This window comes from Xenopus laevis, chromosome 8L (genome assembly GCF_017654675.1).
Source record: "Xenopus laevis strain J_2021 chromosome 8L, Xenopus_laevis_v10.1, whole genome shotgun sequence".
Taxonomy (NCBI): Eukaryota; Metazoa; Chordata; class Amphibia; order Anura; family Pipidae; genus Xenopus; species Xenopus laevis.
Window position 1 is genome coordinate 63,743,898 of NC_054385.1, and position 257,608 is coordinate 64,001,505.

A 257,608-nucleotide genomic window follows, 5' to 3' on the forward strand; every position below is an offset into this window, starting at 1 on the left:
ATATGTATGTACAGATTCAAAGAAATTTGCATCCACAGCAATTAAACCCACCCACCACTCTTATTGCCCTTCAGTTCCTTAAGCCATACCTTCCAACACCACTATCCTTACACTTTTTACTTACACCATACTTACTCTCCAGGCCCCCCGCAGTAGCAGTAACATTGCTGTTTATTTGTTAGGTGTAGTTGGTCCCACTCTAAAGACTTCAGCTGGTAGGGTAAAGACAGTTTCATATGCAGCATAGCGTGTGCATAGGGACCCTTCTTGAGTGCGCCACCTCTCTGTAAAAAAACAAATACAAAAAGGAGAACAGAATGTATTTGACATAGGCAGACATGTACTCAAGAGAGGGAGATACATACACACACACAATTAAAATATACCTTGGTAGCCACAGCAAAGACACACTGCCGACACATCCAGGAGTTTCCAGGACAGTCTGTGTCGCATGGGACACTAGGAACATGGCATTCTTGATGATATGCTGTGAGTACATACAATGAAACCATCACTTTAAAATACTTGTCACACTATAATAAAAACAAACAGTGGTAAATTAAATTGAAGCCTTACCGTGTTTGCATTTTCCACAGTGAACCAGTTTGTTGTCTGGGGTACACGTCTGCGAGTTGCACACACAGCACAGCTGTTCTTTCCCAGGCACAGCAGCTGGAATAATCAGAGAGGGAATGGCTGAGGAAACTTAACCAAATCATAACCTAAATGACCACATATTGATAAACCAGACATGCAAACTCCTCCAAATGCAGCAAGGAAATTTACAAGTTACCTTTTAGCATGTTATAGAATGTCCAGCAACTTGTTCTTCATTTTGTATTACCATTTTTAAATTATTTGCTTTCTATTGCTCTGTGAGGCTACAATAATTGTTATTGCTACTTTTAAATTACTTGTTTTTATATTCAGACTCTCTTCTGTTTTTACTTTAGCCTCTAAAGCTGGCCATAGATGTTGAGATTTTTAAAAGATCTGATCCTCATTGTGAGACCACGATTTTCTCAGAACGATCGTACGAATTGACCATCAACTAAAAAGACCAATTTGCCAGGAAAACAAAGGGGAGCTGCCTGCTTGGCCCTGCAAACATAGATAGATTGCACTGGGACCGACAAAGATTTTTTTAACCTGGCCGATCAATTTCCTGACAGATGTCGGCCGAAAAATCGTAAGATGTACGATCATTCGAATCCCACTAACCGCACGATAATTTTGAAGGATTGGTCGGACTTCGCTAAAATCGGTCGTTCAGCAAGAAGAATCGTCGTGTCTAAGGAGAGCTTTAGGGTTATTTGGACCAATTCAACTAGATAGGGGTTCAAATTCCAAACAGAAGAGCTGCTGAACAAACTAATTCAAAAACTGCCTAAAATAAAAATTAAGACCAACTACAAATTGTCTCAGAATATCCCTGTCTACATTATACTTAAGTTAATTTAAAGGTGAAGTACACACTTAAGTGTTCTGGTTCAACGTGTTATTCATTATTCATCATTGACTTTTGGCTTCAGACATCGTGCAATTCAAACAATACATGTTTAATCTAGAATCTTTCAGTGTCTCAAAAAAACCTACTATAAATAAATACAATTTAAAAATGTTATTGTTGAACTCACCTTAATGGCATACTAAGCAATTTGGATAATTCTGTCACTCCAACATTTTGTTGGCAGGGAACAAATCGCCCCTTATTATCTCTGAACTAAAAGAATCAGGTGCACTTTTGTGCAGCTAAATATTATTTGATAATGTGGCACTGTCTGACATTTCCTATTTGTGACAGCTTTTCTAATATTGACATTTGAATTTTTCACCTTATGTCTTTCTAAAGCAGCATGGGGGGGGGGTTAATTACTCTGTAAACTGTTCTAAATTGATACATTGGTTGATACATTTATTATCTTTTCCCCTGCTGAGCAGAAACCCTGAGTTTCATTAAAGGCAGCTGTTAGAATTGATACAATAGTTGCTAATATTCCACAGATGCTACTGAGAAATATATCAACTAATGGAACAAATTGTAACAGTTCAGAATCGGCACCTGGATCACTTAACTGACAGACAAGAACATCAATACTTTAAACTTTAATTTTGTAAAACTGGAAGTGGTGTAGTAGGATCATGTGATCGCTTAGAGGAAGTGGCGAGATGCCACTAAACGCGTAAAGCGTAAGATCCTAAATTCCATATGTTGATATGCTGGAAGTATTTTAAAATGGACTATTAAAGGTGAAATTTTAAATCAATGCTTCTCCTGTTGCTCCGTTCATTTTTCTAGGGAGACCTTATGTCTTTCTAAAGTAGCTCGGGGGGGAGGGTTACTGACTCTGTAAACTGTTCTAAATTGATACATTATTTGATACATTTCTTATCTTATCTTATTCCCTGCTGTGCTGAGTAGAATCCCTGCATTTCATTAAAGGCAGCTGTTATAATTGATACAATAGTTGCTGATATTCCACCGATGATGCTGAGAATTATATTATATATTTATATTATATTATTAACTAATGAAGCAAATTGTAACAGTTCAGAATCTGTGCCTGGATCACTCAACTGACAGACAAATGCCAGGGACAGGAACATTAATACTTTAAACTTTAATTTTGTAAAACTGGTTAAAAATAAAACATGGCAAGCAATTGAAAAAACTTCTTTATTTCTGGTGAACAATCTGAAAATAAATGAACTAAAACAAAAACAGTGTTTGGTAGGTGAACAACCCATTTAAAAGAGAGAATTAGATGCCTACCAAACTACATGCAATTTATCCAAATACCTGACCCTTGTGTTGGAGACAAAGCACACTCTATCATATCTTTTGGACTTGTACCCCTATGGAGAGTTACTGGAAAGAAGTACTGTCCCTACTTAGAACCTTTGCAAGGGAGACCTTTACAGTTGCACCCACAACTCTGTTCCCTAAATTCAAAAATCACGTGCAGAAGCAGGCAAACCTGATATTAACTGCCGCAAAGCGCCTAATAGACCACTAATGGGGAAAAAACGCATTCCCCCACTTTAACACGAACTCAAGTCTCTTATACAAAAAATTTGACGCATGAAATACCTGACAGCTCTGCATCACTCTCATTTACCCAACTTCAATGAAGTGTGGGCACAGTGGGATTTATTGCACCCTCCAACTGGGTAACTGGATCTTAGAGACCTTTCACTCAATATGGACACCCCTTCTACTCCAATGCTGTGAGCTGAATACAGAAATCTCTTCTCTCCCAAACGTGCCATTATATCTTTGTGGATATCTCACTACTGCATTCCCCCAGGTTACCAGTAGAGTCAATACAGTCAATGCAATCATTGGCCTAAAATACCATTGTACATGAAACAAACACCGGCCTGTTTTTTTTTTTTTTTTCTTTTGATCTGGTTTTTCCTTCCTTATTAATGTGGTCTATGAATCTTGTCATTTTCTTCACTCTGCAGTGTGCTCAAAAAAACATAAAGCCTTTACAGCATCACCCGCTATTGCACATCTGTGATGTTGAATTGTTTTTCTCACGCAAAACAGTGTATTTATCTTTTCTTGTAAACCAAAATACTAATAAAGTTGGGGGTTAATCCCCTGCTTAGCTTAACCACTACTCAACTTGATTCAAGCAAAAATATTTTAAAATTGTATTAGCAATGATCAGTTATGCACACACAGGAGAAACCCTTATGTTTAGGTCTATAAATCTATTAGAGCATGAGGACTTCTTGTGGTTGTTCATGTGTGTGCGTATTCCTTCATATTTTATTTATACTGAACATGTTAAATTACATTCACAAACTTTCAGTGAATTCTATTCAGCTTCATACTTACGAGGGAAAATGTCCTTCCAAAGTACTGAAAACTGTGAATTATCTTCAAAGCGCACAAGACAAGTCTCCTGAGCACTGTCTACCTGCAGAAGACCAACAAAAAGTTGACAAGAATGATAGGATACACATGTAGGGATGGGCAAATTTTTTCGCCTTGTTTCGCCGAAAAAATTACGCTCATAGACTTGTATGGCGTTGTGTGTCAAAATAAAAAAGATTTCGTCGCGCAACAAATTTTTTTTTGACGCCCATAGACTATAATGGCCGTCTGCGACATTTCGCCGGCGGCAAATTTTTGGCGAAGCGAAACAGGTAAAATTCGCCCATCCCTGTACACATGTAACGAAGAAGCAAAAAGTATAATGAAACAAAGCAGAGATGGTGGGAGTGTAAGATGCTGAGAAAAGGAATATGATCAAGAAGACAACATGACAAATACAAGATAAGGTGTCTAAAAATATTAGCTAAGTAAGGATAAAGAGAGGTATTAAAGGAACAGGTGTAACTTCAAAATCTACAAAAAAATAAACATTTCGAATTTCATTCTAAAATTTTAATTTTTAAAGATGAATTAGGTTCAGTTTCCACCCTATTGAATTTTCCGGTAGCAGCCCAGAAATCTTATGACCAATTCTTTGAATTGTTAAGTCTGTGAACACACATGCGGTTTTACCACACGGAAACGCTACACTGTTTTTTTTAAAAAAAAGCCAACTGCCGCATAAATACGGTAAGTGGTTTCAAGCTTAGGCAATGGCAAACTAGGTTATCGTATTTACCAGTACGCAGCGGTTTGCTTTTTAAAAAACCATGCCGCATTTCCGCGCTGAAAACTGTATGTGTGTCCATGCCCTAAAGGCTGATACATTAGTTGCTGCCATTTCTCAGCAGAATCGGGTTCTACCAAGTTGGGGACTGAGCAAACTCATTTTCTAATTTGCTATAAAGAGTTTACCCAAACCTTTGCAACAAAACCCTGTTGTAAAGGGAAAAACATGTTGCTAAGGGAAACTAAATAACATAGGAATACTACAGTAAGAATGAAAACAAGGTGGCTGATCACCTTCCACTAACCCATGTGCAGTCCTGCAGGTGGAATTTAAGACACCTGCTCAGTTTTATAGCCTGGTGCCCCTCCCTTCCCTTAGCTAAAGAGCAAAGTAAGGTGGTGTAAAGGGTAAAAAATTAAGCATGGTCCTCACTCAAAGTGCCTCTTCATGGTTGGAGTGGTTCATTAGATGGATGCCTCCTCCCTTCCCTGTAATGTCTACTTTTCCCCCACCTACTTATAACCTGAAAGTGGCTTCTTAACAAACCCAATCCATACTTAAGGTGCCCATCCCTTTCTTTTATGAAGCCTGACCCATGATCTCTCTGTCAATCTAAGTGGTGGTAGGAAAATAAATTGATTAACATGTACATCAAAAGCCATAAATGCTAGATGGATGAGAGGTCTCCTTCTCTATATTAACATGGTTGTAATGGACACCCTAAAGGTTTTTTGCCTTAAAAAAAGTTTTATTCCTAGTATGAATAATGTGAATGCTGTTAAACTACTTAAAGGGAAAAAAGACTGTGAAAATGAACATTTTAGATCATTTTAGAGAAGCTTTACATCTCATGGAAATAAGATATAACATTTTCAAAATACAATCAATTAATAATTCTTTGTGCAATAATCTTGTAACTCTGCAGTATCCACAGAAATCAGTCTCTCTTCATTGTTTTTTCATGCTGCAGTTGAAATTAGGTTTTGACTGACAGTGTGTGCTCCCTCTGCCTAGACAATATAGTTAAGTTGGTTTGAAAAAAGACCAAAGTCCCTCAAGTTGACATCTGAAAAGAATGACCCCAAAATCTGCATTAAGGAACAGTGGGTGCTGAGCCATAGAATATTTGCAGTGAAATGTTTTAACATATTTTTATTTAACGCATTTAAATATGCATTTACTGGCAACATAAAGGAAAGGACGAAAATAAACTATTTCAATAACATTTACAAATAATTTTAAAATCACTATAAATATATTTGTAAGTTGCTTAAAATTACATTTTCTTTCTTTAGACAAAATTGTTCCTTTATTTTGGGGTGTAATGCCCATTTATGGATATTTGGTATAATTATAATGATATAATGTTTTGAAATGTCAGGAAAAAAAATACAATCTCTATACACGAGATACAACTGAAATAAGGTACTGGGGGTTTTGCAAGTGGTAAAAAAAATTAAAAGGAAAAATTTCTGAAAGCAATACATAAACTGCACCTTTTTAACTATTCCCAAATAAAGCAGTCCATCTGTCCACCGTGCCAAGACATCCTGACCTTCCCAAAAACGAGCCAGTGTCTGGAAGCGTGGCCGTTTCACTAGAGCAGGGGTCACTCTGGGGCTGGCAGGTGTGGTACGACTGGGTCGGGTTGAGGGCTCTCGTCCCTCCATCACATTTTAAAAAGATTCTGTAAGAGTAAATGAAAGACAGGACTGTCACAGAATGCAATGCAATAACCTTTACAAAGTTTACTACTGGTCTATTAACTGATATCAAACAGGCAGATCATTTGCTTTCAAACAGCGGGCCACTAAATGCTACATTATAGGTTAGTAGAAATGGAATAAAATGCATCTCTTATCAGTAATATAAGCAACTTCTGGATTTATGAGTCATTTGCCTTTCTATAAAGCCGCTTCCCAACCTCTGTTATGGGATGCCATCTGGTTGCTAAGGTCGCCCAAACCAAGCAACCATAAAGTTCATGAGCCTGGCATTAAGAACTGCAGGAAAAACAAATTTAGACTAGTAGATCAATATGTTGGCATCTTCAAAGCCAACATAATAACTCAAAATGAAAAATAATGCAAATGGAAACAAATGGTCTCCTAATGGTAAAAGTTAACACTAAAATTTTCCTATAATAAAAATAAATGGAAAGGGGCAAATCAATAGCAAAATTAAATAAAAGCAATGTATTCAGTTACAAGAGATTTAAGTCTTGTTTGATATTAAATAATGTTTTCAAAACGTTACAGCAGAAAATAAGCGAGGGACAATATTTTTAGTTAAAACGATTTGGACAATAAGGCATCAATGTGACACAACTGATGAGCCATTTTCATAGCTCCAGAGAATACTGCAATTCTTCTATGTAGTTATGACATGCAGTTGATACGCAGTTCCCAAAAAGTTTCTCCAGATCATCCCAGATAGCCCCGCCATGCCCTGTGCCACCACGGTTTCCCCTTTTCCCGTGACAGGATCTGAGCGGCCCACCTGTCGTCATGATGAATGGGAGTGAAGAGACAGAGGAGAATCTGTGCCCCAGGCGCTCAGGCCATGACAAGTATTTGAGTCTGACTGAAGCTCAATCAGCAGGATTCCCGCAGGGACAAATACAGACCCTGGCCTCTCTGCAGGCTGCCGATAGCAACAATTGCACTACAGTAACAGTACCCATAATAGCAGTTCACATTGCATGAATTAAATGGCCAAGCCTGAATTAAATGTCAGTCAAATATGTCAAACGTCCACATGTACAAAATTGCATGCATATTAAATTCACATCTTATGGCTCTTTTCAGTAACTGCGTACCTTATCAACCGCTAGATGCGGCCGCCATTTATGATGCTCCAAGCCCCGCCCACGGGTGACGTTGACTTGCTTGGATCTAAATGCCAGTGCAGTTTCTTGAGGGCGGTGGAACCGGGCGGTACCCACGGGTGAAAGCCATGTTGGGTTAAGGAGTCTGACCCAAGTGTTTTGATGCTTTTTCATATGGACTGGCTTGCCCCTGCGCGCATGCGCAAATAGTGTTTTTTTCTATCTGAAGGTCGCGCTCTGCTATTTTTACAAGTGATGTAGATATTTTGTGGAGGAGTAGGAGCAGTGTTCAGTTGTATTATTGTCATTGTGACAGCTGCAAGTCGAAGAGTGTATAGGGGTCCTGTGGTATAATGTGTTATATAAGGCATGTTGGGGTGCATACCTCAGGCTCAACATGTGGGAAATAGAAAGAGGGAAAAAAAATTTGCTGCTCAGAGTGCAGTGATTTTGTTACCCTGCCCATTTTATGGCCACACACCCTAAATAACACATCCATTATACAGAATTTGGCAGGCTAGGGAAAGATTGAACACCATTCTGCTGGTTTTAGTTTCAGGTTTTACGTTATTATAGTTTTGCTAATGAAAGTGAATTGCCCTTTAAGCTGCAAGTCACAGTTTCCTCAAGAGACCTACTTATCTTAAACTGGCCATAGACGCAAAGATCCGATCCTACGAATCATCGTACGATCGGACTTCCCCATCTCCCGACCTGCCACTAATCATTCTGATCAAATAAAGTAGAAAAGAACAGATCAGCCGATGTTCTGCCCCTGACAGCAATCGTACGAAAGTTATGTCCGACAAAAGCTAGTGACAGTCTCCCTCTGAAAATCATATGATCGGCATTACATGCAGAGATATTATTGGCAGCCGAACGAAATCTTTTAACCTGTCCAATTGACCAAGCAGCTGATCTCCGCCGGACAAAAAATGTCGGGACTCGAAAATCCTCGATTCGTATGATTTGATCTTTGCGTCAGCTTTAGTTACAAATTTATTTTTGATTATCTTAAATAGTTACAAATGTATCCAAGTGTAGTGGCCACGTATTCTGCACTCTCTGCCAAAAGCCTCGTATGTAAATACGTTTTAGAAACGTATATTTTTTTCTGGGTGTTCAGTGCAGGAGATAAAAGATAAAGTCTGGACATTTCAGTAACAATACGGGGTGGTGGGTTGTCAAAATCGAGACTGTCCTGTGAAAAACTGTAGAGTTGGGAGGTAGGGTGCTTGATCACACGTCACTGGGAGGCTAACTAGACGACGGACCACTTTGTTATGATTTTTGAGACAGGTTAACGAAAGGCTGAAGCCAGGGCAAAGAAATTACTAAAGATTGTGTGCCGTCGACACATCTCATTTACCCTATTATTACTGTGGTATCAAACTGACATGTAATAACACAGACATGGGTGGCTCCAGGTACCTGTATTTTAGTGATGGAGTAGGTTGAAGTTACTGGACAAAATCTTTTTTTAGGACTTCGCAAAAAAAATGTCTTAATGTCAGCAAGAGGAAAAACATAGTATTGTAAGTAAGATGATTTACAAGAAGGAAAGATGATTTTAAAAATTATTCTGGCTCTTTTCTGGAGGAGTACAAATCTGGCCCAATGGGTCTCTTATTTTGTGCTATAGATTACGTGCCATTTGCTTTAAGACTGAACTCTCTGAGTGTTTTTCTGAAGGTGCAAAGACTTGCATCTGACATGGTGGGAACAAATGCTGGAGAACAAGGGGCATATATTGGGAACAAAATATGATTCTACTTTTGTAGAATAGAAGTATACACAGTTGTTAAATTACAACCATTTAGAGTGTTAGAGTGTTATAGAAAGCAAGGCTTTATTATATAAAATAACAAGAACATGAGAATATTGGTATGTAAACAATTCATTTAACAAATATGTTATATTGAAGCCTCAATGAGCAATTTAAACTGGGAAGAGGAAGAAGTGGAAGGTATCTCATTCAAAAACTATTACAAAAATGAAGACCAATGTATTAACGCGTCAACTTTTGCACTATTCCTTAAATATGTTCTTTGAGCCACTAAAATACTGGTTTGCAGGATTTTGGTAGCAAACACAATGAGCCTCGGTAAAGTAGAAATGGGCCACATCAAGGTCAAGACAGATATCCTGGATAAAACTGACCACATACTGAAGAAGAGGGGAAGGAGAAAACCATTGGGGAGCACAAAGAAAAAGGTGAGTGTGATGGGGTACAATGAATTTTTAAAGAAATGCAAAAAGGCTTGTTGGAGACAAACATAACTTCAGTTGCAATTGAATATTTAGTAACAAGAGGCAGAACACATTTTTGTTACAAGCCTTATTTACTGAGCCTATTTATGTGGTAATAATGATACTCTTAGGACATTTCTAAGAAAGTAGTATTTATATATCTATAACTTTTTATACACCCAACACTGTCTATGAAACATGTATAAGTGGACTTTTAACTTCTATTGCATTATTTCATAGTATATGTGGCTGCATGAAAGACTTTGGCAGGACTAAAACAATAAAGCTTGGTGAACTATTGCTTTCTGCAGACTTCAAATTACTATTGTTCTCTTCTTTTTATTCACGTATGTTGTTTAAATGTATACATGTTATGATGTATTGTCTGATAAAATCCAACCACATTTTAGGTATGTACCTTATAAGAATGGCATAAATAGGATGTGCTTAAATTAGGCGGCATTATTTTTTACAGACAGTAAAAAAGTGGAATGGCAGATAGAATGGAAAACATCATGAATTGTAATGTCTGATCAAAGAGACTAAGAGGCCTATTTATCAACAACCTCATTTTAGTGGTTTTAGCTGAGCTTCGCAACTCACCCTGCTCCGGTGTCTGCATTAACAGGCACTGCATTGACCCATATACAGACACGGAACAGAAACACCTGTTTGTGCATTTTCACTCCGAAATCTGTTTCGTGTGCCAGCAGTGCCTGCTAATGCAGACGCTGGAGCAGGCTGAAGAAAGCAGTTCAGCTATTTCTTTACCTCAGTGCTTGTATCCTTTGAAAGAACAATAGTATACCTCATTTTAAAGAACTTATTTACACGGAGGCTCTGATCCCCTCTGTTATGTTTTCTCTTTTTTTTCTGAATACTTTATTATACTATTATATAGATATATATAAATAGAAGGTATGCTATTTGTTGCCCATTATATGGCATTTGGTAACTAGATTGCCTGTGTTTAAGGTGTTCTGTGTTGTGCCCATCCATAGAACTCATCTGAACTCCATATACTGTGCTTCATATTTTTCACCTTAGTTTGTGCTTTGTGGTTCTTTTTCTATTCCTATATTTTTCAGTATCGCCATCCTATCTTCCATCCGAACAAAATGGTTCCTACTTTGTTACAGTACCTTCTCAGTCAGTTATTTTGCAAGCAGCAACTGAGACACAAATTCTTAAATAAAATGGCGCTTATCTTTTCAGTTGCAGATTTACCAATTTCCTATTTGGATTTAGATGAATACTAAACCCTCCACAAAAGATCTGACTGAATATTGAACTGAATCCAGACCATAACTGCTTATTCAAATCTCAGCAACATTTTATATAAATTGCATAATTTGAATAAAAATTTCTAAAAATATGATTGTAATGGTTCAGATCAAGTTTGTCCAAAGGACAGGACTTCTGATTGGAATTCCTTATAGTAATTCCGAATGGGCAGCACCCCACCTTTGAAGCTTGTCTCGGGTGCAGGGTAAATTCAGGGGTGCTTCACCAATGAGGCGAGTTGAGGCTGTCGCCTCAGGCGGCAGCACCCCACTAGGTACCAGGGGCAGCAAAAATGCTGCTCCTGGTAATTTAAGAGCGAATTTCCAGGGGAGGGGGGCAGCAGCACTCAGGCGGCAGAGGGGGCCAGGATCGACCCTGGATAAATTAAATGGATAATAAAGAAGAAATGACCAGCAACACTGAGTCCTTTGGTGAACAATTCAAAAGTGTATTAAAAATACATGTAAAGCCGACATGACGTTTCGGTCCACTCAGGAACCTTTCTCAAGCTTCCTTGAGAAAGGTCCCTGAGTGGACCGAAACGTCACGTCAGCTCAAGTTTGTCCAAAGGACAAACTTGCAGCCCCAGCAGGACGTTCACTACAATCTACAGGCCAGTTTCATATGGATTCTTCTCTTGTTCATTTTATGGAAATGTTTAAACAAAATATGTCTTCTGGTGTGTCTCTTGGATGCTGCCTGCTTGATATGGACTGTACACCAAGCCACCAATACTGTTACTCAGACTCAAATATTGCCACAAATATTGCCTGTAAAGACAAATGATTTCTCAATATACTGAGATGTCAAGAAATATACTCAAATATATACTCATATACTCAAATATACTCATCTGAGGCTAGTGAAACTGAAGGATTTTCATCTTTACTACCACAAAGCTGCATAGAAGTATCACAACCCTTTCCTGTGTCATCTTGTATAGCTACTGCTTTACTGCAGACAGAAAAGGAAAGTCCAAAGCAGGATGTAGCCAGTGTCTATTCTACTCAGGGCAGTTTTCAGCATTAAATATCCGCTAATTCAGGCTGCTCTCAAACCAATGTAAGCGTGTGTATCCCAGGTCATAAGCATATTTATCTTCACCAGATACAGTTCTGTTGCCTATTTGAATTCCACAATCCTTGTTACTGGTCACAGTAATAATTCAGCAGAATTCTACTTTGTAAGACATATTAAAGCTATTACTGCCCATGGGTTCTGATGAGTCACTTGAGAGAGCAAATTTCTTTATTGAGGTATCACAAACTGCCCCCCCACACATTGTAATCACATGGGCAATGCTAAAAGAAATTCTAAATAGTTAATATACATAGTTATTATATAATACAAAGATACTTTTTTGACAGATGCTTTCAAAGTTAAAAACTAGTAAATCCAAGCAGGCTCCATATAAATTAAAAGGAAGGTGCCTTTCATTCGAGCCTGTGGATGAGGTTACCTTGTCAAAGAAGTGTTATGTTTATGCAACATGATTTTTAATTTGATTTTACTTCATTTAACTTAAGTCCGGGCAATGTGTATGTTGAGCATATGTTACAATGTTATATCTTCCCTGGTTTCATCTGTCCTAAACTGCTCACCTTTTATTTTATTTTGACACTCTTACCTGATCTTGTGGCTGTCCTTGGAATATTGTGAACTGTGGTGGAGTATCAAAGTCCATGTCCACCTATGGTGGGTATAGAAGGGTTCCTTGTGAAAGGGAAGGTGGGAGTATGGAAGGGAAAGGAGGCATACAAGAGGTTTCTCATGAAGGGAAAATCATTACAGATTAAAGTGTGTGTTCTGAGCTTGGCTTCCTTGACCCTATATTGGAGTGGCATGATATGACAACATCGCATAAAGGTGGCTTTTGAAATTCACAACCATGCATGCAAAGCCTGCTGATGACACAACCACATTATGCTGATATCACTTCTAGTGCAGAGAGCCAATTGCCACTATCAATGTGGGCCCCACAAAGAGGTAAGCATGGAGGGATGAGGGGGTGGTTTTTGAGCCCTTTGAGCACAAAATGCACTAAAGTGTGGGAAAACATGGTCATGTGACTAAGGTGGTTTAATCTTTGTTTAGTAAATCACTAATTGCTGTATATCCAAGTATACAGTCAAGCATTGTATAATACAGGAAACTATACAGAATATTGTTGTAACAAATGCCTGCTGTTAAAGGGGACCTGTCACCTTAAGAAATAATTCCACATCCTGTTTTACCATGTTAGTCAAGCAAAATAATCTTTATTTATACTATATAATTTATTTACATCTTGTTTTCTTCAGCCTGGGAACTCATAATTATAGCAAGCAGCCAGATGCCATTTTGTGGGCACTGTTATTAAGGCAAGATTTGCATTATCTCAAAATCTTATTTCTGTGCCAGAATGGGGGACCTGTTGTCAATCCCCATGCCCTGGCTACACAATTAATTGGTGAAGAGAACTGAGGAATGTGGGGAGAGCAGTGACATCTAGGAAGTGTTGAATGTAAAGTGAAAGTCATTTCCTAAGGCATAGAGGAGGGGCTGGCATGTTTACAACAGGTATGGCTGTTTTAATAAAATTTAAAAAAAATTTGGATTTCATGTTTAATTTGAAAAGGAATTTAATTAAACAGGTTTTTGTCTGGGTGATAGGTCCCCTTTAATGTCGACACAAATCTAAACAACCAAGTAGATTTTATCTAATTTGGCTACAAACTCCCTGGGCCGAAATTGGGATAATCTCATCATATAATAATAGGAGCCTACAGGTATTTATCATAATAGGACAACATTGCTAGACAAAATTCATTTAAACTGTCTGTAGGACGCAAGTTGCCAGCATTTATCAGCCTGTGTATGGCCTCCATTAATGTTTCATTTGTCACAATCCAGTTTATTGTATTGTGAATTGCTTTTAACATTCTAATTTCTGTAATTGCTTTTTTTGCAATAGATATAAATGCAGCTAATTTCTTAACACGTTAATTTAGTTTTTGCATTTTAAACACCTACACTGGTGTCTCTGGACATGTATGTTTGTTTTGGAGTCATTATTATGTTAAATCATAGTGCTAACAATCTTACCTTGGAACAAGTCCACCATATGTTGTTATGGTGTCTTGGTTTGCAGAACCGTTAAAATCGTTTAGATCAGCAGATGCATAGAATTAAGCATTCTTATGGATGTTAAATCTTCCAGCAAGACCATTTCTACAGCTTTTGTATTAACCCATATGTTATCCCATATGTCTAAAGATCTGGGGATATGTTTAGACACATTCATTCTGCCATGAGTGAAAGAGCTACGGATGAGGAAATACAAGATGGAAGGAGAAGAACTGATGTCATGATTTATAACCAACCGTCTAGAAAGGAGCAGGAAGATACTGCTTTCAATTGCAATTTAATTTACAAAGAACTAAATAGGTTGTTTATTTTTATATTGGTATTTAATCAAGACTTTTACTACCAATGTGTTACAGTTTGTCTGCTTGGTGCTTTCAGATTCTGGTAGATAACATCATGGGGCAAATTTACTAAAGGGCGAAGTGACTAACGCTGGTGAAAATTCACCTGCCTGACATCATTTTGGGACTTCGCCTATCTACTAACGGGCACTGGCGTAAATTCGCTAGCGAAGGAGATCGACTTTAGCGATCCGTCGCACTCTAACGCCAGGTGATTTTCGCTCTGGCGAATGGATGTAGCTACGCAAATTTACTAAGAAGCAGATTTTAATGAACGTTACCTCTTGCACCAGACTTGCCTTCTCCACCGCAGACCAGGCAAAGTGCAATAGAATAGATATATTTCTAAGTCCCCAAAAAAACACTGGCGACTTTTCAGTTTTTCAGGGTGATAGGCTGCAAGAGATCATCATTTTTTTTTTGGGTACCCGGCTTCCCCCCTACATTTCCTTACATATGGCACATAAACTATACACTGGGATCATGTGTAGGGCATTATAACAACTTTATTTGATTTTATTAAGGTTCCCTGGGCTTGTGTAGTGTAATGTATTTGCTGCAACATATACGTCCATTGAAATTTAACTTCCCGCCATATGCAAATTAGCCAACGCTAGCGCAACTTTGCTTTGCTTGCCGAATTAACGCTAGCGAAACTTCGCCATTGTTCGACGGCTTGGACGCAACTTTGCATTTTAGTGAATTTTCGCCTGGCGAAGTGTGGCAATGTGAGCGAAGCCGCCGCTGGTGAATTTCCACAGGTTAGTGAATTTGCCCCTGTGTGAGAGGACAAATCTATCTGTATCCATATCTGTTATTCACATGCCTTATGCTACACACATAGCACTTCTTTAAAATAAAAAATGGGAGGTTTTAACTCACTCAAGGAATCATGGGCAAAGGCATGCAAATCAATCCTTAATGTTCACTATGCATCCAGTACCACTGGCTTAATAGCCCAGATACAGCCTAATAATTCAGAGTTGTGTATCCAAACTTGCAGACAGCCTGTTTCAATCTTTTTTTTCAGATCTCATTAGTGCTAAATATTGCAGCATGGCTTCTCAGGGGCGAGGACACAAATTTGTGGGGGTGGCGGTCTCTACGAGCTATATAATTTGGTAATGATACAGGTCATCAAATACATTGATGGGGTAATGATATTAAAAGTTTTACATTTTCCCAACCCTCATCTAGTAACCCATAGAAACCAGACGATTGGCCTCCAAGAGCTGATGAGTAAATTCTACTTGCTGATTGGTTGATGTAGGTTACTAGACAAGTTGCAAATGTTTCCTTTTAATGCTTTATTGTTGTACCTAAGAACAAATGAGAGATAAGGTTCTGTGAATTAAAAGTTTTGAGTCTATTCCCAGAAAACCTGGCATGCTTCTTCGCAGGCCTGTCAATCACAAAACTTGCAAGGCATTGTTGGAATTGACCTTTTGGATGTAGGAGAGCTGCTTTCTACTGCACTGTTGTAAATGAGAAGGAAAGGTCCAATTGATGGGGGTGCCAAATGTTAGGGCACACACCAAGGATTGTAATTACTTACCAAATACCCTGGGCCAGTGCTCCTGCTAGCAGAAAACTTCACTGGTCCAGGGTACATGCAAGCGAGTGATCCTTTTCCTGCTTCTGTCTTTGTGCTCCTTATGCATGCGCAGTAGAGTAAAAGCCGAACTTTAACAAAACACAGGCTTTTTGACTCTACTGAGCATGCATCAGCTGCAGGATTTTGAAGAATGAAGAAGGGAGGCAGAGGATTGCTTGCTTCCCCTGGACCGGTTCAGTTTTCTGCTAATAGGAGCACCAGCCTGGGGTAACAGGTAAATGATTACAATCCATTGCCTTTACAATCTAGATCAACATTATCATCAAAGTCATGCTGTACAGCATACTGACTATGCATAAGTGATTTTTCATTCTACTGACCGACTGCTTTTAGCTTTATTTCCCAAATGTGACCACTGGTGACACCTCAAAAACCATTTGGAATCAGGTGCTACATGGTACAGAAACCTATTGTTTAAGATGCATAAGATATACAGACAGACAGACAGCTATAGATGATACATAAATGCACATCAACAGTAGGCAGCTGAGGTGGAGTGGGGGAAGTGGCACAGGTGCCACTGAGTTGTTAATCCCCTTCCTGCTGACAGTGTCTTGCTCATAGATTAGTAAATGTCTCGCCTCAGCAGCTGAAACCTATTACTTATCCCTATCTCTTGTGCATTCATTATCTCAGCTTAGCTACACCTTCAGCCTCTCTTTCTGCTTTTTTACTTTGACATGCAAGTCTCCTAGAAAAAAATCTATTCTGTAACTCTCTTCAGTTGCTGCCCTCTATCCTCTTTTCTTCTAACCTCTTTGTCTTTCATGTTCCCTTCTTTTCAAGCTATTTCTTCTAAGCGTCTGCTTATCTGCTTCCATCTCTGATGGACTCCAATAGCAGTGACAGTGATGACCCATCCTCACCACTCCTTCCCCCATCTTCATCTACTGGTGAGGACGATGAAGATGCTTTTGAGATACTCTCAAGAACGACACAGTCACCAGATTTACTGCCTTGGGAGCAACGCAGTTTAAAGACGAAGATCATGCATGTGGCTGACAGAATTTTCCTCATCTTTCTTGCTGTCTTTCTTCTGGTTCTTTTTGGGGAGATAATGTACATTGTGTACCATGCTGTGCCCTGGGCAGAACTGTCTCAAGCACTAAAGAACCAACTTCTGTTGCAGGACGAAGGGGAGGAGGAGCTGGACCTTTGAGGTGAGGCAAATACACATTAAACATTATAATGTGCCAATCTAGGCTGCAGGTGATACTCATCAGCTGCCTGGAAGTTGTAGTTAAGCTGCTAGTGGTTAATGATAATTTTGGACAACAGACTTGCACATAACAGATTCCATTCTTTATTTATTCCTCTGTAGTATTATTAACTGTTGTGTTGTATACTGGTTATTAAGGGCCTTCCAGATAACTCTTTGAATTAATGTTAGTCATATATATGACCAGATTTGGTTTATTTCAAATGTACTGCCCAACCATCTGGTCATGTATGCCAGGTTGGGGGTCGGTTTCAACAAACCATCCAGCAGCTCCTATCATTTGGGCTGGAGGGTGGCCAGGCAAGTGTACAGCCACTCATATGTTATCCATCCATTCAGCCTGCAATCGCTAAAATAGCATATGTGATTGGGCAGTGTATGTCCACCTTAATAACTCGCCCAGTTTTCAATCAGATTGAAAGCAAAGCTTTAATTTTGTTTTCCTTTTATTTATGCCCCATTTTATTCATCCTACATTCTCACTTCCCTGGTGTTGCCTGAATGTTTTATAATTAAGCCCTAACAACTAGACAGGACTCCACGCATGAGAGCACAAAAATGTAAATAAAACCTTAAAAAATGAAGGTAAATTCCACATGAGCTTAGAATTCTACTGTCTACTCCACACTAACATTGTAAATAATTTCTAGATAACATGTTTTTAAGTTTAAAACAAATGTACTTTTACTTTAAATGCTCTGATACAATGTATTAGCAACACATGAAAAAGGTGCACACTCCAGAGCCTATTAAAACAATACAATACACTAGTATGGACTCCATCTGAGATAGCCTTACCATAATTCAGAGCTTTACAGTGGTTTCTGGATCCCATACCTGTTCTGTAACAAACTAAGAACAGAATTTCTGCTTCATGTCAAGTTAAATTATTTATTTCTAGAACAAAACCAAATCTTTGCAGAAGTTGAACAAATTTTATTTTATAACCAATTCCTTAAACTTTTTAAAGATGTTTTATAAATAGTCTTTCATTTCTTCCTTTATTATTTTATACTTAATTTCCAAGGGTGTTCCTCACTGTTTACTTTTTTTAACTGCAACAACATTGCGCTGAAGTGTAATAGTATTAGTTATGTACAATCCATTTCATAAAAAGTTCCAGCCTGAGGTTCTGGAGGAAGGTTTTTGTCCATATACACAGGGCACAATGCCTGTTCCCTATTACAAAACCTGTAAGAAATGGTTGGAGTTTTCCAGATCTCTTTCCGATAATTTGGATATTCATACCATAAGTTTACTAGAAAATCATTTAAAAATAAACCCAATAGGCTGGTTTTGCTTCCAATAAGGATTTATTATATCTTAGTTTGGATCAAGTACAAGGCACTTTTTTATTGTTGTATAGAGAAATTGAGCAGGCACTTCCAAGGACCAATCTTCCAGGCAGACTTTTTAATCAAAAAGTATTTTATTTATTCAAGTGCACTAGGACACAACCTACTTTTTTAATTGAAACATCTGCCTGGAAGTGCCTGCTCAATTTCTCTATACAGTTATCCGCTCCCTCAGCTGAAGGTTCAGGGCAGTGCACATGGACCCCATCTGTAAACTGGTGAGTTCTTCACTTTGAGACCTGAAAGATTTACTGCATTTACCTACTAGTGTTCATGATCCTAAACTGTTTTATTATTACAGAATGAAGGAAATAAGTTTAAAAAATATGGATTATTTGGATAAAATGGAGTTTATGGGAGACAGTCATCCTGTAATTTGGAGCTTTCTGAATACAGTGTTTCCTTATAATGGATTCCATACCTGTATCTACTAAATATCTGTCATTTGCTGTATTGCTCTATATATTGCACATGTAAGCTGCTGTAGTTCCTGGTGTTCTAATTGCTGTTACCAAATTCCTCTAGTTCCACAGCAGAGCTGTGCCGGCAATTTACTTACCCTTGTCCAGGCCTCCCTTGCACAGATACCTACATTAGAATAAAATAAGGAAGCTTTACCCTCTGTGCAAGTCTGATCGCCAAAGGACTGAAGATCTTAAAGGAATTGTTCAATGTAAAAATAAATACTGGGTAAATAGGCTGTGCAAAATAAAACATGTTTTTAATATAGTTAGTTAGTCAAAATTGAATCTGTAAATAATGAATGTATGTCTAACATAACAGCCAGAACACTACTTCCTGCTTTGCAGCTCTCTTGGTTTACACTGATCGATTACTAAGAAGTAACCAATCAGTGACTTGAAGGGAAGCCACATGGGCCATAACTGCTGCTTTGAATCTGAGCTGCATACTGAGGATCAATTGCAAACTCACTAAACAGTTATGTCCCATGTGCCCCCCCCCTTCTAGTCGCTGACTAACTCAGAGTTGAAAAGCAGGAAGTTGTGTTGTTAAACATCCAGTCACTCCAGCCTTTATAGATTACATTTTTGCCTAACTATATTAGAAACATTTTTTTTTTTTTTGCACAGTCTATTTTCCCAGTTTTCATTTTTACACTGAACTGTTCCTTTAAGGTAAGAAATGCTGGGGAAGCACTTAGGGAGTCTTTTTAAAATGGTCCAGTGCAGTTTTCTCTGAAAAGGAGCATCGGCCTAAAAAAAACAATCATTTATTTCACTAGAGGGTGTCTAACATTTTGTGAAATAGACTTTACATGTTCATTCATTTGTTTCCAGGTCCCCTAGCCTATCTTTTTCTTTGAATTAGCTATATAGATTTTTAAAGTAAATAGGGAAATCTTAATAAATTCCAAAACTATATGTTGTTTATATGTCCTTATATACAGGCTCCTGTTTAAAAAGGCAGCACAACCGCAGAAGAGGCCAAACCTAAGAAGGAAAGAGGCTGCATACTCCCAGAGTGGGACCCAATGATCTGAAACCTCTGTGCTACCAGAGACTTGTATTGCAGCTTACAAAAATCTGTGAATATAAACATATATACTGGAGGTACACAGAAGCAATGCCTCCGTAGATGTTTCTTGCATGTTCTGTATTATTTGACTTTCATTTTAATTCCCTGGCTTGTACTCACAATGTGTATTATCTATATCTGTATGTTCGCTTTAAATACTACAAATACAAGCGTGTTTTGATATATAGTGATAGACAGAAGGAGAGAAATTTTCATGGCACTTGTTGTAAAGCTTAAAAAAATATGGAGGATTTTGCTTTTGTATTAATACCAATATAGTAGCATGCAATCTAGGTTTTTCACTTGTTCAGCTTTGAGCCTTGTGAACCCCAAACAATAATCTAGGCAACTGGACTTGCTAAGTAATCATTAAAGACGTTTCACTACTCATTTAGAATTACCTATACTAGATATACCATGACCTGGATGAATAAAAATCGTCATAGTCAATAATCTGGGTAATAACCACCTCTGAGGTCACGGCCCTGCTTACCACAAGGAATTAACAGACGCCCGACTGTCATGACCCTACCCAACGATATGTCACTGCCGCCATGTCATAATTTTTTTTTTTTTTTTTGCCAAGATCAAACATACAATCTTAAACCTGTATCAAATATGCACATATGTAAAATCTGAGTGGCCCCCTTCAGCAGACCATCCTATCATTGTATTAGATTTTAGATGATCTGTCCAAAATGAAAAGGTCACCTGTCAATATATCTTGCCACCGATTACATGGTGTACAGGTGGCAGATGCACTTTTTATTTCCCGTTAGATTTGAGTTTTTGAATGAATATAGTAAGGTTTATTTAGCCACTCCATATATGGCTGAAAGTACAGCATCAGTGGGCTGATTAGTCAGATACTATAAAGGTTGACACAATGTATGGCCCCATTAGGCACTACAAGATAGTCAGAGATGCTGACAATTTGTACAATATAATGTAATGTTTTAAATACCAAAAACAATAAAAGTATTTTATAATGTTGTTTAGGCTGTGTTTTTCTTTTATCTGAATGATTGTTTGTAGGTAGAGTTTCGCTTAGTTAACAACAGGTGTGCATGGAAACAGATAATACTATGGGTATCAGGTGCATTGCTAATCAATAATACTAAGGCTTCTGACACACGGGCAGATTTGGGGAGATTTAGTCGCCTGGCGACTAATCGCCTCTTCTTCTGGGCGACTATCTCCCCAAACTGTCTTCACATGTCTTCCTTTCTGCTATAATGAAAAGTCGCCTGCACTAAGGTACACGGCGCTTTGTTTTCGGAAGTCACCCAGAGGCAACTTTGGAAAACGAAGCGCCGCGTGTACTTTAGTTTCATTATAGCGGACTAGAAGACAAGCTAAGGCAGTTCGGGGAGATTGTCGCCCGGAAGAAGAGGTGATTAGTTGCCAGGCGACTAAATCTCCCCGAATATGCCCTTGTATCACAACCCTAACATTACAAACAAGATAGAAGGGGGTGAGATGCAGACAGCTTTGATTTTTTCCAAGGGGACAGAAGTGGGGCAAGGCAATGGGTGAAATTACCAGCAGTCTTTTTAATTGTAAAAATGTTTTAAGGGTAAAACTACACTGGAGATTTTGTGGGTCACATTTTATCTCATCTTGTCATCCAACACCACAAATTTGGCAAAGAGTTTGGTAATTATAGAATTAATGGGCATCAAATTATTTAAAAAAAAAAAAACCTGGCTTTTAAATTTAGGTTCTCTGTTAGCATCTACACATGTGGGAGATAACATGCTTTATATTGCAAGCATTGAGGTGATATTTGGATATAAATTTACAAAATTAATCAAATTAAGCAAAACTTTGGAGTTTGGAATCGTAAGATGTCTACTTATTTTTGAATAGTTAGAACTGATTTTGAAGCAGCAAGTGACATTCAAAAGAAGTCACACTCACTAATTTAGCATCTCTACCTGTTACAAAGTTTTGTAATCACAGTTTTGTGATCACCTTTAAACTGCTTAGACATCCCCTGTCCTTCATATTTAGAAAATCTTATTTCAGTCCTTAAAGATAAGTGGTAAATAAGATGCAAATTGTGGGGCGATTCTCAGAAATTCCATAAAACAAACTGGCGCCAGAGTTGAAAGAAATAATTACCATTTTGGATTCATTAGAATGTTTGGTTTTACAAATAGGTATGCACCTAATCCAATATTTGGGATTCAGCTGAATCATTCATGAAAGATTCAGCCGAATACCAAACCAAATCCTAATTTGCATATACAAATTAAGGACGGGAAGGGAAAAAGGGCAGGGAAACTTTTTTTACTTCCTTGTTTTGTGACAAATAGTTACGCGATTTCCTTTTCTGCCCCTAATTTGAACATGCAAGTTAGGATTCGGATTAGGTTAGGCCCAGCACAAGGATTCGGACGAATCTAAATCCTGCTTAAAGGAGAAGGAAAGGTTAAAACTAAGTAAGCCTCATCAGAAAGGTCCATCTAAATATACCAGTAAACCCTCAAATTAGTGCTGCTCTGAGTCCCCTGTCAAAAGAAACACTGCATTTCTTTCCTTCTATTGTGTACACATGGGCTTCTGTATCAGACTTCCTGCCTTCAGCTTAAACCTCATTGCCCTGGGCAATAGCATGCTCAGTTTGCTCCTCTTCACCCCCCCTCCCTTCTCTGCTGTAATCTGAGCCCAGAGCAGGGAGAGACTCAGGCAGGAAGTGATGTCACACCATGTTAATACTGCAGCTCCTATCCTAAGCAAACAGAGAGTTTCTAGAGCTTTTTACTCAGGTATGGTAAAACATTCTACAGAATAAATATAACATTCTAGCTTGCACTTTTGCAGCGTATCTATTGGCAATAAAATGCCTCCCTAGCTTTCCTTCTCCTTTAACCAAATCCTGGATTGAGTGCATCCCTAAATCCAAAAATATATTGTTTTCAGGTATAAGCTTGTTGTAAGTGGTATTTTCACAGATTTGTGCAATGCTTTGAGAGTTCAGTTGAGTACTGCTTTGGGTTTTTGTCAGTCAGGATTCTCTACACTATAGATATTTGGTATTGGCTCAAGAGACTTTTTGGTTATATATCCCAAATTCAAATTTAGCTAATAAAACAGTCATCACGGGAATATTTCATTTCTATTTGAACCTTTATTACCTGCATTTCCTTACAAGCAATTTAAAAATAATTTAAGGGCAATTGCGCACATCAAGAATTTGGGTATTTACCCTGCTTTGTTTTTAGTAGCCCCAAAATGTAGGGCAAAAACATACAAAACTGCCCTCTACTGGCCCTATAAGAATTGCCTAAAAACAAGACTTTTACCTAAAAACTCTTTGGTACACAATTTTAGAGCCAAACTGTGTGACAAGTGCTGATGCTTAAGGGCAAGTCTCATAAAAGCCAGCATAGGATGTTTTAGGCATCTTGGCCCTAGTTGTTTAGACAACTAAACAGACAAGGCAGACAAGTCTTTGACATTTCCCCATGCCCTAAAAAGAACCTGTAAAAAAAAAAAAACAGCAAACACAGAGTTTGTAGGCTGATATAATTATAAGGAGAATGGTTTGTCAGAAAGAAAGATTATCTGTAACAATGACTCCTGAAATTTAGGAATACAGAAAGATAGCAAATAATGGACCTGCCAGTCAGCACTGTGATCTGTATACCATATATACATTAGTGTCACGCACCACACTTCCCAAATACAGCTATACCCTTAAACACAAGCATCACATTTTGTTTAAAGCAAAACCTCATTAAAGTCTCCCTATTTTCTTCCCATTACATATACATTCTACAGTCTACATCTTTGCTCAGAAATCAACACCTCTGCTCTGATCCCACTTAAAAAGGCCAATGAAGTCCACACATCTGACAAAAGTTCCAGCAATTACTTTCTTATAACCCCAAAATCATATTAAAAAAATAAATCTAATTTATTTTAAGAAAACAAAAAAAACACATTTTCACAGGAATATCAGCTAGGTAGATTGATGGAGTTATCACAATTGATCTAATAAAAAAAATGGTAGGTCTCATGATTGCAGGTTTTGGTCCCAAAATAAAAAACAAAAAGGGTTGAAAACGATCTTGGAATTACAAACATATATCATAGATATAATATCTTCTACTAAGGTGTAGACATTTGCAGTTGGTCTGTTGTGTGTGCCTGCACATGTTTGTTTCACTTTTTAAACTTGAAAACTGGAATTCATTAGCTTTTCAGGTCTATGTCCCTGGCAACCACACAGAAGATTTATGAGGAGACTATATATCTCCCTGATTGTGAGATGTAGCCGACTGTCTATCCATACTAAAATGTATTTTTAAGATTAACTTCCCCTTTAAAAGCTCTGCAGTATTCCACTGTGGTTTATAGATGCCCAAGGACATTAAAGTATTGCAGAATAAACACTGCCTAGTAAATAGAAGTAACAACAGGTTATATCAGATATATCTAACTATGACATAATCTTTAGAAAAAATAGGTTGCAAAGGTACATCCCTGAAAGACACATGATCTCATCCTTACAGAGACCCAAAATTCCACGACATGTTTCCCTGTTTGTTGACTTTACAGTGAGCGACTCTACTCAAACTGTGCAATGAGAACCATCATAGCGACCCCAAGGAGGAGTCCAAAGGTTTCAAGGATGGACTGCAAAGGGCGTGAGTCCTTCAGGAGTTCTGGGATAACTGAAACTGTTGCAATATAAATAAATCCCCCTGCTGTGAATGGCAGAATCCATAAGGTTGCAGCTTCCCCAATTCCTTCTGCCAAGAGAGAGCAAATGGTGCCTGCAAGTGCTCCCAAAGCTGTACTGAGCTGTAGCATCATTGCCTGCAACAGAGAAAAACAAAATATGTCTATAGAAGCACTTGAACCTTTTCCTATCAAGCTTTAATAAATCACTGAACGATTATGTATTTAGTTTTCTTATTACTCTAATCGGTTTATTTTATTCTTGAAAACTTGTAATAATTTTGACCTAAGTGTGTACCTAGTCTTGATGGCTTGCTTGCAAGATTGACAGCCACTGATTTAAGATAACCATGGTCAACAAACACTAAGGCAACCACCACTCTTGCACATTGTATGCAAGAACACAATGTGAATTTTAATTTGCTGAATGCCAGTTTCATGTCACTGGCTGCTGAGTCCCCAAATATAAATTAGGTATTCTACTAAAGCATATTAGAAATGCACAGGTAAAAATAGTACCTGGGTATTAGTGACCACAACACTGTCCATACATGTTATCAAAACATACAAACACTGGGTCGTTTGCAAAGATACTAAACTTCAGAAAAGCACGTTTACCACTGTGAGAAAATCAATTACTCACAGATTGGAATTATACTTTCTTAGTTAAAGAACAGAGAAAAATGGTTTATTCTGTATTATCCACTTAGTGTGTTGGATATCATTGGAACTACAGTGAAGAGACTGTTGCACAATTTCTTTCATCATCATTTTAAGGGGCAACCCCTACTAAATGTTTGACTGCTAAGGAGGCCTGGACCCAAAAAATCCAAAGGCTGAAGTTTAAATGCAATATTGTTTATCTGTTCAGTTGGTTAAAATTGTTGCCACCTTAAAACATTAGAAGCTGTAATATAGGTACATTAAAGCTGTCTAGATGGATGGCCAGATTCTGGATATGGCCCAATGTTATGGTTTCCCAGGAGCACAAGTAACTTTCCTTTAATATAATCATTTTGATGGGATATGGCTATTGGCATGTAGATATAGCAATTTTTTTGACCAGTATACAAAAGACGAAACACACTTATTATCTTAATACATATAACATTTCCACACTTCGGCTAACTACTTTTATAAGATGAGAAAGAAATGTGTCTTTTTTGAAAAAATACATAGCAGCTTCACTGGCAGTAATTACTAGAAACACACACCTTCCTCTTTGTGCATCCACTCTGCACCAGGATAGCAAAGTCCCCAATTTCGTGAGGCACTTCATGTAGGAGAATTGTGATTGTGGTGACAATTCCAACACTGCTGCTGACCAGGAACGAGGCTCCAATTGCTAGACCATCAGTGAAGTTGTGTGTGAAATCAGCAGCAAGATTTAAATAGCCGGAAACGGTCATTTCTACAGTGGCAGAGAAGAGAATCATAGAATGAACAAAGGCCTGTAAGAAAACATTGAGGGTAAAAGCAAAAATGAATGCAGAAACATATGCTAATATAACCTGATTGTAGTGGTTCCTTATTGCCGTTTTTGCCTTTCTGCACAGTGCTACTTCCTTTCTTTCTTTGTCTCACGCCATCCTTCCCTGGGTCTTTTTCCTCCTCCTTCTCTGTTGCATCATCCACTATTTTTTCCTTTGCAGCTGTGAGAAAGCATACATGTAACATAGGCATGTGACATCTGAGGCCCTTTTATCTTTGTAAAGTTGTATTGTGAAACAGTTTATGACATGCACATTTGTAATAACTGCACACCAGGAAGCAGAAACCAAACAAAAGCCAACAGTATTAACCGTAAATAATGTGGCATAAAATATATATTACCATGTATACATAGTAAAAGTAGAGTAACTCTCTCCTCATAATTGACATACCATGACTGTGTCCGTGACCATGTTCTCCTTTCAAATGCCTCACAAATTTCTCAACAACAAGGAAGGCAATAATTCCAGCAAGGACCCAAAGGCCAACTAACATCATCTGGGAGTGGCTTTGACCTGAAGACAAGGAGAAAAATATCAAGGAAAAAAGCAAGACTCTTAGTTAAAAAGTGCAACAAATGGAGAGAAAGGGTAGTTAGAGGTAAAAAGAGAAAAATGCTAGCAGCAAAGAAAAGCGTAAAATCACCAGGTTGCACAAATAATGATATTGAGAAATATTTCAAAAACAGAATGCATGCAGGCTATATATAATTCAAGACATATTAGTTATAGTGATTTGTATTTATAGTTTGGGTTGCCTTGGGCTACTACATAAGGTATAGCTTTGGAAACACTACAATACTACAGTTTTAAATTTTGGTTGAATTATACTGAGCTAGTGACAAAAAAAAAAGAAATAGGAGATACTTGGAGAGGCACATTTATCAAGGGTCGAATTTCGAATCATGCGAGTATTTTTAAAACTCCCCTAAACTACCATAAATTTGACCAATCGAAATGTATTAATGAAATCGAATATTTAAAACTCAGATGAATTGAATTGACCCGAAAACTCGAATTGAATTCCATTCAAATTTAAAAAACTCTATTCAATTTTTTTTTTTTTAGAGAATGTCAGGAAGGCTGCAAAAAACTCCAAATTGATCCCTGGATCTCTCCCATTGACTTAATCAGCAATTCGGCAGGTTTTAGGTGGCAAAGTCGAATTCAGGTTCTTAAAGGGCCATTTATGATAAAGTATGATAAAGCTCAAAATCGAATTTATTTAAACACTCAAATTGAATTTGAATAACTCCCTAGTCAATTTTGACAGTATTGACCATCAATTCGACCCTTGATAAATCTGCCCCTTAAATGTACACTTAATATACTGCTTCTCCCTCCCTTGATGCACTCCCTTTCTTTTGGGCTATTAAAATAGTTTTCCACTATTCCTTCAGGGCCTGTTTGGCCTCTACAGCAAATACATGCATGCTCACCATGAGAGTGTCCGTGGCCATGTGTTTCTTCAGGCTCTGCAACTGCTTCATGTACAGAATGTGGCTCTGTAGAGACATTTGTAAATATGAATATACAAGACTACACTGAAAAGCCATCAATTGAGTTGGATAGAAAAGTGGTTAAAGTTATAAGAGACATATGACTGGGAAGATAGCATACCTAGTGCATGAGGGATGAGGTGCAAAAAGGCATCTCCAAGAAGCCCCCCTGATGCAAAGCTCAGGAGTAATTTGAGCAGGGACTGGTGCTGGCTGCTATTAGACTGCACAGGTATCAGGAAGAGGATGAAGAAGGGAGCAGCTGATATCAGGAGTGTGGCACATATAGCCTAAGAAAGAAAATGTGTTAGAGAATATATATGGAGCGGTGTATGGTACAGTTAAATGCATTAGAATGCAAAAGCCTGTCACTGAATAAGCCATTTAGCAAGTGTGAGTAGTCTAAAACTAACATTAAAAAATGAAAATAATAGCATGACTTTGTGCACAAGGTACTGAATTCCAACATATAACATTAATAATAGAAATATAAAGTATTTATACAGCGGCTATGAACAGGACACATAACAAAAACCACAGAACGAAACATACACAACAATAAAGCAGCAAGAAAAAACTTTAGTATGAGAATATACGATGTACGATAATGAATTACGGGCAGGTGCAGATGTCTTCATATTTAGTTTAAATATTTAAAAATACATTTAAAGATTAAATATTTATTTCAAATAACTATGATAACTCAAGCTAATATTGCTTGCTGGTGAAACCAGTTGAAATATATATATTGTCAGGAGAGGAGCAGCAATGGAAAAATGTTAAGCTTAGTCAGCATTATTCATTTGGTTACATCAGTGAAAAATATATTTGTTTAAAGAACAATAACACAATATCTCAACCTTCATGAAAACATTTATCTTTTCATACGTTTTTTTAAGACCTCTGTTACACCTTAGTAGACACATGCAAAAATAGATACAAGACCAGGTCTGGACTGGGAGTCAAAATAGGCCCTGGCATTTCAACTGCACAGAGACCCAAACCCAAGCAATAATGACTGTCTAGGGGACCTTACAGCAGGCCCTCTGGCATTTGCCAGAACCCACAGATTGTCAGTCCGGGACTGTACAAGACATGCATGTAGCTAAGTGCACTCTGGGCAATCGACTATAATGGTTAGTTAGGGTCAGTGTTTCAGTTCGTAGCAAAATATGGACCCATGGATTAAAAAGAGAGTGCGCTTGACTCTATGAATATGTCTCCAAAGTCAAAAAGCAGCAGTGCAAGAAAACGAAATAAGTGAAACAATGCACACTTACATATGTCCAAAGTTGCACAGGTTCCATTTTCTCTTTTGACCCATGATTGTGTATTAAATTATCTCCAGTTGGTGCTTCTCTTTTGGTGCGCTCTTCTCCTACTACATGGCTCTGCTCTTTATGATCTGGACTATGTTCATGCTGGATTTCCTCATGGCTGTGCCCATGGTGATCTTGATGGCTGTGCCCATGATGCACATGGCTATGACCATGGTGAAGATCCTCATGACTATGTCCATGATGGGAATGCCCGTGTCCATGGCAATCATGTCCGTGATGACTGTGGCCATGTCCATGGTGACCATGGCTGTGCCCATGATGTGCATGGCTATGACCATGATGAAAATCCTCATGTGCCTGGGATAAGGCTGTGTGCACCAAACAACAGAACATGAAGATAGCTACCAATAAGGCACAACCAACACCACTTTTCAACCAAAGTCGACCCATTTTCCCTAAAAGAGAAAACATAAAACAATTCAGACACCCAACATCAACACAAAGAGTGGCTATTTATCCCAAACGTCTACAACTACATGCAGGGTGTTGTTTGCTGTAACAACCATACATAAACTAACTGAAATCAATTAAGGATCCAATATTATATAACATTACTGAGAAATATGCTTCCAACCATGTTAGAGTCCCCTTTAACCTTAGATAAGACTTATCCTTAGCTTCTTCCCCCAGGATTAGAATGGTCCCTCTTTGCTATGCAGTCGGAGAGGATACAATGATAACCAGCAATCCACCTATCTGTCTGGTTCACTAAACCCCTCTTAACCTCATTGCCTTAGTACCATATCCCCAATATACTATTACCTGCAGCCTGTTTCAACCACTGTGCAACAATACCGGTATCCAATTCTACGTGGCACACAATGATCCGGTTCAAAATATCGCGTGAAAAGACAAACCGGAAACGCGTCACAGTACTGAATCGAACATTTGGTAGTGTATGGCGTGGCTTTTGTCCATATCCTATAGGGATTAAGACAATATGCTGTAGCTCAGCCACTCAGAACACACCTTTATTTCCTTTGTACGTATCAGCCCCGTCTACTACACTCTACACTTCACTGGTATAAGACTTTCTATCCCTACCTCTATTGTACATGGAGAATCGGTGTCATGGCGGCTCTCTGCAGGTTACAGACTATGCTGGCCTGGCTCTGGTGACAGGTCAATCAATACACAAACCGCATTAGTTAACTATTAGAGCTCTTGTTGTGCGATAGTTCTCACGAGTAGTTGCTTTGTGAGATACCCCCCTCCATTTTTAATGTGTAAATACTCTCTTAAAAATAAATGTTGAAAGGACTACAGATAATATGGGACTACAGTAGATGGTAGTGTAATTGTTTTAAAGGGTAGTGCAGGAAGGGTATACAAGAATACCTTTTAGCTGCCTGCCTTTAAACTAGATACTCATGCCTCCCAACATTTTGGAAGTAAAAAGAGGGACAAAATTTTTTTTCCCGCACGTAGCGCAGCAATTTTTTGACCACACCCCTTTCTGTGGCCACACACCCTAATTACCATGTTTGTTTTACCAAATTTGGCAGGTTATGAAAGTTTGAAAATATTTCTCCTTATCTAAACTGTGTTTTTGTGTCTGAAAATTGTTACAAAGTATCTTATTTGCACCTGTTAGGTGTTCTGGGCTCTCTGCTAAAAGCAAATTAAGTGAGAAACTTTGTTTCTTTTTCTGGCTGTTCAGTGCAGAGAAAAGAGGGACAAATCCAGTACAAATGAGGGACTGTGGGTTGAGCTGTCAAAAGAGGGACTGTCCCTCCGAAAATGGGACAGTTGGGAGGTATGGATACTAAATAGCGCAATATAGAATAATTTGTTTTATTAACTGATAATTTAGTGTTTCTTTTTTATTTGTGAACTTCTTTCTCCCTTTAAGAAATGTAGCAGTAGCAGTGTCCTGACTCCTCTGTTAGACAAGACCTGCAAATGTCTTTCCATTTTTCCCATCTTATTTCCCTTCCTTATTTAACCTAGTGTAGAATCCAACTTAAAAGTAGAATGGCTTAGCAAAAACATGGTAACTGCAGATTCTCTCCGGCAAAGCGACTCAGCATTCAGTGAGCTATTTGATAAGATATAGGCCATTGAACTGCCTTGGATACTTCTTTGTATTGATTTACTAAGTTGCATATGTTATTTTGCTTGACAAACAAAAAACAATAAAAATTTCAAAAGAAAAAGAAATGTAACATTTGTAATAAATATTGCATTCCAAATATGATACATTCAACAAGAACTGTTGTAAACACTTGGCAAATATAAAATAAGCACTTGAAGATTCAGGGACGTGTAGAATTCAGCTGGAAGGGCAGCACAGGTATAAATTTAATCTGCAACATGGATTTATTAGATGTGTGCCTGAATTTTCAAATGATCTGGTAAACCTTCTGTAAGAGAAATTGGCAGAAGAGTCCAACCCGAAGGTGAGGTCTTATAAAAGGGGTTGTTCAACTTCCACTTTTTCCAGTTGTTCACCAGAAATAAATACTGTTTTTCAATTGCTTTCCATTTTTTACTCTTTACTGTTTTCCAAAACTGAAGTTCTAAGGGAATGTCAACACAAAAAATATTTTTTTGCCTAATTAAAGAAAACTAAATTCTTAGCAACTTTGCAATATACATTCATTACAAATTTTCTATGATTCTTTGTATATGTATTGCTATTGATTAACAGACCCATCTTTGCTGGGGAACTGAGACTTTTGCAACATTGTTTAAAAAGTAACAAACAGGAGTTAAGCAAATGCTGCTTTCAAGAGTAATTGTTTTTACAAATAACTTTAAAGGTGCGGAACATTTTTAATAAATGTAAATTGGAAAGTTGCTTAGAATTGTGTTTTCTTTTGTACCCATGGGTTACCCGGAAAAACCTGCGGTACCTTGCGGGTTGAGGGGAGAAGTTCTGGGTGCGGGTATAGACGCGGGCCGGTGGTTCTGCGGGTCGCGGGTCATGCCGCAGGTCTTCTCAATAGCGATATTTACTTCTTTTTTCTGGTCACGGCAACTTCTGATGACGTCACTTCCGTTTTACAATGACAGCACTTCCTGTTTTACTCCCTTTTTTCTGATCATTTCTGATTTTTTCTGATCATGTCTACTTCCGATGATGTCACTTCCAGTTTACAATGACGCCACTTCCAGATTCTTGTTTATCAGTGGGTTGCGGATAAGGTACTTGTGGGGAGGGTCAGGGGATGGAAGCGGAATAGGACGGGCCATCTATTACAGACTTTCTGCAGATGATGCTTCAGTGGTTGTTGTTGACCTAGATATATATTCAGCTAATGCTACACTGCAAACTCAGAGCCTATGAGTAAGTGCCCTGTCAGGCACGAAACGCGTTAGGTTTCATGTCCTAATAAATTTTTCTATTTTTTTTAAAAATTTAGCTCTTTATTATTTGAGATCCTCACATTCTTCCTTTTGGATATAGTGTTTTTGGATTTTGCACCTTGAGACTGAGATGAACTGAGAGTGGATCTCTTTGCTATTTACTTATCAACAATATTTTTTGATTTATTGGAGTGGTACCACTTATATTATACATTTTTCCTTGTGGCAGCACACACTTTATCTTTACCATTTGTGATTTATCAGCTTTTGTCCATCTTTAGGGGTAGTACACCCTTCCACCACGTATTGCTATCAGCAGTGCTGGAATCACAAAAGATGAGTTTCTTCTCCACCTGTCTGAGGAATCATTTGATTCTGTGCTCAATGTCAACCTAAAGGTAAGGTGGAATTTTACTTACCAATCACAGTTTAAAAGGCAAAAATCCATACATGCATTAAATTAAATATATTATTAACAATAATTTAATTTTATTTACAGAGTATCAGCAATATTATTCAGACAAAATTTCTGCTGCAGGAAAGCCAATATGAAAAGCCCAAGTTTTATAGACTTAAAAGTATATGGAGAGGGCTCGATAATACTGTCATAATATATAGGATGGTGGAGGTTTAGTTAAAGGGTACAAAAGAATTGAGTGAACATCTTAATAAACACTACTTGCTGGTGGGAAATCTTGGGCAGTCTAATTACGCTGCATCTAAAGCTGGAGTAGAGGGTCTGACCAGGACTGCAGCAAAATAATTGGCCAGGTAAATGAAGATGCTTTGCTGTTCATTTTCTCCAATGCACCCATTCTTTTGTATGTCAAACTATTTTTTTGTCCCGCAGGTTTGGAATCCGTTGTAATACTGTGCTACCAGGATTTATCTCCACACCTATGACAGACAAAGTTCCACAGAAGGTTTTGGACAAGGTGACAAGGGTTTTTCTTCTGCTGCCTTTCCCCCATACCACATTTTACCTGAGACAGTTTAAAGGGTTCTTCACTCAATGAAAGATTCCATTTTCAGTGTTTTCATTGGTATATATTATTGCAATTGAAAGCAGTATTTGCTTACTTTTTTCTGCTCCTGATGGCTTGCAACATTCTGTCATGATTTTTATGGTATAATTTTTATTTCTAAATTTTTAGTTGTAATATTGTTGTGTAGGCAGCTATCTCAGGTCATTTGCCTAGTCATGTGCTTCCAGAAAGAGCCAGTGCATAACTGTTTTCAGGCAGGCTATTGTTTCTCCTACTCAATATAACAGAAGGACTTGCAGTGGGACATTTACTATTGACCGCTGTTCTTATATCTACCAGGGAGCTGTTATCTGTTTACCGTCCCACTGTTTTTCTGATGGGATGCTGGTGGGGGGGGGGCAGGAGGGTGATATCAGTCCAACTTGGAGCAGTAAAGAGTGACTGAAATTTTTCAGAGCACAAATCACATGACTTGGGGGCACCTGGGAAATTGACAATATGTCTAGTCCCATGTCAGAATTCCAAATTTAATATAAAAATATGAAATTGCTGTTTCAAAAAAGGGATTTCAATGCAGAAGTCTGCTGGAGCAGCACTATTAACTAAAACATTTTTTTAAAAAAACATGGTTTCCCATGATAGTATCCCTTTAAGGAGTCAAAACCAGAAATGCAGAGAATATAAACAGATAAATACTGCTTTACTTCACCCTTTAAGTTTGTTGCATTATAACAACTTATCAATTTTTAGAGACTTTCATTACAATTCAGATTTAAATTTGATAGCTAGTTAAAAAGATCAATTAATTGTTTATAAATTTCTTATTAGAATGTAATTAATTAAAATAAAAAAAACATAGGAATAAATTCATTCAAAATTCATCAATTAGCTTAAGTAGTAATAAGATTAAAGTGCAGTGCAATAAATACCAATAAATTATTTGTTCAATTAATAGTGAATTTAATTAAGTATAGTTGTTAACTATGAATTTCCATCATTGTGCAACCAATGAATAGGAAAAATTATGTAACCAATATGCTGAAATTCATAGAATAGTTGAGAGAAACAGGAAAATGAAGATAGTGCAGTTGTTCCAAAAGCGTAAGCTTTCTAGACTTGGGACTTTTATCTTTTGGGACAACTCTACTATCTTCCTTTTCCTATTCAATGAATTTGAGCATATTGGTTACATAATTTTTCCTATTCATTTGTCACACAATGGAAATTCATAGTTAACAACTATACTTAATTAGATTCACCATTAATTGAACAAATCATTTATTGCACTCAACTTTAATCTAATTACTAATTAAACTAGTTGATGAATTTTGAATGAATTGATTCCTATGGGGTTTTTTATTTGAATTCATTAATTACTTTCTAATAAGCACTTTATGAACAATTGATTGATCTTTTTGACTAGCTATCAAATTTAATTAATTGGATTAATTGCGCTGCCCTTTCATTATATACTTTCGTTATAAGAATTATTGTTATAAAATTTAGGATATAGAGATAAGTATTACACCAACAATCACTGAGTAGTTAAAAACTATCTTTTAAGTGACCTATAACACTTGATATTTTGGCAACAAGCGGGGTACTTTTCTTTAAAAAAAATCCTTTTTGATTAACTCACTATGACATTGGTCAGACCCCTGTAAATAACCAATAGTGTAACAATATTTGTAAATAAGGGTATCCATCCATTTATTTTCTACACTGCCCTCCCATCTGTCCCATTTTTAGACAGCTCCCTCTTTAGACAGCTCAACCTGCAGTCCTTCATTTGTACTGGAAAGTCACGTTTTTCTCTGCACTGAACAGCCAGAAAAAGAAACAAAGTTTCTAACTTAATTGGCTTTTGGCAGAGAGCCCAGAACAACCACAGCAGTGGATAAGATACTTTTGTTACAATTTTGAAATAAGCAAATAAGTAATTGTAATAATATAAGATAACAGGTCCCTTGGGAAAAGTTAAGATGGCCATTGACACAAAGATCCGATCATACGAATCATCGTACGATCGGAGTGTCACATCTCCCCAACCTGCCACTAACTATTCCGATCAAATAAAGTACAAAAGATCAGCCGATGTTCTGCCCCTGACAGCAATCGTATGAAAGTTATGTCTGACAAAGCTGGTGACAGTCTCCCTCTGAAAATCATACGATCGGCAATACATGCAGAGATATTATCGGCAGCCGACAGAAATCTTTTAACGTGTCTGTTGGATCAAACGACCGATCTCCGTGGGATGAAAAATGTTGGGACTCTCCACACACGTCTGAAAATCAAGGATTCGTACGATTTTCTTTGCGTCTATGGCCAGCTTTAGACTCACAGCTTAAAGGCCAATTCACCTTCATTAGCAAAATTGTAATAACTGAAAAAAAACACAGAAATACGTTCAAACTTTCATAACCTGCCAAATTTTATAAAATGAACATGGTAATTAGGGGGTGTGGCCACAAACATGGGTATAGTCAAAAAAAATCGCCACTCACTTTTATGTCCCTCTTTTCATTTCCAAAATGTTGGTTGGTGCACTGGTAAATTGGAAGTGTAGTGTTACAGTACAAGGACGTGGCTCTTGTTTGTTTCTCCGTTCTAAATGCCAGGGAAGGGGTATGAGAACTGTAATTAAATATATATATTCTACTGATATATTATTATTCCAGTTTACAGTTATGTAGCTTGTGTGGAACTACTGTAGCATTGGTATGTATTGTTTATATTTTGCATAATGTCATTGTCTGTGAGATGCCGGCTCGTCACTCCTACAAGCTGCTACGTCATATGTCACAGCGCTTACGTATATCGTGACGCCAGTCTCGCGTGATGAGACTTGGGGTCGGGATTTTCTGCAAGACAGGAGGCTGGAAGCCTGGAGTAAACAGTTTTGTGGGAGCTGTAAGTAGCGATGAGGAACTGTTGGTCATTAATGTAAGCAGTGTAGGGCACAGAATATACAGTTACCCTAGCAACTATCCTTCCTGCTGAATTGTGCAGTTCGGTGACAGCAGGGGGGCCGGTAATCCAATTAAGTGCAGCACAGCCGGCCCCCCTTAACACCCAAAACCCACCGGGCCCGCCGTCTCTCCTCTCCCGTGATGGCGGCCCTGTGTGTACATTTACTTTGTACATGGAGGGAAATATTTAATAATGGCACGTCAGAAAGAATAAGAAAGTATCAACTTTAGAGTTGGCTTTTCAGAAGTATTTGTATACGGGGAGTTCCTGTTTTATAAATATACTGGCGTGATTTATGACTCATGTCTGTACCGGCATGTCCAGCTGTTGTACCTTCTCTATAGAAACACTGCCAGCTGTTTGTCACCTACATTATACACTGTGACAGCTCTACAAGTCCTACTCTGGCTTCTGCGTGTAGTTCTGTGATACCAGCTAAACTATCACTCCCTGCATTATGTTTAACCTGCACTAGTTTCCTTCTCAGTGATCCTGTGGTCCCATACCTTTAACATTATGTTGTCAATGTAAAACCTGGCTCCATGGACCATCTTCACACTGTACACCTATATACTCCTTTTTCATTACAAAATATTGTTCTGGCTTTTTAAAAAACAATGTAATAGAAGTCCGGTATCGTTCAGATCTGATAATTGGCTTTTCTTAAACTGACTTGCAATGATGTTTCAGGAGTCTGGCGCAGGAGGGCAGAGAATGTAAACAAAGACTGCTTTCAGTTGCAACTTTTAAACCACTGAAAATGTGGACTGGAGATACAATGGGAAGTTGTTTAATACAACATTTTATGTTGGTTGGAGGACCCCTTTAAACATTTTTCTGTTGCTGTACCCTTGTTGCAGAAAAATGTCAAGTCTTTTCAGAATATCTTTATTTCCTTAGAGTTTAAAGACAATGGCAACTCCAGTGACTGCACAGTGTTCTAGTAAGACCTGGGAGCTGAGTCTGTATGAGCTGCATCGCACCCCGCAGGTATTAAGGAATTATAAATATAAAAAAAGTGTTTGTTTATACCTTTTATATGGAATGCTGTTGTTATTTATTTTTTTAGGGATGCACCGAATCCACTATTTTGGATTCGGCCAAACCCCTGAATCCTTCGCGAAAGATTCGGCCGAATACAGAATCTGAATCCTAATTTGCATATGCAAATTAGGGGTGGGAAGGGGAAAACATTTTTATTTCCTTGTTTTATGATAAAAAGTCACCCATTTCCTTCATTAATGTAAAGTCCTGTTCTCTCCTTCTATAGTGGGTTGTTGTTTTTACTTGTAAGCCACATTCAAATGTTTCACTTGTTGGAGAGCAACACAAGTATGAAAATAGTTTGAGAGGGTGTCAAAAAGGGCTGTAATGGGTTATTTAGAGGCTCCTATATGGACTAGCAGCATACAAGTTTTTATGCAACTAAAACTTGCCTCCAAGTCTGGAATTAAAGAATAAACACCTGTTTTTAGGCCACTGGGAGCAACATCCAAGGAGTTGGTAAACATCATGCTGCTCTCAAGCCACTGGTTGGGGATTCCTGCTCTAGTGGCTAATGCCTCATCTCTTGTAACCACCTGACAAGCTTTTAACTACAACTTTACCAATATGGATTTCTTTTTAGGAGGCTATTATGGATGGAACTGAGATTGCAGTGTCCCCACGCAGCCTTCACAGTGAGCTCATGTGTCCCATCTGCCTGGACATGTTAAAGAACACAATGACCACCAAGGAATGTCTCCACAGATTCTGCTCAGACTGCATTGTAACAGCTCTACGAAGTGGGTCAGTGTTTTTCTGGGCATTGTAAAGATTAGAATTGCTGCCAAAAGTGCAGAATGTCTACATCATAACGTATGTACAATGTAAAGTAATATCCCTGCTGTTGTAAGGTGGAGAATATTAGAAGGCACTGCAGGGTGCCATCACTCTTATAAAAGCATTTGGTCTGCACACTTTTGGCTTAGGACACATGAGACACAGACTCAGCTTCTTTCTGCCTGCATTTTCCTGTTGGCAGAAAGAAGCCGATGCACTCCCAACTGCTCAGCTGTTCCTCTGCACTGACAGGTACAGCATCGGCCTGCAGACACACTGAACTGATATCTGTGTGAAAATGCATTGTTTAGTGTTTCCACACTGATATAACCATCTGTGTGTCTGCACGGGAAACTACAGGTAGAGAGAAGATAAGTCTGTGTCTTATTTGCTCTCAGCCTTATAAGTACATTATGTGATCTCTTATCAGGCAATCTAATATCCAGAAAGCCTCAAATTACAGAAAGGCCATCTCCATGTAGTCCATTTTAAGCAATTTATTCATATTGTTTTTAATTTTTTTCCTCTAACAATAATACAATACCTTGTACTTGGTTGTAAGCTGCATGCCCTCATATTGGTGGAAAAAAACAACCGTTTTGTGTTTATGTAATGTTTATATGTTTTTAAGTAGACTAAAATAGGTTGTTCACTTAACTTTTATTGACAGTTTGCAGTTTATCTTCCTTTTTTATTTGTAGGTTTTGAATTATTTAGCTTTTTATGTAGTAGCTCTCCAGTTTGGAATTTCAGCAGCTATCTGGTTGCTAGGATCCAAATGACAAAATATAGAGATAAGCATCCAAGTGGATACAATGTGTTAAACTAGGTATAATCTGCAAGGTTGTATACAAAATGTCAATTCAAAAAGAAACAATTGGAGTTAGGACAAAACACCCAGTAGATCTGAGCATAATAGCCCCAGCAACCCAGTTCAGAACACCTGTTTCAGTGATATCGTCAAGGGCTGACCAAGCATACACCATTAAAAATTAACTTTTAATTAAATTATTTTAAAAAATATGTGACGCACCAACTGTGAATAGTTTCACAAACCACAACCAAAAGACAGACCCACTGCGTTTAAATGCGCAGTGCTGGGCCGTGTCCATAAAAACATGTAACTAAAAACTGCGATAGGTGGACCATAGATGAGACCTTGTTAGTATGCGAGTATGGTCTCAATAATAGAAAAGCCTTTTACAGTCTGTATTATCAGGGGCATGAGGAAACCGCCCACGTGGCGAAACGCGTAGGGCAAGGCGGCATAGGTAACGATGGTGAGAGTAGCTCCTATCGCTCCCAACGTAGACAGGCAGACTGTGCCGTATGGGAATGGAAGGGAGGGGGGCAGCCCACTTTGGCTTGTAACTGGCCGACTGTAAAAAGGCTTTTCTATTATTGAGACCATACTCACGTACTCACGTACACGCATTTAAACGCAGTGGGTTTGTTTTTTGGTTGTGGTTTGTGAAACTATTCATGGTTGGTGCGTCATATATTTTTTAAAATAAATTAATTAAAAGTTAATTTTTAATGGTGTATGCTTGGTCAGCCCTTGACAATATCACAGAAGCAGGTGTTCTGAACTGGGTTGCTGGGGGGTAGGGTCCAATTTACCCTAGCAACCAGGCACTGATTTGAATGAGAGACTGGAATATGAATAGGGGAGGGCGTGAATAGAAAAGAGCAATAGTTTTATGGCTGCTGGGGTCAGCGACCCCCATTTGAAAGCTGCAAAGAGGTAGAAGAAGGTGACAAACAATTTGAGATAAACTTTAAAAAAGGAAAAAACGAAGACCTGTTGAAAAGTTGCTTAGAATTAGCCATTCTACAAAATACCAAACGTTATTTTCTGTCAGATGATCGCTGAGGAAGCACACAGATCATCACATAATGGTGGCTCAAGGGAAAATAAGTAAAATATTAATATTTACTGATATATTCCAGTTTAAGATTATTCAGTAGACTGCTTAGTATGATATAAACTGTTGGTTAAGTATTCATTCTGGGGGTTTATTTTTTTAATATAAAGGTGATCAACACCTATAAGGTATGGTGATCCATATCATCATTATTATTATTATTTCTAGTTTCTGAACTGGGCAAGCATGGATTCTGTCCATGATCTACATACCTTGGCTGCATTTCTTTTTTCATTTCATTATTATTTTTGTTCATTTGCGCTGACCTGATAGATATGTACGTACTTTGATCAGGCAGTTTTGAAACTTTCATCTGCCCATGACCAAGTTGCCTAGTGCATTGACAGCTGATGAATTCAAGAGGAGCTGCAACTTCATACTTTCATATTATTAATTTTCTATTCTGGCTGCAGTAGAATGCATGGAGCTTCGTGTGCCTTTGTTAAAGGAACAGTAACACCAAAAAATGTGTTAAAGTAATTAACATATAATATTAGCATGCACTGGTAAAAGCTATGTGTTTGCTTCAGAAACACTACTATAGTTTATATAAATAAGCTGCTGTGTAGCCAATGGTGCAGCCATTCAAGCTGGAAAAAAGAAGAAAAGGCACATGTTACATAGCACATAACAGATAAAACACCATTGTATTGGACAGGGCTTATCTGTTATATGCTATGTAACCTGTGGCTTTTTGTTCCAGCTTGAATGGCTGCCCCCACAGCTATACAGCTTGTTTATATATAAAAATAGCAGTCTTTCTGAAGCAAACACACAGCTTTTAGCAGTGCAGAGCAACAGTACATTATATTTGAATTACTTTGTTTTTGGTGTTCCTTTAAACACATGCCCTGTGTCATTTATCTCTTCATTGTTTCCTAATATTAGAATTTTGCATCTGCACTTTTAGGAACAAAGAATGTCCTACATGCCGGAAGAAACTGGTCTCAAAACGTTCTCTTCGTCCAGACCCAAATTTTGATGCACTAATTTCCAAGATTTACCCAAGTAGAGATGAGTATGAGGCACATCAAGATCGTGTCCTGGCAAAGCTAAGCCGTCTACATAACCAGCAGGCACTAAGCAGCAGCATTGAAGAAGGGCTTAAAATGCAAGCAATGCACAGGTACTTTACTGGGAGCTGACCAATGACTTGCCTGCGCTTATGAGTACTGCTGTTTTGTGTATAAAATGATCTATGCATTAGACTTCTGATTAATGTTATTTTTGCCTTTCATTTTTGAGAAGTATCTATTTTGTTATATCTTGCCCTAAACAGGTCAAATACAAATTATAACCTTTTACAGTCCAGCTTACTCTGGTTCTTGCAAGCAATTGTGGGAATAGGAGATGGTAGTTAAACAAATTAACTAGTCTGCTAAGCTCTGTATGATACTCTCCTTATTTCAAATACTGACACAAGTTGCAACTGGGAGAAGGGTGAGGCTTGTTTTATATAGAACTAATTATTTCAATTTATTTTCCTAATCACAGCCCGAGGATGGTGGATTTAAGTTAAAAATAAAACAATTAGCCATTAGAACTTTGTAGCAGCAAAAGGAGGAATTTTGTTAAATTAGAATAAATGTATTGTACACATTTTAAAGGTGTATATTGGTTGTTATTGCCCTTTTAAATCTAATAAAAGTTTTTAAAATAACCTCATGATGTTGTACCTAGTATAAATTGTTTGTGATGGTAAAATAAGTACAAGGTAATCAGTGAGGCTAACGAGAAGTTACTGGGCCTCAAAGCAAAATCATTTTTGGACCCACCTGAACTTTGGAAGTAAGACCTTTTCCATAAATAGATATTTATTGTTTACATTACCTATTACCAGAGCACAGCGAGTTCGTAAACACCAGCATGAATCAGACAACACAACATTTAGTGGTGGGGAAGACAACTGCGACAGCCGCTCACATGTCAGCAACCCATCAGTGCACAGCAATCAAGAAGCAGGGCCTAGTCGCAAACGATCTCGAGCTTCTGAAGATTCTGGCGCAGAACCGGATCTTTCACATGAAGGTGGAGTAAGGAGCCCTGATCCTCCAGGTGGAGGAGAGAATGGTAGTGAGATTGAACTGGTTTTCAGGGCACACCCCCTACTAGTGGAAAAGGATGGTTATAGTCAGACTAGGTAAGAATGCATCTAAATCGAATGAGTTAAAAAAAAATGTCAGTATGTTAAAAGCTAGGACAATGTTGGGTAATATAATTTATATAAAAGGGATTCTTAATTATTTAATGTTATGGTTTCCTACCAGGACAGTCACATGTTTCTTGCAAGAGTTTCATTAAAATCTCTCTCAGATTCTTATGACCTTAATATTCCTCAGGTATGTAAAGACCACCGCTAATGCTACAGTTGATCACCTATCAAAATATCTAGCCTTGCGCATTGCTCTTGAGGAGGAGGCTCTGCGGGGGGGAGCAGAAGGTGTAACAGTGGGAGAGGTTAGCGAGAAGCAATACACCATCTACATATGTACAGGAGCTGCAGGTGGACAGTATACTGTGAGTATATTTGTAATATGCATTTGTAACTGTCTAGGACACCTTGTATGAGAAAATAAAATGTCCCACTTATTGGTATACTGAGTACTGTTACTCAGTTAAATATCTGTATGTTTTTATGCGCTTGAAATTTAAGGAATTGGTTGGGTCTGGCATTGAAATCAGCCGGATCCGAATCCTGCTGAAATAGGCTGAATCCTGGATTTGTTACATCCCTACTTCACAGCACTTGTTTCAGTAGTATTTCCTTTTACTCCTTTTTAGATCCTAAATCTATATTAACTGGCTAATTTTGAGTTAATTAGCTTGGCTCACAATTTACTATTTTCACAAGGAACAAATGAGAACTAATTTTTTTCATGCTTTTAAAAGTCAACCATTTTGTTGTATTTGGAGTGCAGTGTAAAGGTGTCCCTACATGCCCAGATTTGGCCACATTGCATAATGTCTAATCATTCAGCCCTGGTGCTTTATAACTAAGGTTGGCATGTATCTGGCTGCAACACAGATCATCAGACCAACCTTTACAAAGGAATACAAACAATACTGGACTGCTTTTATAAAACTATTAAACAAAGTGTTGGAAGAAAAGAAACATCGAGTCAATAGGATAGACATATTTTGAGAAATAGATGGCATAATAATGTCCTCTAAAGCAATACTGTTATATCAAACTATGAACATCCTAAGACAGACCACTAATATAGTGTATATAAAATCTTCAACTAGGAAATCGGGAAACTCGGTAGGAAATATGTGATAAACCGAAAAGGAGTTTGAGGGAGGTTATAATGTCAACTTCCATTGGTATTCCAGTCCAGCTGCTTGTGCCAAATATATGGAGGTATGGAAAACTAATGACCATATTATACGCGATTGAAACTTTGAAACCTTGAATTGACTACAGAGTTGGATAAATAGTAAGTAGTGGGCTCACACAGTAAGATCAGTTGTCAGCTAGGTGGCAAAAGGGCAACCAAACTGCCTTGACTGCTGTGTGTGTGTGTTGCCAGAATTCCACAGCATCTCACAGTGGGTTCAGATAGTTTTCCTTTCTAAATGCTTAAGTATCCAGACAGCTGTTGTTTTTACAAACTTTGAAAATCAATGGATAGTAATTCATACACATCATTGTGCATTTCATCATCATTTTTGTTGTTTTTATCAGACCCTGAATGGCTCCTTAACACTTGAGCTGGTGAATGAAAAGTATTGGAAGATAAGCAAGCCACTGGAGCTTTATTATGCTCCCACCAAAGAGCAGAAATAGACTCATGGATGAAATGACATTAAAGATGCTGCCGCCTGTATAATGACTTCTGCATTATATGCTTGTGCCAAGCATTCCACAGGGAATCTACCTGTAATGGAGGGGCAAGGCTGCTTTCTTTTCCTCTAATCCCAATAGAGAGTTTAGCAGCTGTGGCTCCCTTTTCAAATAAAGGTATACCAGAGTACCCTAAAAGATGGAAAGTTGTATCTAACTTATATCCCTAAGGCAACACCTTTTTATTATATGGGTTACTGGCACTGTCTGATCTCTTTAGAACCAAGCTGGTGAAATTGAGCAGGGACTAATGACCAAAACACTGAAAAGTACCAGGCAGCAGTGCCCTTTCATCGCATAGCCCCACAACTGAACAGTACTCGTATACAAAACTGGAGAGGGGCCCGAATGAACGGATATTCTCTAAGCACACCGAAAGGAACTGCAGGTATGGGTCTTCCTAATAAAATAAAAGTACCCACCACAGAAAATGCCCATAAAAGGATACCACCAAGATGTCTGCAATAACAGTAAGGAGCACAGATCCAAGAAGGAATTAAGAGGTGGAAAAGTGGCAGCTCCAGCCTTAACTGTCAGCTTTGCAGTGATACGTCTAATATACCAGGCTCTTCATGCAACTCTACACAAACTTCACTAGTAACTTTATTTGTACCCTGTCAATTATAATATATGTTTTCATTAGTTTTACCACATGGCACCCACAATATAAATATATACACAGTACATTTAATGAAAGATTGGTATAGGCCATGAATCTTGATGGGTGTTTATTAAATGTTACTCAAATCTATTATTCCCCACTATTAAACACAATATCCGCATTGTTTAAGATCGTTTTTCTTCACCTAAGGGTCAGGGCACATGGGTGGATTGAGGGAGATTAGTTGCCCCGGCGAGAAATCTTCTTCGGGGCAACTAGCCACCCTGAACTGCCTCTCCGCCAGTTTAAATGGAAGTCACCAGCAGGATGGCACTCGCGCGATTCGTTTTCTGAAGTTGCCTCACAAGGAAACTTCGGACGACTTCGCAAAATGAATCGTGCTGAGTGCCATCCCGCCGGAGATTTACATTTAAGCCAGTGGGAAGACAGTTTGGGGAGATTAGACATCCCAAAGAAGAGGAGATTTGCAAAACAAAGATTTTGTTGCCTGGCGACTAATCGCCTCTTCTTCTAGGTGACAATCTCCCTGAACTGCCTCCGCGTGTCTTCCCATCTGCTATAATGAAAAGTCGTCTATGCTAAAGCACACGCGGCGCTGCATTTTCCGAAGTCATCCGAAGTTGCCTCACAAGGCAGTTCGGGGAGATTGTTGCCTAGAAGAGGCGATTAGTCACCAGGCGACAAAATCTCCTCGTGTGAACTAACCCTAAACAGGTCAAACAGGAAAATCGAAGCTACTCCCTGTTTAGCTCATTCAGGATGCATAATTAGATTTCCAGTGCACAGATAATCTCCTGCACAATGGACTGTTGCTAATAAAACAGTCAAATGGGTCATGATAGGGATTTGTACAATGGTAATCTGATCAACTACCTCACATGGAGTATCTTCAATTTCCCTGTAGAGCACAGGGAGCAAAAACTCATATTAAAAACAAAAGCCCTATTCATTGCACTCACGTTGAACAAAGGGTAGTACTGCCCCTTTAATAATCCATTTTAAGAGAATTACATTTAAAATGGGCATCCATAAATGTAGCAGTCAGGGTGACAAATTCTTTAAAAGAGTGGGGAAGAGACTTTAGTCTCTTTGAGGAATTAAGACTTTAGTTTGTTTGTAACCATAGTGGGGATTTGATAACCTGCATGTAACATTCCAGTGTAGTAAACACGCCATGAATTAGTTTCTGTATTCAAGCAGCCTGCAAGGCTCTTCCTTGTGACATATACATTGGACTGGCAAGAAGAGTGCCCTGGTGTCTTTATAGGCTTATAGGAATCATTGCAAACCGCTTCATAATGGGGTCACAGATGTCTCTCTTAAGCCTTACTTGCACTTAAATGTAAATGGAAAGTGATGGAGGGAACTGTAAATCTTTGTATTGTATGTTAATCGCTCTTTACACAGAGCAAGTTTTTCTTTTGTAACATTTTAGTAAATGTGGCTTTTAATACTGGTTTGTATCTATTTTTGCTTAAACTGTGTGGATAATTTAAAACAAAGATGTGTGTGTAGATATATATAGGTATAAAAATGTAGCCATAGTACTCTGGAACCCTTGTCTTATTGCTTCTAGTTAAGATTGTAACTCATTTACAATTAATGTGTTAACAAAGGACTTCATTTTGTAGCATTTAATATTAAAAGCCCTATGCATTTTAAAAGTATTACCCCTGCATTTACTCCTAGCTCAGCTAGTGTTTTCCATCTGCACAGGTCCATTTCAGCTGTTGCCCTGTAGCACCCCAGTGCTGCACAATTTCCATTCATATGACTGCGCAGGAAATTATAAAGTAGCTTTATACTGTGAGGCTACAGAAAGACATCCATATTGTATCCAAGATTTGTTACCAATAGTAAACTTTATTTTCCCCGTACATTTAGTTCTGGCATAATTCTACAAGCAACCATTAGTTATCCTTGTATGAGAATGCTATTAATATTTAAAATTTGGTGGAGCCCCGTGTTTACCTGCCGTACAGGTATCTTACTTTCACAACATCTAGAGAGCAAGTGCTTTTGTCTTGCTAACAAAATAAAAACTTGGATCATATGCAAGACAAAGTATGGACTGTAACAACAAAGTCTTCCAATAAACTAAAATGGTACATCTCGGTTTATTTCATTTGATGCATCTCAGATTAGTGTTTTACGTACAGCTTACTGAACCAGTTTTATACCCAATTTCCTATGGAGGAAGGCAGACTTAAAACCTTTTTGGGTTCAAAAATTAGGCTTATGTTTTTTGAGCTCAACCATCAGGTGATGCAGGTTGATTAATTCTGAGCATACAGGCAGATTCCTGAGAGGCGGCTGGGAGAGTATCTTATGAAATCGGTGATAATACTGGATCAGCTGTGTTAAGGCACCCTGTAAAAATAGAGAAAGTGTTAATATAAAAGAGAGAGCTCTGATTATGTCTCTTAAATGGCATGTTTTCCCCTTACTTGTATGATGCTAGTTCCATTCTTAAAGTTGGTAAATGACCTCATAACATCCTGACTCAGATTCTCCACTGCTTGTTTCCATGTTGATGAGAACCCCCGCACTAGCTGAGCGACGCGTGCTACAAGAAATTCAGACCATTAATTTACTCACTGAGTGACCAAACAGCAAAAATTTCTTTTAATGTAAACATCCTTTACCCTCTTCACTTCTGAGTCGCTCCTGTTGTCCCTTCTCAATTAGAGATTCTGACTCCTTCACAAAAGCGATCATTCCTCCAAATGATGGAGCAAGTATCTCTTCAATAAACTCCTGGTAATTTAAACCATGGAAGGACAACATGAATTATCGTGAAATACATGGAGTAGAAGGTAGCAATATAAAAAAAAAACACAGAGATGGTGCAAACCTGTGTTCGAGCAGTCAGCAACTGTTGGAAACTCTCCGCTTCTTTGCTGTCTGAGGATGATCGTTCCTAGGGATGGCAGTGAAGACAGTGTAAGGGATATGAACTATAGCTTTGCTTGGTTGTACTGTATGTCACAAACCAATACCTCCCACTTATTTATTAGACATGTTTGACTAGTGAGAGTCCCTATGTACCAAATTTTTAATTTATTCTGTGTAAAACCAACTCATATTGGGCAAGGCTAATCAAACTGTAGCCAATCGGCAATAGGAAATTAACAAACTCATATAGTAGTAAACTCTCCTGAATGTAAACTGCTACACCTGTTCAATGTGTTTGCAGATATCTATGAAGCACCATAGCTGGAATAACACAGGCAGACCTATATGTGCTGCTGTGAGGACAGAATGAAAATCTAGTAACAATGGGACTCACCATAAGGACACCGAGCATCATATCATAGTTGTTTATCAAGAAAATCAACTGTTCTTTTCTTGATGAGAACTCTGCTGCCATTCTAAGGACGAAATTCTCCACCTCTACCTAAAAGAAAGCCAAAAGGAAGTATTACCAATAGGCGGCCACCAGTGCTCAAGTCAGAACCTTATATTATTTCAGCAACACAGAACACTATCTTCCACATACTATTGGGCTCTGAAAACGACAGAATATAACGAGCTTTTGAGTAACCTGATACGGCCTATATATAGTGTGCAAAAATGTGGTATCTACAAAACCCAAAAACATAAATACTATATAAAAATGGATGACACCTGCTCCTGCAAACAAAATGCACAGCCTAGGTTTTACACTTAACATGTTGACGTTAACAGGGCACTCACTCCAAGGACAGTTCTCAGACTGTAGATAATAGAGGGCTCATTTACAAACACAGCACCAGTGCATTAGCCCATAACAACCAACCAACATTTAGCATTAAACATTCTTGGACCAGTTAGAAATTGAAAAATATTAAATTTTGCTAAGGGCAACTAGATTAGTGCAAATCAGCATCTATCTTAGTAAATCCAAAAAAAACAAAAACCAATGGAGGTTTTAAAAAGTGATATACTCCATCATATACTAAGGGGGAGAAAAGTTTAGGGTAGATGAATCCCAGATTATAAGTCTTCTCCAAATTTACTTCAGATAAAGTTAGTACCTGTAACTGACCAAGCAGGGTATTTGTCTTCTCATTTGGAAATGTCTGGTTTATGCTGACGATGGCTGAGGAAAACTCTGCATAACGGCGGGTTATCTAAAAGGAAAAAACTGAATTTTTGTATCTTATTGCATGGACATATGTAACTTCATTCTAAACTATAACTGTTATGTCATGAGTAAGCTGACTTAGCTAGCACCATTCTTTTGTAAAAAAAAAAAAAAAAAAGATCTAAAGCTCAATTTTATGTTCTGAGAATCTGCACCAGCCCAAGACAACCACAGCCCATTTTGAGGTAAATATCTGTTCCAATGAAGATGTCCCAGTAGCTCCCCATCCTCTTTTTGTCCAGAAAAAACATGTTGTGGGGGGCTTGGGCCCCCAAGGCTAGACACATCTATTGTTTGCAATAACTAACCTGAAATAAACAACTTCTGCACAGTTATGTATTTGTGCTGTTACACATAGTACATTTACAGTCAAGACAGCTAAATGTTTACTGCTTACATAGTGCGGCCTTGTATCAACAGTGCCCAGCCTTTGTGGATCTGTGTTCCGAATACTTTGAATGTTTAATTCTAGGATGAACTGAAACCTGGGCCACAGCATGTCCAGCAGGGCATCCCAGTACCTGCAGAATATTTATGCAGACAGAATGTAAGCATAATGTCTTATTGTAGCTCATATACAGAAGCTAATATAAAAGTATAATTAATATAAGTACTCAACATCCAATGCCTGTCCGACTGGCAAACATATATAGACACATTTACTAAATGCTAGCAACATGCAGAGACTCACTGCCCCCCATCCACTCACTGGAGTTACTACCTATGTACTTGTCAGACCCTATGGCAAGTTGTAATTAACATCTCTGTACAACATGCAAGGGGTGCAGATCTGGGTCCCTAGAATAGATCCAGTAGCCTGTAGAATGAGATCAGCTATTGAGGTGATGTAGATTGCCGTCAGCTCACTCACTATCGCCAAACTGCATCATGGTAAGCATTCACCCAGCAACAAACAAATGCAGTGTTATCTGCACAACTGCCTTTCCCAGCTTATTTTTTGGTTTAGAAGTTTAAATGTTTTTGTATGACTTAAAATATGAGTCACTTACTTGTCCACAGCAGGGATGTCTCTTCTCTGAGCAATTCCTTTGAATCTCAGTACAATGTGAATACAGAGGAAGATAGCGATGCTGTCATAGCAGTCTGATACGTAGGAATCAATGTGTTTCTGTAGGATAGACACACATAGGAACACACTGTAAGCATCATTGTTTACATTACAGTTATTTGTGTTGTTGTGGATGGACAAAAATTACTACTGGATTGTTTTTCAAAAGTTAAGAAAAAGGGAAATAAAATGTGTGTCCCACATATAACAGAACACATAATCTCAGTGTCTCAGCACAATTAACAAGGGACCATGTACAGTGCTAAAATGAAACAGAACACAGGGAGAAGCATGGTGACCATACCACCACTAACTGCTTCCAAATTTGGGGAATATGAGCGAGTTAGTTGCATTGCTCAAACACCTGGGCAACATTCTAATTGTTATACTACTGCCGGTGCTATGCTCTTCTTGTGTTGTGTATTACATGACTATACAATTTCCACGACTCCTGCATCATTTTGAACAATGTTCCCATCCATTTTTTTTCCTTTCTGTATCCTTGCAAATAAATCAGTGGCCACTCACCAGGAACATGGCAAGGGTTCGCCCCATTACAGAGTTAAACAGCTCCTGAGCCGCTGCGCCATTCACCAGAAAGAACTCGGACAAGAAGAGGAATTCTCGACAACTGTTATCAAGCAGTGCATAGTGCTGGCTGCGAAATAAAGACTCAAAGGGGTACTGAGAAATGAAGGAGAGAAAGAAAATGGATCATTAAATAAAGGAATACCATGAATATTTCACATGGATAATTGTTTGCTCTACCCATCCTACTAAATTGTATTATCAGGAAAATCACTGCAAAAAGACACACACACTTTCTATTCATTCCTATGGGATTTTAAGTAGAGTATTTATAATATGGTGAACTCATTTATTGATGAATACACATCTAAAAAAAAAAACCCATAGGAATGACTAGAGACTGAGTAAGTTTTGCTGTGCAGTGCTCCACTCACATTCTCCCCTTTAAACATTAAGCAAAGCAACCAAACTTTAAGCAGTGTCCATTGCATAAAAGATGTATTGCCTCAGTTCTTAACCACGTAATGGCAACGGTTTAGTAAAGTTGTTATATAACATTAACTCTCTTTGTTCTGTCTATATTTTGTACAATCAGGTCAGCAGGTCTGGCAACTGCTTGGAGGATCAAAAGCATAGATTTCCCAGTGAGGTCTGCAGTAGAGAGGCTTTCTCCCATGCCCATTAGAACACAAAAGTGCAGGTAGTTGTAGGTGCGTTGGGCCAGCTGAATAAATAACACTTGGACCAGAAACACCCTTGCATCTATCATATGTTTTTTTAGCTTAACATATTTTGCTGTGGAGCAGAGTAGAACCTAGTTACTCCACTGGGTATGACATCTTGTATATTCTATCACATATTGTGATACAAATGTGACATGGCAGGCCATGTATGAATGTGAGTGTGATCAAGTGCATTCAATATGGCTCCTTAGTTATAAATGGATGTACTGACATTAGCAGGAGAACAAGGAATAGTAGGAGTTAAGGTAATAGACTCATAAACATATAAATATGTTTATTAAGGAGGAAGCTTATATCTTATTCACATAGTTATAATCAAAATACACAGCAATTATACACAGCAATTATTTTCATTCGCATGGTTATTTCCATTTTCATGGTCATTCTCATGGCCATGTCCTGGGCATGTAGCCATTATTATATATGTCTATGTGTAATGATCTATTACCTTGTTATTGTACCAATACAAAAAGGAGCTCAGCTGGGGGGGCTTCGGGACTTCATCTACAAGCAGACGTGTTGTGTAGAATAATTGGTCTTGTAAGGACCATTGGCCGATTGATGTGCTCTGGGAGTCGCTGTATTTGATTTGGGCCCAGGGTCCCCCAGCTGATGTTCCTCTCAGAAGTCTGCCAAGGGAAGCTCGGCTAGACGTTGCATTGTCTTCAATCGGTATTGTATTACTTTTCTTACAATATATTATTCTTCTCTAATGATGATCAATGTGTGTGTGTTTTATTTCCACCCCTTTATTTGATAAGTCTACTGGGGGAAGTGCTCAGTTAGACATTTAGTTTGTGATAAGTCTGCCAAGGGAACTTGTAGCAAGACACATATCTAGTACAGAATTGCATTCTCAATTTGAAAGTTACATTTATTTCCCTGGCTTGTTGCTGTCAGCCTGTCACACAACCTCTTTTCCTACAGGAGGTCACAGTGTCCCTCTCCTCCTATAGCCTGATATTTTCCTTCCCCTTGCCCCAGCTCTTAATCTCACCCGGATATCGCCCCTCTGTGCCGTGTGTGGAACAATAATGGGTCCTTCTAATTCAGTTGGACTGATGATTGCAGCTCTGTTTCCAACTGTAAACACAGTGTTCTTGCTACGGAGAGCTGGCTTTGAGAAAAAGCGTGTTTAAATTAAGGAAAACATGCTTCATTAACAAAAAGAAAAATTTAAAAGGGTTCTTCACCTTTAAATACATTTTAGTATGAGTAGAGAGTGATATTCTGAGACAATTTGCAATTGTTTTTTTATTATTATTATTTGTGATTTTTACTTATTTAGATTTTTATTCAGTATGCAATTTAAGCAATCTTGTTGCTAGGGTCCAAATTACACTAACAACCATGCACTGATTTGAATAAGAGACTGGAATATGAATAGGAGAGGACCTAAATAGAAAGATTAGTACTAAAAAGTAGCAATAACCATACATATGTAGTCTTACAGAGCATTTATTTTTTAGATGGGGTCAGTGACCCCCATTTAAAAACTGGAAAGGCAAATAATTAAAAAAAAAACTAAAAAGGCCAATTGAAAAGTTGCTTAGAATTAGCCATTCTATAACATACAAAAAGTTAACTTAAAGCTGCACAACCCCTTAAACAATAGAATACTAGAAGCTTGAAAATTCAGGGGCTAAGCTAACCAATAGGCCCTTTTTCTGTGCTATCATATGCCGCATCTTTTATTAAAAAAAAAAAAAAAGATTTTAAAGAAATGGTATGGCCAACCTACTTATCAAACTTAAGCCTTTCCAGATGTAGGACAATGCTGCATAGTGCATATTTATCAAAAAAGCACACACACAGTACAATTTGCCCCCTACAACGCACACAGCATAATTTGCAGTTAAGGCTAACACACACACACACACAAAGCTTTTACTAGGTGAAGTGCCTGGAATTATTCTGAGACTGAAGGCTAGACCAAGGATCCAAAGACAAACCAGCCCATCAGTTTTTGAAATAATGTTAATATATGAGCTAATTTACACATTACTGACAATTTCACAATCTACCGGCCTGATTGGGTTTAAAAATAACTGTACAAAGGTGCTGCAAAGGATATCTTTCTTTGCTGTGTCTTCAATCCCCATGAGATCGTCCTTCTCTGCCACTTCTTCATACTTAAATAAAATGAAAATGAAATGATTAAAAAAAAATAGGCAACAAAGTAGTAATGGTAACCTAAAATGAGAACAAACTGTGTAGAAAGTGAAAGAAAATGGAGACCTACAATAATTGCCTTCTCTACCTTGAAATATTTTCCTCACCTGTAACTTCATGAGTCGGCTCGTATAGGATTTGAAATATGACAGATAGACTTTGCTCATCGTCTCTACGTATTCATCCTGAATCTCCTGAGCCACAGAGCGCTCATTTCCCAGAAGGAACTGATAGAAGAACCTGCCGACCAAATAACTGACATTTACATCTTTTCATACATCTGTATTCATATTGTGAAGGAGATAGTGTAGAAGTGCTCTTTAAAGCAGCCTCCGACAAGATTAACACTGCAGCTTGTAAAGGTAAAAACCCAGCTTTGTTTATTTTACAGAGGTTTAGTACAAGCAGCCATTATAAAATCATTAAGCAAACAAAAGTGTTGTTGGAGAACCCATAAAATGTATTGTCAGTAAATCATATGAGGTATAATGCGCTGACCTGTATTTCAGCAAAGCATTTTGGGGGATTTGGTAATTTGTCATTGGTTTACGGAAGGAGTAGATCTTCTGCAGGATGTACTCACGGACTTTAGTCACAGCCTGGAAGGAGATGTAGGGCATATCAGAAAAATCAAGAAGAATAGTGAAATAGAGCAGTTGATATCAGGAAAATACTAGAATGCAACACATTAAAATGTTTAGCTTTGGTCAAATACCGAATGCACATTACAGATCCCTTCTTACACAATGGGAACCAACATTTTCTGATGATTTTGCTTCACCCAATATCGCTATTTAAATGGCAATCTTGTGTTTTCAGGCATTGGACTGATTAAACGTCAAGGTAGTTGGGAAAATAACTTAGTAAAAGGGTTACAGATATTCACACACGCACCTTTATCTTCAGTTTCTGTAGAGTTTCTTGCACATCAACGCAGGCCTGTGTATCTTTGAATGATTGCTCCTTCACATAATTTATCTTATTGTTCAGCTCATGCAACTGTTCCACAAACTGCTGGTCTGTCACTGGGACATCAAGGATCACGCTGAAAGATACACAATCATGTTGTGAGTAATTATAGGACATATAATAACGAAGGGTGTGAATACAGAAAAGGGTGGTGGGATCATTTTCCGTGCACTTTACCTGATCATTGCACTGGGTATAATCAGTTCATCCACCAGTTGACTAAGCTCGCTCCTTACAGTCTGTCTATTTTTAAGTTTAATGTTCATAGCGAGAGACTGTTCCTGCAGTGTGTGAATTTCTGAGCTGATTGAACTAAGGTCTGACTGGAAACTGCACAACATGTGACCCATACGCTGCAAGAAAAAAAAAATGTGAAACATATATGACATATAGCAAGAAATGTAGTAAGTTCCAAACATGAAACAAAATTGTACAGGTGGAAACAATATCAAATACGTGGTTGCGAAGATGATTGAAAAGGACTATGGTTGCATTATACAGGAAATAATATAACATTCTGTTTGAAAATACAAGCCCAAGGGGCGTGGCTAACAGCTAGATGTGAACAGAAGCACTTGCACTGAGCTCCGGAGCCTGAACTCCTAAAACATCCTGAGTTCACAGAATGGACAATATCATTGCTGGTAAAGTGGAGTGTAATTGAGAGCAGTTACCACCAAGACAGCTAATGGGGCAAAGCTGGGAAAATATGCCCGGGAAGGAAAGGCAACCCAAGATGGCGCCTCATCCTCAGGGCCCAGCTCTCCGCGTGCTAATGACTCAACATCGTACCCTGAAGTACCGGAGCCTACCCTGGCTGATCTACTGACAGAGATTCGATCCACCAAGGATACCTGTGCAGCACTCATTACCTCAAAAACAGAGAAAATAAAGGTGGACCTGTCGATAATCAAGCACGATATGCAAAATATTAGAGAGTGAGCGACGGCCGCTGAACACAGAATAAGCGAGCTGGAGGACTCCTGCCTCCCCTTACCTGATCGAATGCAGCAACTGCAACATGCGATGCAACAGGCCCAACAGAAGGATGACGACATGGAGAATAGGCTCCGCCGAAACAATTTAAGATTCGTAGGTTTCCCTGAGAACACGGAAGGGGATAACCCGGAGCAGTTTCTGGAGGCCTGGTTGACGGAGTTGTTCGGCGAGCAGTCCCTCTCTGCTACCTTTGCCATCGAAAGGGCCCATAGGGTCCCCACAAGACGTGGCCCGCCAGGAACTCCTCCGACAAGATTGTCCTCCGTGACAAGATTTTGGGGCTCGCATGACAGAAAGGCGACATCCACTACCAAGCTGGAAGAATCTCCATTTACGCGGACTTCTCTGCAGCGGTACAGAAACATCGGGCCCAATTCCTGGATTGCAAGAAGCGTATGAGGGCGCTGGGCCTACAATACGCCATGCTTTACCCGGCGAGGATGCGGGTGATTGCCGACGACGCTACACTTTTTTTTTGTTTCCTCTGCAGAATTGTCAGCTTGGCTGGACAGCAGACAGCAACGGGACGGTAATGCGCAGCCAGATCATCAATAAGCTGCTCACTAACCTCCATAGAAACCGTTTTTTTACCTGCCTGAACGGGTCTTTCTGCACCTCTCCCTGTAAGTACTGTTGATATATACTGCCATTTACTGGGGAAGGAGGGTTCTTAGCCTCCACTGACACTTTGTTTTTGGGACCAGGCATGGACGTTGACTAAACCCCAACTCTATGACCCGGTCTATGGGTGGGCTATACCCTGGTTCATTATTCCACTCAGGACCTCGAAAAGGGCTACGGAAGGAGGGTGCCGCGCGGTGCTCGGCAAGTTGTGCTTTGATTTACAGCTCCTCCGGAGTTACTGCACTGGCCACCCCAGTGTAACCATTTTTTGTGTTATGGGTACAGTTCTACCTAAAAGTTGGGAGATAGGTAGAAGGGGAGGGCAGGGTCATGGGAAGTTTAAACTGTTTGTTGCTAAGCTTGTTATGTAAAATGTTAGGTTCAGGATGAATACAACAGGTAGTATTGTTGGCTATTGGAATATGCATGTACGGTCACCATTAAGACACAGGCCTCCATGATGTTAAAAATAATGAGTTGGAATATAAGGGGCCTTAACCACCCTATCAAGCGTAGGCTGGTTATGGACATGGTTAAACGCAAGAATATTGACATTGCTCTATTCCAGGAAACCCACTTAACCGGGAGCAAAATTTTAGCCCTGAGAAAACCCTGGGTAGGCATTATCATGCCACGTTTAGTACATATTCTTCTGGTGTAGCAATGGTGGTGTCCAAGCAGATCCCCTTTCAACTGCTGAACCTGCAATCTGACTAGAGGGGCAGATTCCTTTTCTTGCGTGCCATGATCTATCACCATGAATGTATTAAAGGAAATATTTATATATATACCACCACCTTATGAGCCTGAACCTGTGTTACAATTAATAAAATTTATTGCACAGTACCCCCACGCAAGGGTCATAGCTGCAGGTGACTTTAACACTCTGCTAGACATAACACTAGACAGGCTGAGGATCAGACCATTTGGAGGTACAGACACTTGCTCTAACTTGGCAGACCTAACAAATGGGGTGGGATTGACAGAGATCTGGAGACACCTACAGCCACAAACTCGACAATATTCATGTTTCGCAACCTCTCATTCCATCCTCTTGCGTATTGATATGGCATTTGTTAATGATCACGCCATGCCCCTCATACAACAGGCGGAATATTTACCTAGAGGAATCACGGACCACGCCCCCTTAGTGATTACCCTTAACCTTGTGCAGCCTCAGAAAATATGCCCACCTTGTCTGGGAAAGGTCACAATATAAACCTTTGTTTGCTAAGGCTAGGATTTTGGAACAAGGGGAGAAAGCGGGGAGAATGCTAGCACTACTCACAAGAGAATTGGTGGCCCCCCCTACAATCACAAAACTTAAAACAGGGGACACTGGCTTTACTACTGATCCCATGGAAATTCAGCAAACTATGGTCGGATTCTACACAGATCTATATCGCTCTGGACTTGACCCAGAGGGGATAGCAGTAGATGCATTTTTGAATAAGTGCAGAGTTTAGTGACTTTCTTGATCAGCCTATATCAACTGATGAAATACTAGAGGCGATTGGGTCCTTTCCAGTGGGGAAAACCCCGGGAGCAGATGGCATCCCTATTGAGATGGATAAAACACATGCGGCACTGTTAGCCCCTCACCTGTTAAAAACCTATGACTATGCTCTTGACCACATGCTACTCCCAAGTTCCAAAACCCACCAACACTCCCTGGCCTCTCCAATACAAACTGGCCCGGTGCACAGTTAAAAGGGATCGGCAACCCTTAATGAAACACGTTAGCAAGAAGAAAACCGGCACTCAGAGCTCATGCATGCGGGCAAAGCCCTGCGTGTTTATTGCAACGTTACGTTTCGGGGGCGTGCCCCTTCGTCAGACGAAGACGTGGGAAAGGCTCTTAGGCCTAATAATTACCGTCTGCCTTGCACACCTGTATCAGAAGTGTTTAAGCAAAAACAATCCGGGCGCAAAATATCTCTCTTTTATAAGGCTCTGCAGCTCAGTGTATATCAAAAAACCTCTCTAAAGGCCAGAGACATATGGGAATATGATGTGGCCCCACTGACTGATGACCAATGGCAACTAGTTCTCCAGTGCCCTCTGGTTATTTCCCCCATATACAAGTTTAGAATTCAACAGTTATATTTTGTACACAGGGCCTATTATACTAGAACCCTCCTTCACAAGCTTAATCCAATGCTCCCGAATACATGTTTGAGGTGTGAGAGGGAAGAGGGCACTCTAATGCACACATTCTGGTCTTGCTGCAAACTGCATTCCTACTGGGTGGCCATTCAGGCTCGGCTAACGAAACTACTAGGGTTTGAGCTCCCACTTGACCCTAAATGGTACTTATTATGTATGGACCCACCTACCCCACTGACGACCCCAGCCCGTAAAATGGTTTCCTGGCCTGAAAGTTCATAGCGTTTCATTGGAAAGCATATCTCCCCCCTACATATCAGGCATGGGAAAAAGCAGTCCAAGACTTGCAAAAAGATCTCATAGCTAGAAGGAATGGTACTTCCAAACATCATATAAAGATTTGGCAATTATGGATTTTGGAGGATGTATAACTGTCTGTTTGACCTCTTTTATGTAAATCAGCCTTGTATTTAGGATGTATAAAACGTATGACTGTTATGCATATGATACATCTAATGCTGTAAAAATGCTATATACCTGTGTAATGTATGTTCTAATAAAGTTACCTGAACTAAAAAAAAAAAGAAAATACAATCCCAGGAGTTCCACTGGTTGACATCAGGATATTTGTGGTTCTTGTGTATTATAGGCTAATAAGGGACAGCATTATGGCACTTACCTCCAGGATAGCATCACAAGCTATGATTTGGTTGTGGAGAGAGGCGATGTTCTGACTCTCCTGTATATCTACCACATATTGAGGAGAATAACTATGTTTATTGGAAAGTATAATGACCATTTATGGGGGTAGGAAGAGGGAAGAGAGAAATACAAGTACAATTCAGAGGCATTTTAGAGCATGACAGTTATTATGAAAGGATACAATCTTTTATTGAAGCATGTTCAATCTGCTGTAACTCCATTTCCACTTGCTTAGAATACTGTCTGAGATCAACACCCTAGGGAGAGAAATCAGATGAGAGCCGAGAGAAATCAGATGAGAGCCAATGAAAGAAAGATGGAGGCAGACAGAAATCAGTGAGTAAGACTCTGTTCTTTATCATGTTCTTTAGCTGCTATTACAAATTGTCCTGTTTACATGGCATATTATAATGGTCAAATGAAAAAAAAAAGCTGAAAATTTACACAGCTTTACTTTCTCAGAAAAACAAGTGTCTACCCATGCCAGCGAGATTCAAGAGATATTTATGACCCCAGTCTGCTCATGGGCTCACTAGAATATACAAAGTGTGGAGTTTGTACAGAATACTTCTATTATTTGCCTTTTATGTGTTGCAGGGTTAATCCACATATTTCCCTTTCCTCTTTGTAGTTTTAATATACAGTAATTCAGTCTTCACGCATGTAGCATGGGACATAAATGGAACATTTTGTTTAAGAAGTTGAACAGATAGCACAGATGACACCTAACACCCACTGCCTCCGCTATATGTACCCTGGAAAAGCTGCACTAAACGGGACTATAAAATAATTTGCCAATGTATTTATTTTTTGGAAAAATGTTTTCCTGTTTACAATGTCCTGGTTGAGCATTAAAGGGCTTCCAAATACTTTTTTTCAGTTCAGTTGTTTTCAGATTGTTCTCCAGAAATAAAGACTTTTTTTAATTTGCTTTCCATTTTTTATTTTTTTACCATTCTTCCAAAATCTAAGTTTAAAGTTGAATGTCCCTGTCTGGTGTTTCAGTCTGGCAGCTCAGTAATTCAGGTGCAGATTCTGTGCTGTTACAATTTTACAACATTTAGTTGATATATTACTTGCAGCCTCTCTGGAGTATTAGTAACTATTGTATCAATTCCAACAGCTGCCTGTAATGAAACTCAGGGATTCTACTCAGCAGGGACAAAGATAACAAATGTATCAACAAAATGTATCAATTTTAGATCAATTTATCTAATCCGAGTACCACTTTACACTTCCATAGAAAATAGAAACTAATTGGAAAAAGTCTTCAAATCTGGTGAATAATCTGAAAACAACTAAAGTGAAAAAATTGTTGGAAAGTAAACAACCCCTTTAATTTAATAAATAAATATGAGTTTCAACAAAAAAAAATGTCTTGATGAATTGGAGCCTGGTTTTTAAATGTTTTCATCGAACAATTCAACCAGAGTCCTCTGTTTAGCTGGAATTCATGGAACAAATCTAACTGGGGGCTCTAGCTAGAAAAAAATATGACAGCTCACATAAATAACATAAATCAATGTGTATACATATGTATTGCTGAACATACATAGAAACTGAATACAAAACAAATAAAGAAAAGGATATATTTTGTATTAAGTATTTTGTGTGCACATTGTACCCACCGCTTTAAGAGCTTCCTGCACTAGAGCATCTTCTAGATTCTCCTGAATATGAACTGAAAGAGAAAAGTAAAAGACAAAAAGAAAGATTCAATGAAAAAATATAAGTTCTATGTAATGTTACTGCAGATTTTCAGGCTGTTATGATGGACAAGAAAAGATACAGTGCAGCTGCATTGTGTGTAAAAAGAGATACGATAAAAAGAAAATAAATAAAGCAAGGAGACAAGGCTAAAGAGGTAGTTCACCTTTAATGTAATTTCATGTCTAAAGGAGAATTATAACATAACTAAAAATCTCCCCCATTTTGTAGGATCTCATAGATCTGCAATTGACCCTGTCAATGTTTCAAATGAGGGGTGGGTGTGTTTTAACAGTTCCTGCCAGAACACAGTGGGGGGGAGTAGCCAATTACAGCCCTGCATTCAGAAAAGCAAAGACAAGCTTCAGTTCCACATCAGGTCAGCCTAGCTGCTGGTTCCTGTTCTAAAGTGCAGTGTGCGGAGTGAGCCTGGCTCCCCTGTACAGTCTGGGAAAGGAGGCAGCAGGAAGTGGAACAAACAGGCGGAACTAGTGGAGTTTTTAGCGAAATTTTCAATAAATCAGACTGAAATACAACTATTCTCAGCACATTCCTTCTATATTTAGATGGGTATAAAGCACTGGGGTGTTCCTGTTTTTAAGATAATATTGTCTCCTTCAATACATTATAGAATCGCCTATTGCTAGCAACTTTTCAAGTTTTTATTATAGTTTTTGAACTATTTGCCTTCTTGTCTAGTTAATTTAAAAGTGAACTACTCATTTAACATTTAACAACTAGATGAACAGAAGATGTGCAAAAGGTACTAACTGCTAACAGTATCCAAAGTGAGGTCGTCAGAAGTCAAGTCCAAATCCCCAAGGTTTAAATTCATGTCCTCCATCTGTAGGAAACACATATTTTAACACAATTAAAGAGTTCTTTAGATGTATTCTTTTGTTAATAGTAAATATCTGAATAGCTACAAATTAGTTCTGGCATTCCGAAACTACTACAGCGAGAAGTAAAACAGAGTTTCATACTTTGCCATTTGTTTTCTTGAAGTGAAATGAACAACTGTTATTCTATTCACATCAATAAGCAAAGGTCATCCTTGTGGACAGATATAATTCACAGTTCAGCCTGTCTGATTTCACAAGCAGGTATTCTGAATATTATACAGCATATACTAATACCTTGTTCAAATGACCGTGTGACCTACCATAGGAATCAAATCACACCTCCCCTGAAACAGAGTTTAGCATTAAACACCAGTATGAACAATGTTTTTACCTATTCATCCAACAGCTATTTAAACATCTCTTGGTAATAAACATTCCATTTTATATGAGCAAGGCTTTCATTTTACAGACCTGTAAAAAGCCATAAATTTAGCACTTGACCGCCTGTTTATCTCCAAACATATTGTATTCTATGCACCTTACATTGTATCTACAATAGTGATATGTGATTATGCCTGAACCCACCTGATTTGTGTAACTTGGTACACCTGCAGGTGTCCTCCATCCCTGCACATGACTGTCGTAGATAGCCGTGTACAATACAATGGTTTTAGTTATTACACAGGAAGATAATGAGCAGTGGCATAGCTAGATATTACTGGGCCCCACAGCAAACAATTTTTCAGGCCCTGAAAATGTCTAGCGGTTGACTTGTTATACCAATATTAATATATGAATTAGGGCCTCATGGGGACCCTATATCTCCAGGCCCCACTGCAGCCACAGGGTCTGCATCCTCTATAGTTACGCCCCTGATAATGAGATGTCAAGTGCAACGGACAGATTCAGTGGGCTTAGGGCACGTGGTATGCCAAACTCTGGCCACAGCCCACCCTGACTGACTGGACATGCCCCAATTCCTCTTTCAGCTGCCTGTCATTGGCTGCCGTTTGAAAGTATGATCAGTTTCCCTGGAGAGCAGTAAGGGACTGTCTGAAGTTTCCTATCTGCAGCTGTCAGAGTAAGTAAACAATGGGAGAATTTCAATATGCAGTCAGGTTTCTTATAAAAACAGTTCACATTTTTTAATCAAAGTATGTTGGAGATAGATGTATTTTTCATTAAAAAAGTAAAAGTGGGATTTTATTTTTTACACCCCCTTTAATTACCAAGGCCCTGCCCACAGCTTATCTATATGAATTGTGGTAGTGTGTCTGAGGCAGTGAAAGGTAAATAATTACTTAAATACATAATGAACAGGCTAATAGTTATCCTTATGGTGCAAAGCCAAATGAATGTAAATTATAAATAACAAAAAGGCAGTTGTCAACAGAAACCAATTAGCAAAATCATTTTGAGCGGTCTATTGCAGGAGAATTTCTCTTGGTGCTGGTAACTACAGCTGTACAAACTGAAAGCTATGTTCATAAATGAGCCCATTAATCTGGGTCCCCTGGAAAGAAACGCTGCTTTGTGTAAAGAATAATATTGGTGCTGCACAGTAACACTGGAATGTGACACAACGATCCAAAGCAAAACACGAATTCCCAGCAGCCACCTAAATCCAACACCTGTGCCTTGGGAGATGCCGATAGACAGATGCTACCAGCAAGATGGTATGAGTGGGTTATAAACGAATCATACTCATATACACAGCGCGAAATGAATGGGTCAGAGCAAAACCAGGAATACACCCGGAACTCCATGTAAGCCTACTCACCTCAGCCATTTCAGTCAAACCCTTCCAGCGACAGCTCAGAACACTTCCGTATTCTGACGAAAACTACATTTCCCAGCCGGCACCTGCTGCCATTGACACGTTACGAAGTCCCACGTTAAGGCGGTCTCACTATAAGTATGGCGAACGTCACTTCCGCTTCCTCTTTCTTTCCCAGAAGCTGCCACCATGGTGAGACAATTTTGCCGATTAGGGAAAGTAGTTGCATACTAATCCGGTGCCATCCGATTCCCACGGAGCTCCGGTGGTGGTATTTGCGTAATGTATTGTCTGCAGGGAAGCCTGGGTGTCTTTTGGGCCTTGTATTTAGGAGTTAGGGGTGGGATTGCTTCAGTGACAGGCCTGTACAGTGTGATGTTTCCACTTAGCCTTGTTCCTTTTGCTACTGGAGGGTTGTTTCGCCTCTACTGGCACGTTGGCTTGCTGTGGGGTTGTTAATGATTTTGAGCAGCGACTGTAAATGTCTCTAATGTCTCTACTCCTTTCCCCACAGTCTCTGGTGATCCCTGAGAAGTTTCAGCACATTTTGCGTGTCTTGAACACGAATATTGATGGGCGCAGGAAAATTGCTTTTGCTATCACTGCTATTAAGGTGAGTGCGGGAGAATTCAGTTTGCTTCCAAAAGACTTCACTGGAGGAAGCTGTCAATAAGCTTAAATGGTTTCAGATGCCACCCTTCTTATTTGCCAAGTGATAACTCATGTCCTAGAATTTTATAGTAGGACTGCACCTGTTTGACTTAAAATTTGACTTAGAGCAAAGTTTGGAGCCCCAAAGGCTTGTTATCCGTCCTGACCAATTGCTTATAGGACACTGTTTTGGTGGGTTCATATTGATTATCTGTCCACAAGAGTAGTGAGTTCTACTTTGTACCTGCTGCATCATCCGCTCCTTAAATGCATTTGACACCAGCCTTTGGACGTAGAGTTTGGTATATGTCTTCCTTTTTGTTTCTTAGTGAAGGTTGTTAGGATTTAAATAAGGTATAGGTGGATTGTCCAGATGATATGCAATAACGGTAAAGCATTTAAGAAACTATACTGAACACTACTAAAACATTTTTCATAATTAATGTAATGGCTATGGCTTGTGTTACATTAGTTTAGACTTTTCCCTTTGAAATTGTCTTTAGTGCAGGAAATAACCATAAAAGACTGAAATGGAAAGTAATTTTGCTTCCTGGTTCTTATAAGCTGGTTAAAATAACATTACCAAAGTCTTTAACTTAAAGTCTGCAGCTGGTGGACGGTTGGCATTTGTTTATGCTTCATATCTGCAACAAATCACGAACCATAGATCTCTTAAATCACGCAAAAGTATGTTGAAAATTGGTTTTTAAACCTTTTTCCTAGGCTGCTTTTATAATTTTACTGTTACTAGTATTTATAATTTGTGTATACTTGTTTAACATTCAATTCTTGACTTCTCATTAAATTCCCCAACTAGGGTGTAGGTAGACGTTACGCTCATGTGGTCCTACGCAAAGCTGACATTGACCTGTCAAAGCGTGCTGGTGAACTGACGGAGGATGAGGTACTTTAACTATTTTGTGAAACCTTCTTTTAAGAAGAATTGCATGTCTTATTTAGGGATGCACCGAATCCGCTATTTGTGGTCACGTGGTTTCCCTTTCCGACCCAGAACTGCATATGCAAATTAGGATATGGGTTTGGCCAAATCTGGATTTAGTGCATCCCTAGATTTATTACTTGTAAAAACCAACTGGCACACCCTGGCCAAAAATTATACTGATTGTTGCTTGGTCTGGGTCAGATTGACACGTTTGCAAAATAAACCATATATTAAAACACATCAGTGAGTTTGGTGTGTGGGGGGTGTGTATAAACTTTTGCTCATAAATGTATTATAGGAAATTGTTGCTTTATATGTGACAATACATCATAAAGATTGTATTGAGCAAGGTCTCTTCTGATTATACTAAATTCCTTATCACAGGTGGAACGTGTGGTTACCATCATGCAAAATCCTAGACAGTATAAAATTCCTGACTGGTTCTTGAACAGACAGAAGGATATTAAGGATGGAAAATACAGCCAGGTATGTTATTGATGTGATTTAGGGCTGATGTTTAGATTGTATCATAATGTTTTGGTCAGTATGGTCATTTTTATTTTTTCAGGTTCTCGCCAACGGTCTGGACAATAAACTCCGTGAAGATTTAGAGAGACTCAAAAAGATCAAGGCTCACAGAGGACTCCGTCACTTCTGGGGGTGAGTTGTTTAAATGTTCTCTAGAGCCTAAATCTATAATTGAAAATGTTCTGCATTTAGACATGGAATTTCTGTTTGTCCTTTTACCTATCAAGCAGCCCCCTCTTTTAGTTTAAATTTCTGTTACTCTTAAGTGGACTTTTAATTATAACATTGGTAGAAGGCTATACTGTACTTGCCTGCCTCTTGTGGAAGCAGTGCAATGTTTAGCTGGCTGAAACTACACAAGAATGAAAATTGCTGTTTTTTTGGATGTAACTAGATTTATTCCTAGATATGTTTTGGCACTCTTGTTCAATTCATGCATACAGTTTAACCTTGCTGCACAAATGCAGAATGTTAATGTGGTGACTGTAAAATATCGCCATGGCTTAAACATGTGACAGAGTTGTGAGTGCATTAGTTTAAATTACCATATTTCGAATGTGATCTGAGTGCAACTAATTTATGTATCAGCCATGTGCCCTTCAGCTCTATTGTACTCACCATACCTGGAGCGATAACTGGAGGTAGCTGTGTTAAGTTGGACTAGATCCTTTGGACCAGGCGCTAAGTGAACCCTGGAATTCTCTAATCAAATTTGGTCTTATAATTTCCATTTGCAATAGCTTTACTCTGGTTTCTCAGAATTTTTACCTGAGAAGTGCAAGAAACTAAGGATGGCTTGCCTTTCTGCATATGGTTTTTCAACCATAAAATGTACTTTTATCTTAATTTGTGTTGAAAAAAGACTTGTTTAACCACCACATATTTACAATGCCTATCTATGCACTTGCATATAAATCTTTATTTGATACCTATACTAATTGTAGTTCGTAACCTTGAATGATATTCAAGAAATTTTTCAAGCCACTCTTAAAGACACTAATGCATTCTGCAACCACAGCATCAATGTTGCTTCAAGTGAGAGTTCTGTTCCTTAATCAATGGGTCTCCAATCTTTTTTACCTGTAAGCCACATTTAAATGTAAGTCTGAGAGCAATATAAGCTTGCAAAAAGTACCTGGTGGTTCCAAATATGAGCTGTGATTGGCTTTTGATAGCCCTATGTGGACTGACAGCCTAGGCTCTGTTTGATGGGGGTCTTACACATAAGCGTTTGTTATGCTGCACAGATCGCATGTTGCTTTTATATGCATTTTTCTAAATGCAGTTGTGTGCATTTTGTCTGTTCCAAAAGCAGCCCTCTATTCTATAGTTCTAAGTGCAGCATGCGGTGTTTAAACACTCTTACTGTGTTTAGGAGCACTCACACATAAAAGCTAGTTGTAACAGCTGTTGTCACTTTCCCTTTTACTACCTGAGAGTGTTACAAAATCTAATAAGCAGGTGAGTGGCAAGCTTTTTTTTTTTTTTTTTTTGTTAAATGAAAGTTAACATCTGGCAGATGGTCTGCACCTCAACTTACTGCTTTACAAAAGAGTTTTTTTTACGCAGAAAAATGACTGTTTGGAAGACTGAATTTAAAAATGTTTAATACGGTTAACATCAAAAGGTTGCAGTCCGGGGATGTAAAAGTAGTCCCCCCTCAACTGTGGTATTGCACTTTCCAAGCAACATGAAACCATGTACAGTAACTGGTGCAAGAGACACTATTTGTATCAAATGGCCATGGCCTACTTATTAAAGGCATTGATGTAGTGTTGTCCTTGACCCATGCACTTTTATTTTTTTTATTCAACACCCTCTTTGCACACAAGTAATCTGCAGTATGTGACTGTGCAAACAAGCAGACCTCCTTAAGGTGCAGTTTGCCTGAAAATGTGGAATTTGTAGAGGATGTACATTGCTAGGGAGCTTTTGCACATTGATTTAGACCAGGGGTCCCCAACCTTTTTTACCAGTGACTATTTGGTAGCACCTATGTGGACTGGCAGCCTACAGGAGGTTCTGTTTGACAGTTCACATGGTTTTTATGCAACCAAAACTTGCCTTCAAGCCTGGAATTCAAAAAGGAGCACCTGCTTTGAGGCCACTGGGAGCAACATCCAAGGTGTTGGCGAGCCACATGTTGCTTGCGAGCTACTGGTTGGGGATCACTGATTTAGACACTTGACACAGGTGAAGTAAAGAACTAAACCTACCCATGCTCAACAGCTCCCTCCCCACAACAGTTATTCTGTTCAGAAGTCTCCCTGTGTGCTGATAAAGCTAGAGTTGTGCAGCAGAGTTCAAATACACCCTTTTGTCTTCTGATCATCTTCTGTCCATTGCCGATCTGGATCTTGCGGGAGCATGTGCAGTAGCAGATTCAGGACATAAACTGCGCGTGTTCATCGGAGATCCATGTTCCTGGTTTCATGGAAGATCAGAAGATGGTCCCTTTGAACTCTGCTGCTCAGATTTATTGCAGCTCAGGATATAGAGACTTCTGAAAAGAACAGATGCTGAGGGGAGGGAGGTATAGGGTTTAGGTGAGTTTAGTTGCCCAAAGAGTTGATTTATTGCCGGGCGACTAACCTCCCCAGAATCTTAACATGCGTCACCACCCTTAGTGTAACTTGTGTTTAAATATCCAGTCTTCTCTGACTGGAACATTACCCAAAAAATCTGTAGGAGCAGCTGAAACAATTTTGTTTTACTGAATCTTACACCCTATAAAAGTGTTGGAATCTCCCCAAAATTGTAATCAATTATTTTCTTAAACTAGTCAGAGCTTTTGCTTCAACCTATTATAACAAAGTTCTGATGTTTGGCTAATTTCTGGGGTTGTGCTCCCCTGCTATTTGCAGTCGGCTGGAAATCCCATACTGGTCCCATATTTGCAAATTGATATGTGCATGTAGCAAAATTGTTTTGTATGGCACATGGTTGTCTTGTCTGTTTAGTGACCATGTAGGCCTATATTTCCCCTCAATAGACTAGTGAGTTACAAAAAGCTAATCTTCTGTTTTCTTTCTTTGTAGTTTGCGTGTCAGAGGTCAGCACACAAAGACCACCGGCCGCCGTGGTCGCACTGTGGGTGTGTCCAAGAAGAAGTAACCTGTTGGATGCTATCATTTTGTCAATAAAGTTCTGTATAAAATTATACCACTGTGTGCAAGTTCTGTAAAATCTGTTGGGTGTACTCAACATGGTACAGGTATGGGACCTGTTAACCAGAATTCCTTGGACCTGGGGTTTCTGGATAACTGATCATTCCATAATTTGGATCTTCATACATTAAGTCTACTAAAGAAATTATTTAAACGTTAAATAAACCCAATAGGACTTTGTCTCCAATATGCATTTAGTATGTAAGTTAGGATAAAGTACAAGCTACTGTTTAAAAATTATAGAAGTGAAAAGCCCTCTATTTTGTAGACCATTTGTGTATATATGGTGCTGGCTTTACTTTGGGTTAAAAATGAATCTTCAAAAATGGCACCTTTTAGAGTTCCCTGTAGATCTGCTACAGTCCTTGTCCATGTTTCAAATGAGGGGTCAGAGTGTCCTTATGCCCTACTAGAAGCGCAGTAGGAGGGAAAAGCCAACCACAGCCCTGCAGTCACACATTCAGACAGGCTTTACTTCCCTATCAGGTCAGTTTAGCTGCTACCTTCTTATCTGAACACTTATTCCTACCAAGTTTCTCCAATTATAGGCTGTTGCAAATGCTACAGGGCTGATTATTAAAGAATTAAACTCTAAAGGAATGTCATGTTACATACTGAACTTGTTGTGCCAGCCCAAAGTTTCAGCAGCAATGATCCAGGACTTGTTACAGGGGGTCACAGTCTTGGAAAGTTGTCCGACACTCGCATGTGCAGTGTGCTCTGAGTAGCTGTAGAGAAACTCCGCTTGGGGGTTATTGCAAATTTACAAGCAGAAAATGAGGTTTATCTGTAATATGCTACAATGCTTTGTGCAGGTATAGATTCATTTATAATGCTAGTTGTGCTGTTTGGGGCTGCCTTGTAATGAGGAACTTAAAGTGATACTGACTAAAACTTTCTTTAAAATTATTAATGTACATTAAGTTACCTATAGGTCATGTTGATTTGCGCTTATAGTTCTTCTTTTGCAAGTAAAGTTCTTAAACCTGACTTTTGCCAACCTGACTGTCTGTTCCCAGCCTGTCAGTTTCTAATCATGATGAACTACTGCTGCACAAATATGGCAGCCCCCTCATAGAGGAACATGGGGGTAAGAAAGGTAATGTAAAAGTCTCTGGTAAATACTTTATGGCATTCTAAGACAATAGTTAATATAAAAGGTGGTTTTATGCTGTCAGTATGTCTTTAATAACCAATCAGCCTTGTATTGCCACTTATATTCTATACATAGTTAACTGTGAGTCTGCCCAAAAATTGAGGTAACTGAGCAGATTCAGCAGAAAAGATAGTTACAGTGGACTATAGATGTGTGCCTATACAGATGGAAGAAAGTTAAACAAAGAATTAAGAGAGAAATGCTACATTTTACTATAGCTATTTAATCCATGCCTTAATATGCCCAGTAGTTCATCTTGACAGTTTACACTGTATGGTCTGGGTTGCTGTAAGTGGGAAGACCTATTTTCTAGTAATGTGTTCAGTTTGAAATTGATTGAAAATCATCAGTGATTTTCACTGTCCTTTATTAATTTTACTAAATTACTATGTTGCTTAAATTGATAAAGGACACGTATTCAAGTCATCCCCTTTCCCCATTGACTGGTCTCTTGACTGTCCCCAGGCAGGGTTCTTGATCTTTTAAAATGAACTAGTCTGGGGTATATTAGCAGCTGTGCACGCTTATCTTCAGCCACTTCCCAATAGACCTTTCTGTTGTCCAGGCCCATATGCATGCTTAGTATAATAAAATTGTGCTTTCTCGGTCGTCTCAAGGGGGACACAGGAACAGATGGGGTTAAGCGCCACCCTCTAGGCGGCAGAATTTTTCTTTTTAAAAACCTATTAGCTTCAGATGTAACCCTTTTCTTTATGCTTTTAGTGCCATGTGTATTCTGCAGCACTTTACAAAGGTTGTACACCAGTCCCCACCCTGGTATAGCTTATAATATTAAAGGGCATGTAAAGATTAAAAAATAGAATCCAATTTTTCTTTTCGTTAATGAAATAAAAACCTATTTCCAATATACTAAAAAAGGCTACCATTTTTATAAGAAGCCTGACTGTATGCAGTGAATAGGAATTGTCAGTCCCTAACTGCTGGGCAGGGAAACAATCTTAGTTATGAACAGCAGCTCAAGCAGCTTTGTTTGTTTCCCTGTAAGTGACTACAGATTGGATTTTATTTTTGCCTTTACATCCCCTTTACTGTTTCCAACTCCAGCTGCTGGGACAAATATCATGGAAACAGAAACTGCAGATTATTTTGCTGCAGCCACTGGTTCTGTAAAGTTGGAGAAAGTTTGTATTAAACAATGCAAAAACCTATAAAATCCACATTAGTTTACAGGACCCAGTGCAGTCTGCATATTCTGTTAGTAATCAGTCTTGCTGTATCTGCTTCTGGCAGATTTTTGACTTGTGCTGTTTTGATAATTTGACGATCCCTATGCAGCCCAGACCACCGTGAACATGTGCACAATCTTGGTCTTGCAAAGATGTTTAACAAAGTTACAAGACGGTGACCCCCTGTGGCCAACTTTGAAAGCATAAATCATTTATTTGATTAGGCTGTTGGTGCATTAAGTTTGTTTAGTATACAAAATACAGCATTTCTAGCCTTATTCTATTTTAGACTTTCGTTGCCCATTAAGTTTGTCACGCACACTAGGACCAATTTTATCACAAGTAAAATGAACTTGTATATGTTTTGCAGTGAGGGCAGAAACCAAAGGAAATGCATGCAAGTGTGGATGAAATACAAAAAACATCAGTGGTATCTTGTACTGCCCTGCTTTCTTACTTGTTTTTTCAGAGACCTCTATTCTTAGCTTCTCATCAGAACACTGAGCATGTGCAGTGCAACTGGCACTCAGAAGATGGTCAAACAGTAACAACTGGGAGGGATTTGTGTTGCTTGGGGATGCATAATCTCACAATATATCCTAGCCACCACATAAAAGGTCTTACCCATAAAGGCGTGGTTAATTTTTTTTTTTTTTTTTACAAAGACAGAGCCTAGTAAGATATTGCAACCCCCTCACATGGTATTTTACCGGCCTGGCCAGTAAAAATTAAGATTAATCCCAATGTTATTAATAGGGAAAATGCATTAAAATATAGGAAGCCCAGCATTTTTTTCAAGAAAAGGTGGCAACCCTACCCCTCTCACACATCCTTGAGATTACTTAGCACTCTTGTGACTAGTGCAAAAGGTTGGCAGGGGCAGTTGTCTGTGATTTCATAATGATGCCCTTTGTGGGGTATGCAGAAACCCTCTTGCAGCTTCACTATAGTATGTATCGTGCAATAAAGTCTATGGGAATTTGCCTCAGTCAGTGCCACTATATTGACCAGAACGTGGACAGTTCTACATTTTTCTTCATCCAAACACAATTTGCATTCAGAACTTCCAAAATTATTTTATTAAGTGAATATAGTTCTTTATAAACGTATACTTCTGATATCATTCAAAGTCGTTTGAGTTTTACATTTGCTAAAATAATATACAATTCTCCGTTTGCTGCCGTTTCAAATTATATGCCCTTAGTTAAAATGGCGACCGACTGTCAGGGCTCGCTATAAACTTTATTGTTTGTCAACACTTCCTGCGTATCAGCGTGGATGTAACTTTACTGTTCAGGGTTCCGGTAACAGAATGCTGGAATCCAAAATGGCGACTGTCAAGACTGCTAAAAAGGTAAGTAACACGTGGGTCCTCTAATGCTACATAATTTACTGCAAATAACACACGTTAAGTTATTCCTGTCGTGGTAATAAAGCTGCAGTCAGCCCTGCCCGATGCACCAGTGTATTTTTATTTGTAGTGCCTGAATTACACTTACACTCTATAAGTCTTCCAATCCCCGAGTATTAGCCCAGTGTACGCTTTTTTTTACCATTTTGTATCTTCTGAAGTTATAAGGAATAAAAGCTGAGTAAAGTAACGATACAATCATTTTAAATGGTTGCTTGTATTTTTATGTTTTTGTTCGAAGAAGGCAGATCTGATGAAGTTACAGTGTATAAAGTTCAGGTTGAGGGACATGTGAAAACGTTATTCATGTTATTGCATGCAGCTTTAGAAGTAAAACTACTCTATCAATCCAGGCTACTGACTCTGATTTTCATATTTGTTTTATTTACATTCTTACTGGAACCCACCCACAGAATGTTGTGTCAACTCTGTCTTCAGCCCTTTATGTGCCTTATATCCCAGAGTCAGTGTATGGCATCATTGCTCAAGCTCCTGAGTGGCAGTTCTGCTGAATCAATGTTTTTGAGTGATACTGACACTAAAAAGCTACTTTTTAATATATGAATGTGCAATAAAAGTTACCTATAGGTCATGTTGATGTGTTTTTGCTGAGAGGTTTGTTTTTGTAAGTAATTGTTACTGGATACAAAAGAAACGAGCAAAACAATTACCTAAGCCAATCAACAATCCGCAGGTCTGATAAACCTATCCAAATTATTATTTACAAATTTGCAACAAACTAGAGTACCATGTATACAACACACACTTCCTCATAGCTGACCAGGTCGGATAGTGATTGCAACAATGTATATTAAATGTAAGCTCAGCATAAGTGCCCCTGATGAAGCTGAGCAGTCAGCGAAACGCGTAGGGTGGCATAGGTGGACGGTGGAGAGTGTAGCTCCCACTTGCTCCCCACGTAGACAGGCAGGTTTGCACGTGTGGGAATATTGGAAGGGAGGGTTTGTGTACTGCACTTTAATTACTTTATTGCATTGAGCAATTGAATTTTGTCAATTTAGTAAGTAGAAAATACTGATTATAATGGGATCCACATTTTGTGTATTTTTAAGGACACAGTCCTGCACTGATTTTTATTTATAAAGCAGCGTGTTTGTATGTGATCGGGCAACATGTTTTAATGTAATAAGTAGTAAAAGTTAAGTTTTCTCTACATTGTTGCAATCACTATCTGAACTGGTCAGCTAGCAACACAACGAGGAAGTGTGTGTAATATACATGGTACTCTAGTTTGTTGCAAATAATAATTGTTACTTGAATGTTCTAAACCTGACTGTTTTGGGACTGTTTTTTGACTGTCCCATCTCATCCTGTCAGTTAGAGATTCTAATGCTAACGGACTTCTGCTGCACAAATATGGCAGCCCTCTTATACAGGAACTTGGGGCACCAGACAGGTAATGTAAAAGCATTGTGCAATAGTGATGTGCGGGCCGACCCAGGCGGGTTCGGGTCGGCCTCGCGGGTGCGGGTTGAGCTCTTCTCCTGCTCTCCCCGCCCACTACCTTCAAATGCCGGCATCCGGGTTCCTGTTTTATAGTCTTGCGTCTGTTCGCCCCTCCCCTTTTGTGATGTCATTGGCGGGGCGGGTCTATAAAAGGACCCCCGGAAGCGGGTGTGAGCGGGTCATAGCAGAGTGGGTTAGGATCTTTCAAAGGCAATATTATGAGAAATGTAAAAAAGAATTTAATTTCTGGTGTCTCTTTAAATGTAATTGTGAGTTGCCTGTCAACTTTGTGTTCCCTTCAGTGAAAATCATCTGTCATACAAGGGATTAAAAAGAATTCCTCTGACATGGAAAACAAGGCTGGGCTCATTTATCATTAATGATCATGGCTCTTGGGCAGTATCTCATGGCAAACAAATTTTTGCTTTCATTGTTCCACCTGCTGCTGGCTGAAAAAAGCTAATCACAGGTTGCTATGGGTAATTGTCCAGGTACAAATGTGTTGAGTAAGATCTGAACCAACAGCAGGATAATTCCATGAGCTATAGTTGCTGCTTTGAAATGTTTAGGCTTCTTGGAGCTAAGAAAGCAATGGTAGTGCTTTAGTGAATGTTTTCACAGGATAAGATTTAACTGGCAGAGCAGTGGAAGAGCAACATGGCAACCTAAACATGAACAAAAGAGTACATAGATAATACATATATTATGACTTTCCTGGCTAGAAACTTATATAAAGGTGTAATCAACCAAACTCTGCTAAACAATAGATTAGGACGTCAACTGGAGCTTACCAGATAAACATTTTCAACTTGACACAAACCTCCCCTGGCCTCGCAGTCTGCTTTCAGTTTCCCCCTGCCAATACTACTAATTAGTGTTTAGTGTTCTAGTGAAAATCTAGTGCAGAGGTCCGAATAAATCACAAAGTTTAAGCACATTTTGCTATGTGTGTGCCATCTGATTCTTCTTGGTTACTGCTGTTCTAGTGAAAATCCACTGGCCCATTGTGCAGCCACTCAGAGTGAGTAGTCTGAAGATTCCACAATTCACACGATCCAGGCCACCCACACTGAATTACTAACTGCATAATGCAAATTAAAATCTCTTATTTTATTACTTCCCATACTTTGAGTTATAGCCCTTTTTCAAAGTAGCTGTTAGGCTCCGTAAGTTCTGTTTAGTTTTTTTTTCCCTTTTTATACCATATGGTGTTTGATGTTATGAATCGTAGAGTTCACCATGGCTGGCAGGCAACCAGTAAATGCAAAAGTACATTCTTCATAGCTTTTTGGAACAGTATGGCTCAACACAAAACAATGTTTTACATAAAAATGGTACAAATACATAGGTAGTTCGTAAACTGAATGGAGGAAATGACTGAAATTGTAATGCATTCTATTTTATGCTCCGAATTAGACATCCCTGAAATCCTCTGTCTTGATCACTCAATCACTGTCTCTTCCAGAAAGTAAAGAGGTACTATGAAGAACAAGATGAAGATCAGACTCCAGTAGGCAATGTGGATGAAACAGATACCCAGACAGAATCTCTTAAAAATGTTCCACATCTTCCAACAGAACAAAAACAAGGTCAAAAGAGAGAAAAAAGAGATCAAAAGAAGCCAAAGAGTAAATTTATATCAGGGGTAAGACCTTGCACTCCTGCTACAATTCATGTTATGTTTCCTGCAGTGTCTCTCTTCTGATCCGAAGGTGTTTGGCACACATAACTTTTTTTCTTCTGGTCTATTAAGTTAACAAGAGCTGGGTTGGGCTTGGAAACAATCACCAATGGCGATTTAATTTCACCTAAATGACAGTAAATTAAGTCACGTGCCATATCCCTTTGACTAAAATGATCTGTTTTTTTTATTTCACAGGCTAAAGATCCCTTTCCAGGTTCAGTTTCTGTACCCCAAAATCATCTTTTAAAGTATGAGCGAGCTAGAAAATCAAAACTGGTGAGTAAATGGGTTTTCAATCTTTGCATCCCATATAATTATGCACTGATTGACAGGGATATTTTCTGTCAGCCTAAAGTATGAACATTTGTTAGTTATTGGTTTTATATTTGATAAACTTCTATAGTGAACTAAATATCCTTATCATATGGCTTCTTTGAATTTGTAAAAAAACTTTCAAAGGGGACCTGTCACCAAAAGAAATTATTTCAATTTATTTTTAATCATGTTAGTTGAGCACCATAAACTTTATTTACAATGTATAAAGTATTTACATTTTGTTTCCTTAAATCTTGAAATTCACAATCACAGCAAGCAGGCAGGCGCCATTTTGTGAACACTGTTATTACAGCAAGTTTTGTATCTCCCCAAAATCTTGTGTATGCACCTGAATGGGTGACCTAATGCCTATACACAGGCTACGCAACTATAGTTTGTTGGAGGGGGAATGAGTAGTACAGGAACATCTATAAAATGCTGAATGGAACGTGGAAGTAATTGTCTGCCCCCGATAGAGGTGTGGTAGGCAATATATGATTGACAGTTCGGATTTTTAAATATCTTTATACAGTTATGGATATTCTAATAGAAAAATAAAAAAGAATTTGGGTCTCATGTTTCATTTGCAAAGGACTTTTATTGCACAGCTTTTTGTGGGTGGATGTCAGGTCTCCTTAAAAAGAAGAAATTTTTAGAACTATGTCCGTTTCCACCATTCATTCCAGGGCAGGAAATATTCCCCATATGTTCAGCACCGCTTACAGACCCAAGAGAATGACATGCAGACAGCGCTGGGGCAAGCAGCCAGACATGATGTACTTCTGCCAGAGGAGGAAGGGTAAGAGTGATGCACAAAATGCTTTTGTGGGAGATCTTAGACCGCTCCAATGCAAAGTTTTATAGGAGACTGAACACCTTAAAGGGGTTGCCCAGATTCCCCTAGCAACCATGCATTTATTCTACTATGAGACTGGAATATGAATTGGAGTTGGCCCAAATAGAAAAATGAGTAATAAAAAGTAGCAATAACAATACATTTGAAGTCTTACAGAGCATTCGTTATTTTTAGGTGCGGTCAGTGACCAAATTTGAATGCCAGAAAGTGTCAAAAGAAGAAGGCACATAATTAAAAAAACTATGGAAAATAATGAAGACCAATTGAAAAGTTGCTTAGAATTGGCTGTTCTGTACCATACTAAAAGTTAGCTTAAAGGTGAACCACCCTTCAAAATGAATATGGCTAGAATACTGTATTTTATATGCTGATTTTTCCAGTTCAGGGTCCTGCTAAAGTAGTGATGCAGGCATTCAGTTATTCAGTGCAGCTCTTCGTCTTCTGACTTTGTTGGGCCTTCTTTTCAGTGTCAGTGACACTGCTCATTATATTTATATTGTATATTATTTTTTTTATATTTTATATTGGCTGCTGTTGAGAAGCTGTGTTTAAATATCATCAATTCACTAACAGAAAATAAGGTCACATCTGTCATAGAAGCTGATGCTACAGAGCTGATTATGCATTCTGATGCTGATCGCACTGTTTTGTGTGCTGAAATGTAATTTGAACTTGAATTCATTTCTAATCAATGTGGCGTAGTATATTTTATATATTCTGTTGTGAGTTAGTCCTATGTTCAGGTAATACAGGCCAAATCATGTGCTATTTAGCAGAAAATATCCCCCATGATTGGGGACATATTCAGCTTAATATATCTTTACAACTAAAGGGATGTGATGACCTTGGGATGGCACAGAAGCCTAAAAAATATCATATGAAACCTATTTCTGTCTTGAGCTTTGGTTCTCCTTTAAGTTTTTAATTAAATGAAATTCTAGTGATGTACTTTGCTGTACAGTATTTCCTTACAGAATCTGGTTCCAACAGTCTATTCTGATGTTCATTATTATTCTCTTTGCTTAGGTCCTCTTACTTTTTTACTTTTTACTTACTGTAAACAGGAATGTATGCAAATAACAAGCCTTCTGATTCTGATATTAAATTCTGAAAAATGTTTGTAAAAGTAGCCCCTAGGTTTCTTATTTGCATTTTCTTGCCAGTGAGATTGTACATGTGTTTATATATTCTACAACTCTTGCAGCAGTTATGGGGTCAAATGAGCAAAGTTGATATACCTTGATTGCAGCAAACACCGCCATGTGTTGTATGTTTAATAAATTAAAATGGATGCTCAATGCTATTAACTCCATAAAGCAGGCCCAGATTTGTAGGAAGGCCACAAAGGCTTGGGCCTAGGGAAGCATGCCCCCTAACTACATCTAAATTTGTCCGAAGCATTGGGGACGTGCAGGAAATTTGATTTGTAATTGTAATCTCCCATCTGCCAATCCCCAGAGCTCTAATGAATGAGGAACATTTGCTCAAGCACACGAGTGAAGGGGAGGTGGTGGGTGCAACAAGCAGTGACAGGGACCTAGGGGTGCCTACTAGGTAAATCCGCCATAAAGTTAATGAACGTTTCTGTTCTTCCCTCAGATTTCTAGAAGGGGATGAGGGCCAGGACACATGTACTATAACTCAAGAAGACATTGCTGAAATAGTGGACATCACCAGTGGATCAAAGGTCAGAGACTCTCAGTTATTGCACTACTTGAATATGTATTCCATCTTCTATCTTTATTCAGATCAAACCCTTTGCTTCCACTTTCATAGGTTACTCATGCCATTTGTTTTTGTTTTTTAACCTCTTGCAGCATTTCAACCTGAACCTCAATCAATTTGGCCCATACAGAATTAACTACACTCGCAATGGCAGGTATATATACCCGTGTAAAACAGCTCGAATGTTCATGCTCTTTATCTGTTATTCATTATCGCAATGTAATTCCTGCTCTTTTTTTAGTTCTTTTCCATTTGCACAATCTCTCCCCATCATGTTGTATCTCAGGCTTCCTAGATGGTTCTACTTATCTCAGTTGCTCACTCACAGCCTTGTGGCACCTATTTTTTTTAGAAACCTTCTGCTGGCGGGGCAGCGTGGTCATGTTGCATCCCTGGAATGGCAATCAAAGAAGCTCGCCTGTGAGATGAATGTGATGGAAACAGTTAATGATGTGAAGTAAGTAAGTCTTTAGAAAAAAAGTAATTTATTATGCAAATATTTCAAATATATATATATATATATATATATAGTGTAAAATATGTTTTACATGTAAAAAAGTAGCACTACTCTTTTAAAAGGTGGGGGGAGTGGCAGACACCATGGACAATAAAGGTCCAACATCTGGAATATGGACACCAATAGGTTAAAATTATTTTATTTCATCCTGGGCTTATGTGCCTCTCTAATTCTATTCATCTTGAGCTTCAATTTAGGGGGTTATTTATCAAAAGTCTAATTTTAGAGGTTTTTTTATACCTTGAATGCACTCAAAACTCAAATGGTTGCTTATTTAAGAAAAAACTTGAATGGAAAAAACTCAAATCATTGAGTTTGGGGTTAACAACCCAAAAACTCGCATTGATTGCGTTTTCGGCGTCAGCATAGACAGATTAGATTAGCATAGACAGCACAGACAGATTTAGCATCTAATTGCTTGAATTAATTGAGTTTTTAGGCAAAACCCTCAGAATAAAACTCAAACATCATGAAGGCTATTAACATTTTGAAATGGTTCAATGGATGTCTGCCATTGACTTCTACATGACCTCGACAGGCTTTAGACCGTGTATTTTCAGATTAGAGCCATTTCCAGGGTTAAGGAATAATCACTGTTTCTCTAGTTTTGTTCTCAATTTTTATTTTTTTAAGCCGAAAATGGATTTTGACCAAAATATTACCTTGATAACTCAAATTTTCGTGGAAAACACAACACAATCCTTAATAAATCTGCCAATTAGTGTCCTGAAAGGGGTGGTTCAGCTTTACGTTAACTTTTGGTATGTTATAGTATAGCTAAGCAACTTTTAAATTGGTCTTCATTATTTATTTTCTATAGCTTTTGAATTATTTGCCTTTTTCTTCTGACTCTCTCCAGCTTTTAAATGGGGGTCACAGACCTCATCTAAAAACAAATTGTAAGGCTACAAATTTATTGTTATCACTATTTATTTTATTACTCATCTTTCTATTCAGGCCTCTCCTATTCATATTCCAGTCTCTTATTCAAATCAGTGCATGGTTGCTAGGGTAATTTGAACCCTAGCAACAAGATTTCTGACATTGCAAACTGGAGCTGCTGAATAAAAAGATAATAACTCAAAAACCACAAATAATAATAAATGAAAACCAATTACAAATTATCTCACAATATAACTCTCAACACCATCAACTAAAAGTTAACTCAAAGGTGGACAACCCCTTTAAAGGGGTTGTTCACTTCCCAAAACTTTTTTTCTGTTCAATTCAGTTACTGGTTTTCCAAAATTAAAGTTTAAAGTTCCCTGTCTCTGGTGTTTGACTCTGGCAGCTCAGTAATTCAGGTGCAGACTCTGAACTGTTACAATTTGCTACATTAGATGATACATTTCTCAGCAGCATCTCTGGAGTATTAGCAACTATTGTATCAATTCCAACAGCTGCCTGTAATGAAACCCAGAGATTCTGCTTAACTAAATGTATCAATTTAGAGCAGTTACAGAGTCAGTGACCCCCCCCAGAAAGGTATATAAAAGGTGAAAAATGAAACTTTAAACTTCAATATTACAAAAATGGTCACACATAGAAAATAGAAAATAATTGGAAAAAGTCTTTATTTCTGGTGAACAATCTGAAACCAACTGAGCTGAAAAAGTGTTGAAAGGTGAACAACCCCTTTATAGCACACACTGCTTTTTTGGGAGATTAGTCGCCCAGCGACAAAACGCTTCTTCTTCGGGTGTCTCGTCCGAAGAAGTGATTTGTCGCTGGCCGACTAATCTCCCAAAATAGCAGTGTGTGCCATTACCATTAAGAGGAGCATGGATTTATTAGTACATTGTTTCACCCTGCAGCTGTGCCTGAATTGTGCATCGCAAATCATATGCTGGTTACAGGTAACATTTTCATAATGGGGACTTTGTCACTTCTGCTGTACTGTGATAAAATAGTATTACTGTGAAATTTTTTTGAGTCAATTCTGTTGCTCCAGGCTTCCCCACAGTCAGAAGGCAAATTAATGCACAATATACTACAAGAGTCAAGTTGGACAAAATAAGGAAACCTATGACGGTCTATATATATATATATATATATATATATATATATATATATATATATTATACACATATATATAAAGATATTACAGTTAGAGTTGTAGTATTTCTGGTCAGGTGATCTCTGAGACAGCACAGAGACCATCACGAACTGGTGGCTCAAGGCAAGATATGTAAAAAGGCAATATATACTTAAATATATATTCCAGTTTGGTTAGATTCTGTAAAATGATATGAACTATCTGTTGCTTAAGTGTTCATTTTGGGGGTATAGTTTCCCTTTAGTGCATCTTTATAAAAGGCATCGGTTACAATTGACATTATCGTTTTGACAGTATGATCCTGTAGCCTGCTCTGCGCTGTATTTTTTTTTTTTTACTCTTTGAAACCGAGGACATGAAAAATAAACAGTTCTGCCATCATAATGATGAGAAGGTGTTTAATGATATACACTATTGCAGTGTCGATCTTAGTGCTTCATGTATAACTGCTGTGTGTAGCAAGTTGGTGACACCATTTTTTCTTTCCCTGGAGGTGGTTGCACACATATACCATGTATGCAATGGCTCAGCGGCGTTGGCTTTATATTTACGACTCACAGGGTGTTGAGCTTCACTGCATAAAAAAGTTTAATGATGTTTTGCGTATGGAATTTCTGCCATATCACTTCCTGCTAGCAACATGTGTGAGTATAAGCTAAGCACCCCATGTATTTCTTCTACCTTCTTCTCTTTTTCCTTATATAATAATCTCGGTGCCTTATTCTCCCATATTTTTTCTGTCTATTTGTATTCTCTCTCTTTTTTCCTACTGATTCTTTGTCTCTGCTATTATATTGCAAATTTCTGCAACAGTAATAAAATTACTTAATTAAATAAAAAAGAGCTCAAGCCCAACCTTGGTCTGCATGTATCCAGCATCTACTGATAATTTGTTTGACCCAAGCTTAATTGGAACCACCTGGAGTACCAGAGCCTTCTTTAGTTCATTTGGGTAATGAGTATTTTTTCTGCTGGGAATGTTTTTGATGCTTTTTACATGATGATATTGCCTCCCCTTTTTCCATTTGCTTTACTTTCACTTTCTTCCTTTCTCATATCTCACACGTTCTCTCTTCTATCTTCTATCTATTTGCAGAGTTCCACTGGATTTCTCCAATACTTAGATGTCTCTGTTGGGAAAGAAATAACAGCTACATGTGTTAAATCGGGAAGACTAAATGTAATGTGCCAGAATCCTAGCAATGCAATTATACACCTGGGACATCACAATGGTAAGTGGGACATGGGGTTACAAAATACTGCTCAATACTGCATTGATAAGCAGATGCACCCCAAAACATTCCATTTTACACCACACCCACTAGAAAACAGATTAGTGAATGCCCACACTGTGGTTAATAGTGTAACGTCCTATAGCTGTAGCCAGTTAAAAGGTACTGTATACTCTTTGTGAGTTACATGCTCTCTCAGTGTGCCTTAGGCTGAAGGTATCGCAGTTAAGACCTATTCATCTAGCTTATACATAAAGTAAAAGGCACCTGACATAGAGAAGAAATGATAAAATATAAAACTGCAGGCTGAGCAAGAAACATCATCACAGAAAAGGAAATAATTATGCTGTATTATAAATAGTCAGATTTCATCAACACAAGGGAAAATTAGAGATAAAGGAATTTAACTTCAGTTTCCAGGATGGCAGTTGGTGGTTGAAGTTTACTCCTAGGACTATTCATGCATCACATCCTGTTTTTTTTCTTAGAAATCTGTAATTACGTTTTTTTTCATTTTATGCTTAACAGGGACAGTGTCTCTCTGGAGTCCATCCATGAAAGAGCCACTTGTGAAAATGCTGTGCCACCGTGGGGCAGTGAGAGCCCTGAGTGTTGATAAAACAGGAATGTAAGTCTCAGTCCATGTCTTCTTGTGTTAAATCACTCATCTGTTAGCCCTTAGATTCAGTTCAATTGTCTTGTGACTTTTATGTCCACTGAATATCCCTTAATGTGCTTAAAACGTTCTTTTTGTTGCCTTTCCCACACCCCGTGTCTTTTACTTTCACAGGTACATGGCCTCTTCTGGTCTGGACAGGAAGCTGACCATTTTTGACCTCCGTACTTACCGTCCACTCACTTCCTGTATTCTCCCACTTGGTGCAGGATCCCTGTGTCATAGCCAGAAGGGGCTGTTAGCAGCAGGAACAGGGGACATTGTGCAGGTAAAGATATTTTAGTAACTGCAGTAGCCCCTGAACATTTGGCTGTCTAAACAGTTGGTGTGCCGTAAGTGCAAGTTTCTTTGTCCTAGCTATACGTTAGGGGACTAAAGGTTTGGGATAGATAGGGATGTTTTGCCCCCTGAAATGTTGAATCTGTGGACAATAATCACACTGTGGGCAATAAATTGGCATAATGCTGGATAGTCCAAGTGAGTGAGTCCCTACTTTGCAGTAATCTTTGGATAGACATCAACAGCAATGTAAAAATGTTAATTTGATAAACAAAACATTGTGAAAGTATCAAAGATGATATCAAGCTGAGCCATTAAATTCATTTTCTTCAGCAGGCATTGAGAACCTCTTAAGTTTCTAAGCTAAAGGCCTCAGCTATATTCTTGTATGCATATATAAATATTTAACACATAACTGATTCTTTGCATTCAGGTTTATAAAGACACGCACCTCACTCCTCCTCGCTCCCCCTATATGTGTCTACAAGTTAAAGCCCCTATTCATGGCCTTCAGTTCTGCCCCTTTGAAGATGTTTTGGGTATTGGGCATGGAGGAGGCTTTACAAGTATGATTGTACCAGGTCAGTGTTTGAAATTCTGACACTTTTCTTCCTCTGTATCTGTTTCACTGTTCCTTTTACTTTTCTCTCCATCTCTGACTTGGCCTTTACATACACTTATATGCTGTCCACATTTGCTTTGCATACAACTGCTTCCTTACTTGCTAGTATTTTTGTAACTGTTTTCCCTGTTACCAATTTGTTTCCTGCTGGTTGATAACATTAGTTTTTACATATTTTCTTTCTTTTTTCTAGGTGCCGGAGAAGCAAATTTTGATGCTATGGAGTGCAATCCTTATGAGACCAAAAAGCAGAGACAAGAATGGGAAGTCAAAGCTCTGCTGGAGAAGGTGAGAGGGTTTGGGTGGGATTGTAAAGCTCTGTCTGAAATGATCTAGCAATAGCTGAGAATGCTGGAAAGTAAAAATGTTAGGTTAACAAGATAATAGAATTTTAGGCCAAATACTGCTTTGCAGATGCTTCCCAAGCACAGCAAGAAAATAACATTGTTCCACAATTTCTGCCTTTCAGATCCAACCAGAACTCATCACTTTGGATCCAACTCAGCTGGGAGAGGTTGATGCCATCACCATGGAACAGAAGCACAAAGAGAAAGTGGAGAGACTGGTGAGAATTTCTTTTGGACACTTTCATATGCTCCATGTTTTTGTATTTTGTCAGCATGCTTTTTTTACAGTGCTTTCAAAATACTTGCTTTAGGTTTAGGTTATATGCTAATCTGTTTTTTTCCCTACTTCTGTTTTAGGGATTTGACCCTCATGAAAAAACACCCTTTGTCCCCCGCCACAAGTTAAAGGGTCGGAGTTCTTCAGGGAATTTGCTCAAACGCAAAAAGAAGGTGGCACATGAAGAACAAAGGGTTGGTTCCAACAGAGAAATAAGTGATCTGGGCAGAAATGGGTGATAAAACCCACTGTTACACTGTAACTCTCATAGGGTCACACTTAACAATTACTGCACCACATTTTTATCTAAGCACCTACAGGCTGATAATGACTTGTTTTAACACAGATAGTTATCATGGCAAACCCATGTCGTCATGGGCTGATAATGGACAACCTATCACTATGTACCATACCCCCCTCTCTTGTGTACACCTGGCACATGCTATTGATGCTGCAAGCACTGACTTCATATTTCCTTATTATTATATTTACTAACTTTCTTTCATTTGCTATTTTAGATCTCTCTAATTGTTTTGATTTCTTCCCCACAGGAACATGTTCGGAAAAGTATGGAAGTTAGAGAAAAACAGAAAAAAGAGCAGATCAGTGAAGGGATAATACCCCGAGCTGAAAAGTCAGCCTTAGACAGATTCAAAAAGTGAGCAGCAGTACAGAGAACTTGGCAAACACTTTTCACGAGCAGCACTGCAAGAATTCCATCTTTACCAACCAATATTACTTTTTTTGTGCTCATGGCATTTGTATTTTCTTACTAGTGTTGCCACCTGGTCCATATTTTACCAGCCTGGACGGCAAAAAAGATGCTTGATGTCATTACTAGGGAAAAAAAGAAAAAATATAGGAAGGCTGGTAATTTTTTCCAGAAAAGGTGGCAACCCTATTTCTTACCCACTATACAACACTCAGTGAGTGTCAGTTTGTCAAATGGCAATAGTTTTACCGTATGGCTATGGTTTATATGTCTTTCAGCCCTACACACACGTACTGTATATATGTTTAATAAGAATTAAATAACATGTCAGTTTCATTTGTGTGCCTTTACCTTAATTACTGCTGTTGTAATTATTAAAACTTAACAGTACCTAGAAAGCAGAACATTTAATAATGGCATGTCCATCAGTTCTATTTTAGGGGACACAGGAGCAACCGGTGGAGTAAAACTCGTATTCACAAGAACAGGACACGGAATCTATGTTGTAAATTTACTTGTCTCCCTTTCCTTTTGATAGTCACTTCCCCAATATCCTGTAAGAAGTGGTCTCTGACTTTTATGGTGGTTATTGTGTTTTTCTTTGGTTAGTTCCTTCTTTACACTTATACTTTGGGAGAAGTTGGATACTGTTCTCATATTCCTCTTACTAGCGTTAAATACTGCGGTCCCTTATTTCAGTGACTAACTACAGAGGGGGCAGAACTTACGGCCAATGGGGTGTTCTGGGGCACTTGGAGATTCATGCAACCAGTTTTGCCGCATTCATGCATATTCTGCACTCAGCAGATGTTCCTAGACTGTGGGGTTGGCCTTTGTGTAAGGGCCCAGCTTCACCGTCAAGCAAAATAAAATTTGGAGCAAATACACTATATAGCCAAAAGTCTCCAACCACCTTTTCTTATCTTTAACATTCCCTATTTAAGCCATACCAATCATTGATGATAGAGATGCCACTGCAGCATACACAGTCATATATTTACCAATCTGTTTTATTGATTTTTGTTTAAACTGCAGTACAACAGGTATAGAGGGTCTCAAAGTGGCCACTGGTATAAAAGAAAAAATGGAAGAACAAGAAAACAAAGCCACATGCTTAATAACCACTGGAAAGTGTTGTCAAATTCTGTTGAATCATATATATTATTAATTCTGTGCTTCCTAATTTGTGGCTGTTATTTTAGAGAATGTCCTTTCCTGTGTTAGCAAGATAAGGATCCCATGCTCAAAGGTCCATTCAGTATTGGTTTGCAGAAATAGGAGTGAAAAGAGGACCAGCCACATGTTAATAGTCTTGGTTTTGCAAAGAGATTTTGGACAGGCAGGTGTTCACATACCTTTGGTTATATAGTGCTTATTTACCGTCCTGCATTCTCCAGCCACACAATAGCAGAGTGTATGTCAATTTATATAGTGTATTTTCTTAATTCTATGATTTACATGTCCTGAACATATGGGGTACATGAAACTTCAAAAACATCATCTGGCATAGAGGGTGCACAATTATGCACATACAGTAGAGGGAAATCATTGTGAAAGCTGGAAAGCCAGAAAGAATGAAAAACAGAAGGAAGATGAGAGGAAAGCAGAAATTAAAAACATTTTTTTTTAAGAAAAAAACTGGATACAGCTAGAAGAGGGGATGTGAAGTGATAATTAGAAGCAAAGACAGTAGACATTGAAGGCTTAAAGGGAAACAATACACCTGAAAATTTTAGGTCTCTATACTAATATATATTGCATACAACAGTCCATTTGCAAACACTGCTTCAATTAAATAAACCATTTTCATAAAAATATACTTTTCTGGTAGTACGTGCCATCGGATAATCCTAAATAAAAAATGTGTAATTTAATGTACTATGGGCCACCTCCTTAATTGTATCAGGGCAAGATTTATATGTCAATGTGGTAAGATTCTTTATTAGGTCACTTACTATGATATAGATTTCCTTGGTATGCTGTGATCATATTACTAGGATCAGCTTGTTAAACAGCAGCCCATATTAGACAGAGCATGTGCTGTGTCGCATGTGGAATGTTACTGAGCATCCCAAAAGCGTACAAAAAGTGCACAAAAAAAACCTTTCTTCACTCTGCTCTTCCAACCAGACACCTGCCCTTCTGTTCCCAATGATTAACTCTTGGCTTTTCTTTTACTTTGTTAAGCTGTTCTGAGCATAAAAAAAAAAAGATTGGAGTTCTGGGGATATATTTTAGAGGCACAGTCCTTCAGTCTTGTAGGTTTCTTGTTAAGGAATGCAAGCTAAAGCTAAACTGAAGGTTGATGCTCACTGTCACATTGTCCATACTTTATGCTATGGGGTAGATTAGGTACTCATAGCCCTTAATCTTTATATGTTTGTTCCTTAACTGTAATACCCTTATTTCATTGTTCAAAGCAGACAAGACAAGTGTTTTTTTTAATATTTTACAAGATATAATTGATTCACGTTTCTAAAATTACGGGAGTGCGCAGGCCAACTTTGAAATGTTTAATTGTCAGATATGTTATTCTGAAATGCATTTTATGGATCCAGTGTATATGAATTAGCCAACTGTTAGAAGTGGAAATCATATTTGTCCAAACTGTCCGTTTTCCACCAAATTGCCTAGCACCTTACAGCGCAGCAGTGCAAATGGGCACCAATCATTCCTTGCTTCACTCAACATTTTCCAAGCCTCTTTCATGGCCTTGGGTGTTACACCGTGGGAGGTGAACATTGTGCTGTAACAGCAGCCATTATGAGGTATACGCATGGAGCCAGATAGCCTTGCTGAATGTTTGGGGGATATTCCAGCTGCCCATGCCAATATTCCCACATAGGCATCCTCCAATGAAAGAATGGGGCCTTTTCCTGTTTGTTGCAATAACGACTCAACTACTTCATGAGACAAAATATAACCTGTACCACTGCAGTAGGGTGGGAAGTAGTTTTCTGTGAACACATCAGTAGAAATGTAATGCCGACTGTCATGATTTCGGTCAGGGTAGACATTCCAGTGCATCCTCCCTAAAAAGAGAGGACCATGTTGTCCCTGAAGGTATCTTGACATGGAAAATGTATTTACAAACACATCATCATCAGTTTTCATCAGGAACTTTGCACCATGACAACTTTGTGACATCCATGATAATCCCACTAAAGTTTTTAAGGTCAGATTGCGGTAACTGTCAGTAAAGGCAGCTTGGATGATGTCCCCATGGATCTTTGCCTCCTGGAACAAAGCAGCTTGATCATTCTGTGACTGAGGAAGCCCTAGTACAAACAAAGTGACCACCGAAGAACCCAAGTTGGAGGAAGACCCCCAGGTCTGCCTGATAGCATTGCGTTGCTCATGGTGTAATGTAGAGCTAGAGACTAAGATAAGAAGCAAGGGGGGTGGTGAACAAGCTTTAGCAGGGGAAAGGAGAATAGCTGGGGGTTTAAATGGAGTAGCTGAAAGAGGAGAACGAGTCGGGTAGAAAAGTGGAAGTGCATAGGAAATAATCTCTTCATGGTGCCCTGAGAAGAACAGAAGAGTTAATATAAAGAGAGAAAGGCACAAAAAGAGAAGAAATAAACGTCGACGAGGGATACACAACCGATGTACATTTAAAGCAATGCGTAAAAACATGGCAAGTGAAGAAATCTCTTTAGGCTGCTTATTTAAATGGGTCTCCTGTTTTGTTTTACATTTGCCTCATTTGAACATTTAGGAGTTAATGACTGCAAATACACAGGGGGTGCAGTTCCAAATGAAATATGCCCAGCGGCCTAATCTGAAACAGCAGCAAAGTCATAAACCAGTTGTTTGCTCCCATTTGAGATCAATCTCAGACTGTTGCTGGCTCATTGGTGAGAGCACTAAGATGACATCCTTGCTGAAAGTAGAGTATTCAGATTGTGTCCACTGAACCTAGAAAACAAAGAGAACAGAATTTGATTACTTTGAAGTGATAAGAAAATGATTTGAATAAGAATCCATCACAGAAAAAAATGAAAAATTGACAAATGTGTTCAACTGCTTTGCACATCCTGACCTCTCACCTGTCCAAGTCATGTGTTTTGTATACAGAAAGAGTTTCAATACACAAAATAAATGGTTACATGGGAAAGTAACAAAATCAGTAGGGATGCACTGAATCCAGGATTTGGTTTCGAGATTTGTCCAAGATTCTGTCTTTTTCAGCAGGATTCTGTTTCAGCCGAGTCCAAATACATGGCTGAACTGAATCCGAATCCAAGAAAATCACTTGACATACAAATTAGGGTTCAGATTCAGTCTGGGATTCGGCTGAATCTTTCACAAAGGATTCGGCTGAATCCTAAAACAGTGGATTTGGTGCATCCCTTCAAATCAGTTACCCATTTCTATTGATTGATTATGAATTCCTTTATATTATCATCATTTGATATTAGAATGCATTGCCCCCTCATTGTCTGCGTGTACAGGTATGGGACCTGTTATCCAAAATGGGACCTGTTATCCTGCGGTTTTCCAGATAATGGATCATTATGTAATTTGGATCTTAAGTCTACTAGAAAATAATGTAAACATTAAATAAACCCAAATGGTTTTCTTACAATAAAGATTAATTATATCTTAGTACCTTGTACTTGATCCAAACTGTTTTATTATTACAGAGAAAAATTAAATCATTTTTAAAAATGTGCATTATTTGGATATAATGAAGTCACGGGAGACTGCCTTTCTGTAATTGGGAGCTTTCTGGATAACGAACCCCATAACTGTATACCTATTCCACGGACGGCTGAGTTCTCTTGGTTCAATGTGGAAGTATCACAAAATATTTAAAAGGTATACTGGCACGAAAATGTCTCTGTCTTAAATATATTGATAATGGGTTGAGTGCAGAGGCCCTCTTGTGCTCACCACTAATTTTAAAAATATTAAGCGGGGGGTGCAATGAGGCTGTGACCACCAAATTCATACAGACAAATACAAGAAGTCCTCTGCACCCAACCCATTAAAGGGATACTGTCATGGGAAAAAACATTTTTTTCAAAATGAATCAGTTAATAATGCTGCTCAAGCAGAATTCTGCACTGAAATCCATTTCTCAAAAGAACAAACAGGTTTTTTTATATTCAATTTTGAAATCTGACATGGGGCTAGACATATTGTCAATTTCCCAGCTGCCCCAAGTCATGTGACTTGTGCTCTGATAAACTTCAATCACTCTTTACTGCTGTACTGCAAGTTGGAGTGATATCACCCCCCTCCCTTTTCCCCCCAGCAGCCAAACAAAAGAACAATGGGAAGGTAACCAGATAGCAGCTCCCTAACATAAGATAACAGCTGCCTGGTAGATCTAAGAGCAACACTCAATAGTAAAAACCCATGTCTCACCGAGACACATTCAGTTACATTGAGAAGGAAAAACAGCAGCCTCCCAGAAAGCATTTCTCTCCTAAAGTTCAGGCACAAGTCACATGACTAGGGGCAGCTGGGAAATTGACAAAATGTCTAGCCCCATGTCAGATTTCAAAATTGAATATAAAAAAATCTGTTTGGTATTTTGAGAAATGGATTTCAGTGCAGAATTCTGCTAGAGCAACACTATTAACTGATTCATTTTGAAAAAATGTTTTTTCCCATGACAGTATCCCTTTAACAATATATTTAAGACATTGATGAGAAATGTCAGCAACTCCTTTTTGTTCTAATAAATGTTTTCTTTTTTTTGTTATATCACCTTCTTTATGGATATCTTCTTCTGATGCTGATAGCACCCAGGTACAGTATACCTGCTACACGAGTAGTGCTGGCGCACACACACGTGCGATACCTAAGAGATGGAAACGTATACATGCCTAAACAACCACTGATGGGAAGTTTCGTTGCTGTACATACACAGTTGCAATATCTGACATTTTTAATAAATGGCTTGATCACTACTTGGTTTCAGGTAATTCTTGTTTTCATATCGTCCTCCAGGCAGCACACACACTTGGGAAAGCTCACAGAAAAAAAAAGCACAGCCAATTAAACAGCCTATGTTAACCCCCGCCTCACCACTCCCAGTAGTGTTTTTTTCTGTCCTTTCCAGGTAGGAAAAGTAAAGGGACTCATGGTCCGAAGATCTAGACAGGGTGCTGTCTGAAGGCCGTATGAGGAACCACCTGAGGGTGGGTTGCTCAGGGGGTTCAGTCCCTTAGGCATACCTGGCAAGGTTGAAGTGGTCCCTTTATCTTCTGTAGGGATAGAGTTGAATCGCTGCCTGTTTTCCCTGCTTGCCATACACAGAGCATTCTCACAGTGCATTGCACTCAGGGCCGCCATCAGGGGGGGACAAGTGTCCCAGGCATGAAGGGGGGCCCGGCCGTGTGCACTTTTGAAAGAGCTAGGCCCCCCTTGAGAGCGCCGAAGCCGTGCGGACATTTTTGTCCCAAACAGCCAAAATGCGTTAGTGCCAAAAAGCCGAAGGACCCGAAGCCACGAAAACAGCCGAACTCCCGAAGCGAGGAAAAGACCGAAGTCATGCAAATAGCCCAAATTGAAGTCCTGAAGCGGCGAAAAGAGGTGAAGTTGAAGTCCTGAAGCCATGAGTTCAATTCTATTGAATTCCAATTTGTGTTTATTTTTTTAATCCCCTGGCCACCAATGTATACAGGAACATGGGAAGATCCTACAAAAGTAGGATCGTCTGTCAAAGAGAACAACAATTCCTGTAGAAGAATCAGGAATAAAAGATCAGATGGACAGAAGGGCTGAGTGCTCTCTTCGAAGGGCTAATGTGACAGGAGTTAACACTTGTAAACCTGCTATTGCAGCCATTTTAGTCTCGAGATTGTTAAAGTTCTGGCTTAACTCTCTTGAAGAGGAAAATAAAGAGATGATATTCTGGATATGTTATATCTCATTAAGATGGCATCAGATTTTCTGTGTGATATGGCCGTCGATGTATTAAAGATGGGAGCAAGAACCATGGCGCTTTCTACAGTGGGCAGAAGAGCTCTCTGGTTGAAAGCATGGGCAGCAGATTATGCATGAAAGAACAGCCTTGTATCCATGCCCTTTGAACTTGGTAGACTTTTTGGCAGTCCGTTGGATAAATTTGTACCTGGAGTAAGGAAAAGGGAAAAACCTACCTCAAGACAGACCCCAAAGTCAAAAGAAACGTGTTTTTTCATTCCTCATCAAGAAAATCTCCGCCTAGGTCATCTTCTTTCAGAAGACCCTTCAGAGATGGAGACAGGGGGAAGAGACACTGGATTTAGAAATAAGTTCTTCAGATCCAGGAATATGGCAAAAGACCCATCCCAAAAGAAAGAGTACATTCAAGGGAAAAGGGTCAAGTTTCCTACACCAGAGGTCAAGAAGAAGAGGGCGGGAGAATCGCTTATTTTCTTGTAGTTTGGGAAAATCCCACATCAGATCTGTGGGTACTGTCAATAATAAGAGAAGGTTATTATATAGCTTTCCACTCATTTCCAAAACCGAGGTTGTGTAAATCACGTGAAAACTGTGAAACAAGAAGCACTAGAAAAGGGCCATAACAGACTTTATAGCCATGAAGGTTTTGGAGTCAGTTCCTCCTTCGGAAATTCAGGAGGGCATTTATTTGCATGTCTTTTTGGTCCCAAAACCAGGAGGAAAATTCAGGCTCGTAATAGATCTCAAATACCTCAATCAGTATGTAAAGAAAAATTCAGAATGGAGACAAGATTGGCATTCATTCAACAACATTCTTCAAGAAAAGGATGTCATGATTTCAATAGATCTAAAAGATGCACATCTCCATTTTCCTGTTCATCCATCCAGCAGGAAATATCTTCGAATTTCAGTATACCTGAAGTCAGTTCAACATCATCTTCAGTTCAAAGTACTTCCCTTTGGAATCACTTCGGCTCCAAGAGTCTTCACAAAAGTGGTGGTTGTATTAGCGGCCGCTCTCAGAAGACAAGGCATCTACCTAGTTCCGTATATCGACGATTGACTTGTAAAAGCATTGTCCAGAGCAGAACTTATTCTTCATTGGCATCTGACCTTTAAGTTGTTGAAGGTTCATGGTTGGGTTATAAACAACGAAAAATCAAACTTGCAACCAACCACCTTGACAAAGTTTGTAGGTCTTAATAGATACTGTCAGAATGAAAGTGTTTCTCCCGGCAGACAAAGTAGAGTCCCTTTATACAGCGATACAGGAACTTATTCTTATATGGTCTCCTTTCGGAAAGCAATGAGAGTTCTGGCGCTGATGACGGCATCAATAGAAGCCATTCCTTGGGCGAAGGCAGATATCCATCCCCCTCAACAAGATTCTTTGGAAATCGGATCGTCAATATTCTTGTTGGACAAAACCTTCAGGGTGTCGGTCAACTTGAAGAAGGAACTATATTGGTGGTGCAACACAAGAAATTTATCCCAGGGAAAATCCTTCAGGAATCCGCAATTCATTTCAATGATAACCGATGCATCCGTTTTAGGATGGGGTGCTCATGTGGCACATCAAATGATACAAGAGAGGTGGTCACCATGGGAAAAAACGCGTCCAATTTCAAGGGATTGAAAGCCGTCAGGTTAGCTCTGATGAGGTTCAGCAGACCGCTCAAGAACCAACATGTATTGATCCACTCAACGGTGTCTTATCTCAACAGACGAGGGGGAACCAGGATACCTCTGTTTATGAGGGAGTGCCAGAAAATCATGAATTGGGCAGAATTAAATCTTCAGTCCATCAAGGCAGTCCATATAAGTAGTGGACAGCGGGTTAGCAGATTCTCTAAGCAAAGTGTCCATGAGTCAGGGGGATTTGGGGGGAACTCAATGACCAAGTGTTTCATCAGATAGTGAAGAGATGGGGATGGCCTCAAATAGACTTGATGGCATCGAAAAAGAACAAGAAACTCCCCCTATTTCGCTCATTGAGTAATTTGGACAATCTAACATGTGGATGTGATGTTGATTCCTTGGTCGTTCAAGCTGGCATACATATTTCCCCCATTGCCTATGATTCAAAACCTGTCCTATATCAGGTATTCTTCAATTTTTGCAAGATGGTTTTTTGAAGGTTTGAAACCCAATACGCTTAAAGTTCAGGTTTCAGCACTTTCATATTCCTGTCAACAACCGGAAAATGACCAGAAGAAGCTTAGTACTTTAGACGTACACAGATGTCTGTCAGAGAGGACAGGACAAAGCCACTCAGATCCACAGATCATCAGTTTGTGTTATTTGTAAAAAGGAAAAAAGCTGCAAAATCCTACAGCTCTGTAGGATACAATAAGTCTAGTTCTTATACAGGAATCTAAACCATAAACCTGTGGCAATTATCTCTATTTTAACCTGAACTACCCCATGGATACAGAGCTTGTTTATAGAAACTATAGTAATGTTTCAGAAGTAAACATATGAGTTACACCAGTACATTGTATATTACTTTGGGACAATAGGTTAAGCGCTAAGGTTTAGGCATGTAACATTATTTTCTTTAAGTGCTGTAAGCAGTATTATCAGTGAATGATGGACTATAGCCTCATTTGTATGTTTATCAATACAGTAGAACCCCCATTTTACATCTTTCAGGGGACCAGGGAAAAACGATGTCAAATCAGGGAAAATTGAAAATCAGGGAAATGTATTTAAAGACCCTTGAATGTAAAGTATACAAAGGTCAGAAGTCAAATTAAGGTCAGAAGTCATAATTTTATCTAAAACATATGTAGTGCTCCCCTTCTGCTCCAGCAATGCTCATCACTTTTGCTGCTTCTCAGTCTTCTGCTCATTCACAGTACAGCTGCATAGAAGCCCCTCCTGCTCCACTGCAACACACATAATTCTTCCTTCCCTGCTCACAGCTTGCCACTTTGGCATGGAGGGTCACCTTTCCCTTGCCTTCCTTCTCCACTAGGGCTTCTCACTTTTGCCTGGAGAGTCACATCCCCCCGTACGTAGGCTCTCTCTTCGTGCTTCACTGGTCGGCTGGATAACGTAAAATCCGGGGTTATACTATATTAGGCTATGAGTGAGTGTGTGTGTGTGTGTGTGCTTTCACTCTACCAAAAAGATTCTTGGTTTCCTTACCAGCCCAGTGTATAGTCTGTGACAGGCCCGCTCCCATCCAGCTGCTTCTATGTATATATTGCCCACTACACTCGCTGCACTTCTAACAACTAGGAACTAGGCACATCCCGGAAGACAAAGGCAGACAAATCACACGCGTTCTCTGTTTCTTTCTGGGATACAAAGTAAAGAGACAACATACCCATTAGCAGAGACACCGTTACAGGAGGCAACAAAGACACTTCCAGCCAGCGAACCTTAACCAACGCCTTTCTCTTTAGGGTGTGTCATGATACAGTGTCTAGATAAAGTTGGCAAGATTCAAATCAGGGGAAAAAAAAGCTTTCAACCACGCCGAATGCCTTCTATAGCAACAGACTGACCTATTGGGTAGGGGGGACGTTGGGAGGAAGCTTACCACAATTGCTTCCGGGTGTAAAGTGGATTAGTCCGCACGTTGGTCTTGACAGCGACACGGTAAGTGTGTTTATGTGGATAGTCCGAGGCAATGGAATGATCTGCTATGCTGAGTGCTTGAGCTGTGGGAGGCTACTGTGGGTTTTTATTTTCAATTTCCAGACTTGTCACGCGGTGTGTGCCCACTGCCCAGTATGCTACACAATGGGGAGCACAATTGCTTAACTGCGCCTTTATACTAATTCTGCTGATACATTAGATAGCTTTAAGAAGGGGTTGGATGGCTTTTTAGCAAGTGAGGGAATACAGGGAAATGAAAGATAGCTCATAGTACAAGTTTATTCTGGGACTGGCTTCATATGGGTTTTTATTGGCCTTCCTCTTGATCAAGTAGCAGTTAGGCAGGTTATATAAACACAAAAAGCTTGAACTTGATGGACCTGTGTCTCTTTTTAAACTAACTTACTATGTTAATTTCGAGTATGGGCCTGTGTTAAGATGTTGCCTTATTCGGTATGGTTATTAGTAGGGATGCATCAAATCTGCAAATCCTTTGCAAAAGATTTGTCCGAATCCTAATTTGCATATTGTAGAAAATTCAGTCTCTTTAAATCATTTATGTAAGTTCTATGGTCAACAAACACCACTCACCAAGGTGATATTTTAGTATATTTAATGTGTAAAAATGCGTTGCAGATGATAAATTCAAATTATCAGATATTTAGCCAGTCAAATGCTCTATTGATAGCCTACCAAAATAAAACAAAAATGTATGTATATATTAATATGTTGTATAAAGATTTTGCCCAGAAACCAATTATCCAGAAAGCTCTGATTTACGAAAAGGCCATCTCCCATAGACTCCCATTTTATCCAAATTTTTGAAAATAATTTCCTTTTTCTCTGTAGTAATAATATAGTACCTTGTACTTAGATATAATTACTCCTTATTTGAAGCAAAACTAGCCTATTGGGTTTATTTAACGTTTTCATTATTCTCCAGTAGATTTAAGGTATAAAGATCCAAATTACGGAAACGTCCATTTTCTGGCAAAGCCCAGGCCCCAAGCATTTTGGACAGGTCCCATATCTGTACCAGTAATGGCAGTTTTTTGTCAGTCTGCATGTTTAAAGGTCAGATTATATAAAAATAATGATGACTTGCAAAGAAGTTGGTGGAGCCCAGGTGGATAGCTCTACTGTAAGGCAATATACTTCAACCCTATGCACGGTCAGATATGAGATGAATGAACATAAAGGTCTTATACCCCCTTCCCCCCACACCTTCACCCTCTTGCCTGTACTGAGTTGAACGTTGAACCTGTTCATTGTGATCAAATTCTGTGAAGTCTGATGAGCCCATTAACCCGATTTAAAAACAATGATTAAAGGACTAGTAACGGCTATTTTGTTTTAAAAAAAAAGTGCGTTATTTTTCTTCAGAAAAGGTGACATGGCGACGATCCATCGTGCGGCTGCTCGATTTCTCCTCCCCTATAGCAGGCAGGGAGGAGGAATCAAGCGTCGCACAATGGATCGTCGCCTTTTCTGAAGAGGAGCGCAAGCGGAGTTTTGGTAAGTTATTACTTAATAAAGACTTTGCGATTTTAAAGTTACATATGTCTTGGTGTGTTTTTTTTCGTTATATACAAACAAATTAAAAAATAATAAATTTGACGTTACTGGTCCTTTAATAGTTTACAGTAGAACCCCCATTTTATGTTTTTCAGGGGACCAGAAAAAAATGGTGTAAAGGCCAGGAAAATGTAAAATCAGGAAAATGTATTATACATAATATATAGGTGGGACCAAATGAGGAAAAACTTAAAATCAGGGGATGTAAAATGGGGGTTCTACTGTATATGTATTTGTGTGTACTGACAATCTATGTATGTTATTTGTAAACAGATGGCGGAACAATTACAAGAGAAGTTACAGTCCGAGATCTCCAAATACCAGCAGCTCCAGAAAGGTACATATTCTACTGGTGCATAATCTCTCACTTTATTGGCTCAGATAATTGTACATTTGTTATTTGATAAATGTATCACAAATGGTAGTTCTAATATTGATGTTAGTGATGTGTATGTAGCTGGGTACAGGTCATTTTATTGTACTTCTGTAGGGGTATTTGCACCACCAGATTGTGAGCATAATGTTGCTCAGCTATAAGTATTTTAACATAAACCATGTGCACAATGACATGTCTGCTGGGCTGTTAGGCACCACAAGCAGTTGCCACATAGATTGGATATGTCCCCCACACCAAGAAAGCAGAAGAATAAAGGACAGGAAGATGCATGCTAATTGAGTGGTCTGTGTAATACTAATTATAAGTATATTAGGTACATGCATCGTAGAAAGGTGACTGTTGAGCTGGTTCCCCTATATGGGCCCAGAGCAAATACTGGTGTTCGATTGGGGGGTTTAGGTCAGTTAGGGTGAGCATTAGAGAGAAAGTCAGTTTAATATCATTGATGCTTCTGGAAGCTCAGTCAGAAATCATGTTATTTTATGTAAAAACACATTTGATGCACTAGATATTCTAGGGACTATGGTTGAATCACTGATGCTGCAGTATATTAATATATATATATATATATATATATATATATATATCTATATATATATCTATATATATATATATATATAATATATATATATATATATATATATATATATATATATATATATATATATATATATATATGTATGTGTATGTAACTGTTGGCTAAGAGAGACCTGTGGAAAGTTCCAAACAGTACACATTTATTTTAAATGACCAGTAATACCAAACATTGAAGGTGTTTTATATTTAAATATAATGTACTGTTACCATAAACTGGAAAAATTAAGTTTGCTTTAGAAACTCTACTGTAGTTATATAAAAAACTGCTGTATAGCCACGGCAAAGGTTTCTATTCATATGACTAGATCAACAGATCTAAACTTTAAGGGGCCTATTAGGAAAAATATTGGAAAAAAACATCACTGGTGATGTTGCCAATAGCAGCCAATCAGCAATTAGATTTCAACAGTCACGTACAAGTTAGAAAACAAAAATCCGATTGGTTGTTATGGGCAATATCACCAGTGATGTTTTTCTCAAATGTTGTACACAGCATAATAAATAGGCCCCTATATGTTAATAAAAATATTTTACATTTTTGATATTACTGGTCCTCTAATTCTTTATCTATAGTTTTTGTGTGTGCTTTTGTGTTTTATTGCCTAGTATTACCCTGTCTTGTTTCTTTCTTTAGAGATCAGCACTAGTATGTCAGCCAGGCAAAAGCTTGAGGCTCAGTTGACTGAAAATAACATTGTGAAACAGGTGAGTTTGCTGCAAATATAGATAATTACTGTATATGTAAGCACACTTGCACAAGGGGTGGTTAACATTTAGTGTGTTATAGAATTGGTAATTCTAAGCAGCTTTTGAAATGGCCTTTATTTTTCTCTCTTTATTGTTCTTTTTCATTATTTGCCACCTTACTCTTTGCAGAGTTTCTGTAAGGCTACAAATGTATTGTTATTGCTCCTTTTTATTATTCATCTTTCTATTCAGGCCTCTCCTACTCATATTCTAGTCTCTTATTCAAATCAATGCATGGTTGCTATGGTAATTTTGACCCTAGCAACCAGATTGCTGAAATTGCAAACCAGAGAGCTGCTGAATATAAGGCTATAAAAAAACCACACAAATATGAAACCCAATGGTAAATTGGCTCAGAATACCACTCTCTACATCATACTAAAAGTTATTTTGAAGGTGAGCAACCCCTTTAAAGGGGAACTCCACACAAACATAACTTAGGCTTTTTGAAAAGTAAACATAATTTCAAGCAACTTTGTTATATACATCAATAAAAAAATATGCAGACTTTTCATGAATTTTAATGGTTTTTGACAGTTCCCTAAGCCTAGCCCCCTGCTCTCCTGCTGATCTCTCTGACTACTTTGCTGAGCTGTCTGACTACTGTTACTTTGTATCAACAGCCATCTGTCCTCAACCTGCATCCTCCAAATCCCACAATTCCCTGCACACGTGATTTCAATAAGGAAAGGAACATCATATTGCAATGCATTGTGGGTTATGTAGTTCCTGCATGTTGTCTGTAAGCTGTGGAGAAGTTGTTACAATTTGTAACATCAATGTTTAGTCCCTTCTTCCCTGCCAGGATTTCAAATGATGCAGAAAAAGAAAGAACTGTTGAACAGCTGGATTTCAGCCTAGAAAATGGCATATAAGAATCTTGCCTATAATGATGATGGGTATATTAGGGGTTTCTGTGTTATGTGGGCCATCAAATTTTGGTTTGAAAGCCGGAGTTCCCCCTTTAATGATTGTCAAGCAGAAAAGAAATATAAACTGATCATATACCTCAGAATCCCATGACCTTTATAAAAGCACTCTGCCTGCACTCTCAGGATAAGGGTAAAAAGTAGAGGAGTTTACATCTAAGATCCTTTGTCTTTCTTACTTAAACCTCCACCCGACTGCTTAGTAGTCAGACATTTCTGAAGTAGGTCCTCAATACAAGAGGCTTTACAATCTGGTTGGAAAGTTGTGAAACCTATTTATTCAACTAACAATTCAGTTTATAAGCTGTATCTAATAGGGCTTCTGGAGAGGGTCTGCACTGCATAAGAGAGCAGCTTACAAAAACTGAACACTACCACCAACACACATCTTGGCAATACACATTAGATGTGCTTGTATTATCCTTATGTGGTGGGTGCATGCTGTTATGTGGTGGGTAATATAAAGAAGCAGTAGCACTAATAATGAAAATAACTGCAAACTGAGACTGTATTCCATTTTATATAAGCTACAGCAGGGCTGTCCAAGTTGAGGTCCGTGGGCCCGGATGTAGCCCTTCAAATGATTTTTATAGCCCTCAAAGACTCCATACAACTCAGTATATTACATCATCTTTAATTCGACCCTTGAACATGCTATAATGAGAAATAACCGGCTTTGCAGTACTGAGCTAAAGTATTCACATACCTCTTATGTTTCCATTAGACAAATACATTGGGGTCATTTTGAAATTGGTCCTGAATTAATTTTTTTATTGATTTTTATTATTAATAACAACAATCGGGAATCATGTTTTGGCATATAGAGAATGTCAGTTATAGAATAACTAAAGGGAAGATGAAAAAGGAACGTTGAGAATGAGAGGATTGTAGAGGATTCTTAAGAATAAAACTTTTGTAATTGTTAAAACATATCAATAATGAATGTTTCTATACATGTGTGAAGGAGCTGGCTCTCCTGGATGACAGTAACACTGTATATAAACTAATTGGTCCAGTGCTGGTGAAGCAGGACCTGGAAGAGGCAAAGTCTACTGTGGATAAAAGGCTGCAGTACATTAATGGAGAAATGTGAGTAGACTGTGTTTTTTTACATAGTATTTTTCCTTATCTGTTATTAATATCACCTGATTTGTATAATGTTTATATGTTTGTTTCTCAGCAAAAGATATGAGACCACACTTAAGGATATGGAGCAGCGTTCAGAGCAACATAGAGGGACCCTTAGCAAGCTTCAACAAGATTACCAGAGAGCACAAGGAAAGGGGCCAGTGAAGGCCTGAGGGAATTGAAAACAATGTATAAGCCTAATGTGGCTTTCCGTCTTTCATTAATTTTCCAGGACTGTGTATCCAAAGCTTTGGCAACCATTGAACTTCCCGGAATACGTCCTGACATATATAACTGGTGCCCCTTATTGGACAGAAAAGGCTTTCACTGTGGAAATACTGTGTTTGAATTGTGTGGGGTAATAAAATGCTTTGACTTGGATACTCTTGAGTGGGCCTGTCTTATCTTTTCCTAGGAGCTCAATGGTTATAACTGAATATTACATGTAAGAAATGCAATATATAGATAGAAAGAAAGAAATGCTTCTGCACAGTAAATTGATCGACTTCAGACTAATGAGTAATAAAGACCAGGCTCCTCTCATAAAAGATATGAAAGCAGTGAAGGGAATGGTGAGACCATGGGGCAAATTCGCTAGCGTTGGTCATTTTCGTTACTTCGCAAATTCACTAATGAACGCTGGCGTAAATTCGCTAGTGTTACTTCACACCCTTAAGCCTGGCAAATTTTCGCTACGGACGTAACTACCCAAATTCGCTAACTCGCGCATTGTACTGAACGCTACCTTTTACGCTAGACTTCGCAATAGAGTAGATAGGGATTGCTTCAAAAAAAGTTCAAATTTTTTCTAAGTCCCAAAAAACGCTGGCATTTTTTCTATATTATGGGTGATAGGCTGAAAAAGATCGAAAATTTTTTGGGGCTCCCCTCCTTCCCCCCTACATTTCCTAACTCATGGCAACTTAACTATACAGTGTGTATAGGGCAAAAAAAAAATTTTATTTGATGTTTTGAAGGTTTCCCAGGCATTTGTAGTGATTGTACGTATTCCTCCATTGAAATTTGAATTTGGTGCCCTATGCAAATTAACCATCGCTAGCGTAACTTTGCTTAGCGAATCAACGCTAGCGCAACTTCGCAACCTTGCGCTACCCCTGAGCGCAACTTCGGATTTTAGGGAATTTGCGGAGCGCTGGCAAAGTGCAGCGAAGTTACACCTGGCGCAACTACGAATCTTAGTGAATTTGCCCCCATGTATCTTAAAAAGGGTTCCCTGATCCTACACCTCCAAAAAATATATCCTATATAATAAAGTTGAAGTGTCTCTGCGTCCAGTCCCTGTGTCCGTGGGATTGCGCTACTGCGCATGTGCCCCACGGACCGTCTCTGGCGAATGTTTGACTACAAATGTTCTAGCGCCCGTTAATTTAACGGGCTTAATGTCTAGTTTTTATAATAAGATATTAAAATTCTAAGCGACATTGCAATGCACATCAAAAATACAGTGATTCAATGGTTATTTATTTGTAAATGTAATGGCTGTTAAAAGCAGTGTTTTCCTCCAAGCCTTTTAATTATTGGCTTATGCCATTGAAACCTTTAAAGAACTGTAATGTATATTTTAAAAGTTGCTTAAAAATTGCATATTTTACAAAACAAAAAAGTGGTGTACTGTTGTCTACACACCAGAGAGAATGTTATTATATTACATAAGTAAAATCATTTTATAAATGTCTCCAGTTCCAGTACTGGACACGTGTTTCGTTTGTGGTACTAGTGGGGCAATGAAACAGAAGTTGGATAAGGTGCCTCTTCTTTGCAGTAGGGAATATTTTAAAATTAATGAGCAGCTTTCATTGGTTATACAGAAATACATTTTTTTTGGTCCTGTAAAAGTTACACAATACAGGAAGGAAAGTGGCAGGCAAGGCATAAACAAAATTCATAACAATGATATTAACCTCCCGTACATTTATTAAATGTCTTCTCTAGGAAAGACTACATAAACTAGCCATGGTATAGACCAGCTTTTCAATGTAGTGCATGTGTAATGATTTGATACACTGCTGGGAAGAAGGTTGTTTGTTTCTTCTTGTACTACAGTAATTAGGTTGGTAAAAATTCTGCATGGTGCTTTCTGTTCTGTGTTACAAATCATCCATAATGCATCTCTTCTGGCACAGATCCATTGGACTGGCTACAACACTTGAAGAGGGCGGGTACGCAAAGAAGTATTATAGATTTAAAGGGAATGTCCACACAAAACATCATTTTTTACCTAATAAAATATCATTCAGACTGTTGAAACTATGTAAGACAAGGCAGCTGATTAACAGACCTGTCTTTGCTGGGGGACTTTTGCTGACTTTTCTGAGTTAATTGTCTTTTTCTTCTGACTATCTCCTGCTTTCAAATGGGGGTCACTGACCCGATTTAAACAACAAATGCTCTGAAAGGATACACATATATTGATATTACTCCTCTTTCTGTTCAGGCCCTGTCCTATTCATATTTCTCATTTAAATAAAGTGCAGGGTTACTAGGATTATTTGGATCCTAGCAACCAGATAGATGAAATCGCAAACTGGAAATGCTGCTGAATCAAAAACTAAATAACTCAAAAACCACAAATAATAAAAAATGAAAACCAATTGCAAATTGTTTCAGAATATCACTCTCTACATTTTACTAAAAGTTCCTGTAAAGTCTAACAACCCCTTTAAGCAAATCCTGCTTTCACTAGCAATTGTTTTTACAAATAACTTTAAAAGCACTGAAACATTTTTTAATAAATGTATATTGTAAAGTTGCTTAAAATTGTTTTTTTTTTACTAAGCTAATTTTTAATTAGGGGTTCACTTGCCCTTTAACAAGTTTTGAGAAGACCAGTGTTTTTTTTGTTTTTTTTTCCAGAAAATGTGGCTAGGCATTTTCATTATCCAATTGTAACAACATCCTCTTTAAGAAAATGTGGCCCTTCCGAAGGGCAATGTAATGTATTATGGCCAAACATGTTTACTGATAGTGGTAACTTTCTATGTAGATAGTTGTATTACCTATAGCCTTGCTGTGTATTACATAAATAGCTTAAATAAAGCTGTGCATTTTACATCTGAGATCTCTGATGCATAGAATGCATTCATTCATTGTTGCCACACCATTACAGAAAGTGAAAATAATCAGGCCTAAACATTGTTAATAAAACTACACACCATTAGTGAAATTTAAGTGCATTTACACTTGTTCTTTTTTAATGTATACCCACAATATGAAAAAGGTATGTATATATGCATACAATGTAATTACAGTTAATAAATATATAACCAGCACAGAGTTGTTGTTTTTATACAGGTGTATGTACAGTAAAATCCACATTTCCATAATCATACAAATATAATAGTGTTCTTCCAATAGTGTATATGGAACTCTCAGCAGCACAACAACATTATACATGTCTGATGTCACTTCCAGCACAAGATCTGTAACATTGGGTTTATTGCATTACTCCCTTATGACAGGCACTAGAGGTTTCCATTAGTATGTCTTGGCACTTGAGATCATTGTAGGCCATAGTGTACTGGAGCATCTTGTAGGGCCATACGACTGTGATGTCCCCTTAAGTCATTGTAAAGTCAATAACACACACTCCTGTCATATTTATATTTCAGTATAGCACCATTCCCTGCACATTTACTACAGGCCTTTGGGAGCAGGCGAATGGTGAGCTTTAGAAAAGTGCTCTTGCGAGGTCTCCTGCCTTTGCTTTGACCTTTGGGATTGTGGCACTGATGAACATTTTGCTGGGTGCCGGAGTGTCTGTAGAAGATGTTAGACTTGTAGTCTGGTGGGGACGGAGAATAAAATCCAAGCTTGCAGAGCTCATGGCATAGAAAACATTCGCTTTCCCTGGAATAACCAATTCTGAGTAGACAAATCAGAAAACAGTTAGAGAAGCTGCTCGGATGAGCAGTGAAACATCTTCAATAATTACTCCGGTTGTTTTGATTTACTTGTATTAGGCAGAGAACTGTCAGTATAGAAGTTCAATCTCGGTAACATCTGAATATTCATTCAGGACATTATGCTTTAAAGGGATGGTTCACCTCTAAGTTAACTTTTAGTATGTAAAAGAATCTCCAATTCTTTTCAATTGGTCTTTATTATTTATTTTTCTATAAACTTAGAATTATTTGCCTTTTTCTTCTGATTCCTTCCAGCTTTCAAATGGGGGCCACTGACCCCCATCTAAAAATCAATGCTCTGTAAGGCTACAATGTTTTGTTATTGCTACTTTTTACTACTCAGCTCTCTAGGGATTCGGGTTTTTGCACAATTTTTTCGCGTTTTTCCGCGGTCCGATTAAATTGAGTTTTTCTTATTAATAAATAAGCTAAAATCTGGCATGTGAGTTTGTTCGTGTTTTTTATAAATAAAATATGAGATAAATTTGGATTTTGGTTAATAACCCCCCGATATAATTTGTGCATTTTAGAGAACCTATTGTGCACATATTCCATACTCTTTACTTTAACCATTAACAGCAATTGGAAGTAATTTGTTGACATTGCATTGGTTTAGTGACTCTTGCGGAAAACAAGCAATGAGATAAATTACCCATATGACGTGTGGGGTTATAGGGGCAAATTTAATCCTGAGCAGCTTTCCAATCTACATACATTTTCAGTGATTATACATTAATTACACATTTTCAGTGTTTTCAAGTTTTCAAGGATAAGTGTGATTACTACTGAAAGCAGAAATATTCAGAAAATTGCTGCACTGCTCTTCATGACTACATATACCACTGAAACAATAGTGCAGTAGTAATCTCTCCTTCAGCTAAATCTTTATAAATATGTGTTAGCAGGAAATGACAGCTAATGATTTAAATAGCAAGTGCATTTATATATAACTTTAAAAGCACTGACCATGTGTAATTTATATATAAAATTTGCTTAGAATTAAATTTGCTTTCATTTTATATTTAGGGTTACTGTGACAAAAATAAATGACTGATTTATACCCTTATTTTTTACAAAAAAAAAAAACACTAGACACTGTGGGGTATATTTATCAAAGACCAAAGTCTGATATCGCCATTAACTTCGACTTGGGATTTTTAAAAGAGTATTTATCAAGGGGTGAAAGTGAAAATTCACCCTTTCATAAATACGCCTTGCAAAATGCCATAGAAATAAATGGAGAGTGTCGGTAGTTCACTCTAGTGGACTGTGGCGATCTCAGAATCTCAGACTTCACTTTTTCATAAATATACCCCTATGAGTGTGCTATATGTCTCAGGTAGGTCAGATCTATGGTTATGTTATAGTCACAAGCTTTTCTTTTGTTTTCTAACTTGTAGGTTACTGATGAAATCGTATTGCTGATTGGTTGCTATGGACAACATCATCTGTGATGTTTTCCTCAAAATTTTACACAGCTTGATAAATAGACCCCTATGAATGATATAGTAGGCTCAATAAAGGGTCAAGTGGGACCCAAAATATTGCCATGTGTGCATATATAAGTATCGCCATTTGCCAAATCTCACACCAAGTCCCGGGTGCATCTCCCTGATATTTCTAAATAATTTTAGAGATCCTGACGAGGTTCAAGAGGAACTGAAATGCGTTGATGTGGGGGAACATGTGAAAATTTAGATATATTCACCATTGATTGTGATTATGTCAGTGAGTGCCCCCAATCTCTACAATCATATATATATATGTAACTGATCTTTTACACCACGCAAACTATTGGTGTGATACTTATTTTTTCTATTGTGATTTCAAAAGGCATCTACAGCAATTGTAAGATAGTAATGAATCTGATTGGAAGTGGGAGACTGACCTTTGCCCTCCGGCAGCAGTTGGATAAGTTCATGTGGCCCTTGAGAACTCATGTGATGTTTTCTGAGAATCCGATCAATAACAGCAGGTGCTTTCTCCTGACTGCTGATCTGTAAAGCAGAGTCACTGTAAATATGGTGTGTATTGATTGTTTCTGAATAATGTGGAGTCCTGTTACCTACTTACCCTCACACTTTTGTACACACTGCTCTCCTCAGCTGGCTCCACTTGCACGCGGATGATGCGATGTTCTGCGTTGGAGCCAATGAGTGAAGATTGCTCTGCCGTATGATCCAGAGATGGATGAGGCTCTGCAGAAGCATTTATAGCACTTCCACAAGAGGCAGAGCGCCTGTGAGTGCGTGCTGCTGGACTTAATGCAAGAAGCCCTTTGATAGGCAGCTTTGGTGAACTCTGAGTGTCCAGAGCTGGTACTGATGGGCTCTTCTTGTGCTGTTAATGAGAATGTGAGAGAGCTTTGTCAAAATGCTGGTTATATTGAAAGGAAAAGCAAAAATATGATAGGGGGAACAAATGTAATATTAAGATTTATGAAATATAGAATGATCAGAAACAATCTACAGGGAGGAGAGTGATGTCTCAAAAGGAATATATGAGTGAGCAGGGGTGTAACTACAGAGGAAGTAGACCCTGTGGCTGCAGGGAGGCCCAGGAAGTATAGGGGCCCCATGAGGCCATAATTCATATACAATTTCAATAAATATTGGTAAAACAGATGAATCTCTAGACATTTTGGGGGCCTGAAAATTTATTTGCTCTGGGGCCCAGTAAGTTACGCCACCGTGAGTTAGGCAGTAAATTATTTTCCAAATATGCAGGTCAATCTGGAGTCAATTGGTGGACTTTGAAAAATCAAAGTTTTTTTTAGAAAAAACGTTGAATTGAATTTGATCAAATACGATGTTACTTTGATTTGTACGATTATAATTTGATTGAAAACCACCTATTCACTGAAAAAAACTTAGATTTTTTTAAATAAATAAATTAAATAGATTTTTTTATTCGAATTTCAAAGTATTTTTTATTATTGATAGATCTGCCCCTAAGGTTTAATGACATTTATTAGAACTGCGGAAGAATATCTTTTAACTTTTGTATATATTTACAATCTGTAGGTTGATAAGCAAGAATTTATCCATGGCCACCTCCTCCAGCAAACCTTCTCTCTTAGCAGTTATATACCTCCCAATAGTTCAGTCCTGCTTTTCATAAAACAACCTGCAGTCCTGGTGCACAGTTTCAATGTATGACTTACACTAGATTTTATAGAGATGGGCAAAATCAGAGATGCCTGTGTGTTCCACTTTGGAACACATTGCCATCCTTTTATTTTTACAGGACTTTCAGCTTGGCAAAGGGAGGCTGAAAGAGACAAGCAGTGTGGGGGGCTCTGGGAAAGAAGAACATGCAAGTGGTAGTATGCAAGTGTAGGTGTGGTAATGCTTTCGATCTATCAATTTATGCAGTGATCATACTGGCATGTCTGTGGTAATGGAGTGCTCATTAGCCATTTCTGCAGTGATCTTACTTGCATGTCTGTTTTTTTAATGGGTTTTGATTTTTTTATGTTTATTTATGGTCATGGTATTTGGGGCATGGCTTGTGGGTGGGGTCAAAATTTGGTGTAACAGTAATATTGTTTTCAAATGTTGGTATGTGGTATGTGAAGAGTGCACTTTTGTCTTAGTACCCTTGGGGTTTTGAGAAGTTTCAATATTTGTTAAAAAGAGCAAGTAAGTTTTGAAGTTTTGCTGTTACCGGACTAAGGCTGAGAGTCATCTTTCCATCACAAGGTGTATCCCAGGATACTACATGCATGCTAGGACCAAATGGGGCTGCAATGGCAGCCAGGAGACTGTAGGGAAAGAAATAGGAATAATAATATTTACATTATATTAGCATTATAAATGCTAATGTTAGCAGTATGTTATTGTAATTACTAATTATTATTTCAATACGTGTATTTCAGACCTGAGACTGCATCTTGTTTAATTATTTATCTCAAGAGCTTTGCATCCTTATCGACTAAATACTTTTCAGAAACTGATGTTCCAGCACAATAAATATGTAAAACAGTATGTAATTTCAGCTATACTGCTGACCAGTTGGGCATGTATGCAAGGGCAGGGGTGGGTCTTGACACATCATACTGTCATCAAGTTGGATTGCAGAGACCTGACCTATTAAGACATTTCATCTGCCAAGCACAGCTCCTCGTCACTTTCTTATGGGTCAGATGGTTTAGAACAGAATAATGACCAGGCAAGTTTGGTTAAAGGAACAGAAAAAATTAAAGTGTTTTTAAGTAATGTAAATATAATGTACTGTTGACCTGCACTGGCACAACTGGTGTGTTTGCTTCAGAAACACTGCTATAGTTTATATATAACAAGCTGCTGTCTTGCTATGGGGACAGCCATTCAAAGCTGAAAAAGGAAAAAACAGGTACAGGTCACACAGAAGATAACAGATAAGCTCTGTAATACACAATGGATACTACACAGAGTATGAGTTATCTACTGTGTCCTGTGCTAATAGTGTCTAATAAAAGGGCATCCAAGTATGGGAGTTTTACTTTGAAGCAGCTAGTAAGTTGCAGGTAAAACCTAGTCCCTTTGTAAAATGTATAATGAAGCAATAGAATTCTTAATGAATCAGATAAAATTGAGCATAGGACTGGCCAGATATGGGATGACTTTGACGTAGTTGGTCAGCTTAAATATATTGCAATATATGGACAAACAATCCCTGTTTTGTTTAAAGGGTAAGGCATTTTTTAGTAACAGTATGCACAAAATGTCTCAATGTCTTAAATATATTGATAATGGGTTGAGTGCAGAGGACTCTTGTATTTGTCTATAAGTATTTTGTGGTCACAGCCCCATTGCACCCCTGCCTAATGGTTTTAAAAAATAGTGGTGAGCACAACTTTCCTTTGTTTGTTATAGTTATACAGGAGCAGTGACCAGCTCCATGTTGTAGCTCCCACCCTTCCCAGCTATAGTCAGATGATCCCACTGGTGTCTAATAAAAGGGCAGCCAAGTTTGGGAGTTTTACTTTGAAAGCAGCTAGTAAGTTGCAGGTAAAACTTAGTCCCTTTGTAAAATGTATAATGAAGCAATATAATTCTTAATGAATCAGATGAAAATTGAGCATAGGACTGGCCAGATATGGGATGACTTTGACGTAGTTGGCCAGCTTAAATATATTTCAGTAGCAGTATGCACAAAATGTCTCTGTCTTAAATATATTGATAATGGGTTGAGTGCAGAGGACTCTTGTATGTGTCCTGTGCTTGAATGGCTGCCCCCATGGATACAGAGCAGCTTGATTATATAAACTATAGTAGAGCATCTGAAGCAAATACACCAGTTGCACCAGTGCAGGGCAACACATTCTATTTGCATTACTTTAAAACATTTAAATTTTTATATGTTACTGTTCCTTTAAGTGTGCAGTATTTGTGCATTTGCCCCAGGGATCTATTTGTCAGAAACCATGGATAATTGATCAGCATACGGCCACTTTAACTATATAGGATCCAAACGTCTAGGGTGTCCATATTTTATATTTAATAAGCATGCTAATTATAATATGAAGTGTTCATGCAGCTAAATATAGACACATAAAACAACCTTTGATAAATCCACAGTGTCTGCGAACACATACGTATTTACAGTCTGTGTTTAATAATATGCATACAGATACAGGAAAAATCTATTATTAAAAATGTGCAACATAGTAGTACATGTACAGCAGAACTTACTCTGTGCAGTGTGTGATGACCACCTTTGGTTTCGGTGGATTTGACATTGTTACAGTATCTTGAGTAGGTTCAATATCACATGACAGCTGGTAACTGAAAAACAGATGTGTGTTGATATTATCTCCTTTTTTGCCCCTTTTTTTTACATTTCCCTATAAGGTTCTAACAACTGAAGACTTATTACAAGGTCAGTTCAAAATATGCTGATAATTGGGGCGATGATACCAGAGATGTATTTGTGGGTTTATGGAGGTAGGTTTAGTCATGAAATCAGATGGAAGACTTAGAACGCTTTCTGTTCAAGTCATTATTGCTGGTAAACATTAACTTATTCTGAAGTTAATTAAAAACATTTTAGTACAAAACTATGGACTCTCACCTTTCTGCCTCACTAATTTGCTGAAGTTTCTGAAACCATGTGATAAAATGAGGATCAGAATGGAGTCGATATCCTTGGCAGACAGATTGCAAGATTCGTATTTGAGATAGGGCCTCAAACTCCTAGAATAATATTAGCATGTGTACAGTAAGTAAAGAAATTCAGTAGCTCTTTATTAGCATAGGAATGTTTTACATTTAGGAAAAGCTATAGTATGAAGGGAGCCTTCTTTGTGAATATCTCATTAATATGGAAGAAAACAGCGAGGAAGGAAAAGAAAAGACAGTAAATACAGGCTAAGAAAGTTGTAAATTTAAAAAAGGCATAATACTGTAGGAATATAGGAATTCACCTTTCTTCTTTTTTCAAAGTTCAGGTAACCATTCTGAAAGAAAACCAGTATTGTGCATCAAAACAAATTTATTGACCAGTAATGTCATAGGCATTAACACATTACTCCTTGTGTCTGGAAGTAAGAAGGCTAAACTGTGACCTATAAGCCCAGCATAAGGATTGCTGCCATAGCTGACAATTGCATCAGTGAACATACACTATGCATTATGCACATTAATGGAGCAGTAATTGTTTGCCCTCCTTTTTGAATATGATACAGTATTGGCATTATTGAATTAGTATAACTGCTTGTCCTGTTGCTGCATGGTAAACAAATTTGAAACCCTCAGTTAAAATAACTCATAAGAGTAATTTTAACAAATAAACTGATGCATGGCAAGTAATTGCCTCCTTTGCTATGAGTATTTCTGAGTTGGGGTTTGGTCGCCTAATCAATTGTTTCATAACAAGATAGCACCGCAGATAGAATTCACTAATGACTTTATATTTGTCTGTGCAGCAGTAAAAAAGCTTTTCACTGAATGTGGTCACATGCCCTGCTTACAAATTAAAGATTGTGTTGCATTGGAAGGGAGAATTCACCTTCAAGTTAACTTTTAGTATGACGTAGAGAGTGATACTGAGACAGTTTGCAATTAGTTTTAATTTATTATTATTTGTGGTTTTTGAGTTATTTTACTTTTTATGCAGCAGCTCTCCAGTTTGCAATCTGGTTGCTAAGGTCCAAATTACCAGGAGACTGGTATATGAATAAGAGAGGGCCTGAATATATAGCAATTGAGTAAATGAGTAATAAATAGTAAATACATTTGTAGCCTAAAAGAGTATTTGTTTTTAGATGGGGTCAGTGACCCCATTTGAAACCTGGAGAGAATCAGAAAAAGAAGGCAAATAATGAAAAAAAGGTAAAAAATAAACAATGAAGACCAATTGAAAATTTGCTTAGAATTGGTCATTCTATAACATAGTAAAATTAACTTAAACGTGAACCACCCCTTTAATGTAATGTAACTGGTAAAGCAAGACAAATGTGAGGGAGAGCAGAGTTTTTAAAATTAACCGTGTGGAAAGGAAAACTCACACAAAGAGCATCTATGCTTTAATTATGTAAAAAAAAGGTGCCATTTTCCTTAATGAGCATTACTCTACTACAACTAATTTTTTACTTTAGCAAAGACTGCTAGTTAAGCTAGAACGGGCCATGTATATGCACTGATTCTTACCTCTAGCTGATCCCTGATGGCTGAATCCAACATGACCAAGTCAGTGAGGAACACTCCAAGATATGGAACTACCCCCTGCTGTAGGAAAGAGACTGTTTGAAGCTGAACTAATGGATAATGGAAAGATAATAAGATATAAAAGGAAACAATACAGGAGGGAAGAGAAGAAACATGTACCACTGTTCTGGAATCTCTTGCTCGAGGCTGTTGTCTTTTTGATGTTATTTCAGGTTGATCTTGAGACTACAATATGGATTTAAACACAAAATAAACATGTGTCATATGTTATAAGTTTGGCTACAAAAACTATGAATGTTTCAGTCCACAGAATAATGGATTTACTCTTACCTGAAAGAGCAACTCTCTCATTCGGGCATAATTATCTTTTTCACTGAAAACTTCCCTCATTTCCTGGTAACTGCGTAGAATTTCCCTGTACAACATTATGAACATTTTTACAATCACTAAGCTGTTAGCAGCATCCTACCATCTCTTAGCCTGTTTTGGCAGCATTCATTTACATGTTTTGCTCACTCACCTTCCCAACATTAATTCCAGACATATTAATGAATATTATGCCGGCTGATGTAGCTTGATAATGCCAATTCAGTTTGGGTGTATTTTTTCACTGGTGTGTACACGCACATGGTGTAAACTACACATGCTGGCGATTTCAGCTTGCAAGAATGCAAACTGTATTGCAAAAGGTTCTTATGCATAAAATTACTCTTTAATACCTTGTGGTGCGCACCATTGTGCCAGTCCAGACTGTTCTGGTGAAACTTTTCAAACTTCAAAGTCCAAGGCAGGAAATGCAATGGAACCCTGAATTTAAGACCTGCTTTAAGGAGGGTTACAAGTACAAAACAGTGCCTACACACAAAACAGACTGGTGTCCAGTAAATCACATGCTAATGGAGTTACTGGTCAAATGAATACCCTCTTCTAGGTAACTAGAGCCAAACATACAGATATACCCTTGTAAATGTGATTATCTTAAAAATAGATATATGTTTACCTGGATGTTTCTGTCCACACTTTCTTCAGTCTGTGTACAGCAGTGCTTTGCAATGCAGTTATAATGGCATATACAGAAGAGAAATTCCTGAGGGACCGGCACTCCTACAGAAACATATAAAAGCCATTGAAAAAGATATGACAGTAGAAAAAAAGGATATATTGCCAGATGACTTTCTAAAAATATCCATGCAATAGAGATCAAGTGTGTAAGCAAGTGTAAGCAGGACATGTAGAATAATATAGTATTATTGATAGATGTTTTTATTTGAAAGGCTCTTGAAATACACTATGATTATCACAAAATACCTCCTTTCCTGTCTTGATTTGCTGGAACAGAAGGCCAACCAAAATACCAATGTTATACTTTTCTAACACCGTGCAATTTCTTAAAGGGATTTACAGTGCTGTTAAAAGTATTTGCCCTGATTTGAGTTTTCAAGCTTTGTAAAAATAACAGCAAAAATGGACCCAGAAGATTTTTTCATGTACATGTTTTTACCTCCCAAATCTTAGCAAATATTTGCACAATTCAAAGATAATAACTAGATCAAGAGTGCCAGAAGACAAACCCGGCAATCATTTCTTTCTTACCTCTGCCACTTTCATCCACTTTTCTATGATTCGAGCTCTTTGCTGTGGTTTTAGTTGGGGGTCTCGGACACATGAAGATGTCACTGCCCCTGAAAGACGATTAAAGTGTTGAACAGTTTCTCTGACTGACTGGCATCGATTCCAGTTACTTCCAGCCTTGTCCCTTCGAGACCACACTGAGCCCAGACATTCATATGGGACCACACGCAAGAAAAGGGACTGCCAGGAGGAGAAGAGACAAGACAGAAAGTCAGTTACACAACAAGGTGTAACAAAGAGGGGAAGATGGATGGTTCAACAAAGAGTAAAGATGAGTACAATAAACAGAAAAGGCAAAACCAGAGAATGTGTATATAACAATGAACTGGAAAGAGTAAATAAATGCAGATTTAAAAAAGCTGAAGAAATGCAGATAGGTTAAAATATATATAATACAAAACAATACTACTATTGGCAATATATATATATATATATAAATATGTGTGTGTGTGTGTGTACATTTTGCATTAAATTGTATTTTATTAATTACATTTAGATCAGTCTTGCTGTGTGCTGCTTCTTTGTCCATTACACAGTATACACCCACAGACACTCAGGTAATACTGTATGTGTGTTTATTTATAGATATAATTATTTATGGACTTACACACACCCAAACACACCTAGGTATTGCTAAAGGGAAGCAGATGCTGGACTGTAGCAAAGTAGAGAAGTAAAGAAACAAACAGAAGTGATGATGGGTCAGTCAAGAAAGGGAATAGCCCACAAATGTCAAAAGTGAAGCCAAAAGTAGTATAAAGGACATTGCAGGTTTATTAGGTCATCTCAGAGAAAAATAGGCATAATATTTCTGCCCCCCCCCTTCACAGGTGTGCTCATATAAGGGAAAATTCAATATGGAAAGTGAAAAGTGGGAAAAAGAGTTGGACAGAGGCATTACAAAATAAAGAAATATGGGCAGAATAAATGAATAGGGAAGAAGAACCCTTAAAAATGGTTACAGGGAGAAGGGGAAGTGAACAATAAATATAGAAGTAGAAAATCAGTAAAAAGGCTGGGGGGGTATGTCAGAATCATTAAAAAGGGAGAGAGGCAGAGGTTGAGGGTGACAGAATCAGTGAAAAGACAGGGAGCAGGGGCAAGATGGATGTAAAGACGTAAAGCAAGAATCAGTGAGAGTAGAAAATAAGTAAAATCACATGGGTAGAGTTGAACCAGAGACAAAAAGGAGAAAGGGAGACAGACATAATCAACCAAATGGTTAAAGGGCAGCAGAACAGAATCAGTGAAAATGGAAAGTAAATTTGGCTGTACATGTACCAATCATATCATGCAAAACAAAATTCCATATGACTTTTGTTAGACATATGGTGCTCCACCAGAACTGGGCAGTTTAGATTTTTTTAAAATTTTTCAGTGCACCAATGTTGGCCACCCATGGTGCATCAGCAGATGAGGAAGTAATGAGGAGCAGCTTGAAAATGGCGGCAGCTCCTGGGTTCCAACAGCAGCTGGCATCGCTAAATGTAGATTACTAGTGTAATTATGCACATGCATTATTTTAACTGCCAGAGCCAGAAATCATAACCCGACACCAACGATTTTCAGCACAATTATATCTGATTAGTGTCCGAGCGCATGTGCATCACTCTAATGCAGTTGCTATTATGCTTGAATTGTGAGGAAAATACACAGTAACTTGCACCAGACATTGCCCTTTACAATTGTGCTTGTAAATGAGCCCTATCATTTACTAGGCTGAGTTTTATTCTGTACTATAACTCTAATCTAAGGTAATATCTAATCTGTTCGAATTATAAGTATCCTGCAACCTATTCTAATAATTTCAAGAATAAGCATTAACTCTGATAAAGGGAAATTAGATGAGCAAGTTGATGTGAAATAGTAGCAGTATAATAGAAACAGACTGTGCTCTCACAGCTTCCATAGATGTCAGTTGCTCAGCCACGTGGCCAGCCTGGAAGGTCAGGATATCTAAAGGGTCAGAGGGACCTGTCTCATGTGCCAGTGCATTGGAACTATCCTTAGCATCTTTTTCTCCCACTTGCAGTTCCTGGAGCTTTTTCCACATGTTGCCTTTCAAAAGTCTTGACAGTTGTTGTCTCTTCTCAGTGTCCAGAGATGAAAAATCTTCTGGGTACTGAGTCATCCAGGCACAAAACAGGCTGTTGACACTAACAGAGAAACCAGAAAAATTGATATGGATAAAGCAGGAATAATAACGGTGAAGCAAGTAGTGATTATGTGAGAAAAAAAGCAATATATATATATATATATATATATATATATATATATATATATATATATATATATATATATATATATATATATATATATTTAATACACAAAAGTCATGAATATATTATATATTATATCCATAAATGGTGACTAGTGATGTCACATGACTCACTAGAACTTGTGTATTATAATAAATATAATAAATAAAGTACCACTTGTTGGAAAATATGAGGATATCAGAAGTAACATATATATATATATATATATATATATATATAACACCAATAGCCAAACAATGTGTTAACATACCAATGTTCTGGGAAAGAAAACTCATACTTACTCCTCATCGCTACATTTATGGATATCATAATTGTGGCCACAGCTGTCTATCTCTGACCTGCGAAATACCAAAAATCAAGGATGAGAGATGGTGAAAAGACAAGAACTACACCACAAAGAAGGACAATGCAGCAAATCAACTTAAGGTTTGAAAGTGCTCAGGGTCTGATGTCTGATATGTAAAGATAACATAATATTTATTTTATTTACTTGAATTATATAAAGCTTAATGCACAGTAATATAGATTCTGGGTAATTTAGTTCATTTTCAGTTAAACTGAACAACCAGTTGTATAATTTATAATGATTTCATGCTAGCCTATTGATCCCAATGGTCAATGCAGGCTGAAGAATCTCGTATGTCAGTGATTATTACAAGTGCAGATACATTTACAGATAGGAAGTGACATGGCAGCCCTTCCTGTGCAATCTTTATGGCAATCTTTATGATCTTTTGGTTGACCAAGCTCATTACATACTCCCTTCCATTACAGCTACATACAGATTAATACATACAAGGACAGTTCAGTGGATATGTACTGACACAAGAGTAAGGAGGACATTGTCCAAAATACTGTACAGAGTAATGAAAGAGTGGGCGTTACAGATACAAATAGGATGATCAAAAAACAACATAAAGACATTTTCCCATACTCAAGAACTACCGGTATACATCCTTGTTTGGAAACAATACAAATAAAATGAGACATATGTTTGGAAACTAAGGAAAGAAAGAAGACATAGATTTTAGTAAACATGCACACTCATATATATCATATATATTTGTACCTATGAAGCAGTATCCTGAGCACTTCATTAGTGCAAGTAAAGGTGCGATACGTTGCAAGGAATGCTGGGATGTACGTAGTGTCCCCAAGGATGCGGGAGTCCAACAGATGATAGACAAGCTTTTGGAGAGTTCCAGCACGAAGTACTAGCACTTTAACTGGAGTCTGACAAGAAAGAAAGAATACAAAAACAGTATTTGATTAGCAGGGCATTCAGAGTCTTATATAACTTAAATAAAACCTTTTTTAAAGAGAACACATGTAGAAGTACACCTATCAAAGGAAAACTAAACCCTTCTCCAGGACTTCAAACTTGTCACTGGGTCTCCATCTTTGAAACCCCCTGCTCAGTGGGTCATCCTAAATCATCAAGCAGAAAATGAGATTTGTCTGTAATATAAGCTGATGCTACAGGGCTGATTATTACGTTCTGTTGCTAGTTGCACTGGTTTCTTCGCAGTAATGTAGTAATTATCTGTATTATTTACTAATCAGCCTTATATTGTGACATTTATATTTTATGTGTACTGTATATTGTGAGTTGGTCCCTAAGCTCAATAAGTGACAACAGCACAGAGCATGTGCAGTGAATCAGCAGAAAAGCTGATGGGGAGCTACTGGGGCATCTTTGGAAACACAGATCTTCACTGCTAAAGGACTGTAGTTGCTTTAGACTGGCACAGAAGCCCGAAACATAGGGGCAAATTCATCATGGGTCGAATATCGAGGGTTAATTAACCCTCGATATTCAATTGGGTATTAAAATCCTTCGACTTCGCAAATAGTTCGATCGAACGATCAAAGGAATAATCCTTCGATCGAACGATTCGAAGGATTTTAATCCAACGATCGAAGGATTATCCTTCGACCAAAAAAACGTAGGAAAGCCTATGGGGACCTTCCCCATAGGCTAACATTGAGTTCGGTAGCTTTTAGATGGCGAACTAGGGGGTCGAAGTTTTTTCTTAAAGAGACAGTACTTCGACTATCGAATGGTCGAATAGTCGAACGATTTTTAGTTTGAATCCTTCGATTCGAAGTCGAAGGTCGAAGTAGCCCATTCGATGGTCGAAGTAGCCAAAAAAACACTTCGAAATTCGAGCTTGGTGAATTGGCCCCATAATGTACAACATTTTTGCGCCACTTCTTTTGTTAAGCTTTAGTTCTCCTTTAATAAATGGCTGTGGCAGAGCAGCAGTTTTTAGTAAACGTATTGTAATTAACTAGACATTACTGGGTACTAGGGCTCAGTAGGGACACAACTTCACAGGACAAACATTCCGGAGGCACTGAAAACTAATATTCATTCTTGTTCAGTTTGTCATGTCGGGACAACTTTATGGAGGATTGTCCCTTTCTCTGCTGTGTCTTTTAGTAGATTTCCAGACAGGAAGTCTGATAGGAATGAGATAAAAAGCTTGTGCCAAAAAACAGCTTAGTTAATGTTCTAAGTCCCTGAAACCTCTTCATATACATATGTGTTACCAGCATACAGTATGTGTGTGTGGACTGATTGAGGCACTGACAGTATGGGACATTTGTAGCTACTTAAGTTTAAATTCCCAGTCATATTGATGCAAACGCCAGTTATATTTGGACTACAATTCCCAGTATCCCAACAGTCAGCAATCTAAACATGGCAGGTATACATAAATGGTGTACAAACAAAACTATGTTTTTAGTAGTAATTATATAAATCAGGGCTGTTTAAAAGGGATAATACTGGATCCTTGCTAATTATACGTGGAATTTCACTTTCCAGGAAGAGGAAGTATCGATTACCCAATTGACATTAAATTTATTAAAGAGAAATAGTAAAAAACCCCTCTCTCCACCCCCTCACCAATTCTCAGTCTTTTACCTACTGACAAAGTGCTTAGTGCAGTAATCAAAAGTTTAAATAACTTAGCATAACATCTCAGATATAATTCATTGGTTAATTAATGAGGATTAAATAAATTAAGTTAATTGACAATTCAAAGTGCTTGTGCTTAATTATTAGTCTGTTGAGGTAGAAAAATGTGTATTAATTGCTTTTCTACGTAGGACCAAATGCTCATGACCATTAGGTTGTACACATTTAAAAATAATTCATTTAAAAATAAAGTGCGAGTGCTAGTTACAATCTCAGATTGCCGGTGAAAACATTAATTTGAATTGGTTGATAAAAAAGATTGAGCTAAGAGGTGTTGAGAAAATGAATTCCTTAAATATTTTAAAAAAGAGAGAAAATTACCAAAACCAGCATTTAAGTTATAAAAGTAGGAAAGGAAAATAGCACAGAGGTGGAGAAGTCCCAAGAAACTGCTGCTGGGGACTGTGGTCTCAAGTCTATCTTTCTGTCTTGCAAGAGAGCTATTCTTCCTTATAAAACTACAAATCCATCAGTGCCATGTAATAAAACGAGTATTGAAAGAAGTTATAAACGCAGTTAAGGTAGGCTACCTTATTCAATAAAGATACTTTTAGTTAAAAACAAAGTCTGGAAACAATTCTGTTAAGTAAAAAGTATTGTTTTGCCAACACGCGTCTCACCTAGGCTTTCTCAAGTTTTGCCTCAGTCACTGCTGAGAACGGATATAACCCTGTCCATATAATGACTAAGGATATAGCTTAACAAGAGCTAGAAAGCCATAATTTGGCTCATAAGTCTTTTAAAAGTTTCAGGATTTACATATTCACCATGTATACACATGCAAACAATGGCACATTACCAAGCATATATGTTACAGTATTGTATTGTGTGTTTTACCTGCTGTGTATTAGTGTTCCTCAGGTACACAGCATACACAGCTCCATCCTGCTCCTCCTCACCCACATACTGCAATGCCTGAAAAAAATAATATAGCCATAGAATTAAACACACGTATCAAGTTATACACTCCCTGGCTTTTAATTAGAGACCTATATCCATATACATTACAATTTCATGTTCGCAAAATACATCAGTACTCATGTATACTAAAATACTATTATCATTGTCTTCATATGTCTATTTTACATAACACTGAATACTAACAATTGTACAGTACACAAATCATACACACAGAAGTTCTCAGAGACTCCTACGCAGAGCAGGATGTAGATAAACAATGACATGTTACTCACCTTTCCTGGAAAACAGTACCATTTTGTTTTGGATGTGACACAGGGCTCTCCCCGCAACACACAAAACCCAAGGGCCACATTCATAGAAGTAAGCTTTGAACTAATATGAGTCCCTGGAGTTCAGATTATAATGTAAAACAATAAGAGGGAAGACAGAAGAAAGAGGAGAGACTGTGGAGGAAGCTGTAGGTAGAAAAAGAGAAGTGGGTAGGAGAAGTGCCACAGATAGCCAATGGCAAAAATATTACAGCTGAAATATGCATAGAACAAGGGAGAAGGGGTGGTAGGGGATATAAAGAAGGGGAAGTGTTGGTGTGGGGAAAAAACACAAAGAGAAACAAGGGGAAGACAGTTAAAGCAATATCATGGGAAGAAGGTGTTATAAGAGAAAAGTGAAAGAGAAAGATACAAACAATATAATAAAGATATAAGGATGAATCTTTTGCCAGGATTTCTGCCACTTCCTTATGCAAACGCTGATAGGCACACAGGAACTAACATACAGCTTTGCACATACAACCTGATAAACCTGTTTGTGGCATTAATATTAAACCACATGCAAGCACATTCCTTCAGAAACGTATATCCTAATCCCAGCTTCTCTCTGGCTCTGTCATTTGTAACATCTCCTAGATTTAAAAAAAGTGCCAAAAGCAGATGAAAGAGCATGCATTAAAATCAAAGATTAAACTATGATGGGGGTTAGAATAGGATACAGGCAAAATGTGCTCAGGGGATGCCACACAGAACTGTACTGGACAAAGAATGGGTGTGGAGTACAATTCTTCTTCATGTTTTTACATATTGTAATAAACTTGCATCTGCACTAAGTCTAAGCGAATACAGTAAAAAAAATTCTTAAGAACTTAGAAATTCTTGTTGCATCCACAAGCCACATTCAAATGAAGAAGGTCATGGGGTGTCACACCCATGTGAAAACAATTCATTGAGTTAATGAATACAAGTTATGTATTCATACTGAACTTGTGTCTTTGTTTTTCCAAGAATTCATGCCTAGAATTCAAAAATGATCATCTGTTTTGAGGCGATTTGGAGCAATCTCATCGCTGCTCACAAGACACTGGTTGGGGATCACTGGTGTAGGCTCACATTTGCACACAAGATAAAACACTGCTTACCTCGCTGAACTACTCTTGCCATTAGTTGATTACTTTTCAGACCCTTGCAATACCTTCTGTTTCTAATAACTATTCTGGCCATAAGGCATTTGCTAATGTGCACCATAGACTTCCGCTGGCAATAGTATACATGAGAATAGACCAGTGATATATCCAAGCCTCAGGAGAAAGCAGAGAAAAGGTAGGATCAGGGAACTCACAGATGCACGTCCTGGTTTGTATATGAGCAAACCCGATTAAATATTTAGAGAACAAGGAGACATATTTCAGTTTAGTAATACAGTACATTGATATATAAAGGTTCTTTGATATGTATGTAGCACACTAAGCACATCCTAACAGAAACAGCCAGAATTGATTACAGCTCCCACATCCACTGAAATTCATCATGTACCCAACCCTAATATCTTACATTCTACATATTATTATATAATTTAAAAATAGTAATGTCAAAGATGGACTGATAAAATGATCAAGTGAGATCTAAAATCTTTTAATTTCCCTCAAGAAAAACATTTACTGTATGTTATAACCAATAAGCTCACTCTTATAACTCTCAATCACTGCAACATGCTACATTAGAGGGCTCTTTTTTTGAAAACCGCTATAGACTTGTGGTAAAAAGGTACCATATGGCTACTGTACTCTCAACTGATTGAAAGTGTTTTGCCTACTTTTCATTCTTATATAAAAGCATGGGAATCAGACTTACATTTCCCCTTTCTCTCCAGAAAAGTTGATTAAAATTTCCTGGAATTTTGCAGTTAAGGAAACATCTTATAATGTGTTTTATTGGTGGTATATTACACCTACCAGTTTGTTCCTTTCTTACCAAGTCGGTAGCTTATTGGCCCATGTATGGTGCCATCCGACAGCCCTGCCTAAAAATCATTCAGCTATAAATCACACAGTTTTGCTTTTGCTTTCAATTAGGGACTGCACCTGTGTGTTGTGCAATCCTCATCCCTACAGCCTGCATAGCTGTAATTAGGATCCAATTGTTTGCCAAGGGCTAAATGGTCAGATCAGTCGGATATTGCCCACTTGAAGGAGGAAATATTGGTGTAAAATACGCTTGTTTGGCAAGGTCACATGTATGACCAGCTTTAGATTCTACATCTCTACCATCAGAGAGAATGTTCAATTAGAAGAGATTTTTTCTTGTGTGGTGGCAGTGTCCAAAAATGTAAGGGGCAAATTCACTAACCTCCGAAAATTCGCCAGCGACCGCTTCACTCACAAGGCAACACTTAACCAGGCGTAGATTCACCAGGACAATGATAATTCACTAACATGCTGCGTTTGCAGCATGCTGCGTTGCGTTCAGGGCGCCAAATGCTGGCGAAGTTGCGCTACTGTTACGGTGCCAAGCAAAGTGAAATTGCACTAGCGTTGCCTAATTAGCATACGGTGGGAAGTTTAAGTTCAACGGACGTATATGTTGCAGCACATGCATTACACTACACAAGCCCGGGAAACCTTAATAAAATAAAATAAAGTTGTTATATTGCCCTACACATGAGCCCAGTGTATAGTTTATGTGCCATATGTTAGGAAATGTAGGGGGGAATCTGGTTACCCCAAAAAAATGTACGCTCTTTTGCAGCTTATCACCCTGAAAAAAGGAAAAGACGCTAGCGTTTTTTGGGACTTAGAAAAATTTTCAACAATTTTTTTAGGAACTCCTATCTACTCTTTGCACTTTGTCTGGTCTGAGGTGGCGAAGGCAAGTCTGGCACAAGAGGTAACGGTCAGTAAAATCTGCATCTTAGTGAATTTGCGTAGTTACATTTATTCACCAGAGCGCAATTTTGCCAGGCGTTAGGGAGTGAAATACCTCTTGTCTATCTCCTTCGCTAGCGAAGTTACGCCAGCGACCGTTAGTAAATTGGCAAAGTACCTAAATGACGTAACTCTGGCGAATTTTCGCCTGCGTTAGTCACTTCGCCCTTTAGTAAATTTGCCCCAATAACGTTTGGCCAGTAGTCTTTCAAATGGCTTCTCTAATCATAAAAAAACACTGAACCAATTTTAAGTATTTGTGGTATTACCTCTACCATATCCCGGAATAGGTTAATCAAATAGGAAAGGAAGGAAAGGAAATTTGGATCTGAAATGCTTGCTCCAGCATCCTGAGCTATAGCTTGTGTTGTGAACTCCATCTCTTTCTATATGTCAAGTAACAGAAATGCTTAACTATATACAGGCTATGTACTTTTATCAACCCTTTTAGAAGATAGTCTTCTAAAATTATATGATATCTGGTCTCCCTAGGAAGATCTAAAATCACAAAAGCCTTCTGCCCAAACCCATTGTATTTGCTTGTACCAATGACCATCCATTGAGTTTATTTTACTGTGTTTCTCCATTTTCCTTTATTTTTCTTGGTTTTTTTTTCTCTTCAAACTTCACACCATATTGAAAGCTGTAGGATATATATTCTTCAGGTTATTGTTGGCTTTTTATTTATGTAATTCAACAATAACTATAAAGGCTATTCATTGCTGAATACAGAGTATGAATTTCCCCCATTCTAGTCCCCCTCCACTTGATTGAGTGCTGGTGCAAAGGGGTTGAGGTCTGGGAGAGGGGCCTTTGAGTGCTGGTGCAGTGGATTTCAATTTACCCCACTGACATATATATATATATATATACACATCGAGACACAGGATTAAACTAATTCTAACTAAACACATGATAATATGTAAATTTAAAAAAAAAACACTTTGCTGCTATGACAACTCCACTACAATTTTTGAAACCTTACTTAGCTGTACATATTTCTTATCTTTAATAAAACCTAAAATTGTTCTTCTTCATTTATATGAGGCAGATGATTGTTTACCTATATTCTGTGCATAGTCACTGAAATCCCTACACACAGCAAATTATTCTGGGACTGTCCAAAATATTGGAGTTGCCTGGATTAATGGATACAGTTTCCGGATGGATTGTATCAGCTACTTCATATGTTGATATATTGCATGACAAACCTACAGGCTACAAAGTTCACCCCAAGTGGCCACAGCCCATGAGAAAATGTATTTAAACTTGGAGGGAGGCTTCCTGGTCATTCCTTTATGCTCCTTTTGCCTCCAACATTATCCACTGGATGTGAGACAAAGAGCTTGAGCGTCACATGTCTGAGCTTCTATTTTTAACTTCCATATGAAGTAAAGATTTCCCTCGCTGTTTTCCTCTTCCTTCTATTTCCTCCCCCTTATCCTTTAGCTTTGATACTACGCAGTTCTAATTGCCAGGTGAAGGCAAATCTATTTCTTTACTTACTGTAGATTTCTTTTCCTGACTGTTCTTCATGTCTTCCCTCCCATTCTAGTTTAAGTTTCAGCTTTTAAGCAGACACCTGGGGTAGGGTAGGGAGGGGAGGGGAAACTGGAGGGCAGAGCTGAACATGTTTCTTATAACTGACATGAAAGAAAAGGTATGGTATTTAAGGCAAAACTTTCCCTTGTTACTGCCTCTCTTACGTCATAAGCTGTGAGTTATACTGGTAATGTAAGAGAAGGGAGCAGCAACAATATGGAAAAAGGCTAAGTAATAGACATAATGAATAGACAACTCTTTATAGGTATCCTTATACTGAAGAGAATAATAAGAGTTATTTAGTAATTACTAGAAAGCATAGAGTTAAATATAATTTAGATAATAAATGCACCATGTATGCACTGTATTTGGTAGGCTTTAATATTGTAAGGCTTATTTCCAATGCTAGGCCACTTGTACTAGAGATGTAAGGGGTTCAAAATTTAGGGCCCATACAGGGTGCACTTGTACCAGTTCAAGACATGCTCTGAACAGAGCTAGGCCAGCATAGAAGGGTGCCCAGAAGGGTGCACAGAAGGGTGCCCAAAGCAAGTCCCCAGTCTCATTCACTGCTCCCCGCTCAGCAACTCTATCCCCTTCACTCAGCAACTTCTGTGTCCCCCCCACTCGCTCCTCCATTGCCCTACTTTGCAACTCTTCCCCCTCTGCTTAGCGCCTTGCCCCCCCCCCACTGTTGCAACCTAGGCACATGCCTCCTCTGCCTACTCCTAGTTCTGTCCCTGGCTCTGTGCCTCTCATTTAATTAGAAAAATTGGTGCAGAGTGCAGCTCACACAAGCACAGGAAAGTACTGTATTTACACCTGCCACAGCAAGTTGAGGGCTCTCCAGCATCTTGCTTCACATTGTGCTTTCCAGCTTGCACCTTCTGAATGAAGCACATTAGCACAAGCTAGGTGGCATTGCAGGGGAACTCTTTATGCTCCTTTATAGGAGTGCAAATAGTTACACCTTAGGGTACAACCATGCAAGAAGCTTGGAAACGCTAGGGTGCAGATTTACTAAGCTCGAGTGAATAGTTTGAATGCAAAAATATTAGAATTTCTAAGTATTTCTTCGGGTACTTCGACCATCGAATTGGTCAAATTAGATTGAATCAAATGATTCGAACGATTCGAAGTAAAAATCGTTCGACCATTCGACCATTCGATAATCGAAGTACTGTCTCTTTAAAAAATCCTTCGACTCAATATTTCACCAAATAAAAGCTACCAAGTTGCATGTTAGCCTATGGGGACATTGTAGGTAGGTTTTGGGCACTTTTTATGATCGAATAAAAATCATTCGATTGATCGCTTAAAATCGTTCGAATCGTTTGAGTTGAAGGATTTTATCGTTCGATCAAACGATTTTTATTCGATCGACATTCGTATTTGAAGGATTTTACTTCGAGGGACGAATTCGAGGGTTTTTTAACCCTGGAAATTCGACCCTTGATAAATCTGCCCCAAAGTGTAAAAAACTAATTTGCAATTGTTTTTGCACTTTGCCCTGCCATGATAAATGAGCCCTGAAATTTTGCAATTATCACCGATTCTAAAAATAAACACACTGGCCTGGTAGCAGGAATTGGAGCTGATTAACAAACATTAGCCCTAAACTGTACCAGTGTCTTTAACCCATAGCAACCAAATAGAAGTTAGTGTTGATCAGTAATATAGCAGGTGCAGTTGAAAAAGATACTCTTCCATTAAGTTCAGTCTACTTTAGGTTCAAAAATGAAAGAATTGACTGCTACTGAAATCTGTACGAGTGCAATTTAGCAACTGTCAGCATTGTGTATAGCCTGATTTAAGCACATTTTCAACATAACATTCTTTATGCCATTAAATTAAAATATTGTTCAATACCTAATATGATCTATAATTAAAATAAAATTACAAGCGTATCCTTATGTTTCACCAACCATTATATATTATTATCATTATTATTAACATGTATTTATATAGCGCCAACACATTGCTTAGCACTGTGCTACGCAATATAAACATAATCTAGATTTGGCATACTAACTTCATGTCATACAGTTTGTACCATAGCCAGTGGTGTCTAGCTGAAGACCGTGGGTAGGAAGGGGCTCTCAAAAGGTAATGATCATTACATAATTACAGCATAGAAAATGGACTATATAATCTGCAGGAATTGGAGAGGTCTAACCAAACATCAAATGATAAATGTACCCATTATAATCAAATCTCACACCTCTTTCCAATGTTCTACACACTGTTATTACAGTGGTAATTTTGAGAGAGGTACCCCACACTGCCTATGTTTTTGCCTACCAACTCTGCATCCTCATCACTTGACCTGCATTCATAGCTTTATATGCAGCAAAGACAAACAGCAAGAAAATAGTACCTGTCCATACCACATGGTTTAACCTTAGTCCCAGCATAATTTCTGCACACATAGCGATGTGTACTAGCCAGGGAATATAAATGTAACTACATTATATAAGGAATGGGTTCACAGACCATCACAGCAATTGCATTTGCCAAATGAAAAGGCAAAAAGACCAGCTATGTCCTGTCCTGTCCTGTGTTGGCATGAGATACCTCCTGTAGTCCAAGAACATAATAGAATTATGGGACCTGTCATGCAGAATGCTTGGGACCTGGGGCTTTCCAGATAATTGATCTTTCTGTAATTTGGATCTTCATACCTTAATTCTACTAGAAAATCAATTAAACATTAAATAAACCCAACAGGCTGGTTTGGCTTCCAATAAGGATTAATTATATCTTAGTTTGGATCAAGTACAAGGTACTGTTTTATTATTACAGACAAAAAGGAAATCATTTAAAAAAAAATTGGATTATTTGGATAAAATGGAGTCTATGGGAGACGGCCTTTCTGTAATTCAGAACTTTCTGGATAATGGGTTTCCGGATAATGGATCCCATACCTGTAGTATATTAATTTGTTTCCAAAGGAATGGACCCTCTTGTGGGTGTTTGTGTCTGTGGTAGAAAATTTACTGACATGAATAGTAGATATTCTCTTTAAAGTACTGCTCAATATGTCAGAGGTATATAAATAAAAGAAAATGATACAGCTAGAATAAATACATAGAATTATGATGACAGGAAAATTAAAATATTCCAGTGCAAATGTTCATTTAAATACTGGATAACTGCACAAGGGGATTGTTCCCTGAAGTGATGCATAGATAGCAAGTAGTTACCCCTGCACAAGTCATTTTTTATTAACCAAATGTAACACATTGCACATTCAATGTGAATAGAAGAAACACATTGTAAAACACACCCTATAGATACAGTAGAAATACTGCAAATGCAGGATTTGGTATGGGATTCAACCAAAACCTAGAACTTTTTACAGAATTCAAATTCGGCCAAATTCCAAGTTCTCAGCCTAACTGAATCATGTTGCTCAACTACTGAATGTGACAATGTATTGTGTACAGTCTCAGCAATATTCACCTCTGTTTGGGTTTCTCGTAACCTGGATCCTCGCCTCTCTTCCTCCTGGGGCAACCGTGGTGTTTGAGCCTTCATGTGTAAAACCACACACACTAAACAAAACAAAGGCAGTTTAGTATCCATGAGCAAGATACAGCAGTACACAAACTACAAAGTGCAGGAACTGGAACACCTGCAAAATAGATTTTTACAAGACATAAATATAACTGTTTTTAACGGGATGATTTTTTTTTAGAGTTTTTAGATCTTGATATCAGGGATGGTGAGATGGCGGTTATCCAGCTATTAAACTAGATTCCCCATCATCTTGCAAAGTTTCTCACAGAGAATGATGGGAGATGTAGTTCAAAGAAAGAAAACGTCAGCAGTCGGGGTATGTTGTTGCTCTGTATAAAAAGTCTTGAGTTGATTCACAATTTGCTGTAATCTATCATGTAATATAAATCCAACAGCAGCATAAACCATATAATCACACTCACATGTTTATCTGATGTCACAGAGTCATAGGCACAACATGAGGACTGGGCTATTAGCCTTATCACTTGCTCTGGAGAAGTTGTAGTAATGTTGCAATGCAGAGTGGTCTGTGTGGGTTCCTCAGTACGACTACTTGTTGGAGACTGTGAAGGCGGCAGCTCTCTCAGAACAGATTTTTCCTACTAAGAGACATATCTGATTTTTCTTTCCTTGGCAATGATTCCTTTCAGTTTCAAGTAATGTCTCAAGTTGTGCATAGAGGTCCCCAGAATTAGAACGTCCCCCTCTACCTCACCTTATCCTGAGACCAGCGTCACATCCTGTGTAGCAGGAAGAGATAGTCAGGAAATCTGCAAGACAGCGCTTCCTCCTACATCGCATCGCAAGAGTGCTGCAAATGTCTGGCCAAATACAGTTGATGTCACTGTGAGAAATAACTGTATTCTGCAATACTTGTACCACACAATCAAATGCATGCACCGATGTTGTGGGAACAGTTAAAAGAAAACCAGAAGCTGCTATTCTATTAAATAAACTTTTACAGGGTACACAGCATAAAAAGTGAGATGTTTTGGTCCCTTTATAGCCGTCATGTAACGTTTGACCACCTCTGGTAACCCATAACAACATCTGCCCAGTAAATGCTACCTGCTGATTGGAGGTAACGGTTTACTAGACAAGTAGACCATTCATTGTATTAAAGTTTCCTGGACTGATGCCTGAAATCAAATTATTAGTTACAATTAGTAAGAAAAATATAAGGTAAATAAGTGCAGTACAGTACTTCTGTGTCCCTTCTGCATTGCAGTGTTGAAGCTGGATGTCAGTTCTGGTGTGGGAAATATCTGTAAAACATTTGTCTGTTCTCCCTGTGCTTGTGTGGGTTTCCTCCCACATTCTAAAAACATACAGGCTTCACATGAAAGTGACCATAGAGTGTGTAAATGTGATAGAGACTGTAAACTCCTCCGGGGCAGGGACTGATGTATAACCTCTGTAAAGCAGCGTGTAAACAGGTTGGCTGTAAATAAATAGCAGATTATAAATAAAGGGGTGCTCTATTAACATTTGAGGATCACTGAAACGCAAGGATATCAATTATAGTTCTGTCAGATGATTTTCCCAGTATCCATATTATTATGCACTTAACACTGACATTCAGGGGCGTAATTACAGAGGAAGCAGATCCTTCGGCTGCAGGGGGGCCCAGGATGTAAAGGGACCCCATGAGGCCCTAATTCACATACAATTTCAATAAATATTGGTAAAACAATTCAACCTCTAGATATATTGGGGGCCTGAAAAATAATTTGCTGTGGGGCCCATTAATACCTAGGTATACCACTGCTGACATTTCATGTGCTTGTTGTGTTTTTCTGGCGAATAATACAATTTTTCAGAAGCAAATATATTTATAACTTTGATATTGCTGATATTTTACTTTTGTAATAGATTTCGTATTTCTCTTTTTGTTTTGTATCAATGGCAATTTATTTTAAAAGTTATTAGTATCTAAAAATCATTCATAGCATCTAATAAAGCAGTGCAAGGTATTTTAAAAATTGTTTAAGAATTAGACTTACTCACCAATTTCCCCTCTCTTGTACCATCTCCCCTTTACTAAAAGTCATGTCAAACCGCCAGTGATCTTTCTCATTCAAGTCATAATCTTTTAGATATGTGAGACAGCATTTTAACGTTTTTACATTTATTACCAGCAGGAGGAAAGCTTCTTATGCTCCATTAGATGTAACTAAATGAAGAATGTGAAGCAGAAGTACTTATAGCAGGCTAATAATAGGTTCCTCATTTTCTGTATGGGCAGACAATATTCCAGTTAGTCATGGGAACACAGTAATATGATCAAAAAAAGATCAACATGAACAAGACCAGCTCATATGCATAATTACATAGATGCCTGAACAGTCAAGTGCTCTGTTCCAGGGTCTGTCAGCAGCAAACCCAACTCCTGGGTGGAGAGAAACAGTCTTGTAATGACAGCTGTTATGATCTGATTCCAAATATTTACATAAATGAATGGTATAATAACTGTACAATTGCTAAAAACACAACTTTGCACAAGTCAACACTTTTGTACTTTAAGCTAATCTCTTAAAACACCATGTATATAACAGATTGGAAGTTACATTATCTTAATGAGTGAGGGATGTTGACAGTATCAAATTGCTGGTCTCCAATATCAATGTACAGAGCCTCTATTCCTGTATTCTACATGGTTGGAAATATTAGCTATAGCCACTGAGCTTCTGCTGTCCCTGTGTGGTTTATAAAAATGCTTTTAAATTTGAAAAGTGTGATACAATGCACAGAGACAACAGGATCTTGGAAGGCATTCGCCTGTGCTAATATCTATTTGGGTGGTTTTGGAACTGAACATACATTGAGTTCTCCTTGATTTACACGTTAAAGTGTACTGTACTTAGATGCAGTACTGTATTCGCATAGTGCTAATTAAATAGTAAATCTTTATATTGTTTATTTGCATCACATTTTATTTGTAACAACATATGTCTGACTTCATAAGCAGAATACAACTGTCAACTGTATCAATTACATTGCAGTGGACTTTCAAATGGACAACTAGTGAGGACACCCAGTGGTTAGAGCACTAAAGTGCAATTATATTTCATTCTATTTAAATATAGGCAGTCCCCAGGTTACGAACGAGATAGGGTCTGTAGGGTTGTTGATAAGTTGAATTTGTACGTAAGTTGGAACAGATACATTTACCTATTAAATTCAACTAAGACAGATGTTTGTCTTAAAATAGTATTTCTTTTTGCTTTTCTGTGCATATATATTATTAGATTCCTGTGCTCCGCAGTAGACAACACATGTCAGAGAGGGTTGGGGCAGGTGGTTTATTAAAGCTAAATGCTAATAAAGGCCAAGCAAACCACAGTGCATTACTGTAATAGCCTGGGGACTCCCTGTACTGTCATTTAATTACATTTACTGTCAGTATACAGTTAGAACACTGTTTCTGTTTACTGGAAACACATTAGAGAGTGAAAAAGCAAACCTGAGATAAAAAAACATTCAGCAGAGGAAAGTATCATTCTGAAGGACAGAAGTGACAGTTTCTAAACATCTCAGCCATGGATAGGTAATCTTGTAATGTACATGTTTGAGAATGATGATGCCTGTAGATTGGATGAAGGCAAGGCCTGATATTTTTAGTGAGACACCCCTACTGACAACGTCATCAGCACCATCAAAGAGGAAATGCACAATAAATAATCACTTTCATTGTTAAAAACAATATTTTCACATAACAGGGTGGGCAAAGGGCCTGAAGTCTAAAAGAATCTGATCTAGGTTGGCATTTTCTTGTCTGTTTAGATAGACAAAGCAATTTCCCTGGAGCTAAATTATAATATATCGGTACATATGCAATCCCAGTCAGACATGTCAGAAAATCTGGCTGCTGTCCCGAAAAATGTATTTTTCCATTACTGAAGGTGAAACTGTGCAGGTAAAACATTTAATCCCAAATCTGGTTTAAGCAATGACTGTTTTGGAGAGAGGAGCGGAAAAGGACAGAGACAAAACTATCCTGACTGTGTCCTGGAGACAGAGCATAAAATGAATATATGTTGAATGGTTAAGATGGCTGCACTTAGCACTTGGCTTGAAACTTAATATAAAGCTCAGTTATGTAGAAAAGGCTTTATAGATACTGAATGTTCATAATGAATCAACATGATCAGAAGTTCAAGCTAAGTGTTCCACAAAAAAATACATAAAATCTCCCCTGATATATCATCTGTCCATGATGTCAAGTAAAAGAATTATAATTACTAACCTGGCAAAGTGGAAAGCTTGATAAAGACTTTCTAGACAGCCTTCTTTGTATAAAAAACACTGTGGTGCAGAGCAGTGAAGAGAGCAGCTCCAGCAGCCAAGACTGCAGAAATAATCATGGTAAAATAACCTCTTACAAAAACCTTAAAAGATTGCCAAGTCCTGTTGTGTGGGCAGTGGCCTGCACTAAATAATAATGAGACGAAAGGAACTGCTTATATCAACTGGTATGGAAGTGGGTTGCCCCTTTCTTGTTTTATTATCAATCCTAATCTGTTCTTTATATATTCCATAGTCTGCTACAGATCTATTCACTTATGGCAACCAATCAGCAGGTAGAATTTAGCGGTCACCTGTTTAAAAACAAACATCTTATTAGTTGCTATGGGTTACTGCTCCTGAGCAAACTTTGTGTCTTTTATTACATACTAGGCCGCCTGGATCCTAGCGCCCACACGCAAACATGAGCACCTCCCCACGAGCGCAAGCGCTGACCCCATAGCCGCCAGGTCCTAGCGAACATCCCCCATGAGTGCACGCTCCCCAGTGCTCTTCCAGATGCGGCTTGGGTGGCAAGCCACCCCTCAAACTTTGCTGCCCTAGGCCCGGGCCTTTGTGGCCTCACCACAAATCCGGGTCTGATTACATATAGCAGTTTATCTTAAAATACTGGGAGAAGTTTATGCAATTTGTGGGCAGAAGACCTACTGCGTTTATTGCAAAAAGAAAAATTGTATGACACCAGCAGGAGTGTATTTTGGTCCTATGCTGTCCTATGTACCAGACCTCCAACTTCCCCCTCACTTGCCAATCGGCAAATGCACCAATCACAGAAACGGGGCTTCTCCCCTAAAGTTGCCAGCCTAGACAGAGACCCTTAGCTATAGCTATGAGATGGAAATCAAGTTTAGCACATACATCTCGCCAATGGATTGACCTAGTTAACCAATACCTTCCTCTATACAAAATTACATTTTACAAAAGACACTGCTCTAAAAAATTTAAAAAAAATATGGTATGTTTGGTTGATGAACAATACAAGAATAAGGACATAGAGAATGTTTTTCTTTCTTCTCCTTTTCTTTTATTCCTTCTTTCTTTTTGTTTACAAGTCAACGAGAACGACAGCAGTTTATTAAGGGTATTAATATTAACAAAACATACTGAGTAACTGAGGACGACCACTTAGAACTACCGTACTTGTTTACATGGAGTGCCTCTGAATCATTAAGGGCTATTCCACACGGGGAGATAGCCAGGCGTTTGCGGTCGCGGCGACAAAGCGCAGCGCCAGTCGCCGCGACCGGCGCAGGCGACAGTTTTGTATGGGCGCCTATGTAAAAACGCCTGTGCTAACCACACGAGGCGATGCGCTTTTCAAAAGTCGCCTGAAAAAGCCTGGCGAGGCATTTTCAGGCGACTGTTGAAAAGCGCATCGCCTCGTGTGGTTAGCACAGGCGTTTTTACATAGGCGCCCATACAAAACTGTCGCCTGCGCCGGTCGCAGCGACTGGCGCTGCGCTTTGTCGCCGCGACCGCAAACGCCTGGCTATCTCCCCGTGTGGAATAGCCCTTACAATCTATGGAATAAAACTCAACGAAGTATGTAAATTTCTTATATATATTTGCAAGCCATAGTCCATGCTGACTAGTTACCAGATCTGTTATGACTGTTATAATACTTTTGTTATTAGCGGTTTTTTTTTTTTAATCTATTTTTGAAAATGTGAAAACTCAATAAAAAATAATTGTCAAAAAAATCAACCACTAGTCGAATATGCAGTCTGCAAATCACAGCGATGGCACTGGGTACCTCTCTCAATATTAAAAACATCACCTGATTGCTATATTTACTGAAACCTAAAAAAATGTTCTTACTAATTGCATGCATATTAAGTAGTGTTGACACATGGACACGTGGATGAGAAAGCCATTCCCCTTACAAACTTTAGGTCCACTAAAAACTTCCAATTTACAGATCATGCTATATTTTACAGTAGGCTGTTTATACATAAACAACATGGCAACTACAAGAAATGAAAATATAATCTGGACAGTCCCCAAGGTGGCTTGAATTCAATTACTGGTGCTATAGCTATTTTACAGACATGACATTGGGCACCAAAAGCTCTGCTTGCATCAGCTGCAAACCAAAGCTCAACTATGCCACTCAGATATCAATATACAAAGCACTGCTGTATAATATTAGGTTAAGTATGGGACCATCTGTTTCAGGTCCACAAATACTTACATATAGGATTGAAAAGAGTAGTATTTTTGTAAAATATCTATATATTTTGTATTATGTGATTTAAGACATCATAGCGTCAACCAGGCAGTAGCCATTGTGCAGTGGTGGGAGTTGTATTTAAACAACATCTACTTGGCCATCACTCGTGTACTATAGAACTTTGTCTTTATTTACAGCTGGTTGGAGCCCTGATGAGACATTCGGAGTGTAGCTTTTACATATGACAATTATTCTGATGCTCAAAATTTAAAAAAAAAGAAGAAGACTGATGTTTTTCTGATGTTTGTTTACCAATGTCAAAACCCTTAAATGATTGCCTTTAGTACTGGACACCATTAGAATCATCTGACACAAGCTAGATTGTAATTAGCGGGGGAAAGTGCTTATCAATAAACATTTACATTTTATTTTCTACTTAGCCATGGCAGTATATGGAAGAATGCTAAGATTTTGTGGCTTATTTACAACCCAGGGCACTAGGAAGCCCTGCACTTACTGCCTGGCGGATCCCTTGTGTGTGTGTGTCAGTGCCGTGAATGGGTCTTGTGCCAGATTTTCAAGACCTAGGTGCAAGTGTATTGTGTAAAGGCCTCTATGGGCTCTTAGTACTCCTGCATTTGTACCTAGCCCTTATTTAATGCAGTCAATTTTCTCCAATACGTCTAAGAAAATGCTCTCCTCTTTAAAAATATCTTGCAATGAAGTTGACCTGGCAATAAAGTGATATTACAATATGCTTGTTATTATAGGAATTATGCATCCTCCATTTCTCTTGTGCAACCAACATAGGCTTTCTAATTCCTTACTATTTACCAACACATCAGTGCAGCAAATTATACCCCACTCTGCCTGGGCACAAATTGTAACAGCACGGAAAGAAACTGTAACAGTAAATGAAAGAAATGAGCAGCAGAATAAAATATACAAACTCAGTCACATTTTGAAACGTTTCCTTTATTACACAGCTTTCTAAAAAAATACAAGAATTATTGACTTAAAGAACAGATCAGAATTATTTAAAAAAAATGTGTATTTCACCACTTGGTATTTCAAATCAAGTTCTACGCTTTGTTTTACAACCTCTGGGTATCCAAAAATTCATTTAAACACCAATAGGGCAATGACAGATAGGACACTTTGTGGGAAAATCACCTCTCCTGCAGGAAACAAAGCACCCCGAATATACCTTTTGCTCTAAACGAATAAAGATCAGGCATAATTACATGATAGTGTGAAAGAAATCATTTTCTTTTGAATATACTTAATTGCTGGATGTAAAGTGTGTTACCTGCCTTTGAGTTTTTTAAGGTTTTATTCAATCAAGTTTTTACATTTGAATTTTTTAATAAATAAGCAAATATTTGTGTTTAAAAAAAATTCACAAATTTAAATTTTTAAAAATTAGTCCTTCCAGTGTCCCTGTCATTGCCCATTGCCCTTAAAGGTTCAAGTTTTGTTTTTTTTAAGTTATGCACAAAACAAATGAAATAGATTTCACATAAAATTTAGGCTACAACCACAAAGACTAAGTTGATAAGAGATACTGGAAGGTGCATTGTTTTTCTATAACATTCTATTGTGCTGTAAGCTTAGGATAATATTATAAACATGAAGCTGATTTGTTCTTGTTTATTGGGCTATCACATGCCCTGCAATGCAAAATAAAACAGCATAGCTTGATCAGGAAACAGCGAAAACCTACACAAACCTATCACCAAATAAAAAGGTCCCTTCTATATATTTCACTTATCACAAGTCTCCTTTTCCCAAAAGAGCTTCTGCTATGTCAGCTAATAAGGGTTACAAGACCATATGCTGATTCTATCCAGTTTCAGGGCAGCACCTATCAGCTATGTTTATGTGTATTTTGTAAGTATTAACAGGCTTGGGCCCCCTAGGCCGCAGGATACTGGCCTCCCCTAAAATCTTGCTGCCCTAAGCCTGGGCCTTTGTGGCCTTGCCACAAATCTGGGCCCGAGTATTAATTCACAAATAAAGATACCCAATACAGATTAAATTGTGCCTTTTAGTTCTCCATATTAATGGAAACAGGTTCACCTGGTGCCATCCTAGATTAATCTTTATTGGAATGTACTCATGACAACTGATGACACACCATGCAGAACATTCAACGTGGGGAGACTGCAGGGGTATTTATACAATTCATATACAATATGAATATCCCCAGTGCATACACTCACAGCTTGTTCTAATATGTTATCTATTTTTTTACTAATCTCATATGCTTTGGGGTTGATACAATATCAATGTGATACAGGTATAAGAGCTGTTATCCAGAATGCTCGGGCCTGGTTTTTTTTTCCAGATAACAGATATTTCCCTGATTTGGATCATACCTTCATACCTTAAGTCTAAAAATCCTTTAAGTATTAAATAAACCCAATAGGCTGGTTTTACTTCCAATAAGGATTAATTATATCTTAGTATGGATCAAATACAAAATACAAGAAAAAACTAAATCATTTTAAACATTTTTGATTATTTTGATACAATTCTACGAGAGACGGCCTTTCAGTAATTAGGAGCTTTCTGGAATGGGTTTCCGGATAACAGATCCCATACCTGTATAATAATTTGTGCAACATCCCAACAATAAGATCAGAAAGAGGGCTGCATCCGACCATTGGGTTTTGCAACCACCCTGATTGATGTGTGGCTAAGATCCAACCAGATGTTGGATATTTTTTTGGCTGTATAGGTAATCTCTGGAAGCACCATAATGGAGGGACAAATAAAATAAGAATTAAAATTAATTTTGGGTCCAACATTTGGTTATGTCCTACGTAACTGAAAACAATGTTGTCATAACAGGAACCAAGATACTGAAAATAAACCTTTAGATTTCCCACCATTTGCTGCTTCAAGGTTTGGCTTGGGTGGTAGTCCTATAGTCTGGAACCTCTAAACTAGAAGATAGGAAACCCTTAATACATTGAATTTGTACTAACTGTGGCCTTCCCCATTGGAAACAATGAGTAATATAGCTACTATAAGCCAGTGTGGCCCTAACCTTACATATGACATACATATACAAACACTAATATTCAGAGTAAAATGGTATCTGTTCTTTCTATGATTATGTAACCCCTTTTCCATTTTCAGTAAAATAAATATCGCCCCTGATCGTGAGATTTTCTGTGCCGGTAAGTTCACCATGCACACAGCAAGAAGCAAAAGCACTTGTAAAAAACAAAGAACACATGGCAATATGCAAGCTTAGCATTATCAGGCCCGGATTTGTGGCCACAAAGGCCCGGCCTAGGACGGCAGAAATTCAGGGGCAGCATGCCGCCCAGCCGCCTAGTTATGAGCGCTAGAGATGCACAGGAGATTTGCAAATCAGAATGAACTTTTCAGAAGATATGATAGAGAGTGATATTCTGAGACAATTTGCAATTGCTTTCCATTTTGTATTATTTATGGTTTTTGAGTTATTTAGCTTTTTATTCAGCAGCTCTCCAGTGTGCAGTTTCTGCAATCTGGTTTCCAAGGTCCAAATTACCCTAGTAACCATGCATTGATTTGAATAAGATACTGGAATATGAATAGGAGAGGGACTGAATAGAAAGATGAATAATAAAAAGTAGCAATAACAATACATTTGTAGCATTTGTTTTTTAGATGGGGTCAGTGAACCCCAATTTGAAAACTGGAAAGAGTCAGTACAAGACGGCATATAATTAAAAAACTATAAAAAAAAAAAAAAAAATTTCAGGCCAATTGAAAAGTTGCTTAGAATTAGCTATTGTATAAGATACTAAAAATTAACTCATAGATGAACCACCCTTTAAACTGTAAAGCCTTTATCACCAGTAGAAATTAGTAGAAGGGAAAGTCTTGTATATACAGTTTGTTATATCTCTTTTAATGAACTCCAGGATGGCACATATTAGTGGTACACTTGTTTTGTAGATAGAATTAGCACTAGCCCGGTGTTAGAAGGTGGCTTGTTTTACTTACAAACACTTATACGGAAGTGCAAAAAAAGTACAAATCATCCTTTCATTTGCATTTTGCCCACAGCTTGCAAGTCATTCAGATGTGCAGAAACCAGGTACATAAAAAATGGAAGAGCCCTGAACTTACTGTCTTATTATGGGGTTCCTATAGGGCCATATAGGGCTTCTTCAAACCTGACAGCACTGTATTCTGCACTTTACACTGGATTCTTAATCTAACGCAAGCTGCAGAGCACAAAATGCACAGAACATTGGCCTAAGTGCATGGGGCCTAAGAGTCACAGTGTTGCACTCCTGAATGTCTTGTATTTGGGGTAATGAGCTTTATGGTCATTTTAATCAAGTGAACAGAATATGTCATATTTAAATATGTTCAAGACTATACACTAGTGCATTAATATTGTCTCGCTTGCATTTGGGGTAATGAGCTTCATAGTCATTTTAATCAAGTGAACAGAAAGTCTCATATTTAAATAGGTTCAAGAATATAGACACTAGTGCATTTACATTGTCTCTTTGTCACATAAAACACATCTAAAAAGGTACAAGGGTGGATATGGAATCATTGTTGGGCATTCCTTCAAGAAACACTTCTCCTGTAACAGAATTACAGTCTTCCCTTCCATACATCTCACTGCCCATAATAACTGCCACATTATTAAGTGCTTCTCACAGATCGATTCACTACCACTACTTGTACATGCATCCATTGCCCATCTGTATCTCACACAAGTTGCCCAAATTTCTATTACAGACATGTTGTCCAACTGCCTCTTACACACACAGACACACAAACGGGTGAAGACACACAGAGCTACTAGTAGCAGCTACTTGGTTTGGCTAAAAAATAGACAATAGTGATAATTGGCTTTACTAAGAGACTACATGTGTTTTAGCAGAGGCATTTCTCAGTATTGTCTATGGCAGGGTATTTTTTAGCCACAAAAAGTAGCTGCTATTAGTAGTTCTGTGTGTCTTTACCCTAAGGGTCACACACACACTCTTCTTATCTTCTGTTGCTTGATTTATTCATCCTAAATTGAAAAAAGAAAACATTTCAGTATAAATTAAACAGAAACAGGCCTAATATTGGTTATAGAAGTGTGTACTGGTTACACCATTTTCTTATTGGGCAGCAAACCTCATCTAACCGAACTATCCCTCCATTTGTTATAATACAGGCAGTCCCCGAGTTATAAACATCCGACTTACATACAACTCATACTTACAAACAGATTCTATTACAGTAATGTACTGTGGTATGCTAGGCATTTATTAGCATTTATCTTAAAACCTACCCAGACAAACACTTTGTGGCATGTGTAGTCTATTTTGGAGTACTCCCTACCCCTATCTTGCTGCCTTGTATCTTCACTCAGAATGCACAGAAAGGTAAAAATAAATGCTTTAAGACAGACATCTATATGTTGCAATTAATAGGTAAGTGTACTTGTTCCAACTTACAGACATATTCAGCTTAAGAACAAACTTACAGAACGTATCTCATATTTAACCTGGGGACTGCCTGTACTGTATCCCACATATTCAGAAAATATTTATTCATTCACACAATGTGGCAGACCAAGCCCACAAGAGAACAGACATCCATGGCCCACTCTAAGAACCTCGATATATAAATGGGGTAATATACATGCCAACCAGTTTGCATAAGGTCTACTACCCTGTAGCAACCAAAAATACTGATTTCAGATGACCAGTAGGTTCTATAGGTTACAAGGCTTTTGCAATCTTTACAAGTATTACCCTATAATGTACTTAATGGTACTGGGGTGACATTGCTCTGTGGTGGAAATAAGAGAGATGATGGGCGCTGTCCAACTGTTAGGCCCAGCAAGACTAGTTGACCCTAGGCAGACTATGTCCCTTATCAATCAACAAATGCTACACACATCCAATTAACAAATGCTGCACATATCCAAAGTCCCTGCATCCCTCTTTCTTTGACATTCTTAGATCCTGCTCCTCTCATACATCATATACTCTTTTCCCATCACTTAATAACAAACCCTGCTTCAGTCATAAACATATATGATGATAAACCCTTTGTAAGCATAACTTCTATATTCCATTTGAACATAGAAAACATGTATCCACAATAAACTATAACATCTTAAAATGCAGAGCTGGGTCAGCACATAAGGGTAACAAAAGTAAGACATTTACCTTTTTACTCTCTTGGGTTCCAAAAAATAGCTTAACTGAAAATGAAGAACAAACAAAAAAGAATAAGACAGAAATTGATTATTTAGAACAAAATACCAGTACAGGTATAGGTTCTGTTATCTGGAAACCCCTTATTTAGAAAGCTCTTAATTATGGAAAGACTGTCTCCCATAGACTCCATTATAATCAAATCATTCAAATTCTTTTACATTTTTTTCTTTGTAATAATGAAACAGTACCCCGTACTTGAACCAAACTAAGATATAATCAATCCTAACTGGAGGCAAAACAATCCTTTTGTGATTAATTCATGTTGAAATTATTTTTTAGTAGACTTAACATATGCAGATCCAAATTACAGAAAGATCTGTTATCCAGAAAACCACAGGTCCTGAGCATTTTGGATAACAGGTCCCATACCTGTATATCTCTGAAAAAAAGTGCACCCATTGGACCTTGGGGGTTACGTAATGTAAAGTGCAAAGTATGCTATACGTCTTTTTACCTACAGCAACCAATGAGCAGGTAGCATTTACTTGTCCCCTGTTTAAAAGCAAACATATAATTGGTTGCTATGGGTTACTGCACCTGTGAAAACATTGTGGCTTTTATTACATACTGTATAGGGGAATATGTTATTTGCATGAATGGCGATATGTTTGGTTTAAATAGTAGGGAGCCTTTATGAACACTGTGAGCTGCCCAGGTGTAGTAATCCATGGTAACCAATATGCAATTAGATTTGTTCTGTTTCCTGTAGATAAAATAAAATTGGTTGCTGTGGATTACTCTACTGGGGCAAATTCGCCCAGCATTAGGAAATAAGGACCCTATGAGTTTTTTGGTGTTGCCCTTTTTGATTTATTCATGATTGATTAGGTTCATACATCCAGCAAGTGGTTAACTTTTGTCAGTAAACTGGCACTTAATCTTACACCACGATATCTCATGCAAGGCTGTTTTGCTGACAACCTCAAGGGCAGGGGCACACAAAGCTACTGGAGGAGATTAGTTGGCCAGCGACAAATTGCTTCTTCTTCGGGCGACTAAGCTCTCCTTACTGCCTCCCCGCCGGCTAGAATCGAAATCGCCAGCGGGATAGCACTCGGATCGCATCGTTTTCCTGAAGTCGCCTCACAAGGAAACTTCGGGTGATTTCGGAAAATGAAGCACTCCGAGTGCCATCCCACTGGCGATTTAGATTCTTGCCAGCAGGGAGGCAGTTCAGGGAGATTAGTCGTCTGAAGAAGAAATGATTTGTCACTGGGCGACTAATCTCCCCAGTAGCTTCAAGTGGCCTGCCCCAAATTAGCAGTTTTGTTATCATATGACATTCTCCTTGCTCTTAGCATACACTTCTGCCGTGATCCTTTTTATTGACATCTCCAATATGCACACCGTTCCCCTCTTTAGGCTAGTCCCTGCCATGACCAATTAGGCTAACAAAAGTACAGTTTTTTGAATAAAATGTCTATTGTCATGTAAACAGTAAGTACAAAGCTCAAAATAATAAAATACAGATGGTGCCAAGGCTGGCTGTAGTCAGTGTGTTGCACCAGCTGGCTCCTGCAATTAGGGGATTCAGAGCACTACAAAACAATGTTCTCTCTTGGTGCTTTACACTGAAATGATTTACCTTTTCTTTCCTATTATAATTAACTAGAGCAGATGCTAATGAGGTTACAATACTACTACTCTAATACTCTCTTCATTTGCATAACTTAACATGATCTACAGTATTTGTTTTCTTTCTTATTTCCATCATCAATTCTTCTCCCTTATTCATCAGGTATTTCTTATTTCAGTACCTTCCTGTTAAGCTAGCATACTCCAGCTCTAGCATACTCACATTTCCTGTGCAGAAAGGTAAGGGATCCATAAAGAGCTAACGCCACCATAAACAGGTACATCCCATCTTCAAGAGATAATCCTGCCACACCTACACAGAAAGCATAAATCACACAAACACGCGGCTTAAAATGTAAGATGAAAATGGACATCTTATAGCAAAAACAAATGCATTTGATAATAACTTCATGTTTGTAATATTTTATACTACAAGAAGGATGTTAAACTCAAGCCATTAACATGCCAAAATCCTTCAATCTCCATCCCAAGTCATCAGTCATTGTGAACAAATGGCTTTTACCACTTCTGAGTCATTGTACTAACAGACAAAAAGTGCACTCAGGTAGTAAAGAACAGCAAACAATCAGATATTTGATTTAACAATACCAGTTTATTGGTTGTTAAAAGTAAAGCTGGCTATACATAGGCCTATATAAACTGCTGGCTTAGCCCCTCCAGACTTAAGCTGGCCATTGAGGTGGGCGATATCAGACTGATCCGATCATGGGCCTTAGGGCCCAACGATCAGATCATAATGCAGGACTAAGGGAGGTCAGATCACGGGACCGCATCAACGAACAGATGTGGTCCGTGATCCAGTGGGATTTTTAACCCTGACCGATCAACATCTGGCTGATAGCTAGCTAATCAGCATTTCTTTAATTTCTTAAGCCCCACTGAGGCCTTCATCCCCTAAGGCTGATGGCACAGGAGTCGCATTCTCTTAGTGATTTTGAGACAGTGAAGAAATGGGCAAATCAGCACCTGACTCATCCACTTTACTTGAGAAACACATTACAGAACTGCTGCTGGCACTTTTTAGTGTGACGACACTGTAGTGAGCATCTCTGGGCTGGAAAATTGTCAGTACCTAGGTTGAGATTTGTTTCCCATTTAAGTGAACGGAAGGCAGCGGTGGAGTCCAGGGGGGTTCTTCTCTGGATGAAATATAGTGGTTGAGAAACTCCAGGTATAGTGTAGCCCTTATGGTCTCTTACCTGCAACTTGGAGGGTGTTCGAACGTGTTACTCCTTCTGGGGCACTGACGTGGCGCACTCTGCAGAAATAACGCGCTCCATGATGTTCAGGGCTGGCAATGATGCTCAGGCTTGCTGTGAGGCTGAAGGTGCCATCCTTGTTGATTGTGTGAGTGGAAAGGGATACTCCAGGAAGGACAGAGAGTTGGGAATCTTCTGGAAGACGAACTAAGATATGCACTGAGATTGCCAGTGGGTGAAAATGAGAAACCTCACAGGAGAGAGTAATTTCTTGACCAGGTCGAGCAAACAGAGGGTCGGGCAGGAAAGTGACTGTAGGCAGGGCTGGGGAGAGTAATGAAAGGGAAATATTGATAAGGAGGAAGGACTTTACCAATTGCTTAGCAGAAAATGGAGACTGTTGGTGATAAATATTTATATTAAGTATACCTTTTGTTCTCTTGCTGCTACTTTATTTCACCACTTTATTTTACAACTATGAAGCTCATCTTCTCTACTCTAGTCTACTGGTAATATGCCATTCTCTCCTGTTCTATTTCATAAATATTATTTTTTTTTATCACAACAAAATAAAGGTAGTCTCGTTGCATAAACACCAGTTTAGATGGCAATATATAAAAATTGGATTTGTTTTATGGAAATATAAATAAATAAGAGCATGCATTTGTTTTCATTTGCTTTTTTCCCCCAAGTTTCTATGAAAGTGTCAGTAACTCAGCTTGCAGTAAGCAAGCACAGTCTTACTGGCAGGCTAGCTACAAGCACTGTGGGCATGGTCAGCCTGATGTCTTCCTTTCTCTTCCTCTTATGTATTACTCTAATAAAGTGTCCTCTTCAGCTCTTTACATTATTTACCCCATCATGTTTTACCTGTGACTTCCAGCTGCATATCCCTTTGTGCTCTTATATAGGGCAAGTATATTGTGCAGAGGAAGGTGCCATGGTCTGAGACAGCTACTTTATCCACTAAGAGTGATGCATTCCCATGAGAATGCAAAGTGGAGAAGTTCATCTCGTAGCCTGGGAATATTTCTTCAATTCGGTCCACTCTGCCATCATAAGCATATAACACCCTTCCATCTCCAAGAGCACGGTGCCGCCACTCAATTGCAAAACGAGATTGTTGCCCTCGCCAGATACCACAAGGCACAGACAGTGGGTCACCAAGACGGGCATACAGGGTTGCAGAAGGGGAATATACAGCAAGAAAAACTGGAAAAGAGATATGCAATGGAGATTAGAGAATTATGTTGGCAGTGAAGGGAAATATGTCAGACTGGATCAAGTAAAAGAACTAGGAGAGACAAACCATAACCCTGCTCTTTGAGATGACCAGTATTGGAGGTTAAAGGGTTACTTGACCTTTTTAATAGTTTATCCTATGCTTCCTCTATGCAAAAGGGGCCCTTTAAAAACACACTATTTTTAATATTATTCCTAGTAATACCAAATAGTGTTACATAATATATTGCCAGAGGTCTATCTGCTCCAAATCAGAATGTTTAGACCTGTGTTGCCCATGATTAAAGCACTACCTTCTTTTGGCAGTGGTTGAAAGCACATAGGTGACTCCTGCTCCTAACTTGCATGTTATTCAGATGTGCAAGTAAAGGAGTACTACTGGGAACAGGCCACAACAAACCTCTGTATGTGCTTCCTATCATACAACCACCAGCACTGCACTCTGCACCTTGCACCCCTAAGTGTTCTTGCACTTGCATCAAGTGTCTTGATAAATTATCCCTTTAACACTTAAAGAAGCACTCGCAGAGGTGGAAAGGCAGACTGAGTGCACTGGGATCAGTCAGAAAGGACACTTAAAGGAGAACTAATCCCCCCTTTAGGCAAAAGTCCCCACTGCCCCCCTTCCACTGGCCCCCGTCCCTGCCTAGTGCTAGAGCAGATTGTGTGTCCCCTCCAGGAATACTGACTCGCACCTGCAGAAGAGCGAAGCAGAGCTCACGGGCGCCATCTTCGTCGCTTCGGTATTCTTTGTGAGGCGAGCGGCGCATCGCCGCACGCACAGTTGGAGCAATCTTCTGGTTCGTTACAACTACGAATGTGCCGAAAGAGATGGAAATTGGCGAAAGGTAAGGAGGAAGACCTGAAGATTACCGAAGCACCGGAAGATGGTGCTCGTGCGCTCCACTGCTCTCTTCTTCTGGTGCGGTCCAGTATTCCTAGAGGGGACACATAATCTGCTGTAGCACTGTACAGAGGGGAGGCAGAGAAGGGGGCCAGCGGAGGGGGGCCAGTGAGGACTTTTGCCTAAAGGAGGTTTAGTTCTCCTTTAAAAGAATTCTATACCCCCTGAACAATATAGGTCTCTATAAAAATATATTGAATAAAACAGGTCATAAGTAAAACCCTACTTAATGTAAATAAACCATTTTCAAAAAGTAGTATGTGCCATTGGGTAATCATCAATAGAAAATTGATATTTTAAAAAATAAGGGCCGCCCCCAGGGATCTTAGGATTCACGGTGCACACAAACATACCAAACAAACCATACATGTTCGGTCACATGAGCCAATTAACAGACACAGTTCTTTCTTTTGCTTCCACACTTCCTCCTGTTACAGTTAGAGCTGCAGTATTTCTGGTCAGGTGATCTCTGAGGCAGCACAGAGACCATTACGAAATGGTGGCTCAAGGCAAGAGATGTAATAGGGCAATATTTACTTAAATACATATACCAGTTTGGCAAGATACTTTAATATTCCACTTAATTTGATATAAACTATCTGTTGCTTAAGTATTCATTTTGGGGGTATAGTTTTCCTTTAAAATGGCAATGGACATGAGGTAAACACCTAAGAAAAGTAAAGTTGTCAGAATACAACCTTTTTGATAAGGCATCAGTATATTAAATACAATGAATGAGAAGACTTTAAAACCTCTGTTTGATCTCAAGAGCCAATACCTGTAAGCTGGTCATCCTTTTCCCCCTGCGGACCAAGCACTGCACTCACAGTGTTTCCACTTGTATCATCCTTCACAGATAAGCTATACCAAGGGTGCCCAAGAGCCCGGGGGCTACGCTTCTCCTCTGTAAGTGATCGCACCCAAGCCAGTGGAACCTCCTGGGGCAACAGATATGTCACTTCACATGATGAGAGCTTTGGAGACAGTAGCTTTCCAGAAGGGTCTAGTGGGAAAGCAAAATGGACATAAGCAAAGGAAAAAATATGATCACATATTTACTAAATACAAATATGTTTCACTCTAAAGATGTATCATAGCTTTTATTTTGCTAGCAAATCCAGTGATTTTCTGGAACCAATATATATCTTATAAATTGTAAGTGCAATCTTATGCTATTATAAGCATAAATGCATTTTACTCTATGAGAGGGTTCCCATTCATTTGTTATGTCTTTGTGAAGACACACAGATGTAATCCAGGTGAGCCACTATAAATGTATTTAATAGGTTCCTTTATACATCATCAATAAATTGCTGAAAGTTGGCTGGGGTGTTATTCTTGATATTTTTGATATATGGACATAAAGACCTATCTGTTTTCCCAACAAAGATCATGGTACATTGGCTAGAGAGGTTATAGCTTGTAACAAGCCTTTTTGTGGATTTTCTTGTAGATATTCATGGAGTACCTGCAGTTCTAGTTCTGCTAAGGAATTAAGCCTGACATAAGGAACATTTTCTCTGGACAAAGATTAATGTGGCAGTCATAAATTCTATGAGGAGGTAAAATCACAGACACTCAAAATATGACCCAACAACCTTCAAAATTTGAAGGAATGAAGCTTTAGTGTTATGGGGCTGCTTAACCTCTGGGCTGGTACAACATGTTCAGCATAGAAAATACAGCATCTCTAGCTATCTGTCTTTTTACAGCTTTAGTTCTCCTTTAACCAAAACATAATCTACATTCTATAATCTTATAATAGGTGACCTATCAAAGAACCTAGTCAAATTAGTTTATTCGCATAAAATAAATATTTCCCTGAATTCACTGAAGTGAATGCTATATAATCTCTGTAAGCACTGTGGAATATGTTGGTGCTATATAAAGAATAATATTAATACATATAGTAGGTACCATTGAGAATCAATGCACAGTTTGTTTGTCTACTGTAATAGCCTTCGCCAAACCAGAGTATGAATATGCTGCCTGAACTTTTATTTTCTCTCTAAACACAACTACCATCCGTCTTTATAATAATCATTTTACATTGATGGGAATTATCCGTATAATATAATATGCCACTCACCAGTCACATGTAAGTGCAAAGTTTCAGGACTGGAAGTTATAGGAGCTACAGGAATTAGGTTCAATGGATCATTCAGATGTAATTCAACAGGAGTCTGACGGATAGTGCGAGGGATAGAACTACTTCCTCCACCAATCTCTTCCACCAATACGCAGGCCAGAGACTTAGTTTCATGAGCTTTCCCAAATTCATGGAATTCAAAGCCTGGAAAATAATAAAACAAAAAATAAGATATTGATTAAAAAAAGTATCCACATATAACTTATGTTATCATTCTGATATTTAATCAGTGTTGAAAGCAATAGGAACCTGAATCACTGTTAGAACCTTAACATTAAGCATTTAAGAACTGCTGCTTTGTGACCTTAACGTTTTTGGAGACATTCGATATTCTGAATAAACTTGTAATTGTTTTTTTAATAGTTTTTCAGTTGTTTTTATTTTTATTCAGCTCAACAATTTGGTATTTCAGAAGCTATCTGGTTGCTAGTGTCTTGTTTACCTTAACAATCAGGCAGTGGTTTGAATTAGAGACTGCAATACAAATAGGAGAGGGACTCAATTGAAAGATAAGTTGAAAAAGGAACAAACAAATAATTGCTCACAGAGCAAAAGGTGTTTGGCTGCTGGAGTAGTGACCCCCATTTAAATGCTGGAAAGATGTAGAAGAGGAAGGCAAATTAGTCAAAAACTTTAAAAAATGTTGCTAGGAATATAGCATTCTACAATTTGAATTGCTGAAAAGAGTCAGCAAAAAAAGGGAAATAGTTAAAAAACTATAAAAAACCAAATTGAAAGTTGCTTAGAATTGGCCTTTCTTTAACATAGCATTAGAGATCATGCTCAGTTATGGAATGAATGAGTATGAATACATTATAAGCAAGGAAGGGGTGTAATTATAGAGTAAGCAGACCCTACAATTGCTGAGGTGCCCAGGAGTTATAGGGGGCCCAGTATGGCACTGACTGATAAGCAGTTTCAATATATGCTTAGGAAAGTTTTATTTTCATTGCTTGGGTCCCTGTCTTTAGCACGGATGTGGCATCAGCAAATCCAGAAGTGGAGAAGGACTGCTACTCCCTGTCATGTGTACCAAGAAGCTGAGCATGTGCACAAAGGGTATACTGCAAAACCAAACAATACATTTTATTGCTACTGTAAATATTGACAACATAGATTTAGGGTCAGGGCACACAGGCAGATTTGGGGAGATTAGTCGCCCGGTAACAAATCTGCTCTTCTTCGTTGCGACTAATCTTCCAGAACTGCCTCCCTTCTGGCTAAAATGTAAAACCACGGCGGGATGGCACTTAGGCAGCTTCGGAAAATGAATCGATCCGAGTGCCATTCCGCCTGCAATTTACATTTTAGCCAACAGGGAGGCCCGAAGAAGAGGAGATTTGTCGCCGGGCAACTAATCTCCCCGAATCTGCCTGTGTGCCCTGACCCTTAAACTGGCCATAGACATGCAGACATATCCTTATGTATGACAAACCATTGTGTGTTGCAATCTCCCGACCTACAACTAACCATTCAGATTAAATAAAGTAGTAGAAATAACATATCAAACAAGGTTATGGCCATTAATTGACAGGCAGCAATTGTACAAAAGTGATGTCCGACAAATACTAGTCACCCATTGATATTGTCAGATAGGTAATACATGTAAAGATAATATCATTAGCCAACAGAAATCTATTAACCTGTCTGATCGAATAACGGAGGACCGCCATGGTACGAAAAATGTTGGGACAATTCATACAAAGTGACTATGGCCAGCTTAAGAGGGGTCAGTAAATAGCCAGTGAGACCTGTGTAGATCATGGGGATCCATTAAAATCCTGCAACTGGCTTTAGCTGGCAGCCCAGTTTATGCATCCTTTGTGGCTGACAGAACCTACTCCAGTGAGCAGCCTCGTCTTTTAGACTGGAGTAGGGCAAACAGCTGTTATGGGGATGGCCAATGGCCATGCAGAGTTCTACAAACAAGTGGGTGCAGGTGTGAGGTGGGGATCACAGGCTGTGCCTCAGCATACCACCACATGAGATTAACAAAGAGATATGATATGCAATGGGTGTTTCCTTTAGGGGTGTGCACAATCTACAATGTTGTATAATGTTTGGCTTTGCTGAATACTGACTGTTCCACAACACAAAAGATTTGGCAGAACCATAATCTTCATATTTCAATCTTAGAAAAATACAAATATTCCATCATCTGTGAATTAAAAAAAAATCATCACAATCAATTGGTCACTACTTTAAAATTATACATTAAGGAGCCTATTTACCATTCTATGTAAAAAGTAAAAAAAAATGGTATAATTTATAGGTGTTTATTTTCTGTGTATGTAAACTGATTTTTATCTGTTTTTACACCAATAATTCTATGGAGCAACCCATCCAAGTCAATGGCTCAAGCAAGCCTGAACTGACAATTGTGGATTTGGGCAGATTTTACCTTACATCACGATACATCTCCCAGAATCCAGTTTACCATAAGTGTGAAATTGTAGAGCAACAACATGATGAGGATTGCAGATGATAAAAAGCCTTATGCACAACCTAGTTAGTACTATACAATAAAATACATCGTTAACATGATATCAGGATGCCAGTAAAAATGCCAAGCTTGTGTTTAATGCAGATTACACCTGTATCAGGGACTGTATGCTTCTGGGGCTGGGAGTTGTAGTTTAAAATTCACAATTTAAGGTTTATGTTGTAGCAAGAAGTCAGCTTTTTATCATTTGAGGCCAAGATAATGTGTGCCATTTGATTGCTTAGCAGGCCTTCAGTGAGCACATTCACAACTCAAGTATACAACATTAAGTAGAAAATGAAAGCACATTTTAGGAAAGGCCCTAAACAGTGACTGGAATAAATAAGAGCAGCCAGTCCATACTGGGACACTGATAAAGAGGAAATAAAGGACAGTTTGGGGGAAAGACTTGGGGTCACTTCCATAAGGCAAAAAAGTTGGAAGGTAGGTAGGTAAAACTGAGCATTAAGAGCCTTTAATGACACTTACCATTCAGCAGAAGGGACAAGAGGAGGTAGAAGAAACGTGGGTTCATTCTGGCAAATGCGTGCAGCACAAAAAAAGAAACTCGGTAGGCCTCTGCCCGGCAGCTGTGCTGTGTATGAGGTCAATATTACTGGAGTGCAACGCAGCTCTGTCCTCAGGCCCCTCTGCTCGTCTCAGTCCTCACGCAGCTTCTCTGTTCCTGCAACCGTCTCTCCCCTCCCTTTGTCTCTGAAAACACTTTCACTTTCACTACCAGCCATTTATAGCAGATGCAGTCCTTGTTGACTAGATTAAGAAATTGTGCTACAGGCAGATTAGGTAGTAACTCAGTCTAAATTTTAGTCTATTCTTCTTTGTGATATTGACATTCATGTTCAAAAGGAGAAATAAGTAGGCCTCGTTTTCATTGTGGACTCTTATGTTTAATATGTCATACAGCTCTGTGGCAAATATTTAAAATACATTTTGGTGGTGAATGCAAAAGCAAGCATATTGGTAAATGCAGCACTGTACAGGTATATAGGATTCATTATCTGGAAACCTGTGATCCAGAAAGCTCTGAATTACAAAAAGGCCATCTCCCATAGAATAAATTTTAACCAAAAAATCAACATTTTTAAAAACAACACACAAGTAGCTGCTACTAGTAGCTCTGTGTGTCTGAACCGTAAGAGCCCAGAGCATGGTAGGGTTGCCACCTGTTCTGGAAAAAAATACCGGCCTTCCGATATATCTATCTTTTTCACTAATAATAACATTGGGATCAACCATCAGGTGGCAACCCTAGAGCACGGTGATCCCACCCTTTTATCAGCTATGGAGAGGGGCACCCAGAATATAACAGCACTAGAAGGCAACACTGACCTTTCTATGGGGCTAGGGTCACCTCCATGCACATCCTATGAAAGAGAAACAGATTAACTATTTCACATCCCTAAACAAATTTCGAATTTTGTAAAATTTTAATATGCAAGTAGGGCACAGTATAAAGGAGTATATTTTCTTTTATGCCCATGTGGTGCCACAATAAATCCATCCCCATCACATAATCATAAGAAAATGTAGAAGGGAGAAATTTCAGAAGATTACATGTTTATAATTTGGACAAAGGTTAGCAACTGGAGAACGTGTGCTCAAGTGAAACTAAAATGTTTCAAACAGGAGCCATGAAGCTGCTGTTAAATACAATACAGCTACCAGCTTATGTCCTCAGTGACACCAGGAAGGCTGCAGGTTAGACACGCACTGGTATCCACCAACAAAGTAACAGATACATATATGTAAAGGAGCATGTAGAGCAGCAAATCAGCATATTCCATACCAAATCTCAGGCTGAACCACCAGTCTGTTTTCTGATTTGCATATAATACACTTATAATTTCAACTGCACCGTGGGGTAGAATTATTAAAATGTGAGACTGTGATTTTGAGTATTTTTTACCTAAGTTTATAAAAACATGAATTTGAAAAATGAATGAATCTGCTTATCAATAACATCATCAGTTTGAAAAAAAATAATTTTACTCTATAGTCATGCTGATAAAAAGTAATTTATTAAATCAAATTAAAATACATAGGATTTCCCCTCACGCGTTTCATGCTTACCCAGTACTTGGTCATAGGCAAATCATCAGTTTGAGCACTCACTGGTGAGTTCCAAAGTTCTATCTCTGGAAGCAACACCAGAACAAGAACTGTAACGCCTCAATGCCATGCGAGAACTTGGGCATAGGGAAGGACTTACACAAACACAACTCCTTTACGGAAAGAGGATCTTTATTGTAGCACGGTAACTTCAACATTACAGGGTTTCCTCAGAGTCTATATAGCACTTAGCAGGTCTTCCTGTGACTATTTCCAGGGTTGGGCACTGCTATAGCTGGTCACCGAGACATGTGAGTACAGCTGTGATGGTTTACAGCCAGGCAGTCTCAGTGACTAACAACTTGAAATTCTTAACAGCCACCTTTGTAAGCCACAAAGGGAACAGCCCCTGTTGTAAATGAAGAACAAGGTTTGATTCCTTCTGCCAACCACAAAGGCAGCTTAGAGAGGGGCCGATTACATTACTTTCTGTGTGGGCCATAATAGGGACCAATCCAGCCCTAAATCATGATAGTGCCAATAACAGCTAATATTGCTGGAGGGTGTTGGACTGGGGGGGCGCACAGGGCCGCTAGCCTCAGGGGCCCCCCATACCATCTCTCGGGCCACTCAGCCCCAAAATCCTCTGTAACAGACAAGCTCCTGGACCCCACCACCACAGCGCGCTCGAGACAGCCCATGCATGTTTTTTTGGGACCAGGAGTCAGGGAGGGAAGTAAGAAGAGGGAGTGCGGGAAGCGGGTCTGGGACAGCGAGGCCCAAAAGAGACGGGGCCTACCTTTTTTTATCATGGTGTCCCTGCTGCTGGACCAATGGGGTGCCATTTGTTGAGCATGCCCACTTTAGTCTGTATGTAGAACCCAGAAAATAAACAGCTCCCACAAAGGGACCTGGGGCCAACTATGCGTATTGTATCACAGAGGGTCCTGGCTTTGTTTCCCCCCCACAGTGGGTGTCAATTACCTTGGAATGTGGACTGGCTACAGATAGACCAAAGGTTATCAGTTGAAATACCATTTGGTGCAAAAGTATTGGGAGGCATCTAAGCAATAACATGACAGTTGACATTTTTCTCTGTAAATTACATTTTTTTTTATAAGAATAACTATTTATTGGGCTTGTGGGTTTTTATGAGTGAGCAGCTACACACAAACTTAATATCACCATGTGCTATGGCAATGGTTGACTAGAGTGATGAAAAGGTTGCTGCCATTGGATTCTGCAGCAAATGTGTTCTCTGGAGGGATACATTGCATTTCATCATCTGACAGTCTGATGGAAAGGTCTAGATGCCAGGAGACCACTACCTGCTGGTTTTGTGAAGAGGTGTTAAACAGACAGGCGTCTCAATATTTTGGAAATATAATGTACATATAAACAGGTATGGGATCTGTTATCCTGAAGCCCGTTATCCAGTAAGCTGACTCTTGAAACAGTATATCAGAAGTCAGTTCTCCAGGTCTGTTAATCAGCTGGCTTCTGCAACATTGTTTCTGGAGTTACAATCAGAAAATCCAGATAATATAACCAGACAAATGCTGCTTTCCACTACAATTACATTTGCGAATAACTTTAAAAGATTGAAAATATTTAATCAATGTCCCATTTTTGGGAGAAGATCCATGGTAAAAATTATGTTAAAGTTATTTGTAAATGTAATTGCTACTGAAAGCCGTATTGCAGTGCAGTCATTTTTGGATGATATTTCCTTAAACTAAGTTCCATTTACAGGGTTGTAAACGTAATTTGTTTGCAATACGATCACTACCCAGGAGTAAAATTTGCTTAGTATACCCTAGGACAGTGATCCCCAACCAGCAGCTCGTGAGCACCATGTTGCTCTCCAACCCCTTGGATGTTGCTCCCAGTGGCCTCAAAGCAGGTGCTTATTTTTGAATTTCAGGCTTGGAGGCAAGTTTTGGTTGTATAAAAACCAAGTGTACTGCCAAACAAAGCCTCAATGTAGGTTTACAATCCACATAGGGGCTACCAAATGGCCAATCACAGCCCTTATTTGGCACCCAGGAACATTTTTCATGCTAGTGTTGCTCCCCAACTCCTTTTACTTCTGAATGTTGTTCACGGCTTTAAGGGCTAGTCCACACGGGGAGATAGCGATGCGTTTGCGGTCACGGCGACAAAGCGCCGCGACAGTCGCCGCGACCGGCGCAGGTGACAGTTTTGTATGGGCGCCTATGTAAAAACGCCTGTGCTAACCACACGAGGCGATGCGCTTTTCAACAGTCGCCTGAAAAAGCCTGGCGAGGCATTTTCAGGCGACTGTTGAAAAGCGCATCGCCTCGTGTGGTTAGCACAGGCGTTTTTACATAGGCGCCCATACAAAACTGTCGCCTGCGCCGGTCGCGGCGACTGTCGCGGCGCTTTGTCGCCGCAACCGCAAACGCGTCGCTATCTCCCCGTGTGGAATAGCCCTAAAAGGTTGGGGATCCCTGCCCTAGGAGCTAAAGTTATCTCTTGCTACATGTTAAGATAACACACACAAATCATTGGTTAAACCAGACTTTATTTTAACAAGCCAACAATAATTAGTCACCTTAACGAGGACCATGCCCTCTTAACTACAATAAATTACAGAAAAAAGAGAAGAAAGAATGAAGTGTATAATATGCACACAGAGTTATAGTTTTTTGTACACAGTGGCAGAGGTTGTACTCAGGCCTGTATGTAAAGATGCACCAGTTTTTAGCCTGTTCTTTGAACAGCTGAACACATGGACATGTATACATGATTTTCTACATTAGTGTGCAAAAGTATCTACGTTTGGTTGCAATAGTGATCTGTTGAGAGGTATGTATATGCAAGTGGTGGAACTATGACTTCTGATGGCAAGTAGATAACTTTGTTAAACTTTGTTAACTACTCTACTTTTAATAACAGGAACATTGAGGGTTTACAGAGATTTCTAATAAAATGTGATCCTATTGATTTGGTTTATAATTTGTAGTCTCGCCAATGGTCTATATTTATATATCCTAGAGAAGCAAAACAAATTTATTTCTAAACAGAAATCTATTTTTATTAGTTGTGTAACCCTGTTTCATGCTAATGTAGTAGCAGCCTACATTCATGGTGTTTTGACCAACACTGTGTTCAGCAAATGCACAGTATACCTTGTATAACACAGACCTTCGGTATGAAATAATTTACTTTATTCATAGAGCATATGTTACCACACCAGAAGTACAACAAAAACAAGATCCATGCCTCTGAAACTGTCTATGGTGATAACCATCTTCCCTTTCTTCAGCCTTTCCTGAGTCTAGTGGCCCTAGGTTTCAAATGTTTAGGTAACGCATAAGAATAGCTGAAAGACCAGAAATTTAGATCTATTCCAAAGAGGGTTGGGGCCAACGTTCCCTCTATACTGTGCACTCATACACGCGCACACAAATTTTGAGGCCAGCGCACACAACAAATTGTGGTGCACACAAATAATTTTGTGTGAAAACACCAAATTTTGCATTTATTCTGACCTGCGAACACAGTTTTTAAAAATGTGCGGACAAAATAATTTTTTGGTGCACATAGCCAAGAAAGAATTAGAGGGAACATTGGTTGGGGGTAGATGAAATGAAACTGGAGTAAGAACTTATTGAATTAAATTTTAGTTAATAGAAGGTAAAATTCACAAAAGACTTTGTCAATTTAGTGGATGTCAGTTTGGTACATTTTAGTGTTAAGTTGTCTTTCCAGGTGTTACTTTAATAAATTAGAGTACCAAGTTACTTCAGGGATAGCTGTCAGAACTTATGACAATTTGAAATTACTGTACTTGTTTTGGCTTTAGTTTTATCATATTTGTGACAAGGAATTCAGAAAACTATGAGCGAAACTCTGTTACTCAGACTTTTTGACGTTTCACTTTCTTTAACTGTCCAAACATTAGTTTTTAGGTGTAGAACCCATTAAGGACTGCAGCTTTGGCTCTCAAGGCCTTTCATTTAGGTGTATTTTTGCGTCTAGCTATATTTTTGCTTTACTATAAAACACTTGGGATAGAGTGCTAACTAGCAGTTGGCTTACAGCTATTCTGTAGACTGCTTCAGCTTTCAGCAGAGAGATCAACTAACTATGCCATTAGGGTGATGATCTATTCTGGGCATTCTTGAGGTGTTATTTTATATTACCATCAAGGGGGGCAATTGTCCTGGGCCCAAGGGTTTTTGTGTCTCAGGGGGGCCCGGCTGTGTTGCACTTTCTTGATTAGCCAGGCCCCCTTGCTACATATTTCAGAAGGGAGGACGAAGCTCACATGCGTCATCATCTTTACTTTAATACCTTTCTCGACTTTTTATTAGTCACTGAAGTCCCAGGAAAGCTGCATGAGGATTGGATAGGCTGGATGGGGCGTTCAAACTTGACCCATCCAACCCCTGTGCAGCTGTACCGGCACTTAGACTTCAATGACCAATCGAGTGAAAGAATATGCAGGCACCTGAGCTTCTGCCCTTCCTTGTTAAGTGTGCAACTCCCTGACAACAGTGGGGGGGGGGTGGAAATCAGGTAAGTAAAAATCTTTCATCCTGGCCACCAATGTTATTTTTTACTCCTGGGGACGAGCCTGCCACCAATATTTTTTTAAAAACTTTTATGTGGGGGGGAGGGCTGGCCATGAATGTTTTTTTTTTTAAACTGGTGTGTGTGTGGGGGAGGCGGCCATTAATGTTTTTTTTTTAACTTGCAGGGGGGCCCTGGCCACCAATGGGTCTGGTAGGGGGGCCAGAAAATTTTGAAGTACGGGGCCCCATGATTTCTGATGGCGGCCCTGATTACCATATAGTGCGAAAAAGAATTTCTTTCTTCATAAAATCCAGAAATTGTACATTAGAACCATATGAGAAGAACAGCCATCTCTGTTGTAGGCACTCATGCGCTATACAATTAAATTGTTATAAGCCATAATCATTTCATACCAGTCTGAACGTAAACAGGATGAAAATACAGGGTTCATCAGGGGTCCCCAACCTTTTTTGGACCGGGGGGGCAGTCGGCGTCCAATTCTGGAGCGCCAGCGTCCAATTCTGGCGCACAGTGTTAATTGCACTGAGGCTCGGTGGCCCAGTTGAAGACTGTCCACGGCCCGGTACTGGGCCTCAGCCTGGTGGTTGGGGACCCCTGGGGTACATGATACCTTTTATTGGCTAACCTAGATTATAAAATGCAAGCTTTTAGGACTTAAGTGATACTGACTCTAAAAAAAACTACTCTTCAAAATATTGCTATGCATTAAAAGTTACCTATAGGTCATACTGAGCTTTTTAAAGATCTGCTTTTCTAAGTTACTTGAAGTTCCTAAACCTGATTGATTTGTCCCTTCCTAACCTGTCAGCGTTTCTAATGCTACCTGACTACTGGCATCCCCTCAGGGGATCAGATAAGTAGCGTAAAAGCATGGGGCAAATACTTTTATGGCAAAATTATAAAAAAGCATGCAAAGACAATGTTATGATAGATGATTATTTGCCTTAAAGGAGAAGGAAAGATTAAAACTAAGTAAGCCTTATCAGAAAGGTCCATCTAAATATACCAGTAAACCCCCAAAGTAATGTTGCTCTGAGTCCTCTGTCAAAAGAAACACAGCATTTCTTTCCTTCTATTGTGTACACATGGGCTTCTGTATCAGACTTCCTGCCTTCATCTTAAACCTCATTGCCCTGGGCAAGAGCATGCTCAGTTTGCTCCTCTCCCCCCACCCCTCCCTTCTCTACTGTAATCTGAGCCCAGCGCAGGGAGAGACTCAGGCAGGAAGTGATGTCACACCACATTAATACTGCAGCTCCTATCCTAAACAAAAAGAGAGTTTCTAGAGCTTTTTACTTGGGTATGGTAAAACATTCTACAGAATAAATATAGCATTCTAGCTTGCACTATTGCAGCTAATCTATTGGCAATAAAATGCCTCCGTAGCTTTCCTTCTCCTTTAAATGGGAAACTACCACCAGAAACAAGGAGCAGCACACAAAATATATGTGAAAAAGCAGCACACAATGCACAAGAAGCCAACTGATGATAAGGTGCTCTCTGGCCCTGTTTTTGCTGACAGTAGAGTCTGGCTTCCTCCATTCTTTCTGCACTGCTCATGCCAGCAAACATCTGCCTGACAAACACCAAGTCAGAAATGTTAAGTGTGAAGTGCCCCAATGTCTAACGCAGTGGCATATAGTTAATAATTCTCTCAGTAATGGGTTTGAACTATTTGTAATGGCCTGGATGTATGAATTAGTTCTACCATGCCTATAACTTCTGTCCACTAAGACTGCTAGCAATTCATTTTATGGGGATACAATGTTAATCTTTACTTAAGCATTTGATACTATTTAGTTCTCACCAAACATATATAGTAGCATTCTGTCCTAATGCTGATATACCCCTGGATATACCTTTATTATTTTTCTTTATGAGTAGATGTATATGTATCTAGCTATACACGCACAAAATATATTTAAGTGCATTGCCTTTATAACCTTTGAACAAAGTAGAGTGTATACATTACAGATACATTTCTGTAACCTTACAGCCTGTTGTGTATGCATGTTACCTACATATGTGAGTAGACAGGTGCGAAGAAAGATGGGACCTATATACATGCAAGTGCAGATAGGTACATAAGAAGACTCAATGAAGTATGTGTAGGTGTAGTGTGCACACACTTATATTCCCCTGTTTAGAAACCTTAAAGCTGTACAACATTTGTGCAATTCCCACAACCCTCCATATAGGTACCCTATTGCCCTGTCTTAAACAGGAGAGAGCTTATTAAATACGCATACAATGACAGAAAGAAATGCATGGTCTGCCTTTTGAAGGGCAACGGTATCCAAAGAAGGTGTGAATGCATCATTAGGGAGGAAAAATACTCCAAGGTATTAGAGTCAAAGTCAGAGAGAGCTAGAGGTTCCATGTCCATGTGGAGATGAAATTCTGAGGCTTTTCAAGGAAACAGTGCTTAGCAATATTTACTTGTTGGAGAAAAAGTACCACAGAATGGGAGTTAATTTTTGAGCAGAGGGAGAATATGGACGGCAGCAGTAGACTTGAGATAACCTGACCAATATCTAAATTACAGATGTTGCAGAAAGATTTCACACATCGCACTATGTATCATAATAATTATGCTAATATCTGGGGCCCAGGGAGAACTAGAGAGTTAACTGTGTCTGCATATTTGACACGTTATTTCTTTTTAAATAAAATGCAATTTATTTTAAAATACAAAAGAATAAATAAAATGTAATATTAATAAGCAGTTTGGATTTTTATATAAGATTTCTTATATTTGATAGTTGCCAGTTGTATGGCTCGTATTTCATATGATTTAAAAATGTTGGTAAAATATTGATAAATGTCATCTTACTGTGTGTGAAAAGGCTAAGAAATGGTGTTATTGTATACATTTTTCATCACCTACAGTAATGGGACAATTTCCATGCAAGCCAAGCCTCATCTATAGATGCCTACATTATTCAATTTTGTATGTGAAAGGTCAAAATAAGGGAGATGAAAAGTAAATATTGATTCATATCTGATTCTCCCCATACTAAATTCTGCCTTCGATCCTTAGTTTTTCCTTACCCCAGCCCTTGCTACCACTTTGTATTTTCTTGCTGGCCTTTAGATCTTCTGCTGTTTTCCCCTGAACTAAGCTACTGCTTCTCCTTCTCCCACTGCTTGATCACAGGAAGCAGAAGTCTTCTCTGCCCCATTTCTCCATATGGCTCCTCTTTTCAGCTCACACACCAGGATCATCCTTTAGCCCTTGGACTATACAGACCCCTACACTGGCCCTGTGCCTCCTTTCACAGTGGCCACGATGCCTCATGAAACTGTCCCTCCACATAAATTTCTTTGCGCACACTTCACACTCATATGGCTTTACACCTGTGTGTGTCTTCATGTGTTCTGTCAGGTGGTGCTTCATCTTGAACTTTTTTCCACAAACAGGACAGTCGAAAGGGCGCAAATTGAGGTGCATGTTGACATGGCGGTCACGCATGCTTTTATGAGAAAATGCCTTTCCACAATGGCAAAGAAATATCTTACCGCCCTCTACTCCAGGGCGTGTACCAGCACCACCTTGTCCTGCTGCCCCATGCCCTGAGGGCAAAACAAGCAGCTGGTTTCCTTGCATATCCAAGGGAAGAAGAGGAGGACCCTGTGGGTAACCTGACCCAGCTGCTCCCTCCTCATATGGCATACCATCAGATGGTTCACAAAAGTTCACTTGTTCTTCAGGTGCATTCAGAGTGCGGACATTAGTTATGCTCAGTTGCTCTTCATCTTCCTCAAGCTCATCATCTTCTTCCTCTTCTCCCTCACAAGTTAATAGCAGACCCTGGTGCGGACGCTCTTTTTTCACATACACCCAATGTCGTTGAGGCACTATGCTGGGTCGCCTGTAACTAGAACAGCTTGCAACTGAAGCCTCCCCACCTCCTTGCTCTGGTTCTCCAACTGCTTCTTCTGCTCCTTCACTAGCCACTTCACTCCTCCTCCTACTCCTTTCTATACAGGTTTCTGAAGGAGGCTCCCGAGGACTGAAATAATTACTACTACTAGGAGACTGATTCTCACTTGCCCTCCCTGAGTGAGAACCCTGAGGGGTAAGACCAGTAGTGCTACCTGTTCCTTCCCCAATGCCACAGCTGCTGCCTCCTCGAGATTCTTTCAGCAGTTCTGAACATTTATCAACTACATGCCACATCTGTAGAACACTGCCCACAGTCAAGTAGTTCACAATTTCATCAGCTAACATAGTCAGACGTCCAGTATAAGCAGCACATAATACAGCTTCAAATGCTCCTGGATCCACAACTCCTGGCAAAGAAACGGAGCTCATGCCTTTCAGCAATACTTGATCATGGAAGTATGGGGAAGAAGCAGCAAGCACAGCACGATGAGCACGAAAGACACGGCCCTGCGCATGTATCGACACATCACATAGCTTTCCTTCCATTCGTTGTTGATTTAGGCTCTCAAGAAGGGAACTCGCTATTTCTGGAAAGTCGACATGGATGAGGGGCCCATCGGCATCCATGGTTTAAAAAACAGGAAAGGGGAAAACCTGTGGGAGTGCAAGTGAGGGATAATTAGTGGTGAATAGAAACAAATAAAAAAGTATATAGTTTGTGCCTGTAAGATTAGATTGTAAACTCAACAAAGCTGTAATCATCGTGTCAAATGATACATGTATTACTTGCTACTGTTGACTCCAAGACAAAAGAACTAAGAGGTTTATTTCCTTTTCTGGAAAAAAAACATACCAACTATCAACATATTAATTATATTTTCTACCCTATTAATATCATTGGCATCAAACATAATTTTTACTGGCCAGGGCAATAAATTACTAGCCAGGTGGCAATTCTGCCTCCTAACCAGGAAATAAGAAGTATCCTAAAATACTTCTCCCAAAAGTATATTTTAAATTGTTAAAAATTATGCTGAGAAAACACTGTCCGTCAAAGTATCTGTATGCAAGAGTACAACAGTTTTAATATGTCACAGCAGTAATACTGTTGTGTCTGCTCAACAAATGTCATTAATGCTACTATTGAATAATGTATAAATACAGTACACATACAAATTACTATAACAATACACACCTAATCCAGTCTTGAATTGCCTGTGTGCTAATGTGAATGTGAGCACAGTCTGCCTATCGAAATATAATAAACATAAATCCAAAATAAAGCAAAATTTGGCACACTTGATGTTTCCATTGATTATATTGGCAAATGTTAATATAAATCCAAGGCTTTTCAGGACCATGTAAGCTACTGAATTGCAATTATAGTTAAAGGAAAACTATACCCCCCAAACAATGTAGGTCTCTATTAAAAGATACTGAGTAAAACAGCTCATGTGTAAAACCCTGCTTCATGTAAATGAACCATTATCATAATAATATACTTTTTTAGTAGTATGTGCCATTGGGTAATCATAAATAGAAAATTGCCATTTTAAAAAATAAGGGCCGCCCCCTGAGATCGTACGATTCACTGTGCACACATAAAACCACATGTAAGGTCACATGAGCCAATTAACAGACAGAGTTCTGCCTTTGCTTCCTCACTTCTTCCTGTTACAGTAAGTGTTGTAGTATTTCTGGTCAGGTGATCTCTGAGGCAGCACAGAGACCATCACGAAATGGTGGTTCAAGGCAAGAGATGTAAAAGGGCAATATTTATGTAAATATATATTCAAGTTTGGTAAGATTCTTTAATATGTCATTCAATTTGATATAAACTATCTGTTGCTTAATTTTGGGGGTATAGTTTTCCTTTAAACAGCATCACACCATCGCTAATAAAGCACAAGATCAGGTGTGTGCATCTCTCTATGATGAGTTCTACTGGCCAGCAACTGATGTCCTTTATAGCCTTTTATAATTTTGTAGGCAATTATAGGTAATATATGGTGCTGCTGTTACATGGTGCTAAAAATTTATATTATCTTTAAAAATCGCCCCTTTATTGGAGCCTATAGAGGTTCTCTGGTCCTTGTCTGTGTTTCAAATGAGGGGTGGGCATGTCCTAATGGTCCCTGCCAGAAGCACAGTAGGAGGGGGGATAGCCAATCACAGCCCTGCAGTCACACAAGCACAGACAGGCTTCAGTCCCCTATCAGGTCCTGCTAGCTGCTGATTGGTTCCTGTCCTAAAGCGCAGTGCTGCCGCATCCCCTGCACAGCCTGGGAATTCAGGGAGCAATACATGGAAGAGAAGGGAGGGATTATTAGGGTTTTTGCTGTAATATACAATATATCAGACTGAAACACTACTTTTTTTAAGCACAATTCTTCTATATCTAAATGAGTATAATGCACTGGTACGTTCTTATTTTTTTTTAATACGGAAATATCCCACCAATCGCAATAGCAACAAGTAACATCTTGTAGATAGTCCACCAACCAATATTGACCGGAAATGTGTGCAACTAAAAGGCAAAAATCCAGCGTAAAGATAAATTGGTTTAGGAAAAATTAGATTGAGTTTTGAATGGCGGTGCTTTATTTATTAACTACATGCATCGTTTGGGGACCATGTGGCATGAAAGTGCTAAAATTCTTGCACAGAGTATATCCCCCCACATGCCATACTACATATAAACGCCTATAGACAAGTCTTTGTGTGTATCTGCTGCACAACGGACATTCTTTATACACATTATACATGGTTTTTTTCCAGTATTTCCAGACGCCATATCAGTACTTATCCGCCCAAACACAGACACAAACGCCTGCTTGTTCTATACTCTGTGTTTCCCTAATACCATACATAACATAGCCGTATCCATTTCTTCTGCGGTGCCCATTAACTGCACACACACACACACAATACACTGAGCAACAAGCCACCCCTCCCAGACACAATTTCTACAAAAACACCCACACAGCGGTCCGTCAGGCGTGCACACAACGCATATGTATAGACATATAATATAGAGCAGTCAGTCTCACCCCTGAATTGTCTTTTGCTGCCTCTTTAATACTCTCAGTGTCTCAGGCCTGCCCAAGCTCCACCCATCCATTAAAGGAGCGCAGGCGCACTGACCAATCCTGGTGCTTTGGAAAGTCTGCCGATGAAAATGATCATTCCTTTAAGATGTATGTTCCGCCCACTTTTAGTGCGAAAAGCCTACTGTGCCCGGTAGGAAACGCCCTCAATTTTCCAATCTTCTATAAAAGTGCCCTATTTGTAGGCATTTTGATTCGTTCATTAATCCGTCAATCAGGAACAGAAGTTTCACATCAGGAATATTCTCTGACAGGATTGGTCGAATACGGTGGATGTCATCAAGTGTTCAATACATATTGTTATAATCGATTAATGCAGCTCGTACATTCTGGATGCTGGTTAAATTACATGCTTTCGCTTTGCGTCGGGCCTGGACGCGTTATAATATGTGGTGCAGCTGTGTGGAAGACGTTTGTTTTCGTAGTGTCTCTAGAGCAAGTCTGGCAGCACTACTGCATGCATGAAGTGTGCGGGTAGAAGTTGCCCTGGGTCGTAGTAGCATTAGCTGTATGAATCAAAAAGATGACTGCAATGATTTCAGTGCAGCCATGCAAAAAAGGCATATTGAATGACTGCTCTTTCAAAGGGCTGATTCACCTTTAAATATGTTATAAAACGGCCAACAGCTTTTCAATAGGTCTTCATTATTTATTATAGTTTTCGTTCTGACTATCCAGCTTTCAAAAATGAAACAGATGCTCTGTAAGGCTACAAATTTATTGTTACTTTTAATTACTCATTTTCATATTTCAGTCTCTTAGTCGCATCAGTGCATGGTTGCTACTTTAATTTGGAACCGCTAGCAACCACGTTGCTCAAATTGCAAACCGGAAAGTGACTGGATAAAAAGCTAAATAAAAAAAATAATAAAAAAAACAATTGAGAACTGTCTGAGAATATTACTAACTGCATCATACTAATCGTTAATTATAAGGTGAAAAATCCATTCAAAGGGGTGATTCACCTTTAAAGTTAACCTTTAGTATGTTATAGTATGGCTATTTCAGTTGGTTGTCATTATTTTTTTTTTTATTGTTTTTAAATTATTTGCCTTTCCATCTTTCAAATGGCAGTCACTGATCTAAAAACAAATGCTCTGTAAGGCTACAAATGTATTTGTATTGCTACTTTTATATAACTCATCACCCCATGATGTTCCCACCTCCAAACTTTACTGTTTGTGTGGTGTTTTTGGGGTGATGTGCAGTGCCATTTCTCCTCCAAACATAGTGTGTGCAATGACATCCAAAAAGTTCCATTTTGATCTCATCTGACCAGACTATATTCTCCAAGAATTTAATTGGCTTGTCCAAATGTTATGCAGCAAACTTGAAACAAGCTTCAACATGCTTTTTCTTCATCAGTGGAGTTTTGCATGGTGAGCTTGCATATATGGTTGGTTGAGAGCATTACTTATTGTTTTCTTTCAAACAACTGCACCTGCTAATTCAAGGTGTTTCTTAATCTCTCCGTGAGTGATCCTTGGCACTTGGACATTTCTTCTGATTAGCCAGTGGCGTAACTACCAGGGGTGGAGAAGGTGCAATCGCACCCAGGACCACACCCCCTTGGGGCCTGATGGAGCCGTGATAACAGTTATTGTGGGTGGTTGTGCAGGGGGAGATTTTACAGCACACATGCCAGCAGCACTCCAGCGTGTGATTCAAAGGGGGTGGGCACGACAGGGGGGCCCATCCTGTACCAGGTCCCTCTGGCAAGTAGTTACGCCATTGTGATGATCCTTTTGACTCCTCTTACATAAATCTTGAGAGGAGCAGCTGGTCGTGACTGGTTTAGGTTGAAATTATGTTCTTTCCACTTCTGGATTATGGCCCCAATAGTGCTCACTGGAACATTCAGTATGTTTTGCAACAATAAGGTTGTGAAGGTCTTGAGAGAGCTCTTTGCTTTTACCCATCATGAGATGCTTCTTGTGTGATACCTTGGTAATGAGAAACCTTTTTATAGGCCACCAGTTAGGACTAAATCGGTTCATATAAATTTGTAGTGATAGGGGGCAGGATTGCTTACTAAATACAGACAGATTCCAGCAGGTTTTCCATGCCTTGTTCCACCTCCTTTTCTTCATTTGTTCAATACTTCGTTCCACTCATTCCACTTTTTAAACATAAATTAATTTATGAACTTATTTGTTTTGATTTCTTTGCATGTGTGGATTACTTCTGCTGTTACCTACATCTTGTGGATTTCATGTCAATAGCCCCATTTTATTTGTACTGAGAAAATCGTTGACTTATATTGCCTGCTGTATATTCCAGTCTCTTGTTCAAATCAATTCGTGGTTGCTAGGGTAATGCAGACTCTGTCAACCAGATTGCTATAACTGCAAACTGGAGAGATACTGAATAAAAAGCTAACTCAAAAACCACAAGCTATAAAAAAAAAAAAATTAAAATCAATTGCAAATTGTCTCAAACATCATACTAAAAGTTAACTCAAAGGTGAATTACCATTTAGGGCGGGGATTTCATATCTTTTAAAATGGGATGACGAAGCAGCCCTAAACTGAGTTGTTGCACACAATGTGACTCTACCTTCACCCACATAGGGGGCAGCCACCCTAAACACATTAGAATAATGCATGCCCAAGTAGGCGCATTGCTCATGCACTGAGCTAATAGGGTTGCCACCTGATTTTACTGGCCTGGTTGGTGTAAATGATGCCTGATATCAATGTTAATAGGGGAAAAAAGCAGAGTGACACACCCTCACCACTGCACATTGCCAAATCTACTACATATATATTAGACACCTATTTTTTGTCTACTGATACAATACAGCCCTGCACCCTTGTGTTTTTTTTTTTGTTTGTGCCTAGCACAGGGTTAATTTTCAGTTGTATAGTAACTCAATACTCACACCAGTTTAGAGGAAATAACAGTATGATATCAGTTGAAGACATTCCCTGTTAAATTTTTGACATACCCTTATAACGTGAAGCAGGAAGGCTTTGGGTTCGGTTTATTTATTATGAACTCCCTGTCACTTTTATATTGTTTTGTTTTTTTCACTTTGGGATTTGAGGGTATAGTGGACCAATAGAACTTTGCCTGTAAGACTGTGTGGCAATTAGGCTGGTCCTCCCTAAACAAGCCTTTGCTCGGAAAAAACCCTGGGGGAAGTGCCAGCCAAACTCAGGGAAAGGGACCCTCCCTTGGCATGCGGTACATGTGCGTTGTGGCTGGAGGTCAGGCTTTAAATAAAACAAGGAGGGGTTTATGTTGTGTGACAGCTCAGGCCCTTTTTAAAAATTGCTCTAAAGAAACCGTGGGGGAAGGAGAAACCTAAAGAAAGGGACCCTCCTTCACAGTGAATTGAAGGTTAAATCCTTTGCTCCTTTTGACTGGGCTACAGGGGCCCTTTGGCATTTGATACATGGTTCTTGTGCTGACATTACTTCTGTGACATTTCAGAACTTGATGTTCCAACTAAGGACAAGAGTTTAACACACTCCACATTTCAGCACCCAAAGGTCCCTTTCTGTGAATTTGTGTAGCCTACCACTTTACAACTAACCTGCCATTATTCATTGATGTTTCCACTTCATTAAAGGTGACTGTGACAGCTCTAACTAGGCAGAACTTTGACAAGCTTACTTGCTGAAAAGGTTTCATCCTATGATGGTGCACTATTCTAATTTGTTTAGTACGACCCATTCTAATGCAAATGTTTGCGCTGGAGATTACATGATTTTTTAAAAAATATTATACAGGAATGAATATGCCTTAAAAAAGTTCCATTACTTAGAAGGGGTCTTCACATACTTTTGGCGTTATAATGTACACACATTGAGCTCTGACAATAATGATCTCCCTTTATGATTTCTATATATACAGCATGCCATTATCATTGGAGGAAGACTTGGTACACAATATAATGCTTTGGGCACCTTATGTTCAGGGCTGTATTTACCATATAGGCACTAGAAAGCCTGTACATAGGGCAGAACAGTCATTATGGTTAATGATAAAAAGAAACCTGTGTGGGCGTAAATCTCCCCAGCCCACTTGCAGATACTTGGGGTTAAATCCAGCGGCAGAGCTAAAGGGTGAGGGATGGACCCTCTGTAATTGGCACAACAAGTTCTCCTGTGCTTGGGCTGAGGACATACATACAAACCTGACTATGGTCAATTTTTTTTTTAAGAATATTATTTACATGTTCAGAAAATCATCCAAGTGATCTTATGGGCCTTCCCACATCAATCGAATGCAAACAGATTAATGCAAACACAACATATGGTACATCCTACATCAGTAAATTACGTGATACATATATGGGATCCGTTACTTATCCGGAAACCAGTTATCCAGAAAGCTCTGACTTACGGAAAGGCCATCTTCCATGGACTCCATTTTATCCAAATAATAAAAAATGATTTCCTTTTTCTCTGTAATAATACAACAGTACTTTGTACTTAATCCTGACTAAGAGATAATTAATCTTTATTGAAAGCAAAACCAGCTTAATGGGTTTATTTCTCTAGTCGGCCCTCTTGTCAGTGCAAACATGTGGGTTATGTGTATCTTCACCTCTGGAGGCAGGGCAGAATAATAAAACTCTTGATCCCTCCTCTAGTATATCTAGTCTGGAACCACCTCCCATCCCCAGTTCTTTGTCTAGCCTTGGAGGTGTAGGACAGAAAGGGTTGTTTCTTACCTATTTTCTTTTTTTCCTTACATTTTAACCATTCTTTCCTGTAGGTACTCAGGATTGGAGGCATGCAGAGCTGTCTCCCAACAACGGTGACTTTCCCTCTTTGCTGTCAGATTGCAGCAAATGGAAGCACCAGAACAAACAAACAGTGGTTTTGAGGGCAGTGCTGCTCTCCAACATTTCCCTCCTTGCTGGCATGTAGCAGCAAGTGGAATTCACCAGAGAGCCTACGCTACACTAGGCAGAAACTGGTCTGCAGTACAATACCTAATGGTATGGAGGCAGCGGTCACGGTGGCTTTGGACAACACCTAAACTAGCCTGCAGCAGGGAGCATATAGGTAGGCAGAGGCTACCTCAGATTTCCCAGTCTAGGCAAGGGGGCACACGTCTTATGCCCTAGTAATACTATGGGAGCAGATAGAACGGAGACGCATCCCTCCCCCCTCCTTCACGAACTGATGCGACATTGGCGTCACAGTAAAGGCGCGCACAGTCAGCCACGTTCACGTTGTGACCCAGCTTGGCAAGAAAACGTACCAATGGCATTACGCTGCGTCGCGTAAGTGACGTCATAAACGTGAGCTGCAGCTAGCAACGAGGATCGATTAGTCACTGTAACGCCTGAAACAGTCACTATAAGCATCACAATCGCCTATTTGAGCACCATCTGGGCAGCAAACAGCAGCAGTGAACTCACAGCCATCACTACAGTGCCTCTATCATAGTAAGACTTTACATAATCATGTATCCTAGACTTTGGCAGAATGGACAGATCTGACTGCCTTAGGGAACTGAGAGAGGACATCCAGATAGCCAAGTCTGTCAAAAGACCCACAAGACCATGAAGTGCAAAAAAAAATGTAAGCACACATTAAGAAAGTCTGAACACACCTGGTGATCTGACTGTACACCTGCCGAGGCCCCTACCTTGTCACCTCAGGGCCCTACTACCTCAGAGAGCAACTCTCTTCTTAGAGCCAGTGCACTAATTGATGAGGCACCAAGCCATAGCAAGGCTAATTCCCCCTCTGCTGCAGCAGCAACCATCAACATCACAAATGCCCCCGCAGTTTGGGGATTTCTTACAATGTGTTCAGGCCACCTTCCAAAACACTCCTCAGCAAGCGCCTAGTAGGAAACGCAGGGCACAAGAGACATTATCAGACTCCTCAGACCCTGAGGATTCCTTCCCTGGGGAGGAGGCTGGGACATCAAGTGTATCTGAATTGCAGGCATCAGATCACCAAGATTCAGACTCTGGCAGTGATTCTGAAACGGAACACACACATTCTTTCACCAGACCAGAGGTCTCAAATAAGCTGTGATGGAAACTCTGGAAATTAAAGATGAATCTGTTGCAATGTCTAAAGCTGATAAAGTCCTAGGGGTCCACCAGAGAAAGCATCGATCCTTTCCAGTATTCAAGGCTGTTTCTCAGGCCATTGAGGCTGAAAGGTCACAACCTGATCGCCGTTCGACTTTAAACAAACTATTTTATAATACTTATCCGGTTCTAGCGGAACACTGCAAAGTATGGGATAAACCCCCAAAAGTGGATTCAGCAGTGGCACGGCTATCTAAGCAAACTACTCTACCTACGGAAGAAGCAGCTTTTAAGGACCCAATGGACAAGAAATTAGAGTCTGCTCTAAAAAGGGCATATGCCCAATCCACAGCAATTCTACGCCCAGCAACAGCAATGGCTGGCCTAGCACACACAGCAAAACATTGGGCTCAGGAGTTAGTTTTACAACCACCTTCAACTGCACACGGAACAATGGCAGCATCCAACTAGGCAATCTAGAAAGCCAGGGCCCCATTATCCTCATGACTACACTCCGCAACATCCAGAGTTTCCGGTGGGGGGCCAACTAAACCACTTCCATGCTTGCTGGGAGACACAGGTTACAGATCAATGGGTCCTCCAGATTATTCAAAATGGCTACAAAATTCCCTTCTCATCCCTTCCACCAGTGGTCCCCCCAAAGAAACGGGTTGCACTAGACCAAGCAGTCCCCTCCTTCTTACGGACAGGAGTCATTACACCAGTACCAGAGGCTTCTACTCCAACCTCTTTTTAGTGCCACAAAAGGAGGGCTCCTTCAGACCAGTCCTCAATTTAAAGATGTTAAATGAATTTGTGTACAACCACAGATTCAAAATGGAGTCAGTATGCTCTGCCATAGCCTTCATGGAACCAAACAGCTTTATGGTTTCAATTGACCTCAGAGATGTTTACTTGCATGTGCCAGTCCATCCAAGCTCACAACCATTCATGCGGTTCGCAGTCAAGGAGCAACATTTCCAATTCACAGCTCTACCCTTCGATCTCTGCACAGCACCAAGGGTATTTACAAAGGTTTTAGCACCAGTAATAGCATACCTCAGACATGGAGGAATCCACATCCTACCTTACTTAGACGATCTGCCCCTGAAAGCTCAGTCAGCAACACTAATCGCAACACACACACAGGTTTGCATGCAAGTATTACAACAACATGGCTGGCTCATAAATCAGCGCAAGAGCTCTCTCATACCAACACAGCAGATTTGATTCCTAGGGCTATTGTTCGATGCCACGAACCAAACAGTCCAGCTGACAGACGAAAATATACAGACATTGATCACATGCACCCAGTTGTTCCTACGCAAGGAGCGAGTGTCTGCCCCCAGCTGCTAGGCTACATGGTGGCAGCCTTGAAAGCCATTCCGTATGCCAGATTCCGCATGAGGGCCCTACAACGCAATTTCCTCCAACACTGGAGCAAAAACCATCAAGAGCTACAACAGACAATTCCTATCTCCGGAATCACCAGAGCAAGTTTTCTTTGGGGGACAGTCCGGGCACATCTAGCTTTGGGCAGAAGCTGGGCTCAACCAGACTGGGAAGTAGTCATGACCGATGCCAGCAAGTTTGGATGGAGCGCAGTTTACCGGACACACGCGCTTCAGGGCCGATGGACACAACAGGAATCACAACTTCCAATCAACATATTAGAACTGAGAGCAATTGTCTTATTGCTACACGGCTGGTCAAACCATCTTCGATCACATCCAGTCCGAGTCCAATCGGACAATGCTACAGCAGTGGCATATGTCAACAAGCATTGAGGGACATGGAGCGATCTAGTGATGAAGGAAGTAGCAAAGGTTTTGACATGGGCAGAAAAGACAGTCCCAGTCATCTCTGCGGTCTTTATTCTGAACTGGGAAGCGGACTTCCTCAGCAGACAGACAGACCAGGGAGAATGGACCTTGCACGACAAAGTTTTCGCACAATTGATGGAAAGGTGGGGGTTAGCAGACAAACATTTTAGCATCCAGACAAAATTTCTCACTTCCATGCTAATGCTCCAGGACCAGAGACCCAGGAGCAGCATTTACGGATGCACTAGTAATTCCATGGAATTTCAACAAGGTGTATGCTTTCCCTCCATTAGCAATTCTGCCGAGAATCATTGCCAAAATAAAACAAGAACAGGTCACAACCATTCTCATTGCACCAGATTGGCCAAACAGACTGTGGTACTCAGACCTGATCAATATGTCAGTAGCCACATCTAGGCAGAAAGGGCCAGCCAGACATCACAACTTAAGCATGCTCAGTTTAACAGCCTGGCTCTTGAGACCCAGCTATGGACACAGAAGGGTTTCTCTCCAGCGACTATAAGGATACTACTTCAGGCCAGGAAACCTTCCACAGAAAAGGCTTACCGCCCATCTCACGTTAGGAACCAAGACCGTTCCAGGTCAAAGCACACTCTACTAGGTCACAGAGTATGTCCTGGGCACTTCAAAATTTGGCTACATCTGAGCAGATATGCAGGGCAGCCACTTGGGCGTCTCCAAATACTTTCATTAAGTTTTATAAACTGCATGTGTTTGCTTCAAATTCGTCTGTGTTTGGTTGTAAAGTTTTACAAGCAGCAGTAGCACAGTAAAGACATGATACTCAGACTAAATTTTTTGAGTTTTACAGTTAATGATGCAACAGTAAATGTTTTTCATGATTATAATAGAAGTTAATTATAACACAACTGTGTATAGTGTTTAATGATTCCATCATAAAAATTCTACGTACATTGAATTGTCTTGCCCACCCTCTTTTTAACGGGACAGCTGTTGGACGTCCCCACACGTTTGCATTGACAAGAGGGCCAACTAGAGAAAGGAAGATTTTAGACTTACCGTAAAATCCTTTTCTAGTAGGCCCGAATTGTCAGTGCAATAAATCCCACCCAGGCTGATTTTAGTATGGGTCTGTGGACATTACTATCTGTCATACTTGATCTAAAATTCCTCCTTTTCTGGGATATTCCACCTCATTGAGCTTTATAAACGAACTGGGGAAGGGAGGTCGTTCCAGACTAGAGGAGGGGTCAAGAGCTTTATTATTCTGTCCTGCCTCCAGAGGTGAAGATAGACTTAACCCACACGTTTGCACTGACAATTCAGGCCTACTAGAAAAGGATTTTACGGTAAGTCTAAAATCTTCCTTTAATGTTTACATGATTTTCTAGTAGAGTTAAGGTATGAAGATCCAAATTACGGAAAGATCCATTATCCACAAAACCCCAGGTCCCAAGCATTCTGGAGAACAGGTCCCATATCTGTATAACAAAAGAGCACATTTTTTATTAGTAAATTACTCTGTGTACATTGCAAATAATTATACAATGTAGCATTATATATTTGAACCAATAAATTAACAAAATAAATACATTTTTGAAATCACTATTTCTAGAACAATTACGCCCTTAGGGGCAAATTTACAAGAGGGCGAAAATTTGCCAGCATGACTTCATTTCGGCACTTCACGGATTTACTAATGGCGCTGGCGTAATTACGCTAGCGAAGGACTCTGCCGCAACTTCATGATCTAATGCCATGCGAATTTTCGCTCTTGCGAAAGAGCCTTACTACGCAGCTTCACTAAGTTTTTGATTTTACTGAACATTACCTATCGCCAGACTTGCCTTCGCAAACCTCAGACCAGGCGAAGTGCAATAGAGTAGATAGGACTTGGTCCAAAAAAAAGTTGAACGCTGACGCCTTTTACAGGGTGATATGCTGAAAAAGATCAAAACATTTTTTTGGGGTACCCTCCTTTCCCCCTACATTTGACAACAAATGGCACCTAAACTATACTGTGGGCACATGTGTAGGGCAATATAACAACTCTATATAATTTTTTTAAGGTTCCTCTGCCTCGTTTAGTGTAATGTATTTGCTGCAGCATATATGGTCATTGTACTTTAACTGCAAGCCGTATGCTAATTAGCCAACTCTAGCATAACTTCGAACTGCTGATGGTATTTTCACTAGTGCAACTTCGCAAGCGTTCGGTACCCTGTGCGCAACTTTGGATCTTCGTGGATTAACGCTATCCAGGTGAATTTACGCCTGGCGAAGTGTTACGATGTGCACAAAGCCAGCGATGGCGAATTTTCGCAGGTAAGTAAATTTGCAGCTTAGTGCCCAACCATATGGCATCTTAAAAATCAGTTTGTAGTCATTACGACTTTTTGCATGTACATACAATCTATTGGCTCTTCATTGAATTGTGTATGAATATTGTGGTCCTTAGATATTAGTCATAGATAATTAATAGCTTTAGTATGTGTTTCTCTTGCAAAAAGTTTAAAATTTGATCATTTGTTAATATGAATTATAAATTCTTATAAAACTTAGATCACCTCCATCCCAAATCAGGAGGTGGTACAGAATAATGTGCTTCATGAGTCTCTTGATCTCAATAATTTCTCCAAAACATGCTATTAAGTAAAAAATATATTTTATTCACATCAGTAGTTAAAAAACATGTATAGTATTCCCTCTAACGCCTAACGCGTTTCATGCTTACCCAGCACTTAGTCATAGGCAGATTTTGCCTATGACTAAGTGCTGGGTAAGCATGAAACGCGTTAGGCGTTAGAGGGAATACTATACATGTTTTTTAACTACTGATGTGAATAAAATATATTTTTTACTTAATAGCATGTAATGGAGAAATTATTGAGATTGTGGTTTTACCTCTGGTCACTAGAGGTCTCCGACATGCTCACTAATAGTATTTACTGATTCTGCTCCCAATTTTATTCTAATAGTCATGAGTCTCTTGGACTCCTATAGCTTTCCCATTCCACTGTATACAGGTTCCCAAACTTAGTTCCTATGGTAGTCCCAGATGTTTGTAAGTAGAATATGTTTGTATGAATTGAATCACAGATGGTACAAACTAAATCTGTTAGGCAGCCTACCTTCTCTCTTTTTTTTTTTTTTTTAAAGCAGTCCACATTAAGATGTGACACCACATGTGACCAATCGATCATTTACCCCCACTTAGGGTGGTGACACACAGATTCCGGGGAGATTAGTCCCCTTATTAATCTATAGTCAATACTGCTGCTTTATATACTTGGTACAGGACAGTTTACAGAAAAACCATCAATCATTTTCTCCAATTGGTATTGACCCTTCATGATTTAATACTTATTCATATTCTTATTTTTCCATGGGATTCTAATGTATTCTTCTTTAGTATTACAATAACATTTAAGAATACTGGGTTTCTTGGCTGCATAATCCCATGGTCCCTTCCAGACTTCTTGTGTTTACCCTGCTCCAAGTAATTACGTTTGGCACATTCATTTCATACAACATTAACATATCCTGCTGCTTCTTTATTTCCTTTACCACTTTTATTTCCTTGTATTAAAAATTACCATTGGCACTTTCAGAACTGTGTATAAAAGAAAAACATGACTGAATTATGTAGCTAAATAAGAAACATGACTCTGTGGTAATAAAACACAAATTTATTGTTTTTTTTGTTTTTTTTACAAAACCAAAAAAAGGCTTGTTTGCAGGAGGGGATATCCAAAATATTCCCTGTGATATACCCAAAACATCTGAAGGGGCACATAGCCCTCCAAGATCTAACCCTCTTTACGAGGTCCATAGCCCATATATATATATATAAAACTTCCCAGAAGCCTCCAAATAAATCCAGTCATCCAGAATTGATGGTTTAAGCCAAGATAGTTCATCCAGGTGTTATCCTTACCACACATGAATAATATATATAAAAAAAAAAATACCCAATGCTTTTTCAAAATCCGAAGAAGAGAGTACATATATATATATATATATATATAGCCGCAGAAGAAACCTTTAGTCAGTGCTGCTCTTAAATGAATTGTTCCAATTTCACAGTCAGTCTGAAAGGACAATCACTTCATCGGGGTCACACTGTGTTGAGGCATGAGTCTGAAAGCAAAGAAACATTTTTAAACAAAGTGAGAAGGAGAAGAAGGAAGAGGAGTTTAGAGTGAAACCATTAAAAAGGACAAGAGTGAACACCAAACCAGGAGGTTGAGCCACTTAAGAGAAAATATGAAAATTAAAAGTTGGATGGAGGAAACAGATATTTAACAGATGTGAAATATTATTTCAACATATGTTGGCTTCCCCTATATAGAATTTTGCTTTTCTACTCACCTTGATACACGGATTTGATACAGGACAGGGAGATTCTGGAGGACTGCAGTTCACAATCAAGTCTAAGGAAATTTCAGGTGAAGAATGATTGCTTCTGTCTAAATCAAAGGTGCTAGGACAAGAAGAAAAAATATTTTGTTAATATTTACTTCATTACAGAATCCTATATTTGCATTCAAAAAGTTTTATATTGATTTTTTTTTCCTTCCAAGTGAGCTTTTTGACTCACTTTTCTCTTCACAATCTGTTCAGAACCAAGAATAAGCAATTTGAAGTACATGTATGTGATCCGTTATCTGGAAACCAGTTATCAAGAAAGCTCCGAATTATGGAAAGACCGTCTCCCATAGACTCCATTATAATTAAATAATCCAAATATTTAAAAATGATTTCCTTTTTCTCTGTAATAATAAAACAGTACCTTGTACTTGATCCTAAGATATAATGAATACATACTGGATGCAAAACCAGCCTATAGGACTTATTTAATGTTTACATGATTTTTTAGTAGACTTAAAACATGAAGGTCCAAACTATGGAAAGAACTATTATCAGGAAAGACCCAGGTCTGAGCATTCTGGATAACAGATCCTATACCTGTATTATATTGTGTTATTTATATTAGGTATTCGCTCCAAGAAAATCATTTGAAAGATCATGTGATGCAGATACTTTATACTATATAAAATACCTCGTGTTCATAGAAAACATGCCATGTCTATTTTAATTTCTATAAAAATGCTAATTTGGCTGCTTTCGGTTATATCAGGGCTAAACAGAAAATGGAAGTTGTACACACAGACATTATCTGAATGCACGCTTTTGCTGAGGTAATGACTATTTTGCCTTTATTACGTTTTGTCACTTTTCAACCATCGGGTCATCTGCGCCTGTAAATCACTTGCCATACTTTCCCAGCCCTGTTATTGCTAAACTTTATATTTTCCTTACCAACTTTTTCTTGGACGCTTAATTTTTTTTCCTCTCTCTTTTTCGGCACCACTGAATGAGCCATCCCCATTTTTTAGTGAGGTCTGTGTCAGGCTCTTCTTTCTTTTCTTGCTTGTGAAACTAGCCCCTTTACTTACATTCTTCACAGAGTCACTGAATGGCCCAATTAGACTCACTGTTCCACTTTGTAGACATTTTGCAGTCTTCTTTTGCTTTTTAACATGTGTCATTCCATTTTTGCTACTTAAATGTGAAACATCAGAAACTTCACAGAACTCAGCCTCATTGCTGATATCACTATGTAATAACTCCTCGTTGGTTTGTGCTCCATCAAATACACAGCTTTTAGGAGGTGGCATTTCAATGAAGCATATTGCATCATTCTCTTTCTCTGCATTCTTGTTTTCAAGCTCATGATGTTCAACTGGTCCATCAGTGCTATGGCCTTTTTCAATTGGTTTGTTTGAATTTATATTCCCAATACATGTTCCCAAACCTGCTGCACATTCCAAAACTTGTTGTGTTAGTGTGGCATCTACTTCAGTGTTTTGTATTTGTTTATCTTGAGTAACACTTTTCAACCTTATTTTGGATTCTGGAAGAAAGTTATTCTGCGTGTTTTTAGGCAAGTCAGACAAGTCTGACTGCAAGGAACAGTCCCCAGGTGACCTGTTTGTGGACGTATCAGTCCTCTCCATAACTGCTGGATTATCAGTTGCTGAACAAAGCACTTCCTCACGCACACAACTCACATTATTTGCAACATGTGGCAATCCCTCTTTTTCTACTGGTTGAGCCTGGCTGTTCTCGTTTTCTGGCAATTCAGAGCAGTTTCTGGTCTTTTCGGAGAAACTATTTTCTTGAATACCACATTCTGTTGTGTTATTTTGCAGTTCTATAGTACTTAATTTTAATTTGCTTTGGTTTGGAAGACAGAAAGAGGTATGAGGTGGATGCAACTCCTGCTTTATCTCTTGTATTTTTGACATTTTCTCATGAGATGACAAAAGAGTAGACTGGATTAATGACTCATTTTTTTCATGTTCCTTTACTATGGTTTCATCCACCACATCTTTTTGCCCGCTTTCCTCCCCTTTATCTTCTCCATGTTGGATCTGGTCTTCGTTCATCTCCTTTTCATCTTCTTTGTCCTCCTCAGCTGAAGAAGATGACTCAGTTGCAGGCTCCATGTCTTGGTCTACCCCATTGTCTTGGTCAACAGCAGGTGGTTCTTAATGAAAGAAATTAAAAGTAGGGAGGTTAATCTAGCTTTTCCCTTTTCTAGATGTGTCCAGTCCACTTTATTGCAGTTTCAATGATTTAACTTTCTTGCCCCTACTTACCTGCATCTACATCGCCTTCCTCTTCATTAGACAATTGCTCACATTGTTTCAGCTCATCTTCAATATCAGTTTCTGAGTCAACTGACTCATCTTCCTCTGATTCTTGGGAAGATGGAGAGGAAACCTTTCTTCCCCTTGACCAAGAGTTCTACGATGCAAAAATACTTCATTACATTGTTATGGTATTAATTCACAGACTTCCAAATCAATATCTACCACCACTACAGCACTGTAAGTGTTCTGTTGAAGTTTAAATGGAAATTCATTACATGAACGTGACCATACATATTGCTATATTGAACAATTTTAAGTAGTTGAGAATTCTATGCTATAAGCATATAAGGTGGTATTATTTGCATGTAAACAATGCTCTGATATAAATCCAATGAAGATCTACAGCTACATCCCAATTTACCTTTTGGGCAAACCTTGATTAATGAATGATAAAAACAGTATCAGCACAAACGCTGGCCCTGCCAATGATGTTACATGTTAAAGGACTAACATACTTGTCCTCCCCTGGAGCTGCTTGGACTCCTTTCATTCTCCTGTTTTATTTTTCTGCTTTCTTCACCCTCTCCCTCATCCTGCATGTCGGCATACTTCTTAATAACATTGTCAAGGTGAGATACTGCTATACCGCGGTTATCACGAAGACGCCGAGCCAAAGATGGATCTTGGAGAGCAGGGTCAAAGCCTAGATGAAAAAGAAGAGCCTCCTATGAGATTATCATACATCTATCCAGTAATTGCAATTTTTTGTACCAGCATAATGCAGTCCACGACTAAGAGCAAAATGCTATTTAAGTAAGTAAAACGCCACATGATCATGCTACTCTCCAGTTGGCAACCTTATTATTGTTTTTTTAGTGGTCAACAGCAACAATGCATTTTCTCCCTAAATTTGGACTAGCATGGTGCAGAGTAATAGAGACCTTCAAGATAGAGTATAGTGAATTGCTGGAACCTGCAAAATGGGAAGTGTGGAAAGATCATATTTGTTTGTTTTGATAACAGCTTGCCCAACCAGACATTTTGACATTGTTTGTGACCACTTTTCAGGCTGAAAGCATTACTGACATGTTATGAATACATTTTACTAGTGAAAGTCATTCTGAGAAATAAGTGTTTCTGGTCATTGCACCAATTCAGTGTAATCCTGGGAAATGCAGATTAATATAGAGATGTTTAAGGTTTCTTTGCTTCTCTCTAACAGGAAACCTTTTCCAGGAAGGCTAACGGGTAATATTTGTTCAAAGGAGATAATGAGCTCTGTGTTAATGCCTTTACCTAAGCTGCAACCTTTGTAATATAAAAGCAGTTCATTATAGAGGACTTATCTGTGGACTGTTAATATGTTTTTTCAGCAAAAAGTGAATTGGCAGAAAAGGAATTTGCATAGGAAGTTGCAAAGTGAAAGTGGTTTAATTTCCTTATTTAAAGGAACAACATTAAGATCAAAAAATGAAAATGTTTTCCTAATCTTCACTATTATTATATTCCAGCCCCAATGTGGGCTATAATAGAACAAGATGTTATGGACACTAAGTTTCTGCAGAATATTATGGTCCAAATATTTATTACCACAAGGACAAAAAAACCCAATCATAACTCATTCCTTCAATTTATGGCGAGGATTTGGGCCCAAATACAAATTAGTATCCCTATACAAACCGGCCTCAAGTCTGCTATCTAATCCAGATTTTATCCCAGGACTTTCAGGAGAGTTTTGCATGGAGGGATCAGAACAATCGAATTACTATTTATTCCCTCACAAAACACCTCTATTTTCAGAACAGCAACTTAAAAGACCAATACAATATGCCTCACCAGGAAATATTCCGATATTTACAAAAACAACATTACAATCAGAAGAACACTTTCCCACGCCCAACTTCTTTTGAACTGATGTGCCTTTGGGTTCTCCCACAAAGAAGGTCAATTTCAATCTTATATGACCATATGGTCCATCAAACTGACAAAGGATTTGCAATTTGTCAAACGATGGGAAGAGGACCTACGTGTCTGCTATGAATGAGACACATGGACATTAAAAATTTCCATCTACTGTTCCATCAATGTCTCCATACAGGAAACTTCACAGAAAGTGCTACAATAAGCTAAATCTGGTCCCAGTCACCTTAGCAAAATGTTACCCCTCTTCATCATCTCTTTGCTTCAGGAAATGTGGCCAATCAGGTTCTTTTTTACATATATGGTGGGAGTGCCCAAAAGTTGCAAGATTCTGGATACACATTTATGCTCTAATTACTTATGTTACAGGGCTCTCATTGAGAAAGGAGCCGGCAGAGGCTTCACTTAAACGAGTGTCTGGAGGGAATAAATATACAAGGACACCGATTACCCATATTTTTTCAGCTGGAAAGCAAATAATTGCCAAAGCGTGAAAAACGACTACACTTGCTATTCAGACAATAAAAACTAAAGTATACAATGTTCTTATCTTGGAGAAACGTACAAGTTGATGCACAGGGAAGCAGAAACGGTACAACAAGATTTAGAACTCATGGATGGCTTATAGAAGCATACAAAATATTTAATATAGAACTCCATCTTGCCTTGACTGGAAATGGCAGATTCTTAATCATTCTCCGTCATAAGACAGATGTCATAGTTAATAGGACCAGAATTGACAGCATCCTTGCACATAGTTGTTTTTCTTTTTACTAAGTTTCCCTTCGCTCTTTTCTTTTCCCTTTTAAAATATGACAGTGGTCATTGAATTTGAACACAAGGTTTATGCTATTCTTAGGAGTAAGAGGTAAAAGGGAGAATTTATGAATGCTCAAGCAGGCTGGGAAATGTCCACTGTCTGCCTAATCCTGTAAAAGCGATGTGAATTTCTCTTTTGAAAATAAAAATATTAAAAAAAAAATTAGTGTTTTAAAGAAGATATCATGTAATGTTGCACTGCACTGGTAAAACTGATGTGTTTGCTTCAGAAACACTTATATAGTATAAAGAAGCTGATGTGTAGCAATGGCAGAAATTGAAAAAAAGCTATATGACACAGGTTAAATAGTGGATAACAGATAACATTATGTTCTACAGAGCTTATCTGCTGTGTAACTTGCGCCTTTTCTGCTTTGAATGGCTGCCCCATTGCTACACAGCAGCTTATTTATATAAACAATAGTAGTGTTTCTGAAACAAACACATCAGTTTTACAAGTGCAGGGCAACACTGCATCATATTTTTATTATTTTAAAACACTCATAACTTATGTTTAAAATAAAATGTGTATAATGTACTTTAAAACAGCAAGATGCCTTCCACAGAGGAGCTAACCAATCAGGAAATCCCCACATTTTCAAAATGTGGTAACACAAAATAGGGAAATTCCTGATGTTAAAAGTGCTGTGTGTAAAGCATACACAGTGGTGGCATGCAGATTACATTCAAAAATATTTTAAGAGAGATCTAAAGCTCAACATAAATTAGATTAAGTATGCTACTGCTGCTCCAGCTCACAATAAACCAAAGTGGTGTTAAATGCCTTTTGAATACCTTCACCCGAAATTCTGTGTGTGTGCCTGCACCAAGATACATGCCATTGTTACAGGTATAGACAAAGAAGTAGGGGCCAATTGTCAGCCAGGTTGCTTGTGCAGGCTACGATCAGCATTGTCTGTAATTAGCCTTAGAGACTTGTATTACAACATTGAAGTCGACTAACAATATTAGGAGTAGTCTCTTGCTCACTGAGCATGACCTAGTGGGGTCTTGCTCAGATAGTTTGGGGGGGGGGGTAGAAAAGCAGCAGATCAGTTGTATAACAAGAAATTAATAGCCTCAAAAAAAGTATTAACTTCTGCTGTATGCTGGCAAATTTAGAGTTTGTCAGGTAAAATGGTAGAGGTGGGGTTGATTGCATGTGCTGAAAATTATGATATAATTGGTATCACGGAGACCGGGTGGGATGAAATATGTGACTGGACTGTGAATTTAAATGGTTACACCCTTTTTATTCAATGTAAAGCCAGAATTAAAGCCAAGCAGGGCTTGCACTGGGGAAGTGTGAAATGCATTAAGTTAAATATTTTCACTGGGCTAAAAGTTACAAAGAAAATTATTACCTCATATCAGTGGGGAGAACATAGTCAAGTTACTACTCACTGAACAGTTATGTCCCATGTGCCCCTCTCTTCCCTTCAAGCTGACAAACTCAGAGTTATAGAGCTGAAAATAGGAAGCAGTGTTCTGGCTATTATGTTACACATCCAGTCACTCCAGCCTTTATACATTACATGTTTGGCTAACTAAATAGATTAGAAAATGTTTTATTTTGCACAGCCTGTCTATTTACCCAGTTTTAATTTGTACACTGTTCCTTTACGAAATTACAAGAAGGCAAATAAAGCATTCAAAACTGCCAGTAGACACGCTAAAATAGAGATGGAAAGGGTATTGCAGCTGGAAGTAAAATGAAACCAAATTTATTTTTTAAATACATAAATCGTAAGGAAATAAAGCAAGAATGGGTAGGATCCTTAAAGGAGAATTTAACCCGTAATAACAAAACAAAAAAAAAACCTTCCCCCTACCCTGGGTAGGATTATTTTGCTGCAGCCACTGGTTATGGAAAACTGCAGAAAGTTTGTATTAAAGAATACAAAAACTATACAATTCACATTAGATTACTTGACAACACAGGACCCAGTGCAGTCTGCATATTCTGATTATTAATCAGTCTTGCTGTATCGGCTTCTGGCAGATATTTTCCCACACTGAGCATGTGCACAGTCTTGGTCTTGCATAGATGTTTAACAAAGTTACAAGATGGTGAATCCCTGTGGCCAACTTTGAAAGCATAAATCATTTGATTAGGCTTGTGGTGCAGTAAGTTCATGTTTATGTTTAGTATACAAAATACAGCATTTAAAGCCTTATTCTGTTAGAATTTACTTCCCCTTTGCACTATGCAGCTAGGCTGTCATGGTTGGGGTTGATTTCTCTAGAGAAGATGTGCTTGTGAGGGGACATGTTTACTCTTTTTAATTACATTGGAGAGCATCATAGTGGGGGATCTTTTTTCCCCATAAAATCAAACTCCAGCGGCCACCCCTTTAGACTATGCCATGCCGAGTGACGTGGTATGGAAGATTCCCTTAATACTTTTAAGAGTGGCTTTCATGATTTAACCTCTTGCAAGCAGGGCTCTCTTTTCCTATATGTACTCTGTAAACCTCTTTTTTTTTTTTTTTTTAAATTACTGTAAGACTTTTTTGTTAGAAATTAATTTAAAATGTTGCATAAGTACTGGCACTTTATAACGAATTATGATGGTAATGATGGGGTTCATTTGAACTTGAAAGGTCTTTTTGAACCCAACTTAACTATGTTAATATGATTTCAGAGTACCATTAAATACAATTTCTCAACAACACCCTAAAACACACTAAGCATGTGCAGTGTTGATACTAAACAAAAAAAAAAAAAAAAAAAAAAAAAAAGGATCAGAAGGTGGGGAAGGTATACCAAGAGATTTATGAATCTGTTTTTAGCCAAAACCAGACATAATTATATTAAAGGGGACCGGTCACCCAGACATAAAAAGCTTTATAATAAAAGTCCCTTTCAAATACATGAAACACAAATTCTTTTTATAATTAAAACATCCATACTTGATATAAATTAGATAATATTCTCAGCTGTCAATCATATTACCTGCCTCTCCTCTATATTTTAGGCATAGAGGCGGAGCAGATAATTACTTTCACTTTACATTCTGCCAATTCTAGATATCACTGCACTGCCCACATTCTCCCTTCTTCACCATTTCTTGTGTAGCCAGTGCATGGGCTTGGATATCAGGTCCCCTATTCTGGCACATAATTAAAAATTTGTCCCTATGAAAACCTTGCCTTAATAACAGTGTCTATAAAATGGTACCTGCGTGCTTGTTGTGTTTTCCAAGACAAAAAAAACCCAAGATGTAAAATAATGTTTATAGTGTTTATAATGTTTATAGTGTAAGTGAAGCTTATGTTGCTTAACTAACAGCATAACATAGGATTTGGAATTATTTTGTAAGGTGACAGGTCCCCTTTAAATGGATTTTGTACCAGGAAAACATGTTTTTTACATAACGCATCAGTTAGCAGTGCTGCTCCAACAGAATTCTGTACTGAAATTTGTTTTTCAAAAGAACCATGTTTTTTATCTTTAATTTTGGAATGTATCATGTCTACCCATTTTCTTAATTGAATTTGCCTTCGGCCGTGTGACTTGAGTAAATCATCATAGTGAATCCATAATTGGCCAAATATCAAATCTCCACAAACATCAACTTATACCAAACCAGAATTTGTATATACAAATCGGGTAAAATCCCCCTCATTTACAAATTGGGTAAAATCTCCCTCATCCAAAATTAAAGTTATGCAACCTAAATGATCCAGATTCAGTTTAATCAGACATTTAGACAAATCCAATATGAGCACGGTGAGTGCAATGTTTCTATGAAATGGCAAGCTACATTCCCATTAGGCTTCAGGCATTAGCACCTAGGACATTCAAATTGGGTGCATGTATAATACTTGTGGAGCGTTTAGTTCCCCTTTAGGTATGTACTACTAAAAGTTTCACACGAGAGAACAGCAAAAAAGAGGGCAACCTAAAATCAAGAGGCAATGTTTCAGAAAAACACCATATGGGGTCCAACATAAGAAAATATAGACTAAACAGATTACTCAACAAAAAATGTAATTACTCCTATGATACTTTAAATTTTTAATCCACTGAGCAAGTTTTTTCAAATTGCACCTAGATATACAGAGAAACACATGACCAAGAGGACTTGCATTTTTCCTTACTTTCACATTTACCTGGCTTGTAGTTGTCAGTGAGGTGGCTTCCAAAATTAAACACCAGATCGAGATGCCTTCTTTCCTGCAGTCGATTTCCTAGCTCACGAAATGCATCCTGGGCCATCCCTTCCATTTGTTTGGCCGTTAAACCAAGACCGTCCTTCTCATTGGCCTTCTGTATCACTCGATGTACATCGCCATAGTCTGGGAAGCCATCACTAGTTTCATTAATGAACTTCTGCAGCCTGCGATTAATTTCCGGGTAACGTGTACCACAATAATTAATCTTCTGCTCTATTGCTCGACCAGTAAGGCTGGAGCAACCCTTCAATTGACAGAGCTTTTGGAAGATGCGTAGTAGTTTTCTTTTAAGACGGGATTCCTGTATGTATGACGAGTCCTCATCTTCCAGTTCTTCAAGGCTTAACTCTTTCTCCTGCAGTTTTTGAATCTCCCTAGAAAATGTATGCAGCAGGTTTTCAAGATACCGAATTTGTGCTTTGGAACCAGATTTCTTTGATGTACTCGCCTCTTCTTCCTTTCTTTCCCCATCTTCTATACTGGCTACCACTTTATTTTCAATGGGAGTTTTAGGATTGGCAGGTGACAAGTTAATCTTGCGCTTGCTTGAATTGGCCTTAAGTACAGTACAGAGTTCATTAATGTAAACGTAGACTTTGGTGCGTTTTTTCTGCACCCTTGTAAGACAGCGACTCAGTATGTTATGAAACTCTACAGAGGACAAAAAAGTAGGGCTGGCCTTGGAAAGTCGACCTCTGAGAAAAGTAATAACTTCTGGGTGCTCTTGGGTGAGGCTGGTGCAGTAATCTACAAACTGAAAAAAACAGAGATAATTGTGTGAAAAGTGGCAAAAAACTTTTTTGCCTTAAAGGGGGTTGTTTTTTAAATTATCTTTTATCATGATGTAGAAAGTGATACTCTTTGTGCTTGGTTTTCATTTTTTTTTATTATTTGTGTTTCTTTAATTTAGCTTTTTGGTAAGCTGCTCTCACTTTGGAATTTCAGCAGCTATCTGGTTGCTAGGGTGTATTTCACTGTAGTATGAATAAGAAAGGTGTTGAATAGAAAAACAAGCTGCCCCTGTGTGAAAGCTGGAAAGAATTGAATAGTTACTACAAACTGAACATTCTATAACAAACTAATAGTTAACTTTAACATTAACTACCCCTTTAAATAGAACTCAAAAACTAGATGGATGGGGAACAGAGAGGAAGGATATGACTGCAATCATGGACAACCTCCAAGGCAGCTAGCACAAAGATGAAGAAAAAAAAAATGGGAAGTTGTCGGAAAAGCAAAAAAGGCTACAGAAAGCTAAAGCAAAACACAGAAAACATAGAAACAGTGACAGGGAAAACCCATACCTCTTCAAATAACTTGGCATTATCTGTGCTCATCGAGCCTGCCTTCCTCTTGCTTTCCTCTCCTTTCTTTCCATTGATTTCTGGTGAAAGTAGCTGACAAGTTTTCTTTGAATCATGTGGAACGACATCTGCACCCTCCATATCATCATCATCTAATATTATAATATCATCATCCACAAGAGCCATTTTATGGCAAACAGGACCTTAAGGAATAAGTTTTAATGGAGACAGCATGGCATAAGCCACCCACTATGAGTTACAGAAAACCTGTTAAAAAAAAAGTGCATTTCTTTATATTATGTAGCGCATAAACATATATTTCTTAAAATATGCATAACTGAGGCTTCTGAAATGTACCTAAAAACTCACATTTCACAGCAAATCTCATACATGTAACTGGGTCCCAGATAAAAACTGTAAATATGACAGGTGTCTTCTTAACAAGATGATGCCCAAAATACATAGAATAACAAAATAATGTAGAGACCCCAAAATGGTAATAATATGTATACATTTAAAGTGAACCTGTCACCCAGACATAAAAAGCTGTATAATAGTATTTTCAATTTAAACATGAAATCCAAATTCTTTTTTTTTTTATTTTATTTAAGCTGTTGTAAACTCGTTTAAAAATATCAGCTGTCAATCAAATATTACCTGCCCCTCCTCTATATTTTAGGCATAGATGAGGGGCAGACAATTACTTTCACATTCCATTCAGAACTTCTTAGATGGTACTGTTCTTCCCCACATTCCCCATTCTCTTAAAAATTTAATTGTGTAACCAGTGCATGGGGATGGACATCAGGGCCCTCATTCTGGTGCATCATTTTGAGATGATGCAGAGTTTGCCTTAATAAAAGTGTCCTCAAAATGGCTCCTGCCTGCTTGCTATAATTATGAATTCCCAGATGGAAGGAAAAAGGATTAAAATAAGTTCATTTTGCTTGACTAACATGATAAAATAGGATTTGGAATTATTTTTGTGTGTGACGGGTCCCCTTTAACACAGGCTACTTTTAATACCATGTAAAAATCCACCAACAGTAAGTATAATAAAGCTCTACGTCGATATGCAGCACTGTACAAACTTACAATGTAGAAAAGTACAAACAGGGAAGACAAACATTAATAAATAAAATATAAAGTAAGTATAAAGAGATTAAGTGCCATGTGGTAAAAAACTCTGAAGGAGGCCCCAAAATGATCCCCAAATATGCTCCCACCCCCTCCCCTGGGTTGATTAATTTCAATATTTTTCACATTTTTAAAAATAATTTCCATTTCCTTTGTACTAAAAAAATCAGTACCTTGTACTTGATCACAAGCAAGATAGAATTACTTTACTTCCTTACTGGAAGCAAAGCAAAACTATAGGGTTTATTTAAAGGGCAAGTCAACCTAAAAATAAAATTTTGCTTAATTAAAGGAAGTATAATTCTAAGAAACTTTCTGATATACATGTATTAAACATTTTCAGTGCTTGTTAAATTTGCATAACTCCTAGTTATTACTTACTAAACAAGTGCTGAAAGGGTCTGTGTTTCCCAGCAAAGACATGTCTGTTAATCAGCTGCATTGGCTTACAGTGTTTCAGCAGTCTGCCACAGCAGAGAATAGAAAGGGACAGAGAAACACTGCTTTCAGTAGCATTACATATAGAAATAACTTGAAAACCACAGAAAAATATATAACAAATGCACATTGCAAAGTTGCTTAGAATTATGTTTTCTTTTATTGAGCAAAAAAATATTTTTGGTTGACATTTAATTTAATGATTAAATGATTTCTTAGTAGACTTAAGGTATGGTAATCCAAATTACAGAAGGTCCACTTATCCAAAAAACACCAAGCATTTTGGATAACAGGTCTCATATCTGTATTGCTTGAAAACTGCACTGGTTACTGTCCTTAGGAACTGTAACTTAGGAAGTTACCATACAGGGGTAGAGGGGGCACGACAGTCTATTACTACCTCCACGAAAACCACATTAAAGGCCAAGACTGTGGTTCAGAAACTTCTCTCCTAAAGGAGAAGTGATCCATTCCCCACACACAATTCTGGTGCAATCTTGAACATATAATATAATACAATATTTGTCTCCAGAGTTCAAATTACAGAACATTTTAGTGTATATTTCTGGTATTGACAACTAAAACATGCCCCCAGTCAATTCTCCACTGCTGGAATTAAATTGGATATCTGTGATCATTAGATTTAGAGCTTCTCTTTTATATTCAAGGTAAGGGTTCGGACAATAGAACCCAACCAGGATCCTGCACAGAAGTTGTCCTCAACTTGTATACTACTACGCCAAATACAAATTATATTACAGTGAAATAGATCCAATTCACTCACCTTGGATGAATGGAGGGAGAATGTAAACAAAGACCTTATATTGTAAGGGGCCCTTGGACAACAATAAATTTACTGACCTGTGGCTTTTGTGTTATTATGACCCTGACACAAAGCCATCATATTTGTTGATAACCCTAAATTTTGATTGCAGATGAATGTGAGCAATACTGACTTCCCTCCCATCCCCCATCACTTTGTTCTCCTTTTCTATCTTTGTTTCTTATTTGATATATACTAGGTATGATTATCTGCTTGTGTTTCTTGAAATAACAAAAAAAAAAAAAAGGATGTAGGTGCCTGTCCCAGGTCTAAAAACAGCATTAATGTGTATAGATCAAATATGTTCATGCCATTAGAAACACTCTGACTCATACACACAGTGCAGCGATACTTCACCCTTAGCCTGTCCTATTTGTAGAACAGAGAAATGTCAATTTCAAGATACTTGGCGTCATAGAGCAACTACAGTTACCACACCAATAAAAATGTTCTACTGCTCCTTGGACAAACCTTGTCAGCCTGCTACGTCACTGGATTCTCACAAAGTCTTTGTTATATAACCAAAACACCAACCATAAAATATAGACAGCTAAACGAGCGGGGGTTACCTTGGTGACCAGACGAATTTCTAGTAATCTGACACACGTAACAACATCGGCACACAAACTGTAATAATCTTATGCTCAAACATAATTAACATACGGTACACCCGGGAAAATTACCGCGCCAGTCACACTCAACCTCCGCTTCCGGTCTCGTTTAGCGTCAGAGACTCCACTATCGGTTTCCGTTTCCGTGTAAGAAAGGAGGCGGTGCTGGCGACGTGATGCGTCAAAGAAAGGATTAACCGCCAAGAGTTCTTTGTCGGCTTTCCATACCTTGCTCTCATTTTCTAGGGGGTATCTCGTAGTGTTGTCAAGGCACGGAAGCTGATAGAAGTTTAAAGTATCAAATGTCACTAAGATCAACTATTAGCCCTCTCTTCCACAATAAAACAGCAAGCGTGCTGAGATATTCTAGTTTGTAGCCATTAGAACTAAGCACAAGACCAGTGCTGCAGTAAAATAATTAGACTTGTACATGAGGCAGGAGCAATGTGCAGGCTGACCAGAAACCCATGGTGACTCACTGGTTTGGTTGGTTTCTGTTGAATTTTGGACAACCACTGGGGGTTAGGGTTGAGGACATGTCAGACTGGGGAAGTACATTCCTCTACTGATCTTGAACATTCTCTTTCTTGTAACCAGAAGTGCTCAGAGAAGTAGTGTACAGAGCGGAAAGATGCTGGTATGGGCAGGGCCCCCCGGAAATGTGGCAAGGTGAGAACCTTGCATCAGGCGGCATGGAGCAGGCAGTAACCAGGGGCTGCCTCTGGTAACTTTAAGAGACGAATTTCCATTTTGTAAAATGGAAATTCAGCTCTTCTAGTGCACTGAGCGCACTGCACTAGAGATGTGTCCCCTCCTCGACCCACTCCGATGCTACAGATTAGAAGCATGGATCGGGAGGGGGTGCGGCATTGGGGCTGCTGCCTGGGTATGGGTTGGGTGAGGATCCGACAATGGCAACATTTTGCAGGTTAGGGTCTGGACTGGTGGAGGTTCAGTTTTTCCTGACCTGCTCTTCACTAGTAGGCAGTACTTGAGTTGGGGTGAAAAAAGCAAAGGGATGCTATATGTGCAGCAGATAGAGGGTGTTAAAAATAATGCCCTACCACAATTATAAGCCACACCTACAGGCCCAGATGTGTGGAAAGGCAACCTAGGCCTGGGCCTAGGGTGGCAGGATTTTAGGGGGGCAGCATGCTGTCCAACCACACCCACATTGGTCCAGATGATGAAAACATGCACGAAAAAAGGGGAGTGGATAGGGGCGACAAACGACCGTGGGCCTAGGGGCGCCCACTATGTAAATCCGGCCCTGCACACCTACTTTTATGACAAGCCTCACCCATCAACAGACCCGGGCCAACCTGGCCAGGCGCCCTAGGCAACCTGGCGGGCACGGCGCTGGCTCAGTGTGCGCGAAACTGCGCATGCACGAAACTACGCTCCAGCGCGCATGCGCAAAATGGTGTTTGCGCATGCGCAGAGGCGCATTTTCGTGATAGACACTCGGCAGTCTGAGAGAGATGGGACCGGACACGGGGTAGGCGACAGAGCAGGTACGTGCCTACTCTGCCTACCCCTAGTTCCGGCCCTGCCCATCAACGCTAAATGGTTTCACTCACTTTAAAGAAAAGCCATTTAACCTAGTTCATGTTGGTATTAAATTCTACTGAACAGTTTCATGTGTGGCCTGTAGGGACCCCCAGTGCTGGATTCGGTGGGCGGGCGCCCCTAGACCGTGCGCTCCGTGTGGTCCGCACTAACACAAAAAGCAAAAGCGCCAGTGTGCGAGCCCCGGAGCACTGGGGAGCACAGGCTCCCCACAGAGCGGCTGGGCGGCATGCCGCCCCCAAAAATGTGCCGCCCTAGGCCCGGGCCTATGTGGCCTCGCCACAAATCCGGACCTGGGGACCCCAAAAAGAAAACTGTGCATATGACTTCTGTTGGCTGGCTTCTGAAAACACAGCACCCTGCCTGTGTATTGTGTGTCATAACACAGCACAACCCCAGTATATTTTACATTACCTCATATTTTTAATTTATATCATTCACTCACCATTCCAGATGCAACTGTTCTCTACCTTCCTTTTCTCTTTTTGTTTCCTCTGTTTCCTTCTCTCTTGTTCTTTATAACCGTGTCTGATGCCTCCACCTTCTTATATCCTAACAGAAGATATTGTGGCCCTGTCACTAAAGTTACTGTATATAAGGGGGGAAGCTGTATAACCTAATAAGGGCACACTAAGCAAGGGGTTGTTCACCATCCAACACTTTTAACAGTCTCTATTTTCTATCTGTGATCGCTTTTTCTAATATTGAGCTCTGGGCGGGGAGGTCATCAACCCTATAAACTGTTCTAAACTGATACATTTATTTGATACATTTCTAATCTTTTTTCCTGCTGAGCAGATTCCCCAAATTTCATTAAAGGGCACCTGTTGGGTAAAAATGCTATCCCTAACCAAAGGAACGGGCTAATAGAGCCCGCATTCCAGTTGGGTATAATAGTAGTTTTTTGTTTTAAAAAATGCCAGCGCTATGCTACCCGCACTGGAAGGGAGCTCCTGGTGCGAGCAGCCATGTCCGGTCACTCGAAAGCTCATAATGAAAAGCTGCCCCGAATTGCTTATTATGCCGTGACGTCACATGCGTGTTATGCGTATGCAAGTCACCAGACATGGTGCAGGTAGTGTAGCACAGGCGGGGGGCTTTTTTTTTGTTGTAAAACTGTTGTCCCCAACCGAGAAAGCGGGCTCTATTAGTCCGCACCTTTGGTTGGGGGATAACATTTGTACCCAACAGGTGCCCTTTAAAGACAACTGTTAGAATTGATACAATAGTTGCTAATACTCCAGAGATGCTGCTGAGAAACGTATCAACTAAACGGTTGCAAAATTGTAGCAGTTCAGAATCTGCACCTGAATTACTGAGCTGCCTGATTGAAACACCTGAGATAAGAACAGTCAACTTTAAAGTGATACTGATTAGAAAATGTTTCTTTTCTAATCTACATTAAAAGTTACCTATAGTTCATGTTGATCGTTTTTCACTGATAGTTCTGCTTTTGTAAGTAATTGTTACTTGAAGTTCCTAAACTTGACTGTTTCGCCACCTGACTGTCTATTCTTACTGTTTCTTATGCAAACAGACTCCTGTTGCACAAATATGGCAGCCCCCTCATAGAGGAACAAGGTAGTAAGAAAGGTAATGTAAAAGCATCGGGCAAATACTTTTATGGTGAAATTATAAATAGCATTCAAAGACAATTTTATGAAAGATAATAAAAAAAGGTTATTTTCTGATGTCAGTATCTCTTTAAACTTAAATTTTGAAAAAACAGCAAGAAATGGAAAGGAATTGAAAAAGTGTCTTTATTTTTGGAGACCAATCTGAAAACAACTCAACTGAAAAAGTGTTTGGAAGTTGAACAACTGGAGAGGGAGATTGACACTGTGATGATTAGAACAATAGACCAGTAGAACGATCCTAGATTTTGTGTGAAGAAAATACTTTCCTATTATGGTAATATTACTAAAGGCAGCCATACATGGGCCAATATGTTATGTGCTCTAACCAACTGGCCTACAGGCCAAACAGAAAAATAGCATATGAGGGACCATACACTGTACAGCCACCTATGTATTCTTCCAGCTTTGGCTCCTCTTTAATTCCTCGTCTACCAATGCACCATGCACTGTACAACACAGTAGATTGCTTAAAGGAGAAACAAACCCTTTACCAAAAAAACCTACCCCATCAGGTCCGGGCCAAGACAGCCGGGGGCCCAAGGCAACCCGGCAGCCCTCTTCACCCCCTTGCGTGCCAGACTTCGAGTGCGCATGCGCGTGCGGCCAGAAATGTGCATGCACGCACAGCCGGAAGTGCGCATGCGTGCACATCAGAAACTGCGTGTGTCAGGAAATATTTTAATTTGTGAAGGGGGAAGAGAGCGCCGGTGGGAGAGAAAGGGTCCGGACAAGGGGTAGGCTGAAGAAAGAGGTACGTCCTTGGCGCCCCCACTTGATTGTGCCCTAGGCACGTGCCTCTTCTGCCTACCCCTAGTTCCGGCCCTGTACCCCATCCCTATGTAGACCCCCTTCCTCCCCCCCCAGCCTAGCTCCCCCCCCAGGGAAAACCCCTAACTTTTTACTTACTCCTCGGTGCAGAGTCACAGCATCGGAGTTCACTGCAGCCATCTTCTGGGTGTTTGTGTCTTCTTCAGGCAAATTTCCGTCCATTTCGGCGCATGCGCAGTTGTTGCAAACCGGTAAATTGCTCCAACTGTGCATGTGCTGATTCTCTATCTCATCTTACTGAAGAGCCAGAAGATGGCTGCGGTGAACTGCGATCCCTGAATCTGCACCGAGGGGTAACTAAAAAGTTAGGGGCATTTCCCAGTGGGGGCAGCTAGGCAGGGGGGGGTCTTCGTGGGGTGGGGGTAGGGTTTTTTTGGTAAAGTGTTTGTTTCTCCTTTAATGTAATGTTCAAACATGCCTAATCCCTAAACTAACTGATAGACATAGTACATTGGTTGGGTTTATTATTGGTTGGGTTTGGATGGCTGCCATACACGTACGGATAATCTTACAAAACTTAGTTTTGTATTATATCGGTATTCATATTGCCATCTTTAAATAATCCATCCCCCAATCCAAAATCCCACCTTGCCCGCTCAAGACCAGCAACACACCAATAGCATAACTACATCAATGCTGCTTCCCCATCAAACCAACCCCTTCCCTCCACTCTGTTACTGGTCCTACTCTGACCTGCAGAGGAGAGATCATAAAGGTGAATATGCACAACTGCATGAGACGTGTGTGCGTATTAGCTACAGACAGATAACCATATCTATGAGCACTTCTTTTGACTTTTTTAGAATAGCATTAAAGGGGTTGTTCACTTTTATGTTAACATTTAGTATGGTGTAGAGCAGCGTTCCCCAACCAGTAGCTCGCAAGCAACATGTTGCTCTCCAACCCCTTGGATGTTGCTCTCAGTGGCCTCAAAGCCGGTGCTTATTTTAGAATTCCAGGCATGGAGGCAAGTTTTGGTTGCATAAAAACCAGATGTACTGCCAAACAAAGTCTCCTGTAGGCTGCCAGTCCATATAGAGGCTACCAAACAGCCAATCACAGCTCTTATTTGACATCCCCATGGACTTTTTTCATGTTTGTGTTGCTCTCCAACTATTTTTTATATTTAAATGTGGCTCACAAGTAAAAAAGGTTGGGGACCCCTGGTGTAGAGAATGATATTCTGAGAAACATTTCAATTAGTCTTCATTTTTTATTTGTTTTCGTGTTATTTCACAGTTAATTAGCAGCTCTCCAGTTTGCAATTTTAGCAATCTGGTTGCTAGCGTTCAAATTACCATAGCAAGGGTCTTAGGCTACTCTTGCGGTTGTTGAGAATCCAACCATGTTGGTTTAGTACTTGTATATATGTGGTTGTGTCATTGTTTGCTTGGATCTCTGAAGCAACTGTAATCAGCACATCATCCAAATAGGGTATCACATGTATCCCTAGGGATCTGAGGCAAATGCAATGCTGTAAATTGGTAATTCTGGTCTTGGATTGCGAATCTGGAGTACCGTCAGGATACCAGGTGTATAGGTATGTGCAGGTAGGCGTCTATGGAGGTCATGAAGATATTCTTTGTTCGGCTCCATGGCTGCTATTACTGATTCAATTTTGAACCTTTTGTTGGAAACCATGTGGTTCAGTGGCTTTAGATTGAGAACAGATCTGAAACTTCTTTCCTTCTTCCTTAACAGGAAGAGGTTTGAGTAGAATCCCTCCATACTGTTAAGTTGTGAACTGTATTCTCTGTGTGGGGCTGTAGTGATCGGTATGAATCTTTGAGGTGGTAAATAGGGGGAAAAGGAATTTTGTAGCCTTGTTTTATGGTGAGAACCCAGGTGTCCGTTACGTGTCTTCCATTGCCCAAATATCTGTGTAGTCTGCCCCCCACTGCCTGTCCGTTCCACCTGGTGAAGTCAGGTGGAGCCAGGCTTGGTTGTTGCCTGTTTCTTTGTGTTCCGGTTCTGTTGGTGCCAGGCAGGTCTGCCATGTTTGTTACCTTTATTTTGGGATGCCCTTTAGTTGGAGCGAAAGGAGCAAAAAGTCTGGCTTGTTGGTTCCATCTTCTTTTGCCTGAAAACCTGTTTGGGTTATCAAACCTCTGCCTTTTTCCTGTTGGCATCCTGCTGATATGACTGCCGGGCATAGTACCGCTGCTGCCTGAACGTAAGCTCTCTTAAGTGTTGACTCCATGCGGCATTCTAATCGGTCTTTAAACGCCGCCTCCTCCACCAGTAGTGCTGTGTGTTTGGAGAGGCGAACTTCGCTGAATCAACCCTGGGGGACCTATCCCATTTCTTTTTGTATTTTTCTGGTACTGGAATGGTCTTAAAAAATCTCTGGGTGAGTGCAATGCGCCTGTTCCACTCGACCTCAACTGCCTGTGTAACTGACTTAAACACTGGGAATGTTGGCTTACTCTTTTTGTGGCCCCCTAGTAGTTTGTCTGCTTTAGAAAGGGGAACGGTCTCATCCCTAATTTCTAGTGTCTAACATTTGCCTTAGTAATTTCTTAGAGATTTCTGGATTTAGTAAGGATTGTTTTTCTTCCCCCGAATCAATTAAAGGGAATAAATTTAAATTAAATTAGATCTGTCCTTCACCTCAAAGGCAGGACAAAGAACAGAGAATGAGAGGTGGAGCCAGCAGATATATTGAGGAGGAGGGGCCATGAATCATCAGTTTTTTGTCCTGCCTCCAGAGGTAGGCCGACTAGAGAAAAAGTGCTAACTAATTAAAACCAATTGTAAGTGGTCTCCGAATATCATGCTCTGTAACATACAAAAAACATTTAAGACCCACAGTAGTGCAGGGGATAAAGCCCAGTTTAATTACAGCCACTGAACAGCATGCAGCAATACGGTATCATTTGAAAAGTGGGAAGGAACAAATGTAGACCAAAATATATGTCTGAAGAGTCCATTGGGAATACATGCCATTGTAAAAAGAACTATCCTGAGCTAACTTTGTAAAACAATTGAAATCAGCCATTCTGCCTCACTATACTGCTGTTCCCACCACAGTCTAGGATGTATGCTCCTTCTTGAGAGCAAAACATTAATAAAGATAGAGGTGTTAAGTCCACAGTTGTAGCCCTATGCAGCTAACCAAGCAGCTGCCATTAAAGGAATGGTTCAGTGTAAATGAAGATTTTCAGTCATCCAGGTCAGAGAGTGTGTGAGTGAGTGAGTGAGTGAGTGAGTGAGAGAGTGTGTGTGTGTGTGTGTTTTTTTTTTTTTTTTTAAAAAAGATACAAGATATATCTTTTAAATTGGGTAAAAAGATTATGTACAAAACAAAAAAAACTTTCTAATATAGTTAGTTAGCCAAAAATGTAATGTATAAAGGCTGGAGTGACTGGATTTCTAACATAATAGCCAGAACCCAACTTCCTGCTTTGCAGCTCAATTATTGGTTACCAAGCAGTAACTAATCAGAGACTTGAGGGGGCACATTGGTCATAACTGTTGTTTTTGAATCTAAGGATCAATTGCAAACTCACTAAACAGTTATGTCCCATGTGGCCCCCTTTCAAGTTGCTGACTAACTCAGAGTTAAAGAGCTGAAAAGTAGGAAGTAATGCTCTGGCTATTATGTTTGACATTGTCACTCCAGCCTTTATACATTAAATTTTTGCCTAACTAAATATATTCAAAACAATTAATTTGTACACTGAACTGAGCCAAAATCAAAGTTCTGTGTAACGCTGACCATACGTTAATTTGGTCAAGCAGTTTATCAGATTTTAACCCTACTTCCCAAAACCTGAGCACATATGGCCAGTGTTGGGAAGGAAAATGATGAATGCATATAGGATTATTAGTCTTGACAGAAAGTTTCCTGGTGAAAGGCAGTAAAGAGATGCAACTCACGTATCTCTCACAGTACCCTGTCCAATCACTGATAATATTGCAGCTCTTTCAGATAAGCTGTATATTAAATACCCATTTATACATATGGGTCCATTCCCAGTCTATGATATTAAATCATTACTGTTCTCAATTTATTCCCTTAAGGACTAAACGTAGAAGTTCTAAGAATCATCCTGTGTGGCTTAATACAGAAGTAAAGAAGTTAATGGGAAAGAAAAGAAAGGCATTTAAAAACTACAAATCTGTAGGGACAGAAGCTGCATTTAATGAATATAAACACTGTAATAAATGTTGTAAATCAGCAAACCGGAAGGCTAAGAAAAGAAATGAAGAGTTAATTGCGGTGGAGGTGAAAACTAACCCTAAAAAGTTTTTTAAATATATTAATAGTAAAAAGATGCAGGTTGAGAGTGTTGCTCCATTAAATAATGATACCAGTATGGTTCTAACAGATACAGATAAGGCAAATGTGTTAAATCAGTTCTTTTCTTCAGTGTATACAATAGAGGAGTCTGGGTTCACAGGCTCACTTAATAACTGCACGAATGGTTCAGCTCAATCTAGTCAGTGGCTGACTCAGGATATGATTCAAAAAGCTTTAATACAAATTAATGTAAACAAGGCTCCAGGGCCTGATGGCATACACCCCCGGGTTCTAAGAGAGCTTAGTTCAGTTTTAGACCAGCCCTTATTTCTGATTTTCTCAGATTCACTGTCATCTGGTATGGTGCCTATGGATTGGAGAAAAGCTGATGTTATTCCAATATTTAAAAAGGCAATTATAGGCCAGTAAGCTTGACATCTGTGGTAGGCAAATTATTTGAAGGCTTGTTAAGGGATCACATTCAACATTTTGTCCTAATGAATGGCATTATGAGCAACAATCAGCATGGCTTTATGAAGGATAGGTCATGTCAGATGAATTTGATTGCATTTTATGATGTGGTAAGTAAGATTCTGGACAGTGGGGGGCAGTAGATGTGATCTATTTGGATTTTGCCAAAGCGTTTGATACTGTGCCCCACAAACGTCTGCTTTCTAAATTAAGGTCTGTTGGGCTTAATGAAGGCGTGTGCACGTGGATAGGAAACTGGCTACAGGATCGGGTACAGAGGGTGGTTAATGGGACATTCTCTACTTGGAGTAAGGTTCTTAGTGGGGTCCCCCAGGGCTCAGTATTGGGTCCATTTTTATTTAACTTGTTCATTAATGACTTAGGGGAGGGTGTTGTAAGTAATGTATCAGTGTTTGCAGATGACACAAAATTATCCAGCCCAATTAATTCCATCCAGGATGTGGCATCCTTGCAACATGATCTTGACAAACTGGCAAATGAGATTCAATGTTGATAAATGTAAAGTCATACACCTGGGATGTAAAAATATCCAAGCCACTTATACCCTTAATGGGACCGCACTAGGCAAATCCATAATGGAAAAGGACCTTGGAGTCCTTGTAGATGATAAACTTGGCTGTAGCAACAATGCCAGTCGGCAGCATCAAGGGCAAATAAGGTCTTGAGCTGGGGGGTAGAGTCAAGGGAGGAGGGGGTCATTCTTCCACTGTATAGAGCACTTGTAAGGCCCCATCTAGAATATGCCATACAGTTTTGGTCTCCATCACTCAAACAGGACATTATTGTATTAGAGAGGGTACAGAGAAGGGCAACTAAGCTGGTAAAAGGTATTGAAAATTTTAGCTATGAGGAAAGACTGGCCAAATTGGGGATGTTCACGCTGGAGAAAAGGCGCTTAAGGGGTTATATGATGACTATGTATAAATATATAAGGGGATCATATAATAATCTCTCTAATGCTTTATTTACCAGTAGGTCTTTCCAGCTGACACGAGGTCACCCATTCTGATTAGAAGAAAAGAGATTCCGCCTAAATATTCGGAAGGGTTTTTTTTTACAGTGAGAGCTGTGAAGATGTGGAATTCTCTCCCTGAATCAGTTGTACAGGCTGATACATTAGATAGCTTTAAGAAGGGGTTGGATAGCTTTTTAGCAAGTGAGGGAATACAGGGTTATGGGAAATAGCTCATAGTCCAAGTTGATCCAGGGACTAGTCCGATTGACAGGAAGGCATTTTCCCCCCTCTAAGGCAAATTGGTGAGGCTTCAGATGGGTTTTTTGCCTTCCTCTGGATCAACTGGCAGATAGGTAGTTAATAAAAAAAAAAAAGGTTGAACTCGATGGACATGTGTCTTTTTTCAACCTTACTTACTATGTTACTATGTACTGTCTCCAATTTGACGTAAGATAAGAAATGTAGCTTGATATTATGCCTGTTTGTGTATCAAAACAGTCAGGACTTTAAAAAAAAAAAGTTGTACTAGACTTTTTTACTACAGACAACAAATTTATTTTTTCATGGATCTTAACATCCAACGCTTATGGTTTTTACAAATATGATATGGGATATGGATTTGGGATTGGCCTAGTAATCAGCATAACAGACAATATATTGAGATACACAGCCTGGTTTACTAAAAGATATAAAACTTTTTTTTCTTAAAAACTGACAAAAAAAAATGTATATACACACAAATAGGAAGGGGGTATAAAACACACAAAAACCAAAATATATATACATAATTTATGATAGAAATGTACAGATAACCAACTTTAAAGGAATTGTTCAGTGTAAAAATAAAAACTGGGTAAATAGGCCGTGCAATATAAAAAGTGTTTCTAATATAGTTAGTTAGCCAAAAATGTAATGTATAAAGGCTGGAGTGACTGGATGTGTAACATAATAGCCAGAATTCACCTTCCTGCTTTTCAGCTCTCTTGGTTTACATTGACTGGTTACCAGGCAGTAACCAGAGACTGGGGGGGGGGGGCGCACATGGGTCATATCTATTGTTTGAGTCTGAGCTGAATGCTGAGGATCAATTACAAACTCACTGAACAGAAATGTACCATGTGGCCCCCCTTCAAGTCGCTGACTAACTCAGAGTTATAGAGCTGAAAAGCAGGAAGTTGGATTCTGGCTATCTAGTCACTCCAGCCTTTATACATTACATTTATGCCTAACTATGCAAAATAAAAAAAATATTTTTAATATAGTTAGTGTACAGTTTTTATTTTCACACTGAACTGTTCCTTTAAGGCTAGAGAAGCGAGACAATTCTCCAGATAGTACGTTATATACAGTATAACATGTATATACATATATAAAAAAATAGGAAGGTCTTTTATATGTCAGTATACATTACATATATGTATATACATCCATGCATATATCATAGAAGTCTCTAAATAAAAATATTTCTACACAAAAAGTATAGTATAAAATGATGTCCAGCATTTCATTTCCTGTTGGCTCTTGCTGTGCCAATAACACATTCGTTAACCTGAAAAAAAATAAAAAAGGTATGCTGTTAGTATCTTATTAAAGTGTCTTATTAGTGGGGTCCAGTTTGCCCAAATGGAATAACCGGTTTACTTTTAAACAGGTGACTAGTAAATACTTTCTGATGGGTTTGCTGCACCGGGGAAAACTTTGTGCCTTTTTCAACAGTCAAATTAGGAAAATGCAAGAGCAAGATGCTTTTTATATCATTCTACATTCTCTCTTTTGTGAAAGGGTAGGACGGGAGGGCATTTCTTTTCTGTTACTGGGGAAAACAAACTAATGCATATGTACACATCTTTATCACACACCCTATAGTCTAAAGAGGAGGCTATTGACACAAAGCCATAGACATATTCCTTACTAGGACCTTAAAGTGATACTGTGATGGGAAAACAGAAGTTAATAGTGCTACTCCAGCAGACTGCTCTTTTGAGAATTGGATTTCAGTGCAGAAAACAGTTTTTTCATATTCCATTTTGAAATCTGACATGGGGCTAGACAGTCAGTTTCCCAGCTGCCCCAGTCATGTGACTTGTGCCTGCACTTTAGGATGGAACTACTTTCTGGCAGGCTGTTATTTCACCTACTTAATGTAACTGAATCAGTCTCAGTGGGACTGGCTTTTACTATTGAGTTTTGTTCTTATATCTACCAGGCAGCTGTTATCTTGTGTTAGGGAGCTGCCATCTGGTTACCTTCCCATTGTTCTGTTGGGCTGCTGAGGGGAAAGGGAGGGAGTATCACTCCAACTTGCAGTACAGCAGTAAAGAGTGACTGAAGTTTATCAGAGCACAAGTCACATGACTGGGGCAGCTGGGAAACTGACAATATGTCTAGCCCAATGTCATATTTCAAAATGGAATATAAAAAGAGCTGTTTGCTCTTTTGAAAAATGGATTTCAGTGCAGAATTCTGCTGGAGCAGCCCTATTAACTGATGTGTTTTTTTAAAAAAAATAAAATGTTTTCCCATGACAGTATCCCTTTAAGGAGAGATACATATAATGCAGCACAATAAAATGTACACAATAGATTTCATATATTAAATAACATGCACACAAAGAAAATTCAATTTTTATCAGTATCCCATAATGAAGCAATTTAAAAAAAAGTGTGGTTCACCTTTTTTCAGTTCAGTTGGTTTCAGATTGTTCACTAGAAAAGACTTCCTAATTTCTACTTGTGACCATTTTTTTTTTTAACATTGTATTGTAGAGTGTCATTTTTCACCTTCTAAAGCAGCTTGGGGGGGGGGGGTGCCACAACCCAAACTATTTTAAATAGATACATTTGCTATCCCTTCATTAGGCAGCTGTTAGAATTGATACAATAGTTGCTAATATTCCAAAGACAATGCTGGGAAACGTATCAACTTATTGCATCAACCAAATGTAGCAAATTGTAACAGTTCAGAACTCATAGATCACTGAGCTGCTGCAAGACTGAAACAGAGACAGGAACGTTAAACTTAAATTTTGGGAAAACTATAAAAATGAAAAGCAATTGAAAAAGTCTTTGTTTATGGTGAAAAATCTGAAAACCACTGAACTGAAAAAAATAATAAAAAAAAAAAAAAAAGTGTTGGAAGGTGAACAACCCCTTTAATGTTCAAAGCAATTCAGAGGGCCAATGCTTTGGAGTGAAGCACCAGTAAAACAGACAGGGAGTTCCCATTAGTTCAGGAAACTGATCACTACAGATGTATTAAGTGCTATTGTCTTAAAATCTGTTCGTTGCTCTGCTGACCACCCCATGCATTTTCCTTTTCCAAGACCCCCAAAGATATGCAGTCCCCAAAAAGTAGGGGCAGGGGGTGTGACAATGGTGCCTTGATATGGGCTGCCCAAATTATTGCCTACATAATGAGGGTGATTAAAGGGGCTCTATTGCAAAAATTAAATATAAACTATCTCACTGAAATAAGACACTTTCTAAATATAATCAATTAAATTCTGTACCGATTATAAAATAATAAAGTTGCTCTTTACCATCATCCTCTTAGACACCTGTCACTCTCCATGCAGAAGTTGGGGGGTAGATTGTAATTGACAGATTTGATTGGCTTACTCAAATAGTCAATTTCAGCACAAACAAAAGCAAATGTGTCCCCATTAATGTAAAAGGAAACCTGTGTCACCAAGCATGCTAAATATAGGCTATAAAAAAGGTCTTTACTCCATTCAGACCTTTACACTTGGACAGACAAAATGATCAACTTCATAGTCTCACCTTGCTGGCAAATCTCAATGAATTCAGAGATTCTGCAAAATTTTCTTCAAGTGGCGATATATTTACAAACATCAGCCTATGACAAATGAGAAAAAAAATTAGACAGTCTATTTTCACAGGAACAAAAAACAAAACAAAAAAAACAAACCCAAAAACATCTGGATCAAATAGCTGAAGGGGGATCAATTGAACAGGCAAAAAAAAAAAAACTTAACAGGACAAGAATAGTGTAAATCTGAGGATGGCAATAGGTTAAGCACTTCAAAGTGACCACAATTACTACCTGAAATGCCAGTCTAAATGCCAATAACACCAATACCAAAATATTTTCTATAAATGCATGTTTTTTTCTGTCTAGCAACACAATTATCTCTTGGCAGAAAGCACGACACTGAAAATGGCATAATGGTTTATCATTAAGTAAGTGCAAAAAGCAGTTTTCTAGGTAGCTTATTCATCAAATATACTAAGTGTATCCTCTATAGAACCCTGTCCAGCTGCCAACCTAGTCACCTACTTGACACCAGACTTCTAAGTCTTTAATTGTTCAGTTTTACAAAGTATGCTAGACTAACTGGTATAAAAAGAAAAATAAATAAAGGCACTAGAATTCAGACCAGATTCTCCTGTTAATATTTCTACAAGTCAACACAAATCAGCCATGGACACTTACACTTTTGCATTTCCTCCCAGACTGTTCTGCAGCAGGTACGTAAGCTTACTGTTTCTGTACGGAATATGGGAGTCCTGTTTAAGAAAAGTATAAGAAGTCACATACATTTTCAATTTTACTCGTCTGTTGGGACCATTGCTCTACATTGACACATTTTAGAGACTGACCTCTTCCCACTTACCTCATTTATTTCCTAACCACTATCTGATTGTTAGGGAAATTAAAGTGGGAAAAAAGCCCTGTATCCTGGCATGTACCAGATTCTCGACTGCAAATACAGTTTAAAGCATAGAACTTCCATTAAGAATCCTAATGGACATCTGACAACATTTTAAACAGTATTATCAGAGAATCTGGTATACAATGCTATGATTAGAATTTGTTCACTGCTTAGTGTGTTCCTAGGCAGATTCAGGGGGAGCTGAACTCAGGTCAGATGGTGGAAAAAGTGGTAACAGAACCGCACCTTAAAAGGGCAACAATTGCAAACATGAACATGTAATATAAGCTTCATCTCATTGAAATATTTCTTAATCAATTAAAATGTCCCATTTAAAAAATGTTCAAGTAAATCTTCACCATCCCTCTCAGAAATCGGTTTCTCTCTTCAGGCAAAAGTCAGGTCAGATTTAGGACTAAGGTTTCTTACAAACAGGCTCTTTTTATGCATTTCAGCACACCTAAACCCATCAGCTAATTGATTCCATTATAGTCTGCCTGGTTGTACTCATGAGCATTCAGAGATGCTTGCTATAGCATTTGTGTTTCACCACATGCTGAATTTTCTTATACTTTGTGCATTCAGTAGACAATAGAGGGTTGCATTTGAAACTGACAAATACTTTCCTGTCTCTGGTGTTTGAGTCTGGCAGCTCAGTAATTCAGGTGCAGATTCTGAACTGTTACAATTTTGCAACATTTAGTTGATACATTTCTCAGCAGCAGCTCTGGAGTATTAGCAACTATTGTATCAATTCTAACAGTTGCCTTTAATGAAACGCAGGGATTCTGCTCAGCAGGGACAGAGATAAGAAATGTATCAACTAAATGTATTAATTTGGAACAGTTTACAGCGACCCTCCCTTCTCAGAGCCGCTTTAGAAGGTGAAAAATTACACTTCATTATTAGAAAATAGAAAGTCATTAGAAAAAGTCTTTTATTCTGGTAAACTATCTGAAGCCAACTAAACTGGAAAAAGTGTTGGAAAGTTAACAACTCCTTTAAAAGCTTTTTTCTAGGGATGCATTCGGCCTTTTTCAGCAGGATTTGGATTCGGTCGAATCCTTCTGCCCAGCTGAATCCAAATTTGCATATGCAAATTAGGGCAAGGGAAATTGCGTACCTTTTTGACAATAAAAAAAGTAAAAAATTTTCCCCCTTCCAACCCCTTATTTGCATATGCAAATTAGGATTTAGATTCGGTATTTCGGCCAAATCCAAAATAGTGGATTCGGTGCATCCCTACTGTCACCCCATCCACAAACCTTTATAAATATAGTTTTGCTTACCTTGTTACAGAGCGATGTAATGACCATCCCCAGGGTAGAGAGGGATGTATTAATACACTGTGTTTCCTTTAGTCGGTCTCCAGTTGATAGAGAACGATCAAGGCGCTCACTTCCAGCCAGATCAATCAAACTAATCATAGCTAGGGACACAAAAATAATAAAGCTCAACCACTTGATTTCAAGACTTTGCCTCCTTTATTAAAGAGGTTTTTAAAATACTTTGAACGGTTTTTAAAAGGAGCAACGGACACAAGAAAAATTAACACTGCTTGTACAGAAAGTGTTGTCATTACCCTTTACCCAGCATGCAGTACTTTGCCAGACAATGGCCATGTCAACATATGGTCTGAAAATCCCATTGGGCAAGGACTGTCCAAAGCCAATGAGGCTCTCTGTCCCCAAGATTCCGATTGTTGGTACAGGGCCTTACCAAACAAATGGATCTTTAAGGGTACTCTACCCTTTCTATACAATGTGTCTCAGTCTCTCCCTGGTTTCTGTCTTTGTCTAGGGCTTAGTGAGAATTTCATTACACAAGGGGTTTAACAGCGAGGGAGGTCTGATTAAAATTACTTTCTTCTCCACAGTGAGACAATGGGTAAACTGAAGATCAAATGGAAACTATACAAGATAATGAGAATTACAGATTAACAACATGTATGTGTTAGAATATATACCTAACACAAGCAGACTATATTTAGGTTTAAGTAGAATAAATGTATACATTGCCCTTCAACGTTCAGTGTAGAAGAAAATGCTGATCCTGCCGGAAGAACCGGCACAAATTGCCAGTTTATACCATACTGTATGCATTTTTGACACAGAAGTTTAAGTTGTATTTATTATTCCTATCGGTTTATAAAAAACTCTTCACTGTAATCTTCTCTGATCTATTCTGTCTTCTTGTTCACGCTACACTGAACCATGCGTTGATCCAAGTTTTCAAGTATACACTTGTGAGCTCCTATTGGGATTGCAGAGCTTTGATGGAAAAGCCTTGGTTTTTATTTTGTTCATTGTATATAGTGATGTTTAGTTTGTTTGCCTCTGGTCACACAGACATACCACACCCCCTACAAAAAGTGCTTGGAATCGGTAGTATTACACCTGGGACATCTCATTATAGATTGATTGAGTGTATGGACACTTTGCCTGGTTCCTTTTTTTCTACAGCTTAAGTACCATCCTCATTTCTATTAGAAAAAAAACAAACAAACAAAAAACAACTCACATGAAGTCTTAAGGTCTCTCTGTTTGTTTTCTCCTTCTATTTTTAACTGGAAGACACTATGACTTCTAGATGATCGATCGTTGATAGCAGTTTTCGCCACAGATCGATTGGCCTTTGCGATCTTGAGAAGCTCATGCACCTGATAAAAGAAATATCAAAAATACTCATTAAAGGTTTCTGTCTGCAATTAGACCTATGATTTACATGGTGTTTGAGCACTGTTGTTCTGGCAATGCAAAGGATGAAACATTGCCTATGGAAAATAGTGGTGGTAACAGATGGGCACCACTGTGATACTGTTTGCATTGGCATTAACCAGCTTACCATTGGCAAAGAATTTCCTGTGGAAATGACAGGCAATGAAAAGAAATGCAGTAGTGATATTGTTTGGCTTAAAGTGGGAAAAGGTAAGATTTAAAACACCTCCCCCCCCCCAATGCTTAATTCTTACCTCTTCCACACAGGAGACCTTCACATATCGTAGGTTGGTGACGTATAGTAGCATGTTTGCTGAATTAACCTTGCGTATCTCATATTCCAACTTCTTATCTGGGCGATTTATAAGCAAGTCTCTTATGGTTTCATTATATATTTCCAAAAAACTTGCAGTGAATGTGTACTAAAAACAAATTACAAGAATTTAGCATATATAACACCTTATGGCACAATTCCCTGGAAAATAGGTAAATGCAGCAGTTAGTTGTAATGCAGGAATAGCATATTCTGTCATGTTTAAATGTTCATAACTCAAACATCCTCATTGCTCCATCCTAAAATGAAGCGCCACATCTACTCCTCCTCACAACTACCTCCCCACCCTCCCTGCTGTTGCTCATCTGTTGACACACATACAGTAGCACCTATGCTGCCCTGCACCCATCTAATATTCCAAGGGCAAGCACCTGACCAAGCCTTCTTATAACCTTTACAGAGTTTTAACATTATTTATAGAGATCACAATTTGCCTGGGTTAAATATACCAAAAACCTCCTACCTAGGGAATGGTTGCTTAAGTTAAAAACAATTGTGAGATTAGAAGAACTTTCTGCTAATACAGCTAGACAGAAGATTTTAGGGATACCTGGCTCCCTTTTAGGGAAAGAATTGAATAAAAAATGACCGTAGGTCCTTAAGACTGCGAACATAATGGACAATTCTTTTAAGACTAATCAATCTTTAGTGTTGTAGGAATACAAGGTCACACAGAGAAAGTACTTTAATTGTATGCATAATGAGCCCAGTCTGCCTACATAAGAGTCTGAATATGTGTTATAAAATGTGATACCACACACTTCTGATACTCCAGTTATGGTGGCGTGTATTTCCCCACTCCCTTTCTTTCTATACCTACTCCTTATTTGACTAAAACCAGTCAAAATAAAAATCTACAGTAATTTACTGAACTCATGTGCACAACAAGGGGAGTTGTATTATGCATCTTAAAGAAATAAATAAATTAAAAAAAAGCAAGCACTGAACTGCTATTACCTGCCAGCCTTTTGCCTTTAGCTCCTCTGCACTGCTGAATATCTGATGGATGGCTCTGGGAATCATACCCATACTATCATCAGTAACATCTTCAGGCCCCTCCATTGTGTAGGTCTTGCCACTTCCGGTCTGGCCATATGCAAATATGCATACCGGGTAACCATCTAGTGCAGACTGAAGAAAATGGAAATGTGTTAATTGCATGTAGCTCTGTAAATCATAAATAGAGAAGAAAAGGCTAAAACACATCAGTTCTTACCTGAACCAGCAAAGAGATTTCCTCAAATACAGATTCTTGACTGCAAGGTGGAGGAAAGACACAATCAAAGTTGAAGTCATATTTAACTGCGTCTTTTTTCTCTCGCCCTATGTGAGACTGCAATAAATGAAATACAAAAATGTTTATTTTTTTCATTTAACATTTTTGTAAAGGTTCAAAATACAAAACACTACATTTAGGGTTTTCTCTGTTATTTACAATGTTTCATTATGTTTAAGATTTGCTGAAAATCCATTCTTCAACTACAGGTATGGGACCTGTTATCCAGAATGTTCGGGACCTGGGGTTTTCCGGATAATGGATCTTTCCGTAATTTGGGTCTTCATGCCTTAAGTCTACTAGAAATTCATTTAAATATTAAATAAACCCAATAGGCTGGTTTTGCGTCCAATAAGGATTACATTATATCTTAATTGGGATCAAGTACAAACTACTGTTTTATTATTACAGAGAAAAAGAATTTGGATTATTTGGATAAAATGGAGTCTATGGGAGACAGCTATTCTGTAATTCAGAGCTATCTGGATATCGGGTTTCCCGACAAAGGATCCTATACCTGTACTTGTGTTTTTGTAAAGGTTTAATCAACAGATTTTAAGCATTCTCAGTTTGGAGTCCCATGCTGCCAAACATAGAGCTGGCAGCAGGAGTAGCTATGTGGCTCAGCAAACTGTTCAGCCTCTGTTCAGGCAGCTTTTTGCAAAATCTTTCTGGTTGAGCCTAGAAATATCCCTGACCCAAGCCAGGGCTCAAAATGGAAAGTGCTAGGATGTAGGAAACAAATCTGCTTTTAACTTCGTAATGACTTTTCAAATAAAATTCAGTTTTATCAACAACAAAGAAAAAGTAGAATTCTGATGACAGCTCTGTCTTTAAAGAGACCCACTCAAATGGCTATGAAATTAATAAAGCTCTGCTGGTGTTTGGTGCATAGAGTGCCTTTGCGAGAGGCAATATTTCAGAATCAAAGATCCCAATAAGAATAAAACACTGTCTAAATGCAACATGTTGACTTGGCCTACCTCTTCCATCTTGGATAAAACGATCGCCTTCTCATCATTGCTGGGAAATGAAATGTGTCCTGCTGGCAACTCTCGCTCTGGCGTTAGCGTTGGTCTTACTCGGCAAAAAACACGAATGTTGCCCTTGAAAAATTAAATATTGAAAGGTGTAAAATATAGCGAAACCTATCCCTGAGTTACAGTTATGCTCCTTCACAACAGACATATAAACAGTAAAGTTCTATGAAAAAAAATACACGTGTGCTTTGGACACACTTATCGGTGTTCCCTGAATTTCACATTAAAGATCTGGCAATCTTAAGTGTCACAGCACTCGCCATACAACAGAAATGGAAAGGTAACATTTCACCTGTTACAAAGGGGACAGAACCCACCGCAGCAATAACACTTCAAGGATTAAACTGCTGCAGAGTATTTACAAGCTGCTGCATTAATCCTAAACAGACAGATTTTTCAGTCTTAAAAATAAATAAGAGTCTTGATCAGATTAATATATTACATATGGGTGGAAATCCGAACTGCTAAGGAATATATATTTACCTTAAGCTCCTGCACCAAGTTATGTAACCGTCTTCGCTCTGTATCAAGACTGTGCACTTCAGTATCTTTCTCAGCAAGACACACTTTTAAGGCAGCAATCTCATCTGTTTGCTCGTTTACAGTGTGTTTTAAACTAGTGTTTTCTCCAGAAACACAATCAAGTTTTACCTGCAGTTAAAAAAATAAAATAAAAAACACACACCATTAAGTTTTAAACAACCAATACCAGGCTTTCAGCATTGCAGCTTTATTTTAAAATCATTATGTAATCTTAGGGTTAACACACTTATAAAGGTGATGGAGGCCTTTCAGAGCGTTCTTTCAAAATATTGCTTTTCATCTAAATAATGTGAAAAAAATTGGGGGTGTTACATCCCCTTCAATGGTATAGCACAACCTACTTCTTTGTCCAGCAGCTGTTTAGTAAGGATTGCATTGGCCCCTTGAAGTTCCTCAATAGTGTTTGTATGTGAAGAAAGCTCCTTTTCCTGCCGTTGGCATAGCTCTGTGAGCCGAGCCACTTCACGCTCAAAAGTGGATACCTGTTGCCGCACTTCTCTAAGCTGGGATTCCAGAGTACTATAAAGAAAATGAGCCATATTGAGTGACAGACATTCACAAGTAAGAAACTTGATGTGAAGGACAGAAGTAATCTTATACTACTACCTGACATGGTTAGAAATTCTTCTTCAGAATAGTACATTTATCTGAATTGGTCATAAATCAAAATGAAATATATATTGTTTATGTTGTGTAATTATTTATGTTTTATGCCAAACTTATAAAACAGACTAGATGTGGACAGTGTGGAAACTGGAAACATGCATGTAACCCATGTGCAACTACATTTGGCAGTTCCAGAGTAATGAGTACTGGACTAACCATCTCTCTTGGCTTAGTTTAGAGTTCTCAGATGCCAGCACTTCCACTTCCCGCTGCAGCTTTTCTTTGCTATTCAGAAGACGTGCATTTTCGCCTGTAAGGTTCTGCATTTTTCCTTTGTAGTTGGACACTGTATCCCTCATGTCGTTGACCTGACCCTTAAGATCCCAAGCAGCACGCTTCTTCTTTTCAGCGCCAATGGCTGCTGGCTGAGTAACTGAGAAGATAGGACAAATTAGAACACTTCAAATGATATTGCCATATCCAATATAGATATAGTAAGACTTTAAAAGGCTATGGCATCCCTGTTTTATACCACTTATTCTAATTACTGCAACAGATGTGCTGAAAATGGTACCCAAACCCACATTATTTTGATGGGGGGGGGGGGTTGTTGTCAACTAAGGGCAACTATTGCAAAATCTTACTATAGCATGTTAATTGTAACGAACCAACACATGTATTACTAGAGTTTGGATCACTAGGGCACAGTAATTTCGGTCAAAAGGCATAGTATGCATTGAATTCTTCAAATTCACCCACCAATTTGCATTAAAAAGTGAAAAATGATCTGAAAAAAAGAACCAGGATCACCCAAGGTACTGTTGCTACTGAAATGTGTAAGATAAAGAACACACAGAAAACATAGTGTGATTAAATGGTTCAGAACAAGAAAACAAAGTACACGAGAACATACCTGATGAGGACACCTTAGTCTTCCCAGAAAATGCTGCAAATATAAATCATAAAATCTTTTTAATTCACTACATACATAACCAAATGAAAGCCTTACATACAACTTCTCAACTACAACTCCTAATAGGCTTAAAGTAAATACTGATATGGGATCTATTATCCAAAATGTGACAATATCGCCTCCCCTGGTGGGAAGGGAAATTTATGCAGTTTTTTTTATTTCAAGTGTCACTCAGCAACTTTATAGTATATATTCATTAAACACACACATTCGGAAATAGGATTTTGCTTGAATGCCCCTTATACATGATTTATCCAATGAGCACTATTTTTGCTAATAATTTTTAAATGTTTTACTGAAATTAAAGATGACAAGGACAATATTTTTTATTTAGAAAGGTTTAGACAATTAAAAAAACTGAAGTAAATATAATTTCCTGGACAAAAGCAGAGTGGCTCACAAGCATTTCAGGACAGGCACAATAAGGCCCTGCAGCATTTCATGACAGACATATTGTCGCTCACCAGTGTTCCATGAAAGGCAGTGTGGCCTTAAAGGACATGTAACACCCCCCCCCCATAAAAAAAAAATCTGTGAACGGCCTCTTTGAAATCTTTAGATAACTGCCACTCTGGTTGTTAAAAGGGTAACAGTAAGGGTGCAGCATCCACTTCATCGCTTAAAAATCCCAATATAAATGTATATAGTGATAGTATATTAGCTCCTTTAAACAGAGCATTTCAAGACAGTATTTTGCGTAAAAAAAAAAATCTTAAAGAACCAATTGTTAGAAATTACTTAGACTTCAGATTATAACATACATGTTGAGGTGATCCCTGGACCACTGTTCTTTGGACGCATTACTGCCAATGACTGTCGACCTGTAACAAAACAATCGTTGGTTATGTTTTAGAACATAAATAAACCAAACCATAACTTAGTACACGCCAGCACATACCTATCACCTGTGGCTTTGGTAGTGCAGCAACAGGAGCTGCACGGGGTTTAGAGGTAGCAATGCTCGCTGCTACGCGGACTGCGGGAAGTTCAGACTCTAGGGAGGATCTGAGACGCTTCTAAAACACAAAAGACAAAAGTAACAGGTGTGGTTAATCAATGGCAATATATAGTTCATGGTTTTTATTACTGCCTTAAAGGAGCACAAAACTACCAAAATGGGAATGCTTTGGAACGGAGAATTTAAAAACTATGCAGTGATTTTAGGACAGGCTTCACTAAATGTACTGTACACACATCTAATGATAGCCATACAGCAGAACAGAGCAAGTTAAAGTGAAACATCTCTAACTAATAGGAAAGAGCTGAATAAGGGATGCACCTGGTAGAAACGGCAACTCATTTTATTCAGCTTGAAGAACACATTTTATTAACTAAATTCAAAATGATACATCACCCTCTGAATTGACTAATCTAATTTATTCAGCCCCAATCCTGGTTATAAATTGCATAATGAAAGCAAACCCAACAATCTGTGCTCAGCCTCCAAAAAACAACCTTCTTTCCACACAGAGCACAAAGCCAACAAGATAAACAAATATTATATGCGATTTTGTTGGGATCATTGCTCAGCTAAGTAAACAATGCAATTTACTTTGTTAGTAACTAACCATGCAGTTTTCCCCGAAGAACATTATGTCCTTTTATATTTCTGGGAAGAGATGAAAAAATATTGGAATAACTAAAATGAAAAACAATTAAGAGGGCTGACCTAGTCAACCTAGTTGATATGCCCTGCTAACTCTGTTGCTAGTTAGGAGACCTCTTTCCTTACATTGCAGGGGCAATGCCATAGTAAATCACTACATGTACACTGTGTCTACTGTGCTTTTGTGAATGTGCAGGGTTTAAAACCTTGAGTAATATGTAACCTGGAACTGAACCGTAAGTTGTGTATTTTTTTTTTCTTTTTTCTTCCCCCTTCTTCTTTTGTACCCCTCCCCTGAAACTTAATAAATAAAATCTTTAAAAAAAAAAAAAGAGGGCTGACCTAGCTTAAAGAGGGATAACAAGAACAAAATAAAAAGTCAGACAAGAGGTCATTCTCTTATAACCACAAGTTGTCATACTGTTAAAAGATAAAAACTAGGGATAGCAGAATTGTATGCATCACATTTAACAGATGGGGTCAGTCTTCTTAAGAGGAATTGTTAAAATTGGCTCTTTGCTTCAATTTTTTTCCATACAAAACAAAAAATATTGTAAATATCTTAAATTGTCCATTATGCAGGGCAATTTACCTGTGTACTTTGAATCTCTTTAGCTACCCAAAGGCTACCGACAGACCAAGCCGACAGCGTATTGGCCTGTGTGGGGCCATCTGACTGACTTCCCCGATGGACATCTGGCCGAAAGTCTGCCAAACGTCAATTGGGCAGGGTAAAAAAACCCTGTCTGATTGCGGCCACATTGGTTCGTCTATGCTTTTCCGTGATCCGACTGCACATATTGCCTCCATTCTGATAGGGCCCAACGACCTTCATGTGGGCATATCTGGGAGAGATCTGCTCGTTTGGCAACATTGCCAAACGAGCGGATCTCCCTTTGTGTGGCCACCTTTACAAAGGCAAAACATGGAATAGCTTCAATTTCCCGGGTTTGCCTATCTTAACTCAACATTAACTTTTCAAATGGTCTATATTTTTTAATAGCTTTTTTTTTTTAATAAAAACTACAATAAAAAACAAAGCCAATTGCAAATGGTCTCAGAATATCACACTACATCATACTAAAGGTAAACTCAAAGATGAACAACCGGGCACCAAGCAAATAAAAAATAAACACATTTTACAAAAAAACAAGTAGGATAAACTGCCACCTACATGCCAAAATAAATGCAGATTGTCCGACCTTACATATATACACACACACATCTGAATGATCAACAGTTGTTGGCAGGCCAAATAAGCAAGATAGACAAACATTCCAGAAATCCTGGCAGACTTGAATATCTGTTAGTGGAGAACCTCCCTTTGTGCATTTCTGATTTTGAAGATGAATCGCACAAATTATCAGAGCGCACATGGACATGCACATCATAATTCTTGTAAAGAAGCAGAATTCACAGGATAACATTATGAAAGTATATAGGGCAAATCCATAGTGAAATCCTATGACATAACATGTTGCCCAATTTTGATTAAATATATGTTGGACAGATTATATGGATACCTATGCATTATGAATATTGGTTTTGTTCTTTGTCTGGACAGGTGAAAAACTAAAGAAAGTTTTCATTTACCTTTAGGAAAACAATTATATATATATATATATATATATATATATATATATATATATATATATATATATATATATAGATATATATAGATATATATAGAGAGAGAGAGTCCAAAGAGGTGCACACCTTCCAGGTGCTGGTAAACGAATAGTATAATATAGTAACAAAAAAAAACGCACTCACAGGACTTCAAAAGAAAGCCGCAAAGGCTGTGATTTATTGATCCGGCATTTCGGCTACAACTCTAGCCGTCCTCAGGAAGATTTTCTTCCTGAGGACGGCTAGAGTTGTAGCCGAAACGTCGGATCAATAAATCACAGCCTTTGCGGCTTTCTTTTGAAGTCCTGTGAGTGGGTTTTTTTTTTTTGTTACTATATATATATATATATATATATATATATATATATATATATATATATATATATATATATATATATATATATATTTATTAATCAATGGAAAAAAATGAAATAAGACCCAAAAAAGAAGTCAAACAGAACAAACTGTTCTTTAGTTACCCTCTGCATCTGCTCTTGATTTTCATCATTAGAGACATATTTTCTCTTCGGAGGCACTGGCAAACGGGAAGCCACTTGGACCTTTTTGTCTGTGGAGTCCATTTCTCTCTAAGAAAGAGCACAGAATAATATTTAAGTACAGCCAACAAAACAGAAGCATGGCTGCATTCAGAAAACTGAATAATCGTAAAACAATTTTTTATCACAAAGCTAGCATAAATATTCAGATTTTTTTAGCACAGATATGGGACTGTTATCCAGAATGTTCTGCACCTGGAATTTTCCAGATAACTGATCTTTCCATAATTGCATACATTAAGGCTAAAAAAAAACCATGCAAATATTAAATAAACCCAATAGGCTGGTTTTGCTTCCAACAGGGATTAATTATAACTTAATTTGGATGAAGTACAAGGTACTGTTGTACTACAATGAAAATGATTTAAAAAAAATTGGATAAGATGGAGTCTATTGGAGACTGTCTTTCCGTAATTCGGACCAGTCTGGATAATGGGTTTCCAGATAACGGATCCCATACCTGTACTGGTGAATAGAACCTGGACATAACTGATCTTGTAATAAAATATAATTGATTTCTTACAGTCCGCAGAACAAGTTCTAAAATTAAGCCATTCCAGTTTTCTGGTCGATGCAAAAAGGTCATAGCAAAGTACCAGTTTTCTGTACGACAAGCCGTTTCCTATCCCAAACCGAACAGCTGGTGATAGGAAGATACTTGTTTAAACAGAAGTTCTCAATGTAGTGGTGATTTGTTTAAAAGAAGTAAAATGTCACGTATCTTTGAGTGACATAATTAGGAAGAAGTTTAACACAAATCCTATTTATTGAATTCATGTTGTATACAATACATACAATGCCCTGTAATTTAGGTTATGAAAAGACACCATCTGGAAAAAAAGTATTCCAAAGTATTCCAGGACAGCACACAAGGGATAAGTAGCCATGCTGTCAATAGCCCTGTTACAGTAGCCATCTGTCCAACCCACAGACTAATCAGTTGGATACAAGTGTAATCTCTTTACCTCTAGCATGAATTCTGTGTGTTCAACGCATGAACTTATTTAAAGGGGAACCAAGGTTTCCAAACCAAAATTTGATAGAGAGGTCCATAACAGAAACCCCCAATATAACCATCACAGTTATGTTTCTTCAAAAAGTATAAATAGATTGAATTTTCTATGCTGAAATCCAGCTGTTTAACAGTTCCTCTCCATCTGCATCATTTGAAATCCTGGCAGGGAAGGAGGGACTAAAACACTGATGTTTGTAAAAACCTCTCCACAGCTTAAGCTGGCCATAGATGCAACAATCCGATTGTACGAATTGACGATTCGTACAATTTTCGATGTGGATAGTCCCGACATTTTTCGTCCGGCAGAGATCGGACGTTTGGTCGATCGGAGACAGGTTACAAAATTTCTGTCGTCTGCCAATAATATCTGTGTGTATTGCCGATCGTACGATTTTCAGTGGGAGACAGTTATGTCTGACAAAACTAGTGACAATCGTACGATTGCTGTCAAAGGTAGTACATTGGCTGATCTGTTGTTTTAATCCTTTATTTGATAGGAATGGTAAGACTGGGATCTGAATGGTTAGTGGCAGTCGGGAGATGGGAAAGTCCGATGGTACGTTGATTCGTATGATTGGATCTGTGTGTCTATGGCCAGCTTTACAGACAGAATGCAGGAAATACATAACCCACAATGCATTGCACTGTGGTATTCTGTTCCTTATTGAAATCACATGTGCAGGGAATTGTGGGGTTTGGAGGATGCAGGGTGAGGACAGATGGCTGTTGATACAAAGTAACAGTAGTCAGAAGGATCAGGAGAGCAGGGTACTGTTACAAACCATTAAATATCTGGAAACGTCTGTATATTTAATTGACGTATATTGCAAAGTTGCTTGAAATTAGGTTTACTTTTCAAAAAGGCCGTTATGTTTGTGTGGAGTTCCCCTTTAATGTATAGTGCTGCGAAATAGGTTGTCACTTTATAAACATGTGTTGATCTATAACCACTGATAAACGGTATTGGCTTCCTTTATAAAGATATAAAGTACATGAGGTGTTTCTGTGTAACTCACTGCTGACATCAGATTTCAACATCTATTAATAAGTAATGGGAATAGCAGCAAGAGGTGTAAAGTCCCTTCGTGGCTTGGACTGCAGCAGTTACTCGTGGGAAAGGGAACTAGAGCAGCAGCCGGAATGGTACAGTCCAATCACGAGGGACAGTCCAGCCCCGCCAGCTGAAAGTGGATTCAATAAGTAGCGGGTCGGGCAGTGACTGTAGGTTCAGTGTATAAACCGCTGCCAAATCACTCGCACTACGCGCGAATTGTTGCGTCTACGCCCATTGATTTAATTTTCTGTGGAAAGCTCCCTAGTTCCTAAAGTTCTTCTGCTCGACCTGAGCAATTGCTTCGGCTGTTTTGCGAATGAAGAGAGGAATTTAACAAACCTACAACTGCACCCACCCCTAACTAGTCTTTCCAACATGCCCCCAGCCTGTTCATAAACTGACCAGACTCACTATAGCCAAGATATCGCGTTAGTTATTCGTACTGCACACAGAATCCCAGTACTACAGGCCTTCCATGTTATACATACCTTCTATCACACCACCGCTATACACTCCAGCTTCTCTTACTCTAGCCGCGTTCCGTTTGAATTCAAACTCTGCTTACAGTGTTTAGAGCTTAAATCCCGCCTTTCCTAAACACCAATAGTGACAGGCAGCAGCGGCCGCGCGAAGCTGATAGGGCTCTTTCAAAAGAAAATATTCCTGACGAAATACGTAGGGCGGAGCTACGTGCTGACGCAGCCGCTACAACGAAAGCTTGACGTAACCGTGAGATTTTGCAAAAGCAAAAAAAATGACCTGCCTTTTTGCTGTTGTAGTTATAAGAAGAAACGTTGTTACTTGGCATTATAGGCATAATCTTCACGTAAATGTTCTGTGTCTAAGGGAGTATCCGTGTGACTGAAGGTTGTGCTGGGAGAGCGAGCTGTTAGAGAATATGGCTGTTGTGGCTGTTCTGGCTTATCTGCCTAAAGCCAATTAGGTTAGAATTATTGTTTCTTTTTCTGGCTGTAGAGTAAAACTGGACTTTCCAGTACAAATGAGGGACTGTAGGTTGAGCTGTCAAAAGAGGGACTTTCCCTCTAAAAACAGGACAGTTGGGAGGTATGTAGAACTGATTAAGCCAGTTCAAATAGCGGGCAAATGTATGTTTATGTGCTGGAAGGTATCTTTATGAGAGGTGGATGTATCGATACGAAAGCAGGATTATGACAAAACAGTGGGTTCCTCCGGGGTTGTCAATACATTTAAATACTAGCCAAAGGCTATCAAAAAAGCCATTTTAAATGTAGCCCAATTGGTACACAAAAAATCTTAACAAAGGAAAGAATAAGGGCGTCAACGAGGTGTCTGGAATTCTCCAATAACTTTTCTTACATTAAAGGGATACATTTTCCAGATTAGGACAGATTGCTATAGAAATTAATAAGTGCATTTTAGGTGAGCTACGAGGGTTGCCTCCTGGCCGGAATTTTACTGGCCTGGCTGGTAAAAATGATGGTTGATCCCAATGTTATTAATAGGGGAAAAAGATAAATATATAGGAAGGCCGGTATTTTTTTTCCAGAAAAGATGGCAACCCTATGAGCTACAGCTTCTAGGGTACTCCAAGCAAATGAAAATTTTGGGAGGCCCTTTCCCCAGAATTCCTTGTGATCTATGCAAAAACCAACATGGTATTGCTGCTCTTGATGGATAGGGGGGTATTCAAAGTCATTTGTGTTTTCATACATAAAAAAATTTTGGTATAACATTTCTCTGTATATAATGAAAGCTATAACAGTTTCAGGTAATTTGGGTTTAGTGGCTCTTAGCCTTGCTAGACCTGACTACCATAAGCAGCTTCCCTGACAGTGGCTGCATCATCATCATGCTTAATGATGGGAGGCTATTGAGTATAATTAGAGGAAATGGGTACAGGGATAATGAAGGGAGATCTGAAGCAGTACAGGCTTTATTTCCTATTTATACTAGTACTGCACAAGGTAACCCATTTGTTTCTATAGCATCTATTTTGCCATTGTTATTGTTGGAGCCTGTCTCTTCATTCATTCAGCCAAACAGATGACTCAATACCGACATGCATAATTTTGGGAAAAAGAGAATATCAATAGCTCTCTCTAACCCTCACCCCCCCCAGCCCCCGCCTACCACTGAGTTACCACAATAAACACATCAGATAGATTTGAAAGATGAATAAACTCACTGCAAGGATACCAATCCCCTCACAAAATGAGGAACTGGGTGTGACCAGGCAATGCAAAAGCGACTATGGGGTGTTAGAAACCATGGGGACTTTTTTCCCTATTAATAACATTGGAATTAACCATTATTTTTACTGACCAGGCTGGTAAAATACTGGCCAGGTGGAAACCCTAAGAGTGGTCCTCTTTAGTCTTCAACAAGTGCATTTCACTTGTTGAAGACTAAACTTCGAACAGAAAGGCCCACAAACAAACAGCAACTGAAAGCCGCTGCAGTAAAGGCCTGGCAGAGCATTTAAAAGGAGGAAACCCAGAATCTGGTGATGTCCATGATTTCAAGACTTCAGGCTGTCATTGCCAGCATAAGGTTTTCAACCAAGTATTAGAAATTAACATTTTATTTTCAGTTTTTTAATTTGTCCAATTACTTTTGAGCCCCTGAAATTAAGTGATTGTTTTAAAAATAGCCTTTAGTTCCTCATATTTTTATGCAATCTTTTTGTTCAACCAACTGAAGTAAAGCTGAAAGTCTGCAGGTCAACTGCATCTGAGTTGTATCATTTAAAATTCATTGTGGTAATGTACAGAACCAAAATTAGAAAAAAAAGTCTGTCCAAATATTTATGGACCTAGCTGTAAGTAGAGTAAAGCCTAAGGGAAAAGGGAACTGACCTTTGTTAGTTTAACCCGGTAGTACTCAGACCCCAGGTTAGCGCATTGGGAGAAGGTCTAGAAACTGTTTGGATGAGTAGTGAAACATCTTCAATGATTACTCAGCAAGTCCAGTTGAAGTTTTAAATTACTTATACTAGACTCACTGTCAAAGGTAAATAAGGATGGTTAAAAGACACTGCAAGCATCTCCGGATAAGAAAGGGAAACTCACCACAGATTACTTGTACCATGGTGCCTCAGCCCCAGGTGTTGCGAGTAGAAAATTCAGTTTACGCTACTCCCCAAGTATTATGATTTGGATCCACAAGTAAAAAATATATGAGCCATGAACACCACACCGACTGGAGACGTCACAATGCTCACTAAGTGCGCCATTTTAGAAAAGGGCACTTCAGTGGAAACCAAAGCGAGTGTAAAGATTGGCAAAGTGTGAAGATTTAATGGACCCCTATACAAATACGCATTTATGTGCAGTATGTGCGCACGGTATTAATGTTCGTTAAAAATGTACAGTATACATTGATCAGTATATTAACTGTAAATTTTTACCAAATATGTTGCAGTTTAATGAAAACAACATAGAGACTGCTATGACGCACAAGGTATTTGATTCCACTAATTTTCAAATGAAAGGTATATATGCTGTTTATTCAATTACATACACCCCCTTATATCTTTAATACAATTAATGCTTTATTAGTCTTCAGTCATATCCAATTCACTTTAGCTGATTAACCAAGATGCTGTCTAATTTAGCAGGTAGTAGATCAAAGGGGTTGTTCACCTTTGAATTAACTTTTGGTATGGTCTAGAGCAGTGATCCCCAACCAGTAGCTCGTGAGCAACATGTTGCTCTCCAACCCCTTGGATGTTGCTCTCAGTGGCCTCAAAACAGGTGCTTATTTTTGAATTCCAAGCTTGGAGGTACGTTTTTGTTGTATAAAAACCTGGTGCATTGCCAAACAGAGCCACAATCTAGGTTGACTGGCCATTGTCCACCTAGGGGCTACCAAATGGCCAATCACATCACTTATTTGGCACCCCAAGAACATTTTTCATGCTAGTGTTGCACCCCAACTACTTTTACTTCTGAATGTTGATCACGGGTTCAAAAGGTTGGGGATCCCTGGTCTAGAGAGTAATATTCTGAGACAATTTGCAATTGGTTTAATTTTTTTTTTATCATTTGTGGTTTTTGAGTTATTTTGCTTTTTATTCAGCTCACCAGTTTGCCATTTCAGCAATCAGCCTTATTGTTTGCCCCTCCCATGTGAAAGACTGCCTGCTGTGACTGCTTACCTTATGTAAGATTTAAGGATATCAGTGCTCAGCCGGACCCTGCATTGTTTACGCTCATGTGACATCCTCTTTGTGTGCTAAAGGCACCTACGTTGTTTACACCTCAGACGCATTGTTCACAAATATAATCCCCCCTGCATTGTTCACATCCATAATGCCCTGTACCATTCAGACCTAATAAAACTGCTTAAAGGGGTTGTTCACTTTTGAGATAACTTTTAGTATGATGTAGAGAATGATATTCTGAGACAATTTGCATTTGTTTTAATTTTTTATTATTTAAGGTTTTTGAATTATTTAGCGTTTTTTTCAGCAGCTCTTCAATTTGCATTTAAGCAATCTGGTAGCTAGGGTCCAAATTACCCTAGCAACCATGCATTGATTTGAATAATAGGCTGGAATATGAACAGGAGTGGGCCTGAATAGAAAGACAAGTAATATTAATTATCAATAACAATACATTTGTAGCCTTGAAGAGCATTTGCTTTTTAGAAGGGGTCAGCGACGCCCATTTTAAAGCTGCAAAGAGTCAGAAGAAAAAGGCAAATAACTATAAAACTATAAAAAATAAAAACCATTTGAAAAGTTGCTTAGAATTGGCCATTTTATAACATAAGGTGAACCACCCCTTTAAGGGCACCAGCATTGTATCACTGATTGTATAGAAGGAAGGAATTTATGTTTTTCTTTTGACAGATGACTTAGATCAGTGTTACTTTGAGGGTTTACTGATGTATTTATATAGACCTTTCTGATAAAGCTTACTTAGTTTTAACCTTTCCTTTTCCTTTAACAGAGGATCTCCACCCTAAATGATCTGTCTTGCTGTTTATATTTTCTGCACTTCTGGTTCTGACTCCTCAAACAATGGAGAAGCAGCCAGCAGACTTTTATTACATTGTTTCAAGAGAACTAGAACATACAGAAAAGGGTAAACAAATGCTGCTTTCAATTTAAAACGATTACAGTTCAGTTAATGTATAATGGAAATTGCTAGGAACAGCAAAAAGCAGTTTTTAGGTGAAGATGCACCTGCTCCTGTCTCAAAACTGTTTCTGTGCCTGGTGTTTTGAGATCAGTGTTTATACTGTATTTACTTGGGTCTTAAAGTAGAAAGTGCAGTGGGTGAACCAATAACTCCATTGTCACTATAGTTTTATTATGACTATCATCGCTACCCATTGTGTGTGTCTTCTATGTAAAGTAAGGTTGTCATGGGTCATGCACACACACATTTTCACTCTTTTTAAAAGAGATGTATTGGCTGATGGGACTAGGATATGATAACTACAGTTGTGCCTGTCGAGATGTAATGAGAGGATTGAGGATGAAGCACCTATGATAGGGAGGCAGCAAACTAGACAAATGAAAGAGGAAACCTAAGGGCTAAAGTCACCATACAAATTAGGGGAACATAATATAATACATCCTAGGTGCTAATTAACAAAGATCTTGATGCCTTAAAGGGATTCTGTCACAATTATGGTATAGTTTTTATTTACAAATTACACTGTTTACACTGCAAATAATTCACTCTACAATATAAAATTTCATTCCTGAACCACCAAGTGTATTTTTTTCAATTTATAATATTGGTGTGTAGGGAGCCATCTTAGGTCATTTTGCCTGGTCATGTGCTTTCAGAAAGAGCCAGCGGAATTACTAGAACTTGACTATAAAAAAAAAAAAACCATCATATAAAATATAATAGAATTGGCACCTTTCCTTGCCTTAATTGTGGTCATTGCAATCGAATTATTATGGGGGAAGTTTGTAAGCATCCTAGCCAAGGGTATGACATCAAATTGAGAAACTTTGCCACTTTCGAGACAGAGGGAGTGATTTACCTATTGAAGTGCCCATGTGGACTCTGTTATGTGGGGCAGACATCCAGGGCATTTAAAGGGGAAGGAAACCTAGTCGGCGCAAACCCCCCACCCCCCCTCCCGTTTGTAGCCCACCCTCCCTCCCCCCCCTGGCCTACCCGTCCCGCTGGGCAAATGCCCCTAACTTGTTACTTACCCTTCTGCGCAGGTCCAGTCCAGGGAGTTCACCGACGACATCTTCTTCCATGCAATCTTCTTCCTGCATGCGCAGTAGGATCATTTCGCCGGTACGATCTACTGCGCATGCGCGTGACTTTTGGCGCATGCGCAGTAGATCCGTACCGGCGAAACGATCCTACTGCGCATGCGCCAAAACGCCGTTCACAGCAGGAATAAGATCACGTGGAAGAATATGTCGTCGGTGAACTCCCTGGACTGGACCTGCGCAGAAGGGTAAGTAACAAGTTAGGGGCATTTGCCCAGCGGGACGGGTAGGCCAGGGGGGAGGAGGGAGGGTGGGCTACAAACGGGAGGGGGGTGGGGGGTTTGCGCCGACTAGGTTTCCTTCCCCTTTAAGACAAGGCTAAATGAACACAAAAGTGTTATAAGAAATTTCAAACCAGAAGTGAAAGAGGAAGTGTCACGGTCGGCACCCTAAATTCAGAACCAATGCTAAGCACCCTGTTCTCGGCTCTTGCTTCCGCCTTTAACAGCCGCCTTTCACCTCGGGAGGAACCCCCGGCTAATCGGATGCCGCCAGGTCTTATTAAGAGAAGTGGCAAGCGAAGGGTTCTGAACGAGCAAAGGGGCACGACGGTACAGCAAAGTCTTTTGGGCAGACGGTCACAGTACAAGGCGTAGACAGAAAGTGTAGTCAGAACAGGCCGGGTCGGTGCAGGCAGTATTCAATTGGAGACAGACAGGCAAGGGTCAAAGCCAGGGTATCAATCAAGAAGAGTCAAGACAGGCAGGGATCGGATTTCAGAGAGAAGAATAGTTGGTTTACAGGCAAGGTGTCAGAATCACAGAAGACAGCAGAATCAAGACAGGCAGGGGTCAAAACATGAATCAGATCACAAACAGGATACAGATTAGCTCCCAGGACCTCACTAGGTGAACCTATAACGGGCAATGAGTTTAGGTCAGAGGCCCCTTTAAATACTTGAACTTCGCGCTGGAATGACGTCATCAGCCACCGACAAAGCCTATAAAAACAGGAAGTGCGTGACGCACGCGCGCCCTAGTATCAGGCAGCCAGCAGGGCAGCAGGACCACGAGGCGGGCGTCCCCGCCAGAGAAGCAGCGGGCATCCCTGCCGACCCCCTAGACCACCAGGGTGAGTAACCATTACATGAAGATAGTGAGATTGACCTGAAAAAAGAAAAAGAGAGGTTCAAAAAGGAGACCTTATTGGCCAAACATTTTTTCAAAGTATAACACAGCATTTCTTAACTAAGATGGCAGATTCTTGAGATGGTAAATAAAGATGTAGATAAAGATAATGAAAGGTCTTTATTAAGACGTGAGGCCTTTTGGATATGGAAACTGAAAACGCTCTGGCCAAAAAGTCTCAATGAAAATTTTTGCTTCACATGTTTTCTTTAAATCTATAAATGTATGCTGATCATCCTTTCTTTTTTTCACAGATAAGAATGCCGGGGGGGAATTCATAGAGAATTAAGGCTAAGTAACAACCCCACTGGCTGTGAGTAGTTAATTTTTCTTTTTATTAATAGTAGTCTTAGATTCACTGATTATTAGTTATTGGGATTGCAATCCGGAATTGGACTCTCACAAACTTTTTAAGAAAATGGACACTAGTAAAAATTGGACTAAATACTTGGACATACTATGCTGACTACACACATGGTTAATTTTTCACAGAAATGTGGAACCATGGGTAAAAGGGAGGGGCTAATGGTATAAAGGTGTTTTCTACACATGTATTATTATCCTGATGAAGTGGGGGGGGGGTTTAACCCACCCTTCATCAGGATAATAATACATGTGCAGAAAACACCCCCCCTCTGAAACATTGATCTTGTTGGTGGCACAATAGAAGGGATATTCCCCAACTGCTAAAAAGTTGCGTGTGTGCTGATCCGGTTACTTCTTTTCACGAGTCATGTGCTCTCTGAAAGAGCCAGCACTTTAAGATGGAACTGCTTTCTGGCAGGCTGTTGTTTCTCCTACTCAATGTAACTGAATGTGCCGCAGTGGGACCTGGATTTTTACTATTGAGTGCTGTTCTTAGATCTACCAGGGAGCTGTTGTCTTGTGTTAGGGGGCTGCAATCTTGTTACCTTCCCTTTGTTCTGTTGTTAGGCTGCTGGGAGGGGGGTGATATCACTCCAACTTGCAGTACAGCAGTAAAGAGTGACTGAAGACAGAGCACAAGTCACATGACTGGGGCACCTGGGAAACTGACATGTCAGATTTCAAAATCAAATATTAAAAAATCTGCTTTTTTGAGAAATGAATTTCAGTGCAGAATTCTGCTGGAGCAGCACTATTAATTAATGTTACTATTAATTGATGTGTTTTGAAAAAAAACATGTTTTTCCATGGCAGTATCCCTGGGGGTATATTTATCAAAGAGTGACGTTAATAGTGAAGTTCCGCCACTAGAGTGAAATTCCGCCACTCTCCATTCATTTCTATGGGATTTTTATAGGCGTGTTTATCAAAGGGTGAACTTTCAATTCACCCATTGATAAAATCCCATAGAAATGAATTGAGAGCTGCGGAATTTCACTCTAGTGGCGGAACTTCACTCTTTGATAAATTTACCCCCTGATGTCTGACAGTAAATTGTCATTTATCTTTCAAAGCTCAATGTTCCCACCTTTTGTTATTTAAACTGAAGCCCATTTAAACATCATGGTCACTAAACTGGCTGCCTATCTCAATTACAGTATAAAAACACATTCTGGCCTCTACATATTCCTGGTTTTAACCTGAATTTGACAGTTGCATGCAAGGCATATTCAATAAAACAGGGATTGTTTGTCAATATGTTGCAATATATTTACACTGGCTGACTAAACAGTAGTGTTACTACCCTCTTTCGGGTCCGGGTACAGAATCTGCACCAGGGACCCCTCAAGACCTTCTGTTTTCTTACCACTTTTGCTGTGGCGCAGTGTCCGGCAGGCACTGAGGGGCAGCGGGCATTGGTGTGATCGGACTACCTGCTCCCCCGTTAATTACGCAACTGAAACTATATCAAAGTAATCCCTGGCCAGTCCTACACTTAACCTTCATGTGATTTATTAAAAATTCCATTACTACATTGTACATTTTACACAGGAAGTAAGTTTTACCTGCAAGTATGCAACTTACTTGCTTTCAAGGTAAAAACTCCCAGACCATGAATGACTTTGATGTAGTTGGCCAGCTTAAACACATTGCAATATATGGACAAACAATCTTTGTTTTGTTTAAAGGGAAGGGCATTTTTAGTAGCTTAAGGCACAATATGTCTCAATGTCCTTAATATATTGATAATGGGTTCAGTGCAGAGGACCTCTTGTATTCATCTGTATGAATTTTGTGGTCCCAGCCTCATTTTACCATTACTTAATTGTTTAAAAATGAGTGGTGTGTGCATCTTTCCCTTTATTGCTATAGTTTATACAGGGGCAGTGGCCAGCTCCATGTTGTAGCTACCACCCTTCCCAGCTATAGTCAGGTGATCCCAATGGTGGCCAATAAAAGGGCAGCCAAGTTTGGGAGTTTTAACCTTGAAAGCAGCAAGCAAGTTGCAGGTTAAACTTAGTCCTTGTGTAAAATGTATAATGAAGCAATAGAATTCTTAATGAATCAGATGCAGGTTAAGGGTAGGACTGGCCAGATATGGGATGACTTTGATGTAGTTCGCCAGCTTAAATATATTGTAATATATGGATAAACAATCCCTGTTTTGTTTAAAGGGGAGGGCTGGAATGGAACCAAGGACCCCAGTGTTGAAAACAGCACACCAGCAGTGATTCAAATCCTACTGGGGTGGAACTAGTGATAAGCAGCACGTGAGCCTAAGGGTGGTGGGGCATTGGTCCTAAGAGCACAGAAGCAGACTATCACTGTTTGTTATCAATCTGTGAAGTATGTTTGAGTAAAAAAAGACATTTCTAAAAAAAAAATACCAAAACTATTGTTCCCCCCCCCAAACAGAGTACGGGCTCCATTAGTGGACATCTCCATTGAAGGAAACAAAAAGCATTGAGGATTTTTTTGGCATGAAGCGTATGGCGTAGTCTAACCGAAGGTGCATGGCCGCTAAGGGCCTTACAATTGCACAGGTAGGCCCTGGTATTTCAGGTACACAGAGGCCCAATCAGCCAACACAGAGGCCCAAACAGCCCCACCAGCCCACTAAATACTGACTTCTATGGCACCTTATAGCAGCCTCTCTGGCATTTGCCAGAACTCACAGATTGCCGGGCCTGGTAACAGTAAATGACAACCACGCAGAATAAAAACTATCCCGTATGTCCCGAGTATCTCAGCAGTGGGAATCAAACACCTATAAGTACATGATATATTATTCACCTCGGGTGCTTCCAAATTCTGTGCTATGTTTGTATGTTTTTATGGGATAGGGTATTTTACCCTTTATAATTGTTGTTGTACATAGTTAATCGTTATGCTGAGATACTCTGGACCTTTTGGAAAATAGTATTTAGTCTGTGTGGTTGGCATTTTTGATATGTTTAGACACTGAGTAGGCCTGAGTCTCCAAGGGAGTTGTAGTTCATCTTTAGTGTTGATACTAATAGTAAATGACTCCTTACATCTTTTTTTTAATTTTTTTATTTTTTAAATTTATTTAGCATTAAGATGGTTTCTTTCTTTCTTTCTTTCTTTCTTTCTTTCTTTCTTTCTTTCTTTCTTTCTTTCTTTCTTTCTTTCCTTCCTTCCTTCCATACTGTATATTAGTTCTTGTTCTTCTAAAATTCAGCTTTATTTCTTGGTATCAAGTTTTTTCATTCTTATTTAACATTAAGATGGTTTGTTCCTTTCATGTGGTTTGGCCCACCGCCCACCCTAAACCACATACTGTATATTAGTTCTTGTTCTTCTAAAATTCATCTTTATTTCTTGGTATCAAGTTCTTTCTTTCTTTCTTTCTTTCTTTCTTTCTTTCTTTCTTTCTTTCTTTCTTTCTTTCTTTCTTTCTTTCTTTCTTTCTTTCTTTCTTTCCTTCCTTCCTTCCATACTGTATATTACTTCTTGTTCTTCTAAAATTCAGCTTTATTTCTTGGTATCAAATTCTTTCTTTCTTATTTAGCATTAAGATGGTTTGTTCCTTTGATGTGGTTTGGCCCACCGCCCACCCTAAACCACATACTGTATATTAGTTCTTATAAAATTTTATTTGTTGGTATCAAGTTCTTTCTTTCTTTCTTTCTTTCTTTCTTTCTTTCTTTCTTTCTTTCTTTCTTTCTTTCTTTCTTTCTCATGCTTCTTCTTCCACATACCATTTTTTTATCCATATCAGTTTCACTCAGTGTTTGACTAGAGAATCAGAGGCATGATATATCTCAAGAAGAAGAGAGTGAAAAGTACAAAGAACACAATGACTGCAGCAATCACAAACTCTCTATGCTTGAATAATTTGCTGATGTTGCGCCATCCAGTAAATTTAAGCGCTTTAAATATGTTCTGGAACCAAAGATATGAAGTTTCTGGACGGATTGGTTTACTCAGAGTTGGATTTGTATTCGGGGGGTCTCTCCCCTTTCCAGCTGGTCTTTCCTCTGCTTCTTTTTCAGTAAGGACCTCTAATGTCAGTTCAACCTTGCCTGTTAAATTGTATTGTTCATCGGTTCTATATAGCATGGCCACCATCCTTTCATGGATTTCTTTTTAAACAAAGAAACCATCTGTGGCTTGTCCATTAACTTCAGTGAACACTGGTTTGGTTCTGTTGCTGGCATAATAACATTGTTTAAATCCAGCTCAATGCATCCTATGTAGTCATCTCTGGAAAACTTATCATTATCCCATATCTGAACAACAAGTCTGGGTGGCAGCTTTATCTCTGTTGCATCGAGACTCCATACATGTTCCTTTTTAGAAATGATGCACTGTTGTTCTGTTGGGAGGTAATCAAATGGGAAGACAAATCGCCAGTTAAAGTTGCCTTCTCCATCCAGAGATCTGTAATGTACATCTGTTCTCTGTTTATCGTCTTCCTTGCCAAGGAGCCACCCTTTAACATAAATGTCGCTCATTTTCTCTCCAAAGATGTTTACATCATCAAGGATGACATCTTTGGTGTTCCAGACAATCACGCGTAGAACATATTGTTTAGGTTTGCGAGGGGTGATATTGACAGCAGGTCCCGGAGGTCCTAAGCTTCTTGGGAAAATATCCACCCACATTTCCACTCTTCCTTGTGGAATGTCAGGTTGGCAAGCATTGTACAATGTCCTCTTCTCAACATGTTCTGGAACGATTCCCTGATTACGAAGAGCTTGTAGAGCAAGGCATTCACTTGCTGGTCCAAGAAATTCATGAGCTTTTTCAATACTCGCCCAAGTATACCGCGACCCTGAAAATATCAGTGTTTTCCCTTCATCTTCATAGACAGGAGGCGGTATTGCTCGACATCTGGCCAGGTTCTGTAGGATTTCAGATGGCTTCAGCTGATCTCGCCACTGATTTACTCCAGATATGCAGTAGGTTTCTGGTACTCCGCAATGGCTTCTAAATCGCGAAAGGAGCCTGTTTTCAAGGTCGATGATTGTTTCACCAACTTTGTCATCTCCCGATAGCGCATCATAGTCGTAAACGGAGATTTTCAGGTCTTTGTCTTGTGGTATAATACAGCTCAATTCGTACATTCTTCCAAACACTGGATTTAATGTGTTGGGTACGTAGTTCTCCTGGTCTGTAACCACATTCTTTTTCAAGGTCAGTTTTATATAGGGATCACACAATCCATTGTTATCCTTTGGCTGCAGGTCTATGCCTCTCACTATGTATACTCGTACAATGCACTCCTGAGGCCCATTATCAGGCAACTCACGGAAGTGCTGTGGAGGAAGTGGGGCATCTGGATCCTCTGGGATTCGGTACATACAGAAAGATCCCTTAAACTCTCCTGCAACAGTTGGCTCGTCATCATATGTAGCCTTCCCTGTGTATAGCTTGAATGTTTGACAGAAATCTGTAAGTCCGAGGAACTCTGGGACTCTCTCTAACTCACAGTCGTACACTTTTAAGGTATCATATTTCCTCTGATTGTACAGGCCAGACTTGTCGTGTTCTCCTTTAGAGGCAAAGTACTTTGCCCACCAATCGACATCATCTTCCTCCTCTATAGCTAGTAGAGTTTCTTCTGCACCTTCCATGTCTATCACAACATCGGGCCATGTAGTGATAGGTGCAACTCTAAGGTCTGGAGGATTGTCTTGATTCATGCTGTAGGGATCACAGTGGAATTCTTCCAGCTGCTCAAAAGTACATTGCCCTACAACTTCTTTCCTTCCAAAACGCTTGTTGGCTATAACTTTTATAACAATGGGTGGAGTATATATTTCTTCTTGTGGTAAATACACTTTCATGGAGAGAACTGCACTCTGGAAGTTTGGATTCCTTCCCAATATTCCACTTATTGCAGCTTCAACCATTTCTCCACCACATTCTACAATAAGAGTTGCCGATCTTACAGATTCCAAATGACTTATATTTCGTAGGCCCCAAGTAAGTATCTCAACGCCAGTTAGCTGTAGCACAGGCCGAATTCCTTCTGGCACCATATAAATATTTGGTGCCCTCTCTGATGGAAGAACAGGGATAATGCATCCATCGTTTTCTTGAAGTAAAAGTTCTGCGGGCCACAAGGATGTCACCACAGTGTCTTTTCCCCATTGTAACTGGACACCAGAAAAGTTTTGGCGTGTCACTTACATTTGGGTCCAGCTTCACCATTGGAAAAAATAAGCTTCGGCCAAGGAAATCGTCTTCTCCCCCTGGGTCCCTGTCATATAGTTCAATAACAATGCTAGGGGGATTCTGTTCTGTTTCACGGGGCTCTCCACAGATTTCAATGTCACTAAAGACAAGTGTTTGGTCCCACGTTGGATTGAGGGTACAGTTAATTATTTCTGTCCTCTTGCTTTGGTAAAGGAAAGAGACATGAGCATATGGATCTGAAAAGCTGTCTCTGTCCATTGGCGTGAGACCACGAGCCTGATACAGGTAACATCTAAGATGGTACGTGTAAGCTTTGTCATATGTACAGGAAACAAACGGAACATGCTCCCTGTAAAAGTCTCTTGGCTTGTCTATTTGGTCTTTTTTTCTGTTCATTTCCATGCACAAGATTGCCTTCCAGGTTAAATATGGAAGATGCTTCACCACAAGAGACCAAATTTCTTATCCAGCGCCTTCGACGGAAAGTGTCAGTGCTACATTTGTTCCTATGAAATCGCCACCCTGACACTGCAGCATACTCCCATCCTTTGTCCTTCTTTGGAGGCATAACTTCCTCTTTGGGAGTAGAGACTTTAGATCTCCTGCGCACCAGTCTTCGGCGTCGGTGGGTATGATATGTCTTCTCTGAGGAAACCCAGTGCTGTGGCTGGTTATTGGGAGAGGAAGCCATTCCATATTCCCAACCATTTTCATCCACAGCCCGGTTAACTTCACATTTCCACGTATCATCATCCCACATCCATCCATGAGGGCAGTCAATCTTATCTGGTGAAGATAATATTTCACCAGTAGCATTAGTGTATGCTTCTTTTGGCATTTGCCATTTTCCATTTGAAAGCCGCTTCTCATGCTCAAACACTTCATCCGTAATTTCTTGGTGCCCGTTATAATCTTCATGTGGTAAGCTCCTTTCATTGTCGACCTGCCAATCGCTTTCCCATTTCCAGCCTTCGGGAACCACAAAGCTTTTCTTTTTTAGCTTCACTGTGCCGGTGGCATCAGAGAATTTGTGGTGGTTTAGCAGGAACATGGAGCTCCATTTACCTGATAACCGTGACTGATTTTCATACATTTCTGCATGAACACTAAAAGTCCCTTGCATGGATTTGTTACATTCATTCTCTGCTTCAGACAATCCCAGCCAGAGGCTCACACGCAACTGAACTGGAACATGCCTGCCTTCGCCCTTGTCCAGAGGGAACTTAAGAAATATTGATTGTATCTTTCCACAGAATTTGCCACATGCCTCTTCACCAGTCTTGGAGAAGAGGATCTGATGGGCAGGGATACGGGTGTATGCCACTCTCTTTTCTGCCTTTATCATCCAGATGATGATGTCTGGCATACTGTTTTGTGGCTCTTCAGACAGCTGTTGCAATCTGTCTATCCATTCCTCAATCATAGGTAGAGCTGACTTTACATCAGTTACTTCCCTTCTTATTCTAGTAGCTGCTTCCCTGATGTGGGTTAGGGCAGACATGCGAAGTTTTTGCCGATGCACATCTAACTCATTAAAATTAATCTTTCCTTCCATAGAAGGCAGTGGTTTCCTAGTATCTTCAATAAGCTGGTCTAATAAACTCTGCCATATTGAAACCACTTCTGTCTTCTGAGTTGTTTGTAGGGCCAATTTCAAGGAAGATAAGCCAGTTTGCAGTCGATCTGTCAGTGCAGTAAGAATATTCACTGCGTCCAGACGGTGGCTTATATCTTCCCAATAAGGTGTTATCGCCACTACAGGTTTTGAGGCATACCATGGTAGGTAATGGTAGAAGTTGCCATCAAATAGAGGTTGTCTATATTGTGTTGTTGATGGCAGTGCCTTACATGTGCTGTCAAATTTGTTGCCATAATTGCCAATGCTCACTTCAAACTGTATGGCTTCCGTGGCATCTTGCAGCATAGTAGCGGAATGGAATACTGCGCACAGGCTGTATTTCCGCTTGAACTGGTATTTCTCTACAGTAAGAACATCCTGCTGAGAGATGTCTTCAATCTTCTTTGCGGAGTCATCCAACTGAGAAGTAAGTTCCACTAAGATTCTTCCTCGATAAGCGATACCTTCTCCCTTTCCATAATTCAGTTCATCATAGTGGTTGGCATAGCGTTTGAACTCCCTTGGACTTCCATACAGGTTTATATAGCTTGGTCCAAAGGTGGGTAAAAAGCCTTCATTTAACCTAGTTCCTTCTAAACCAGTAGCTGGTAAATAAAGTTTGGACAGGGCCAAGTTGGCTGTTCCCACTATGTCGTTCTTGTTTGCTCTGTCCCAGTCATACACTCTAAGCCTAACATTGTCGCACATTGATGGAATCTTCATAGGCAGAGTGATGGCTTGATTCCATATGGGACTGCAACTGTCCCTAATTATTTTCGTCTGTACCTTCTCCCCAGCAAATGCAACTTCAATAAAGGGATCAGCTAAATTCTTCTTGTCAACATTTGACCTGAAGAGTCCCTTCATGCTTCTCAAAAAAGCATCATCCATCTGGGGAATATCATTAGCTCTGTAGATTTTAACAACAGACGTTACAGTCTGCCGAGCTACCCCACTTGTTAACAGAAGATTGTTTTCCACATCATCATCTTCATGGTGTCCTGTAGTTTCAGTCGGTGGCTGATCTCCTCTTCCAAGAATATAGAGGCTTATCTTTAGATAGCCTCTTATTGATAAGCCTGTATCTTTAGGATTACTCAGGACAACCCATTTTCTCATAATGGCGTGACCTGGTTCATCATATATGAATCCAGCATCAATCTTAAATTCACCAATCAGGCTTTCTGCTCTAAACGTACGAGACTTAAGTGCCTGAATGGTTATAGGCTCCATACGCAGATCTGAAAGTGATCGGCGCATGTCATAAGTCAGCATCTGATTATAAGGAGGATTATTGCCAGACGATATTCTTGTATGTTGAGTGTGGTGTCCAATTTTAACCTTTACAACTGGCTTGATATTGTTTCCAGTCAGCCGACGTCCTTCTATTATACGAACCTGAATCTTAAATTCTTGAGCATTTTCTTTCTTCTCCACTTGCGTGGGTATGTAAATTGGCTGGTTGGTTTGCTGTTGTGTTTGCTGCTTAGGAACACTAGCAATTTCACTCACTACAGCTCTTCCTTCTTCCGCTACAATCTCAGCATCTTCATGAGTTTCATGAGTTTCTTCTATAACTGGTTCGTATTTTTCAGTTTCTTCTAAATCCTTTGGTTTCTTAGATTTTTTTCTGAATAACTTCCCTATCATCCGAAATGGTTTTGTAATAGTTTTGAAAAATGTTCTAGACTTGGAGACCTCCATCTTGTCAACTGATGGTGTTGATCAGATGAAGATCCAATGAATATGAATAGACTATGTACAGAGTAGTTAGGAGGTAACTATCTGTGCCAGTAGTCTCAGATGAAATGATCTCTGAGTTGGCTACACTTGGGTTTCTCACAGCTGTTACCATGGCAACCCAGGTGTTTTGAGTTAACAGTATGGTGAGGTCACAATGGTTGCCATGGCAACCATTGTGAGGTCACAATGGTTGCCACGGCAACCCAGGTGTTTGTGTTTAACAGTAAGTGATGTCATAATTGTTACTATGGCAACCCAGGTGTTTGGGCTTTAGCAGTATTATGATGTCACCATTGTTACTATGGCAACCAAGGTGCCTGGGAATCTAGTCTAAACTAGTCTAGTTGAGTCTAATCTAGCCAGCATATTTTTGAAATAACCGTATAGTAGTAGAGCAAGCACTCAAACAGCAATCTTCCAGACAGACATGTAAAAAGGATTGTTGTTTGTTAGATACATAAGGACACCACATTACGCATTTTGTATCTTACAGACACTTGATCATTGACTGAATAATTCAAACACACACAGCATATCTAAAGGGAAAAGAGACAATAGGCCTTAAAAATACTGAAGTCTATCACAGTGTGCGTTATGAACTACCCTACAGTTAGGTCCATAAATATTTGGACAGAGACAACTTTTTTCTAACTTTGGTTCTGTACATTTCCACAATGAATTTTAAATGAAACAATTCGGATGCAGCTGAACTGCAGACTTTCAGCTTTAATTCAGTGGGTTGAACAAAAAGATTGCATAAAAATGTAAGGAACTAAAGCCTTTTTTTTAGCACAATCACTTCATTGTTAGCCAACCCCCAATGGGAGGGCTAGAGCCATATTGGTACTCTCAATGTTGAAAATAAATCAAAATATCAAAAACTTTCTAAAAAATGTACAAACATAATATAATATACAGACACCATTATTGGTGTTGTCAGTACGAAGGCAAATCAAAACTTAGTAAACAATGCATATATTAAATACACAAACAAAATATACATCGTTAGGGAACGATTGAAAGGAAATGTAACTAATGAGAAATATAATTAATAATTAAATGATTTTGGGTTCAATGTAAAGTTAGAAGTAACAAGTTACATCATGTTCATTATTCATGCCTAAAGGGAATCTGGTAGCCAAAAGTCAAAGTCAGTTTGGTTTCCACAATGAATAATATTTTTGTTAAATCATCCCCTCTCTGGTCCTGAAACACCCTCACATGCATGTAGAAAAGTGTTATTGGAAGAACGCATATGGAAGTGTTTAACTACATTGGTCTCAGTGTTATGTCTTCTGTTGTTGATATGTTCACAGGCCCTTTCTTTTAGAGTCTGACCTGTGTGGCCCACATATTGTTTGCCACAGTTCTGACATGAAATTAAATATTTCGCATTACGTGGGTTACAGTTGATTGGTGGTTTTATCTCAGATGTTTCTTTTGTGGTTTGGGAGGAAAATTTGTCTAATATGTAGACCTATGTAATACTATGTATGGACTCAAAATAGGGCCTGGCATTTCAGGTACACAGAGGCCCGATCAGCCAACACAGAGGCCCAAACAGCCCCACCAGCCCACTAAATACTGACTTCTATGGCACCTTATAGCAGCACCTCTGGCAGTTGCCAGAACTCACAGATTGCCAGTCTGGGCCTGGTAACAGTAAATGACAACCAGGCAGAATAAAAACTATTTTCCCGTATGTCCCGAGTATCTCAGCAGTAGGAATCAAACACCTATAAGTACATGATATATTATTCACCTCAGGTGCCTCCAAATACTGTGCTATGTTTGTTTGTTGTTATGGGATAGGGTATTTTAGCCTTAGTGGAGTGTAAATAAAATGTATAAGATTTTTTTATAATTGTTGTTGCACATAGTTAATCGTTATGCTGAGATACTCGGGACCTTTGGGAAAATAGTATTTATTCAGTGTGGTTGGCATTTTTGATATATTTCGACGCTGAGTAGGCCTGAGTCTCCAAGGGAGTTGTAGTTCATCTTTAGTGTTGATAGTAATAGTAAATGACTCCTTACATCTTTTTTTTATTTTATTTTTTTAAAATTTATTTAGCATTAAGATGGTTTCTTTCTTTCTTTCTTTCTTTCTTTCTTTCTTTCTTCTTTCTTTCTTTCTTTCTTTCTTTCTTTCTTTCTTTCTTCTTTCTTCTTTCTTTCTTTCTTTCTTTCTTCTTTCTTTCTTTCTTTCTTTCCTTCCTTCCTTCCTTCCTTCCTTCCTTCCTTCCTTCCATACTGTATATTAGTTCTTGTTCTTCTAAAATTCAGCTTTATTTCTTGGTATCAAGTTTTTTCATTCTTATTTAACATTAAGATGGTTTGTTCCTTTCATGTGGTTTGGCCCACCGCCCACCCTAAACCACATACTGTATATTAGTTCTTGTTCTTCTAAAATTCATCTTTATTTCTTGGTATCAAGTTCTTTCTTTCTTATTTAGCATTAAGATGGTTTGTTCCTTTGATGTGGTTTGGCCCACCGCCCACCCTAAACCACATACTGTATATTAGTTCTTGTTCTTCTAAAATTTAGCATTATTTGTTGGTATCAAGTTCTTTCTTTCTTTCTTTCTTTCTTTCTTTCTTTCTTTCTTTCTTTCTTTCTTTCTTTCTTTCTTTCTTTCTCATGCTTCTTCTTCCACATACCATTTTTTTATCCATATCAGTTTCACTCAGTGTTTGACTAGAGAATCAGAGGCATGATATATCTCAAGAAGAAGAGAGTGAAAAGTACAAAGAACACAATGACTGCAGCAATCACAAACTCTCTATGCTTGAATAATTTGCTGATGTTGCGCCATCCAGTAAATTTAAGCGCTTTAAATATGTTCTGGAACCAAAGATATGAAGTTTCTGGACGGATTGGTTTACTCAGAGTTGGATTTGTATTCGGGGGGTCTCTCCCCTTTCCAGCTGGTCTTTCCTCTGCTTCTTTTTCAGTAAGGACCTCTAATGTCAGTTCAACCTTGCCTGTTAAATTGTATTGTTCATCGGTTTCTATATAGCATGGCCACCATCCTTTCATGGATTTCTTTTTAAACAAAGAAACCATCTGTGGCTTGTCCATTAACTTCAGTGAACACTGGTTTGGTTCTGTTGCTGGCATAATAACATTGTTTAAATCCAGCTCAATGCATCCTATGTAGTCATCTCTGGAAAACTTATCATTATCCCATATCTGAACAACAAGTCTGGGTGGCAGCTTTATCTCTGTTGCATCGAGGACTCCATACATGTTCCTTTTTAGAAATGATGCACTGTTGTTCTGTTGGGAGGTAATCAAATGGGAAGACAAATCGCCAGTTAAAGTTGCCTTCTCCATCCAGAGATCTGTAATGTACATCTGTTCTCTGTTTATCGTCTTCCTTGCCAAGGAGCCACCCTTTAACATAAATGTCGCTCATTTTCTCTCCAAAGATGTTTACATCATCAAGGATGACATCTTTGGTGTTCCAGACAATCACGCGTAGAACATATTGTTAGGTTTGCGAGGGGTGATATTGACAGCAGGTCCCGGAGGTCCTAAGCTTCTTGGGAAAATATCCACCCACATTTCCACTCTTCCTTGTGGAATGTCAGGTTGGCAAGCATTGTACAATGTCCTCTTCTCAACATGTTCTGGAACGATTCCCTGATTACGAAGAGCTTGTAGAGCAAGGCATTCACTTGCTGGCCAAGAAATTCATGAGCTTTTTCAATACTCGCCCAAGTATACCGCGACCCTGAAAATATCAGTGTTTTCCCTTCATCTTCATAGACAGGAGGCGGTATTGCTCGACATCTGGCCAGGTTCTGTAGGATTTCAGATGGCTTCAGCTGATCTCGCCACTGATTTACTCCAGATATGCAGTAGGTTTCTGGTACTCCGCAATGGCTTCTAAATCGCGAAGGAGCCTGTTTTCAAGGTCGATGATTGTTTCACCAACTTTGTCATCTCCCGATTAGCGCATCATAGTCGTAAACGGAGATTTTCAGGTCTTTGTCTTGTGGTATAATACAGCTCAATTCGTACATTCTTCCAAACACTGGATTTAATGTGTTGGGTACGTAGTTCTCCTGGTCTGTAACCACATTCTTTTTCAAGGTCAGTTTATATAGGGATCACACAATCCATTGTTATCCTTTGGCTGCAGGTCTATGCCTCTCACTATGTATACTCGTACAATGCACTCCTGAGGCCCATTATCAGGCAACTCACGGAAGTGCTGTGGAGGAAGTGGGGGCATCTGGATCCTCTGGGATTCGGTACATACAGAAAGATCCCTTAAACTCTCCTGCAACAGTTGGCTCGTCATCATATGTAGCCTTCCCTGTGTATAGCTTGAATGTTTGACAGAAATCTGTAAGTCCGAGGAACTCTGGGACTCTCTCTAACTCACAGTCGTACACTTTTAAGGTATCATATTTCCTCTGATTGTACAGGCCAGACTTGTCGTGTTCTCCTTTAGAGGCAAAGTACTTTGCCCACCAATCGACATCATCTTCCTCCTCTATAGCTAGTAGAGTTTCTTCTGCACCTTCCATGTCTATCACAACATCGGGCCATGTAGTGATAGGTGCAACTCTAAGGTCTGGAGGATTGTCTTGATTCATGCTGTAGGGATCACAGTGGAATTCTTCCAGCTGCTCAAAAGTACATTGCCCTACAACTTCTTTCCTTCCAAAACGCTTGTTGGCTATAACTTTTATAACAATGGGTGGAGTATATATTTCTTCTTGTGGTAAATACACTTTCATGGAGAGAACTGCACTCTGGAAGTTTGGATTCCTTCCCAATATTCCACTTATTGCAGCTTCAACCATTTCTCCACCACATTCTACAATAAGAGTTGCCGATCTTACAGATTCCAAATGACTTATATTTCGTAGGCCCCAAGTAAGTATCTCAACGCCAGTTAGCTGTAGCACAGGCCGAATTCCTTCTGGCACCATATAAATATTTGGTGCCCTCTCTGATGGAAGAACAGGGATAATGCATCTATCGTTTTCTTGAAGTAAAAGTTCTGCGGCCACAAGGATGTCACCACAGTGTCTTTTCCCCATTGTAACTGGACACCAGAAAAGTTTTGGCGTGTCACTTACATTTGGGTCCAGCTTCACCATTGGAAAAAATAAGCTTCGGCCAAGGAAATCGTCTTCTCCCCCTGGGTCCCTGTCATATAGTTCAATAACAATGCTAGGGGGATTCTGTTCTGTTTCACGGGGCTCTCCACAGATTTCAATGTCACTAAAGACAAGTGTTTGGTCCCACGTTGGATTGAGGGTACAGTTAATTATTTCTGTCCTCTTGCTTTGGTAAAGGAAAGAGACATGAGCATATGGATCTGAAAAGCTGTCTCTGTCCATTGGCGTGAGACCACGAGCCTGATACAGGTAACATCTAAGATGGTACGTGTAAGCTTTGTCATATGTACAGGAAACAAACGGAACATGCTCCCTGTAAAAGTCTCTTGGCTTGTCTATTTGGTCTTTTTTCTGTTCATTTCCATGCACAAGATTGCCTTCCAGGTTAAATATGGAAGATGCTTCACCACAAGAGACCAAATTTCTTATCCAGCGCCTTCGACGGAAAGTGTCAGTGCTACATTTGTTCCTATGAAATCGCCACCCTGACACTGCAGCATTACTCCCATCCTTTGTCCTTCTTTGGAGGCATAACTTCCTCTTTGGGAGTAGAGACTTTAGATCTCCTGCGCACCAGTCTTCGGCGTCGGTGGGTATGATATGTCTTCTCTGAGGAAACCCAGTGCTGTGGCTGGTTATTGGGAGAGGAAGCCATTCCATATTCCCAACCATTTTCATCCACAGCCCGGTTAACTTCACATTTCCACGTATCATCATCCCACATCCATCCATGAGGGCAGTCAATCTTATCTGGTGAAGATAATATTTCACCAGTAGCATTAGTGTATGCTTCTTTTGGCATTTGCCATTTTCCATTTGAAAGCCGCTTCTCATGCTCAAACACTTCATCCGTAATTTCTTGGTGCCCGTTATAATCTTCATGTGGTAAGCTCCTTTCATTGTCGACCTGCCAATCGCTTTCCCATTTCCAGCCTTCGGGAACCACAAAGCTTTTCTTTTTTAGCTTCACTGTGCCGGTGGCATCAGAGAATTTGTGGTGGTTTAGCAGGAACATGGAGCTCCATTTACCTGATAACCGTGACTGATTTTCATACATTTCTGCATGAACACTAAAAGTCCCTTGCATGGATTTGTTACATTCATTCTCTGCTTCAGACAATCCCAGCCAGAGGCTCACACGCAACTGAACTGGAACATGCCTGCCTTCGCCCTTGTCCAGAGGGAACTTAAGAAATATTGATTGTATCTTTCCACAGAATTTGCCACATGCCTCTTCACCAGTCTTGGAGAAGAGGATCTGATGGGCAGGGATACGGGTGTATGCCACTCTCTTTTCTGCCTTTATCATCCAGATGATGATGTCTGGCATACTGTTTTGTGGCTCTTCAGACAGCTGTTGCAATCTGTCTATCCATTCCTCAATCATAGGTAGAGCTGACTTTACATCAGTTACTTCCCTTCTTATTCTAGTAGCTGCTTCCCTGATGTGGGTTAGGGCAGACATGCGAAGTTTTTGCCGATGCACATCTAACTCATTAAAATTAATCTTTCCTTCCATAGAAGGCAGTGGTTTCCTAGTATCTTCAATAAGCTGGTCTAATAAACTCTGCCATATTGAAACCACTTCTGTCTTCTGAGTTGTTTGTAGGGCCAATTTCAAGGAAGATAAGCCAGTTTGCAGTCGATCTGTCAGTGCAGTAAGAATATTCACTGCGTCCAGACGGTGGCTTATATCTTCCCAATAAGGTGTTATCGCCACTACAGGTTTTGAGGCATACCATGGTAGGTAATGGTAGAAGTTGCCATCAAATAGAGGTTGTCTATATTGTGTTGTTGATGGCAGTGCCTTACATGTGCTGTCAAATTTGTTGCCATAATTGCCAATGCTCACTTCAAACTGTATGGCTTCCGTGGCATCTTGCAGCATAGTAGCGGAATGGAATACTGCGCACAGGCTGTATTTCCGCTTGAACTGGTATTTCTCTACAGTAAGAACATCCTGCTGAGAGATGTCTTCAATCTTCTTTGCGGAGTCATCCAACTGAGAAGTAAGTTCCACTAAGATTCTTCCTCGATAAGCGATACCTTCTCCCTTTCCATAATTCAGTTCATCATAGTGGTTGGCATAGCGTTTGAACTCCCTTGGACTTCCATACAGGTTTATATAGCTTGGTCCAAAGGTGGGTAAAAAGCCTTCATTTAACCTAGTTCCTTCTAAACCAGTAGCTGGTAAATAAAGTTTGGACAGGGCCAAGTTGGCTGTTCCCACTATGTCGTTCTTGTTTGCTCTGTCCCAGTCATACACTCTAAGCCTAACATTGTCGCACATTGATGGAATCTTCATAGGCAGAGTGATGGCTTGATTCCATATGGGACTGCAACTGTCCCTAATTATTTTCGTCTGTACCTTCTCCCCAGCAAATGCAACTTCAATAAAGGGATCAGCTAAATTCTTCTTGTCAACATTTGACCTGAAGAGTCCCTTCATGCTTCTCAAAAAAGCATCATCCATCTGGGGAATATCATTAGCTCTGTAGATTTTAACAACAGACGTTACAGTCTGCCGAGCTACCCCACTTGTTAACAGAAGATTGTTTTCCACATCATCATCTTCATGGTGTCCTGTAGTTTCAGTCGGTGGCTGATCTCCTCTTCCAAGAATATAGAGGCTTATCTTTAGATAGCCTCTTATTGATAAGCCTGTATCTTTAGGATTACTCAGGACAACCCATTTTCTCATAATGGCGTGACCTGGTTCATCATATATGAATCCAGCATCAATCTTAAATTCACCAATCAGGCTTTCTGCTCTAAACGTACGAGACTTAAGTGCCTGAATGGTTATAGGCTCCATACGCAGATCTGAAAGTGATCGGCGCATGTCATAAGTCAGCATCTGATTATAAGGAGGATTATTGCCAGACGATATTCTTGTATGTTGAGTGTGGTGTCCAATTTTAACCTTTACAACTGGCTTGATATTGTTTCCAGTCAGCCGACGTCCTTCTATTATACGAACCTGAATCTTAAATTCTTGAGCATTTTCTTTCTTCTCCACTTGCGTGGGTATGTAAATTGGCTGGTTGGTTTGCTGTTGTGTTTGCTGCTTAGGAACACTAGCAATTTCACTCACTACAGCTCTTCCTTCTTCCGCTACAATCTCAGCATCTTCATGAGTTTCATGAGTTTCTTCTATAACTGGTTCGTATTTTTCAGTTTCTTCTAAATCCTTTGGTTTCTTAGATTTTTTTCTGAATAACTTCCCTATCATCCGAAATGGTTTTGTAATAGTTTTGAAAAATGTTCTAGACTTGGAGACCTCCATCTTGTCAACTGATGGTGTTGATCAGATGAAGATCCAATGAATATGAATAGACTATGTACAGAGTAGTTAGGAGGTAACTATCTGTGCCAGTAGTCTCAGATGAAATGATCTCTGAGTTGGCTACACTTGGGTTTCTCACAGCTGTTACCATGGCAACCCAGGTGTTTTGAGTTAACAGTATGGTGAGGTCACAATGGTTGCCATGGCAACCATTGTGAGGTCACAATGGTTGCCACGGCAACCCAGGTGTTTGTGTTTAACAGTAAGTGATGTCATAATTGTTACTATGGCAACCCAGGTGTTTGGGCTTTAGCAGTATTATGATGTCACCATTGTTACTATGGCAACCAAGGTGCCTGGGAATCTAGTCTAAACTAGTCTAGTTGAGTCTAATCTAGCCAGCATATTTTTGAAATAACCGTATAGTAGTAGAGCAAGCACTCAAACAGCATTTTGTATCTTACAGACACTTGATCATTGACTGAATAATTCAAACACACACAGCATATCTAAAGGGAAAATAGACAATAGGCCTTAAAAATACTGAATCACAGTGTGCTTTATGAACTACCTACAGTTAGGTCCATAAATATTTGGATAGAGACAACTTTTTTCTAACTTTGGTTCTGTACATTACCACATGAATTTTAAATGAAACAATTCGGATGCAGCTGAACTGCAGACGTTCAGCTTTAATTCAGTGGGTTGAACAAAAAGATTGCATAAAAATGTAAGGAACTAAAGCCTTTTTTTAACACAATCACTTCATTGTTAGCCAACCCCCAATGGGAGGGCTAGAGCCATATTGGTACTCTCAATGTTGAAAATAAATCAAAATATCAAAAACTTTATAAAAAATGTACAAACATAATATAATATACAGACACCATTATTGGTGTTGTGAGTACGAAGGCAAATCAAAACTTAGTAAACAATGCATATATTAAATACACAAACAAAATATACATGGTTAGGGAACTATTGAAAGGAAATGTAACTAATGAGAAATATAATTAATAATTAAATGATTTTGGGTTCAATGTAAAGTTAGAAGTAACAAGTTACATCATGTTCATTATTCATGCCTAAAGGGAATCTGGTAGCCAAAAGTCAAAGTCAGTTTGGTTTCCACGATGAATAATATATTTGTTAAATCATCCCCTCTCTGGTCAAAAAAACACCCTCACATGCATGTAGAAAAGTGTTATTGGAAGAACGCATATGGAAGTGTTTAACCACATTGGTCTCAGTGTTATGTCTTCTGTTGTTAAGTTCACGGGCCCTTTGTTCTAGAATCTGATCTGTATGGCCCACATATTGTTTGCCACAGTTCTGACCTGAAATTAAATATATAACAATATGTGTGTAACAGTTGATTTTTATGGGTATGAATCATACTGGGAGATAAAATGTTTCTAAGTGTCCTAGATTTTCTGGACACAACTATTCCATAAAATACCATCTAAAATGGGATCTGTATTTAGTGTCTCTATATTCCTCTTTATAATAATCACAATGTCAAAATACTGAGGACTGTAAGTCAGAATACATGAATGCTGATTTTTATACTAAATAAAGTGTTCGTAGGAGTATACATGGCTTTGCAAAGGCTTTTGTCTGGCTAAATATATGATATCCACATATGAGTAGTAGTTCAAACACAGACATCTAATTATTAAAAATTGGCCATTTGGAATGTTACCAATCAGATGTGGGGGATGAGATGAGGAAGCCTTAATAATGGTATTAGTAGTACAATCTCTACAAGATGTCACTATGGTTTGATTGGCATTCGAAAGAGAAATTCCAAGAAATGCAATTGATTTGGGGTAAATCTCATACGTGAATTTAAGATTCAAATTGTTATCATTGATATACCCGACCATACTAGAATAAGGTTGTCTATGTAGCAGCCATAGAACTTGATGAAATTGATGAAAGGGGTAAAAATTATGATAAATAAAGTTCTCCTCCCCCCACCCCATATACAAATTAGCAAAAGAGGGGGCAAATTTGGCCCCCATAGATGTACCACATATTTGAACATAGGACTTATTTTCAAAGAGAAAAAAATTGTGTGTCAATAACAATTGTATAGTTTCCAAGATAAAATCTTCCATTGGTTGAGAATAGGTACTATGTGCATTTAAGTGGTGTGCTATGGCCCTAAGGCCCAAAGTATGAGGTATACACAAGTAAAGAGAGGCTTTATCTATAGTGATCCATGTATAGGAAGTATGCCAATGAAATCCATCCATCAAATAAATAACATGGGAACTGTCTTTAAGATAGCTGAGAAGTCTAAATACCAAAAGTTGTAAAAAAATAATCAATTAACTCCGAAAGTTGTTTACCCACAATAATGCATATCCCTAAAGGGGTACGCTCTGGTTTGTATATTTTGGGTAAGAGGTAGAAAATTGGGCAGACTGTAAACTGTACTTTCAGGTAGTCCACAGTCCCATCAGGTATCAAGGATTTGTTACTTGCAGTGTCCATAAGTTGAACTAAAATTTGTTGATATTGATTCATAGAGTTAGTACTTAGGGACATACAGATTTTTTAAAGATATTCTCACATCCAAAGTCAGATTATGATTGGATGAAAATGTTCTTTTGGGAAGTTGGCGATTGATCATCTCTCTCTCTCTCTGCTTGTTTATGGAATATCTTAAAGGGAAACTGTTAGCAGACTTCTGCACTGAATCTATTTTTCAAAAGAGAAAACTTATTTCATTTTGAAATTTGACATGGGGCTAGACTTATTGTCAGTCATTTCACAGTCATTACCAGTCATGTGACCAGAGCCGGGCCAACCAGGCCAGGCGCCCTAGGCAACCTGGCGGGCCACGGCGCCGGCTCTGTGCGCGCTTTACTGCGCATGCGCAATTTTTTTGCCAGCGCGCATGTGCGATTGTTTTTTGCCAGCGCGCATCCGTGAAATTTCGCTGCAGCGCGCATGGGCAGAAGCGCAAGCCAGTGGCAGTCGGGGAGAGCACGGGACCGGACACGGGGTAGGCGACAGAGCAGGTACGTGCCTGGCGCCCCCTCAGCTTTGCGCCCTAGGCACGTGCCTACTCTGCCTACCCCTAGTTCCGGCCCTGCATGTGACTTCCGCTCTGATAAACTTCAGTCACTCTTTACAGCTGTACTGAAAATTTGAGTGATATCCCCCCCCCCCAGCAGCCTTATAACAGAACAATGGGAAGGTAACCAGATAGCATCTCCCTGACACAAGATAACAGCTGCCTGGTAGATCTAAGAACAACACTCAATAGTTAAAATCCATGTCCCACTGCAACACTTTAGGTTACATTGAGTTGAGAAGCAACAGTCTGACAGAAAGCAGTTCCATCCTAAAATGCTGGCTTTTTCTGAAAGCACATGACCAGGCAAAATGACCTGAGATAGCTGCCTACACACCAATATTACAACAAAAAAAATACACTAATTGGTTCAGGCAGGTCTGGACTCGGAGTCAAAATAGGCCCTGACTTTTTAAGTACACAGAGGCCCAAACAGCCACCCACCAGCCCACTAAATAGTGACTGTTTATGGCATCTTACAGCAGCCCCTCTAGCATTTGCCAGAACCCACAGATTGCCCGTCTGGGCCTGGGTTCAGGAATTACATTTTATATAGTAGAGTAAATTATTTGAAATGTAAGCAGTGTAATTTAGAATTAAAAACTACACCATAAAAATTATGACTGAATGCCTTTAAGATACAACAACTTTTTTGCACCCTTGGAAAGTGCACTCTACATAAAAATAAATCCCAAATTTCAAAAAATACAAACTCTTAAAGAAACAGTTCAGTGTGAAAAAACTGTGTAAATTGATAGGCTGTGCAAAATAAAAAAATGTTTCTAATAGTTAGTTAGCCAAAAATGTAATGTATAAAGGCTGGAGTGACTGGATGTCTAACATAATAGCCAGAATAACTGAGCTAGTCAGCGACTTGAAGGGGGGCCACGTGGTACATATCTGTTCAGTGAGTTTGCAATTAATCCTCAACATTCAGCTCAGATTCAAAAGCAATAGATATGACCCATGTGCCTCCCCCTCAAGTCTCTGATTGGTTACTGCCTGGTAACCAGTCAGTGGAAGTCAAGAGAGTTGAAAAGCAAGGAGTAGTGTTCTGGCTATTATGTTAGACATCGAGTCACTCCAGCCTTTATACATTACATTTTTACACTGAACAATTCCTTTAAAGTGTTGCCTGAGATAAGGTCTTAACTCACTCTATTATACAGACTGGACCTGCCTACATCCATATGGTTTACCATGCATTTGTTTATTTTGCCTTTTTAAAGTGCTGTTTTTAATTTTACAACCTTTCACAAACAACAGGGTCATAGATATTTACAAACTCTTAAGATAAAGTATAATTCATTCTGTTTTGTCTGGTTCATATTCTGAAATCCCTGCCATAAGGCAATATCAGGCTGGGTATTTTGATCTCCTCTGCCATCAAGCAGAAAATAACGTGGGTTACGCAATTCCTTCCTATCTGGTATTGGAAATGCTGTGATTGAAGCAAATATATGATTGAAAAGTAGTCCTCTGATCAGAAATGCTCAAGTGGGCAATTTTGAATGGAGTTCTGCCTGTTGTTTTAGGGCTATGGCACACTATGTGATTTTGGGTTTGAAATCATGATTTTCAACAGCAATTTCTTAAAATCAAATGTGCATTCCCAGATGAAGTTGTTGCTTTGACACATGGCATTTCTGAGTCATAATTGCCTGACTTTGGAAATAAAGGCTATTGATTTTGAAAGTTTTGGGAGGGATTTCAAACTGCTGATTGTGTGGCCAATAAAATGCTAAAGGGGTGATTGACTTATTATGCTACAGTGTGCAAAGTGCAATTTTGAACACAATCACCATGTATTTAATCCACAGTGCAGGGCATTTTCTTATAATTCCAGTGTCATTGAAATTGCCAGAAGTAGTGATGAGCAAATGTATTCACCAACCATGGATTCACAGCGAAATTTGGAATTTTGTCATGTACTTTAAGGAAAATGAGTGATTCACAGAGCAGAAGATAGAGAGAATATAGAGCAACACCTTAAAGATGGCGTTTAGAGCTTTTAGCAATTAAAGAAATGTGACACTGTTCAATGCTTGATTTTAACCATATATAGTTAAGTGCAGTATTGATGTATTTTTACCATACATAGTATGCTAGTTGCTAAAATGTATATACTTCTTATATTCTGTGTGGGGGAAACATATATAAAGCTTCATTTGGGGGGGAGGCTCTTTGACTACTGCCTGGACTTCAAAGTGCCTGGTTATGTTGGAATTGCTGCTGAGCCATTTTATGGAGGGGTCCCTCAGCTAAGTATCAATAAATTGCTTATGTTTGTTTTACTTGTGTGTGTCAGTTTAATCACTCTACAGACTGAACAAGAGCCTATCTCAATACATTTGGTGTCAGAAGTGGGATCTGTAGTTTGATTACTGAAGGTGTCTGTACGTCTACTCTACCTCTTTCCCTTGTCTATGCAGAAATTGTATTTTTTGTATTAGGTCTGGGGATAGTAGGTACTGTTTGTGTATTGTGTATTTAAATAAGAGACATTTTAAAAAAATGTTGTGGATAAAAAGGCTGAAAGGGGTGGGGAAAAGCACTAGTGAGAGAATGGGGATATTGCCCAGTTGGGTGTCACAGCACAGTGGATATCAGTAGCCCGGGAATGTGCTTAGTACTCCCCCACCATTGAGGTGGCTAATCCAAAGTATGTAGTAGCGAATCTTGACTTCTCAAAGTATGATAAGAGGGAAAGTAGAGCTGCTGCAGAGGTGGGTTGGTTGTGTTTTCAAGTGTTAGAGCAACAGACTAAGCAGATACAGGATTTAGAGTTACAACTTCAAACTGTCAAAGAGCAATTGCAAATGTTAAGGTAATGCAGTCAGAATGCAGAGCAAGAAAAAGAACAATTAGCTGCACAGTTTGAACAGTATATTATAAAGACTTAATAGGAAAAGGAGGAGAAAGAAACAGAAGCTTGTTAGAAATCACGTAGAAGTGCGGGCTTTGATAACCTCTCAGGATTGGGAGGGGGTGAATGAATGGTCAGGGTCTGAAGAGGGGGTGGATGATGAAATTTGTGAAAATGAAGTTGAGGTCAGACCCATTGTAACTCATAGACAAAAGAGAGAGGTGAGGGAGAAAAGTGGACAGCAGGCAGAACACACATATTCCACATCTGGAGGTGATGTGGCTGAGCAACAGTTAACTGAGGAAACTCGGTCATGGTCAGCTAGTGAATTAACTGAAATTGGGCAAAAGGTTGGAGAGGGATTATTAGAATGGGTTTTACATGTCTGGGATTTAGGAGGTGATGTTATAATGCTGATGAACAGAGAAGCAGTGGGTTTAGGAAGTGTAGCCAAGGATCCCCATTTATACATGAAATGGGCGTAACACAACTGGGACATTTTCCCTTATTGCATTTAATTAGGGATTCTATTGCACAGACTACAGACAGTCCCTATGAATTAATAGACCAGACCTCCTGGAAAGTTACAGCAGAGGGGATGCAGAGACTGAGAGCAATGGGATGTATGTCTGGTATCCCTCCCGATCCTTTACCTGACAGAGGGGTAAAGGTGGCCATACACGGAGAGATCCGCTCGTTTGGCGATGTTGCCAAACGAGCGGATCTCTCTCTGATATGCCCACCTTGAGGTGGGCAATATCGGGCTGATCCAATCGTGGGCCCTAGGGCCCAACGATCGGATCCTAACGAATGGGAACGGGCGGTCGGATTGTGGGACCGCATCAACGAAGAGATGTGGCCGCGATCCGACGGGATATACATGGGCCAATAAACTGCCGACTCGGTCTGTCGGCAGCTTTTATCGGCCCGTGTATGGCCACCTTAAGACATGTAGTTGTTGACTGGAGGGCTCCTGACATGGCTGCTTTTACACCATTGATCAAAAGTAAATTGCTTATCACAGCCCCAGAACAGTTAAAAGCCCCTCTTGTCACTATGTTGAGTGCTTTAGAAGCAAAAGAAGCAAAAGAAGGAAGTACAATTTATGATGCGGCTGTGCTCTTGGGTCAAATGGGAGAAATGAATGTTGACTGAAGTGAAAGGAAACAGCAATGGAGTTTAGCTAAGGGGGGCCAGGAGGGGCATACACGTGTTAAAATTACTCGCAGACAAATGTTTCTAGATTTGCTAAACAGTTGTGTTCCAATAGAAACTATTGATGGAAAGGAGACAAAATTTCTGCTCGCTATGTGGAGGGAACTAACAGCAAAGGGGAAGTTGAGGCCAGCCAAACCTAAAAAGGTTGCCCTCAGTGATGTTGAGGAATTAACTCCGTCAGCTCCTCCTATAATTGACTTAGATGAGGAGTTGATCCCAACCCCATTAACTTTTCCCTCCATATCGCCATATGCAGAGTGTAAGAATCTGTTAGATGACATGAAACACACAGAAGGGAAGGGATGGCAGTTGCCGCAGCCAATAGACTGAAGGGGTGGCAGATTCCCAGGGCCTGCCATAACAAAAATCAATGCTATGAAACCTGGGGATCCATGCCCTTACATACCAGTGCCCCTGAAGAAGTATTCCAGGATACGAAACGCGTTGGGCTATGGGCGATACTAAAGCTCTGTAAAAGTTTTTATTTATTTATTTATTCCAATAAAAGTATCCATTCATTCCCCCTAACGTGCCTGAATGTGTTAATGCCTAAAAAAGAATAAGCGGAGACAAACCCCTCACTCGGAAGCGTGGAAAACAGGCTGAGAGCTGCCCTCCGGAAGTGACAAGCTGTTGATCCATCGCCTACTGCTGAACTTCATCTCCCAGCTGAATTTGGTAAGAACGGCGAATCCATCCACGAGGACTGCTGCATCGGACCGCTACCCCCAGAGGACTGAACGCGCCTTGATTACTCTTCGTCTGGTAAGCGCAGAAATTTTCTGTCTTACACCTAATGCCAGCCGCTCTACACTATTGTAAGATTTTCCCCGCCAGGCACGCAGTAGAGAGGACGGAATACACCCCGACTCGGGAGCGATCACGGATTTGAATTGCCTAAAACTCGCTAACTCCATGTGAGTAAGTCTGAGCGCACAAATATCTGTGTATATAAAGGTTAATACACTATCTTCTATTTTACTTTTAGGTTATTGCCATTCGGGAATATAGCGCACCAAATCCAGTTTCGCGTTTATCCACAAGTGGGCAAGTGGGCCCACACTCTCAGTGCAGCTGCCCCTCCCCCCTCCCCTTTCCCAGCTAGCGTGGACTACAACCCCCTGTACCCAATCCTTACATACCAGTCACCTTATATTGGCAGGGGCACAACTCATTCCAAGGTACAGCTCAGCCAGACCAACAAAATGCAGTTGCAATGACTGAAGGGTTGGGAGGTAAAGCTGCTGTTGCTGTACCTGATGGAATGCAATTAGGTAAAAGTCTTATTTTTGAAGCACAAATCTTCATTTCCTTAGTACCAGATAATATTGTGGGAATGGATATTTTTAAGGTACAATATGTGGTTATATGGTTGGGAACATTTATTGTTGGAGTCAAGAGTTTCACTATAAATGCTATAATGCTATAATGACACCATTGAATGGACTTCAATTCACATATCACCTCCACCAAACCATGGGAACCTGAAGCGATGCCACCTTCCAGGTGGTCAAAAGGAGATAACAATGGCAACTGAGATGATGGTGGAGGTGGGCGTTTTCATACTGATAGTCAGTCTTTTCAGTGCCCTAATGTGGCCAGTAAAAGAGACCGATAGCTCTTGGCTTTTAACCATTGATTACAGAGAAGTGGATAAAGTAGAGTCTCCTTTGGCCATATCAGTACAAAAAATGGTAACACTCATGGAACAAGTGACTGATGCATATACCAGTTTGGTTACAAATCAAGGACTGGTTCAAAGTATGACTTTCATGACCATTATATGGACTGGCCCAATCCAAGTTATTCCACAACTGGTTTTCGACTGTACACAGCACATCACTGGACTGTTTTGTTACTGGATACGTTATGTGCTACTGACTGTTTGTTCAATTTACTTTGTTACAAGGAAAAAGACTGTTTTTCAGTTGAGGGAAAAGTGCCCTGCAATCTGCTATGGAAGAAAAAATTCCTTGTACTGTACACTGCCCTGCAACCTGATGAAGGAACTATTATGGATGTACCTGTCACAGTGGGACTGATTTAGCAATATCTGGATGGGTAAATGGTAATGAAATTAACTCATGTGCAGCTTTTGCACAGAAACTCACTTTCCAGAAGTGGAAATTGTATGTACAAGTAAGGGGGGGAGTGTCAAGTGAATCTTCATCTCAAGTGTCACATATGTTTGGATTAGTACAGTTTGGATGTGATAGCTTTGAGCAACCCGTACTGACACTTTCTCCACCTACCATTAAGGAAGCAGTGATATGGGAGGACTTCATTTTATTGTTTACAGATAGATCTGCCACTATGGACAGCTGGACTGCAGCTGTTTTCCAACCAACAGCCAATCAAACTGGAGTGTGTGGGTCTAGCCAATATGCTGAATTAATGGCAGTAGTGCCTGTACTGGAGGAAACACACGGTTTGTTGATTATATATACAGATGAATGGACAGTGTTCAGAGCTTTGACTGTGTGGAATGTACAATGGCAAACAGACAAATGGACTGTCAATAGAAAACTCTTATGGGGTGGAGTATTACACATTTGGTCTAATATTCAGGAAATTGCTGAAACAAGAGACAAACAAGTGGTATGTGTGGGTGCCTATACTGGACAGCAAAAAAATGAACTTGTACATGGATTAGCAAAAATACTAATTCATTAAGAGGAAGAGACTGAGATACATATTTTAGCCCAATGGACACATGAGCACTCTGGACATCGAGTGGTTCAAGGCACTATGCAAAGCATAAATGAATACCTTTAACCACTGTACTTGCTGAAGACATTGTGCAACAATGCCCTGTATGTCAGAAAGTGAAGAAAAGGTCTAGAGCATATGGAACACTCCTGACAGTGGGACTAATCTTACTGGAGTGGGCATCTCAACAAGGAGTATATTGGGTGTTCCTTATTTCATATTATCCGCAAGACACAGGATTAACTGAATACACTAATGGTTTGTTAAAACAGCAGGTAAAACTTTTGGCTCCAACTCATAAACTCAGGGGGGTGGAACAAGGTACCGTTATGGGTGGATAATGGGATCATGGAATTTACTGCTGAGAGTAAATGTGTGTTTCAAGCTAGTAATGATAGTATGAAATGGGAAACTGAACCTGTTTGGGAGAAAGGTCTATTATATGTGCAGGGGGGTTATGTAACATATTTTTGGATGTGTGTGAAGAAGATGCTAATCCTGTTTTATCTTCCAGCCTACTATGAATAGAGAGGTCAATATCGTAAAAACATGGCTGGCAACATGGTTATACCTTTTCTGATGATTTGTGTGCTCTGCTGTGATATAACTTTTGGTTTATGGCAAGAGAACTCCATTCTACAAATGCTTATACAGACTGCAAAGCAGCAAAATGAATCTAATTGTTGGGTGTGCTCTAATGCGCTTACTCATCGATTGGGGGAACTCCTTGTTGGGGGGCATCGTTAACATGGACTGAACAAAGGCTGTTCTTAATTTCTCTTCAGTGGTTAATGCTTCATGGATGGAATATTGGAAGGAAAATCATATGAAAGTACTTGGTCTACAAACTATAAAAGATACAGATTTGGTTGATAAACAAAGTTTTCCATAGAATAAGACAAAAATTATTTACTACTGATGATATGATATGGACTTGGTTTGCATCTTGGACAGGGTGGGGAATGAACTAGTGGGTGCATGTACCTTCATCCCTAATAATGAGGATGTCATTCTAAGCCACATTGAGTAGTTAAAACTGTAGGAAAAAGCTAGAGCTATTGCTAAGGATGGTAAAAACCCTTTTAAATAGATGGGATCAACAGGACCCTGGTTAAACGATATATTGAGTAACATATTTATAATGTATCAAGGCTAGGTATTGCCCATACGTGTCAATGCTTTTGAATTGATTTCCTATCATACTTCTCTGTGAATCATGGGGTGGAATGTAAGGAAAATGAGTGATTCACAGAGCAAAAGATAGAGAGAATAGAGCAACACCTTAAAGATGGAGTTTAGAGCTTTTAGCAATTCAAGGAATGTGACACTGTTTAATGCTTGATTCTAACCATATATAGTATTTTAACCATATATAGTTAAGTGCAGTAATGATGTATTTGTACCATATATAGTATGCTAGTTACTAAAATGTATATACTTCTTATATTCTGTGTGGGGGAAACATATATAAAGCTTCATTAGGGGGAGGCTCTTTGACTTCTGCCTGGACTTCAGAGTGCCTGGTTATGTTGGAATTGCTGCTGAGCCATTTTATGGAGGGGTCCCTCAGCTAAGTATCAATAAATTGCTTATGTTTGTTTTACTTGTGTGTGTCAGTTTAATCACACTACAGACTGAACAAGAGCCTATCTCAATACATGTACATTTTTTTTTCGCAAAAATTCACCTTGGAAAATTTGCTGCAAAAAAACGCCCATAAGATAAAACGTCCATTGACTATAATGCATTTGGAGAAAAAAGTCACCATAACAAAAACACCCATTGACTTTAATGCATTTGGAGAAAAAAGTCGCCATAAGAAAAAACTATAGTTCATATAAACAAGCTGCTGTGTAGCAATGGCAGAAATTAAAAAAAAAAAGGTATATGGCACAGGTTAAATAGTGGATAACAGATATCATTATGTTCTACAGAGCTTATCTGCTGTGTAACTTGAGCCTTTTCTACCCCCATTGCTACACAGCAGCTTATTTATATAAACAATAGTAGTGTTTCTCAAGCAAACACAGCAGTTTTACCAGTGCAGGGCAAACACAGTATTATATTTGTATTACTTTAAAACACTTTCATTTTCTATGGGAATACAGGTATAGGATCTGTTATCTGGAAACCCATTACCAGAAAGCTTCGAATTAAAGAAAGGCCGTCTCCCATAGACTTCATTATAATGAACGATCCAAATTTTTAAAAATTATTTCCTTTTTCTCTGTAATAATAAAACAGAACCTTATACTTGATCCAAACTAAGGTATTGAATCCTTGTAGTAAGTAAACCCAGTTTATTGGGTTTATTTAATGTTTACACGATTTTCTAGTAGACTTTAGGTATGAAGATCCAAATTACAGAAAGATTCATTATATGGAAAACTCCAGGTCCTGAGCATTCTGGATAACAGTTACCTGTATATGATTTTAGTGCTGTGCCTTGCCATTACTAATGACCCTTACTATCTGTAATTGGAGAATGCTCCCTACCACATCCCATTGATGTCACAATGACTTCCTACCTTAACATTTTTTATTATTAATAGCAATTTAAAGGAGACGGAAAGCTACAGAGGCATTTTATTACCAATAGATTAGCTGCAATAGTGAAAGCTAAAATGCTTTATTTATTCTGTAGAATGTTTTACCATACCTGAGTAAAAAGCTCTAGAAACTCTCTGTTTGTTAAGGATAGGAGCTGCAGTATTAATGTGGTGTGACATCACTTCCTGCCTGAGTCTCTCCCTGCTCTGGGCTCAGATTACAGCAGAGGAGGGAGGGGGGGGGGAAGAGGAGCAAACTGAGCATGCTCTTGCCCAGGGCAATGAGGTTTAAGGGTAGGGACACATTGGACGATTTGTCGCCAACATTTTAAAAAAGTAAATGGCAGCGACAAGACGATCGTCTTTTTTGAACAGACGATTCACAGCGACTATTGGCACAGAGCGATTTGTATCCCATTACTCTGTGCGGTACGTGCTCCACCCAAACCGAAAACGGTTTGTGCTTCCCGCTGTAACCTGGCGTCTTTACGTTCTTGCGTCATTGCGTTCGCATTGTAATTTGAATACAATTGCTGCTACTTATCTGTATGTGTGTGCGTGTCTAGGAGATTTCAGTGCTTTTCTAAGTACATGCTATTTCTGATAAATCGCTTGGAAAAGGGTCTCAGTGCGTTTTGGAGCTACAGGCGATTCACAAACGCGCTGTGGGCACAGGAGCTGGCGTCTTTCATTTGGTTTTGTTCAGAGACAAAACGAGCGATATGTCGCCGCGATTTGCTTTTTAAAAACGTTGGCGACAAATCGTCCAGTGTGTCCTTACCCTAAGCTGAAGGCAGGAAGTCTGATACAGAAGCCCATGTGTACACAATAGAAGGAAAGAAATGCTGTGTTTCTTTTGCCAGGGGACTTCAAGCAGCACTACTTTGGGGGTTTACTGATGTATTTATAGAAATGCTTAGTGTCCGCACTCGATCTCCAGTAGAGCAGAGGTGCACGATCAATGTGATGGGACCGAAACGTCGGATAACAATGCTGTGTTACCAATAAAAACACTTTATTCACTTCTACAATGAGTGTGCTGATCCATTACTACTGTATATATATATATATATATATATATATATATATATATATATATATATATATATAGTGTAGGGTACATGCAGTCCTTATCATATATCATCATTTATTATGCAGCACCAACAATTTAGGCAGTTCTTTACATTAATATAACAGACACAATGAACAGGTTAAAAAAGAAACAACATGCATGTGAATTATCGAAAGAGGACTTAAAATTCAGTTACCAATTCCAATGAATCAAACTGCTTATCCATGTTAATATATGAGGTAATTCTACTTTCTAATTCCAGAACTTCCATAAAACTGCAATACCCAACATCACCTTGCTAAGCTGACATGGCATAGTATAAAAATGTGAAACGTAGAGAAATACATTTTCCTGAACAGCTTCTTGTAAAAAGCTGGTGTTGCCTGTAAAACTATACATTTAAAAGAAGAATTTAACTCTCCACCCTCTATTTTGTTCCCTATGGGCCACCTCCACAACTGCACCACTGGCTGCCTGTAAAAGTCTAGGTGTCCCTTTACCATTTCTCTGAATTTGGAGTTGTGCCATATAAAAACATGTTTCTGGCTCCATGGCATCACCTAGAAGAAGCATGTGCAGTTGAAGCGGGTTCCACTGGGCATGCTCCTAGATAGAGATAGCTGCAAGGAGACACACATCAGATGTAACACAGCCAAAGATGGCAGAATCAACCTTGCTTCTACACTTATAGAGCTGGTGAGGGATGTTCCATGGATTTCTAATT

At 39.0% G+C, this 257,608-nt stretch overlaps 14 protein-coding genes and 1 pseudogene across 23 annotated transcripts in view; 4 read left to right on the plus strand and 11 right to left on the minus strand.

The window, feature by feature from the left end:
• phf1.L (PHD finger protein 1 L homeolog) overlaps positions 1-7,632 on the minus strand; it is a 25,272-nt gene extending 17,640 nt beyond the window's left edge. Inside the window, exons 1-6 of one of the 2 annotated variants that reach the window (XR_005963155.1) lie at positions 7,435-7,632; positions 6,113-6,303; positions 3,848-3,929; positions 577-672; positions 387-487; positions 136-284 (exon numbers count right to left, since the gene is read on the minus strand). Coding sequence is in view for 1 of the 2 variants with exons in the window: in NM_001088489.1 (NP_001081958.1) it covers positions 136-284; positions 387-487; positions 577-672; positions 3,848-3,929; positions 6,113-6,286 (602 nt within the window). In the remaining variant the exon portion in view is untranslated. 2 annotated transcript variants of the gene reach the window in all.
• Positions 7,633-23,683: 16,051 nt separating this feature from the next.
• On the minus strand, positions 23,684-30,014 carry slc39a7.L (solute carrier family 39 member 7 L homeolog). Of its 2 annotated transcripts, none has more exons than XM_018228547.2 (8): positions 29,783-29,928; positions 29,128-29,582; positions 27,969-28,137; positions 27,788-27,853; positions 26,742-26,864; positions 26,370-26,510; positions 26,073-26,269; positions 23,684-24,996 (listed from the first exon to the last, which is right to left on the minus strand). In XM_018228547.2, exons 2-8 carry the CDS (start codon positions 29,575-29,577, stop codon positions 24,745-24,747), a joined length of 1,398 nt encoding a protein of 465 aa, XP_018084036.1. In that variant the 5' UTR covers positions 29,578-29,582; positions 29,783-29,928; the 3' UTR covers positions 23,684-24,744.
• A 3,054-nt stretch (positions 30,015-33,068) lies between these two features.
• Positions 33,069-44,827, plus strand: ring1.L (ring finger protein 1 L homeolog). Of its 3 annotated transcripts, XR_005963383.1 has the most exons (8): positions 36,246-36,395; positions 37,356-37,445; positions 38,083-38,243; positions 41,112-41,327; positions 42,042-42,341; positions 42,541-42,718; positions 43,448-43,562; positions 43,887-44,827. XR_005963383.1 is itself a non-coding variant. In XM_041572851.1 (7 exons), exons 1-7 carry the CDS (start codon positions 33,396-33,398, stop codon positions 43,986-43,988), a joined length of 1,083 nt encoding a protein of 360 aa, XP_041428785.1. In that variant the 5' UTR covers positions 33,069-33,395; the 3' UTR covers positions 43,989-44,827. The 3 variants fall into 3 exon arrangements, 2 of the variants coding, with proteins under 2 accessions (XP_041428785.1, XP_018085608.1); XM_041572851.1 differs by lacking the exons at positions 36,246-36,395; positions 43,448-43,562 and adding an exon at positions 33,069-33,431; XM_018230119.2 differs by lacking the exon at positions 43,448-43,562.
• A 1,671-nt stretch (positions 44,828-46,498) lies between these two features.
• Positions 46,499-63,158, minus strand: vps52.L (VPS52, GARP complex subunit L homeolog). The gene is made up of 20 exons (XM_018230120.2): positions 63,035-63,158; positions 61,184-61,256; positions 60,334-60,386; positions 58,887-58,962; positions 58,683-58,750; positions 54,452-54,627; positions 54,200-54,350; positions 53,804-53,904; positions 53,413-53,545; positions 53,208-53,265; positions 52,131-52,264; positions 50,391-50,546; positions 49,804-49,922; positions 49,191-49,314; positions 48,684-48,779; positions 47,957-48,064; positions 47,522-47,587; positions 47,313-47,424; positions 47,115-47,233; positions 46,499-47,037 (listed from the first exon to the last, which is right to left on the minus strand). Exons 1-20 carry the CDS (start codon positions 63,041-63,043, stop codon positions 46,891-46,893), a joined length of 2,079 nt encoding a protein of 692 aa, XP_018085609.1. The 5' UTR covers positions 63,044-63,158; the 3' UTR covers positions 46,499-46,890.
• Positions 63,159-63,545: 387 nt separating this feature from the next.
• On the plus strand, positions 63,546-68,313 carry rps18.L (ribosomal protein S18 L homeolog; the record flags this gene model as incomplete). The annotated part of the gene is given in 5 exon segments (NM_001091278.1): positions 63,546-63,644; positions 64,500-64,586; positions 65,010-65,111; positions 65,194-65,285; positions 68,192-68,313. Coding segments are annotated over 5 exon segments (456 nt in total), but the record flags the coding sequence as incomplete, so codon positions are not given.
• Positions 68,314-71,942: 3,629 nt separating this feature from the next.
• Positions 71,943-85,175, plus strand: wdr46.L (WD repeat domain 46 L homeolog). The gene is given in 16 exon segments (NM_001093647.1): positions 71,943-72,017; positions 75,007-75,186; positions 75,421-75,501; positions 76,227-76,339; positions 77,996-78,083; positions 78,214-78,275; positions 78,474-78,578; positions 81,188-81,338; positions 81,791-81,926; positions 82,455-82,554; positions 82,717-82,870; positions 83,315-83,462; positions 83,697-83,791; positions 83,973-84,068; positions 84,208-84,321; positions 84,679-85,175. Coding segments are annotated over 16 exon segments (1,761 nt in total). The 5' UTR covers positions 71,943-71,990; the 3' UTR covers positions 84,790-85,175.
• A 656-nt stretch (positions 85,176-85,831) lies between these two features.
• On the minus strand, positions 85,832-95,205 carry b3galt4.L (Beta-1,3-galactosyltransferase 4 L homeolog). 2 transcript variants are annotated; one of them, XM_018230121.2, is made up of 2 exons: positions 95,071-95,205; positions 85,832-88,757 (listed from the first exon to the last, which is right to left on the minus strand). In XM_018230121.2, the coding sequence occupies exon 2, from the start codon at positions 88,473-88,475 to the stop codon at positions 87,432-87,434; it is 1,044 nt and encodes a 347-aa protein (XP_018085610.1). In that variant the 5' UTR covers positions 88,476-88,757; positions 95,071-95,205; the 3' UTR covers positions 85,832-87,431. The 2 variants fall into 2 exon arrangements, with proteins under 2 accessions (XP_018085610.1, XP_018085611.1); XM_018230122.2 differs by lacking the exon at positions 95,071-95,205 and adding an exon at positions 94,890-95,024.
• Positions 94,880-101,099, plus strand: pfdn6.L (prefoldin subunit 6 L homeolog). 3 transcript variants are annotated; one of them, NM_001096949.1, is given in 5 exon segments: positions 94,880-95,345; positions 97,194-97,257; positions 98,549-98,619; positions 100,555-100,679; positions 100,771-101,099. In NM_001096949.1, coding segments are annotated over 4 exon segments (381 nt in total). In that variant the 5' UTR covers positions 94,880-95,345; the 3' UTR covers positions 100,892-101,099.
• A 2,798-nt stretch (positions 101,100-103,897) lies between these two features.
• On the minus strand, positions 103,898-130,605 carry LOC108698547 (ral guanine nucleotide dissociation stimulator-like 2). 3 transcript variants are annotated; one of them, XM_018230123.2, is made up of 19 exons: positions 130,367-130,605; positions 128,782-129,099; positions 128,303-128,394; positions 120,022-120,099; positions 117,271-117,434; positions 116,483-116,539; positions 115,823-116,078; positions 113,884-114,102; positions 113,291-113,394; positions 112,621-112,705; positions 112,450-112,515; positions 112,273-112,350; positions 111,048-111,080; positions 110,696-110,817; positions 110,317-110,409; positions 108,308-108,404; positions 106,715-106,981; positions 106,530-106,638; positions 103,898-104,600 (listed from the first exon to the last, which is right to left on the minus strand). In XM_018230123.2, the coding sequence occupies exons 3-19, from the start codon at positions 128,375-128,377 to the stop codon at positions 104,407-104,409; spliced, it is 2,097 nt and encodes a 698-aa protein (XP_018085612.1). In that variant the 5' UTR covers positions 128,378-128,394; positions 128,782-129,099; positions 130,367-130,605; the 3' UTR covers positions 103,898-104,406. The 3 variants fall into 3 exon arrangements, with proteins under 3 accessions (XP_018085612.1, XP_018085613.1, XP_041428786.1); XM_018230124.1 differs by lacking the exons at positions 128,303-128,394; positions 128,782-129,099; positions 130,367-130,605 and adding an exon at positions 124,805-124,885; XM_041572852.1 differs by lacking the exons at positions 128,303-128,394; positions 128,782-129,099; positions 130,367-130,605 and adding an exon at positions 120,378-120,904.
• A 9,130-nt stretch (positions 130,606-139,735) lies between these two features.
• On the minus strand, positions 139,736-151,363 carry tapbp.L (TAP binding protein (tapasin) L homeolog). Its single transcript, XM_018230125.2, has 8 exons — positions 151,132-151,363; positions 148,101-148,304; positions 146,790-147,014; positions 144,736-145,077; positions 143,866-144,189; positions 142,869-142,958; positions 141,020-141,054; positions 139,736-139,869 (listed from the first exon to the last, which is right to left on the minus strand). The coding sequence occupies exons 1-8, from the start codon at positions 151,175-151,177 to the stop codon at positions 139,861-139,863; spliced, it is 1,275 nt and encodes a 424-aa protein (XP_018085614.1). The 5' UTR covers positions 151,178-151,363; the 3' UTR covers positions 139,736-139,860.
• A 7,238-nt stretch (positions 151,364-158,601) lies between these two features.
• zbtb22.L (zinc finger and BTB domain containing 22 L homeolog) lies at positions 158,602-164,426 on the minus strand. The gene is made up of 2 exons (XM_018230127.2): positions 164,212-164,426; positions 158,602-161,815 (listed from the first exon to the last, which is right to left on the minus strand). Exon 2 carries the CDS (start codon positions 161,786-161,788, stop codon positions 160,484-160,486), a length of 1,305 nt encoding a protein of 434 aa, XP_018085616.1. The 5' UTR covers positions 161,789-161,815; positions 164,212-164,426; the 3' UTR covers positions 158,602-160,483.
• Positions 164,427-175,751: 11,325 nt separating this feature from the next.
• On the minus strand, positions 175,752-190,064 carry daxx.L (death-associated protein 6 L homeolog). The gene is given in 8 exon segments (NM_001092990.1): positions 175,752-176,217; positions 176,449-176,560; positions 177,400-178,630; positions 178,743-178,890; positions 179,252-179,439; positions 185,591-186,407; positions 186,958-187,224; positions 190,039-190,064. Coding segments are annotated over 7 exon segments (2,736 nt in total). The 5' UTR covers positions 187,144-187,224; positions 190,039-190,064; the 3' UTR covers positions 175,752-176,163.
• Positions 190,065-200,347: 10,283 nt separating this feature from the next.
• On the minus strand, positions 200,348-218,230 carry kifc1.L (kinesin family member C1 L homeolog). The gene is given in 17 exon segments (NM_001087534.1): positions 200,348-201,239; positions 203,470-203,545; positions 204,143-204,216; positions 205,652-205,791; positions 206,883-207,021; positions 207,334-207,501; positions 208,371-208,544; positions 208,630-208,746; positions 209,673-209,795; positions 210,213-210,380; positions 210,614-210,791; positions 211,095-211,311; positions 211,792-211,824; positions 212,613-212,672; positions 212,750-212,867; positions 215,566-215,673; positions 218,201-218,230. Coding segments are annotated over 16 exon segments (1,932 nt in total). The 5' UTR covers positions 215,668-215,673; positions 218,201-218,230; the 3' UTR covers positions 200,348-201,194.
• Positions 218,231-229,193: 10,963 nt separating this feature from the next.
• On the minus strand, positions 229,194-235,611 carry LOC121397300 (myoferlin-like). The gene is given in 4 exon segments (XM_041573915.1): positions 229,194-229,504; positions 229,507-231,517; positions 231,519-232,005; positions 232,007-235,611. Coding segments are annotated over 4 exon segments (5,724 nt in total). The 5' UTR covers positions 234,922-235,611.
• A 2,047-nt stretch (positions 235,612-237,658) lies between these two features.
• On the minus strand, positions 237,659-243,984 carry LOC121397301 (annotated as a pseudogene).
• Between the last annotated feature and the right edge of the window lie 13,624 nt (positions 243,985-257,608).

What these genes read in the sequence shown, in the direction of transcription:
- slc39a7.L (XM_018228547.2), bottom strand. Translation starts at nt 29,577, where the DNA reads ATGGGTCGACTTTGGTTGAAAAGTGGTGTTGGTTGTGCCTTATTGGTA. An exon ending in TGGCCACGGACACTCTCATG is followed by an intron (nt 26,865 to 27,787) that starts GTGAGCATGCAT and finishes CCTTGTCTTCAG; the next exon opens with GTCAAAGCCACTCCCAGATG. An exon ending in TGGTCACGGACACAGTCATG is followed by an intron (nt 26,511 to 26,741) that starts GTATGTCAATTA and finishes GCTTTCTCACAG; the next exon opens with CTGCAAAGGAAAAAATAGTG.
- ring1.L (XM_018230119.2), top strand. Translation starts at nt 36,324, where the DNA reads ATGAGACTTGGGGTCGGGATTTTCTGCAAGACAGGAGGCTGGAAGCCT. An exon ending in AAAATGCAAGCAATGCACAG is followed by an intron (nt 41,328 to 42,041) that starts GTACTTTACTGG and finishes ACCTATTACCAG; the next exon opens with AGCACAGCGAGTTCGTAAAC. An exon ending in GATGGTTATAGTCAGACTAG is followed by an intron (nt 42,342 to 42,540) that starts GTAAGAATGCAT and finishes AATATTCCTCAG; the next exon opens with GTATGTAAAGACCACCGCTA.
- vps52.L (XM_018230120.2), bottom strand. An exon ending in ATACCCAGTGCAATGATCAG is followed by an intron (nt 54,351 to 54,451) that starts GTAAAGTGCACG and finishes TGTATCTTTCAG; the next exon opens with CGTGATCCTTGATGTCCCAG. An exon ending in GCGACTCAGAAGTGAAGAGG is followed by an intron (nt 47,234 to 47,312) that starts GTAAAGGATGTT and finishes AATTTCTTGTAG; the next exon opens with CACGCGTCGCTCAGCTAGTG.
- b3galt4.L (XM_018230121.2), bottom strand. Translation starts at nt 88,475, where the DNA reads ATGTTTTTACGCATTGCTTTAAATGTACATCGGTTGTGTATCCCTCGT.
- pfdn6.L (XM_018229275.2), top strand. Translation starts at nt 97,194, where the DNA reads ATGGCGGAACAATTACAAGAGAAGTTACAGTCCGAGATCTCCAAATAC. An exon ending in ATACCAGCAGCTCCAGAAAG is followed by an intron (nt 97,258 to 98,548) that starts GTACATATTCTA and finishes TTCTTTCTTTAG; the next exon opens with AGATCAGCACTAGTATGTCA. An exon ending in CAGTACATTAATGGAGAAAT is followed by an intron (nt 100,680 to 100,770) that starts GTGAGTAGACTG and finishes TTTGTTTCTCAG; the next exon opens with CAAAAGATATGAGACCACAC.
- LOC108698547 (XM_041572852.1), bottom strand. Translation starts at nt 120,461, where the DNA reads ATGAATGTGGCCCTTGGGTTTTGTGTGTTGCGGGGAGAGCCCTGTGTC. An exon ending in AGTGGATGAAAGTGGCAGAG is followed by an intron (nt 113,395 to 113,883) that starts GTAAGAAAGAAA and finishes ATGTTTCTGTAG; the next exon opens with GAGTGCCGGTCCCTCAGGAA. An exon ending in TGAGAGAGTTGCTCTTTCAG is followed by an intron (nt 112,516 to 112,620) that starts GTAAGAGTAAAT and finishes TCCATATTGTAG; the next exon opens with TCTCAAGATCAACCTGAAAT.
- tapbp.L (XM_018230125.2), bottom strand. Translation starts at nt 151,177, where the DNA reads ATGAACCCACGTTTCTTCTACCTCCTCTTGTCCCTTCTGCTGAATG. An exon ending in TTTGCACTTACATGTGACTG is followed by an intron (nt 147,015 to 148,100) that starts GTGAGTGGCATA and finishes CTTTCCCACTAG; the next exon opens with ACCCTTCTGGAAAGCTACTG. An exon ending in GAACACCCTCCAAGTTGCAG is followed by an intron (nt 142,959 to 143,865) that starts GTAAGAGACCAT and finishes CTTTCTGTGTAG; the next exon opens with GTGTGGCAGGATTATCTCTT.
- zbtb22.L (XM_018230127.2), bottom strand. Translation starts at nt 161,788, where the DNA reads ATGGATGCCGATGGGCCCCTCATCCATGTCGACTTTCCAGAAATAGCG.